Consider the following 257,500-nt stretch of genomic DNA (forward strand, 5'->3'; position numbering starts at 1 on the left):
TGGCATGTCAGTTCATTATATGAGATACAGTGTGTCACTTGTTTTTGCCTAGTTGTGGAATCTTAGTGCATGTGTTATATATAATTCTACAATATCTAATACTTTTACACCGTAGATACATATTGATACATCGAAAGTATATTTCCGTGTTTCATAACTCTAAAGTAAATAAAATGGGTTAAAGACAATTTTCCTGAGTTTATCATTATACTAGTATCAGTGTCGGTTATTGTGCTATATATTTTTCTGAGTACCAGAGCTTCTAATCGAAGCTTTTTAAAAACATATATTAGCATCTCACCAATGTTACTGTTTCATCAATAATATTTAAGATACCCTCTTCGTTTTTACGCTTTTTGTTTTCAATAATCTCAACTTCTGAAGTCCTTTTAATGATGACTCATTACTGAATTTCTATGCAAGCCATATATCACTGGGGTCAGACAAGGAGGGTATCGAGTTTTGACGCTATATTGAATTTCATTGCATACTTTCTTGTCAACAAGGCCTATTAAGACATGGAAACACTGAATAGCGTTGTAGATTAGCATCAGCTGAACACACACACACACACACATATATATATATGTATGTGTGTGTGTGTGTGTATGTATATATATATATATATATATATATATATATATATATATGTATGTGTGTGTGTGTGTGTTTGTGTATGTATATGTATATATATGGATATATATGGATATATATATATACATATATATATATATATATCTGTCTCTATCTATATCTGTCTGTATCTCTCTCTCTCTATCTATCTATCTATCTATCTATTTATTTATCTATCTATCTATCCAGCCATGAGTGGGTTCGCTTGCTGGTGTGGAATGGTGTAGAGTCCTGTTTTCAGACATAGGGTCTTCCAACAACCATCCTCTTGACCCAGGGTAGCACTACCTCCTCGAGGCATTCGATGTAGGCCTCCGTGTTGAGTTTGAGGTTGTGTGGGAAGATGGAGCCTTAGCGTCGCCATCACTAGTGATCACTCCAAACACCATGATGTTGACTGGATGTTTGACTTTTATCACTCTCGGTACGTTTTGGTGACACGGCACGTCAACATATTGACACCCAAACACTCTGAAATGTTTGTACTGGAGCTTTCGGTGCGAATACCAAGCAGTACAGCATATCGTTTCCAAATTTCTGGCAGAGTGAATGGTGTCTTAGAGTTGTTTTTCTCACAGACGGTGCTTAACTGACCCTACTATACTGTGTAGTCGACAAAATCAAAAACAAACAATGCGCATGCGCGAAATTAAAAATATAAAATGGTGACAATTTACCCATCGCACCCTGTACAGATACCTGGTACACGAAATTGCGGCAATATTTAATTAAAATAGCCATCAGCTAATAATACTTAAAGCATACACACTATCGATAGACCAGTTGCTGCAGTATTTGTCCTGAGACAAATGTGAAGGTGCGTGGCTTAGTGGTTAGGGCATTCGGCTCACGATCGTAAAGTCGTGAGTTCAATTTCCAGCGACGCGTTGAGCAAGACACTTTATTTCACGTTGCTCCAGTCCACTAAGTTGGCAAAAATGAGTAGTATCTGTATTTCAAAGGGCCAGTCTTGTCACACTCTGTGTTACGCTGAATCTCCTTGAGAGTTACGAGAAGGGTACACGTGTCTGTGGAGTGCTCAGCCACTTGCACGTTAATTTCACGAACAGGCTGTTCCGTTGATCGTATCAGCTGGGACCCTCGTCGTCGTAACCGACGGAGTGCTCCTGTTTGTCCCGAGATAACTTCTCTTGTGGATTTACTGTGTTAAAAATACAATAAATATCAGTGACGAAGATGTGTTACCGCAGCGGCCAGCGAACGCTTCAGAGGCATTTCGGCATTTTTAGCCTTTTCAACTGTGCATACTTGCAGCCACCTACATTCTCGGATGTGAATTAGTAATCTCTAAGAAGTGAAAGAATAACATTCACTGATGTTGTGAATAGCTGCTCGGCTGATTAAGAATCTGGTATATGCAACTAAGGCAGTATTTGATTAAAATAGTCATCAGTATATCATGCATTATATATATCCACTGTTGATAAGCAGCTTATTGCAGTATTTATCCTGAGATAGCATTTCTGGGAAGCTTTTCTTGTGTTAAAAACGCAATAAATATCAGAGACGAAACTCCGTCCCAGTAGCGACAAGCAAGAGCGCCAGATGCCTCTTTTCAATATTTGAGACACAACGAATTCTTGTCCAACGAAATGTATTTGGCACTCCGTTGGCCACTGCTGGGATGAATTTTCGTCTGTTTCCGATATTGCGTTTGTAAGACAGCAAGTCCAAAAAAGATGTTATTGCAGGACAAACGGCAGTAACCTGTCTATCATCAGTGTGTATAGATGAGTTATTGTACAAACATGGCTACTTTAATTAAATACTCCCTCAATTGCATATGATGAATTTTTTTAGTATGATACATTTATACGTATATATATGTACGTTGGTGTGAGTGAGTGTTAATGTTTGTATTTTTTCCTGTCTTTGTGTGAATGCATATATGCATATATGTAGTTGTATATGTAAGTGTTTGTGAGAGAGAGCTATGTGTATATACATATTCACTTTAAGTGCATATCTTACTTGACAAAAACTGAAAATAATTATGAAATATACTTTTATGTTGTACAAGGTCATACAAAATTGCTTCATTTGTATATAAAACATAAATACAATAATATAAAACCCATGTAGCAATCCAAAACAGCTTGACTGAAATAAATATGTATAAATTCAGACTAGTTGTTTTATATTTTACTTCTCTTGTTTGTAGCCACTTAACTTCGTGTTTTTTATCATCTTTTTTGTTCATGCACTGGGAAAATACGAGAACTTGAACATATTTTGATTTCGTCAGTACATTTCAGAGTTTGTTTCTTGATCTTAGAAACGCCGTTGCAAAATGTTCGGGTGGCTTGATGAAACATCTAGTTTTTGAATTCTTTATATTTAAATTGCTAAAAATCGGTTTCTCGTATACTCTTAGAATGAAATCTTACACATAAAGCGTCTATATTCCAGAGAAACAAGAAAAAATTGAGCAACTTTACAATAACTGGTTTGCGTGAACACTGTCAATATGATATAAACTTTTCTCACATACATCAATAAATATGAAGATTTGTAAATTTTAGGTGACAGAAACTTAAAATATTGTGCTCTCAAATTTCACGATCTAGTACTTAAAGCACAATATGAGTGTAATTTTGTGGAAAATTTTATAAGCTTTAATGGAATTAAATTATTTCAGAACGATAACAAAATACGTTAAATGAATGTCAAATTGAATACTTACTCAATTTGATATGCTATATTTTCTCCCTCGACATAACATTTTAGTAGACTTTCATATTATCTTCTTCAAAGGGCACCATAAAAGGAAGTAGTTTTTCATCTTTTCGTTATAATGGCCACGTAGCTATAGAAATTCAAACCAACAACAGATTTTCAATTCTAATTTCGTTCAAATTATTTTATTATCTATCTGAAGTTTAAACTATTTCGCTTTATCTAACCTTTGCCAAAACAGTTGCTGAATTTCAGAAAGTTATATATTAAATTCTGAAATCGTAGAACACTGTGTTGTAAGGTTTCAACGCGCGCACGCACACACACACGCACACACATACACACACACACACACACACACACACACACACACACACACACACACACACACACACACACACACACACACACACACACACACACACACACGCACACACACACACACACACATATATATATATATATATATATATATATATATATACAGGGTTGGTGGAAAGTAACTAGACATTAGAAATTGCTTATAGAATTTTTAGTATCACTGAAGTAATGACGAAAAAGTTTTTAAACAGAAATAGGGATTTTCTTTTCTTAGTGTCTTATTTTTTATTTCTTATTTTCCAGATGGCCGCTCACTTCGCTGTTCAGGAGTGACCGGCCATGATAGCAGCACGCTATGTAGTGTGGAACCGCATTGTTTTAGTGCAGAGATGATAGCGTGCATGCAACCCTACGTCCAGAGTCAATAAACAATTGTCATGCAAAGCTGATGATCACGGGCTCTGTGAACGTTGCAGGAAGAAGTGGCCGTCCAACCACATCCCGATCAACGGAGAATGTGGCAACAGTGCAGGAATTGTTTAATTATGTTTAATCGCAGCCCACAAAAATCACCAAGTCCAGCAGCTCGTGAAAATAGACTAACAAGACGGAATACGTACGGTGTTGCATAAAAGATTGAATTTTCGTCCGTGAAAACCAGATTACGTGCAGGAGGTAAAACCTGAAGAATGTGACTGCAAAAGTCCAGAACTCCAAGAAGTTCAGATTTCACTCCATGTGATATTTACCTGTGGGGTTACACAAAAGAGGAGTACAAGACAAGACCTCGTACACTGGAGGACTTGGAGACACGGATTCAGGAGGTTCTCAATGATATCCCAGACGATGTCCTTCGGAAGATTGTTTATTCCATCCCTGGCCGTTTGAAGGAACATACTCTTGCTATGTTGAAGATATCAACATAGTATCAAAAGCACCTCCACAAGGCAATATCCATGAACCTGAACTAGGACCATGGAGATCATCTAGCAAAGAGCTAACTCCCTCCACCAGAGTATTAAGGTAACAATAGATTAGTGTAGAAAGCAGACTACCTGTTTTAGATACTGAACTGGAAACTAGGAATAACAAAGTTCACATTCTCCATTCTCTTTATACCAAACCCATGGCCTCCAAACACATGTAGTTTTCTGAGTAAAGAGACGGGATCAGAGTGTTCAAAGGAGCCATGACAATATTCAAGGCCATCTTAGAATGACGCAAATAGGATCTGCTCACTATACAGGGGTAAATCATGGAATAGCATAGAGAGAACTTAGAAGATAGGCAAGGTCAACTTATGATATGACAGCCAAAAGTACTAGAGTGTCAGGTTCGTCGACGGAGGCGAACTAGCATATCATTTTAGAAAAACTTCAGATAAATTGTGTATTAGAAAGGTTAGGAACCCCCATAAAATCCATGATCTGTAAAACATGCCCATTTGAAAGAACCCTCTGTACTGAGAAGAACTGTATATTGTGTAGAGTAACCCCACAGATAAACTGCAAAACTAGAAATGCAGTCTATACTATAAGGTGTATAGAAGGTGCAGAAATAGGAAACATAGGTGAGAGCATAAGTGAACACTGGTGAGAACCCAAGGAAGAAAAAAGTTCGTCGGCGCTATACCAACATGTTAAATTAGAACACTATAGATAACATATATGTTAGGAACTTATCAAGACATAGAACATCAAGACATAGAACAGACACGACACTCAGACAGATTACAGAGGTCACACATAATAGAAAATAGATAGCCGCAACAGAAAACGGGAATGGATACTAACGCATCACCCACCACCACCACCTTACCGCCACCACTGCTCTAACTGACGAAGATAAACATGAAATGATGAACACAAGAATTGCTTCAGTATCGGTAGCCTCATTAACACCAACCACTGTGCGTGGATGATACCGATAAGTGCCAAAGAACTGCAGCCGTTCCGTCCTGAACAATACCTGCCCTAATGGTGCCGCCATCAGAATCTAGTGATTAAACAAGAGACATGTCCAGGCTTCCGCACTGCAGCCCAAGCGATTAACCACTGCCTCGCGTAGTGTGCAGTATGATTCTCAATTAGGCATAGTCATGGTGTATCAATGTCTCTAAGTGGTACCTGGTTGTTCGGCCCTGAACCTATTTGTTGAAAAACTGCTCTATTAGCACGAACCTATAATGGAATATATGAATTTAAGAATCATCAACAGCTTTTAAACTCCCTAATGATATCTATATATCTAAAAATACAATGAAGATCTACTCTTAATCGATCAAACATATTCTAAAATCGGATGCATTAATAACGGTAATTGGATCCTACTTAAGCTAAATAATTTATTAGGAAAATTTTCCCCATAGACAACACAAATCATCTGATGTGAAGTGAAGCAGAAAGCTATAAAATATGTATTTACAAAACACCAGATAAGATACCTGAAATGCTTCAAACGAAGCTAAATATTTTTAGTAGGCAGTAATTAAATGATGTAACGATAAATGGATGCTTTAGCTACCACAATGGTTCACTAACGATGATGAATTTATTCTGGAACAGTTGACAAATATCTGCATCTATTTTTCAAAGCCTAAAAGCAAATATCGTAATGTCGATATCTTTTGTTTTCGACATTTCCAATTCTCTACATGGATTCGTTTATTTGCAATATTGTAGAAGAATACTAATCACTTATTCACTTTTGCAAAATATACAAGGCACAGCGGGATTTCTCGTGATGATAAGGTAAAACTATTCATATTTAAAAATTATCCAACAAAAGATAAATATTCAAAGTTAAGTATCTGCTAGGCGTGAAACAGGAGGTCGTGAAACACAAAACAAACAAAATGCGAAATACATTGCAAGCAACTAGAATCTCATAATTTAACAAACGACAATATTTCCCTTTCTTTAAAGCATGTCGATTCTATCAAGTTCATATCCAATATCCGTTACTATAATAATCCACACGATACAATAATTAATTTGGGTACTGTATTCTAATTAATACTAAATTATAATGCTGGACTTGCTTATTCCTATGTTAGCCGTCGTTCCGCATACTCGTCATCAAAGGGGTTTTAATTTTAATTACTCGTTCTCTCAAAAATAATTTATCTCAAATTACATTACTCAATAAGTTATTTCTTTTTGAATTAGTTGAGTGCATTTTGACAGATTTCGTGACTTCTTCAAACTCAAAATTCATTAACTTATAAAGATTTTTCTTTAAAAAAAAATAGTATTGTTGCTTAAAGGCATTTGTTGACATCTTAGAGATTTTAAACCAGCCTACAAATTAGTCAGTTTCATCTGCAACATCACAGATCTAGTAAGATCTTCTACAGAGATATGATGAGTGTATGCCTTTAATGGATAATACATTACAGTACTTACACTTTTTAAATGGTAGCGGTGGAAATTAGTTGTTAGTTAAATATAAGTGGCGTTCATTAAAAATTACCCCTGACCCATTTCCCAAGGACTGACATAAACGAAACTTAGCATAATTATTAGTCATTCTCTACAGAGAATGACTAATAATTATTTATGCAGTTGTGAAGACCTCGTCTGTAGAAGTCGGTAGGTTGCGTCTGGAGCCAAGACTTTACATCGGAAATAAGTTTATCGTCATTCGGAAAGTGCTTCCCCGTCAAAAAAGACATCATGGTTGGAAAGAAGTGGAAGTCAGATGGTGCAAGGTCGGGAGAGTAAGGGAAATGAGGAAGGATTTCCTAACCGCAGCAGTGTGTTTTCATCTGGATAATACGTGCATTGTGAACTGGGACGTTTTCATGGAGGAGGCGCACGTCTTTGGTCAGAATGCCACGCCTCTCTGCTTTGATGGAATCCCACATTTTCTGCAGCAGTGAAGCTGCTGAAGTTAATTGTGGTGCCCTTTACCAGAAAATCCATCGTCACTATTCCGTGCTGTTCCTAAAAGACTGTGAACATCACCTTGCCTGCTGAGGGTTGAGCACGAGCCTTCTTTGGAGACGGTGAGTTATCATGCTTCCATTGCTTCGGCTGGACTTTAGTCTCAGGATCATTGTGATGGATCCACGTTTCATCCTGTGTTAAGTCTGCCGAAAATGTCCTCCTCGTTTTCTTGGCACATTGCAAAAAAAAAAAGAGCCTAGGAGCAACTGACTCGTTCCTGCTTCTGAAAAGATGTGGGCATCCAGGGAATCTATTTTGCAAACAACTTCCGCATGTGCAAATGGTCGTGGATGATATTTTCCATGGACCCTACTCTTATTTTCATTTCTTGGGTTAGTTATCGAATAGTTATCCGGTGATCCTCCAAAATGGCGGCTTCCACTTTATGGATGGTGTCGTCATCAATGACAGAATGTGGTAGTCCAGGAATAGGAGCAGTTTCCACCGATGCCCAACCACATTTGAACTGGCGATGCCAGTGCTTGCATCGTCACCATAAACTTCTGTAATCTCATCGAAAGTCTCTTTTGATGTACCACCTTTCAAGTATAAGAACCTGATCACTGCTGCATATAGTGTTGGTATATAGTCACTGAAATCATGTCTATTTTGCTTTTGCTTATGAACATCTGTATTGGTAACTATGGTGTCGTTGAACATATATTGTTGATTTTAGTGTTGTTGATTACACTGCTGTTTTTGTATTTGTGATTGTGGACTTATTGAGTGTCTCTACTGAATTGTTTACATTAATTATTGTTTTGGTTTGGGCGTGTCTATTACCGTGTCTTTGTTGACGAATGACAACGATTAATTTATTTTAGTTTCATTTTAAGCTTTTGTCATACCTAATGTCTTTCTTGCTAAAATCGTTGCCTTCCCCATGATTTGTCTCAATCTTACGATTTTGACCCCAACATTTTACTTAAGTGTAAGAATGTAAAAAACGTTTTAAACACACACACACACACACACACACACACACACACACACAATTAGTCTATTTCGTTTCGTTTTTAGGCATACATTCTAGTTCACTTGTTTTAAACAATATTTTGCAATTTCTAATTTGATACTTGTCAGAAAATCTAATTAATAATTTTATTCCATAAGTTTAAGAAAAGAAAAAGAATGCTTGAAGGGACCAAATTGTGTGGATGCTGTAAAATATTACCCAAACCATTATGTGCATTGATACATGAAATGCAGAATTATCGATTAATTTAACCAATATGGAAGACAGAATATTTGGAGTTAATATTTTTAAATATTAAAAAAGAATACGAAAGACATGTTTTAATAATTATTTACACTTGGTAATTCTATTTTAGAAAACTATTCCGCAAATTAAATCTATCTTAAACATGTTGCATCAAATTATATTTCGTAATATTGCTTTTATTTAATCTTTTTCTTCGGTGAATTGCAGTAATACATTGAAAGAATCGAATTTCTATAGAGTTGTTGAAGATATGCTATCATCTGCAGCTAAGGGAATATCGTGGAAATGAATGAAAATATATCGGGAGAATTTTCTCTTTACAAGTAGCTTTCCCCAGGTACTCCTGCTGTTACGTCGTTACTTTTATAATAAAATATATTTCCTTACTTGAACAAGCAAGGATTTTCATCTTTGTTTGGTTTCTATAATAGGAACTTCATAACATTCAACATGTGCACAGTTTGATCTCTCTCTTTCCACACTTTTCTCTGTTTTCAAAACAACAATCTCAAATTATTTTCATATACAACCTTACACTGCATACAGTTTAAGAACGTTCCGTACACTATGACATGCTGTCCTTATCTTCCAATTGTATTTTCGTCTGTAATTAATTATTTAATTATTTTTATCCTTCAGTATTATTTTCTCTCTGTTCGTGTAAGAATTATTTATTACCATCGAAAATCACATAGTTCCTTTCTGCTGTTTTATCTCATTAAACATATTTAGACAGCCCTCATCAAAAACCTGATATCAATAGCAACATCATTACTATTAATTCACCAATCATATACCACTGCAACTGAGTTCACAACTGAGTTCATAGCTGAGTTTACTACCGATTTGATTGACAGTTTTGAAAGTGTTAATTCAAGATTTAGTTTTTGTATCTAGTTATTCAATGAATGTATTCCTCAAGTGGCTCATTAGTAAATGGCGTTCTTGAATCAACATAATCGAAATCAGAATTAGTAGTATAAGTTAAGTAAATTGACTTCTACCGGAAATCGATGAAATATATAAGGCAACAAAAGGCGTTTAGTGATGGTTAGATTTGCTAACATTAGTAGTGAAATATTGCTGTGTCTTCTTCACAACTGATGAAAATGTCAGACTGAACAGTTGTGATAAAATGTAAAATAATGGGACAGGCTAGCCAGGACTGAATGCTTATCGAACGATATATGTTCATCGTATGGAAATATTTTTTCCAACACACATGACCGGTATCAGAAAGCGAAAGAAGCGATGGTACAAAAGACATCAAAACGTTTTAAAAAGGTGTTTTCAAATCACAAATACAAGCTAACAATTCCATTTATAAGCACACATAAATGCTTTTCAGAACAGAAATAATAACAGTAATAATTATCTCTACTCTAGGCAAAAGGCCTTGAAAAATTTTGGAGGAAGTGAGCTAGTTGATGATACCGACCCCAGTGCGTAACTGGTACTTATTTCATCGACGCCGAATGGATGAAAGCAAGGTCGACCTCGGTGGGAATTGCACTCACAACGTAGCGGCAGACGAAATACTGCTAAGTATTTCGTCCGGCGTGCTAACGATTCTGCCAACTCGCCGCTTTAATAACAGTAATAATAGCAATAACAACAGTAGAAACAGCAACAACAACGACAAAAATCGGAAGTGCCGTCATTATCTCCTTTCTCAGCGCCATGACGCCATAGAGAATATATTAAAAAATTTCGGCCCTGAACATACGAAAATATGCCGTGGAAATATAACATAGTTTCCTTAATATTACGGCCTGGAAAATGAACATTTATCAAGCGAAATAATATTACACATCCGTTCAAGTCGAGATAGCTTTCAAAACATTTCTACAACCATAACACAAGATCGTCCAATGCCTAATTACACTCCGATAAGAATGAGAATACTACATTACTGCGGAGGAGTCATTATAACATCCATAATATCATGCAGCTACCATAAAGGGCTGTCGAATACGAATAGGTTATAGCAGAGATTCATTACAGCATAGAAAATTTAAAAGAAACGGCAATACAGTGGACTGGACATCAATAAAATAAGCACATACATATGTATGTATATAACAATTGACCTTACCTACCGTCCCAGCAAGCATTATACTTTAATACTCTTCGAAATTACAAAACTGAGGAACATTTCGTTACATACAAAACATTGTAATTCTCAAAGAATACCGATGAAACGATATGTAATAGAATAGCCATATAAATAAAATTAGTTTACATACTAAAGAACCATTACCAGTACACATACACCTGAGTCACAAAGCTAAGTAGAAACCCTGTTCCAAGACATCACCCTGAGCCAATACAATGACAGAGAAAACAATCGACCAAATATCTTTTCATTTTCTACCAGACGTAACTCGGTGCAAAGCATAAACTCTCATACAAACTTCAAATTAAACCAATCAGGAAAATGCTACCAAGAAAAGAAAGTTCACAAAATGCAATGACAAACCATTAACAACAGATTGTTCAGTTACAATAGATAGAATAGCTAACGATAGAACAATCACCAACATAAACACCACAGAATACATATTCAACAGCAACACAGTCACCAGCTACATTGTAATCCATGCAAGGATGCCACCGCATTCACCAACATTGACATTGCAAAACCTAATGTCAGCAACACCGCAACCACCAGCAACCACATTACTGTATATACATTCAACAACAGCACAATCACCAACGTTGCTTGAAAATCATTATTAGATGTCCAGACACATATGCAACACTTATTCGTTCGGCCAACAAACGGCAGGGGTGTGTTGGAAAGTCAGTTCTAAGAGTCAAAACACATACATTTCTTCTGATAACTACATCTCACTTATTCAGGTCGGACAAGTATAAAAGAACACCAACACATAGAAACAGCTGAACATCTATATCCTCATTAGCCCCAGGGACTATGTTCCCACCAATAACAAATGAAAAAGAGTACCAACCAGTTGTTAGTGTCTGATTGTGTCTTATCTTGCCCGTCTATGCTGTGGCCCTCTCCAGAGTCTACTGAAGTACAACCCTTACGCAACCGCTCAACCTGCTAGACATGGTAACTAAATCGTCTTAAATCTTAAAATACCATCTAAAAATGGGAAGAAGAAATTGGGATAAAATGGTCCTAGATACACTGCATTAGAATAGCAAGGCAGGGTATTGACGGATGGTATACCTTTGACGTGTCACTGTTTCGGATCCTGATTGTGACGTTGTGTGTCATCGTGACTAATACATTTCACAATTCTCTATCAAGCCTGTATGTAGGTACTGTATGTAGTACTCTTCATCATCATACAGGACAACAATACTGTGAAAATGAGTAGTTCACTGGCATGAAATGCTACATTTGGCTCACATCATATCCAAGAGATTTATCTTTCATTTGTTATCACCGGAAAAATCTTGAACCTATAATATTAAACAAATGAAATTATTTCTAATTCAATAACACAATTTCACTAAACAATAATTATCTATCAACATTTTGACTGGTGATACCTACTCCAAGAATTACTGCATTTTTAAAATGTTAATTCGGCAATTTTATAAAACTCCGAACGTATTCCGCTGCAATACTCGACAGTGACAAAACATTTAATATGCAGCTTATTTTTTTCAGTTGAGAGTTTTCAATATAAAATAGATAACTACACTGTCTGAGGGTGGTAGCTGAGGGAAATGAATTTTTTGTGAAAGCAAACAACGGACTTGCCATGAATCGAAAGCGCTTGACAGAAAGAAATCGATTGCCTGAAGCTAGAAAGACATAAAATTCTCTTGAGAAATATTTGATGCTTACAGAATAGAAATTATGTAAAAAAAAAACAAAACTGATGTTTTTCATTTGTTTCGGTCATTATACAGTGGCCATCCTGGGGCACCACCTTGAAGGATGTATTAAGCAAAATAGACTACACTGCTTATATTTTCTCAAGCCTGGAGCTTACTCTATCCGCCTTTTCACCGAACCATTAAGTTACGAAGACGTAAACAGACAACATCGGTTGTCAAGCAGTATTGGGGACAGATACAAAGACAGATACAGACAGAGAGATATACATACACACACACACACACACACACACACACACACACACACACACACACACACACACACACACACACACACACACGACGGGTTTCTTTCAGTTTCTGTCTACCAAACAAGGCTTTGGTTGACCTACGACACACACAAGAACTGAAGCCGGAACCCTGTAGTTGAGAAGCTAACTTCTTACCATAGAGGCACTGTTGCACCCATATAAAGAATAATGGTATTTATTACTGAACTATTTCCAGAAATTTCTCACAAAGTTTATATTTACTAGCGGGACCCGTGAATATTTCACAGAATTAATTGTAAACCTATTGAGTTATTCCTGAAAACTTTATTCCAAAAGCCTAAAAGCGTAGCCCGTGTTGTGTCTGTCTGAAGAGACAGTTGCTCATCTGCTAATCAGTGAAAAGTGAAGGAAATTGGAATACGATGATAACTTAATGCACTTTATATATAAACTTTATATATACTTTATGCACAAAAAGTAGGTAGCACCGTCTCTCCCTCGCATCCATTTTCTCAAGAACAGTACTTGCTCTGTTATACCATTTACCGCAGCTGCTTTCGTCCCATTTCTTCTGTTTATAATCTCCTCAGTTTTAAAGAAAATATGTTCATCCATTATTTTTCTCTTTATCTACAGCATATCTTGCTCCTACCATACTTTGTGCACATTCTTATCGTCTATTTGTGCGTGTGCATATATTTTAAATGTAATTAAGCTTGAATCAAATTAACAACAGCATTAAGTAGAATTAAAGTAAAACTTACAAACTTGGAGCTTTCTATTAAATAGGAAAAATCGTTATTTTCTTATGCAGGCATCTTAATTAAAGCTATCAAGATTTAAATTTATAAAAATAGACAAAGAGAATATTTAGGAACCTCAGCAGGTAAAACATAGTTACAAACCGGGAAGAGAATGCAAGTTCATACTGACTCTACACACTTTTGTCGGTAGCAATAGATCACAAAAAGGCGCCCATTCTGATTATTATCAGTTTAAGACATCTAAGTTATCAATTCTCAAGGACACTCACACACGTACGCGAATCGATAGTTTTTAAGTCAATTTCTATTTATCTAATTTTGAATATTCTCGCGAAGTACTCAGTAGTACTTGTTTAACCTTAGACCAGTCCTGATCAACAAAATCAATAATTAGGTAACTGAACTGTCGGCATCCTAACTTTTTTTTTTAATATATTTCAGCAACAACAGTCTGACAATTAACTACACGGACGTGCCCTAGGAATTAAGTAGTTAAGTACAGTGACGATGCACAAATTTGTTCAGCAATTCGGTAATGAATATTCGTATAGAAATTATTGGTACATCTAAGTAATCCCCAAAGATGTAGCATTTAACAAATTAATGTATCTAACACACACACGCGCGCGCACGATATAATATATATATATATACATAAATGTATGAATATATAGTATCTTCTACTATAGCCCAGGGCTGGTCAAAGCCGTGTGAGTGGATTTGGTTGATGGAAACTGAAAGAAGCCCGTCGTATCTCTCTCTCTGTGCACACACACAAACACATATAGGCGCAGGCATGGCTGTGTGGTAAGAAGCTTGCTTTCCAACCATATTGTTCCGGGTTCAGTCCTACTGCGTGAGACCTTGGGCAAGTGTCTTCTACTATAGCCTCGGGCCGACCATTGGCTTGTGAGTGGATTTGGTAGACGGAAACTGAAAGAAGCCCGTCGTATATATGTATGTATATTTATGAGTGTTTGTCTTTGTTCCTGTGTTTGTCTTCCCACTATCGCTTGACAAGTGATGTCGGTGTGTTTATGTCCTCATAAAGTGACCGATAGAAGTACTAGGCTTACGAAGAATAAGTCTTAGGGTTGATTTTTCGACAAAAGCCCGTTAAGGTCTGGCTCCAGCATGGCCGCAGCCAAATGATTGAAACAAGTGAAAGAATCAAAGAATGTGTGCATCTCTCTCTCTCTCTCTCTCTCTCTCTCTCTCTCTCTTTTTCTGCTTGTCCCCTACCACTGCCGGGCAACTGGCGTTGATGTGTTTACGCCCTCTTAACCTAGCGGTTCGGCAAATGAAACCAATATAATAAGAACCATGCTTTTAAAAAGACGTACTGAGGTCGACTAATTCGACTAAAAATTCTTCAAGATGGTGTCCCTGCTTGGCTGCTGTCTAATAACTGAAGCAAATACAAGATAAAAGATACATACATACATACATGTATGTATGTATGTATGTATGTATGTATTTATTTATTTATGTGTTTTAGCCAAGTGGCTGCGGTCATGCTGGTGCACCACCGGGTATGTATGTATGTATTATGTATGTGTGTATGTATGTATGTATGTGTGTATGTATGTATGTACCTATGTATGTAATAAAAGAATGAAATGCAGTGGAAAATTAGTGAATATATTATATGATGTAAATATATTCATAAGTACGTAGTAAAAGTTAAGATGTGGTACTTTTAATATTTCTCTGGATTGCAGAAGAGTGATTGTTCAATTTGGGCGATCATTTGTATCCTGGCACAATATATTCCTTTTTGACGGATGGCTGTATGAAACGGAAGGCTGTTAAACTATAGAAATATTTCAGCTACTTACTAATGTTATAGCGATTTCTCTTCAACACTTTTTCATGATTGTTCTGTTTTTTGTTTTTTATCCCGAAAATAATTTACGACACGGGAAAACTTGATCGAATAAAGTTAACTTTCATTAAAAGCTGATGAACTAACGAGTGAATCTCTACTGGAGCGATCTATCAGCTAGGAACAGCAACCAATGCCCCCTAGTCAAAGCCTTCAATCTTAATAAGGAAGGACACGTTAGACAATTATATACGAAAAGACGGTGTTGTCAAGATTGGAACGTCTTTTGTTGTATAACTGCTTGATTAGATCTGACTTGAGTTTAAGTAACAACACAATAGCGACAACAAAAATAGCTAATGAGACGCCAGAGATAAGAACACTTCTGTCACAGAGTATTGATTTTCAAATGAAATTATTTCGTATACAAGTTGCAATGTTATAATACTACTGAATTCTCCAGATGTATAGAATTTCATAGATTAATTCCATTTGAAAGTAGTAATTATTTTACGTCATTTTATTTATGACGCCTTACCATTTCGACTAAAATGTCGTCTCTATGTTCAAAACGAACATTTTCGGGGTTACTTAAATCGTAGCCGTGAAGACAATGCAGTGAAAGTAGGAATAATTTTAGAAAAAAATATACATTGTAAGAAATTGTATTTTTTTTTCACGAATTCACGATGGAATATCCCCAGGAAGAAGATCTAGCGGATTTGGGAGGGGAATTATTCATCAAAGAGGTGCCTAAGGAAACGTCAAATAGCTTAGTGGTTTTAAGAAAGGCTGGTGAATTATGTGATGCCGTGATCCAAGTAGGTGATGAAAAAATACCTGTTCACCGTGTTATATTAGCTGCTGCCTGCCCCTATTTTCGAGCTTTGTTTACAAACAGTAAGTTTGAATCTGACCGTCATACGGTCAATATTACTGATATATCGGCTCCGATTATGGGCAAAATTATCGATTACATGTATACAAATGCTTGTAATATTGATGATGAAAATGTAAGTGACATTTTGATTGCTTCAGATTATTTGAACATGACTCATCTACAAGACCTCTGCTGCGATTATTTATCATCGAAAATTTCTATTTTTACCTGCATCAATATAGAAAACTTTGCAAAAAAATATTTCTGTGAGAAGCTCCGACAGAACGCGCATAAATTTATTTTGCATAACTTTACTAAAGTTTACACTGGCTCTGAAGACTTTCAACTACTAGATGACACTTCACTTCATGAAATATTAAGCTCGGAAAAACTGAATATTAAGTCGGAAGAGATTGCTTTTGAAGCTATCATAAAATGGATTGATTATGATCCACTGAATCGAAAATGTCATATTGCTAAACTGTTACGAAATGTACGTCTGGCACTTTTGACAACCAATTATTTTGTGGAAAAAGTTAAAGTACATCCATATGTTCACGAGAACAAAGACTGCAAATCTCTTGTTATTGAAGCGCTGAAGATTCTATACGATTTAGATATCAATGAAAATAATTTAGTAAATGACAATATTAGTATTGCACGACCAAGGCTGCCGTATGAAATCATCTTCGTTTTTGGTGGCTGGAGCGGTAGATATGCAACGAATCTAATGGAAACATATGATTCTAGAGCAAATCGCTGGATGAAATGTAAAGGAGTAAAATCTGGTATGCAATAAGATTATATAATATTCTTAATTCTTGGCAAAAAGAGTTTTGATTTTAAAGGCTGATATATTAGACATTTCCATAGACCTCAGAACTAATTCTTATAAGCTCTTCCTTAAGCGTAACGAGAAACTTAAATATATTTATAAGCATTTCTATCATCTGCTAATTGTATTTAAAAACTTAATTTCAAACATTAGCTGTAGGATCACATGCTTTTCTTTTTCTAAAGAAATATTTGATTAAGCTGCCCCATATTATAAAAAGGTTAGCGGATTAACTAATAAAATCTTTTACAAAACCCCTACCTCCTCTTTCATCTAGTCGTAAGACTAGGCCTCAGAAAGTTTTATGACTCACTTTCCTGTTTCTTCCTTAATGTTAGGACAAACGCAGGTAGAAGATACCCGCACTTAGTAAATATTCACTTTCCAAGAACCTATAGATAAAATAAGATCTATGACACACGTTAAAAATTGCTTTTCCTTGTCCTCCCCACTTCCTCCTAATATAATGACCTGTATTAATAAACAACTGACGACTCAAACCTGCCCTGGATGCACATGTAGAAACAAATTTAAATATGCTCTAAGGCAAAAATGTTATATATCTTCCATTGTTTATGACGCACGGGTATAAACGAATTATGACAACGGTCGAACAGAAATCAAGCATTGAATCAGATCAGTAGGTTTTATATCTAGATATAACAATCATCTTTCGATTTTAATACACCGTGAGAAGAGATATTCAGCAACCCTCTCGCCTTTAATCTGGAAGCTTAAAGTTGAAAGGATGAACTATGACATAAAATGGAAATTCTTTTCCAAAACTAGGCCCGAAAAAGAGGTTCAATATGATCCCTTGAAAAACTATATCTCTTAAGGAACTTAAGAATATCGAACGACTCTGTAAATCCCAGGAATGAGATTTTCAGTAATACATCTTTGCGGAATTTAAAGTTAGGCCACCAAACACATCGTGAACAATTCATATCATGTTTATGTTCTTTTCACGTTGTTATAACGTTGGTTATCTCCCCTGTATTTTTATTTCTATTTCTTTCTGTCTTCTTCCTTATAAGCGTTCTCTGTTCAAACGTCATCTGCTTTGAATGCAATTGACAAACAGTCTTGTTCTCAACTTGAAAATGACAAAATAAATTAATATTTCGGTGACAAAACCCTGGGTAGCTGCATTTCACATGCCTTATGGCTTTCCTTAACTGATCGAGCAATATTCTACTATTCTCGGCGGCCCTGGAAAATCTATCTAGTTGTACCAGTACAACTAGCCAGAACAACATGCGAAGGAGATCTCAGTATAGCTAGTGGGATGTCCTTTTCTATACCAAGCACCTGAAGTGACACAACCTGCTCTGTTTGATGCAACACAGCTAGAGGCACGATATCCAACTCTGAAGCAGGGGCCAGCTTTGATCTCCTGACTTTTGAGACGACCTTGACCAACCGTCCCTACTACCATCAAAACACACACACACACACACACACACACACACACACACACACACAAACACACACACACACGCACACACACACACACACACACACACACAAACACACACACACACACACACACACACACACACACACATTGTGTGAAGACATGTGTAATTACAATTCTTGTGAATCTCTTTTACATCAACAGAATAACTATCCGTTCTACGAAAATAATACTGTTCAACGTTAAAGCAAATATATACGTCAATATAATTAACATTATGAAAAAAATAATCTTCAATCAAGATATTTTCTATCGGGGAAAGGATTTTATAATGCGATACAACAGCTTATAATTATGCTCTTTCAAGTAAATGCAACGAAATTAATTCAAAGAGAATTTGACATAAATATTAACTTCTAACACCTACTTACCCGATTTTTAGTTCCACTAGTTTTCTGAAAGTAATATTGTTCTGAGTCTTTTCTAATTAAATAAAGTCGTTAATCGTAAGAGTTTCTCACCTGGTAAGTTTATATTTAGAAACAACAGCTGCACACCATCAAAATTCAGATCAAAAGATAACTTACTGAACTGTTAGTAATAAGTTTACAGCATGACATATGCGTTTTAACTGGACGCTCTAAAATTGTCATTATAAGAATTCTAACAATAACTGGCAACTAAAGGATTAAATTTAGTCAGTTGTGACGATTGACTCCTCCCACATGCCGCATGTTCATCATATCCAGGTGTATGTTACACCAATGAAGTTGAAGGAAAGCTTGAAAAGCAATGAATAGGCGTTATTTGCAGGATTCACAAGCAACTCTGAAGAACCAGTTTTTGCTGATTGTGCATCAGTTCTAATAATATACAAAAGCATGTTGTATTGCGGTTTGAAATTGACATCAATATTTAAAAAAATTATAAAATAAACCCCTGCAATTTAAAAATTAATTTGGAATTAATCAAATATTTCTATATATGATATTGTTTTGAACATGGAAATAAAAAAATCTGGAAATTATCTCATCATTAATAATCATTTTGACGTATTTAAGTAGCATGCCATGAATTGTGAATTAGTGCCAAACGGAGACAAAAGTAAGGGAATCTATCTCTTCTTTCACAGAGTTCGGCAGAGTATGGTCACGCTGGTTTTTTTTTTTTTTAAATATATGCTTAGATGAATTGATAGTTTAGGAGGAGAATAGAAGCCCTATCGGTATCATCTTCCTGAAAAGGATTAATACAATATGCTTGAAAGATCTGAATTGGTTCTTCAACTCAGTATTTCGGAATCCCCCCGTTCTTCTGTATAGCGTACACCAGATTTTCTGGCTAATTTCAACAATATAATAATTTTTGTAAATATAGCAGATAAACAATGCCAACGTAAAAGTGAATGCCAAGTGGAAGTGAACTCATGTCTTCTTTGTTGACACCTCGGTGTAATTAAACAATTTTCATTCGCTTCTGCATTGGCTTTGTATATATGTATACACAGAAACTGTCAAATCTAAACATACAGGTCAATCCTAGTCTAATAAACCCTAAAAACAGAAATACAGATCGATGGTACTGTAATAGTTGGTATATTTTGGACTATTGAATTACCGGGCTAATATTGGTTTCAAATTTTGGCATAAGGCCAGTAATTTCGGGGGAGTAGGTAAATCGATTTCATTGACCTCAGTGCTCAAGTGGTACTTATTTTATCGCGTCCCAAAGGATGAAAGACAAAGTCGACCTCGATGGTATTTGAACTCAGAACGTAAAGACGGACGCTAAGCAATTTACCAGCGTGCTAACGATTCTTCTAGCTCGCCGCCTTATACTGGGCTAATATTGATCCACAGTAACACTAGGCTAATCCGATGTTACAGTGACACTAGGATAATATTGAGCCGTCGAAATATTGCGCTCATTTGCGATCCCCAGTAATACTGGACTTATCCTGAACTACAGTAACATTAACATAACGCTGACCCCTAGTAATATTACCTTTTATAATAATGAGCGACTAATGAAAGGGTATTATTACACAAATGTAATACTGTCTTAAAATTAGAGTACACTGACACTGTACCATAGTAATACTGAAACGATGTGTCTCAGAGTAATCCTGGGGATATAATGAAGTCGACATAGAGCCGGACAATCGACTGAACAAGCGATGTTGCTACTCTCCAACACCACTTTACAACGCCCATGAATATAACATTCACTTTAATTATAAGTATCGCGAATTTAGTGCTGAATAAAACCGTAGACAGTGGAAACAGTGCATTATTGACAAGTGTGTCATTAGCTCATAATTAATTTAAATTTTCCACTTGAGTCGCTTGGAGAAGTAGATTGGCTTTCTCTTGATAGATACTCTTCCCTGGTGCACCAATGAGTCAGGGTATTTACAAATATAGACACAAAAATGATATGAAATAATGTATTATATTTGTATCTTACAGACTTCCGAGCCTATCATGGATCGTGTGTTCTAGACAGATATGTTTATATAATTGGTGGCTTTGATGGCATGGAGTACTTCAATAGTGTACGCTGCCTGGACACAACATCGCAAGAGTGGAAAGAAGTAGGACCAATGCACAACAGAAGGTTCCATTTTTCTAATATAAATTCATGTATGTGTGGGTGTGCGTGTATGCCTAGTTTTTTTTCTCACAATTCACCGACCTTCACCTCAGAGCTTTATGAGTGTTACATCCACGATTGTATCAATGCTCCCTCCTCCTCGTCCAACTCAGCATCTTCGCCTTTGCTGTCAACTCATTTTGCACTCTTTCTTACAAGTGATGTCCATTCTGAACTTCGCTGCTACCACCAGTTACCTCTCCTCACCATCACTCGTCTTCACTTAGACTCTACCGACTCCTAACTCGACCTTACCTCACTCATATCTACATTCTCATAACATGCCTTACTTACCCTTTTCCTCTCACTTATCACCTCTCCATTCTGTCCCTTCAATATTTTAAGCTATGCACATCTTGAATCCTCCAAACAAGACTACCAACACCCCACGGCCAACCATCTCCATTAAACGTGCCTCCCTCACTACTCTTCTTACCGGGTCCAATCATCATTATCAATTACAGCTTCAAATGTCGGATAAACTGGACAAGGCTAGCCTAACCACTTACCGAACACTGGCAAGACATCAGTTCTGCAATGATTGCTGTTGCTCGACAATTTTGCTCTGCAGATCACTCCACCTGTGTTCAATGTAGCCCTGTACAAAGGTTCCCATTCTGTGCCAACGTGAACAGATAATCATTTTAACTCTTCAAGCTTTCAAACATAGACTCAGCAGTTACACTCTTTCATCAAATACGTATATCATCACCACCCACTTACTTGAGCATAACACACACACACACACACACACATATATACACTTCCAAACACATACGCACCATAGAACACATACCACCAAACACACACTCTCACAAAACTACTACCCTTTCTCTGTACACACCAACCCACGGCAAAATCTTACACTCTAGGAAACTTACTATCTGTAGGTAGGGAGAGAGAGAGAGAGAGAGAGAGAGAGAGAGAGAGAGAGAGAGAGAGAGAAGGGGAGAGAGTAGGGGAGGGAATAACTGGAAAATAAGAAAGGGGGTAGGATGGGAAGAAAAGCTACGAGATGGTTGGCTGTATGTATGGATGACGAGATTGTGGATGGATGGATGTTAGTTGGATGAGTAGATATAGATTAATGGATAGATATGGGTGGATAGGAATATTTAATTAGCTTCTTGTAGATAATGCCCGTTTCTTTGTCGTTAATCTCCACATGAATTGGTTTGTAGATATAATCTATTCTTGATAGAATTAGCAAGTGGTTATAATATTAATGCACCTGATGCTTGAATGATATCTCTCTCTCTCTCCATCTATCTCTTTCTTTCTTTATCTCTCTCTCTCTCTCTCTCTCTCTCTCTTTCTCTCTCTATTTCTCTCTGTTTCTCTATATCTGTACCTCTCTTTTTGTATACATTTTTATACAAATATGTATGTATACATGTGTATGAACGCATGTATGAGTGTGTGTATGTGTGTGCTTGTGTTGTGCGCGCATGCGTATGTGCATGCGCGTGTGCGTATACATTATAATGCAATGTATGAATATATTTATGTTTAACGATATCCAGGACTACATTTTTATTTTTCCTCTATTATTTTCCACTTTTTTTTTATTTCTAATCTCATACATCTCTTTCCATCTCTCTGTCTCTCCCCCTCCTGCTCTCTCTCCCTTTCTCCCTCTCTCCTGCTCTCTCTGGCTCCACCTCTCTCTCTTTCAAACTCTGAAACGGAAATTTTAGACTCAAATGATATTGTCACAAATCTGGTGATTGTGCTGCCATTGCAAGACACTTGAACAAATCTAAAGATACGTCTTTTAATGATGAAAAGTTCTTTGTTCTAGTTGTTAGTCTCATACAATAGATGAAGCAGTTTTCCGTTATTTTCTCTCCTGTTGACAGTGTGAGTAATGGCCGAAGTTGATTTGTTTTGTCTCAGAGATAGGTGGGTCTGGTTACATGAAGTTAGTTTAATGACCTGTTTCAATGAAACTAATGAAACATTTAAAAGGAATTCTAATATATATACATCAGAGCACTCCTGAACGCTACTGGTAACATGTAACCCAGTAGAACCTGTTGCATGGTGGAGGGTGATTGTTGGACACCCTGCGGGACGAAAAATAAAACCTGTCAAAAGGGCGGAGGAGCTCATGAGTAGTCAACAGCCATCCAATAATATGTATATGTATATACAGTTTTATCTTATTTTATTTATATTTTTAACTTAATGTATTTAATTTCATATATTAGGGGACAGATGGGGCTCCTAAATCATGGTGAATGTATCCCCTCTAGGAGATGGAAACTCTGATATAAAACCGGGTCTTTGATTACAGATCTCCGTAACAGGGCTGTAATATCAGTAAATTCATAGGGTAGACGAGGCTCTCCAGCTTGTTTATAGCGGCTTGCCTAGGAGATGGAAACATCTGAAGAAAAAGCCCGAGGTGTGTTGTTCTTGGTACTCTGGCACATATGTACGCCATATTCTTGCTATCACCACTTCCAAAATGTGTGGCTGGTTCTACACAAGCTTTCAACACTCAAATCAAATCATATGTGTGGGTTTTCTGACAACTTACATTTATTCATTCAATACTTCACAACTCCAACTTGCAAAAACAAAAAGTCTTCTGGCGAGAGAGTGAAGGGGGCACGGACAGGTAAAAGATATCACTAGAAGTCTCTTGCTGGATCTCAACATTCAACAGTAAAAGTACCAGTAATATATTGATGTTGATTGATTCGCCTATACTCACATTTTTGCAAAGTGTATCTCTGCGAGCTCGTACTTTCGAAACAGGTACTCTGTGAGGGAGACAAGGAATAAAATATATTGAGCCATAGTAGCGATGAAGGAGCTCTCAAATAATTAGTGAGTTTGGAAGTAACTTTAAAATTGGCCGAAATATGAGGAAGAGTAAGTTACGTTTGAATGACTGATATAGAAATTATGTACCCGTATAGAAGCACGGATTCAGGATTGAAATTATGTTCGAAATTGAAAGGGAGAGACCCAACTCCGATTCAAAATAAATCTTTTCGCAGAAATGGATTAAAAGCAAATTTCCTTAGTATGTCGTGATGAAAAGATATAAAACTGAGAATGGAGTGGACAGAATATGGAATTAAATGAGATACGGATCATGTTCTACTTTTAATACGTGTATAATATTACTGGATGAGATGTGGAAGAATCGTTAGCACGCCTGGCAAAAGTGCTTAACGTCTTTACGTTCTGAGTTCAAATGCTACCGGAATCGACTTTGCTTTTCATCCCTTTCGAGATCGATAAGATAGGTACCAGTTGAGCATTGGGATTGATGTAATCGACTCAGCCTGTGCCCCGTGCCAAAATTTGAAACCAATATAAAATATTACTAAGGTGGTTTGCTGGCAGAATCGTTTGCACGCCGGGAAAATGCATACATACATACATACATACATACATGTATAAGATACAAGAGCGGAAACGTATGAACGTATTTATAACGATATAAATGTTACATTATTACTCTTTACAACAGATGTTATGTCAGTGCAGCTGTGTTAAACAATGAAATCTATGCTATCGGGGGTTATAACGGAGTGGTAAGGCAGAAAACAGCCGAACGTTATAACAAGGAAAACAATCAGTGGACTTATATAACTTCAATGAATAGCGCCCGGAGTGATGCCGCCGCGACAGTACTTCGGGGTAAGTATACAAAGTTCATTTTACACTTTATATTGATACACATTGTAGAAATAGTAACAGAAAATAATGGGTAGAAGACAGGTGACCAATATATTTCGTCCGGCGATAGGAACTTTAATGATGTTGAAGTAAATATAGTTTATTCTGATTCCATACGGTTTAATTATTTTATTGTGAAGGATACAGGGAAACGAATAGAATCTACATATTTCAACAAAGACTTTTACTCATCAAATTGATGTATCATAAAATGACCTAATAATTATCTTAAAACTATTTCTGTGTACCCTGGCAGTATATATTTATTCCTTCGGTTTTTACAGCGAGAATATACATTTGTGGAGGTTTTGATGGAATTGAAATCTTCAGCTCAGCTGAATATTACTGTCCAATTACTGACCAATGGACCATGATAACTCCAATGAGAAACTTAAGGAGTGGTGTCAGTGTTGTAGCCCATCAGGATTTTGTGTACGCACTTGGCGGCTTTAATGGAGTGACTCGCATCAATAGTGTCGAGAGATATAGTCCTAGTAGCAATTCGTGGCAAACCATACAAGAAATGGATACTCCTAGAAGTAACTTTGCAGCTGTGGTAAGAAATTTATATTACTTTTACTGAAGATATTTATGTAATTTACCATCAAGATTTTTATCTTATTTCCTTGTCAATTTATCCAATGAAATATTAAAAAAAATCGAATTAACCTAAGATGATCGCTTTACAACGACATGGTTTCGATCGGATCTCATTGAGCAGTACCTTGGGCAGGTGGTTTCTTCCATTGTCTCAATCAAGTAAAACATTACGAATAAAATATAGTTAACAGAAAATGAGTGGAAGTCTGTCGGAAAGACGTTCCTGTTCATGAGTGATAAACTTAATCCATGGCCCAGATTGACACTAGCGCTTCATTTTTGAGTGGCTTTAGATGTCATTATTAGAGTTCATTTTATTACAACCATTCCGACTCCGGTCTGAGGGCACCTTCCCTTTCTTGACTAGTACAGGAGTTCCTGAAAAGATCAGAGCATTACTCTTCGATCTCTGTCGAAATTATTACTCCCTACTACTCCATATGTCAAATTCTATTATCGTATATTGTCAAGATACGTATATATATATATATATATATATATATATATATATATATATATACACACACATATAAAATTTAGATTCAAGGTGAATATGGTACTTATGTTTAGGTACCAGAATTTAGTATGGTATTATCCAGACAATTCCCAAATAAGGTGATTAAAAATCAAAATAAGCAACAGGGATATTCAAGGTTACTGCAGTACGATCGTTTCATGCGACTCAGCATTTTACATTTAATGTAATGCTCACATTGCTTAAATAAATGGAGTCGCATGAAACGATCGTACTGCAGTAACCTTGAATATCCTTGTTGCTTATTTTGATATTTATATATACATATATATGCATATATATATATATGTATATATATGTATATATATATATATATATATATATATATATATATATATATATATATATATATATATATATATATATATATATATATATATATATATATACATGTATGTATATATATATATATATATATATATATATATATATATATATATATATATATATATATGTATATATATATATATATATATGTATATATATATATATATACATATATATATGTGTGTGTATATGTATATGTGTATGTGTGTGTGCCTCTGTGTGTGTGTGTGTGTGTGTGTGTGTGTGTGTTAATCATAACACAGAATCAATAACTAGTTTTATACTGTTTCAACTTGATGCAATAAGTGCTATTAATTTTATTGAGGCATTAAGTGCCTTCCATCATTTTTTGAAAATAACTGAATAATTATTTTGTTCTAAATGTTTAATTCTAATCCTTTATATTTATGTGTCCATAACATCGATAGAGTTAGCTTTTGGAAGATGGAGACGTGTCTAGTCTATTCCTTTTTTTTTTTTCTTAATAGAGTAACTGTACTCTCTAATGGAAAAAGTCTTTAGGGAAACATCATTCGCCTACTTCGTTGTTGATTATTATTATTATTATTATTATTATTATTTTATGTTTGACTTTTGTTTTGCATTTGTACAAGTTGGATCCAAGTCTCACCCAGAGACCTCAAGAGACAACAAGTTAGAAGTTCATGTAGGTGTTATGCCTAGGGTACCATATATTTGGATTTGTACAGTTTTGTTCTAGTGAATGTTTAAGAAACCATAAGAAAATTATGTGTTTGTTTTAAAATTTGAGATCACATAGACAGTATTTTACGTAGGATATGGGCAGTTCCCATGAGCACTATCTTTTGAACTTCAGCCATTTTGGGGTTTCCTGGTATCTGAGCTAAGTAGTAATCAGCCCGTTTCGCTGTCATTCCCAGGGCACCTATGACATATTATTATTATTATTATTATTATTATTATTATTATTATTATTATTATTATTATTATTCAGTAGTTTTATTTCTATAACGTGCTTTCATTTCACTACCGAGCGCAGCTCTGTGTGCCTTGGGTATGTGCTGTGGTTTGCTGTGATGCTCTTATAGTTACTGTATTGAAAGTGCCAAATTTTATATTTCAAGGGAAATAACTCACAATCTTTTCAAAAGAATATCTCCCCTTGGGGTTACAATTGAAATCAAAAAAGTAATAGGGTCATTAAATGCTTTCGGACAAAATGCTTTTGAATCTATATTTCGGATTTAACATTCTCAGTTCAAATCCCTACGCGGTCCATTTTGCCTTTCATTGTTTCTTAGTCGTTAGACTAAAATACCAGTTAAATACAGCAGTTGGCATAAACAACTATTCTCAACTATTATCACCTGCAAATTTGTGATTTATTGAACTATTTGCAATCTATAATTGATATTTTATAACTACACATGCGGCGTTTTAATTGAGAATATATCAAAACGAAACTAAAATCCGTAACGTCTTTAATCCGGATTTCTAACGGCTCTGACTAGCACATGTTCTAGATGAAGCGATAAGTAGATAGTCGAAACTGCGATGCAAAGTCAATCCTTGATTTAATCTTTCACTTATACCACAACTCTCTTGGGAAAGGCATGAACCCCAAAATGTATTTTCCCTCCTCTGAAGGAATGCTTTTTCTAGTCCAAAATATGTTTATCATATTTAATAAGCGCCAGAGAACAAGATGTAATTTTCTTTAGTCACAGTTTCTTCTAATCAAGAGCTTTTGACTTTACATTCGATGCTGATTGATTGCGGAAGCACTTAAGAGTGAAATTAAAAGATGATTACATGTATAGATATATTCAGGTTACATAAATTAATTACTAATAAAATACAGCTAGAGAAATAGGCAAAGAAGGCCAAAAAGAATGACCGAGTAATCAAACGGCTATGCTATTGAAGTTGATATTAGTTTTGGAATTGAACTCAACGAAATATATCTTCACCTTTTATCTACTTAATCGTTTAAGAATGAAATCAATGAGTCGGTTAATGAACGGATATACCAGTAATATATCATGTAGCTGACAAATATATATAATCTTTCCTTTAATAATGAATTGCAGTGTTCAGTAAGTATTTATTGCTCAACTTTTAATAAAAAATAATTATTAATAAAACCAGATCCTCCCCCATGTACAAATCAAAGTCCTTTCTCCAGGGTATCAAACAATTTTTACTTCTAATGTAAACCAAAAAATCTCACAGAATGTCACGAGAAATTTAGATAATCTAACTCTTTGTGTAGTGTCTTTATGTTATTTTGCTTTTATTAATCCTTTTTCTTTTATTAACTTTTATTTCCCTCGTGAATGTGAAAATCATATCAGCTGTTGGAAGACACAATATTTGTGATTGGAGGATTCGATGATCTAACGACGATAGCTTGTGTGGAACGTTATGATGACACCGTTGATCAGTGGTGAGTTCTGTTTTGAATTATTTTAGAATGTGATTAACTTCTGACAGTGAGGTTAGTTGAAGAGGAATGTTGGATATTATAGGAATAAGGAGGTGAAGTTAATGGGTCTTAATTATTGAAGTTTAGTGACATGGGAAAGGACTTTCTTGCACGAAATAGTTCTTCAGAAGAGGGATCTCGGTGTTTCTAAACCACGAAGGTAGGGTGGGGTGGGGTAGGGACAAAGACATGGTTAATACCAACTCTCATAATTTTTACATTCATGAAGCTTTCAAATATACAAATGAATTTTTCCTATTGTTATATAAAATTCACAGTATGCGCGCCTCATAATCAGCTAATTGCTAAGGTTTTCACATAAAAATTTCAATTACTTATAGTGTAATTGATAGAAAAGAATAAACGGCACGGAATCCGCTGCTTTCTACGTAAATTCCCCAAAATTCCATGTACATGTGTGTGTGTGTGTGTGTGTGTATGAGTATGATTGTGAGTGTGTGTGTATACACATATATATATATATATATATATATACCGGAGTAAGCACATGAAATGTGCAACAAGGTGGAAAAAAGAGTACTCAAATACCAGAGGTAGAGTAGTATGCTTTATTTAAAAGCAGCAGAAATATAACAAAAAAACCGTTACTCTGAGTTTCACGTTCCCGTTCATCGGACAGTTTTGTTAGAAATGGAGAAAGGATAACAATGCAATCGAAAGTAATATAAAATTAAAAATTTAAAACACATGGATTCGTTTGATTGGTTGTTTCAAATAAGGGCCATGGATTGGTCGTTTCAATTAACGGTCAATGATGCGTAATTCACAGACCAAATAAATTTAATACAGATTCACCCTATTTAAAAAACATCGAAGAAAACCTTAAATAGAAAAATGGGCTCCAAATACATATTATAGATAATTAATTATATTCGAATTAGCGCATTAAAATCAAATCGATAGAACGTGCATAAAAATTTAGATACTCACATATACTTGTGTGTGTACATACGCATGTATAAGGTTATGATCGTAACTATTTGCGTACATATCAGCATATGTATCTATATGCGTGATGCTATATACATTTTTGTATACGCATATATGCGCAATCTAAATTTTTATGCACGTTCACTATATGTTCTTGCTTATTTTCTCTCTCTACTTCTTCCTTCCTATCCCCAGCCTTTCTCTCCTCTCTTTTCTTCCTTTGCTATCTTTCTTTTTTTTTCCATTTCTTTCTTTCTTTTTTCTCTTTCTTTCTTTTTTCTCTTTGTTTCTTTCTTTATTTTCTTTCTTTCTCCTTTTCCTTTTTTATGACAACTACATTCCCCCCCACCCCTTTCCCATATTTAACGTTATTATAGATACGTTACTCTTTACCCCTCCACTCCATAGATTAAGATACAATTGTCGTTACCAGTGCATAGGTTTTCCATGCGCAAACTTATATGCGTGTGTGCGTATATGTGTGTAGATTTGTACTTATGTATATATCTGTGCCTTGTGAATATAGGCCTATATACGTAGATTGTCTGTGCGTATGCAGCTGTGTATTTCGATGTATATATTTATATATAGATATATATATATGTTGTGGATAGCCTTGTATACATACACGCTATTGTAATTTTAATTTAATTTAATTTAATTTTATTTTATTTTATTTTATTTTGAATGCAGCGTATACTTTATTCTATTGATTTGATTTTAATGCGCTAATTCGAATATAATTAATTATCTATAATATGTATTTGGAGCCCATTTTTCTATTTAAGGTTTTCTTCGATGTTTTTTTTTAATAGGGTGAATCTGTATTAAATTTATTTGGTCTGTGAATTACGCATCATTGACCGTTAATTGAAACGACCAATCCATGGCCCTTATTTGAAACAACCAATCAAACGAATCCATGTGTTTTAAATTTTATATTACTTTCGATTGCATTGTTATCCTTCCTCCATTTCTAACAAAACTGTCGGATGAACGGGAACGTGAAACTCAGAGTAACGGTTTTTTTGTTATATTTCTGCTGCTTTTAAATAAAGTATATATATATATATATATATATATATATATATATATATATATACATGGATACAGGGATACAGGACGTAACCAAAGGTGCAAACAACATGAAATACGTAAACAAACGAGTAAATACGTAAGCTTCGAGAGAAAATGGAAAACAGGACAAGAAGAATGAAGTAGAAGAAGAAGTAGAGTCGCATCAAAAAGGTGAAGATAAACGTACTTGGGAATGGATGCGTCACGTTCAAAAAGATAATAATAATTATACAAAATTATATATATATATATATATATATATATATATATATATATATATATATATATATGCACATATGGCCACAGGACATCACCAACTGTGCAAACATGAAGTACATAAACAAATTAGTTAAATACGTAAACAACGAGAGAAAGATGGAAAACAGGACAAGTAAACACAGGGAAAGAACCCTTTATCAGTTGTCGGCTGTTTATCTACTCCTTATTTCGAGCATTCAACGGCAATATGGGTCTTCAAAGCCAATTGATCCCATAAATTCTAAAATAAAATTTAGGATTTATGGAGGGTCAAAGTTGGGAACAAAACAGGACAGTGGAGACATACAAGGAAGCCGAACTAAAACAAACTTGGAGGATCTTTAGTCCAAAACGATAGGAATGTAATGAACGCTAGGAGAAATATTTTCTTTGAAAAGAGAAAAGATAGAACAACCCTCCATGTTTGTTTTCGTGATTGTCTTAGACCGTTTGCCTTCGGACGGTTGATTTCTGTAGTTATTATCAGTGTAATTTGGCGATTTAAATAAGAGTCTTGACTGTTATTTCCAGCAGGCAGACATACATAGTATGTCCTTCGATTAATTTCAGTTTTTCAGCTATTTAATGCATTTTTGCGGGGCCTGGAGTCACCTGTATTATTGATTGTGTTATTATCATTTTCAAATTGTTACACTGGATAATAATACAGTCAATGACATCTTCACAAATATTTTCTCGTGAATTATTTGCTCCGTATATGGATATCTATCTATCTATATGTGTGTGTGTGTATATATATATATATATATATATATATATATATATATATATATATATACATATATACATACATATATATATATATATATATATATATATATATATATATATATATATATATATATATATATATATATATATATATATATATATATATATATATATATATATATATATATATATATATATATATATATATATATATATATATATATATATATACATAGGTACAGGCGTGGCTGTGTGCTAAGAAGCTTGCTTCCCTGACAGGAGAGTTAGTTGTCTTTCAGAAGGCAGACTGAGTGGACATGAGTCTTTCGGCTCTGGCCAATTAAAGTTTTAAAAAAGAAAATGTTGAAGAACTCGCCAAGGTAAGCCGGTGTTGTTGCTCAGCTGAGCAGTAATTTGTTGTTTAATCTTTTTTTCAGCGGGTTGCTGTTCAGCTGTGTGACATTTTCGCTTGCCTATGGCGAGTTTCTTGTGTTTGTTCGAAATTGTGTGTTCGATGTCTGTGATGGGCGTGTTCGCGCCACCATAGCAGTGAAAATTTTTTGCTTGGCTCTTAGCTGAGAAACTTTGTCCACATTTGTGAACGAATTGTCTGTTGGCTGTTTGTGGTGGGCATATTTGCTCCACCACAACAGTGAATATTTGTTGGCATTTTTTGCTAAAAATTTTGTGAACGAATTGTGTGTTTGCTGTTTGTGGTGGGGGTGTTCGCTCCACCACAACGGTAAAAATATTTTGTTTGGCAATTTTTTGCCGAAAACGCAGCGGAGTACCTTGAATCGGAGTACATGCATATATGTATAAATACATATATATATATATACATACATATATACATAAATACATATATATATATATGTATAAATACATACATACATACATATATACATAAATACATATATATATATATATATATATATATATATATATATATATATATATATATATATATATATATATATATATATATATATATATATATATATATATACTAGCAGAAATACCCGGCGTTGTCCGGGTTAAAGAGAATAATGAAATCTAAAAACGCCGTCTAGACTACGCATCATCTTTATATATAGAGATGTATATACACACACGCACCCAAACACACGTATATATATGTATATATATATAAATATATGAAAGTCAATGAAGTTTCGTAAAAGAAGGTGATCATGTACATACTTTCTTGCTGTTGTGATTATAACATCTCGTTGTAAGCAATGTTCCTTGTTTTCCCTTGTGGAGCATATACAAATAGGTTTTTTTTTTTGCTGCCCACTCTTGAGCAGCCAACATACTCCATGTGAGAAGCAGGGCTCTTCCAAGAGAAGACCAGCTACAGACAGTGTTTGACCCTGAGATTTGTTTATGGACATGGCAAAAGTCACACGAAGGGGGAATTGTAGTCTTCTGAATGTAAAAGGAATGTCTGCTCCTGATGGAGTAAGAGGAATTCTTGGAATAAAGACGTCATCCCCTTTTGCACATCCAGAAAGAATGGTAGCCTCGATAACGTGTGACATCATTTTCATTATCACGAGTCGTGTTCCATTGCAAAGTCTTGGTGGTTCCAGATTGCGGAGCAGCATAACAGGCGTTCCAACTTTAAGTGATAATATGTGGGGAGGTAGTCCTGGAGGCTCCAACGAATTGAGAAATTCAGGAGGATAGTTCACCACTTCATTTGTATCTGGAACTGTATCAACAGACTTGTAAGTTTGAAGATTGCCGGGAAGAGAATGCATCAGGTGTTGATTAATTTTTGTAACAGCTACGTTTTTTGGAGCTAATATTGCTCTTTCACATAGCCAATTGTGATTTTGGTAGTTTTGTTTAAAGTTGGGAAAGACTTTGTGTTTGAGGTCATCTACAGAATTAACAACAGAACAAAATGGCCGGAGGTCTGCAACGAAATAATTTTACTCAACACTTTGCAAGTGAATCAGTGGAGGCAAAGATGCGTCTCATTTACTTGACAATTTATGCACCACATTGCAGAAATCACAATGTAAGTATATCTGAAAGGGTAGTGTTACACTGTTGTACCGTTGAATTACAAATAATGCTCATCTGTTATGTTCGGGTTAAAATTTCATCAACATCAAAAATATATGAATTTTCATGGGAGTTATGGCCGTTATACATAGAATATAATTTCCAAATTTCATAAAGATCCATTCAGTACTTTTGACGTAGTTTTGGATAAGAAAACAAATGACTAATGTGTGTGTTTGTGTGCATGTGTATGTGTGTGTGATGGGTGTATATATGTATAGATATCTGTATGCATGTATATATGTATATATGTGTACATATTACATGTACATCTATATATATATACATCTACACATATGTATACATATACATGTATGCATATAGATCTATCTATATATATATATCTATACATATACGTGTACATATACATCTATATGTATACATATACATCTCTCTCTCTATATATATATATCTATACATATACGTGTACATATACATCTACACATATGTATACATATACATGTATGCATATAAATCTATCTATATATATATATCTATACATATACGTGTACATATACATCTATATGTATACATATACATCTCTCTCTCTCTCTTTCTCTCTCTCTATATCTATACATATACGTGTACATATACATCTATATGTATACATATACATCTATATGTATACATATACATCTATATGTATACATATACATCTCTCTCTATCTCTCTCTCTCTCTCTCTCTCTCTCTCTCTCTTTCTCTCTCTATCTCTTTCTCTCTTTCTCTCTCTCTGAAAGTATCTGTCATTACAGTATCGAAATGGTGTACATATACATCTATATGTATACATATACATCTCTCTCTTTCTCTCTCTCTCTCTCTGAAAGTATCTGTCATTACAGTATCGAAATGGTGTACATATACATGTATATGTATACATATACATCTCTCTCTCTCTCTTTCTGTCTCTCTCTTTCTGTCTCTCTCTTTCTGTCTCTCTCTTTCTCTCTTTCTCTCTCTGTGAAAGTATCTGTCATTACAGTATCGAAATGTGATTGTTTCAGTTAGTGGAATAGTTTCATTTTTAACGTGAAAGTATTTGACATGAGTGTTTTTGTTTCACTTTTGACACGTAATACTTAAATAGTGGAAGAGATATTATGTTGCCGTGTGCTCGAACTCTGCAAGAAGTTAAAAATTTTTTTTTACTAAAACACAACTGGAACCCTAAGTAAGGCATGTGTAAAATTTGAATGAAATTGGTTGCGTAGTTCTCGAGTTTTAGGGATTCACACAGACAAACATACAGACAGACAGACAGACAGACAGACACACATTCTCATTTATATATATATATATATATATATATATATTACATACGTATATATGAATATAAATATGTACATATACATAAATATATATATTTATATGTAGATACATGTAGATATACATATCTATGTATGCATATATATTTATTTATTTACTTATGCGTTTCCGCCAAGTGGCTGCGGTCATGCTGGAGCACCACCATGACTTTCCGTCTTTATGCTGTGCTCTCTTCACGTTCCTTGCATGCCTCTTCTCCTCCACCTGATATAGTCCAATCAAGAGTTTTGATGGCACATCTGGTGTATAAGAGAATTTGACATCGGTGCCTTCAACTGTGTGTCATTTCGAGCCATTGGTTCATCTGGTATCGTGGAGAAGAAAGTATCGAGTTTTGTTTTGAAAACCTCTATATCCATGTCTTGCAGGTCTCTCAATTGTTTTGGCAGAGCATTAAAGAGCTGAGGTCCTCTGAAACCGAGACTGTTGCAGTACTTTGTTCTTATTTGAGATGCAGTGGACGGTACCCTTGGTACTATGCAGTGGTGACCTGTGCAGGCATTCGTGTAGTACTTGATGCCAAAGTTTGATACCAGTCCTTCCAGTATTTTCCATATGTAAATTATTATATATCTCTCCCGCCTGCGCTCCAGGGAGTAGAGACCTAGTGCCTTCAGTTGCTCCCTGTAGTTCATCTGCTGGACTGTGGCGATCTTTTTTGTATAGTGACGCTGAATTGCCTCGATTTCTGCTGTCCGCTTGACACTGTGTGGTGACCACAACTGAGAGTAATAGTCTAGGCGGCTCAGAACAAATGTCTTCCATAGAGTCAACATTACTTTTTGATCCCTTGTTCGGAATGTCCTCAGTATCCACCCTCCCAGTTGTCTGCACTTTGCTGTCAACTTGACAATGTGCATGTGAAATTATGCATCACTACACATGCTGATGCCCAGGTCTCTCACTGTTTGTGGTTCTGTGATTGCAGTACCTCCAGGTCCTGTGTATACCAGTTGGGGGGCACTTGTGGCCTTGTAGCGCAGTACTTGAAATTTTTTTGCATTGAACTGCATATTATTTTGCTCTGCCCACTTGTATATTGCATTTAGGTCATTCTGCAGGCTTAAATACATTTTCTTTTTTTCCTTTTATTTGTTTCAGTCACTGGACTGCAGCCATGCTGGAGCACCGCCTTTAGTCGAGCGAATCGACCCGGGACTTGTTCTTTGTATGTGTAATACTTATGGTATCGGTCTCTTTTACCGAGCCGCTAAATACGGGGATGTAAATACACCAGCATCGATTGTCAAGTGACGGTGGGAGGACTAACACAAACACACAAACATACACATATATAGGACGGGCTTTTACTTGTCGTCTACCAAATTCACACACAAAACTTTGGTTACCCTGAGACTATAGTAGAACACACTTGCAGAAGAAAAGTGGCCACGCAGTGGGACTGAACCCAGAACCATGTAAATGGAAACACAGAATACGTATATGTCACACAACATATATATATATATATATATATATATATATATATATATATATATATATATATATATATATATGTATGTATGTATGTATATATATATATATATATATATATATATATATATATATATATATATATAGATATATGTATGTGTATATATATATATATATATATATGTATATATATATATATACGTACATATATATATAAATACATACCCATATATATATATATATATATATATATATATATATATATATATATATATATATATATATATATATATCCTGTCTAGACACCCCGGTGACGCATCGTTGCGACAAATACAGGAGTCGGTCCTCATAACTGAAACGCAACCAATTTTAAACACCAAATACACGTAGATGAGGGCCTTACAATTGCCCATGGTTGCATGTGTATGATGCGGAATATGAACGTAAATAAATTAATTAAAAAGTCTCTATCTGATCTGATATAAACAAAATTGTTACAAACACACATATGGACGCACATACTTACATATAAGCACCAACACATAAGTGCGTGCACACATATGAGCGTGCACACATACGAGCTTGCACACACTCACATGCTCATACCAAACAGTTTCGAAACAACGCCAAAACAACGCCAGATCATACATTCAAAATAAATGGAAGTGGAGAGACAAGTTACTGAAGAGATTGCAAGAGTACAATGAAATAATTTAACAAAAAACTATATAAATTGATAAAGGACTGAACCAGTGCGTGTGTTTATTACCGGCATAATGCCTCTCCCAAGGTTTAATTGTATATATATATATATATATATATATATACAAGCATATGTAAATACATATGTGAGAAAAAATAAGTTCAAGTAGAACAATTCGAACTGCCTGAGGAGTCCAAAAAGAGAGAAAATAATTTCTATTAAAAATTCATCATATTCAGAAATATCCTGCTAGTGCAAGCAGAAAGAATATGAAAATAACAAATTGAAAAAGTTCGTCATAGGTATAAAAATACCATAAACGATTATAAAAAGGGAGAAAACGCTATAAAATCAAAAATGGATTTAATAAGTCCATCCGAACGTTTCAAAGGACAATATAAATATGTAAGAAAATATAATAATCATAATAATTATAATTAAAGTTATATATTGTCATTCTCGTCAGTGGGAAGAATTTATGGAAAAAAATATCAAAAAAGTTATTAATAAAAATCAAGAAGGGATAACAAATGGGGTAATAGGGAAAATTTATCCGGATATTTACAAATAAGTTGTAAAAGGGAAAAATTAAGGGAAACGAAAAAGAAGGACGTCTCAATGTCTATTTTGCAAGTTTATTTATGCAAAAAATCTATAATTTGGTTAACGTATATATTTAAAAAAATAATAAATAGAAAAACCGAGACAATACAGAGTGTAAACAAATAATCAAACACACGTGTCTAGCATAGACAAGCATCATGTTTTCTAACAGAAAAAGCTGTAGAGACCTACACGTATATATAGCTATTTTGAAAATGACAAAATACGATAATAACACTAAGCGTCTAACAAAATTAGAAAACTATATTTAAAATTGATTTAGTGTATGAACAGTTATGGGTGTTAAGCAATGAAAAATCTAAAAACTTTATAGGGAAAAAAATACCATCGTTATAATAAACATTACTGCTCTATTTAAAAAGATTTCTAGTGTAGGGGAGATAATTCTAAATGAATAAAAATAGGAAAAAATAGAAAAAATGTATGAAGGAAAAAAATTAATTCACAAGGAATAAATACGAATACACATACAAAAATAGAGAAAATATATATATATACAAACATACATATATATATATACACATACATTTATATATACATAAAAGAAAATTATACAAGCATATAGGCACAATTGTAACCACGCGTGCATACATACATACATACGTATAAACATGTACACACACACACATGTATATATACATACATATATATATATAAATTATCTATACACATACAAAATCATACATTCACATACATACATACTCACATATATAAATACATACATATATATAAACATATATATACATACATACATATTTATAAAAATATATATACTTACACATACATATACACATATGCATATATATATTTTATAGATACACATATATACGTATATATATAGATATACACACAATACATATACATATATGCACACATATACATATGCATACATACAGACATACACACATACATATACAGATATAAACACACACATATTTATTTGTTCAAGTGTTAGTACCTCCTTTTTTGTTGTGTTGTTTTGTTTGTTTTTTGTATTTAATTCAATTTTGTTAACATTTGTAGTTATTTAATTCTATTTGTTTATCTATGTATTGTATCATATTTTGTTCATATTGTTATAAGTTTATGGCGATTTTATTGTCATATGTTGTGGTTTGTTGGCGGTGTGTGCTAGTGTTCCATTCCAGTTTCCTATTCAGGCTAGGTTTATCTTCTATTATGTGTGTAGCTTCTGTAATTTGTCTAAGCGCTGCGTCTGTTCTATGTGTGGACAAAATTTTAATTTCTATGTTGTTGAGTGAGCCTCCGTGTTCCTGCTCAGCGTGCTGGTACAGAACTGATGAGCTCTTCTCTTCCTTAAGTTCCCTCCAATGGTCATTTATCCGCCCTCCTATTCTCCGTGCTGCTTCCCCTACGTACGTCGTTGTCTTGTTACTGCATCGTCCCTCTGTACATCTTATACTATAGACCACATTTCAGGCCTTTCGCGACACCTTTAAAGCCAGGAAATTTTCAACACCCCCTCGTACCTGTATTATATTTACTATATGAATGTGAATGTATTATTATTATCATTACAATACTCACAACATAATGTTTGTATATCATTGTTAATTATTACTGTCATATACCCGTAGAAATAAGTGACCCAACATTCCTCCTTTGTAATGGCCTCTCTATTATGAATTGATTTTATTTCAATTTTTGAAATTCAAAATGAGATGCAAGTATCTTTACATTGTATTTAAGGAAAATAAGTTTAAATTGTATGTTTTCTTCATTTCATGTGATGAAAAGTGTTGGGTCTATTGCCATCTTGAGTTTTCAGACATTAATGACATTGACCCAGGTAAATTTCTCCTTTAAACCTTGTAAGTCGCTGACTGCCTTTGTGTACTTAGAGAGTTCGTGAGCCAACTCTAAGCTAGGTTAAAGGTTCACTCAGTTTCGTGACTGAAGAAAAGAATATAACCAGTATAAAATACAGAAATGTACATGAGACGTAAGCTTAGCTCTCAGTTCAAAGTAGCAGAGGTATGGATGTCTAGAAAATGGAAATAAAATTGAAAATAGGCTGATTAGATGTTGTCAACAAGTACCTTAAAGGCACTGGTACAGTCTATTCGTGATGGCTTGTACCACTAGAAATAACAGTAAAATTTCCATTAAATTACACCCTAATTTCTTGAAAAGAGAGGGTTTCATTGGATAATATATTTCTCGATATACAGTGTGTCAGTGTGTGAGAGAAAGATGGGGTGGATATGATTAGAATGTTTTGTTCACATGACAGCTCAATCAGAGCAGACCTGAGGCTAAACAACACATGCTTCAATGATAACCCCCATCTACAGAGTTCGTAGCAGCTAAGAAACTAGAAATACAAGAATAATACTGGAAAGTCTGTTGTAATTCGTTGTTTTTAAACACAATTAACTGAGCATCATTTTCTCCATTACAGGTTTAAAGTAAGTGATATGAACCTTCACAGAAGTGCATTAAGTGCCTGCGTTGTTAAAGGACTACAAGATGTGAGCAAATATATTTACGAGCGCGCACAGAATGATAGTGCTTGGAAGTGGTTTTAACAAGTACGAAAATAATCATGAGTTTATTGCCTTATACCCAAAGTTGGTCGGGCAATGTGTTAATAAAATGATTTTCCTTTTAGCTCATGTTTCTTTACCTTTTAAACAAAGTAATATAATCTAGGAGGTATTGATAATTACCGTTTAGTATTGTTATAAATTTCAATATAATTTATCATGTGGTTGATGATTGATAAGTTTGATGTTTGATAAGTTTAAACTTGAGAATTGTTAAACTTAGTCAATTCACTATACAGAGCAGAGATCGGCTCGTCAATTAAATATTCATGAAGCAGAGAGACGGCCAGTCTCACAGAAGAACTACCGAGTGCATATCAGACCAACTTTTAAGAACTCAGATGCCTAATATTTTCATTACCACTGATAAATACATAACGATAGTTATGAAAAGATTAGGTGTGTTTCTTTTGCCACAAAATACACAGACGCGCTATGTACTCATAGACAAGGAAAAATATATGTATGTATGTTCACTTTCTGTTGTGAGAAAGGAGCTGCTTTCTGACAAAGATACAAAGCTCCATCATGGCAATGTAAATAACAAAGACAATGCCACATTTCAAAAGTATTGCGTATTTTTATTGTTCCACTTACAGATTGTATATCTCTAATGCGAATCAGTTGGTTGATTTCTTTTTCTGAAAGCCCAAGCTTATGCAGAATGTCAGTTAGGCATTTATTCACAAAACCAACTGCATCAATTATTGGTATAAATGTAAATTTGTAATCTTGATAGTGATGCTGGAAGTTTCGAAGCAGTTATCCATAGTTATCCACCTTCACTTTGATTTTCAAAGAGATATTCACATCAGTAGTACAGCTGACTACTATCACGGTACATACTTTTGTCCTGTCTATCCAACACAATATCCGGCCGCTTCTCCTTACACTTCAGAGATGTTTTGATGGAATATTCCACCAGTGTTCCTTGTGGTGATGTTTGTGACATCAGATGTCTCATCAACAAGAATAGAAACAAACTTAGGGTACTATTCAAGAAGCTAGTCGTGACTAGTCGATCCTACGATTACCTAGCGCGAGTGGGCGTGTGCAAATTAATAGATGCGCGCATAAAAATCACGTGCGCATAAAAATCACGTGCGCATGCGCAAAACATGTATGAGGGTTTTTCTAAACAAAGTGAATAATTTCTTTACACAAAGGAAATAATTTTTTTTAAACAAAGTAAATAATTTTGTTTCAAACAAAATAAATAATATATATATGGGTAAAAAAAAATAATGAGTGCGTGAGTTACATAAATAATATTTTCAGGATTAAATGAAAATCAAAGGAAAACATAACATACCTCTGTGTGTGTGTGTGTGTGTGTGTGTGTGTGTGTGTGTGTGTGTGTGTGTGATTTTAAAAAACGTGTAGTAAATAAACATACGAGCATATACTAAGAACACAGACAAACGGAAAACACACAAGGTCACCAACTCATCTTCAGTTGTCAGTCAGAGTCAAGCGCAATTTCAACCATTATCGATAATATTGATTCCACTCTGGAGGCACCAGCAAGAAACTTGCCGAGAACGGGACTGAAACAAGAAATAGAATAAAGGCTTAGGGCCACACGAAGACAATAATTAAAATGATAATACATGTACAGCAAAAAATCCTTAGGGGTGCAAGACAAGACAAGAATGGGTAACGCGAAGGAGAAATTATTGTCTTCGGGTGGCCCTAAGCCTTTATTCTGATTATTGTCTTATTATGTTTCGGTCCAATTTCCGGTAAGTTTCTTGCTGTGACCCTAGAGTGGAAGTAATATTATCGATAATGGCCGAAATTGCACTTGACCCTCTGACCGATATATAAAGTGAAGTTGGTGACCTTCTGTGTTTTTCGTTTGTCAGTGTATTTAGTATATGGATATATGTTTATTTTCTACACGTTTTTTAATTATATGTATGTATGTAAGTATGTATGTATGTATGTATACATTATATATATATATATATATATATATATATATATATATATACATATATATATATATATATATATATATATATATGAGGGACTCTAAGGTCAGACTACCATAAAAAAACACGTTTTTTTATGGTAGTCTGACCTTAGAGTCCCTCATAGCGTGAGGCATTATTGTATAGTAATGCCCTTATATAAATAAATATATATTTTGGGAATAAATGATGAATTTTTTCCCCTTATGAGGTTTTTTTCACGCTAGCTACTTAATAAATTCTTGTAAGAGAATTCATCATATTATTGAATTTAAACATATATATATATATATATATATATATATATATATATATATATATATATATATATATATATATATATATATATATATATATATATATATATATATATATATAAATGTATGGATATGTATGTGTATTTATGTATATATGTGTGTATATAGGTATGTATTTATATTTATAACTTAACCTTATGAACCTTCTAAACTCTCTGACGGAGCCCAGAGGCATACACAAGCACCTAAATTTTACCTACCAAATATTTCAGAAGTAAAGTGAGGTACTGTGAAATGTTGGGTGAAACAGCTGTAAGAAAATATTCTACTTTCTGTTCTATATTATATATTTTAATAATTACTGGTATATTTATATATGTAAAGCATAATCTGTTATACGAAGACATAAACACACCAACATCGGTTGTCAAGAGACGGTGGGGAAACAAACACAGACACAGAAACACACACACACACACACACTCACACACACATACACACACATATATATATAGACGGTCTTTAAGTTTCCGTTTGCCAAATCCACTCACAAGTCTTTGGTCAGCCCGTGGCTATAGTAGAAGACACTTGCCCAAGTTGCTACGCAGTGGGACTGTACTCAGAACCATGTGGTTCGGATGCAAGCTTCTTACCACTCAACCACGCCTGTATGTATATATATATATATATATATATATATATATATATATATATATATATATATATATATATATATATATATATATATATGTATGTATGTATATATGTATATATGTATATGTATATGTATCTATCTATCTACACACATACATACATAGACACATACACACATACGTGTGTGTGTGTGCATCACATTTTTGTGCACAAATGCATTATCTATCAATAACCCTGTAAAAAGCTATATGCACGCCCGTCTTGATGGCAACTGCTTCTTTCAGTTTCTTTGCGATATTCATTACTTTATGATTATTTGTAGTATCTTTTCAGTGTCCATTATTTTTCTTTGTTCTGAAATTGAAGCTATATATATCATATTTGCTATTTATAATAATGAGATAATAAAATTATAGTTAGAAGTCATTATGCAATTTTGTTTATCGTGGAATGAATTTACAATTTTCTAGTGTTGTCTCTGTACCAAAACTATATATGCGTGAACGTTGCATATAGTTTGATTGTATCTTTCTGTAAATATTTGTACCATGTCTATAAGTTGCATCTTTACTGTAAGATAAAACCAATTTGCACACTGACGTCATTAAGACTTATGACGAACAGTTGGGGAATTCATGTCAACTATAAGGCGTTATTTCTCAGGTAAAATTGAAATCAAAATAACAAAGCGAGATAATATTATTATTTTCAATAGAGGTAAAGTAAAAAGGTTACTTTTAAAGTTGAAATTGCAGTGATGAATTCCAAGAGTTCACTCAGAAAGTCAAACAATCAGCTGCAGAAAGAAATGTTTTCTGAAACGCGGCACGTCCTTGTAGAACTTCGGGAATCGGGACAACTTTGTGATGGTGTAATAAAAGTAATCGGAGAATCAATATATATCCATCGCGCCATATTATCGGCTTGCAGTCCTTACTTCCGGGCACTTTTTACCAATGAAAATTTCGACACTAATCGCAAGGAAGTCACTATTACAGACATTTCTTCCGAAAATATGCGCCATATAATTGAGTATGCTTACACCCAAACATGCCAAATAACAAGTGAAAATGTCAAAGATATATTGGTTGCTGCTGATTTTTTTCAAATCTCTGGATTACAAAAGACATGCTCTGAATTCATTCTTTCTGAACTTTCTCCATATAATTGTATTAGTATCAAGAAGTTTTCTCAAAAGTATTTCTGTTCTAAACTCATTAATGCCGCACACAAATTCATTTTACAAAATTTTGCTGAAGTTTACAAGGTATCCGAAGACTTTCTAGAATTAAATTTAGAAGACGTTTGTGAAATCATTAAAGCAGACGAATTAAATCTGAAATCGGAAGAGATTGCATTTGAAGCTATTATTCGATGGATTAATCATAATCCGGACGAAAGAAAATCTCATATCATTAAGTTGATGCGATATGTTCGTTTTGGTTTGTTATCGACGCAGTATTTTCTTCTGACTGTAAAGAATCATGAATACTTACGAGTTGATGAAGAATGCAAGAATTTTGTGTTAGAAACCTTAAATTTACTCTTTGATCTTGACATGGGAAGGGTACACAATGAACAAGACAACCTTATGTCAAGGCCCCGCATGCCACATGAGATTCTCTTCGCTATCAGTGGTTGGAGTGGCAGCAGTCCTACAAATACTGTTGAAGTTTACAATCCACGAGCAGATCGCTGGATTAGAAGTAGAAGTGTAAAATCTGGTTCGTATTCAGCAGTTAGACAGCAAGTGGTTTGGTTGATTTTTATTTTTGGTGTTTATAAGAGGAACAACAAACCTCGACGGTCCATGGGATTGTCCTAGAATTATAGCTGCATTGCGAAATATTACAAGAATTAACATTTAGTTTTAACCGTTAAGTTACTATTTCATGGACAGAGAGTTGCAAATAATTGCTTGATGCCTGTTACTGTGTTGTGTCTCTAGAAATCATACTAAGAAATACACAGTCCAACGTTCATGGTAAGCATATAGCTCTGTATCCGTGGCAAACAGTAATGTCGCCATTGTCTATCCATGGTAAACACATAACAATGTTTGCACTAAATGTAGCTAACTCACAACCTTATCTACACTAAGCATATTTCTGCATAACTTTCTAGAAAAAATTTGCTCTAAACATATAACGGTGTCTTTATACGCAGTGAAGATATATAACTGCATCTAGTAAACGCAGTGAACACCAAACTGTGTTGATACTAAAACTGTTTTTGCAGTGAAGAAATAACTTCCTAAAATTAAGCAATATCGTCGTAGTAAATGCATTATTGTAGCTTTAGTAAATGTAGTTTACATAACTGCGTCCATATTGAGTTTATAATTCAAAATTTAATATCCTCTTTGCTCCCAATAATATAACATAGATTGGTGGTGGGGTAGATATATCAAAGAAAGGGGAATACCATACAATAACTGAGTGATGTTACTATGAAGTAATGATGTCATACGGAAAACAAACTAGCTGTAGACTTGCTTGAAGAACACATTAGACATAGACTGGATCAAGTGAGTTGTAATTAAAAGAAAAATGATTCGACTATGTGATTTGTATGGCTGTGCACTGTGGACTGAGGGAACGACGGGGATGGATAGGTGTTTTTGTAAAGTAGTAAATAGGTGGCTGCCGATAGAAACCACTACAGTAAAATAACAGACTTCGTTGGTTGGTAAATGATGAACTTTTTTTCTCATTGGTAGTTGATTAACTTTTCTCCAATTTGTTCTTGCTTTGTTTACTTTATTCCCCACTTAATGGAACAACACTCCGTGTGACTAGGGTTATGTGTATTTGGGACACTGAAGGATCATCGTATGACTGGGGTTATATGACTGTGCATCTGGGAATATGCGCATGTGAATGGACTATGAGTATCTATAGTATTCAGTACCACTGCAATGATTTGGTTCCAAGTTTGATCAAATGCCATGGCATCGTTGGCAGGTGCCTTTTTGGCCCAGACCGGGAAGGAAATTAGCTGGATGAAAACTGTGTGGAAGCCCATTGGATAGATTGTCCGTCTAGTTCAAAGGCTTTGTCTTGTCTCATTGGTTCTGCTTCGCAATTACTTTGTGTACATCTGTCTTGGGATTACTTAGTCACTCATATGTTAATTTAAGAAGCATGTTGTTCACCTGATTGAGTAACTAATTATTGAAATATTGAAGACCCATTTACTTTTACACATATCAAAGTGTGGCTACATATTTTAAAGTTAGATGCTCATTGTATACATGGGTGTATGTATATATGTATGAATTTGTTCATACATATATAATTGATATATGTGTCCATATAGATAAATACGCACATCACATAATAATAATAATAATAATAATAATAATAATAATAATAATAATAATAATAATAATAATAATGATATAATTTATCATAGTGTTATTACGTGCAGAGTAAAGAGTCATGCACAGCTTATATTATAATATTTAAATCTTTTGTAGAGTAAATATTTATTATAATACACTACTTAAAATTGAGACTACGACTTAAGATTAACTTTACTGTCAAAATCCAAGCAATCTGCTTGGTATTCCTTCTGTTAAACAATAAATTAAATTTTACGGTTAAATCATTGGAGTTCCCTATCCAATGATATTTCGATAAAGAAATATATCCAATGATATTGCGATAAAGAAATATGTGAGCATACTGATCAGGAGTCAGTATTCGCCAAAAAGGAGTATTCTTGCAAGGACACCTGGGCATCGGATATTATCACGGCCAAATTCTAATGTATTGTATACGATCGGGGATTTCGCTTATAGAATAATGAGCACGAATGTTAGCAAGTACACTCAAGGCAGTAAATATGGAATGTGTGAAAAAAGGGAAATTCTATAATGCAAAATAGTTTGTAGGGAATCCCAGAAAGAGCGTATTGTAAGCATTCGGCACAGTATAAAGTTTGGGCTGATGTTGCAGTTTTTTCGTTAATTAGTCAGTCAGGGTACAACAGTTATAATTTACTAAATATAACTCATTTTCGCGTTGGTAAATTATGATAATGCATCGGAAAATATTAGTCTCAAAGATAACATCCGTTTCATACGTAGACAACCACAATTTTCCAACAAGTAAAGAAAATATTTATGATTTGGCTTAAAGTAAAGAAAATATTTATGATTTGGCCCGCTATTATTTTCTTTGAGTATCAAGTCTATAGAGATATACATTTTAGCGCTTGTTTTATAAACACTTCCCTATCAAGCACAGATTCTGAAAATTGTTTGATATGCATAATTTTGCGTAGCTGTACCTATGCAATTAATATTTGAAATAACTCTTAGATTTCAATTGACGGGAACAGAAATTGAAGTATATATTTGTCGTGAAAAGAAATAAGAATTTTGAACTTGCGACAGTTATTTTCAAACATAGTCATATATAGAGTTAGCACGACTGACTTCCATTGAGATAATTATAACTAAGCACTATATTATCAAGAATTGCTGCTTGAATCATGCTCTTTCCGAAATGTAAATGATATATTACAGCTCTTTCCATTTACGAATGGCAGTTGAAAGGTAGTTGTGCTGATAACTTAAATACTAAATAAGCAGTTATAATGATAGTAATACATACATACTTACATACATACACAGACACATACACACATATATATACACACATATATGTATGTATATGTATGCATATGTGTGTGTGAGTATGTGTGTATGTATGTATCTATGTATTTTTGTATATATAGATACTACCAAGAAAATAAGTTTGATAAATTGTAACGTCAGCTGAATTTGTAGTTTTCCGGATGTTTACAAGGAGTTCCACTGGGATGATGCATTAACTGTTTTGCGTTGTAGAATTACTGTTCCAGTATTATTGATCACTCACCATCCTGATTTCACGTGATGTTTATAACATTCACTGTCTCCTGCTACTCTATGTTATAATATATAAGGTCACCAGGCTCAACCATACGTTTATTTCTTCATTGATATACAACCGGGCGCTTATTATATATACTGACCTTGTCATCGAACCCCAGCTACCACGTTTTACTAGTTTTCCTTAATGGAGAAAACACCTACAAATTTTTATATATTTTGGCTGGATAAAACTTAAACATATGTTACTGGTAGCCAAGTTTTATCATTACACTATGACGAACACAAACATACACATATACATGCGTATATACATACATAATACCTACATGCCTTCCTGCCTGCATGCCTCCTTGCCTACCTACCTACCTACCTACCTACCTACCTACCTACCTACCTACCTACCTACCTACCTACATACATACATACATACATACATGCATACATTATGTATATGTATATATATCGTATCATATTGTGTGTGCGTGTACGTATATATTACATCCCGAATTTCAGATTATCGTGCTTATCATGGAACATGCATACTCGACGGTCTTATCTATATTATCGGTGGTTTTGATGGAATTGACTACTTCAACAGTGTTCGCTGCTTTGACCCTGTCTTACAAATTTGGTCAGAGATAGCACCAATGTACTACAAGAGGTAAGCTTTATAATACAATTGATAAATGCCATCATGATACAATGAGTTCATATATTTCAAGTATCTTAAACATGTTACAAATATGTTCTAAATAATAACTCTAAAATTATTCTTATCCATAGAATTATAACAAATATTACCAATAAAGATTTATCGATGTAATTACTGTTTAAATATTACATCATACTGTGTTAGAATTATTCCCAACAATGTCTACAGAGAGGCAGGGTTTCTCCAGTACAGGATATTACAAGAGCCGCCCCATTGCTTGAGACTTAAACTCTATTTTGTATCTTGATAAACGGAACTTGAGCACCATTTGTTCAAAAGGTATTTAAATGGCCAACTCCTGGAAGAAAATTTGCTTGCATATCAACAAGATAAGTTGTAGCTGAAGATTGCATTTGAATGAATTTTAACTGCATTTCACACCTGCAATGCTAGAAAGGAGTTAATAGTCATACAGATCAGGAATCAAGTATTCGCAATGTTTTCTTGCTGAGACAGAATGCAAGATATTTTCATGGCTAAAATTCTGAGATATTATATACATTTCTTACATGAACCTACTGCTGTCCTTCTCTGAGCAGAAATATAACTAACTTCAATAAACACAATAATAAAAGTAAAGGAGCACTAACTATATATATATTATTATTATATACATACCAGCTTTCAACCGCTCAGGTTGATAACACTAACTTAAAAGGTCGATTGCAAAAGGCATGTGCACTGTACTTTCCCAACCTCTAAGTGATTTAATAACCAGCTCATCACTAAAAGATCGATAATCGACTAATGACAAAATACGAATCACATGTCCTTCCTTGCTATACGAGTGCAGGAACACTCACCATACAGTGTTTAGCTCCTTTTTCCCTTTCAAAATAGATAGTATGTCTGTTCATGTTTATCCTCGATACTTATGCGAACTGATAGAACTAATGAAACTTTTTCTTTGTAGATGTTATGTCAGTGTTGCTGTACTTGGTCGACATATTTACGCAATGGGTGGTTCCGACGGGAACTTACGTCAAAAGAGTGTGGAACGCTACAATAAGTTTAAAAACCAATGGAGTCTTATAGAACCAATGAATCGACATCGAAGTGATGCCAGCGCTGCAACATTAAAAGGTAAGCAGGAAAATTTACAGCGAAAGTGAATTTATCGTTCAGTTTACAGAAATGTGTGATTAACGAATTGTCATTGAAAATGAATATTAATACATGCATGCGTCGAATTGAAGCTTGGAATCAATAACAGAGCAGTATTTCTATATAAAATACAATATACTCAATGGAAAGAACTAATAAAATAGTATATAGCCACCAAAAGACTGATGTCAATGAAAATTTGACTTTGCCTCAATTTTATGAAATAAAGTTGCAATACATTAATTTAATGTATGAATTCGTCCATCTTAAAATCATTAAAACTTTATGAGTCTGTCCCATTCGTTCTTCTCCATTCTAAAATCACTTAATAATAAAAATGTTGCACACAGAAGGCACATGAGAGATATTTGAGGACAAATTTGTTAATTTGATAAAAGAACTCAAATCTAGCAAAAAGCCAAATGTATTTTAATAAAAATGTGTGCACTTCCACTATATACTTTCTTGTAAGATTATTCTTTGGATTCATCTTCAGCTTCGATAACTACTTCAATGTGAATCATTGATAAGCCTGAACTGAATAATTCTTATTCATTTCAGGCATTGCCTGGACAATGGCGGTCTTCACTGAAGCTGTTGTATCGTGAGGTATTAGTTTCCAATTCAACAACTCTTCAGACGTAGTAGTCCATGGAATTTAAAACTGGTACGTTTGGAGCCCACAGATTTGGTGTTACATAAGTGTCGAGATTGCTTGAAACTCATTTTTAAAGTTATGTGGGCTGTGTGAGAAGGTACTGAGTCTTCTTGAAACACAAATTACTTTCTAAACGTACTCCAGCTATCCACAGCTAAACAACTGTCTCCAGCATCTCAGTATTGCCACTAGCACTATTTCTAAGGTAGCATGATGGCATGACAGGACCTTCGTTACTCACCATTCCTACGACCATTATAGTTACTGGAAATTTCGAGCGCATTCACTTGAAGACATCAGGTCATGTACGTAACCATCTGATAGACTTTTGGTCTTGGTCGAAGTTTTTCTCATCAGAGAACCAAAGCATTTCATAATCGTTGGATTTTTAACTTGGTAAAGTAACCACTTGCTACGGCTCAAACGATTTTCCTTTGATATGAACTTGTAGACATGAACTGGTCTCTCCTCAATGCATTCCACTTGTATCGAATGTCCTCATGCACCCATAGTTCACTCCAACGGCCCTCATTAATTTTCAGGGATCATTATTGAAAATGTTTTGAATCCTTTGAATGAATTGCGGGGTCTTTATAATACCCGAATGTTTAGAATATTTTTCGCTCTTTGATACAGTTCTAATATTCTCGCCAGAGACTTCCACTTCCATTCGAACTTGTGTAAAAAGGATCTTGCCACATTTAGTAAGTTGGTATTTTCTAAATCACTGTATTCCACACATATGGCGACAATGACTGCATGTCTTTTCATTTTATTTGCCATGAGATATAAAGCGTTTTAATGGAATTTAAAGAGAGTTATTTACTAATAAATGTCCTCAAATAATCAACGTGCCCTGTATATTGTCTTCTAATCTTTCTTAAGATATCTTAACATCAGTGCCTGTGGCAAGACGTCAGATTCCAATTAGTCGCTCTACAAATGTATCATAAATTCATTTAGCATCAGTTTGTTTATAGATCTGATGTTCTTGTTTGTTGAGGCTTAAGAGCTTGTATTAAATTTTCCTTTTAGTTGTTAGAGATTATTTCATTCTCTCTCACATTTTCATCTCTTTATAAAGTCTTCTTCTAGGTGCGTCCTTGAGAAATGCAGATTTTGTTTTCGAAATGTGCATCATAAGGAGAAAAGTTTTACTCATTAGAAATCAATAAATATATTTTTCCTATTTGTCTATCTGTCTCTTTCTATATATATGTTTATATATATATATATATATATATATATATATATATATATATATATATATATATATATATATATATATATATATATGTCCCATTTCAATTTAAACGGTTTCAAGTGAGGCTTAATCGTAAGCGCAAACATTTTCCGTTTTATACATATATATATTATCTGCGGTACACAATTTATGCATGTGCGTGCGTTTGTGTGTGTACTTCATCGGTGAGGCCGTAATAAGGTAAATACAACAGATCAGTGGCTTTAAGAGAATCTGTTGCATTGAAAGCAGAAAATAAATTACTCAATATGTTATTGACTGCATAATCGATTAATCACACACGAGCGCGCAGACACACAAATACACACGTGAGTGCGCACCTACATACATCCGCACACACACACACACACACACACACACACACACATACACACACACACACACACACATGCACACACACAGAGTTTTTCAAGAGTGAAAAGATTTTCTCTGGATAAAAATGTAGGGATGGAAATATGGCGATGAATTTTTCAAAATAACGCATAAAATCTATACTACCGTTTAAGGGTGTGAGAAACTCATTACTGCTGATGAAACCTAGCTTAGTTTCTGGGTCGTGCTGCATTCTACATTTGTTTTCACCATATTTATAATCTGTCAGAAAGGTTTTGAAAAAGTTTGATCTGAAAAATTTTAAACTATCATGTGTGAAGCAAGACTTTTTTCAATTAATTGTAAATGGGACATGGTTCACAATGTTTAAATGAAACAAAGATAAAGAAAAGTTAGGTGACTGAAAATGAAACTGAGGCATGCAATTTGTTTTATCACTGTCATATGATGTCTGCTAGTTTATCTATTGAGAATAACTTTTCTAAGAATATAAAAGTCGTTCGCCTACATACTATCCAGTGTATCCTACTGTAACAAGTTTATAGATAATTCATAATAGTCAGAAGTCTTTCCAGCAGTTTTCAGAGCAAATATGCTTCAGTATTCAAAATGCATACATCCGAGCCTTTGATGTTTAATGATTTATATGTCTATCGACAGAAAATTACTTGTTTTATTCTATTTTCGTTTTAGACAATATCTACATATGTGGTGGATTTGATGGTCAAGAAATTCTTCGATCAGCTGAATATTACAATCCTAACTTAAACCAATGGACTATGGTGGCGCCAATGGAAAGTATTCGAAGTGGTTTCTGTGTGGTTGCTTATCGAGATTCCATATATGCGCTGGGTGGTTTTGATGGTAACAATCGAATGTCAACTGTGGAGCGTTACATTCCTTCCAATGATGTTTGGCGACCTGCACCAAGTTTGGGTGTTGCGAGGAGCAATTTTGCAGCAGAGGTAAGTTTACCAAATTTACATTAAAATATCTTGAAATACTAAACAGTAAAGTTATTCAATAAAATAGTCATTCGTTGCAACCACGGTCTCCAAACGACTTCGGAATCTCCTGCAACTATTCAGGACGGTCTCCTTGTTTAAATTGGTGAATGCTGCCATAATCCTTGCCTTCAGTTCCTAAACTGCGCCGCACACATAATAATCGAAGGGGTCGCATTCTGGGGAGTTAGGTGGTCAGATATAAAGGGTGATGTAGTTGTAGAAAGTGTCTGAAAGCCATGGCTGGGTTCTCTTTCTTGTGTGTCATGGTGCGGTGTCTTATCTCAGACATAGGGTCTTCCAGCATCCTCCCTCTTGACCCAGGGCAGCACTACCTCCTACTTGATGTAGGCCTCCGTGTTGAGACTGAGGCCGTGTGGGAAGATGAATGGAGGCATAACGTCGAATGAGGTTTTACAGTCACATCATCTAAACCGACCGGGTGAAACCGGGCTTAGCTGCTAGTATATATATATATATATATATATACACATGCTGGCACAACATCGATTACAACCGCGAGTGTTCCAGTTGATCCGATCAACGGAACAGGATACTCATGAAAATCGTGCAAGTGGCTGAGCACACCACAGACACGCGTACTCTTAACGTAGTTTTCAAGGAGATTCAGTGCAACACAGAATGGGACAAGGCAAGGCCTTTGAATTTCAGGCACAACTCATTTTGCCAGCTGAGCGGACTGGGACAACGAGAAATAAAGTGTTTTGCTCAAGGACGCAACGCGCCAGCGAATATCGAACTCTTCATCTTAGGATCGTAAGTCAAATACACTAAACACAACGATACGCTCTTTAATATATGTGTTTGTGTGTACATATATGTGTGTGTGTGTACATATGTATGTATGCCTACACACACTTATACACGCACGATCGCACGCACGCCCATACACATATTAGAATGTGTATGTTACATGGGACTGTGACATTTGAATAATGTGACAAAATATAGTGCAAAGACCAATAGCTCAGAGCTACTGGTCTGTCCTTTTAAAGGTGGTGAATATTTTGGAAAGGGTTCAAGATAGAATTATTTCTGTGGCAATACGATTCATTCACTTATTAATTGATTTATTTTTTCAAGAGAAAATGTGTTTACGTATGTATATGTGTATGTGTGTGTGAGCGAGTGAATGAGTGACGAGTGAGCGAGTGATGAGTGACTGAGTGAGAAAACAGAGAATGTGCGCGTGTATGTGTGCGTGCGTGTGTGTGTGCGTGTGTGTGTGTGTGTGTGTGTAAATGTGTGTGTGTGTGTGTGTGTGTGTGTTTGTAATTTGAGTAATAAAGTCAGATTGTTTACAAGTTTTTTGCTTAAAATCATTGACAATTTTGATGATTTATAAACCTTGAATAGACTCAGGATCTATTTCTTTAAAAAGCTGTTATAACTATAATATTGTTATGTTCATAAAATATTCTCTTTATTTATTTCAGGTTCTAGAAGATATGATATTTGTGATTGGTGGTTTCGATGGTATAACAACCATTTCAAGTGTTGAATGTTTTGATGCTGTCACACAACAATGGTAATGTATTGTAGTTTAAATTAATATGATAATCATTTCTATGAGATACTACATCTGTGAAAAGTATTGGGTTCAAATTTTTGGCACAAGGCCAGTAGTCCAGGGGGAGTGGTTTTGACTTTAAGTTTTGACTTTAAGAGTTCCTCGTAGCGTGAGGCATTTATGTATAGTAATGCCCTTAATATAAATAAATATATTTAAAGGGAATAAATAATAAATGTTTGCCTTATGAGGTTTTTCACACTATAAATTCTTATAAAGATTTTACCCTATTTTTAAATTGTAAATTTAACCAGAATATACTCAGTACTGAATTTATTCTGAATAAACACGTGTACCGAGATGCAATTCGAAAAGCCCGCCTCTTACATAGGACTGAACAACTATATGTACTATGCGGGATACATTTGGTGTTCGTCTGGTATATTGACTTTTTTGTTCATTTTTTTTATGTGTCTTGATGATGCCTGCACTGACGATCAAAAAGTGCATTTTGTGCTCTAATTATGAAATCATAGGATCTGCTGCTGAATCTTTTTTTGAGATGCTCGCTTCGAGAGTTGCATTCCCTCGCGTTCGGTAAAATGTGTTTATTATGGTAATTTTGACTTTAAGCGTCCCTCGTAGCATGAGGCATTTATGCATAGTAATGCCCTTAATGTATATATATATGTATATATATATATATATATATATATATATATATATATATATATATATATATACATATATATATCGGCTTACAAAAAGTAAGTCCTGGGGTCGATTTGTTTGACTAAAGGCGATGCTCCAGCATGTCCGCAGTCAAATAACTGAAACAAGTAAAAGGATAAAAGAATATATTTATTAGTAAGTTTAGAGTGTATAATTATCTGGTTGGATACCAGTCTTTCTATTCCCAGTTAATTTCTTTCATATACTTACATATTCCTTAGACTAATCTTTTGTTCTCTAACAAATGGTATTTGCTTATGTATTTATGAAAGCATGACAAAAGCTCTGTGGATCGTTATGTCTACAGCTATCTTGGAACAATAATTTTGACCTACGCATTACACATTCATATCATTCTCTTTAATTTACAACCATGTTTTCATTTTCTATAACAATGACTTTGCTCCTTTTATTAGAAAGTTGCTGTAACAGAAACTATCTTACTTGGCAAAATAATTATATACTTGTCTGAATATTTATATAAATCTCATTCACTACTACCTACGTTTGCTATATTTCACCTCCGTAGATAACAGATAAATGATAATCCAAATGATCGATAGGTAGAGAGAGAGAATGAAAAAGAGGGAAAGAGGGAGAGAGAAGTAATTGTTTTGAGAATCTGAAATGTTTTTCTTTCTTTCGTTTGCACAGTCGCGTCCCCGAATTAGGATTCGCATGTGCCACACTCTAACAATAATATGTTAAATCTTCTCCTAGCTTTTATTTAACTATGATGTAAAATCGAAGAGTATTCTTAATGCTCCAAAATAAAGAACACGTGTGAGGCGTTTTAACTTAAAGGTTGTGTTATCTTTCTTCATCGTGTGTAATCTCTAATACTAACACTGAGATCTACCTCTATGACCGGAACATTCTCCAAGTTATTTCGTAATAATCACCTTTAAAATCCAGAGAACTGTTTCAACTTAGATGCTATTCCAATAAAACAGAAATTACATTTTAAGTTGTAAAATCAAAATATATATTACCCAAATCCGTATTTGTCAACTATACATAGTTTCTCTTCTCTGTCCCAAATCCCTATGTCTGGTCTATTGTATTTACATTTTATTGAGGTTTTCACTGGGACATTCCACCAGAACTCTTTCGTATATAGTATACGCAAAATCTGAGTCGCAGTAGGAATTATTAGTTTCTGTTCGAAGGATCAGTCACATAATCCTCAATGTGCAGTAGCCTTGCTCAAGAATATTAACCAGTAAATTTTTCTAGCTACACATATACACAGTTTAAGATATGTACACTATAAGATGTACAGAACTGCATATAACTGTGTGTCAATGTCCCTTAAACTGTACGACTGCATTCAAGTATTCTTAGAAGCCGTAAGAATGTAAAAGGAAATTACTTTTGCGAATTCTTAATAAAAAGCTTGTAAATTCTTCCTCTTCCCTGCTATTAGTCACTACTTATTTATTTTGTTCTGTGTTCTGAGACCAGATAAAGAAAAAACTTTAAACCTAAGAAGCGGTCTGATAGCTGCTTCCAAAAGATTATTCCATTTATAGCTAACATTACTGGTATTTACTATTGACTGTTGTTTTCCTTTTGTACTTTCAGGTATGATACTTGTGAATTAAACCTCCACAGAAGTGCTCTAAATACTTGTGTTGTCAAAGGATTACCAAATGTAAAGAAATATATTACTCGAAAACACAAATAATCAGCAATTTCGAAATTTTTTCAAAACATTTTTCATACAGAAAACTTTTTACTCTGAAGAATCCAGATCTTTTCTAGCTTCAGCTAAGCCACAAATGCTTAAATGTTTACATTATAACTCTGTCAACTAAGATTATTATCTTAGGTCCCCTGTTCAGTTAAATTGATTCAATTTTTAGTCGAGTTTATAACGTATCCATAACATTGAACTGTTAGTGTTTAAAGGGCTCTGACAGATGAATTATTAATGTCTATAATAAAGTAAAAAAAAGAAGTTTATAATCTTATATTACTATTTGCATTAGCATTCACATTAAACACCAGACTTCTTAATTACTTGTAAAGTATGTATCATAAATGTGTAAAATATTTATTATTGACAGAGGCAACAATAGCTCTGTCTCATGTATGCATGTACATATTTGACCCATATACCTAGGGCTATAATTCCTCAACATTAATTCCTCAACATTTTGATAGTAATAAAATGACCTGATACTACTATGACCAGTGAAACCTGTCCATGCATACTGCTTACACCTTCCCTCTCTTTAGAAGTAATTGTCCCTTTGCTATCACCACTAGATAAGAAACAATAGAATTCTGAGACAGTTAAAACTTTTGTCTAGAATCAATTACTAGCCTGATAGACCCTGCTATGTCAAGATGGACTTATATATTCTTCCTCTGCTCTCTCCCACTTGGTTTTAATATGTTGCCACATTTGTAATATGTCTTTTTTTCTACATTTTTTCGTGCAGCTGAAGATTGCTCTTCATATTGCATTTAAGGTAATGCTCACATTACTTAAATAAATTGAAGTAGCATGAAACGTGCGTACTGCAATCACTTTTGAAATCCGTGTTGCTTATTATTTGATATATATATATATATATATATATATATATATATATATATATATATATATATATATATATATATATATATATATATATATATATATATATATATATATATATATATATATATATATATATATATATATATATATATATATATATATATATATATATATATATATATATATATATAATATATATATATATGCATATATACGTACGTATATGTACATACTTACATCTATACGTATATATATATATATGAATATATACGTACGTATATGTACATACTTACATCTATACGTATATATATATATGAATATGTGGGCATAGGACGTCAAGAAACGTGTACAACAAAAAAGTAAGAAGCACGAGTACATGGAACATGAACTAATCTTTCGAACAACGAAAGATACAAAGGAAAAACAAAACAAACAACATAAAGAACGACCCTTCATCAGTTGATGGCTGTTTTTCTGGTCTCGTATTTTGAGCATTTAACAACAATATACGCTTTCAATAAAGCAGTTGCTTCCGCAAAGTAAATTAAATACAATTTGGGATTTTGTGGAGGGTCAAAATAGGTAAGACAAACAGGAAGGGCTAAAACCCGTATTGAAGATGGCGGCATCAAGAAATAAGATGGGTGTCCTCGAAACACTGAAGGTGATACTTTACCTCTCACTAGTTTGCTCACAGCCGAGACATCCCTCCCCATATTTCAGTGACTTAGCAAGAAAGTGAGTGCATGCTTAGTCGCAAAGGCAGCAGCAGCAGCAGCAGCAACACCACCACCTGGAAAAATTGATTACCGTCAATTCTCCCGGCTTTATGTTTTGAGTTCAAATCCCTCCGTAATCGACTTTGTCTTTCGTCCTTTTGGGATCGATAAAATACGTCCTTGTTGAGCACTGGGGAGTGCAATCAAAGAAATCCGTATTCCAAAATTTCTGTCCTTGTGCCTATTGTAGAAAGGATTATTATCATGGTAGATATAGGATTAGTATTCAAATTCCGCAGAGGTCGACTTTTCCTTTTTATCCCTTTCTGGGTCGATAAAATAAATTCCAGTTAAACACTGAGAATCGATGTGTTCGATTTACCCACTTTCCCGAAATTTCTGGCCTTGTGCTAACATTTGAAGCCATTATTGAACAAACTACCTTAGATGAAACCTATACTAACATTTGAAACCTGTGCTAACATTTGAAACTATTATTAAACAAACTAATTTAGATGAAACCTATTCTGAAATTAAGCAAGGACCAAACATAAATTTGGAATATGTCAAAATCATAAAACTACATTTCCATTTAGGCCATTCTATGGCACCCAGCTCTAGTCAGCAATTTAATTATTGAAAACAACTGACTTAACAGTATTTACTACAGTGATATTTTACTTGTTTACGGAAATGAGCAACATAGTACAAATTTCAAATATTTTCTCATGAGGACAAATAGCTTAACTAATGTAGCTGATGAATGTTAAAATTTTTTAGACATTGTTATACATTGTTATTGATATAATTTTGTTTCATGTATGTTTTAAGCAATCATTACCTTGCCTTGTCCTCAAGGAAACTAGTTTTCTAATAATACAGTTGTAGTGTTTAAATACCACAGTTAGGCGTGGTATTGTCTATCGATGATCTTTCTTCCTATTTTTCTTATCTGTCAACAGTGACGCGCTGTATTTCAATATCTTCTATCTGTTCATCGTGACACGTTTGTTAGTTGGTTCACTCTACACCAATAAATTATTATCAGCTTATTGCTGACAGTTTTTTTTTTTTGTAGTAGACTCTGATCCTGGGCAGTAAGAATGAATTCCTTGAACTTCACAACCATTGATTTGCCTACATTAGCTTTCTGGGTGTAGAGGGGTTATTGGCCATGGAGAGGTTTCTGCTGCTATATACTTTCAAGGTTTCAAGTCCTTCTGTTTTTGTTTTCATCCTTTGCATTTTGGCTGCTTCGTTAACGATTTCTATATTTCTCAGCTTCTTTATTTATAGAACGTAGCTTCTTCTGAGATTCATTTATTTCACTAATATCATCAATAGTCTTGTAGACCAATTGTGGTAATTTTTATGAAAATTCTAATTGAATCAGCCCTCTTCCACCGTTTTTCATTGGCAGATAGAAACGGTATATATCTGCCTTTGAATGGTGCACTTTATTGTCGGTCTTGAGTTCCCTGGTTTTCGTGTCCCTTCTCTGTATGTCAGCTAAATTCCAGCGGATGACACTGAAACCATCTGGCACAACAAGCACTGCTAGGGTGTTAATGGCTTCCATGCTATTCTTGAAACTCAATTCAGTTTTCATGACTAGCCTTACCCTTCTGTAGTACTGCTTTTGAGTCGGCCCCATTCATTTGTCCGCATCGAACACTGTCACCCTGGTTAACGCTTAGGTATAAGTTTTGTCTGAATCCACCCCTTCCTCTTCATTTTTGGATGATGTAGACTAAATGCATTATCGGCATTTTCCTTCATCCGTCTTGCATAGATAAAACACGCACCAGCTGTTAGTTAATCCTGAGTCGGTCTTGATAGAACAGACCTATGACCAATAAGCATTCTAGCTATGACCATTTGTTTGATTTTAGATTGTGCATCCAGGACAATACATTTTCCAATATGTATTTTTAAAGTCACATAGAGGCGTTTTCGTTTGTTAGTTTATATAATGTTCACATATACATTTATATACTATCGTGAAAATATTTTCTATACTTTTAACATTTAGTTTTGGGTCTGATGAAAATAAAGTATATTTATTTTATTTTCTGTTTTATTTGTTGTCATTGCTACATTGCCAACTTGATTCAGTGTGTTTTCTACTTCTTGATCTTTTTATATTAAAGTACGCTGCAAGTCTTCAATTAAGAATTCCAAAGTCTCCAGTTAAACTATCTTATATCTATTACATTTAGAACATTCCACTGTAAGATATGAGCTAAGACTATATCTATACGTTCAGAAAAGCTGAATGAATTCACTATGAACACTCTCGAAGTCTTTCATAGAGAGTTATGAATTAAACATTATCAAGTGTCAGTTGACAACCATAAAAACACTCAATGCAAGCATTATATTCAATTTTATGTAAAGACGACAGAAAACTCTTTCATACAAATGACAATGGAAAACAATATAAATACGTAGCAAAGACATGTGTTTGGAATTCAGGCGGAAAAAAACTGGGCCAAAGTCACTTTTTTAATTATGAAAAAAGAAACAATTTAATCTTTCTAGTATCGATCCGGGGACAAAGATATCCCACCAAAAATATGAACGTAATTGATTGTTAATAATTGTAAATATAGGATGTATGTGTAGTGTGACATTTGAGACAGAAAACTATTGTATAGATATTGATTTGCGTTTCTGCAATTGCCAGGGAAATTTAGTTGAGCAAAAACAACTTTGCAATAACAACTAGAACAATAACCTCAACAATAATTTCAAACTAGTCATAGTAATTCAAGGTGTTCATATAACTGTAAAGGATTTTCTCAGTTTATATTTTTTACGCAACATTTTTTCTGTCTCATCTGTCCTCATTTTATATATGATACCTGGTTAACTTTCATTTTTCTTTTACATATTTCAGACATTAGACTGCAGTTATACTGGAGCATAGCCTTAAAAAATTTAGTCGAACGAATCGACCCCATTATTAATTTTCTTTTTAATCTTGGCATTTATGCTATAAGTCTCTTTTGCCGGGCCGCTAGGTTACAGGAACATAAATACACCCGTAAATACACCAGCACAGGTTGTCAGGTGGTGAGGCAGGACACATACACAGTGTTCTGTATTCTGGCATCTTCCTGAAGTCAGGTCTCTGAAATAACATGATCCCTTTATCAGTCTATAGATACCTTATGGTGGGAATAACTCGCCACTGTAAGTAGTGGATCATCTGTAAATTTGATAAGGGCTTCGTTAGCTGGTACTGCTGAGTTTAATAGCTTTCTATATATAATGTAGATCAAAGATGTTGAGCAATTGTTGAGGTGCTAGTGAATACCATTAAATACGAAATATGCAGTGATACATCTATATATAATTCAGTAAGCTATTGGAGTCAAGCATGTGTTTTACATGTGTTTTACATGGGTTGTTTGTAATCACACATCATGAGACATTTAAATCTTCTCTTAAATTACTGAACACAAATAGATGTACAGTACTTCGTCGTTTTTATTATATTCTGTAATAAATTAAGCCTTGAATAACTTTTATGCATTTGTGTTAAATTTCATGCTTGGCTAAATTTATATTATATTCTTTCTGTTAAGTTAAATTATCGTGCAATTGAAAAGTGAAATCTTATTTGTATAAACTTTCATTTCAGTAGTTGTTCAGTTTAAATACTTTTCAAGAGTTTTTAGCTACAACCTTTCATCCTACTTTAGTTGGTATTAATTTTCATTCATCAGCCCCTACAAAGTCGGCTATATCAGGTTGAGCATCCGTAACTCTAAATCTACATTTGTATTTAAAAGAATACATGAAAAGACAAGTGTTTGTTTCTTAAGTGTTTGGAATTTTCATTTCCCTAGAGTCAATGCATGAAAACTTTTATCACCAAACTTACTCCTTCCATAAACAACCTTCTAAACACAAATTCTATTCATCTAGAGCGGTGAGAATTTGTTTTGTTATAAAACCTCAACTAACGTATTTCGTTTTCTTCTATATTCGTTACTCCACCGCCCGATATAGAAAAAGCTACAATGATTATAAACCTATCGATAAAGGTTCTCCTAGTAAACACCTCTCACTGTACTCGCCGATCTAAAGTGCACTGGCGACGGTTTGTTGTTGTTATAGCAAACCCAACCATATTGCCTAGCGTTCCTGTCTATTTATTTTAGTCGCACAGGAAAAATACCTCCCGGCTGTGAGTTTTAAAAACAATTATTTTATTTCTTTTACTTTTCATTTCATGTATTCTTTGTGTTTTTACTTCTTTATTTCTACCTTCGTTTCTTTTCTTTTATAAATGGGTTCCGTTTGAGCACCAGATTCTTAACCTCGTCTGAAACAACATTTAAAATCGTCAAGAATTTGTTTGCTATTTTACAAACGGCTTTTGTAGACATTTGCCAGACAGCCGTTTTTTAGGGAGTCTATGTGGCAAGGGACCATTTTCCGGTTATCCCGGCATGAAGCCTGTTTCCATTCTGTGGAAACAAGCCGTGTGTGTGTGTGTGTGTGTGTGTGTGTGTGTGTGTGTGTGTGTGTGTGTGTGTGTGTGCGTGCGCGTGTGCGTGCGCGTCTGTGTGTGTGCGTGTGTGTGTGCGTGCGTGCGTAGGGGTAGACTAGAGTTGTTTTGACACACATACACTAAAATGGCAGCGAAGAGCAATATATTATATAGATAAAGTTAGGTAAGGCCGGTTTATGGGATTACCCTGGGTTTCACGTCTATAAAGCGCTTAACTTTACAGCGTATCGGCAGATACAAAACCTGTCGGCTTATGGCCTCTCAGCCTGAGTGTAAGGCTAATTAAGGAAAAAAATTAATACAAAGTATGTAATTTTTTTCCCTTATATATAAAGTACATTATAATATCAAGGGCTATTACTATCGATAAAAGCAATACGCCTTAATGGGACTCTAAAGTCAAACTACATCAATAAGTATACACACGCGCCGACTGTACATATATGCATACATGCATATATATATATATATATATATATATATATATATATATATATATATATATATATATAATGAATCTCTGAGTGAGGTATAAACAGTAGCTGTACGACATCGTGAAGTATATTTGCCACTTAAATGTGGTTAACCCTTAAGGGTGGATGCTACTGTAGCTTGTAGCTCCAGGAAGACACCTCCAGCTGGCTATTGACACACTATCTGTGACCTATCAGTATTTGCAAAGAGAAGCCATCCTTCCCATCTCCAACCTGACATACACACGGACTCGAGTTTCATCTACGTACTAAATACAGCTGCCACGCCAATTCCAAACTGTAAACTTATTGTCTTTATAGACACGCAAAGGTTTTCATACAGAAAATTGCGAATTCTCTTAACCATCTCTGATGTTCTGACGTCTCTCTTCCTTCCACACCTCTCCTCGTCTCTCATCTCCTCTACCGGCCTTGAACTTCTGTCAGCACAAAACATTTTCGGCTCATACAAGTTAATCAATCCATAAGCAATCAAGAACATTTCATAAATTTTTGTAGCATTTTTACCCAGTTTAAACTAAAACTTTATTGTTGTGACAAGCCGTGTTTAGTAGGACGTGTTACAACCGGCTCCCTCAATATGGAACAAAAAACTTTGGCAGGTCACTTTATTCGGCGTATCGTAATGATACTAAAATTCCAACAATCTAGGATGGTTATAACTGTCTTTCATAAAAAAAGGAAGTTTCAAAGCCTCTGGAATGCACTTCATACATGCCCATGGTCGCCTCGAGCTCTGAAAAGATAAAAATAAATCCTAAAAGCTAGTATTAGAATTAAAAACCTTATGATGTGTCTGTTTCTCTTCTTGACCTAAAAAAACATGTGATTAGCTCATTTATGTACGATTCTAGATTGAATAGTAGCCAAAATATTACAAATTATGTGTTATATGGAGGTCATTTTGAAAATCTAAATTGGCGCCAGTAGAATGTGAACATTAATTTTCGGATTTAGCACACTCTGAAGATTCTAAAAATGTATGCCTTTCATAATCACCAAAATTATGGACAGGAAAAACATAGTGAACCCAACTAAGAAAAACATTGAACAGAGAACTTTCGAGTGTAAAAAAAAAAACTCTGAAGGCAGTGTCACAGCATGGCCTTGGTCGTCATGGTTAAAACAAACAAAAGAACTGAAGAACTATATATATATATATATATACATACACACACACACACACACACACACATATACATACACACTCACACACACATATATATATACATATGCGTATGTGCATGAGCTAAATTTGAATATTTGTGAGTATGCGTTAAGTGATAGGTAATATAAAAACCTTAATTCAATTGAAAAAAAAACACTTTTCACTAAAGAATCACCACCACCACCTTTGCCCCCCTCTCTTCCTCTCTCTCTCTCACTTCCCTCTCTCTGTTCCTTTCTTTAACCTCACCATTAGAACTTCCCCCCCCCCCATCACTGGTAACATTATATTTTTAACTCTTCTCTTTACCATCACTACCTTCAAACTAACTTTTTTACCTCGTAATAAGTATTACTTTCCCCCTAACTCACGTCATGGACGCTTCTCTCTCCCTCTTTTCTTTCTTCCTCTTTCTGGGGTCGATGTAATTGACTTACCCCCTCCCTCAAAATTGCTGGCTTTGCACTAAAATTTGAAACCATTATTAATATTATTACTGTTGTTGTTATTGTTGCTATTGTAAAAAATACCAAGACTGTGTGTGTATATGCCCAGTTACTATTGAATTTTCCCTACCTTAAATAAATGTCATTTTCTGGAGCTATGACTCCACTATTTAATTTGTGAATAAGTTTTCGCTTTGTTCTTTGATATGTATTTTGATATCAAAGGCTACATACATATGATAGCTAGTTGGTTAAAGTGATGTTTAGAGATGAGATATTGTAGAAATTAATTGTCATTTTATTATATTACTTCTGTTTTTGTCGGTGTTTTTATATAAGATTGTACTGTGATGACGACGTGAGTTAGGGAGTAAGCAGGTGTCTTGTAGATAAGTTACAGGGTGGTTTGTTTTGTAAGGTTGGCATATTCATATTTTTAGCGTCAGCTCACTTTGTATGGAATGCTTAAATGTCTACTTGTAGTTAATTTTGGTTTTTATATATTCTATGTAACCCACTCCCCACCACAATGACTTGACCCATTCTGCTTGTCTGGGACGTTTGGGGGCGTTTAAGGCGTCCTATGATGCGCCAGTAACACTGGTTCCGATATTATAATAATAGACATGGCGTGTATAATCATCAAAGCTTCAGTTTCATAAAGGTGTTATTTTCCAGCATGTTCAGGAAATGTGATATGTTTATTTCGTATAGATTTTCTACTTCCGTTTTGGGCATAAAATTGTTGAGTTTTCGCGTGTTGGTAATGTCATACGAACATGATATTATGGCGATTTTCTTTGTTTTTGTTAGTGATGTTTATTTGGGGTTTCATACTTTCAGTTGTGTATTCATATGTAAGAGAGTATTTTGTAGGTGTGTTTCACTTTTTCAAAGATTTTACATTCTGCTTCATGTACTGAAGTCAGCTTTGGATTACTTCTGCATTTGGTTTTGAATCGAACCTCGGTCAGTTAGATTTCATTTGACCACAGTGGCAAACATTCAAACACACATCTATCCATCCATTCATACGTGGATATAGATATACATACATGCATACATGAATACACGCATACACATAGAGACATATACATGTACTTATGTGAATGTGTGTGTGCGCGCGCGTGCGTGCATATAACCAGGCAGACATAGAGACGTATGTGCACACACGCACATATTTACTTAATATAATCAAATCTGAATGCACGAGTAGTATACATACATGCACGCATGCGGCTTTGCAACCGTATATGCTTAAGGGTATACTTATTTGCCGAATAGCGACAACGACAATGGATAGGTGCGATGTGACCAACCAAGTGTGGTTGATTCGTACCTGCTGACCATAAGTATTATTCTCGAGGGTCTTCAAAAATCGATTTATCTGTTAATCCTTTTCTAACCATATTCCATTGAAAACACGCTATCTTTGATTCACTTAATCTTGAAAATAATGAAGAATTTAGTAATATAATTTCATAATTATTAAACCGGTGTTACATTAGCCAGCAATTGGGCTGATATTCTACGAAGTTGCCAAATACATTTATAATAAGTATTTATGCGATATTCAGAAGTCATGCCCAGCAAAATAGTGCGTTATTGCATTTCACGGCGAAATTCAGTCGATTGAAAACACAAATAACCCAGCCATCATGGTTTACTACACACACATACACTCGATGTATAAATGATTCAAACATACCTGGAAGATAAGACAGAGTTTTAAATTTCATCTGTACTAGTCTTATCCACCCAAAAAGAGATATATTACGTTCAGCATAAATTCGTATGACGGGTTGGAAAAGCAATGACAAGCAATTTCTTCTGATTTTGATAATCAAAAATAGCGCAAGTTGATTTTCACTGATAATTAAACCGAAATTCTTTCGGTGACTTCTAAGCCTCTCCATGTAGAAATACTCTTCCGATGTTGCCAGCAATATGATTAGAAAGCAAAAAGCTTCCTTGTTTGCATATTTAGATATGCATATGCCAGCCCACACACACGCACATAGTGAGGAAAACTAATTGCTGAGAACTACTAACCGTTAAATTGAACATTCATGATTAGTACTACTAGTCAATGACCTTGACTCCTGTTTACACACACACACACACACACACACACACACAAACACACACACACACACACACACACACACACACACACAAACACACACACACACACACACACCAACATTCACGCACGCACATTGCATCTATTTCCTTTTAGATATATATTGCGAACAATTAACCTCAACTATCAACGACACATTACACTAAGCAATTTATTAAGGTCACAACCCCATCTAATATAGGCAAGAGAATCTCGACTTTCTCTTACAATAATACCTCTCTTAACAAAGTATCAACGTTGTTTCAATAGAGTACACTGAGTTCATTACAGATACACATGTATCTATCTATTTATCTATCTATCTATCTATCTATCTATCTATCTATCTATCTATCTATCTATCTACCTATCTATCATCTATCAATCTCTCTCTCTCTCTCTCTCTCTCTCTCTCTCTATATATATATATATATATATATATATATATATATATATATATATATAAATAGTAAATGAGTATATGCATATATACGTACAGGTATGTGCATACCGACATCTACCTGTATGTATAGGTGCATATCTGGGTACAGGACATTGCAAACAAACGTAGACGAGAACACACGAGCCACATAGAGAACATTCTCCTTCATCAGCCACCCACGTTTTAACACCGGCATTTCGACGAGCTTGGGCAGGACGCATCGCTAAAACGGCTCGTCCCATGGATCGCAGATTAAATTTGTATACGCAAATTAAATCTAGCCATGGAGGAATGTAGTGGCGGACAAAAAATAAGACAGGAAAACAAACAGAAAAGGCTTTACGGCCAGATGAGAAAAATTATATATATATATATATATATATATGTGTTGTTGTACTTGGGGATGGTCATATTGCCAGTTTAGCCAATAAAAACACACTCACTGTATATTTGGTGTTAATTTGCTTCAGCTTTATATTACATTAATCTTAATCTTATTTCGGCCAGAGTTCTTTCGTCACACTTCTGTGACCTCATCAGTGGTCCTTTGTTTCCTTCTTTCTTATGTGTGTCTCACCTTGCTAACTATCAGCCATTATATATATATATATATATATAAGTAAGTATAGTTAACGATTGTAATAACCGTCTTATGGATAATAGTATCCGCTTTGGTCGGCACGAGGCTATAGTAGAAGACACTTGCCCAAGTTGCTACGCTGTGGGACTGCGAGAAATAGCACAAAAATCCAATTTTAGCTGCAAGAGAAGAAAAATGCTGAGACCGCAAAATAATAGACGAAAAGAAGAAAACAAGAGTGAGAAACAAACATCTTTGAAAAAGAGCTGCATTAGCATTTCATAGAAACGCAGGAAATTGCAGCAGATGATGTTTGATTATGACTGAATAATAGAGAACTTTAGAAAGAAACAGAAGGATTCATTGTGGCTGTCCAAAATCAGTCATTGTGAACGAATGTCATTAAAACAATAATAGTCAGAACCAAGTGCTAAGTGTAGAAGAATGTGTTACGAGAAAGATGAACCCGTTGTGGACATAATACTTGTAATTCCGTAGTGCAGAAATAATATGAACATAGGCACGATTGTGTAGCCAAAGCATTATGATAGGACATATTGCGTCAACGGAGCTTTCAAGTAAGCAGACAATGGCATCAACACCAATCAGAGAGTGCGATAGATAATGATAAGTTTTAGCAAGGTCTTACGTGACTTTACCGTACAGACAGATCATTATATTGAAGGAAGACAACCAACTATTATTCTTCTGGACAATGTGTCTAAAGAGTATATAATAATGATAATAATAATAATAATAATAATAATAATAATAATAATAATAATAATAATAATAATAATAATAATAATAATAATAATAATAATATGAAGATTATACTGAATGGAAAGAACAAAATCAGAGCAATCAATACATGGTCTGTCTCTTAAATTGAATATGGCGCTGGTGTCGTTAAGTGGACAAAGAAGGAGCTTGGGGAAATGGAAAGACAAGGAAGTGATGACAATAGAAAGACAAGGAAGTGATGACAATGAACAAGGAACTACATCATAAAAGCGATTTCGATATATTGTATGTGTCTAGAAACAAGGGAGGAAGAGGGCTCATAAAGTGCAAGGATTGCGTTGTTAGAGGTAAACAGTGTTGCATGGTGCGTCAAACAACAGATGGAACTTTTGGTTGTTGCTGTAAGAAATTAGATATCAAGAAACTAAGGAATTAGGTATCACTAAGAATAACGAGAACCCAGTGTTATTTTAAAATTGGGATTTTACAGTCCAGTATCATTCGATGATTGATGTTCGGAGACCAAGCATTCTTGTAATTATTGATAAAATGATGAAGGAAACCAAAATCATAGGTATTGCCATGACAATGGACGATAACGAAGTAGAAAAGATTGAGAAGTATGAGCTACCAAAAGATGAGATTGCACAAATGTGGACAATGTAGAAAATAACTGTCATCTTAATAGTTGTAGAAGCATCAGGGATATTAACAATCAGGTTTGAGAAATTTGTTAAAGAGATTAGGAGTGCCGCGAGGGCATAATATGCTCAGAAAACAGCTTAATTTGTGACTGGTGATTTTGAGACTGGTAAATGGATGTTGAGTACTGAAGAAGAAGACCCTGTGAGACCCTCGACAACAAGCTGTTGTCCACTGTTGCAGAATTAGCCGGAACAAGTGAAACTGAAATCTCTGATAAGTGAATTGTATAATAACAACAACAACAACATTGATAATGGTTTCAAATTTTGGCACAAGGCCAGTATGTTCGTGAGAGTAGGTAAGTCGACTACATCGACTCCCAGTGCTCAGCTGGTACTTATTTTATCGACCCTGAAAGGATGAAATGCAACGTCGTATTTGAAATCGGATCGTAAAGACATGTAAAATGCCACTAAGTCCAGAGTGCAAACGGTTCTGCCAGCTCGCCACCTTAACAACAGCAGTAACAACAACAACAACAACAACAATGACTTCAAAGTTTGGCACACGGCCAGAAACTTCGGGGTAAGAAGTAAGTCGATTACATCGGTCCTTGTGATCAGTTGGTACTTATTTTATCGACCCTGGCGGAATGAAAGGCAGAATTGACCTCAGCGGATTTTAATTCCGAACCTGAAGAGCCGTAATGAAACACAGCAAGGCATTTTGCCCTGCATTCTAACGATTCTGCCAAATCACAATAATACTTTTCAAGGAGTGCTAGATGAATTTTCTTTACATTGAATAACATTTGCTTGGCTTCCTGTTGAAAGCAAACTATTCTAAGTTTGGGGAGTAACCCAAGATTATGATCCTTGTAAGAATCATATTTTGTGGAGGGCAGCATATTTTAACTAAATACTCTGATTTTCACATAGTTTATCATAAATCAAGTGATTATGTCCACCACAAAAAGGAAGTGAGGAGAAGGATAATTATCTGTGTTTTGGGGCAGTCATGTCAAATGCCAAAAGATTTGAGATATTCTTTGTTATGGCGTCTTCAATGCTAGTCTCTTGTCTGAAACTAATGAAGCGCAACGTTTTATGTCAATTTTAGACATTAAATCCCCGGTTATCTACCGTGAAATCAGCAATAAACTACTTTACAATATTCATGATATATATCTTTTTTCTAAGATTTGTGTTATCGCTTTTTACATTACTGACAAAGAAAGACAAAACAAAAACAAAGCCCATTGTACTTCACGCAACACATGACTAATAAATAAAGTGAAAATAAACAAGGGGTGACTTATTTTCAATAAATTCTTATTTTGTATTTCGTTCCTTTCACTACAGTAGCGATGTAAATATAGAGCGACTTTTGCACTTCCAGTGACTTTATGCACGCACGAACACAAAAACACATACACACAAACATACATACACATGTATAAACAGGCGCATATGTATGTGTGTGTGTCAGTGTTCGTAATATAAGACGTCTAGGTGCGCGTGCGTGTATATATTCATATACATGCATACATACATATATATATCTGTGCTTGTGTATAGATATATATTCACATGCACATACATGCTCTCTTATACACACGCACACCCACCTTCATTTTGGGCTCACCACTACTTCCTAGCTCTCCTGTGTAACCCCTCTGTCCGGCATTCGCCATGATAGATCGCTAGCCACTACACATCCTTTATTTTCTCTGCCTGTTTCTTTCTGTGTTCCTTTCTGTGGAAGAGCTTAGGTTCGAAACGTTAAAAACTTTTTCCCTTTCCGCGCGTTAAACTAATAAATCTGTTTGTTGTCTATACCACGTGTGTTCGTCTTTTTTTGTGAATTCTCCCTATCATAATGTTAAATATGTATGAAATGGGTCTTAGCATAATCACTATCAAAATAGAAAAGATAACTTTGGTGCTCATAAAACGATAATGATTATGATGATGAATATAATAATGTTAAGAAGAAAGACGACGACGACGACGACGTAGAAAGTGGGTAATACTAATATTTCTGATTATAAATCAACCACTAAAAATCTAACCAAAGTAAGATACCATCTTATCTTAATTATTCCAATTTTATTTATTTTGGCTCAGTGCCATTGCTGTAAGCCACATTCTCGTCTTAATCCTCACATGTGTATGAGTGGGGGTGATGAATTTGTGTTACTTTCTTATCACACAATTGCAATAATTAACCGCAATGATAACTGTTATGTCAACACCCTTAACATGCAATCGTGTTAACGACATATTAGAACAATTGCTTTTATTTCCTTAAATGTGCGTTAATTTTTGTTTATTTTCACATTTTATCCATTCTGTACTTGACAATAATTTAGCAGAAGTTTCCATTTGCGAAGTATAATGCTAAATTCTATGTAGACCATTATCGGTAAACATATAGAAAAATTTTATAATTATAAGCATAATCATAATTAGAGTTCAGCAAATCCTAATTATGCTTATAACTATAAATTTTTTGTATATATATATATATATATATATATATATATATATATATATATATATAATTCTCTGATGCTGGAAAACCCAACGCAGTTCACCCATCTACTATACCAACTATAGTGAAAGAAAGTTAAAAATGGTACCAAACTCACATAACATTCTCCAATTATCTACATCGCATTTTAGTCTCTTAATTCTATTCCACGCAGACAGTCTTGGACGAAATGATTTAAACCATTGCATTTGAAACATGCTATGTAACATATATTCATCATGATTGTAAATGGTATTAGAACTATTCAATATATTTCATATGTGTGGCGAAATATGTTTTCCTCAAATGCATGCAGACACTTTTATTAGCATAAAATCAGACATTTCACACAAAAATACATGTGTAAATTTATGAATGAGCACATATCTTTAACTTGAGATTTTAATTCATTTATTTTCACACAGCATGTTATATAATTTTGTTGGCGACACAACTATCCTATGAGAATACATTCCGGTATCCAGTGTATCATATATCTAATATTCTGGAAGGGTATTGACTGCTCATTTTTGCTTGGATTATTCAGTATTTGTTTTTATAACGAAAACAGTAATTGAAGCTGAAACCTATTTTGGCAAGTCTAAAAGGTGAGATTGTTGAGATAATATCCTATGATAAGATCTGAGCGTGGAGATTTTCTTATAGTTTAGGGCCGTGTCCTACAAAGTGACGTTGAATTTTTATTGTTTTTATTCAACATGTTTGCAATAACCCTGTTCGAATTCTTCCGTACATACAGCTGGTTGAAGTCATTTCTTCTCCATACTTTCCAGTAACTTTCAACTTGTTTTTCTGATGGTTTGTCTTTTAAAGAGATTAAGTTGTTTACATTGAAGCTGCAACCGTAGACTAATCATGGATGTCTGGCATTTTGTGTCTATAGCACAAAAAATTATAGTTTAGATTTTAAGCTGTAAGTTCTTTCAGCTGATGCAGCTTAAAGGTTTTAAATTTTGTATCTCCAAACTGAGATTTCCATTTAACATATTTCTCATATTTGTGAAGGTATTCTCTGTTTTATAATGACAACAATGCGAAATATTTCTTTGTAGAAACTAGATTATGTTTTCTAATTTTCGGCACCGCACTGGCCCAGATGGGTCTTCATTATGTAGCTTCAGTTATTTACATTAAGTTAGCTGTGAGATTACCGACACATACATATGTATGTTTATAAATATGCTTTTGTATGTTTTATGATATATTTTATGTGGGTATCATGCATAATGTTTGTACGTTTTATACATGTATTATATACGTATGTATGCGATGTATATACGTGTGCATATAAATATAAATAGATTTAATTATACACACACATACACACAAACACACACACACACTTTTGCATCTTTCATCTCGATTTGATGATTACTTCTTTGGGAATGTGGGGATTGGGACAATGACCTGAAACCAGTTCCTGATTCTATAAACAAATATTTATATGAAGACAGAATTTAGCAAATGCGTTTGGTTTAAATTGCTTCCTGCAGTTTTACACTCACATACTATAATTTGTGCAACACAAAGTGCCAGTAAATATATCATAAGTTTTCTAATATGAAAGGAACATCATTTGCACCTAAAATTTACCATTGCAAGCACCAAATGTCACCTCACTGTTCCTGTGTTGGGAACCTTCATAATTTGAATCTGTGTTGTTTATATCTCATAATCTTATTTTCAATTTTCTTTATTTTTTACTTTTAATCCTTCAGACTTTTCTCTGATTTCCTAATGTCTATGGGTTGTTATTTTCAATTTCTTGAAGTCTAAACAAACTAAATTTTTTATTTATATTTTCAATAAATATTGGTTTCAAATTTTGGCAGAAGGCCAGCAAGTTCTTGGGAGAAGGTAAATCGATACAATCGACGTCAGTACTCAACTGGTACTTATTTTATCGACCCCGAAGAGATGAAAGGCAAAGTCGACCCCGGTGGCATTTGAACTCAGAGCATAAAGACAGACGAAATGCCGCTACGCGCTTTGCCTGGCGTGCTAACCATTCTGCCAGCTCGTCACCTTATTTTCAATAAATAGTAACTGTATTTTTGAATTCTTTCAATTTTACGTTCTTTTCCCACATTTTTGCCAGTTCTGCTTCCAGAATATTTTACTATAGTCAAGTTTATATCTCTGTATTTTCAATCCAAACATTTCATTTCTACTGACTCAATCAACTTAGTTATAAAATAAGTATAAGAATGCAGCTACAAGATAGATATTTCATTATCTTACAGGGCTGAGTATTAACTCCTCATGGACTCCACCAGCTAACAGTCTCTACCTTCCCTACATGGTAAAGAAAGGAAGAATTCTATAAGCAACATCATTAATGATTTGGTTTACTGGATTACCGAAGCCACTAAAGTCATTAGTGCATTCAGACAAAATATTATGCCAAGCTGCTTTTAAATAGCTAACTGTCACTCTTAATGATCTATTAATATTTTCAATTAGTCCAAAGTTAATTATTTTCTAGAATTCTTGAAGAGTTATATTTCGAACAAAAGTGCAAATTGGGTGTAAGAAATGATATTTATACCCGGAGGAAATATTCCATATTTTCATGTCTAAATACCAATTATTGAGTAATTAACCCCGAAATGCTCGTATTACCACTGAAAAGTGTTCAAATATTTCCCTATAGAAGATTTTAAATTACGTATTACTTGGGTTGGCGATACTAAGAATTTACCAGGACAACAGTAGGGGATTAACTAGTTTGCCTTTAATATTCTATTAGCAATTTCTACCCCTACTCAGTTTCTCCTTGACTATTTCTTTATCTACAGTCCTTTAATCCCCTCTTAGCTCTTACCATCTTTTACGTAATCTTGATTCGTTCTAAACATCTCAAACTAATTATTCTCCTTTGTGCCGAAATATTTCCCATATAGAGTACTCTCATGTATATCTAGTAGGATATTACTTACATATAGATCTAAGGTTGATTTACCAAGACAGTATTCTGATTTTCATGTAGTTTGATGTAATCTATTCTCTTAGGAACCATACCCCTGACTTTAGAAGTAAATTTTTTGTGTATTATATTCCTAAGTTCTAATCGGCTCTTCATACTTCATACCTCTGTTTCTCGTAGAAATTATATCTGTCCATATCGCTTAAGGATAGTGGACGAAAAACATTTGACCTAGTTTAGTAATTAGTCTTTCTGGACACTGTTCCTAAACTTTAGGGTCACTCTTGGGTTAAATTCGTATTTCTCCGCACTAAATCTGCTATCATTTGCACTTAACACAAATGTCCCCTACGTAAAATATAAAATTTTAAACCATTATATTTTAGTTCGTTTCAAACGTTACTTGTGGCAACACCTTGAATAAACTGCATGGATACGTTTAACAAGGATTTCACGATGAAATCTTAATGCAGCCGAACCAACAGCATGCAAATGGACACCGCATAATAAGATATCCATGCGAAACAAACATATGTTGGACGAAGTTTAAAGAGTGTATACTGTACAAAAGGCTATATATATATATATATATATATATATATATATATATATATATATATATATATATATATATATTTATTTATTTATTTATATATATGTATGTATGTATGCATGTATGTATATATATATTGGGGATTGGTGTTTAAGTTGTTTTTTTTATGGTTGATAATTATTTCAAAAACTCCACGGTGATTATCCCTGCATAATGTCAACAGATATGTATTTTGTATTTAATTCATTTTCACCAACCAATCATAGTCTACGGCATATATCGATATGTATTGTTTTTCAATGTAAATATATCGACATGAACGGTTCCAATGAAAGAATTCGAAGAGTTGCTATGTAATATAAATTACGTAGCATGCACAACTAGATCGCTATTAACATACATGTCCATAGACTTTATGCAAGAATAGTCACTGTGGAGTTATTGAAATAATTGCCAACCATGAAATAAAAATAACTCCAATCTTTACTTTTTATTACTCAAACACTACGACGGGAATGAAAGTGACGGATTTCCTGTTTGTTCGAAACATCAATTTCCAAGGGAGATTCTCCTTTGCAATTTTCAGATAACTACCGTGCATATAAGTGCTTCCCGAGGTAAACATCTGGATTATCTTAACCCTAATAATCTACTCTGCGTGTGTGTGTGTGCGTGCACGCGGATGCGTGCGCGCGTGCATGCGTGTGGGTAGCTGTTAAATCGCACTGAAAGAGATGAAAAATAAAACGTTCCTAGTAATACTTCTTAACTGACAGCAAGTGTTGATCAAATCGACAACATTGCTATTTCAAATGTCTGTGTAGGAATCCCTTATCATTGTCCCGAACCAGTCAAGTCCTTTCTGGTCAGAGACCACCATGGATAATTTCCAGATGTCCTTGGCGTGGTAGTGCTATCGAGGGGCACTTCCAGTTCGAGATAAATTCTACTGGCATGGATGTGCTGTCAGACGGGCTTGTCCGAGGTGCTTGCGGAGCTACGAAACCGTTCTGCACGATCTCGTTCAGTGACCTGGCATTGCTGACTTGTGAAGTTATGTCGAATAGCTGCTGTCGCGTCTGGAATGGATCTATCTGTTGGCCGAGTCTACAGTGAGGACTGCCCCCCCCCCCAATTTCCTTTAACCGGGGAGGTAAGGCAGTTTTCCTTTGGTTGGTGGCGGTGGCGAAAGTGGTTTCTGATGGACGAGGCTGAAAAGCACGTGGACAGAGACTTTCTTTTTAAATAGAGCCTTCATCGATTTTTTCAAGTTTCAGATGAAAAGGGAAGTGAGGGCGGAGAGAGAGGTGCTATCCTCAAATGAATTTATTGAAAGGTGGGTGAAAGTTGCTGAGCGGCATTTCGTCCGTCGTTTTACATTCTGAGTTCAAATTTCCGCCGAGCACTGGGGTCACAATGTAATTGACTTATCCCCATCCTCGAAATTTCAAGCCTGGCGCCTAAGTAGTAAGGATTATTATTATTATTTTAATGACGAAGACGGCAAGCTAGCAGAATCTTTACCTCGCCGAGCGAAATCCTCTGCAGAGGTCGACTTTGCCTTTCATCTTGATAAAATACCAGTTGTGTACTGGATCGATGTAATCTACTCGCCCCTCCCCCCAAATTTCAGGAGCAGACACGTGGGACGGCGAGTCACTGAAGAGGTCACAGGATATGTGATGAATGATGTCCAAACAAAGGACATAAAATAAGAACAATAACAAATCTGAAGTGAAAAACGAATATATAGAGCGTGTGTTTATTTATTATTATTATTATTTTTAAAGACCGTCCCGAAATCTAACATTTATTTCATTATACGATTTCACATTAAGAATCTAGCAATACAAATACACAAGCGTAACAAAGAGATAATATATTTTGCATAAAAGACCTGTAATATGGTATTGTATAATTCATATACAGAGTTAAACTTTACATTTAATCGCTTTTCGCCACCCCTATATTGAAATTATGCATCAGAATAGAAATAACATCTTAACATCGTATTTCTGCGGTCATATTTCTTTCTTCTTCTTCTTCTTCTTCTACTACTACTTCTACTACTACTACTACTACTACTACTACTACTACTACTACTACTACTACTACTAGTCACCATTATCACACTAATCACTACCACAACTGTTACAGCTGAGATTACCTCAACGAGAGGCAACACCGCAACAATCACCCTTCCCGCCAGCGCAACAACTATCACCACCACCACCACCACCACAAACACCATACCCACCACTACCACTACCACTACCACTACCATCACTGCTACGGCTGGTGTTGTAGTTATTGTTGTCTTAACTGACAGGCGGCGCGAGGCAGGACTGGAAAGTCAGCGAGGACTTGTGACGGCTGAGAAGTTGGCAACAGGTCGCCGAGAGATTCCGATGGCGTCGGCCAATTAGAGAGTGGCAGTCGGAGGAGAGGGTAATAGTCAAGCTGAAGGAGGGACAGTAGTAGTTGTAGTAGTAGTAGTAGTAGTGGTGGTAGTGGTGGTGGTGGTGGTGGTGGTGGTAGTAGTGAAAGAAGGAGTTGGTCATACAAATCTTCCACAGATGTGTGCTGATATCGAAACAGGAGGCACAGATCTTCAGATTTGAGATAATACAGACAAAGCTGGCGAAGTGATTTATACAACAATGACTTCAAGGTAAGGTATTGTAACAACCCTTCCTTATTTTAAACACACACACACACACACACATATATATATATGCACGTGTAATTATATAAGGACTTGTAGTAGTTAAGAGCATTCTTCCATGCTTGCCTGAAAATGATTATAGACATCGAAGCAGATATACAATTCGTGTGAAAGGCACACATTTCATGCGCAGGCATACATACTCACGCATATACACACACACACACACACACACACACGCACACACACACACACACACACACACGCACACACACACACACACACACACACACACACACACACACACATATATATATATAAATAAATAAATAAAAGGCGGCGAGCTGGCATAAACGTTAGCACGCCGGGCGAAATGCTTAGCAGCATTTCATCTGCCGCTACGTTCTGAGTTCAAGTTCCGCCGAGGTCGACTTTGCCTTTCATCCTTTCGGGAGTCGATTAAATAAGTACCAGTTACGCACTGGGGTAGATATAATCGACTTAATCCGTTTGTCTGTCCTTGTTTGTTCCCTCTGTGTGTAGCCCCTTGTGGGTAGTAAAGAAATAACACACATACGCACACACATATATATGCATGTGTATGTGTGTGGGGGGGTGGGGGTGAAAGAGTGTGTATGTACCTATAATTTGCACACATAGCTAGGGCCTCCGAGAAAAAAAATTGTAAGGTAGAAAGAGGTTGCTTTTGGGCCTCATCTGGAAAGAGATGGGAATCTCCTCACCGTGTCAGTGATGCATGAGTCCTCTACCTGTTGATCTTTATCGATCTCTACCCAACTATCCCATTTTTTGCATCCCTGGGACCCGGATCGTTGTACCAGCTGAATCCTATCTCTCATTAGCACTGTGTCTGGGAGGGGAGGCAGGCAGGCAGACAAATAGACAGAAAGGGAGTACATGTGTGTGTGGGGGGGAGTGAGAGAGAGAGAGTGTGTGTGTGTGTGTGTGTGTGTTTGTGTGTTTGTGCGTGAGTGTTTGTACACTGCAACGTTAACCAGGATTGTCCGAGCTTTGTTTACGAAAGAAACTTTTTATTTTGCGCGTAGTCCGATCAGTGCAAGCACTCACTCATTGACAGGTACGTTATTATTTCACGTATACATTTGTAATTAAGACGAACACTTGCACACACACATATATATATATATATATATATATATATATATATATATATATATATATACATATACGTACTATGTATACATGCATACAATATATATACATGTATGTATGCATGGGTATATTGCGAAATTTTTTTTTCTGGAGAACATTTTTCTTTGTGGTTGGGTCGTTGATGACCTCTTTCTAGCATATAGGATGTCCACTTAGTGGTCATCCCTTCTCATACAGATGTAATACAATTTTTCTGAATTTTCAGATTTTTTATATGCTAGCCCACTTGGTTTTAAATTGAATTAATATTCAATTTATCACCCTATGTATATATATATATATATATATATATATATATATATATATATATATATTATGCACACAACATATTCTGTAAATGTGTATGTACACGTATATGTACATACACACACATTCATATACATACGTGCATATATATATGTGTGTGTATTTATTATATATATATAATATACATTCAAAAATTTTCTCTTTTAAATGTTTTAAAAGAAATATTTAATTATTTACTATTGAAAACTTTATTCAAGTAAAAACGCTTTTAATACCTACTTGATATATTCGTATGTGTATATGTGTGAGTATGTGTATGTATATGTGTGTGTGTGCCTGTGGGTGCGTGCTTGCGGGTGTAAAATAGTCTATTTTTATACAGGCCAAAGATATTTTTATTCCGTGATATGTAGATAAGGTGTGTAAGATATGTTCTCACGGACAATCATTTGGCACAGTCAACATTTCCCAGCCTCTTGTATTGTTTATGTCGAAGAGGAAAGGAGATTGGGCGTGAGAGCGAGAGAGAGAGAGAGAGAGAAAAAAAGCGAGAGAGGGAAAGAGAGAGAGAGAGAGAGAAAGAGAGAGAGAGAAAGAGAGAGAGAAAGAGAGAGAGAATATTGTCAATAACCATTACAGGGTCTTCAGCTTAGATTTTCAACGTGCTTTCATGATTCCTAAATATTCTGTATTTATAGCTAAACTATTATTATAAACTGGTTAATTAGTCGTGACGTCTACCGACTAGTGACCATTAAAAGCGGTGGCCACTCTGACATATTTACATTCACAACATGCTTGATTATGGTCTCTTAGACGACCCACGTATATATATGTATATATATATATATATATATATATATATATATATATATATATATATAGCAGTCAAATCCTGACTCCACCTTGACTGCTATTTTTTCAGCGTGGTGGTATCTCTTGATACCCTGTATTATAATTTTAAATAATTATTACCTTTGATGGTTTTTATTCCCATGCTGACCACTTGATAAGATCAATATTTTAAATACCGATCTTATCCTATATATATATATATATATATATATATATATATATATATATATATATATATATATATATATATATACACACACACATACATATGTACAAACATACACACACACATATGCGCATACACAGTAAAACATGTACGTGTATACTATGTAACAGTTGGAAAACAAACACCTAGTGTAATGTAAATATAAACAGTAAATCATACACACAAGCACACATACACATTAATCATACACACACGTTGTTCTGAATGTATCCATGTGCATCCCTGTTTATCATTGTTCATCCCTCTATGTCCGTGTATCACTGTATATCATTGTGTATCTATGTGTGCATGCGTGTCATTGCATATACTTCTGTTTCTGTGTATCCCTGTGTGAACACGAGAATCTTTGTATATTCTTGGCCGTGTGTGAGTGTTTTGTGTGTGTTTAGATATGGCTGTGTTTGTGCAGTGTAGATTAAGTATTTGCATTTGAGTGAGTGTGTTTATCTTAAACGTGCAATAAGTTTGTATTACCATGTGCATACGTCTGTGCGTGTTTGTCTGAGGGCAAGTACACGAGTCAGTATGTGTGTCCGTACACATTTTCTCTTCCTTTTGTCTTTCTCTTTCTCTCCTGTCCGTGTCTCTTTATCTCTTTATGTCTTTCTATTCGACTGTGTACCTATGTGTAAAGGCGTATATATCAATGTGCGTGGTTGTGTGCGTGTGTACCTCTACCTGTAGTCTGTATATGTGGGTGCTTGTGGGCGTTTGTGTATGGAGGTATCTGACTATAAGATATTACAATCATATGCTACTAGTACAGCTCCCACCCAACCGTACAGGTTGTTAAGGAGATCTTGAGATATTCGCCTGCCAAATTTTCCACCCAAGCTGCACTTGTGAGATCAAGATTAAGCCTACTGATATACCTGGTATGAAGGAGGAGTAGTGTTAAGTGACTTGACGAAGGTATGGTGAAAATATTGTTGTGTTGTGTGTGCGTGTGTGTGTGTGTGTGTGTACGTGTGTGTGTGTGTGTGTATACGTGTGTGTGTGTGTGTGAATATCGCCTGGTTTACTAATGAAGGTGTTGGACTCACAATCTTAACGTCACGGGTTCGATTTCTATACACGTTGTATCCTTAAGCAAGACACCTCAATTCACGTTGTTCTAATTTACTTAACTGAAAATAAATACTAGCTGAACGTTTGCTGGTGCAGTATCTGCCCGCTGGATCAAGTGCGGAAGGATCAAGATGGTGCCTATGCCTCCTCTTCACTTCATAGACACCAAAAGCAATTTTACAAAACATTGTTCGTTACCGAGTCATTCTGGCTTTCAAGTAACAGCTATGATCTGAGTTTTGTATGTGTGTGTGTGTGTGTGTGTGAGAGAGAGAGAGAGAGAGAGAGAGAGAGAGAGAGAGAGAGAGAGAGAGAGAGAGAGAGAGGAGAGAGAAAGAGTGAGAGAGAGAGAAAGAGAAGGAGTGTGTGTGTGAGTGTATTTGCGTACGCGTGTGTGTATTGTGAGAGAGTAAACTTGCGAAATGTTTTCATTTCCCACAATTTTTAATTTCTTCTATTAATATTGGACTGTGTATCTAAATCCGAAGCTAACACAATTACATTATGATATACAGAACTAAAAATGCGATTTGATAATGGTAGGCGAGTGACGTTACAATATGCTTTATGGCGCCAGTTGAGAAAACGAGGAAAATTGTGGGAACACTTCTTCATGGGATTAAAATGCATCACTTTTACTTCAGTTGTCTCCGTTTTACTCTTGAATCGGGCTGGGATTGGCCACAAAGACAATATTTCAATCCAGAGGAGATCAATTTCAGATTAGAATCATAAAAAGATTGAAAAATATGAGGGATTATAAGACAAATATCTGACTGACAGAAAGCCTTCAAACAAATGGTTTACAATCTAATATCTTGACATATCTTTACTATATCTCCTCTGCTCATGAGGCAAAAGTTTTTGTACTTTTCGACTAGCAAATTGACTTCACGTGCTTGTCCATTTTCAAGAGAAGTCGCTATTGGTTACTTTTGAAGTCTTCCTGGAACGGTCAGTTTTCTTTACAGTCTGTCAGACGAAGGCCTTGATGAATATCACAAGGTATGAAAATACGTATTCGCCTTTATATATTTAATTCTTTATATTGAACACTCAATATTTCATATATTCAATAAGACATTCAATACTTCATTTCATTGTACCATCTATTTTTATATTATATACTATATATTCCATATTCTATATCCCACATTAATTTTACAAGAATATAAATAAAACAAAAAACAGACAGAGTTGGAACTCTTTTAAATAAAATTATATATATAAAATTATGTATATGCATATATACTTATATATAGTTTTTTTGTCTTCGTTGACTAGTTCTTCCTTTGTCCATTCCACCAACTTCTGCGAAATAGCGCACCACACCTACAGCCCAAGCGTTGATGCCTCTAATTAGGTTCCTGCCATCCAGATCGCATCTTCATAGCTTTTCCACTCTTCTGGTATTTTCAGAAGAAATTTTTCCGTCATCTTGGCATTCGTCATCTTCAACCCTCTCCGTTCACTTCTCATATGCGCTCATCATCTGGAAGTTGTACTCCACTGCTGTCTACTTTTCACCCTCTCAGTTTAATAACAGTGCATTTGATAATAATAACAAATGCGCTGCTGGTGTTGTTGTTGTTCACTGAAGATCCTGCAATTTTCAAAATATTGTTAAAATCTCATGTCATTATTAGAATGGCAAGTTTCAAATTCTTAGAATTCTGGGGTGTTTTCTAGTATTTATAACACTTATATTAACTTTGGTAATCTTCACGTGTGTAAACAATGTTCTACACAATTGTTTATCTTTCTCTTGACCTTCAAATACCAAACACATTTTTCTTCTTTCATCATTGAATTCTGAAATTACATTGAATGGTTGTTTCTCGTGTAGCGTCTCAAATGAGGTCCAAGCTGAATGTGATCTTTATCTTGGTCTTCACCATGTCTCTATTGTGTAATTTATACAAAAATGAAAACATGACGTAAAGCTAGACGGTCGGAATTATAATTAAAATAATTTCACTAATTCTTATGTTTTTTTTGCCTTTTTTTTTGCTCTTTAAATGTGTGTGTGTTAATGTCTGTAACAAATTCATAATCACTTATGAATATATAAAACCTTTGTTAGCCTGGGGGATAGACAAACAGAAAGAGATATATTTAATATAAGGAAACAGACATGCATACAAAGAAACAAACAAACAAAGCTGCCTGGTATAATTACATGCAAGGAAAACAATTGGAACCTGAGAAAACTAGCGATAGTCTGAACCGGCAGAAAAACAGAAAGAGGAGAGACAAGTTCTGGTGTTTCAGGTATGTCTCTTGGAACAAATGAGAGAATGCATTGAAAGGCTGGCTGCAGAGGAAGTTGAAGAATATCAAAGTTAAAAAATGGGTTGGACGGAAAAACTCTAACAAGAACTTATTTATAAATCGTATACATACATGAAAGATATAGATATAGATACGTAGATAGACAGGTAGATAAGCATAGTAAAATAGTTGTGTATTATTCATTGTGTACTTGTGTACAATTTATATGTAGCTTTGTGCATACATTGATGCCTGTGACTTTCTATATACCATGTCTGTATTTATGTGCGTTGGTTTATATATAATAGTATTTGTCTTTATGCATGTGGGCTTTTGTGTGTTATTGTGTGTGAGCTATGCGAGCATAAGTAGAAATACTTCCAAACGTTAGGTGTTTGGAAGAATTTTGCATTCTACTGCAAACTCTATTTCAATTGATGATATCCACCAGGTTCACACTATGTTAATCTAAAGATCCTTCACCCCCAAAGCCCCACCAGTCAATTTTTCTGGTCAAGAAACGATGATATCTGTTATAATCCAATAGAGGACATGACTCTAAACGTGGATCCTCCAGACAACTTCGAAATCTCCTGCAACTCTGCTGGACAGTTTCCTTGTTTAAATTTGTGAATGCTGCCATAATCCTTGCCTTTAGTTCATCTTTAGTATTATAAGGAGTTTTTTTGGTCTCTCGCTCAACTGCTCCCCACACATAATAATCAAGGGGTTGCAGTCTGGGGAGTTAATTAGCTAGATGTCAGGGGTAATGTGGTCGCAGAAATTGTCTGACAGTCACGAATGGGTTCTCTTGCTTATGTGACATAGTGCAGAGTCCTGTTACCAGATATAGGGTCTTCCAGCAGCCACCTTCTTGATCCAGGTCAACACTACCTCCTCCAGGCACTTGATGTAGACCTCCGTGTTGAATCTGAGGCCGTGTGGGAAGATGAATGGAAGCATAGCATGATGTTGACTGGATATCTGATTTTTATCACTCTCGGTACATGTCCTCAGATTACACGGTCCTCAGAATGACACTCAAACACTCTGAAATGTTCGTATTGGAGCTTCCGGCGCGAATGTCAAGCAGCACAGCTTGTTGTTTCCAAAATTATGGCAGAATAAATTGCATCATGGTCCTGTTTTTCTCACAGACGGTACCCAACTGACCCTACTATACTGTGTAGAGGAAAAATCAAAAACAAAAATGCGCATGCACGAAATTAAAAATATAAAATAACGACAATTTACCCATCGCATCCTGTATGCTTGTGTACGCGTTTGGTGTGCGTGTATGAGTGTGTGTTTGCGCGTGCGTATATGTGTGTATGTATAGTGTGTGTGTGTGTGTGTGGTTGCACGTAACTATGTGTGTGTATTTTTTATGGCTGTCCTGATGTCGGTTTGTTTACGCCCCTGCAACTTACCAATAGAAGAAATATCAGGCTTAAAGATAATTAAATACTGGTGTCAATTCGTTTAACTGAAACCTTTGTAATGATTGAAACGTGTAAAAGATAGACACATACACACACACACACACACACTTACATATATTCACACATTTGTACTTGTTTATATATACACATATACATTTATGTTCATATATATATATATATATATATATATATATATATATATATATATATATATATATATATATATATATATATATATATATATATATGTTTATACATATATATAATATACATTCATGCACAAGCATACGGACAACTTCTCTAGAACTATTTCCAACTCTTTCAATGCGATACCTTCCCTGATTCTTATCAGTTATACATACTAGAAGCGATTTAATCATTTATACCTTCTAACCCTGTAAGTCTCTTAATGTTTCTTCATTCTATTTTGTTTATTTCAACTTCCCAGTTTATGATAAGACACGACTTTTTCTTTGAACAAAAATTTACATCGTGTACTATTAAGGCGGTTGAAATTTCAGGAAAAACATGGCATCCATAAACTTTACTATTCTCAGGCAGCATTTTTCTGTACTTTGGGAGTTTCGAGGGGTCGGAAACGGCAAGCCACCTGAGCACCATATCTAGTTTAGTGCAAAGTTCAAATCCTGTCTTGGTCGATTTGAAATTTTAGATAATATTCAAGCATTGGTTCAATCGGTGGGACTTCTTTTCCAAATTGCTTTCATGCCTAATCAAAAGCGAAATATATATTTTTATTTTTTAGTTAAAAAATATTTTCACTAAAATAATAAATAAAAATGGAAGTGAAAATGAAGTCTTCTTATTTGCAAAGAGTCTATGAAATAAACAAGATAAATTTCTCTTGAACAAGATGTTAATAACATTGTTTCCAGCCTATCATAATTGTTGGCATTTAGATTTGGTTAATACATAAATTATTGTAGCTTACCACGAATAATTCAAGAAATTCCAAGAATCACAATCTAAATTCAAAACATCTTGGCTTTAATTATTTTCATTCATACATTATTAGTTTTAGTTGATTAGAAATTGCAAGTCAATTGTGTCCGGGCTGGTATCTTACCAGCTACAAATATAAAGTTGGAAGAAAGATTCACAATTCTCATAAGCACAACCAGAATGAGATTCGGGTGTAATTTTGAGTCATCGATCTTTGTAACAAAGGATCAACAGCTAGACACGTCGTTGTTAGTAATTGTATTAATATCCTTTTACCAGTCTCCTTTTATATAAAGGCTATACACGCGGGAAATGAAATCAATAAACTCACACTAATGTGACTGGTAACCAGAATTATTTTCCAATGTGAATAATGAACCGGAACTTTTTCAACGTCTGACGCTAAAATTTTGCATAGAATAAGAACAATGAAGAGAAGCGAGGAGTACTGCTAATTTTCCAAACCTCTATTCTATTGGCTCTCATTGAATTAATGCAAATGAACATTTATTTTGAGACATAACACCCTGGACTATTGTAGTACATAGAACTGTTACAATTGAATTTTTGGGGATAGAATTGTTGCCATCGAAGTGGTTATAATAAAGTAAAGATCTAGTTAGCATTTACATTTTTATATAGTAAAGACTTTGTCTCTAACACATTCCGAAATTTCCTCTTTTTAAGTCATTTACGATTGTCGCCTGAACACGGTAAATGTAACGTTGACAACAGCAAAGCTTTCGGCTGATCTTTATCTGACTAGCTCGTGCCGGATATACTTCTATCTCATATATTATCCAATAGACTGGAAGTTTCTTGATGGTGTACATTGATACAAAGCTCAGTTATGCTTTATATACTTCCCCTAGCTATTAGCTCTGAACACATACTCTTCAAAGAAGTAATACAACCCGTCATTCTACGATAACCTTTCGCCTATAAAATTCATGCAAGCACCTCCAAGATATGTCACAAACGGGAAAAAAATGAACGTTTAAAATATTTCCTTTATGAGATATGATAAACTAGTCTCATTCAACAGCAAGCAGACACTCAATTCAACAGACATTACGTCATGTCTACTGTCTAACACAGACATCCGACGTATGTTATTTATCAGAATACCTAATTACGTTCCATGGTGACATTGTGTATGCATGTATAAATGTATGTATGTTTATATGTATGTATACACACCCACACCCACACCCACACGCGCGCGCGCACTGATGTTTGTTTTTATGTTCAATTATAGCAAAAACAACTTTACATTAATCTGATTGGTGAATTTATACTTTTGTAGAGTACAAAATTATTATTTGACTTTAACACAGGCCAAAACTTCAAAGTCACTGCCGATAATACTTTTGTTTCACAACATTATATATATATATAAGCTACTATATATATAAACTACTATTACTCCTAAAAGTAATTTTTTCATATTCCTATGGTTTTCTTCCTATACCTCGATCCGTGGATCTTATATATATATATATACATAACAAACTTTGGTTGTAGAAGAAACAACAAATTTAAGTCATCCACTTTATATATCACATCTCGAACATTTAATCACATATAAGTGATGTGATTATTAGTTGGATGACCTTAAATTTGTTGTTTGTTATACAACCAAAGTTTGTTATACTCGTCTCATTTACTTGAGCACTTCTCTTGCAGTCCTATTAACCCTCTTCTTCCTAATAGGAAACAATCACTATTATATATATATATACAAACACATACATACATGAATTCATACATACTTAAAGCCCACATAGATATACAAGTGCACACACCCGTATAGGAAATGCAGTTAATGCAATGAGCTCCAAAAATGTATAAATTTAGCAAAATTACACTGCTGGAGATGAAAAAATGTTAATTTTAGAAATTGGTTATGTTCATATAGATGACAACCGTTAGAAAATTTCTCTTGTTATTACTTTATATTTAGATGAATTCATATTTAGTCGTTCATTGATATATCTATCAATGGGCGTTGTTTCTGCAGCAGTCACTCAATGTCAGTATCGGAACAGCTGTGAAATACAATCTTAAAGATATCATAAATGACAACATTGTATCAGAACGCCCTAGTAAGAGTTGAACTTAGTTTAGAAAAAGAAAAAAAAAAAAAAAAAGAAAAGAAAAGAGAGAAGAGTGAAGTCTTACTTGATATAATTTTTATCATATTTTCTAATCTTGAATATATTTTACCATCGAAATTACACGATGAATACGTATCAAAAAGGAAGTTAATTTCATCAGAAACTGTGTATAGCTTTACTTCTGTTATATGTTCCATCTGTATCTCCCCGTATTGCCAGTGACTAATGTATGCATCAGTATATGTGTGTGAGCTGGGAGAGTCTGTGTGTATATATATATATATATATATATATATATATATATATATATATATATATATATGTGTGTGTGTGTGTGTGTGTGTGTGTGTGTGTGTGTGTGTGTGTGTGTGTGTTTGTATGTGTGTGTGTGTGTGTGTGTGTTTTGTCACTTCATTAACCTAATTCCTTCAATTAAGTTGATTTTCAGAGAAGAAATTTTGTTTATGGATTCAAGTATTTTAACGAAGTGTTCTCTTTTACTGATGATGCTAACACGTCAATAATATAATATTAAGATCCTCTCTCTCCATATACATATATATGTATATATATAACATATAACACATATATATAAATGTTAATACTTTGCGTGTACCACGTCCTCGCGTTGATACATATATATTTATATATATCTACACACACGCACACACACATATAAATACCAACCTCGAGTCGGGTTATACATTTTGGATACCCTCAAGAGACGTACTCATCCACATAGGTCGGTTATCTATAGGGGCGATGGCTTGGCTATCGGAGCCCTGGGAACAGTGAGCAAAAATCTCGATAAGTACGTGGAACAAATAGGGGCTGCAATAAGGGTGGAGCACCTGCAGAAAACAGCACTGCTTGGAACCGCTCGAATACTCCGGAAGGTGCTCGAAAAATAAGAGGTGTTACCTTAGTTCAGTGGTAGTGAAAAACTGACACTGCAATACATCTCCAGTGTTAGAAGCTGTGCAAAATCAATAATAATAATAATAATAATAATAATAATAATAATAATAATAATAATAATAATAATAATAATAACATCGAAATGTACCTTAGGAATGAGAACCCAGGTTCGAATTTTCCCCAAGACACCTGATGAAAGCTGAAGGGTATATGAGCCGAAACGTTGTGTTAACAGCAAAAAAGATGACAAATATCCGTCAAATGTAAATAATGTAAATAATGTATATAATTCTTCATCTCTTAAATACAGAACTGAATGAGAATTTAACCTTAATTTACGTTGTCCAAACACTATTCATGTAAAACAAAACTTATGTTTGAGGAATGTAATAGGATATTTTGGGGATAAAATTCAGAAGTTGGCTTTAAAGTAGAGGAGCTGAGTTACTTTTCGCCTGTCTATCACTTTGTGATATAATTGTTTACACTTTTCTATCACCTATTGACAAAAATGTTTACACTTATATATATCACTGGATGATAACAGGCCCTATCACATTATCATGTGGTTTGATCTGTAAGTTTCATACAAGAGAATTCTTGACACCAAATAGATCAACACAAGAGCCGTAATTTTCATTAGAAAACAAATCCCTCCGCTTTTAAATTTTTACCATTTACATTATAACATCTACAATGATAAGAGTTTTTCATCACACCTATCTCTTAAGGATTTCACTTGTTATGGCAGCATATCCCTGCTGTTTATTCTATTGACTTACATAGATAAAAGAGTCGAGTTAGCTCTGACACCCTGGAGATCAACATTGCAAGGTCTCAAGTACATCGTTCTCTAATCTATTTTTTTTTTATACAACACGAAACACGTTTGGTGTGAAGTAGATTGTTCCTGAATATAAATTGTGTGTGGCCGTGAAAAGATAATTTAATACTAGGATTTGTGAGTTGTAAATTAATTCTTCTTTTGTTAATCAATTATATAAGCTATAGTTTTAGAGAATTATTTTAACGAAATGATTACAAACCACAACGCCAGAATTATATTCATGTACAGACGCAATAGATCCATAATGTAATACGAATCGCTAGACGCAGGGAGTTTAATGTCGCAGTCATCGGTTCATATACCTACAGCAATCTTTATTAAATACACTTAATTTGTATCCACTCAATCAGCCTTTATTTCAGATTGGAAACAGGGGAAGCGTAGTTCATGGTTATATTCAGTGCAAATACTGTAAAACAATCAAGTAAATAGCTCCCACTCTATTCGTATCCTAGTAGTGCTTTAAATAAGTGTGCCTTTCTATGACAGAGAAAGCAAGACAGAGAAGGAGATAGACAGACAGACAGAGATTCCTAAGATGTTGATAGTTGTGGAAAATTTCCCAGTATCTCTTGCTAGGTATTTCATTTATCAGAGAAAGACGATGGAACACTTGTCAATAGCTATTCCACTCTAAGCGCCAATAATCCCAATAATATATTGGTTGAACCATAGAGAAATGTAGGATTCAGAGCAGCTGTGATTAGTTAAGCTTTCTTGTTCAATGACCTTTGCAGTTCATCAGTTCATTCAAGTATGTGTGTGATAACATATTTATCACAAATGTTGAGTATTTTCACTGACAAATTTCTCATCAAACATTTTTGATATTCCTCAATCTCAGTTTATGAAAGTTCCATTAGTGAATATTTCGGGGAGGTAATAGAGTATTTAGTAATATATTATGCAAGAAGCATTTAACACACACACACACACACACACACACACACACACACACACACACACACACACACACACACACGCACACACACACACACACACACACACACACACACACACACACACGCGCACGCATAGATATTCCTCACCTGTTTTCGCCCTCCATGATCTTTTTCTCCTTCCACTCTACTTCAACTTCTGTAAACGTTCTCTCTTCTATCCATAATACATTAGTGACAGAAGTAACTGCAATAATTTGGATTCACATAGAACAGTAGTAGTGATAGAAGATTCCATGTAGTTCCTTAACGAATATTTACTTTAAATCGTCTAGATTTTGAATGGTATTCCTCATTGTACTTCTAGAATGGAAGTGACTATTGATTCTAGCAATATACAGTTGAAATTAAATCATAAAAAAATGTTCTACCATCTTGTCAGTTCAACTTGTGTAGTAAACTGGCACTTGTATCACTTTCATTAATTACAAATTGATTGTAGGTTATTTTAATTATTTTTTTTAGTTATTTTGATTTTATGACTATAATAAAAATCCTTTTTCTTATAGTCACAGGGCCTGAAACTTTGAGGAAAAGAACTAGTTGATTACATCAACCCCAATGCTCAAATGATACTTATTTGATCGACCCTGAGGGGAAGAAAAGCAAAGTCGACTTCGAGCGAATTAGAAATCTGAATGTAAGACGGACGAAATGCTGCTAAACATTTCATCCGGCGTGCTAAGAATTCCGCCAGCTTTATATAATATATGAATGAATTATGTTATTGCAATTCTTGATAAAGATTGCAACATTTTAGTTTGATGTCAAAACATGATAACAGTCAGATAACAATTAGATATCGTTTGGCTGGAGTTTATCAGTTGTCTAAGCCCTAGAGTTGCCATGGACACCGGGGTATTTACCAAGGTTTTCTTTATCGTTCCTCAGACCGGAATAAAAATGAAAACACGACTCTAATTACAGAACACGTCACTGTTTACGATGATAATTCTGAAAAATAGGCCGACTTTCAGTAAATTTTATGAGATGTTAATTCTCTCCACAGTGTTTAAATCAGAATTGAGAGGCGTTCCATTTTACATCCGTTTATTACAAAACTGAAGAGTTAATTTGTCTTTGAATAACTAAGCATGTCCGGTAAAAATTGAACTAGGTATCTCAGTAGAAAAGTGTATATAAAATTCATGAACAAATTTGTATACAGGTATAGAATTATAAGTTTACAAGCAAGATTTTAGTATAAACGTTATAGACAGTTTACACGAATATGGATCAGAAAGAGAACAAGCCTTCAGAAGATGTTGAAGCGATTACATCACAGGGTGTCATCCTCCCCATGTTACATTATAATAAATGTTTTATTGATAGAAACTAACTTAAATCATATTGGTTTCTCAATTAATCTGTATTTCACCCCATACGGATAAGCATATCGCCTTAAATCGTATTTTACGATTCAACTTAGATTTACTAACGATAAAGTCAGAGATCGTTGAGTGGAGATTAAGTCAGCGATCACATGATGAGTTTAAGTCGGCGATTAGAATTAGTGAAGAAATATAAACACACATTACGAGAGTAAAGTAACAAGCTAAATACTTCGCATTAATCAAATCTTCAAGCTTCTGTATCTGAACAGACGAGATCAAAGGCTTAAGAAACGGTAATATTATGATATTAGGAACAAGATGAATATATTAGTTCGAACATATCTTTCGTTTTATTCTATAAACAACTGTTTAAGGAACAAGTCATTATCAAAACACCAGAAAAATTAGTAATAATAAGAAACTGGACACACAACTATTTCTCCCTTTCTCTTTCTCTCTCTCGTTCTCTCTCACACACAAGTACACAAGCGCACACACACGCACATACATTCTTCCCAGATATCTTCTCCAGAGTTGAATTACTGAGCTATAATACTACATTAAAATCAGCAATCAACATTCCTCCTCCTCCTCCTCTTACTACTACTACTATTACTGGTGGTGGTGGTGGTGGTGGTTTTGGTGGTGGTGGTGGTGACAGGTAGTGTTCGCCAGCGAAAGACAAAAATCACCTATTCACTCGTAAGTTGAGGTGCTGCATACCAGACACAAATCTGCTACTTGAAACTCAACGAAATGCGTGTGTGTGTGTGTGAGTGAGTGAATAAGTATGTTTATGTGTGTTGTTGTTGCTTCTATGTGTATATGTATGCATATATATATACATACACTCACACACAGATAGACTCGCTTACAAACTTGAGGAAATTGTTAGTACAATGATTGACATATTTTAAACCAGGTTAAATATATCAATTAAGCTGACAATGTATGAAGGGTTTTTTGGAGAATTCCTAGCAACGGAGGCTAATCATGTTACTAGAAGCTATGGAAGGAATGACGCTTCTGATCTTTTAGAAGGCGCCACGCTACAGGACTTGACCCGACAACATTTTGTCAGTTATGTGAAATCACCATTGTAAATATGAGGAAAGCTGGTGGCTTGTAGTTGCCATCATTGATCTGAAAGTATAGTTAGCATTTCAATAACAGCGATTATCATTAACTGTATCATTACAGAATTACAGTTACCACTCGAAATGCCAAGCAATATACATTAAATTCCACGCCATGGAGTAGCAATGATTGAAAATACTCAATGAAAACTCATTTTCGATAAACTAAATAAATTACATTTAAGTACACATTTAAATACATTTTATTAATAAAATCTTTTTCTCTTGTGACGTTCCGTAATTTTGAACATTCGGAGGTGTCTTTCGTTATGTATTTTTAAAAACTGTCTCGGTAGCTCACGAAAAAGTAGCCCGACTTTCGTAACAGTGTAAATACAGAAATATATTTACAAGTGCTCGAAAGAACTCACCATCGTAGATTTTGAAAATGATTCACTGCTGCATCAATACAAAGCTGTGTACGTCTAATCATGTTTAGGTGCATCCGACGTAAAATAGTGACATCGAAGGCAGTGACCGTATGCGTGATATTGTCCTTCAGTTCCTGTATTACGTGCAAACGTTTTCGTGCATTCTGCTCTTCAGGTGTCCAAAGAGGTAATAATCACACACTGAATAATCAGGAGAACGTGGTGCTTGCAAATTTTTGCTTACAGTGCTTCAGCCTCACATTTCTCAACACCCGTTTGCATGACCTCCTAATTATGTGAGATGGCTGCGCCAATTTACGTGTTAATTTCTTTAGACTTCGAGTAAATCCTTTGGCAAATGTCCTGAATAACTTCTCTGACATTTGAACCCTCGAATCTCTTTGTTTTGAAGCGTTGCGCACTGACATTCAAGACCGTCTGCTTAAAATCGAGCCATGTCAGATGTGTTCAATCAGATAAAAATTTAGTATCGCTAGTGTTACAATAATACATAAGAGAGACAGTACAAAGCTACGTAGCAGTGTGACTAGAAAATAAAGGCTAATAAATTAAGAGAAAATATTGTTCTATTTTTACACCGAGTTTGATCAAATTATGCCTGCATTGTTTCAACACTGAGCAGTTGGAAACCTTGTTCAGTCTAATAATTATTGCCTTTTAGGTAGCATAACAGGATAAATTTAACCAGTGGTATGAAAAACAAAGAAAATCAACAATGGTGAAAAACATATCATTGGTGGATTTCAACTAAATCTAAAAACTAAAAATGAATTTAATGAAACACTTTTTCTTCACAGGGGCGCTCCAGAGGTCAACGGGAAATAATTTCTTCCTTACCTTTGACATTCACAGCTAAATTAAAATTTAGTATAACAGAAACTAAAATATTTATATTTATTGTTTACCATTATACTTTTATATTGTTGCACCTTTACTTGCTGCAGTTAAAATTTCCACAATAACCTAATTAAGCTAATTAAGCTAATTAAGCTAAGTAATTTAATAAAACTAAACCTTAGAACCATCAAATTTTTAATTTTCAATCAAGTGGCACGAAGTTCTAGTTACTTGTAATCGAAATATGTCAAATGCAGTATTAATTATACACAGTAATTAAGTGTTTTGCTTTTACATTAAGAGTACGTCATTAAGCAGGTAAAGTAGACCTGCATCTCATTGATTGCCATTTCATTGTTCTGTAATTTCTTTTAGAAATATGTAAATAGCGGAAAAGGCTTTTCTTTTTTAATTTTGCTTTTAAAAGACACTGACGACATTTGATCTGACAGCTTTTGCAACGGTTGACCATCATTTGATGACGCAAGGTGGGTTAATTGCTAATAACTGAAAATAAATCTGTTCAACAACTATTATTCAATACATGAATCATCTTAAAAGGTTTTAATCGTTAGCTCATACCCTCTAAACATTTTGCAAATTTCGCTTTAACTCTTAGCTGCATAAACAAGTCAAATATATTTTTAAAAGCGAGAGGAGAAGAAGGAACCTCGAACGTTAATAAAATGACAGTGCTGCACCCTTGCACGAACTTCAGATATTCAATACAGTTTGAAATACTTTACCTTTAGTTCGTGCCTGAGGCGAAATCTTTCCTAAACACAGAAACACGTACAGTTACATAGGAAACATTGTTGCATAGACACTGTAAGTTTTAGTTAGAGGACCAAATCTGTCGCCCAGTTCAAAACTTCCACCTGGTCCATGTATTCCTGAAACAGTGTCCACTTCTTTGGTCAGGTCTATTGTCTAAGGATAATTGCGTGTCATCAGCCCTGGGGAGCCTGAAAAGGGTCGTTCATGAACGCTGCTCTTCTTCGTCTGATTTAAACTATTAAAACAAAAACAAAACATCAAATATTTATATATGCTGAAACGGGACTTTATACCACACAACAACGCCTGCGCCTGTGTATATCTAAAATATTTGTTTCGTGATCTATAAACATTGCTATCACATTTTTCATTGACTTTCCTCCACTAAACAATTTGTGGTTTATTTTCCTTAAACAAAAGGGTCTACAGTTATTGAAAAGAGGAAAATTGGATGTTGTGATTTTCATGCTTTTCCAAAGAAACTTAGATTCATTTAGATTATCTGAATAAAAGACAAGATGGATATAGCCGGAACTTCCTTTGAGCAAAGGTCTACTGGATCAGGGTTGACCTGCGGTTAAACAACACTACGCTAGCATATAGAAACCATTCATTTCTAGCTTTCTTTTACTGGTACTGTGATACACGTTGGAATTGACTGAATAACACTCTCTATTTCAACTACGCTTTCTATACTACAGTGTGCGTGTATGCGTACCTGTATGTGCGAATGTGTGTGTTTGGTGTCAAATGACACTGACAGAGGAGCAGATTAAGATACAAAGTACTAAAAGGTAGACAGTCTTATAGGTACAGATGAACGGAAGTCGCAAATTACCATTTCATATCAGTTTCTTTGATTTATTGTTGCGTTTGCTCCACGAAAGTATCAGTTTCCGTGACTTGAGATTTCTGATTAACTTATTGGCATTATTTGAATATTTTGGCAGCTTTGACCGAAATATTTCTTTCATTTAATAAAGTTTCATCTTTTTCTAATCAATAACTTTTCTCCCCGTCTTCCCCTTTTGAGTGAGTATATGTGTGTGTATGCGAGAGAAAGAGAAAGAGAGAAAGAGAGAGGCAGTGTGTGTGTGTGTGTGTGTGTGCGTGCGTGCGTGCGTGTGTGTGTGTGCGTGCGTGTGTGTGTGTGTGTGTGTGTGCAGTCATGCATTCATATTTATTGGCTAACAACAGAGTATTCTCTACTTGTAGATATCGAAATGAAAATCTTATTAGAATTGCTCCATATACTTACACAAACTCACACAATTTTACACACAGACATGCACGCGCGCACGCACACACACACATTAGCACACGTAAACACACTTACACAAACACTCGTATACACACGCAAACACGCGCGCGCGCGCCCATTTCGTGGAACCAAATAGACAGACATATTTACGTAAATACACAGTTACAGAGTGTTTACTTCGTTGTCAATAATTTCTTGGATGGTTTTTTTCAACCATACTTTTCTATTGTGTAACGAAGAAAAAGCTAAACATCGGTTGAACGATTAATCTTGCTAATGACTGTAACTGTTTCACTTGATATATTCCCCGGTCGTCCTCAGTTGTTTTATTGTGAAAACACTCCATAATATCAACATTTGAAGAGTTAGTGGACTCATCAAATGTTGGTATTATGACACATTAGAGAAGTAACCCACATATATGGTTTACATTTTTAAATTGCTTTCTGGGTAATAGTACTGCCTCAGAGTCCACTTCATTCTTTATCAATATGGAATCGATTCCACAAATGGTGAAATATAGGAACTGGTTCCCTTCTATTAAACTATTTGCCCACTGAGGCCAACTGTATCTTTCACTCTTTCGAGATCGATACAAAACGTGACAGTGAAGTTTTGAAGTCGACGTAATCAATCGCTGGCATTGTGCCAAAATTTGAAATCATCATTTTTAAGCGGCGAACTGCCTGAATCGTGTGTCGGACAAAATGCGTAACGGTACTTCTTCCGGCTCTTTTCATTCAAATCCAGTCGAGATCAACTTTGTCTTTCATCCCTGTGGGGTCGATGAAATAAAGTTCCAGTTTAATACTAGGGTTGATGGTATCCACTAACTCTAAAAGCTTCTGACCTCAATCAGAAACCATTTCTACTTATCGTGTTCCTCCATTTCATGGTGGTGTGAATTATGCGAAGAGAATCGTCTCAAAACTGATCAACCAACAATAATAAGGAGTGAAGAAAGTAACAACTTCATGAGCGCAGTGCAGTTTGTGAAGACATTCGTAAACAGAAGATAAAAGGCTAGAAAGTAAAGAATACTCTACCAATTTCTAAACTGAACTTAGTTGAACTCCAAGAACTGATATGGCCGTGTGTGTTTATATCTCAACTGTTAGATTTGTCCACAGTATCATGTCTACAAAGGGGTGGGAGGAGCGGGAAGAGGTGAAACATAGCACATATTTGGCGGCAATGGAACACATTCCTACAGAGTGACTGATGAAGTTAAATTAATCATTTTCCAAAACACATCTCCATAAAGCAAAGAAGTTAAGTCTAAAATTTTTCTAAGAGATGAATGCAGTAGTTGTACTAGCAAGTAATGTCCGCATTACATCGAACACTTACTTTCATTCTGTAAATCCAGGAATTTGGAGAGCGAAATGTTTTTACGTCTGATGAAATAGCACAAAGAACAACAACAGCAACATCATCGTTTTAGTTATTTAATTCTCACTTTTCGTTCCATTTAAAATCTGTTATAGATTAGTAAGAAGTTGGATTTCGGTTAAATATCTTGTAAATAAGTTTCCTGCTAGATTTTTTGTTTAAACATGAAATGTCTCAAAGATTGTAACAAAAGTATAGAACTCGAAAAGTAAAATATATCACAATTTTTCTGGAGAATTAGAACGGTCCTATTCGGTTGCATAAAGGGTTAAAAGTTACAATTTATCACTTGTTTTTGACACGACATGATTACTTTTCGCAAAAAATTTTAAAACATTCTCAGCTAACACTGAACTAATTCTTTCACAAGAACTAATATTTATAGTTTGACAATCTATAGGAAGGGAAATAAGAATTAATAGTTTTCTCAAAGGTATCAATCAATGAACTGATGTGATTCGAAATTAAAGCTTGATTTCAATTCAATTTCCTGCAAAGATACAAGACATGGCTTTGTGGTTAATGTTTGTTTTGGGCTAGATCTTCAGCCAATACTTTATGCAAGTATCATCTAACCAAAACATCAAATCAAAGATCTCTGAGTGAAATTTTGTAGGTGGAAATTTTGTGGAAGACTTTCATATGAAAAGTTCGTGTTCGCCAGGTTTAACACCATCAATTAGTTTGGGATATTTTAAGTTTGTTATAAAAATTCATGTTAAGTTTTTCTACTCAAAGAATTACTTCCTACCATCAACCAGTCTCAGAGACCCTGCCAACGAGATAGGACTGACTATTTTTCTTACTAAGTCATTTAAGAAATGCGGTACACGGCAGCGTCACTTTAGAAGTAGATAGAAATATATATATATATATATATATATATACGACCAAACTGAGAAATGAACTTAAAAACAAAGAAAGTAAATTCTACAATACATTTAATCCAATTCTTTAGTCTCTATTTATTCTTAAACATTTGTTGTAAACAATGATGGCCACTATATATCATCTGTTCCGGCATCTAGACACAAGACTCAGTATATTTACTGTAAATCTTTGGATTCTTTGAGTTAAATATTAATTTAAGTAGTTATTAAGTAGTTATTTCTTTATAGTCTCAGTTAATAACAACGGATACGACGATGGGTAACTAGGCCTTTCACCCTATTGAAGAACGTGTTCTACACACATTATATCACTACAGAAACGCCGAATAGAATATTTAAGTCAACTTGACTTGGTCGTACGTAGTTTCAGTAATATGGTTATTCCGGTTATGGTTGAATAATAAGATGTTTCTGTTTCATAAAAAATCAATATTCGTTGTAATAAACCTGTATGTCGTTGTACCTATAGGAAATTGATAATACTAGACAGACAGACATACAACACGGATATGTAAGTAAAGAATAGAACAACAATAAGTAGATAAATAATAGAGTATGCAATGACTAAAGAATTGTTGCTAATTCTAGTTAAATTCATCTCTTGATTAACATTGTGAAAACGTTAAAACTAAGTTTCAAATCATCTCGGACGCTTCATTGATTGCGGAAAGGTGAAACCATGGGCTGGCTGCCAATGGTTTCACCTTTCGTGTGCCTCTGTGTTTGAAAATATGATTCTATTTGTGACCATGTGTGGGGACCATGTGTGGTGACCATGTGTGGTGACCATATATTCTGCCCGGATTACTCAGTTTTACTCATCATTTAATATTCATAATTGTAATAGACATATTTCCCTTCCCTTATTCTCTCTCTCTCTCTCTCTCTCTCTCTCTCACACACACACACACACACACATGGGTAGACGAAGTATATTGTGCCTACCCATACTACCCATACAACCTTCCCCGTGAATATTCGCTAATGAAGTCATGGAACACACACATATACATGTACGTACAAGTACGCATACACATACATACACGCACAGGCACGCGCACATATATATCACAAATAGCTCGAACAAGATTACGGGGCAAAGAGGAGACGAACAAATAGCACACGAAGTTAGACAGTCAAAAGCACGTAACCCTGTGTGTGCGCGTTCGTGCGTACGTGTGCGCGCGCACACGTTCATGAAACTACATGCATCAACAACACAATATAGTGTGTGTTTAGTCTTAAACTATGTGGCAAGTTGAACGTTTCCCTAAATTTTCTCACGTTCTTATATTTCGACAAACTTTTCAAGATGGATTTAAAGATTATAGAGATCTTAAGATCTTAACAGCACAGTGCGAAAGCTGGCAGAATCGGTAAGGCATCGGAAAAAAATCCTTGGTTCTTTACGTTTGGAGTTCAAATATCGTCGATACAATAAAGTGTCAGTCAAGTGCTTCGTTCGATGTAACCGGCCAGATCTTTCACTAAAAATTTCATATATTGTAACAATATTAGAAATTATTTTGGTAGTTTTATCACCACGTTAACATGGGTATATTCATTCAGTGCACTTTCTACACTCGAACCACGTTAAAGTGAGGATAAACGCTACTGTTTGCTTCGTATACTGCTGCTATCTTGAACAGAGATTTTCTAACGGACTAGCTTCCTTGTTACAAAATCAGTGATTGTATGACACTGTATTTTCTATATATTGCAAGTGAGGTTAAACTACTGCCATGCCTGGAAATGGGTACCCACCATAGAAGAGATCCAATAAGATCGAAATCACCTGGTCTTGTGGTTTCAAAGCTTGGATGGCAGGAGTTATCACCGCTTGCAATAAATATCGAGTGCGGAAAGCGCATTAAATAAACCAGCTGGAGGAGATGTCCTCCTGGGGTTAGTATTCAATGCCTCTTCTTAAGCAGCGATTATTAGGCTTTTAGTCTTCTTTTTAGGTCACCTTTGGTAAGCCACCTCCATGAAGCTTCCAGGTCTTTTAATTTGTTTCTTTCACGGTGGAACTGACCATGGAATCCCATGCGGAGTAGGGTTTCTTCTCTCTCGTTGGCTACACGTGATCGGAATTCATAAGCATTCTCAAGTCCATTTTTGGTAAGTCTTTCTGAATTAGCAACATGCTGTAGCAGGTCTTGATTGCTGTTTACCAAATATTCTGCCATGTTTCTTCTTTCATTGTTAATGCGCTCCCGTACGCTAATCAGCCCACGTCCAAATTTACACCTCTTCATACATTCGCATTAGGGTGGAGGGCACCATGTATTGTCATTGTCTTTCGGGTAGTGCCATCGAGTTGGTTAATCTCCGCTTGTGTCTATTTCAGGATGTGTGCGTTGTAGCGGACTATAGCAACAGCCCATATGTTGATGGAAGTCACAAGATTCCTTGAGTTGAGTTTTGATTTCAAGAGAAGTTTCATTTATCTGTGAAAGATATTGTCCAGCTCCAGGATCCCAAGGTACTTGTACCCATCATCATCCGGGTCTTCCATTCTCCCTCCGTTTCGCACTTCTATGCCCCTACAATCTGCTCTTTTTCCCAGTTTCAAAGTGAGCACCGCACACTTCGAGATACCGAATTCTATCCCTATATCCTTGCTTCACATCCAGCCTCTTCATTTCAGGCTCTGTTTTTGCGAACAGTATTAAATCATCCATGAAGAGAAGGTGGTTAAGACGAGGTCCATACTTTCTCAGTTCATAGGACGCAGTGACTTTGCGTAGAGCTACAGAAAGTGGGATCAAGGCTATAACAGAAAGCAAAGGTAAACAAGAGTCTCCTTGGAAGATACCTCTTTTGAGTGTTATCTCGGCTAAGTCCTGGTTGTTACAGAAAAGACGTGTTTTGCAACTAGGCATGCTGTTTTCAATCAGTTCAAACATGTTCTCAGTTATTCCTTGTCGAGTGTTTCCAAAATCTACGAATGCGGCAATATGTCATAAGCCTTATTATTATTATTATTATTATTATTATTATTATTATTATTATTATTATTATTTTATGTTTGACTTTTGTTTTGCATTTGTACAAGTTGGATCCAAGTTTCACCCAGAGACCTCAAGAGACAACAAGTTAGAAGTTCATGTAGGTGTTATGCCTAGGGTACCATATATTTGGATTTGTACAGTTTTGTTCAAGTGAATGTTTAAGAAACCATAAGAAAATTATGTGTTTGCTTTAAAATTTGAGATCACATAGACAGTATTTTACGTAGGATATGGGCAGTTCCCACGAGCACTATCTTTTGAACTTCAGCCATTTTGGGGTTTCCTGGAATCTGATTTAGGTAGTAATCAGCCCGTTTCGCTGTCATTCCCAGGGCACCTATGACAATAGGTATTGTTTTCGTCTTCAGATTCCACATTTTGCAAATTTCTATTTCAAGATCTTTATATTTGCTCAGTTTTTGGTAGGTCTTGACAGATACGTTTATATCGATTGGGACAGTCATATCATTGAGGAGGCATGATTTTTGTCTGAAGTCTTTCAGTATGATGTCTGGCCTATTTGCGTCTATCTTTCTGTCAGTTTGAATGGTGAAATTCCAGAGGAGTGCAATGTGATCATTTTCAAGTACTGGGGGTGGTTTGTGTTCCCACCAGTTTTTATCATGGGGCAAGTCCAGGTTTTTGCATATTACCCAGTGAATATATTGTGCAGCTCTATCATGTCTGTTGAGATACTCTGTAGGCGCAAGCAGACTGCACATGGAGACAACATGATCGATGGTCTCATTTTGTTGTTGGCATATACGACATAATGGGGAGCTGCCGTTCTTTAATATGTTGGCCTGGTAGTTCTTTGTAGGTAGGCATTGATCTTGGGCTGCTATGATAAACCCCTCTGTTTCTGATTTCAAGCCAGAGGCCATTAACCATTGGTAGGTAAGGGCTTTGTCAATATCTGCATTATTCGCTCTCTTTGGGTATTTGCCATTGAGAGGTTTTCCATGCCATTTTTCAGTCATAATAGCTAAGGCAGCAATTTTAGCACGGGTTTTCAAGCGCTTAGCTTTTTCTGCAGGTGTTTCTAGTTCGTCTAATTCTTGAATTTGTTGCAATTGGAATTCACTTAGATATTCCTTTGCCTGTTTTGTTACTGAGTAGGATGCTTTCTTGCTTTCATATTTTAAGACAAGTTTTAGCATCCAGTCCTCAGAGTTTTTCAGATAGGTGTCTAGGCCAATTGTGGCTACCTTCATTGATAATGCCAGCTGTAAAAGTCCTCGGCCTCCTTCTTTTCTTGGCAGATAAAGACGTTCTATATCTGCCTTAGGGTGGTGCATTCTATGCATTGTCAACAGTTTTCGTATTTTTCTGTCAACATTACATATTTCAGTAATTGACCAGTTAACGATGTTGAAACTGTAAGTCACGACTGGTATGGCTAGAGCATTGATCGCTTCGATCCTGTTTCTCGCGTTCAGCTCTGTCTTCAGTATTGCTCTCACCCTGCGATAACATTCTCTTCTGATCCTTTCCCTCATCATTGAGTGCTTGATATTGTCCCCTTCAATTACCCCTAGGTATTTGTAGCTCTCCGCTGGTTCTAACTCTTTTATGACATTTTGCTGGTCAAGGTTCACATTAGATGTATTTGTCATTTTTCCTTTGATAAAGGTAGCTTTTGCACATTTATCAAGGCCAAATTGCATCCTCATGTCATCACTGAATTGTTTAACAATCGCTAGTAGGCCTTTGAGTTGTTGGTCATTTTTTGCAAAGAGCTTTAAATCATCCATGTAAATGAGATGATTTATATTTTTATCAAATATTTTATAACCATACTGTGCATCATTGAGCAATTTTGAGAGCGGTATTAGGGCTAGACAGAAGAGGAGTGGTGATAGTGAATCACCCTGGAAAATGCCACATGAAATTCTTACATCTCCAGCATTTAGAGATTCATTGTCATTGTTCAACATCAGTGTGGTTCTCCATGATCTCATACTTACAGATAAAAAGTTTCGCAGAGTGGGAGCTATTTTATACATTTCCAGACATTTCCTAATCCAGCTATGTGGTAGGCTATCAAAGGCCTTTTTATAGTCTATCCAGGCTATTGACAAGTTTTTGTGTCGCTTGTGACAATCTTCTAAGATCATCTTATTGATGAGTAGCTGATCTTTACAACCATAAGATCCACGTTTACATCCCTTTTGCTCATTAGGGAATATGCTACTTTCTATTAAAAAACTATAGGTGTACTCGGTTAGGACAGATGTTAGTGTCTTATACATTGTTGTTAAGCAGGTTATGGGGCGATAATTTTTTGGTTCGTTTGTTTCCTCATTTTTTGGAAGCAGGAATGTTAAACCATTAACTAGCCAAGAGGGCATCAAACTAGGATTTTGCAAAACATCGTTGTAAAGTTTTGTTAGCAGTTCATGGCTTTCTGGGAAGGCATTCAACCAGAAGTTAGGAATTTTATCCTTTCCTGGAGACTTCCATTTGCTTGACCTCCTGAGAGCAGATCTTATATCTTCTACCTTGACCCCCTCCCACTTTTGCTCCTCTAAGGAGTCTAGGTCTGTAGATATTCTATCAATCCAAGGGGCCTTTTCATTGTGTGTTTTATCTTCTGCCCAGATTTTATTCCAAAATTCTTGCACTTCTTCTTTTGATGGGACAGACTTTATTGTTACTGGTGTTTTCCCTATCTTCCTGTAGAAACCTTTGGGGTTATTTTTGAACATGTTATTATCTCGGAAGAATCTAACACGCTTTTCATACCTTGCTATGCGGGCAGCTTTAGCACATACCTTTTGCTTGATGGTTTCTATGGTGGCATCAATGTCAACTATGGTTTTCATATTATATTTTTTCTTTAGTTTATGGGTCTTTGTAGGTTTGATACTCTTGTCAAATTTAAGGTTTTTCAAACATTCTATGTCAGATCTAAGCAGCTTAATTTGGTGTTGAATGCGTTCTTGCCAAGAAGGCTTTTTGTGGGAGTGTTGTCTTTTTCTAATCTTTTCACCACATAGAATCGTTGAGATTCTTGCGGATGCATAGTACAGGTGGTTGAGATCTGTAATATCAACATCATTAGCTGAAATTATATCCTTAAGTGCAAGGCGGATTTTACCAATTATTTTCAGGTTTTGGTTAGAATTGCGAATTTTGGGGAGAGTGTCGCGTTCATTCATACTAGTTTCTTTAATTTTCAGCCATTCAATCATGATTTGATTTTTTAGATCATGTAGTTCTGTTGCGTCGATTTCTGTATGACTTCCTTCATCTATTTGATTTTCACCTGCATTAGTGTTTATGGTTGGTTCAGAGAGTATTTCACTTTGCCTATCAGTTACCTTAACTCTTTCAATCATTACTGTATTTTCATCAGCCTTGGGCTGGTTTATAATTATTTCCTCTGTACTATCTTCTTTATCTGCAGTTTCATTGTTTTTATCCTTTACTGCTTGCTTAATTTGGTCAATCTCTACTTCAGTTAGTAATTTTTTTTTCATAATGTTTCTTCTGACGTTGGCAAGTTTGTTACTGTCTATGTAGGGTCTTACTTCAAGGTGTTTCTGTCTCCAGTTTAAGTAGGTTTGTACAGTATTAGATTTATCTGTAGGGAAATATATGGCATGGTAGAAGGCTGTAAGAACTTCTTTATTATCTTCCCTAGACCATTTTTCATTCTTTTTCTTTTGGTTATTTGATGACGAGCATGGATGGCCATCTGTTGGAATATTCCGGTTGTGGGGTACTTCCAGCTCCTGTGTGTCGGGAAGATTTGAACCAGTAGCAGATTTCTCGTCTCGGATCTGGTTCATTATCCGAGTAAGTGGTCCTTTATAATCCGGTCTATGACCATTGCGGTTTATATTTTGTTTTATTAACAGTGAGGCATAACAAGCTTCGACGTTGACGCTAGGGGACGGATCTGTCTGCTTAGGGTACATTTTTTGAGACAACACCGTCTCCGAGCTCTCGTGACGTAGCTTCTTAAGGCTAGCAGATCTATTTCGAGTAAGTGGCCCTTCGTGATTCGGTCGATGACCAATCTGGTTTGTGATCTGCCTTGTTATCATTGAGGCATGACGAGCTTTGGCGTTGACATTAGGGGACGGATTTGTCTGTTTAGGGTCAGTTTTTTGAGACAACACCGTCACCGAGTTCTCAGCATGTAAACATTGCTCGTAGCGTAGTTTTTTAAGGCTAGCAGATCGGTATTCATCTGTATTTTTTTTGTTGATAGATTTATCTCCGGGCATAGTGTATTTTTTTGTGTGTGTGTGTGTATTATTATTATTATTATTATTATTATTATTATTATTATTATTATTATTATTATTATTATTTCTATTTATTATTAAAAGGTATTTTTAAATGTTGTTTAGTTTCAACTTTTGTCTTGTACTTGAGATAATCATAAATATGTGAGGATTGAAGGGAATAGTAGCAGGAATTATTATCATTATTATTATTATTATTATTATTATTATTATTATTATTATTATTATTATTATTATTATTATTATTATTATTATTATTATTATTTTGTGTTTGACTTTTGCGTTGTATTTGCACAAGTTGACTCCAAGTCTCACCCAGAGATCTCATGAGACAAAAAGTCAGAAGTTCAAGTTGGTGTTATGCCTAGGAAGTCATATATTTGGTAGCTCCTTGTAGGGAGGCATTGATCTTGGGCTGCTATGATAAAACCTTCTGTTTCTGATTTTCTGATTTTCTGATGAGACGACCTAACATTCCGAGAGTTAAATATCTTGACGAGCGACTCAGTGCCGCTCCGACGGCAACATGTGAACTGTCATCCAATAATTACGTCAAGACACTAACTACATTTTCAGCTCTGATTCTCTTTCAGTTAATTTCTCTCCATTTACACAGTGAAAATAAAGATAGTCTTGACAGCTGAAACATTATTGGAGAGAAAGTTACAAAATAAATAAATAAATAAAAGCGGGTTGGGTATTGGAATTTCATTATAATACAAAACATTAAAATATTCCATTCGCAACTGTCTTTTAATGCTCACCTTAGTTATAACATAGATTAGGACGCCCATGTCTACCTTACATCATACCTGACATAGACACCTGTTTTCTGTTGACTTTCTCGGAGAGTTACATAGACACATTCTTCTATTCATATTGACAAATCCTGTTAAAACAGTTATCAAAGATTGGCAGCCAGTTATTAATCCTGTTTCGCTATTTCACGTCGGAAAAGATTGCCTGTCAAAGATGCACGAGTAAACAAGCAAGACATGCCAATTTCTGGGTTTCCAGTGGAGTCGAATTCTTAGTTTTAACAGGGTTTCATTTGTAAATGACTCTTTGTTCGTTCAAGTATGAAGTAACATGTATGACTCTAAAACGATACTAGAGAGAGGTCATCTACGTAGATGCTATGAGGAGCAACGTTTGCATACCGGTGAATGAGTGCATGTGTGTGTGTGTGTGTGTGTGTGTGTGTGTGTGTGTGTGTGTGTGTGAGAGGGAGGGAGAGAGCATGGGCGATAGTAGTTGGAGACGGGACGGTGTGTTCATGGGAATGTAATATGTAACCAATGAGGAGTGTGTTATACCACAGTATTAAATTCTTGTCGCTCATATGTTGAGTGTTTCCATGTAAATTAGTTGTATATGTGTATATATACACTGACACATCACAAAGACATATGCAGATATGTATGTATATACGGTTGTGCCTTGTAATTTAACACACACACCAGTAAAATATCCTGAGGATTCCCTATTTCAAGAGAGGTTTTTTTTGTCATCTGAAAGACCATCTGCAGGGAAAGCCTCAGCATCTGGCTACCCCACTCGAGACCGTTTGCGTAGACACATGTCCTTGAAGAGATCGCATGCGGAACAACAGGCCTGCTCATTGGTGAACTGTTCTGTCCGCGACACCAGAAAGCGTCTGCAAACATACGTGCTATACTAGAAACATTGTTCCAAATGCGGTAACTATTATATCGGTAGTACGCTCCGACGTTCCATATCCGACTTAAGGAACACCTGACTATAAACGCGTCTTCCTGCCGCAAGCACATAATCAAACGTGGCAAAACCACCAATGAGATAAGCGCCTCCATACTGACCACGGAGAGAAATAGAAGAAATCTCCGTGTCAAGGAATCTTTACTGATCTACCGATTGCAACCACGACCAGATTCATCACCACTACGACGCTTTCTTGTGTATACAATCAGATCAGTAATTCCACTAACCGATATCTGAATGTATTTTGAAATGTTATAATATTGTATCAGTTTTCATAAAAACTCTGCTTTAGCAGGGTTTGGAGAAAATGTTTTTCACCAGAACATTTTCTCATTAAAAGTTGAGCATGAAATGTTTTAAATATAATATTGACATTCTTCCTTGTTGCTGGCAAGCAATCAGCGCACTAAGTATTGAAATATTTCCTATGGTAACAAATTAGTGAGAGCTAACGATGAAACAGATTTCAACCCCTATTCTCCACTTGTCAAATGTTCTTAACATCATAGCGTCAAATTTTTCTCGTAAAAGTTTTTCTTCTAAAGTAACAGGTGTCTTTGGTACACCTGTTCGTAACTGAAGACATTTCCTTCCATAGAAGTAAAGTAATAGAACTGTTATGCATTTGAACACCTGCACGTAGGGAATATGTGTTTCAACATGCGTCATCGCGCTCTAAACATTGTACAGAGCATCTATTGTAAGGCTGAATCTATACCTGCTGCACTTTATGACGATATACTGCTATACTTACACATGTAGACTTATAAACGCGCGTGCACACACACTCATATACACACATGGTTAATTCTAAATCATAAGTTTCACATGTAAGACACAGCATCTATTTTCACATCGTTTAAAGTTATAACTTTTTTTTAAATCAGTAAAATTTGCAGATTCGTTTTTTACTGTGATATTAAAATAGGGATAATATATATTTTTACTGATAGTATTAAAATAGGGAAATAGAAATTCCATTTTCCCAACGGGAATTCAAATAGTTAACGTAGAATTAGCAAAACACTTGCCACTTCCGTTGTTTATAACAATGAATTAAACCCCCAAAAATACCACATGATAATATATCATGTGGTATTTGTTTGCGACTAAGAAGACTTAGCTGTTCAGGATTAAATTATTTGGTAATAGATACCAATAACAATCTCAATATGATGTCCCCACGTAACCTATTAACGTGATTACTCAACACTCTTTTAGTGGATTGTTCTATAGGAAGGAACTGTGCCTTTGGCCTTCGTAGACCAATGATCTTGATTCCAGAGAGAGATATTTTCTTGTTATAGTTGTTTCGTATCTCTGGCCAGTCTTAATGGAGCGAATCAGTGACAGAAACTTGGTGAGTATTTAGTGTGACCTATATATTCAGCGCTCTAGATATACCATGCCAATGTCTAAAGGGATATTTTTACTGTTGGATACATCTATAAGCTGATTTTTTTCTTTTTCTTTGAGAACATTTACGAAACAAGTTTGTTTATTATGCCCAGCGTATCATTTGAAAACTAACCTTTACAAATGTTTCTGTCATATCTTTTATATCATCCCTGTCTCGTGGAAACCAGTCTGTCCAGCAACTGTGCAAAATAACAACTTTCAAGGATTTACCGTATATTTAAACACGTCAATTTATCAAAACAGAAAATATCATCTTGTTTAGATAAAATGTACAGGTGTGGGTCGCTGTCGTCAATATTTTGAATACTGCAATGTTATCAGATTCATAACATTAATCTCTATTTTAATGAGAAAATTAGAATCAGAATATCTCAATCCCATGCACTTTTATTTCAAGAATTCAACTTACATCAACTTTTATCACTAAGTCATATATAGGTAATGGCAACGTTGATTATCACACAGGAAATATCACACAGGAAATATCACACGGGAAATGTCACACAGGAAATATCAAACAATACAAAAGTTATCCTAATTGGTTTTTAACAAATTATTTGTTGATGAATTCGTATGAATGGTGAAGTCATTTTCCAATGACGAAATACTACAATGATTAACACATTTGCATTTAAATATCCGGGAATGTATTAAGAATGGATATGTAGGTCATCGTTCTCATTCTCGCTGTTCACCGTGCACATAACATTACCGTGTTATAATAAACATAATGTAATCATATTGTTACAAACCTTAGCATATATTGATATACACATTTACATATCATATATATATATATATATATATATATATATATATATATATATATATATATATATATATATATATATATATATATATATATATATATATATATATATATATATATATATATATATGTATGTATGTATATATATATGTATATATATATATATATATATATATATATATATATATATATATATATGATAATAATTTATAAATAATAATTGTTAAAAACGAAATGATAGTAAACGTTGTAAATGATATTTTCATCGTAACACTGTTACATTCAGGTTTTCTCTTCCTCTTTCTCCTTTCCATCATTTCTTTGTTTCTATATCAATTTTTGTCTACTTTCTTACTATTTCTTCGTTTCTTTGTACATTTTTATCTCTTGCTTTTCTTTCCAAATTATTTTTGCATAGTGACTGGAATGTTGATATAAGATTTTAATGTTGATTTAAGGAAAAGAATGTCGATTCAGCTAAATTCGTTAAAAGTACTGCTTTTATTTGTTGCCTCTGAATATTGAAAGACGCAGACGATAAAAAAAGAGAAAACTATTCGGGTCTTTTAAGCAACACTTTCGATGACAACCATTTTAACTGCATATGCCACTAGGGTTCACTCACTTGAATCAGTGTTGATGGCTTTGTCGGTCACGTCGCTGCAATTTTTGTTTATGCGTGCAATCTCGTTTCTCACGTATGCGGCTTTGGCTCTGGTGGGTAAGGCTGACTGGTAGGGGACGAAAAGTTTTTTATTAGCGGCTTTTCTTTAGAAGTTGGTAAATATGGAGCCTTCCTCTGTGATCCTGATATATATATATGTATATATATATAAATGTGTGTGTGTGTGCATAAAGCGTAGAAGAACGCCATTTTACCTGTGAATACAACCTACTAGATAATTTCAAAGAGTGAAGTTTATATGGCCCTGTCTTGTATTTGTATTCTTTAGCCCACGGGTTGTTATTGCTTGATATTGAGATTCATTTCAGCCAAAATCTACAAAATAGTTTTAAGAGTAAAATTATAGAATCCGGTGTTATTTCAAGACATCAGGCTCGGCTGCAACTAAGAGACGTGTCCTTTCTTCAGCACTATCAACAAGAAAAACACTATAACGAAAACATCAAAGGAATGAGGAAATTTCTTTGTTTTCATTTCTGAAGAATTTCTTGGAGAATAGTAAATGTAGGCGTCATGGTTTTGCCAGAAATGTGTTGAAAGGCGATCGTTATCATTTCCCACATGTTTATCCTAGCAATTCTGCCGAAGGAAAACAGTTTCCGAATATGAACAAAAATATTTTGCTTTTAAAATGATGGTATTTGAAGATGTTTTTGGTGCAGCAGACTCAAATAAAGGAAAAAATAGAATTTGTGTTAATGTGAAATGTCTGTGAATGCGTTAAACTGTTTTAGGCATTCAATAGTTGAGATACGTAAAATTTTGTGCCTCTATATATTAGGAACACCGCACACACATGCGCGCGCGCATCTAACTATGATACTATTTTGTTGTTTTGTGTTTGAAGCTACTAAATACTGAGTTCAAATCCTTGTTACTGTACTACTGCTTGTGCTGAAAGAATGTTATATTCTCCTAAATAGACGATGTTTGAGAGAAATACCATGTAGTAATTTTGGTTCCTTTGACAAAGAATTATGAATATAAGTACAACGAGGTTGGTGGTCCTTATTACCTAGAGTTTACTTCAAGACAAGGGGATTGCTATCTGTAAAATTTAATCACTAACCTTCACATAGATACTGGCTTTCTGAGTCATCCCGTTCTCAACGGCATCATGAATCTAAAAGAAGTGAAATATTTCCAGAGAGGAATCGAAACATCACTAACCGTCATACTCAACAATAGTCGTATACAAACAGATACTATAGAACCTGAATCGACTGTTAAATTATGAAGAGTTCATTCATTTATCTTATGCAACGAAATATAGTTACAGTGACCGGATGATGAGTGTATAGGAAGAGGCGTATCCATGGTCATTCCAAGTCTGCAGGAAGGGGCCATTTTCAAGGTTTGAACAGGTAAGACGGGACAATGTTTCCTTCAAGACCAGTGATATTAATGTGGCTGATGTTCCATTTAAAGTGTTGAAAGTTGACAGGTGCAGGAAAGACATAGGCACAGATTTAATTCCAGAGAAGTAGAAGGACGGAAACTGGCTAATACGGGTTCAGAGTAGGGGACATGATAAAGGTAATAAGATTGGGAGTTACATGTATGACGGGGACGCCTGAGAGAAGACTTGGTTTTTCTTCGAGTAATCATTAAGGTGAACTTGTAATTACATCAGTATTTGGAAGAGTGAATATATATATGACAAGCAAGGGAGGCATAGTTCCCTACAGCATCTGGGTCATAGCCAGGTCACCAGTGATTTCGCATTTGATTAATGCTCGTTAGTGGCTTTCTCGTAGCTATGAGTTGTTTTGACTCTTATTTCTAGCAATGATGATGCTAACTAGTACTCTTTGTCACTTTATTGACGTCTATACTTCTTCTTTTCGGTTATAAATTGCGAATAAACCACATTTCGGTTGTAAATTGCGAATTATACACACACAGACATAGATATTAATAAATAATATATATATATGCATATATGGGTACGGGACGTTACCAATTGTGTGAACAACGAGACAATACGTAGACACAAGGGTTAAATACGTAAACAACGAGAGAAAAGAAATGGAAATCAGGACAAGTAAACGCAGAGAAACGACCTTTCATCAGTTGTCGGCTGTCTATCTACTCCGCACTTCGAGCATTCACCGACAATATGAGTCTTCAAAGACTCATAGGATTTATGGAGGGTCAAAGTTGGGAACAAAAACAGGATAGTGGATACATACAAGAAAACCGAACGAAAACGAATCTGTGTATGTGTGTGTATGTATGTATGTATGTATGTATGTATGTATGTATGTATGTATGTGTGTATGTATGTATGTATGTATGTATTTATATGTATGTCAATGAGTACACTGGTAGACCTAGTTAGCAATATTGTTACTATTTTATGGCCTTTTTTCTCCTTCAGCTATTTTTCTATTTCTTATGTCGAATATACTTCAAATTATTGGCATTCTTTCGTTTCAGGACTCATACCATGTTGTATATCACCTGTATGTGGCTTATATCACTTTCTGTCCAGGTAACGTAATCGATCTTCCTTTAATCTTTTACATCGTTATTCCTATTTCTTTAGTCTGACCTCTCCAAATTTTCTCTTACGGTTTCTTTTCACCCACGAAAGCACTAAGTAATGCTGAAACACATCGTCTCCTGTCTTTATGCGAAATTATCTATCAACTTCCAACTTGATCGCGTCGTCTTCAAGTTACGGTTCAGCTTCCAATGGCATATACTTCTGACATATTCAGTTCGCACACACACACACACACACACACACACACACACATATATATATATGTATATGTATATGCATATAGATGTATATATATATATATATATATATATATATATATATATATACAGAGAGAGAGAGAGAGAGAGAGAGAGAGAGAAATGAAGGAGAACAAAGAGAGACGCGTCATATGGATGGAGGTTTGATTATTTAAATGAAATGTAATAATATACAAATATATATATATATATATATATATATATATATATATATATATATATATATATATATATATATATATATGTATATATATATGTATGTGTATATATATATATATATATATATATATATATATATATATATATATATATATATATATATATATATATATATATATATATATATATATATATATAGAGAGAGAGAGAGAGAGAGAGAGAGAGAGAGAGAGAGAGAGGGACAGACTAAGTTATTCTATAGAAAGATATACCATTATCTAGATATCATTAAATAGATGCCAGCATATAAATGATAGGTACGTCATTACTATGAGCATAATCACCATTATAAAGGTAGACATTTATACTTATTGGTACATGTGTGTATATGTGTGTGTGTGCATCTCTGTGTTTGTCCCCCAACACTTGCTTGACAACCGACATTGGTTTGTTTACGTCCCTACAACTTAACGTTTCAGTAAAAGCGAACGACAGAATAAATTACAGGCTTTAAAAAAGGTACCGGGGTCGGCTCGTTCAACTAAAAATTGTACAAGGCGGTACCCCATCCCATCAAATATAGATATTAATGATCATTATTAAGAGTAAAGTATCGCTATGTAGAGGTTGCTGTCATGTTTAGAAAAAAGCATTGTGTTGAGAGATGTATTCTTTATATATTTCTAGAAATGTTACTACAGAAATAATTAACAGCTGAATGAAAATACTGAAGATTTAAATGAATTATCGGATCTATTTCAAAACGGGGGCACCAGTATTTTCTTAAAGAAACACTAACGAAACACTTTGAAACTTGGGACACTGGTAGAATGTGTCATATAAAACATCTTTTACTCTTAGTCTTCTTAACAAAAAAACGTACATCGCAAGTTATTCCATGTTAAAGTTGTCGTATTTCTGTAATTTCAACCAATCGCTGACGTCTATTCAGCTGAATAGAGTTACTGCTGGGCGGTCATAAAAATGTTATTCCCTGTGACATATTTCATCCGGTTTAATCGTAATTTATACGCATATATTGTTTATATAATAAATTACGCTGTGCGTATCTATGTGTGTAACAATTTTAGAGTTCGGATTCTAGAGTTAGGGTAAGTTTTAGGGTTAGAGTTAGGGTTAGGGTTAGGGTTAGGGGATTAATACGATATACACCGTTACAGCGCTAACTGTTTTCAACTGAATAGACGTCAGTGATTAGTAGAAATTATCGAAATAAGACAATTTTTTACATGAAATAAATTCGAATACAAAATTTTTTTTCTGTTCTATAACACAAAATAGATAAGTATACGAAGTTTGAAAGTCTTTCGGTACCAAAAACACTACATAAAGCATAAATGAAAACTGGTGCCCCCGTTTTGAAATAGATCCGAATTATTTACTTGTGACTTTTTTTTTTATTATTTCGTTTAAGTTAGGAATACAGACAGACCTTTCGAAATAAGTTAAATGTCTTTGTATGCATAGAGATTTCATTGCTTAGATAAACATGCGAGATAAAAGTATCACACTACATATAGATGGCTCACTATATGTGTATCACACGCAAGCGCGCGCATATTCAGATCAAGAGAGAGAGAGAGACAGAGAGAGAGAGAGAGAGACAGAGAGAGAGAGAGATGTTATTCTATAGATTGTTCATACCAACCCACTGCAATCTACATTACATTCTTATCTAAAATACTTTCCGAGTATTTATCGCGCGTCAGAATATAGAGTTGCTTCCCCTGCTCTGAACCACCTCTATTTCAGTCCGTTTATGTTTTGATAGTCACTGCTCGGAAGAATCGAGAGCGGACACTGCTAGACAGGATAATTCAACCATATTCCATTTATATATTTTAATTTCAATTTCAATAGAAATAGGCGTAGGAGTGGCTGTGTGGTAAGCAGCTTGCTTACAAACCACATGGTTCCGGGTTCAGTCCCACTGCGTGGCACCTTAGGCAAGTGTCTTCCACTATAGCCTCGAGCCGACTAAGACCTTGTGAGTGGATTTGGTAGACGGAAACTGAAAGAAGCCCGTCGTATATATGTATGTATATGCATCAGGCCATTTATTATTATTATTCAGTAGTTTTATTTTTATAACCTGCTTCCACTTCACTATCGAGCGCAGCTCTGTGTGCCTTGGTTATGTGCTGTGGTTTGCTGTGATGCAAACCACAGCACCTACCCAAGGTGCTATTATTATTATTATTATTATTATTATTATTATTATTATTATTATTATGGCCGTCAACCTGGCAAGCCACGCTTGCAGTCAGCGAATTGGCAGTTTTGTTACATCGCAGGATAAGATATTTGTTCCGACGCTCTGTTCCGGCACTAAATTTATGTTGCTAATATTGTATTTTTATGTTGCTAACAAACCTAGTGTGTATTCACGTTGTTAATGTCTTTACATTTATGCTAATACCTCCCGCGATATTCATATTGCTAATGCACTCATACAGTATATCCTTTGAATTCGCTTATGGGAAGGGTTTTGAATATGCATATAAAGCTCCTATTTTATTATGCCGGCTACAGCAACACCAGTTTTTTGGGGTTTTTTTTTTATCGTTTCGAGCTGTGCCAATATAATGTAGGATAAATATAATAATAATCCTTTCTACTATAGGCACAAGGCCTGGAATTTATGGGGGGGGGGGGGATAATCGATTACATCGACACCAGTACTTGACTGGTTCTTAATTTATCAACCCCGAAAATATGAAAGGCAAAGTCAACCTCGGCGGAATTTGAACTCAGACGTAGCAGCAGATGAAATACCGCTAAGCATTTCGCCCGGCGTGCTAACGATTCTGCCAGCTCACCACCTTCGTAGTAATAGTAATAATAATAATAATAATAATAATAATAATAATAATAATAATAATAATAATAATAATAATGAGAAGAAGAAGAAGAAGAAGAAGAAGAAGAAGAAGAAGAAGAAGAAGAAGAAGAAGAAGAAGAAGAAGAAGAAGAACCCTTGGATGAAATTTATGAATATTGTAATGCATCGCTACGCGCGATTCCACATATCACGTGTCCCTTAAGATCATAGTCCGTATTCCTGAGATGTTTACAGTACAGTCACGCATTCATTTCCCCGAATGTTCACGCATCCGTTTCTTCAGGCGATATGACATTAACGGATTTTAACTGAGGGTTATTTATCACTTTTGACCAATGAAAGTGTTAATTGGGGAATGCGGACATTTCTGTTTATATTTGGTGGGGAGAAGTAGAATGTGAAGGAAAGTAAGGAAAGAATGGTAGTTATAAGGAGATGGAGGTGAGTTGTGTTGATCTTGGACTTATTTTGATATTTGAGCATACAACTGTCAGGATGGGTCGAATAGTTCTTTGGTTTGACCTTATTCACAGCATGTATCTCTTCAGTTGAATTCAGGAGTAGTCGGGTCACTCAGTAAGCGTACATTGAAATTAATGTTGCTAGTGCTTTCTTAAAACTTACTGAGCTAATACCCACAATCGATGTGTATTATGAGATGCAAACATACATACATACATACATACATACACACATACATACACACATATATATATGCAGGTATGTATATTTGTATTATTACATGATCGAACGCGCGCGTCATCAGTGCAAGTAAGTTTTAACTTTATATTTCTGACGCGACTCTATCTATCTTTGTATCTTTCTCACCCTCTCGTTCTTCCTTCTGTTGTTCTTTCCCTCTCCCCTTCATTACTATATATATATATATATATATATATATATATATATATATATATATATATATATATATATATATATATATATATATATATATATATATATATATATCCCTGTCTCTCGTTGCTCACCTATATTCTACTTCCTCCCCTTTTTCTCCCTCCACCACTCTTTCGCCTTACCCCTCGCTGGTCACGTGTCCGGCTACTTCTTCCTTTCCTATCTTGGCCATTGCCAAGCTCGCACGAACTTTCTTCTTCTCAATTCCTTCCAGTTCGTCACATCACAGCGTTCAGTATACACAGATATTTTTTTCACGTCTGGCCATATAGACCTTGTTTATTTTCACTGTTTCGTTTTCCTGTCTTGTTTTCTGTCCGCCACTACATTCCTCCGCGTTACAAATTTAAATTGTTTCCGCGGGAAGAGCCATTCTAATAAAGCGTCCTGCCCTAACTCTTCGAAACGCTTAGTTTTAGAATGGTGGCAGCTGATGAAGGAAATGTTCTCTATGTGGCCTGTGTGTTTTCTGTGCTCTGTTTATGTTCTGTTTCTCATTTTGTCCACGTTTTTTTTGCAACGTCCTGTACCCAGATATGCATCTATATATACATGTACATGTAGGTATGTACATAAATGTACGTATATATGCATATACTCACATATTATTTGTATTATATATATATATATATATATAATATTAGGGACGAAATCCAAAATTACAGGTAAAAACTCAATTAAAATCAATTTATAAAAAATTAAAATTAAATTGAGCTTTATAAATAAAATATATATAAAATATATAGTTTTAGGGAAAATAACCAAGTTTCAAGAACTCATCGATGAAAATCCACTATCACATATAGAAAAATTAACAATTAAAAGCACAATAAATGAGTATAATATAAAGTAAAGTAAATATCATAAGATAAATATAATAAAAAGATTACACGTGTTTCATAACTAATTTTCAAATAGAAAGGAAATTTAAATCGATTAAAATCAATTGAAATTATCGAAAATAAATTCTATTCAAAAATATAGCTAATCGTCAGATCGTAAGTAGAACAATAATTAGATATATATATCTCAACCAACAATAAGTACCAAATGAATTAATATGAAATACTTATTTTATAATTATTTTAATAATTTTTCTATCTTTATATAATAAGTATTTCATATTAATTCATTTGGTACTTATTGTTGGTTGAGAGATATATATATCTAATTATTGTTCTACTTACGATCTGACGAGTAGCTATATTTTTAATAGAATTTATTTTCGATAATTTCAATTGATTTTAATCGATTTAAATTTCCTTTCTATTTGAAAATTAGTTATGAAACACGTGTAATCTTTTTATTATATTTATCTTATGATATTTACTTTACTTTATACTATACTCATTTATTGTGCTTTTAATTGTTAATTTTTCTATGTGATAGTGGATTTTCATCGATGAGTTCTTGAAACTTGGTTATTTTCCCTAAAACTATATATTTTATATATACAGATATAGGGTAGGGAATCGTCAATTAGTAATAAAATTAATAATTAACAATTTTGCCAAGTAAAGCAACTCATGCTAATCCCTGTATATTTATGATTATTTTGCGAACACGACACAATGAAGTAGAGAAATTTGAAAAGACAACACGAAACCGGTTATTTCTCAAAATACAATGTTTATATACCAAAAAGATTTTATAACATTTTTCTGACATAATTTAAATATATACTTTAACCATGTAACACAAGCCTTCTGTAGTTTTTTCACTCTTATTATCTTTTATATATATATATTTCTATATATATATATATATATATATATATAATGAATCCTGTCCTATGAATATCTTGTTTGGGGGCATATGTATGTGTGTGTGTGTGTGTGTGTGTGTGTGTGTGTGTGTGTGCGTGTGTGTGTGTGTGTATGTTTGTGCACGTGTGCGTATGTTTGTACGTGTGTGTGTTTAGGTGGGTGTTTGAAACAATTTCCATCCTGGAATACTTATCCAATTCTCATAGCTTACCTCTCTCTTTATCTTCAAGAATCTGCAATATTCCCATCGGAAGCATTACTGTCAAACTCCTGGATTATACTAAACTAAGAATATATTTCTGTGCAAGAAGATTAATACTTTCAGAACATACAAAATATCAATATGTAAAAGTTTCAGGCCGTCCAGCTGGCAGAGTCGTTACCACAACGGGTAAAATCTAATCGACTTACCCCGCTCACGAATTTGCTGGTCTTCTGCCAAAATCCAAAACTCAAGGGTGGAAAGCTGGCAAAGTCATTAGCACGCCGGACAAAAAGCTTAGCAGGATTTCGTCTGTCTTTTTACGCTCTGAGTTCAAATTCTCTCGAAGTTGATTTTGTCTTTCATCCTTTTGCGGTCGATAAAACAAGTACCAGTTGAATACTGGAGTCGATATAATCGACTTAGCTCCTCCCCCGAAATTTCTGGCCTTGTGCCAAAATGTGAAACCAATATGTAACAGTTTCACAGTCTCTGGAAATTCTGTTTAGTTCCAGCCTTCACCTTCTGGAAGTTATTTCAAGAAAGTCCCCTCTGGAAATATTAGAATCAGTGAAGTGTTGGAAGGAATAAAAGGAGTGTTATGAAGATATTCATTTTTGTTGTGATGTCTGTTTTATATATTACCGAGCTTATTAAATACAGGATCCTGCACTAAATGTGTGCTGGGTAGTGGAGGAGATGAGATAAGGTGACTGATACTTCATCCTATGAAGTTGAACATTGAACATTTCCATAAAGTTGAACATTGGGGTCACTAATCCACGCAAATATCCATAATAGATTCATAAGGACATGATAGCATTAAAAATATTGATAAAAATCTACAGCGAAAAATAAGTTTGTTTGTTCAAAATTTACTTCGTTTTTCGTTGCAAATCATAGGGAGGAGGCGTCTGTGAAAGAGACTTCAATAAAAGGGGATTGTATTGCGTTAGAATAGGTTGCCGCGACATAAAAATAGAGACGGATATGTGTTGTTGATGTTGTTACTGCTTGGATATATCAATCAGTCCATTACTGCTATTATTCTGTCTGCTAGGTAAGTCAGTGACACGGCTTCCATTCAAATTTGTAGCAGCTTTAAGATTTAAAGGATATACAAATACTGACAAAGGATAGAGAGGGACAAATGATCTCTTAAGGATAGACAAATACTGACAACTTCCCGTTTCTCTTCATGCCAGTTTATCAGTTTTGGATCTTTCTTAAGAAAACTATTTTTTCTCATTTCCATTAATCCAAATCCATATTTATGGGCTGAAGCCCCTCTAGCCGATCAAGCAATATATGCTATGTGACATGAGTGAACAAACAGCCACAGAATCAATCCCCTACATAACTACAAAGCCTTATGGATACATAAACAACTAACCTTTTTGTCCTAAATTCACTCATGCATACACGTATGTAAGTATTCATTTTCATAAAGAGTCCCGCATTATATATATATATGCACTACTTCCAAATTTTTATTAGAGGGAAATAAAATATTTACTTTAAAAGGACATCCAGCAGGCTTTGCAAAAGATAAGGCTAGAACTCCTTCCACCATACTAAAACAGGATTTTTTTTTTGACACACACGCAGCTTAAAATAATATTAAGTTTGTTATGGAGACAAAAATAAAAGCGCCACAATGAAGCACTTCCTTACCGCCTACTTAAAAGACTTTTTATTAATAAAATCAGGGTCTACACATCAATAACATTTCTATCTTCTCTCAGTATTCTAAAAATGTTCTTTAAATTAAAATATGTAGTATGCTGTCTTAAGAAAACATTAGAGAATGAAGAAAACCTGCTGCCATTTCCACACTAGCAAAATGAATCAAATATGTTATTTCTAAACGTAAAAGTTATTATGATACTTGTTAAGTGAATTGATGTTAAAAAGATTTCTTTACCAGTAATTGAATTAAATAATTAACTTATATTAGTTATGAAGATATTAATTGGTTAAATGAACAACTATCTTTCTAAAACAGTGCCCATCTACAATTATGTGCCTCATTTTATGAAGACAAAAGACCGAAACAAAAATATATGAATAGTCTGAGCTAATAGATACATAATATAATATAATATAGTATAATATAATATAATATAATATAATATGATATAATTTAATATGATAAAAATAAGTGAATGTTTCCTGTGATAATTCCTTCACTTTCTCCTCGCACTAATTACCAAACAAAAACTATTTTTCCTAAACAGAGTTATACACGTATGTATGTAAACTTAAGTGTGTGTGTGTGTGTGGGGGGGGGGGGTAAATATGTCTGTATGTATAAATATATGTATATTTACAGAGATATTTAAAGACATTTTACATTATTGTGGTAGCAATAACTAGTCCCCAGCTGAAAATATGTATTTTTCTTCAATTTACCAATTACCGCAAGACATCTATGTGGCACCACGTCACATGAATTGGCTGTAGTTTCTTCTAATTCTTCTTGGCCTACATTTGTAAGAACTACGTCTGAAATGTAACAATTGGTACAAGAAAATGCTGAGTTCGGAGTGTTTTATCACCTTCATAACACCCCTACAAAACATTTGACGAGTGGGCGGGATTGTGCCGGTGGATCAGATCAACTCTCTAGTGTCGATCCTCTGCAGTCTGTAAATATTTTGATAATATTTTGTTGAAGGCGATTCAATAAAATGTGACACGTTAAGCGTAATCCTTTAAAATGACGGAATTGAAATGTTTATCCCGTATTTCAAGTATTTCATAATTGAAAAATATGCTTCCCATTTTTCTTTATTCGAAAACCTATTGTGATCAGCCCATTGCTTTTTTCCAGGAAAATATCGGTACTATTTCATTCTATACAATGTACAGTAATTTCAAAATATTTTGCTAGACGGAGATCTCCGCGAGTATACAGATATCAATCGTGCTATACTTATCTTAAGCGATTCCCTACACCATCACTGTATCATTTAATTACTTTACTCAGCTTTTTACTTAATAACACTCCTATGTATTTCATTACACGCCTCCGTCTCGCCGTCGAACAGGATTCAACAGAAATATGGTTCAATTCTCGTAGATGTCCCTATCCACATTTAGCCGTCTTATATTGTGCTTGTGAATTTACTTACATCTTAAATGTTTATATTATACTGTGTAACAATTTTTTTTTTTTTTTTTTTTTTTTTTTTTTTTTTGTCTTTGGTCAGTAAGTATTATTTCCGATTTGTTTCTATCAAGAAATCAAAGGAAACGAGTACTATTTCCTTCAAACTTTGCTTTTGTGACCTGCACATCGATGTTTTGAAACTGACCTATTTTTCATTATGTGTCAGACAGATTCAATGCTAAGTTACTGAAGCAGAAATATCATTTTAACAAATACTCTGCTTTGTACCATAAATTTGCTTCTTAGTTGCTTGAATTTAACCACTTGAACACGTCCCTTAATGGCTGACAATATGTGTATCACTGATCATAAGCAATAGTAGTGGAGGAGCATCATAGCCATGAGTTGAGAGGGATTCTTTGGGGTTGGAACAAATGTAAGAAAAGCAAAGTTAGCCATTTATATTAGCCATTTTTCATATTTTATAGGGGTAAGCAATTGGGAAATAACAGTTGCTACCTAAGGACAAAAATCGTGTTACACAGTGTTATTTACACAAACAGGCATACATATATGCACAGTCGGAGAAATTGAAACAATTGTAAAAGTTTTGCGATGAAACTTTTCTGATCATATAATGAAAACATAATATTTCAGATCAAAATTCTCGCAAGAAAAATGTGTGTGCATATGTCTATTTTTCTTTCTTTCTTTCTTTCTTTCTATATATATATATATATATATATATATATATATATATATATATATATATATATATATATATATATATATATATGCATACATACATACATACATACATACGTACGTACATACATACATACATACATACAAAAATACCCTGTTGTTCATGTCGAAATTTCACTGAAGGAGCCTTGGATCTAGGTTAGAAACCGACTTTTTTTTTCTAAAAGTGAATAATGACATACATACATAAATATATCATGCGAGAAGAAATTACAAAAGCAGCACGTAAACGCCAACACCACACAATTCTAACCAAACCCTTTATCATACACCTTTATCACACCCTGAACCACTTGCTCTAAAACACTTGTTTCTTCTCAGAAAAATTTTCCTGATCTGACTAGCAAAAGCTAAAATAGCTTCCTGCTCCTTTTTTGCCTGTGATATCCACGATGTTTCCTATGTGTTCACATCCCTTTGGGATGTCGACCAGAATATGTGTATACAAACTTAAATACATCCATGTATACATACATACATACATACATACATACATACATACATACATACATACATACATATATATATACGGATGTGGATATAACAAGCGCGCACACACATACATACATATATATATCTGTGTGTATTTATATATGTGTGACAGAAATGGAGATTGAGTGAGGAAGTTAATTATTTATCTAATCCAATGAAGACATAATAACTATACAAGAACTGGAGGAAATGGAAAAGGCTTACAAGAATTACACTTTGTTGTAGTAGTAGTTCTAGTAATCACTTCTACTTTTGCTTTAACAATCCAGCTAAGAAGCTTGTCACTGGACGAACAAGAAATATCTGTCAAGTCTCCCTCAAGTCACATCACATTGTTTTTCGATTATCTAGGTTTAACAGGTGCAACTGTCATGGGAGCAATTATAGCTTTGTTCGATCCAAGCTGATATAAGGTTAAATAACAGTAACAGCAGCAGAAACAATAAAACAACTGATCTGGATATTTTTCTAGAATATTTTAGGTTTTCTTAAAGAATCAAACAAACTGAAGCAATAAAGGACAACACAAAACTTGTAAGAGAAAAAAACTATTAGTTTTATGCGGGTGAGGGGGGAGATAAAAAGGGACCGTTGATGCACAGGTTTGGGGTTTGGGGGACTGACTTTCCACGTTCTATTACTATTTATTTCATTGTGGTATTTATTTCGTCACAAGGCAGAAATTGTGGTTCATAAAGATTCATCACATGATTTCATGTGTTCTCTAGCGACATCGTTGATAACTTTGAACATTAGATCGATCGGATTTTTCTCACTCTTGTTGGGAATGGTCTGTTGCTCAACGAAAGCTTCGAGAAAGTAGCAAATGATTTTGTGAATTGTAATTTTAAAATGTTTTTGAGTTGAATGTACTCCGCAGTCTTCGCTTCTGAGCTAAATTTGGAGACGACTCGAATTTAGCGATGGTGAGGGCGTTGGTTTGTCTACGTTATTTTTTACGCCGCCTCTGGCAGATTTTGGCCCATTCTCGGTGTTTAGGGAAGATCAAAAACCAGTTGATTTGTTTTTTACAAAAGATGCTTGTCGTCTGAGCTGTTTCGCTGTGAAGTTATTTAAGTTGGGATGAGCTTCGTCCCAGTATTGTTTTAACTGCTTCATATATCCGATTGAAGGGTCATTTCGGGCTTTGTCATAGCATCGAAGTAAATCTTGGTTTAGTTGTTGAGTCCAAGTAAAATGAGAAGTGTACTTACGTCTTCTTAAATACCTTACTGATAAAGTAGTTCTGTTTACATCGGTGGTGACGTTGTTAGTTTCATCTGTGATGGTGTTAGTTTCATCCCAAATCGTGTTAGCGAGATTCCACGTAGTGTAGATGTATATTTTAAAATCTGTTCAAGATAACGCTACGTTGGTGAGTAAAAGGTGTTTCTCTTACTAATTATTGAAGCGACCTTTTCAAACGATCCTCTACACCTGCACGTCCGATGTTGATAGCGTCATTATGTATGTATGTATGTATGTATGTATGTATGTATGTATGTATGTTATCTACCTAACTGTGTATGTGTGTGTGTAAACATGTATATTGGTATGTGACGAAGCACAATTCTAGTGTCATCCATGTTTAGTGATGCATACCAACACCTCGATTACCATACTTCACTAAGTGTTTGCTCATATGCTCTACTTTAGTAACTGTTTTGTCAAGACTCATCTTTCTACCCCAAAATCAGGAATGTAGAGGTAATTTTGTTAAAGGGGTCAGCGTCTATCAGAGACAGTCATATAATTTCATATACTGACAGGATCGGTTGATATGTTGTTATCTAAAAGGGGACTCAGAACAGTTGCAAATCGGTATACATATAGACGATCTGTACCATAGCTATGTACAGTGTCTTGGTTTTCTTGTTTTCTTTCTTTTGAAAGTCCAGGTAATGTGTGCGTTACCTAATAATACTATTTTCTGTATCTTGTATAGGGGCTATCTCTATTTCCAGAATTTTACATTTGGATAATTTCTCCAGTTGTTTTAGAAATACAGTTTTTTATTCTATCATATAACATAGTTATCGTTTCTTCTGCTTATCTTTCCAGTCAACGACAAAGAAATGCAAACAAATTGAAAGAAAATTCCTCAGTAGATAATTACATTCTTGAAATGTTTGTATCTTATACTAGTCTATAAGTGTGACGAATGTAAATAAAGCAATAACTATCTATGAAGGTTATTTTGCAGGTTCTTTATAAAGTTTCATCGACCATCCAACATGATACACGCTTAAATCTCGATATTTCTTTCTTAGCTTAATATTGTTATATATAGAATAATACAGTTAGGATAAAATCCAGCTTTTTATTTATCCATAAATACTTATGGCTATTAAATAAATAGGATGAAACTAGAGATCAATTACTATCGCATAGAACCCATCGTCGTTGCATTGTATTTGTAGCAATGACTCAGCCAATTGAGAAACATTTCCATTTTGAAGGTCTTGCTGCCGAACAAACGATCATTCTGTGTATAAGATGAAAAGAAACTAAAATAATATAGTCTAAAAAAGACCAATGATATTAAATTGGATCACAAAGTCGATCGAAAGTACCCTAAATGCTGCTCAAGAAGATTCTTCATTTACAGAAATTTCTCCGAGGAACGGATAAAGAAAACATAAATTTCACAATTATTGTTAACATCGTATGAGAAGGAGAGATAATTTCCCGAAATTAAAAAAATTCACGCTTGGATTAACATGATTAGAAGAGATCTACTACTAATGTTTGTTTCAGAGATGGGAGGCGGCTATGAACACATTTTGTCCTCGGTTTAGAGACGCCAGTAGAACATAGTCTTAATAGACAAACAGGTTATCAGGCAGACAGAGACAGGCATATAAGTAGATAAATTGATATTTGTATGTAAACATGTATACTTTTAGATGTACTCACAAAAGCAAGAGCGCTGAATACATCTAAGAGAGTTTATTTACTGGCTCGAAGCTAATAATTCACTCATTGCTACTGCGATTTTCATATTGAAACTGAATATGAAAACTTAGTGAAAATATCTCCATTGAAACAGAATATAATGAAGAAAGTGGAATCCTGGGTAATATGTTGCCCATCAGTACCAAGAACCAGTTACCTCGATAGTGTAAATTTCAAACCAATTTTCAGTGTGTGGTATGGAAATGACATTAAAATCTAAATTAATCAATCCTGTGTGTAAAGTAATTATGTCAATTCTTGTCATAAATTCTTACGATAACTCAATAAAATGACATAAAGGTATGTTATGAACATTTGTCCAAACCAGTATTTTGTTGATATGTGAAGCTGAAAGCGTTTCAGAATCACTAACAAGCCATCAATCATGATACAATAAATAGTAGCACGTCAGTAGAGGAGTCATAAAGATTTCTATACAAATTATTTAACATGTCTTCGTGAAAAGTTTCGTGTGTATACATACAAAAGGTAACGTGTTTTTTATAAGATTCTAAACAAGTACGGTGACTACATATCGAACTAAGAAATTTACTAAGGAACACTTGTCAACTATTTACTCCTGCTTTTTATTATTTTGGGCCATTTTCTGTATTCTTTCAGAAATATCTTTGTCTCTTCTCCTGTTGTCACAGGAAAAATATCAAGGTTTCTATAAAAGCGTCAACGAGATTTTAAAAATATAGAAAAAAGAAATTGAGAAATTTTAAAGCTGACGGCCGGTCATTTTGTTTTCTTGGGTTGTACTTTACATACACATTTTTCAGTTGTTTTGAGTCGACTATGAAAATGATATTATCAATGGCAATAATAGAAATAAGCGATTAATGACGAAAACTTAAAACTTTTCACAGAAAATAATCTGTATCAGAATTTGCAACTGAAAGATATATCAGTGTAGTTTGCTCACAAGAAGATTGATAACTTTGTGACCATTTGGAAATACACAAATATCCAGATTAATCTGCTTTAAGATTTAAGAACTAAGAATAACTCTGACTGAGGTCAAATCCATAGTTTCTGAAAAATAGCAAGATCGACAATATTAAAAATAACTAACTTAATGGACAAGCAGAACTGCTTGGAGAAACGATACAGAGGCCTAACCTAAAATCGATTTAGTATCGTTAAGATTCAAACTGATCATGATTGCATACACCATGCATATAGGATCAAATTTATCATCTTCAGTAATAACGAAAATTTAATAAAAATCTTAATTTCTTAATTGTTTTTGGAAATCAGTCAAAAAGGCTGAAACAAATTATTAATATTAATATTAACATATAATTATTAATATTCCTATTATTAACCACTAATTACACAATCATAATCTGTTACCACTTCACTACAGACTTCGCATTTATTGTATTCATTTTAGCCAATATAAAGCGAAGCTAGTTGCAATACCTAATGGCAATATATCTTGGTGAAATTGTACGGATTTCACTTTGGTATGTGCTAGCTTCAGCAAATAAAGAATTATATACAAAGAAGATCTGACATCATCTCATTAGCGTTCGCAGTTCAACACTAAGCCAACTACAATGCAGATTAAAGTTTATTTTCATATTAGTGTGGAACATGACGTGCCACAGTAATCTTAGTGTTGAGTTTCTAAAGCTGAGAACTTATTTAGTATTTGTTTGGTTATCTAAGTCTTTGAAATAGAAACTAAAACCATTCCTGCTTTGTCAGTGTTTTGATAAGGTGATGCAATATATTACTTACTCATTCATAAGCACAAGATAATCTAGAATTCCGCAAATTACTGATTTTATGAAGTTGCACGATCTTGTTTTCAAAACAGCGAGGCTCTTGTCAAAGAAAAAGTAAGCGTCGTCTAGTTTACATTCATCAGACTGCAATCCTGCTTTGGCTAACCGTTGCGGCACTTTTAGTACATGTGTTAAATAATAAATAACATTTAAAGAGTTCAAAGCAATTTTATCACTGGTAGCCATCAAACGACTGAAATTAAACTATTTCTTCTTTTACACAATCACTAAAAAAAAAAAATAACTATTAAACGAATCTTTGAAGTGGACATAAAGGGTTTTTGTTTCACCAGCTCCTGCATTCAGTTTAAAAGCTAACGAGTGAATGTAGTAATATTTGTCAACGGATTTCCGGGTAGCGTTTATAGTCCTTAACTTGAATAACATCCAGTTATTTAATTAAGAAGGTAATATCTACAACTAATTCCTTGTAATAAATATATACCATACTTTTACTACATTTAGCACTTGATCATGAAAAATCGGTTAAAAAAGGAGACTAATAAACTTTCAGACCTTTCTCTGGTTATTTTATCATCATGTGAACCACACTACATTACTTAAATAATATATAGACTTTGTTTCGGGTTCATTCCCATTACGTACACTTTGGCCATGTGTTTTTTTTTCCATAGTCTCAAGTTGACATTTCCCTTATATGTAGACGAAATCTAAGCAATAACACCATTTTGTTTTCCAGAAGTAAACACAGGCTCTCCACTGCAGTTTCCCATTATATTCTACCCTGTACTTTTTCTTTTCACTTGGTTCCATGTCTCATCTCTACCGTCTTCAGTTCCTTCAGCTTATCCCCGGACATCCAAGCAATTCTCTTCAGGGTTCTAAACTAAGACATGTCTTGCCGAACGTCTCGCTGGTCTTTTTAATCTATGACCTATATATCTCCATTTCTGTATGTAAATATGCATATACGTGTGTGTGTGTGCAAGCATGTATATGCGTTTATGTATTTGTCCGTGTCTAAGTTTTATGTAAAACACTGTGTTGTGAAAAACAGAGTGTAACTTGACGATTCAGTAAACATATTCCATAAAACGATGAATATCAGTATAAAATAATAAGTGTAGTCGATGTGAGCAACTACAACCATGAAGACGATGTTCCAGAATGACCACAAATCGGTGTGTGTATGTGTGTGTGTGTTCGTGCGCGCTGGCGTGCATGTGTGCAGGCGACAGTTTCGGGTAACTTCAGTTGTTTTCCCAGTTTAACGTTCAGCTCCCAATCTTTTGATACGACATGCAAGTCTCAAAGGGCGAACCTGGTATCTAGCATCGTCACGCGAGCCCTCACAAAACTGATACTCTTCATCGTATATTTATATTTGTAAGAAATACGCGTGTATATTTTATATTTTGCATGTCGAAATGTATTAATATATATATATATATATATATATATATATATATATATATATATATATATATATATATATATATATATATATATATATTTAAATTGAATTTGTGACTATATATGCGTATATTTAAAAAAAAGTTGATTGCCTAATTTGAGCTTTTCTCTTAATTCTTTTATATATGTATATATGTGCATTATATATATATGTGTGTGTGTGTGTGTGCCAAGGAGGTGGAGTTGGGGATATGTAATTTTCCCATCATGGCCGTCACCGCCACCATTGACAACATTGGCATTGCGTGGGTAGCCAGGTTGCTGAAGCACGTTGTAATGGTGTCAAGTGTCTTCATTTCATGAGAACAACGTTATTCTTTCTTTCTTTTTTTTTGTTATTTTTTTTTTACTTTCAACCAATTTCTGATATTTACTTTCCGTATACTGGAAGAGGCTTTATTTCAGTATTTCTCTGTGTATTCGGTTATCAATACGTAAACATATTGTTGTTGGTGTAAAACAGGTCTTGACCAAGTGGAAGGGTTGCTTAGTAGACGTACAGAATTACATTGAAACAGGATTTAGTGAGTACGATATTTGTCTGGTGTTAATTTAAATAGCTCTGTCAGACTAAGTGGTTTTAGAAATAGCAGTAGTGAAGTGGAAGACATAGTAATGAAAAGGATAAGGAGATGCCAGTGACTCTATGGATTACTTAACATGATTATTACACTTGTAATCTACTTTCTCATTGACACGGCTACCAACATGAACGGTAAATCAAATTTACAACTGTTTGATAACGTATCCTTTGTAGGTCACTGACTAGGTTTTGAAAGGGTCGTTTAAATTTCATTATATCATTATACGCTTCATTAGCATTATACAGCCCTTTCTTCACGAGCAAGCGTGTCAAATAAAATGTAAAACTACGATTTCTTTGCTTTGATACGAGAAAGGAAGAATAAGTTGTGTTGACCTACATATGTTACTAGTATTTTGTTTATTATAATATCAAGTGAATAACAATCATGACTAGATGGAATTTAAAACGAATGCAGGGATGATCACTTTAATACACAGCCCCAAAGTTTCTGTGATGTTGATATTACGTTTTTGTATCTCCAGTATTAATATTCCTTTTATGTGATAAAAGATATTTGTTCTACTTCTTCAACTGAACTTTACAGGATTGACATATCGGGGAAAGTAAATTGATACAGAACTGCCAAACTACATTTCTATTACATCTGTGAGTATTCCACAAAAAGTAGTATAATAATCTAAAAGTCTTTTTATTGTCGTCATGAAGTGTATGGTTCAGGAACCTACAAGTGACTAAAGCAGCCTGCACGAATGACGACAAAATTTCTAATCTTTGTAGAACAACAACTGGAAGCTATTATTCTATGTTGTATCATTAAATCAAAGCAATTTTAACTTATTTAAATTCTTACCATTTATACCACTCACTACTGCAACTATGACAGCATCCATTACGTTTTCGGTGACTTCGCGAAGACGCACAGCCTAGCTACGACTGAAGACTACGAAACGAATACAGGACGCTTCTAACCAACATACAAACCCCAATGTATACTTCCTGCATATGGGACAGGACATTAGTTAACACCATAGTTTTTACTATCATATCGTTAAAACACTATTTTCTCTTTCTATATTGTTTCGAAGATTGACAAACTCATGTTGTTCGTCTTTTCCTTTACGAACATGGAAAGCTTTAGATTAGCATTTCAAGATATAAGAGCAATTAAAACTTCTCATGGTGTCTAGCTATAACTAGGAGAAAAGAGCTATAGTTTTTAATCGATTTTGGCAAGATTACAGAGCGGTGATGATGATATAAGCCGTTAACTCATTCGAGGATGCTAGCATGCTAATGACCGACTGTTATAGTTACAAATTAAACAAAGAAAATATAACGATTAACATATTTCGAGTTTGTAGGTTGCATAAACTGCATGCTTCACTTACGATGACAGCGAGAAGAAAAAATTTCGTATTGAGTTGACACTGTCTAAATATAATGTTAAAATCTCTCTAATATGCTTCAAACATGAAAACATTTCAATTAATAAAAACCACATGTTTCTTGAAATAATAACAGCAACTATGTCTATATTTATAATGAAGCATGGAGGTAAAAATAAAAACAATGGAGTAACTCAGAGGTACTGATGGTTGCTTGTGTTTAAGGGTCGGAATGTAGTTTTGAAAGCGGGTGGTCGAATGTAGCGTGAGAACTAACTAAAAGAATGGCGAGAACATGAAATCGTGCTACTATATATGTATGTCCATAAATAGCACAAAGGTTCAGATTTATGTGCTCAAGGAAATAAAAGTGTGGCAGCGTTCTGCCGTTCTAAATATAATTAGTAAATCATAGAAAATACGTAATTAATCAATAATCTAAAACTGCAATGTAAATATATAATATAGGACAATCAGTTAGTTGTCATAATAAAACTCAGAGTTTCGGATGTCGGGCTGAAGGCTGCTCCGGCATCTTATCAGTTATTAAGAGAAAAAAGGTATGAAAAAATCGTCGAATAAAGGAAAGCTATTCCTATAGGCATGGGGAAAGTAAAACTTCGTTCATAGAATATATATATGTTTGTGTGTGTATATATGTACACGTGTATGTGAGTATGTATTTGTATTTATACACGTGTGTATGCGTACGTGTATGTATATGTGTGTACATGTGTGCATATGCAGATGCTATGAACGAAGTTTTACTTTCCCCACGCCTATAGGAGTACCTTCCCTTTAATCAACAGTCGTTTTTTCGTAGCGTTTTTGTCTTAATAACTGATGAGATGCCGGAGCAGGCTTCAGCCCGACCTCTGAAACTCTGAGTTTTATTATAACATCTAACTGGTTGTCCTATATTATATTTATAGATAAATTCCTTTATTTACATAATATCGAGGGCTCATTCATTCTTTTGTTGTCATATTATATATATATAAATTCCTAGTTTTATTTTTACCCAAATGTATATGTTCTAAATTGGAATATATCACCTGAACGTTATATAAAAAGTAATGAGAAAACACAACATGCAAATAAAGAATATGACCCGCTGACTACCTCCAATGTTCAAATTAATCACAACCGATAGAAGTGTGTCAAAAGACGTGTTGATTTTGAGGGTGTGTTCATTTTTTAGAGAGTAACTTGTCTACTTAATTCAACAATGTTTAGTTAGAATAGAACCTTAGACTTATGTCAATAACATTACACTGCAATATTTTATTTATTTTCTCTTTCCTCTTGCATGAATTCTTTTAAAATGGAAATCTTTTTAGGCTTTGAAATTTTTGTTCACAGGACTCCATTTTAAAAATATATGTATTTCCGAACTTCCTCAGTTGATTTTATCTTTTCTTTATCTCTGATCATTTTGATTTCCGGTTAGAACACAATGTCAAAGGTTTGTATGTTTGCAGAGATTCTATGATGTTCATCTTTTATGCAAATTGGTAACTTTTATCATGGGAACTAGTTTCCATCACGCATTGGAAGCGGCTCACTGACTCCAATCTTGCCTCCAGCTACACACTGACGGTTCACCACTAAATATAAAAAAAATGATTCTAGTTTTCAAAAGACTTAATACCGGTGTTACGATAAAATATATATCTTCCTGTTCTACAAACTCCCTACCATTATCGGTAAATGACACGAAGAATGATCAGGTGCTTAATCACGTGACAGTTAGCCATTATATACACACGCTATTTCATGCCATATCTTCTCAATATGTTTTATGTCTAAAAATCCGAGATTTTACACTTGATATTGAGGTCACATTTATTTCTACCCCTTTTCACGCAGATTTACCTTGGGTAGGTTATCTATAAAATCTATCTTAAAGAAAAATTCTAAAATTAGGTGAATTGAGTGTTTTTGCTCAAAACAGCGAAATAACAGCATCTATATTTGAACTAAGGATTATTGAGCTAAATTAGATCAATAATTTCTTTCATCAGTAATTACTCTTGTATAATACTTTCGTTTCCCTTATCTTACAGAAATTCTGTAATTTAATGGTAATCTTGGGCTTATTGCCAACAAGTATAATATTGTTACGTGGATGGGTTCGTCAGTAAGCGAAATACCTGTTGTAAACGTATTATCAATAAATAGAATATTTATCGTGAATCTACATCTATAGTGAGGTTTATCAGCTGGCGAGAATTTAATATTTTTTGTCAAGGAAAATGCATGCTTCAACGATTAAGCAAATATCTTTGGATATCTGTCAGGATCAAAAACATCTGTATTTTGGCATGTTACAACATTTTTACCTATCACCACCTCCTTGTGTGTACTTGTCGATAATCGCTGAAATCTTGAATTTTTATCAAAGAAATATAACTCAAACAAATATGGTTTAGCTACAACAAAATACCTGACTGCATTAACGTTTTCAATGCTGCTGCTGATGCTACTCTGATCTATTCATGTTTATATTTTTGTTGAAAATATGCTACCACGATAAAAACTGCACCTCCACCTTCTTAAAGGATCACACACCTCTTAAATGCATAGTCATTGCTGCCAAAATCATTTACGTTTCTTCTGTGAAGTGGATAGAATATGAAGTAATATAGTATTGACAGTTGTCATTACTTGTTAACGGGAAAAATTAAGCAACAGACCCACAAAAAGAATATGTCAATGAATTATGAATTGGAAATAAAATTAAATCCGCTTTATATCTTTTCCATTCAGTAGATTCTGTGTTTGCTATATCTGTTTAAGAAAGTTACACTAATGTGAAGCACTGAGTTAATTTTCACAAAACTTTCCAGTTTTCCAATCTACATTATTTTCGTTCATGATGTAACACATATTTAAGTTCAAATTCTCTTTATTCGATACAGTTAGTACTTGTAATTTACTAGGATCTTTGAATTGTAAAGCATCAATTGTAATCACAAGCCTGCTACATTTGATGATATTCAATTGTTGTTGTATTATTGTAAAATAACATTGCTCTTTCATATTCTAGACTGACGGGCTGATGGAGTGGAGTAAATGGTCGCAATGGAGTGAATGCACAAAAACATGTAACCGGGGAGTTTCTCAGAGGCGAAGGCAATGCAACGAAAATCCTAAGTAAGTTATGTTATATATTATACACATATAATAAATTAACACAAACTTGGACCTGCTTGGGCCAAGATTGGCCCAGGTCATATCTAGCACCACCTGGTATATAATAGATTGCGAGAAATAGTTGAGGATACTTAATTATCAGTATAGTACCCTTTTTAATCCAGTTAAAAGGACTTTATTTCTTTCAGATCTTCTATGCCAAATAAAATGCTAACACAAGAAATGAAGACATACAGCTATTGTTACCGTACATGTGGAACACGGTAATTTAGATATTGCCAATTTTCTAAATGTTGCAAGCTCTTTTGTACATAAAGTTTGGATGGAATTTGAGGCCTTTAGGGGGAATGTTTCAACTGTATCAAAGAAATAAAACATCCTAAACGTTTGGACACTATAAGGACACCGCAATTCATTCAATGGGCTCTAACATTATTGATGATGATCCCAGAAAATCAAGGAAATGTTAAAGTGGATTATCGAACTCACGAGTACATTCGATACAAATCGTAGTTCTGAAGAGAGGCCAATTCTTGTCTACAAAAAGACAGAGAGACTGATCCGTACCAAGTGGACATGGTATGCTTTGGTTCATCTCTGATAAGGGAAACTTCGACCAAGATCAAAATCTAAAAAAAGGATCTAATGATAAATAATGTAAAAAAGAATTGGTATATTAACTTCAGGTGATTCCGTCTTTGAGCACTCTGTAGTAACACAACTCAGCTAATTAGATAGACCAGTGATAATCGTTGTAAACCATGTTAGCCCATACAATTATATTTGTACTCCTGTTCAATTAGTAAATCCAAAGTTCACTTCTGAAGATTTCAGATCATAGTATAAAACACAAAGAAGACTGGAGAGTTATACATTTGAATTCAAAATTGATAAACTATAATTTGTTTACGCGCGTTTCATATAAGCTAGTGTTGCGTAATACAATTATGTGCGTCAGGTCTGCATATTAATCTGTCCATATTTAATCGACTACAGCAGGGATTCTGAACAATTTTTTGTTTATGGACCCCTTTCATTACTATCTTACTCTGGTGGACTTTTCGTAGCCATGCGATGCTTGAAAAATAGTTTAATAGAAACTTCTCCTAAAATTCCTATTTTGCTTTTCCCATGTTAACTTGTGTAGGTTTAACTATGTAAAATGTTTTAGAGAAAGAAATCTAGCTATTTCTTGCAATAATTGCATCTAAAATAATGTTTTTTTACAAGAGCCTTTTAAACAGTATTGTGGACCTCCCCAATTTACTAATTTGCTGCGTGGATCCCCAAAATCTTATATGGACACTCAGGGGTCATATGGAACCCGGTTCAGAACATAGATCAAGAAAATCAACATCAGCCAATCCTTCTCAAAGCTATTCGCTACGCATTTACAACTTCTGTTACTGTTTCCTTTTATATTTTGTTTGTGAATGTGTGTATGTCTTTTTTTTTTTTAGTATCTTTAGTATTTAAAATAGTATATTAAATACCGTTTAGTCCTAGTTAATTCCTGTATTTAGTAAATTATGTTTTATTGAAGGGCTGTTTGTGTCTCTGATTGTCCACTGCATCATTCTGCGTGATATGTGTTTAATCTGTTGTTGACTCAATTTTTCTGTATCCGTTTTTCCACTCTTTGCAGTGCTGTAAGATCGACATCGCATTTGGAAAGATGCCCGGGTCACTACAGACAATATATCGTCTGTAATACAGAGGTAAGTGATTTATCTTTAAATAACCATCGTTCACGTTTACGAGGGGTTCCCAAAAAAACCAGAATTTTGCAATATTATTCTCTTCACTTATTTTTACATGTTTACACTTTTATCGCCTTCAAAGTATTCTCCATTTGAAGCAATACATCGGTCCAGACGCGTTTTCCGCTGATCGAAGCAGTCCTACAACTCTTGCGAAGTGGTGCCTGTTAACGTATCGTCCTGCCGCTTTCCTTTGGCCGAGAAGGCACGCAGTTTACCTGTGTCTGATGGCTATGGCAAAAGAGTTAGTTTGGTGGATGAGTTTGAAAGGAGCAAAAGTAGCCCAGTAACATTAAAACTGGAGAACGTTCTCTGATGCTGAGTTCAATTATTTCTATGACTAAATCATGGATAGATATTTCTGAATATTTGATCAAACAGTTTTGTATAAACTTGATATTTCCCTGTCGTTATATTCATTCCTCCAGGGTGTGATGTTAACCCGCAAACATATTTCTCCTCATGTATTCTGAGAAGTGAAAGGGAAATAGATTCAGAATATTTTCTGAGAAGATGCACTTTCAAGTCATTTTCAAAATTGCAGCATAATTTTAGCAAACATTATATAATAAATAACAGAATTCCTTTAGTGATTAACTGGCACCGAAATTTCGCTGGCATTTCAAAAGTGTTGCATGAGAGTTACCAGCATGTGACGAAAAAATATCCTCGTTTCAAACAGATATTTCTTCAGCCTCCTATTGTAGCCTTCAGACGGAATAAGAATATAAGAGAATTATTGACCTCCATTTTTGACTCCAAGAAAACGAACAATGGAGTATCTGCACGCTGTACATTGAAAAAGAGTGGTAAGCCCTGTTCATTGTGCAACAACATGAGTTAAGTGAATTCCATCAAGAATCATAACAGAAATGTTATGATTTATTTATACAAAAGGTGGGACATGTAGAGATTCCCATTTGGTGTACGCGGCAGAATGCTCGAAATACAGCTTGATTTATGTTGGTTGTACAACAGAACAATTAAACAAAAGGCTTAATGGGCACAGATTCGACGTCAGGCACAACAACAATAGTTCGACAGAACTTGTCAAACATTTCGTTTCATATGGTTACAATTTTGAAAAAGACTTAAAAGTGCATATTCTCAGAAAATATTCTGAATCTACTTCACGTTCACTTCTCAGAGGGAAAATATGTTTGCGGGTTATTAACATCACGCCCTGGAGGAATGAATAAAATGACAGGAGAATATCATCAAATTTATACAAAACTGATTAAATATTCTTCTTTTTCTCTTTTTTCTTTCCTCTTTTTTTTCTGTCTCTTTCTTTTCGCCTGTTATAAAATTGGAACTTAAAGACTTGATGATGTCATTCCATCAATGTGTGCACGCTGGTTGCTCTTGTTCTTTACATTTAAATTTCTGTAATTTTGAATTTTTATCACTTCTTATTTTGAACTTGACAAAGACAGACTTACTGCCGAAATATCGTTCAACCAATAAAATATCTATTACAATCGAATCGCGCTCTTCATCTTGAATAATAATAATAATAATAATAATAATAATAATAATAATAATAATAATAATAATAATAATAATAATAATAATAATAATAATAATAATAATTATAATTATAATTATAATAATTATAATAATAATAATAATAATAATAATAATAATAATAATAATAATAATAATAATAATAATAATAATAATAGTAATAAGAGAGTATTGCAGTTCGCTTGAAACATTGTGTATTGTTTGTAAAGAATAAAAAGTTTTGAATGGTATAACAATGCACTATAATACAAAAAACTGGACTATATACTTGTTGTAATTTTGTTATCTATAGTCCGATGATATTTCGGAATACAATTCCTTCTTCAGATCTTCTTAGATGGAGTCTCTGGCAGAAATATGCTTTTACTAAAGTTGAATGAAACGTAATTAGGAAGAAATTATAATCTTTCCCTTCTAAGACTATAACTTGTGTAGTTATATAACCCTAAACTAACGTATAGTGAAGCTAATACATGATGTTTCATATCTTGTGGAAATATAGATTTGACAGTTACATTTGTTGCCAGAAAATGAAGTGTAACAGACTTAAGGGAATTATAAAGTTTGGCTGTGTTTCTTCATATTCTATATGAAAATCCCAGTAGAGTCATTGCATTTTATCTCTTCTTTTCAGATCTTCCCGTATGGGTTAATTAAATAGTATTAGTAGTAATAATACTAGTTTTAGTAGAAGTGGTTGTGAAAACATTATTAAATATATTTTAAGAGATGGGTGTGGTGATTAAGTAGTTCTAGAGGAGAATTTAATAATGGAATATAATTGTGAATAATATTGAGATGGCTCGTAATTGATCGACATATTTATAGGTTGTAATTATCGTAATAGTAATTATATAGTTTAGCATAATGGAAAATAAAACATCTAAAATTATCGGTGCCTAATTTATATACACACGCACGCATGTGCGTGTGTTTGTAGTTTTTCCTATTTTTATTTGTGGGTTAACAAGGCTACCATTGATTTCAAGCTGAAAATTCTCAGCAATTATCAAGCCTGCTACATTAGGACGTTGGTACTCATCTCCATTTTAATGTTGGATCTTTATAATGTAGCGTTGTAGTACGGGGTAGCCTTTTTGAAAGTAGCTTTATCAGTGGATAGGTTAGAAACGTGCCAGCTAAGACTATAAATTAACTGTCTGTGATTGTCAGTAGGCGGTTAGAACCTATGTCAATATATGAAGTATGCTTTAACTGAACTCCCTCATAACACAGATATATGTGCATTACACATATCCATGATATCACGTGTTATACACAAACTCATGAGTCCACAGCCCCATAAATTTACAAAACCATGGAGTAAGTTTGACGTCAAAATAAGTGTAAGTCCACAATTATGTGCGCACACTCAAACCCGAACAAAATACATAATGCACACATATGTGTGCGTGCGTGCGTGCGTGTGTGTGTGTGTGTGTGTGTGTGTGTGTGTGTGTGTGTGTGTGTGTGTGTGTGTGTGTGTGTGTGTGTGTGTGTGAGCGCGCGTGTGTTTATACATATGTGTATAACACCGCATGATATACAAACTTATGAATATACAATCTCATGAGTTCAGAATCCCATGGACCAAATATGTGCATAATGGGAAGATACTCCGAAAATAACATAATCCTGAAAGAGAAGAAACTCTAACCTTTCGAGTATGGTCAATGTCTTTTGTATTTTGAAGACAAATATCACGACCTGGGAAAAAGTCTTAGTGACTTTAACTTGCCAACGAAAAAGTCCGAGTTCTTTTTACAGTAAATGTTTCTATTTTCGCTTTTCTTATTTTTAAGTGAATAAAAATAAGTGAATATTTTTATTCACTTAAAAATATTTTTAAGTGAATGTCATTTCAAAAATACAAGTCGTTTGTACAGTAAGGATTTATATTTTAGCTTTCTTTAAACATACAATTATTCTCAAGTGAATACCATTACAAAATGTTTTGTTGGCATAGATAAAAAAAATATTTTTAAGTGATAATTACTTAGAAAACACAAATTGTTTGTACAGTGAGTATTTATATTTCAACTTTTTTAAGCAGATAATATTTCAATTATTAAAAAGTAACTATATATTTCGTAAAGGACCCGTTCGTACCTCGGTATGGAATAATTTTTTTCCACAGGTATTTTCGAGAGCATTCAACGCATCTGACCGCCAAACCCACCGCAAGCCACTTCTTTTCGGAAAAGGAAGGGATAAAGGGGTGGTGAGAAGATCGGAGTTTCCCGGGAAACTCCGAGTTTCCCATCAACGGAGTTTTGTTTCGTGTTTCTTTTTCTCCTTCGGGTTATATTGCATGCTTTCAACGAATGAGTACTGAGGTCAACTCATTCGACTAAAAAATTTCTTCAACGCAGTGCTCCGGCATGGCCGCAGTCTAATGACAGAAACAAGTAAAAGATAAAAGATATGTGTGTGTGTATGTGTGTGTGTGTGTTTGTGCGTGCATGCGTGCGTGCGTGTGTGTGTGTGTGCAGTTTACAAACTCATAACAATTAGATACTCTATAAACATGCCAGAGGCGAAGGGTGATTTTTTTCATAAAAGAAATGAAATTCTTTATATTTCAGCAACCATTGTATTTTTAATTATAGTAACTACTCCTCAGTTGTTTGCCTCCGTGAGAACAAAACATTTGCACAACTGACTGCTAGCCTCTTGTAATTGGGGACTGGAATTAAATTCCACTGAATTAATACAAGTTACAGACAGTCTTGTTGATATTTACTTTTGCCCTCCCATCCCGGATTACACTAATTCTTATAGGTTTAAGTAAATATATAAACTTTATCGCCGTGTCTATTTTTAACAGTGTGCCAGTCTTTTTCATTTACTTGTTTCAGTCATTTGACTGCGGCCATGCTGGTGCACCGCCTTTAGTCGAACAAATCGACTCCAGGACTTATTCTTTGTATGCCTAGTACTTATTCTATCGGTCACTTACGCCGAACCGCTAAGTTACGGGTACGTAAACACACCAACATCGGTTGTCAAGCGATGATGGGAGGACAAACACAGGCACACAAACATACATATATACATACATACATACATATATATATATATATATATATATATATATATATATATATATATATATATATATATATATATATACGACGGGCTTCTTTCAGTTTCCATCTACCAAATCCACTCACAAGGCTTTGGTCGGCTCGAAGCAATAGTAGAAGACACTTGCCCAAGGTGCCACGCAGTGGAACTGAACCCGGAACCATGTGGTTGGTAAACAAGCTACTTACCAAACAGCCACTCCTGCGTCTATGTTTAGAATTATTTTCTCATTTCTGTTAACGACAAATACATTAATAGAACTTCAGTTCACTGAACGGACAAAGTACCAAGGAAATTACTGAGAGTCACGTAGTTCGTCTCCTGCCAGCGGCACTTTGCTACCTCGGAGATTTTGCAGATGTTTCTAGCTGGTCCTGTGACCACGTCGGATGGGGTACCCCACTCTAACTCGACACATTTTATCTGATAATAAACTATACCCGAAAAATTACTCATTGAAAGTGCTTCATGGCGATATTTTCAACACTGTATTTCATTCAGTGATTCAGTTTATATTATACAAACTGAACACATAAAAGAATTGTGAGTTTCTAAACCTTTTTACGTGCTCCTTCACTGCAAACGTTGCTTATAGTATTAAGACAGGGATATATTGAAGTGATGTCAGTAAAATGGTAGCTATTAACCTCTCTAATGGAATCTAGACAACGTACAAAAGATTCTAAAGAAATGAAGTATTGACACTAACGCGGTACAAATGCTGTGTTAAATGTTGGACTATTATATTAATGTTGTTCAGTACCGGTTGACGCTAAAAGAAGCTAACTTAAACAATTCATTCTCTATAATTCCTCTCGAGTTACTCTCTTCAAGCCAGTATTTTAACAAAGACGTGTTAAATTCACTGGAATATTTCGAATAACTGAATATACCAAGGTGGCCACATTTACTTAACTTATGAACCTCACAACATCGTGTTCCTATGTATTTCACAGAATTTTTTTAAAAATATATTTTGTTATGATCTATACCGTGCAAATATGTCATGAAACTATTTTCGTGGATCACACATAACTTTTCACAAATAGTGAAATAGTTATATGTCTTCTAAACATTACAGTGTCAACAAATATTTCTTAACGTTGTATCATTTATGTAATTTTTCTTGATCTTTGTCTATTCCCAATAGATAACAATTTTACTCCGAAACCCCACTGCACTTTCATCAGGTTTCTTCATTATATACTTCGCAAAACCTTTCGTCGTACCTACATTCTGGTTAAGGCACTTCATCATATGAAGCGCTTTACCCCTCGTTCCTCATAAATTGTAGTCAAGCATTATATCATAGATACTCTTTCAATAATACAAAATTTAATTTTAGTATAAGTATAAAGGTTACTCGGAAACCATATCTAAATCACGCCAGATAACAAAGCACGTACACACTTATTTAACATCACATCAAAGTTACTCCGTAACGAATTTCCATCATCGTGCAACACAAAGACGATGTTTTCGGTGATGACCCAGTCTAAAGTTACATGGCAGTTTCCTTTCAAAACATAGACAGTAATTCTAAATAGTTTCACCCTAAAAAAGCTCTCCTTATTTATATGACAACAAATCATAATTTACTCAACAAACTTACATTATTGTCATAGGATAACACTCCGAATCCTAGGGAATAAGGTATTCGAGACGGTGATATCAGCAGTAATTATAGTGCAAAGGCGAGATGATAAGAGAATTGGATTAGTTTAACTAATGTGATGGGAAGTGATTAATCTAATGATGTGGGTCTTTGCGCTTCGCCTGACAGTGAGGAGGAGAAAGACAGAGAAAACAAACTTTTCTCTTCGACTGCAAGCTACCAAATGTCATTGTAGATTCGTTACAGTGAACAACACTGTTTTGCTAACATATTACATGTATACGTAATAATTTGGCAACATTGTTAATGCTTTTGCAGCATCATATTCGGGAATTGACTTCTTATTCTATACCAAGGTTGTATAATGTTACAATACTACGTTAGTAACATTACTTTTGCAAGAATGTTAGCCTTGAAGCATTTTGGAGTAAAGTTGTTTTACTGGAATCGTTAGTCACAGGACATTAGAGAGTAAAGATTAGGTGTCAATATCGACCATAACTTAAGTCCAAGATATAAACAACCCCTTTGGTTGGTTTAAGAGAACAAATATTTTTGTGTTTGTTGTTTATGGTAAAATAGAATCTCTTAGGTAGAAAATGTTAATTACTAATTCTTTCTAATTTACACAGATTTATAATATTAGTTGTGGCTGCCCTTTTCCTGTGTAAATTGCTAAATTGTTTCAGTCATTAAAAACAACGTGATCAAGTATATTATTAGCTTAGCATGGGCAGGGATTCTATGTAAAACCTTAGTTTTCCTTCAATGCAGGAATTATATAGTTCTTTTTTGTTAAATTTTGTTGCGTTTAGATGTTTTTAAAACACAAATTATAACCTAGCCCATGTTGCCTAAATTTAGGAAATATAAATAATGTCTCGACAAATCATATTTCGTCCTAAATCACGCTGTCTAAATACCATTTCATTCTGTTAAATTACACAACTTTCTAAACAAAATACCAGAAAATAGAAAGTAGGAGATACCAGGTCTAGTTGTTATACGGGTAAGTTGTTACAAGCCCAGTGTTTCCAGCTTCAAGAAATAGGTGACATTCGGGTCTCTACCTCGTGAAGGCCAACTCCATAGCATCATGACTGCACATGAGACTATGGAAGGAAAGGCAGTCTAAACTTTCATTGAGGTGGCACAGGAGATAAATGTCTAAAATGTATAGTAGTATTAGCACTGCTACTATGTTCTATAGTGATAAATTACGTCACCCTGTGGTACCCCTTAAATTAAATGGATTCAGCCTTTGAAATTGTAACCTGGTCATGATTATTTGGCTGCAAGAAGAAAGGAACTATCTTTCCCAATTCTGCTCTATTCTAGCAATACTTGCATACATTCTACGGCGATCTGAGAAATTATTAGTTTCAGTGGCCGTCTTAAAGTATTCAGAATTTTATCTGAAATATCAGTGCTGTCATTATTATCGCTTTCATCATAGTTATTACTTTCATCGCTGTTATCGCCAACAATGTATTCCAACATCAAAGAACGTCTAGCACACAGACTCGAAGCTATACGAGTCTAAATACATTGGAATCTATGCATCATGCTTTACTTCACACTAAACCAACACCACCACCATTACACCCACCAGTCATAAAATAATGTTGTTTAATATGGAATATAAAGATATCTAGAACATCTAAGCCCGAGGCTAGAAATATTTTCAAGATATTTCCAGTTCATTAATCCTTTATATCTGATAATGAATAACAGAAATTATAGCAGACTGCAGGAAAATAAGAATTTCTTTGTACGACCAGACATGCGTTATCTTGATAGAACAATCTACTTATCTTGATGGCTACGTCCTTCAGCGATGTATTTCCCCATAGGTGGGTTCCTATTGGTGAAGAGCGATATATATATATATATATATATATATATATATATATCGCGAGACAGAGTGGGGAAGTGAGAGTACATAATACTTAATATAGGTAATATAGAAAATATAGGTAATACATCAAACTTAATTGCCACATCTAATTGAGTGTCCATTATTGGAACCTAGCAATATATTTTCAAATATTACATACAATAAGACAGACTTAAATGCGTTTGTGTGTGAACGTGCGGGTTTGTTAATCTACATTAATCTACAAACATAAATGCACACACACGCACGCGCACACACACACATATGTGCGTGTGTGTGCGTGTGATGTATTTTGATATGATTTGCATGTATATGTATATATGATTGCATATGTATGTAACAGAAGCTGCTTATAATAACGGTGAATATTAACAAATTTGTTATGGTTACGGTTAATGTTAGCATAATTAGTAGATTTAAACACGCTCAATTTACTGCTACAAGTTCTTCTTAATGTAATCAGCTGTTGGTTTTTTTTATTCGCCGATGTTTTCCGTTCGTGTGTGTGTGTGTGTGTGTGTGTGTGTGTGTGTGTGTGTGTGTGCGCGCGCGCGCGCGCGCGTGTGATGTTACTCTTCGGAAATGGTCCTTCTTGAGTGTCTTCTATAGCCTCGGGCCAACCAAAGCCTTGTGAGTAGATTTAGTAAACGGAAAAGGAAAGAAGCCCGTCAGATATATATGTATATACATCTATGTGTCCGTGTTTGTCCCCTCCATCACTACTTGACAACCGGTGTTGGCGTGTTTACGTCTCCGTAACATTAGTGGTTAAGCAAAAGCGACCGATAGAAAAAGTACTAAGCTTAAAAATAAGTACTGAGGTCGATTCATCTGACTAAAAAGAATTATCAAAGGCGGTGCCCCAGCATGGCCGCAGTCTAATAATTGAAACAGGTAAAAGAAAACATAAAAGATAAAAGATAATGGAAATTTCTGAACCTCATGGTTTACACAATCGTGAATTGTTGATAAGTTGTATTTCTTTTCTAATTTTAAAAATTTTAGTGCTTTTGTAATATTTCATCATTTATCGTTTATTGTAGTGTGCGTTCTTTTATTAGAGGTTTTGTTAACCTCCTCATATATATTTCCTTTAGTATACCTTTAATTCTTACAATACGCTTTACGTTTCGTTTGTGTGTTTTCTAATAGCTCTAAATATACGTTTGTTGCGGTCTATTTCTTCTTGTATGTCTCTATTGCATGCTCTATTACTTTGTTACAATACCCGTTGATCACTTCTCAAATTGGCAACATGTATGTACGAAACAAAACTACATCAGAAAACAGTAGACAACAGGTCTATTCTTCATAAAATTTCCCACGAATATGAACAGTTGTTGATAGCAACGTAACACAAACGCAACGTTAGAATAAGCACACCGCTAGTATATACACCTGTCATAGCCAAAAAAAGAAACACCTGAATAACGAATTATAAATCTAACGGTGAAAATTAAAATTCGATCGATAGCGTTTACACCAATCACATTGTCTCTGTCTCCTATAAACAGCCAGTAATACATTAACACATCATATTGAAAATGTAACTGTGAAGAACACGTAAATTTGTTGATGGATACGGAAAATTCACAGTTAAAAGAATAATGCAAAGGACTCGGTGGGCAATAAGATAAAAATAATAGAAGTGTAAAACTAGAACATAATATGTCTAAAAAAAAGACGCTATTCGCCAATGCGCGTTCTTGTGTGTACAAAGAGAGTTGGAGAGAGAGAGAGAGAAGTCTGTGTACAGCGATTATGTATAAAGTATAGAATAGATATACATATTTATACACCACCGTCCACAGCTACGCCGGCATAATATATAAATATACACAATTACATAAACATGTGTCTGTTGAAATATGGAACAGTTTTCATTCCATACGTGTGAAAGCTTGTGTATGTGTACATGCATGTTTTGGGTTTATGTATATGTGCGCGTGTGCGTGTGCGTACTGTATGTATACATTTAGACACACCTACGTAGAAATACAAACCCCAAAAGTAGGTGTGAATATGCATTACTGCGTGTATACATATGTATATACATAGACACATTTGTTAGCAGCTGAACTATTTAACCCTAATTATTATAAATATATTTGTGAGTGTATATTAATAGCCATGAATATAGATAGCGTATCTTTATTCATAAACAAGTGTGTTAATAGTCGAATGAAATATCCTTAATTATCATAAACACACACACACACACACAAACACACAAATATATTTGTGAGTGTATATACACTTCATATACATATATATCTATGTATATGATACAAAGAATATATATACATATATACACACATATATGTACATACTTACATCTACATGTGTATATACATGCATATCAGGGTACAGGACGTTAGAACAATAAACTACAGACAACGGAACGAACACATAGGAAAACGGAAAGCCACTTGGAATGTCCCTTCATCAGCTGTCTCTATTCTATCTAGACGTTTCGAAGACAAGACAGAACGTACTCTAGAATAGTCTCTTCCTGAGTAGTGGATCAACCCACTACACAGAGGATTCCAAGGTGGCAAACACAAACCAAGACAAGAAAAAATGGACAGTGAAAACAACATTCAAAAGCCGTACGGCCAAACGCAAATCTGAGGTAGAACGCTAGTAGTTCGTCTTGCCTTCACAGCGGCTGGAGTGAAAAGAAAGTTGACCACAGGTCACACGAGAGCAGAGAGGATGGTGGAGGGAGGAAGTGGAACAAGGAGGAAGGGACAGAAGCAGTGAAGTAGAGGCCAGGACATACATTACATACATACATATATATATATATATGCATATATATATGTATGCATGCATGCATGTATGTATGTATGTATGTATGTTTACACGTATGTTAACCCTAAGTTAATGTTGGATGCTATTTTCGGACGAGTTGGTGTGGTGTTTACTTAGAACAGAATCCCAGTAGAAGCCCAGAAGAAATGCGAAACTACACAATCTCTTATAAACAAATTCTATTATGTCAATACATTGAAGAAGAACGAACGATATCGGCATGCAGATAAAATTGGATAAAGACTCTGTATTATGGTATACAAACCACTTGTGGTTATTTTCTGGCTTTTAATATACCACTTGTAAATTCATCAAGTTTCAAAATCATCACTGGAGATTTTAGTAGCCATTATGTTTGATAGGGTTACTGAATTACTAACGCGGGCAAGAGTTAATTCTTGGGCAGAAAGCATCTGATATTGCCGAACAGGCCAAATAATTTTATTGTAAACACTGAAAAAAGAAGACACCACTGATTTAGATTACAGTCACCTCGTGTGTTAAGAGAGTTGCATAGTGATTCAATTTTAAGAAAGCAAACTGATAATTGTTAAGCATATGTTGGAGGAAACCCCTACAAACTGAAGGCAGGAAAGGGTTATGTGTGCGTATGTATATATATTAATTGCTGGTAGGGACACCATCTTTTGTTTTGCAACCATAATATACTACCAAGTGTACTATATATATATATATATATATATATATATATATATACACACACACACACATACATACAATGTATCAGTATTATTTCAGCTTTATTGGTGGTAAGTGCCGATTCTTCAGATATATGCACAAACGGTTTCCTAAATTAAACCATATTCCACAGAATATATATACACATGTTGATGTTATTAAAATCATTTCATTAGCATATCACAGCTAAAACAAACAAATAATAATAATAACAACAACAACAACAACAATAATAATAATAATAATAATAATAATAATAATAATAATAATAAATGCCACAAATTCAACTCAAGCGGTCAAGCAATGGGGAGGATGAAGACAACAAAAAATAAGAGGAAGATAAGCAAATAGCTTGACAAATAAATAGATGAACAGATGAAACAATTTAATTAATTTTTTTGTCTACATAGATCCTTTCATTTAATATCAGACGTCTTCCCTCAGGTCATAAGGTTACTAGACCCCCCAACAGTTGAATCTGATACCGCTTTCATTACCCAGAGTTAATTCATTGATGTCCTCGACCTCGAACTGACTTACAACCCGCCGGCTATCGATACCATCTGTCTTAGGTATGATCCGGGCACATCTTGACTGACCACTTCTTTTCTGGGTACTGCAGACTGGTACTTCCTAATATGCTCATGAACATTTTCGTTGTTGCCCAACGAAAGAAGACAACTACATTGTTTTAGCTTTTTATAAACCCTTCTAGTACTTTTTACCAGCATTTTATTACTTAGAACTGTCAAATGACCACTGCTTTTACGTATGACCGGCAACCTCACTCCGAGGGGACTAGGTACCACTTCTAACCTCTTACGAGGCTATAGTCTGGGATCATTCCTTTTTCTTTTTTCATCTCAAACCACCATCTCTGCATGACATTTTGATGTTACTGTTACTCGTAGTCTCTTCCCGATCCTGTGGCAGGAAAGACTCTTTGCTTTTCGGTTGTTGTCCTCTTGCACTGACAGTACTGAAGATGCGTTTTCGTTTGTTCTAACCATCTTCAAAGCTGCAAACCATTGGTTCTCTGGAAATATCGATTGCAACAGCCATGGTCTTCACCTCTTAGAGACCAGGTATGTTTCCATATGTCATGCTTCTATCGGTGACTGGTGTCCTCGTCGTTCCTTTTTTTCTATCCTAGCCAAAAGAGTACCAGGATTTATGCGATCCGACTACCAATATAGGCAAATATATCTTAGCTAGCAATATATTGATATGAATGCATCCAACCTCTTAATATTTCACCTGTCAATATATAGATGCATACCCCCAATATCCTACCTATCAAGTTACATGGATATATTCCACCCATCAATACATACATACATAGGCGCGAAATTGCTGAGACCCTTTGGACGATAACTGATGAGGATTTGGCGACCTTCTTTGTCTGTTTTTCGTTTGTTTGTTTGTTTTTTACTTATATATATAAAGGGAGAGAGAGTAACAGAGATGAGTAAAAGAAAGAGATAGATATAGACGCAGATATATAAAGAAATATAATATATAGATATACACCATATCTATACAGTATATTAGCGCTGCTACTATTGATGACGGTTTTACGAGCTGCGAATTCTAGGCTCGTCTCTACTAATGTCTACAACAAATTAACTTTAATGAGACAAATTACATCAACACGAATTCTAAAGTAAGGCTCCTATTGAATAATGGAACTCACGTTCACCACTTCCGTTCCTACTTGCCTTAAATAGAACTTCTACTCCCTAGACGCCTCCTCAATATCTTTTATGTAAACTAGTCCAACGACTAATGATGTCATATGTTTTACATCCCATGTTAAGGTTACAGAGGAGAATTTCTCAATAGTTATTACCGTTCATTTTAAGAAAGGGAGAAAATTAGTTTATTTTAAACGTGTCTGGAATATAAGGTTTAAAGACATGCACAGATGGTGACTCTGACAGCAAAAATAGATGACTCATTCTTATAACCTATTTGGTGGAAGGAATAAACATCTCCGTTCCTCATTATGTGTGTGTGTGTACACTTACATACGTACCCACACACACACACATATAGATAGATACGGGTGTGCGCGTATATATATAAATATATATATATGGGGACGGGGGACGTGTTGCTGTATGTGTCGTGTCCGTGTGTATGGGTGCGTGTATGTCATTATTTATTCACACATGAACATAATTATATACATAAATTATAAAGCAACATGTATATACACAATGAATATATACAAAAATTACGTATGTGTATTATGTGGACATCTATTTTCACCCTTCTCTGAAGACATCGTCTTCTCGGGGACTTTAATTACCACAACTTCTCATGGTTTTCACACTCATCTAGTACTGATTTCGCCTGTGCAGAAACCGAATTTTTCCCAACCCCAACTCTTCATTTCAACTACTTCACGCCTTCAGACATTACAAATACCTTTAATCTCGTTCCCATCTCTACTCTGACCTCTTTCTCAACGCCTACTAAACAGTCACCAATACTTTAATGATTACTTTCCAATACACATCTACATGCTATAAAATACACTCCCACTTTCTGGACGTATAGGACTTCAAGTCAGCTGAATAGTCGAGTTCATCTTATTCTATGCTATCTCTGACAGTATATGTAAGCCGGGTAATTAAAACCATCTTTTTAGGTATGTCCCTCTACAACTCCCACATAAGAAAAACTCACAGACTTAAGTTCCCTGTGTAGTTGATTTATAACTGCATTGCAGCAGAGCAGATACTGCAGAAGATTTTGTGACGCTTGGAAAGAATAACCCACCGTATAAATTAGACGGCTCTTGGTCAACATCGCAAAGACCACCATCCATTTCTAGTATGATGCTGCACACAGACACCCTGGACCATATCTGGACAAAGGCTACTTAGCATAAAGTCTTTCCCAAATGCACTTCAAACTCTGATCTGTTGTGTCTTCTCTCTATCTTTTCTACTGCTACTAAAATGGTCTCTGCTCTTCGGATCTGGCTGCTCTCGAGCCACTTCTGCTTAGCCACTCCCAATACATTCATCTCTCCTCAAGCTACCCATGTTGTGTCCATCTGTTCAGGCCCAGAACTAACCCTTACACTCAAAATGTTGATCTTCTAGAAAATCAATATCTTTCCTACAGTACAAACAATGTCAACCCCACTGGTCTCGGTGATGGCTATGAGCAATAATCTTTTTTTCCACATCAAACCAATTAAAAAGCAAACACGAAAGACAAGTCGGTCCTGTATCAGTAGAGACTGTTTCTGAATTGAGTCGGCTCCTTTACCTCTCTCTCTCTTTCCAATCTCTCTCCCATGTGTGTTTGTGTACATATGTGCGTGTATGTGTGTGTGTGTGTGTGTGTGTGTGTGTGTGTGTGTGTGTGTGTGTGTGTGTGTGTGTGTGTGTGTGTGTGTGTGTGTGTGTGTACATGCGTGTTTGTATATTTATAACCACGTCTCTTATATCCACTGTTTCTTTATCTACTCTGTCTCTCTAATTGTCACTTTCCTTCGGCCTTTAAACATATCCACTTGATAAAATGAAGAAGCTATTAGGGGCAGCTTCACCGGAGATGTAGCTAGAATTGCAGTATGTCCTCAGACAGGTTTATAATTGGTAGACGTCAGACTAAAAATACTTTCGCAGTGATATTAATAAATCCTAAGAGCCAATTGATATAAAGTGTTGAGAACTGAGGAATCAATTAAGCAACAGTAAAGTGTGGGAGTCAAAGAAAGTATTATAAAGTAGATATATTAAGAATGATGTCGGAAATGGGGATGCTTTATACAGAAATAGCAATCTCTTCGACATTATATCATATGTAAGTTTCTTTATATATCTGTTTTTTCGAGAGGCCGTTAGAAAATTGGTTCATTCTTCTATAATGTTATATATCAATATCAAATATTGTCATCAACAGAAAATTTTAAGCATCGGCTTCAGCTTAAATCCTAGTTTAAATTGAATTAAATCTCAGTTCCAATAAGACTAAAAATGGTCTTAAGTTAAATTAAGATCTTTGAATTCACCAGAACATGGTTTTGTTTTTCTCGTAATGTGTGTCTTAAATTATTTTAAACAATGATATAATATATACAGGCGCAGGAGTGGCTGTGTGGCAAGAAGCAGGGAACTCGACATTCGAAATAAACTTGGATATAATTGAGTACCTTTTTATTACATTTTAAGCCCATCTTTACTTTTTTTCTTCTTTTTCTTATCCATTTCTCCCTCCTCTCGTTCTTCTCCACCCCATTCCTTTCTTTTTGCCACTCTCTTTTCCTTTTCCCTTCTTACCTCCTCCCCTATTTCTTCTCTTCCTCTCTATTTCACCTTTCCCTCTTTTCCTCTATTTCTATTTCCTTCCTACCCTTCTACCTCATTTATTTGTCCTCCTACCCCAACCCCATTCCGCCCCAGCTTCATTCATCACTACCTCTCTCTCTTCCTTCCCAACATTCTGCTTCCGTTTCACTCATCTCTTCTCGAAAACCCATTACAATTTTGCATACCGCTTTCTACTGGGTTTTATATTACAATTTATACAATAACATTGTAAGCGCCTCATACCAGAAGACAATCACTTACTCATTTCACAAAGAGAGATCTTGCCCGTTATACCTTCATTTTCTAGGTGTAGATCAACTCTCTTTTTCACCTGTCAATTTTCATTTATCTTCTTTCTGCATCTCTTTACTTATGCCGTCTACTATACCTATTGTTTTCGTATCCATTTCTTATATCTATTATCTTTTCTTATTTTATTTACTTATTCATTCCTTCATTTATATAATTGTTTATGAACCACTGTTATATTTTTCGGCAGGTTCTCTACATTTTAACGTCAATCCCATATTTTACTTCATTATTATATAATACGAGGGGTGTATGAAAAGGCTTGTGCCTTGTAACTTCCTCAGAAGTCTTGTACCATGTTTTTTTTTGTTGCTTTTTTTTTTGAGGCTCAAGACTTTTCATACACCCCAACTATATTCTTTACTTGTTTCAGTCATTTGACTGTGGCCATATATCTTTTTACGCGTATGTAATTGCGTGTATACATGATGTACACGGGCACATATGGGCATGTATATATGGATACAAGCATATATATGATATATATGATATATGATATATGATATATATGATATATAGATATGAGTGCATCCGCGTCTAGCCATTATCCTTCCTGTCCGTTTATTGCTTATACTGATAGTTCTGCCTTGTGTGTATATAAGTGTCTGTGTGAGTGTGTATGTGTTTGCATATATATTGAGGGGACAAACACACACACACACACACACACACACACACACACACACACACACACATATATATATATATATATATATATATATATATATATACGACGGGCTTCTTTCAGTTTCCGCCTACCAAATCCACTCACAAGGCTTTGGTCGGCCCGAGGGTATAGTGGAAGACACTTGCCCAAGGTGCCACGCCGTGGGTATGAACCCGGAACCATGTGGTTGGAAAGCAAGCTACTTACCACACAGCCACTCCTGCGCCTATATATTTATATACATGTATACATATATATGCACAGGGTTGTCAAAAAAACAATATATATATATATATATATGTCAAAATATCGGTTCTGTTTTTGTCGGTATTAAACTTTAAATGCTCTATGTAGCTAACTTCAGGCTGTTCCTCGCGCATGCGCACTCATTAGATATTTGATACTTGACATCAACTCCCTGTTTTACGACCAAGATGATCATTGATATTCCCCGAAATATTCAAATCGAGTGCTGAAAACCACCTGCACCAACTTGGTTACGTTAGCCGGCTCGATATTTGATTCTTACATCAATTGAATGAGGAGAACATAGCCCAACGAATATCCATCTGCGATTCGTTACACAAATGTGGAGAAAATGGTCTTTTTTGAAAAGACTAGTGACAGGGGACGAAAAATGGGTCATCTATAACATTGTGAAACGCATGCGATCACCACAACAACCTCCAAAGCGAACGAATTTCTTTCTATGGATAGGCACATCAATTCGGCTGTACTTTGACCAGCAGGGCTAACTAAACGCGCCGAACTATCGGAAGCGTCCAACACTTGCTAATCATAATGGAATCTTCATTCATCATTACAATGCCAGACTTCACACGTCTTTACAAATGCAGCAGAAGTTACCGGGACTTGGCTGTGGAAGTTTGCCGCACCCTCTGTACTTACTTGTCCTTGCACCTTCAGATTTCTACCTTTTTCGATCTCTTCAAAATTCATTGAATGAACAAACCTTCGTCTATGAAAAGGATACAAAAATAAAGTTCATCTGACCGAGTTGTCCGCCAGTAGAGACAGAAAATTCTATGAGCAGGGGATCTGCTCACAAGATGGCAGAAGATACAGGGAAAAAAACCCAGCAATTATATAATTAATGGAATAAATCGCTTTGTGGGTAAAACTTGTGTTATTTTCGCTTAAAAAAGCGAAAAAGAGAACGAACATTTTGGTCCACCCTACACACACACACACACACACTACATTAAGGTCAATCCATGATAGATAGATAGATAGATAGATAGATAGATAGCTAGATAGATAGATAGATAGCTAGATAGATAGATAGATAGATAGATAGATAAGATAAACAGGTAGAAAACCAAGAGATAGTGAGAGAGTAGAGGTTCTCCAGCTGAAACAGACTTATATTAAACAGTAGCCTATCGAGGTAGAGCCTTATCTCTCAACATGTTAACTTTAAGAAAGCTGGAATATCTTTCAGCAGAATATCCTTCCAGAGCAGATGGATTCTAAAAGACGAGCGTAAAAGGCGGTGAAAGAACTCAGTGAATTTAGGCTGAATTAACAATTGTCAACAATATTTCTCACTCCCTAGTTTAAGCATGTCACCTTATCAAAGCTTGAATTGAGTTACAAAGAATAAATGAAAACTGATATACCTTGTTTCGGTGAGGAGGTGCTCTGTTGTAAGTTATCAATTATGTAACTTCAGATACTTGCTCACTCTTACAGAGCAATAGTGAAATATTTCGTCACTTTAATAGTAAAAAATAATTAATGGCTTGTTTGGGTGATGAAGCAATAAACTAGGTTACAGCTAACACTCCCTTAAAAATAGTAAGAGCTATGAAAAGAGAATAAAATAAAATATAAATAAAGTAGAGAGCAAAATTTTTCTTTTCGCAATCTCCAACAAACAATAACAGGACAGGTATTTCCTTAAGTAAACAAACAGTCTTTCGACTGATTGCAATCTATACAAACAAACATTGCTTCCACTTATAGAGCACTGTTTTTTTTTATGGTGGTGGTTGCATTAATATGATGGTAGTGGTAATGGTGTTAGTATGGCGGTGGTAATGTTGAAATGGAAGTAGACGTTATGTCAGTGGTGGTATATAATGTGCTTTTTGTCTATTATTTCAACTGACAATTTCTAGCCTCTCGAACCTCTTGTGGTGACAATATTTCAGTAAACGATGTGATGTCCACGAAATCACATTGGGAAGTTTCTCTTATATTTCTGTTATACCATTATCAATTACACCAATAATTAGAAAGTAGAAGGCACGTGGAATCTGTTGATAAATTTCTGGAGTATTCAAAATTCCATTACCCAGGATGGCAGAAGTAACACTTGGTTCTTCTTAGTATTTGTCAAAGTGACGATAGCTTTGATTTGATATATGAGCAATGATGAGTCATCAATACGGCTGCTGAGCTGGCTAAATCTGACCGAAATCTTATCTTACCGTCTTAAAAATGTAATTCTATTTACCTCTGAAAAAAATGGAATGATCATGGCTCTTCTTTATATAGATTCTGCTCATTCAAGTTTTGATTTGTTGTTATACAACAATTTAAACAACAATAACCTCAAAATTAATATCACAATTATAGCAATCAAAAACAACAATATTAATGGGATTAATGGGATACATATACTTAAAGGGGTACATAGCAGCACTCTCTTACCTCCCCCACATGCACACATATATACACATCTTCTCCCCTTCATTATACTCCTACTTACACTCACACACATGCATTATTGCTCTTCTACAAAACGAATAAATTTATTGTTAAAAGATACAAAATATTGATTTTGGTTGCCACTGAAATGTATTTACCCTACTTTAGTTCTTATCTTATTCTTTAAGGCTTCAGCCAATTCTTGTCTCCAACTTCAGCGTTTCAAACAGCACTTGCTTCATTCATTAACGTATCTACTAGTTCTTACCTCATTCTTTAAGGTTTCTACCAATTTTTACCTCGTTATTGAACACTTCCAGTTCTTACCTCATTATTATGTCTATTAGTACTCATTCCATTTTAAGGCGTTTACCAGCTCTTTAATGCAACTAATATTTCTTCTCCATCCTTTGAGATTTATCTCCTTTGTATACACTTTTACCTCAATATTTAACATATTTTCCAGTTCTAAGCTCATTCGTTAAGGTGTCTTGCAGTTCTTGTTTTATTCTTTAAAGCTACTGCCAATTCTTACCTCATTCTTTAAAAACTTCTACCAGTCTTCCACTAGTTCTTAACACACTGTTTAAAACTTCTAGATTATTTAGTATTTTTGTTGTATTCAAATTCATTTGCTTTGTTGTATTTTGCCAGAAATGTCCGACTCCAGAACCGGATTACCGAAAAGAGCAATGTGACAAGTTTAATAAACGGAGATTTGCTGGGAAAAGTTATATATGGAAATCCTTTATTGACCGTAAGTATATGAGAGAACTGTCAGAAATAGGAGGGCTATGTAAAACATATTACAGGTTATCGTCACGTCATTTTGTATTCTCAGTTCAAATTATATCAACGTCAGTTTCGAAGCAGTTGCCCATTATTATCTTCCTTCTCTTAAATTTTCAAAGATATATTAACATCAGTAGGACAGCTGAGCTCTATGGCGGTACATACTGTGTGTATGTATTTATGTATGTATGTATGTATGTATGAATGTATGTATGTATGTGTGTATGCATGCATGCATGCATTCATGTGTGTGCATATGTGAATGCATGAATGTGAGTGAGGTCCCTATAGGAGACTATCAGAATTCTGTCTGAAGTGGCATTTATGATGGCTTTGAAGAATTTTGTGTATCTTTTATGAGATGGGATACTGTAATATATACCTCGATATACACTCTAATTGTGTACTGATGCAGTTGAAGTAGAATAGGTCTGTTGTGTCTGCAGGAAATAAGTGCAAGACTAAAAAATGGATCGAAGATGATGAGTTGAGAGAGAGAGAAAAGTGTGAGTGAGTGCAAATGAGTCTTTGGTGCTGGTGTCCGTATGAAAGAGGCATATGATAGGGAAAGTGAACACTGCTTCAGACATTATCAGCTTTCAAGGAGGCAATGTTGAGACACAGAGTACAATTTGAATCAGCAGAGGTGGATTAGTGATGGAGTTGAGAGCAAGTTGCACCTATCCGGGTAGAATAGGTATTTAGTTGTAGTTATTTGAGGAGAAGAAGCATTAAGTTGCATTTGTCTGGCTAAAAGAAATTTTTAAATACCTTGAGTTACAAACTAGTTAAACTTTCTGTAGTAACTTATAAGAGAGAGAGACTAGCTGACACTCTGGCGACAACATGGTGAGCGAAACAATATAATATACTTTTTATATACAAAATAACTTACATAAAGTCTAGTACTTTTTTTATGCAACACAAGCTAAATATTTATATTCAATGAGATTTAATGGAATCTAAATCAATTCTTTGCTTCTTTCAAAATGTTTCCAATGTTTCTGCTCTATTTCATCGAAACTCCTTTTATTAAAGTTTCATTTTACAAACACCTTATTATTATTATTATTATTATTATTATTATTATTATTATTATTAGTAGTAGTAGTAGTAGTAGTAGTAGTAGTAGTAGTAGTAGTAGTAGTAGTAGTAGTAGTAGTAGTAGTAATAAAATGTCACTTTACACTAAAAACAAATAGTAAGCAGCGAACTCGGTGAATCGTTCATTCATAAAATTGTGTGCCTCTCAGTGTGAGTTTGTGTGTGGTCTGGAGAGTTCATTGAGCAAAATTCATGAATGAGAATATTTTTCAATGGAAGATATTTCTGTATTCAGTTCGTTGGAATGTATTTAAAAAAAAAATCTCTGAAACAAATATTTATGAGAAAAGAAATATTAATGTCAGTCAAGATTGAGTATAAATCTCTACGACTTCTAATCTTCTGTACTAGCAACCTCATTCACTTAGCTTGGTCTCATCTGCCAGATCTACTTCTATACACAGTTCATAATATTTCATCTCCAAAACTACACCCTTGGTCATCATAAAATCGCCAGATTGGTGAAGACATTCAAAGGACACTGTCCATCTTTCTTAAAATAAAGAGGATCGGTGAGTGAAGGTAGTAGATGAAGACTTGCTCACCTAGGACAATGGATACACTGGGGCCAGGTACTCGAGCGCCCACTGTCCTGGAAGGAACTCTGGAGCACCAATCAGCGAAGATTGTCTTTCTTTTGATTAGGGATTTAGTAAATTTTGTCTATATGGTTTGATGTGATATATCATAAGTCATACCATGTCGTATATGTTAGCACGTAGAACGGTTAATATACCAGAGGTTAGAGGTGACAAAATCTGAGCATTCTGAAATATATAATATCTGAAATACAATTAATGATCGTTTCAAATCATGGCACAGAACTTGCAATATCAGGGGAAGAGGTAAGCCGATTATATCGACCTCTGTGAGCAACTGGTATTTATTTTATCGACCCCGATTTAATGAAAGGCAGCCTCGGTTTCAGCAGAATTTGAACTCAGAATGTAAAGACAGAGGAAATGCCTCTAAGCATTTTGTTCGGTGTGCTAACAATTGAAATATATTTAATAAAAACCTTCATTTATGATAGTATGTGAGTGTGTGTGTGTGTGTGTGTGTCTTTAGCTGGTGTACCATTAGGGTGTCTACCGTGGCATTTTTACCTTTGAGACACAGAAGAAATGTGTCGTCAGTATTTTTCATTATATTTTAAAGTCCTTTGTTGTACAGTTAAAGAATTTACTGGATCGGACATAAAATATTGGTTTGTCGATAAAATACTTAAAATCTCATTTAGCCAAGTGAATTCTATTTTTTCTTCTTTCTCTTTTTTTTCTTTATTTTTTAATCTCAGTCAGTACAACAGGAAATTCGAAATACACTTAAAAGATCAGAGCCTGTGAAGTTTTATTAGTTTTCTCTGCCAAACCACGTAGAGACAGAAAACAGCAAACAGTATGAAAGAGCTGAGGTTACGATTGGCTTTATATCTATAATCTAAAGTTACCGTCAGTTGTGAGTTAAATACAATTGATGTGGCTACTGTGAACACTACGTTGGTAGTTGAACCTGTTTAGAGGAGAAGTTTTAATTAAATTTATGGTTTCATATGTCTTAAAATATTTGTACTTTGTCAAGAAAATGATTTGACCGTGAGAAATTTGACATTGAGTATTATTTTAGTGCATGTCATACTTAAGTCAATGTCTCTCTTTGTATTGGTGCCGAAAAAAGTATGGCATTTGATATTTGATTTGGACAACTTTTGTACGAGTCCATACCTCGTAGAATTCAAGGTGTAATTACTGCCAAAGGCGGTCCTACCCCATATTAAAATAAATTTGTTTGACATTTTAAGGTGTTTCCATTATTTTGTCCAACCCCTGTATGTTGTTAATTAGAAGTATACCAAGAAGTGATTATTGCAGTATAGATGTGTATTATTATGCTAAATGCGCTTGGGAATATCCAAATGTAGAAAGACCTTTATTGCTAAAACTGTCTCCGGAGACAAATTCTCCTTAGAGAATGTGCAAAAAAACACACCACTGGGCCGTAAATGATATAGTAGTTCCATATTCTACATACAGAGAGTGAAGTGTATTTCTTTAGGTCTGTCATTTTTTTTCTGTCAGTATCAAACAGCCATGATTACCTTTCAATAAATGCATCTGGAACTATTGTTGCCCATAAAAAATTCTTTTTGTTGTGGTTTTTTGTTACTCATTTATATCACGAAAATTTATAGTAATTTAATTCAAATTCCAAATTTAATTTAATTTGAATAAGTGACATCATTGGATAAGGAAGTAGGACATAGGAAATGTTCAGTTTGCTATTTCTGCTATCGTTTGCAGCATGCACTTGAATATCTTTCGTACTTTGTTTCTGGGTGATTGCTTGTACTTAAATGAATTCAGCTTAACCACCTTATTCCTCATTATAATTCCTACATTATATGGCAGTAAAGTTAATATGGAAATAGTATTCTAGAAATGCCAGTGAATATGCTGAATCCTGTCAAATGGATTTTTTGGTTGCTGACATCTTCAGCAGGTTTTATAATAAAAGTAAAATATTTTAAGTGGATAATAACAAACAATTTATTTGTATATAGTGAAACGTCTTTCTCTAATTTTTCTATTCCTGTTTTTATAGCTCGAGATAGGTGCACAATTTCTTGTCGACCAGTTGGATTCAGTTTTTATGCCCGAATTGTAAGTGGTGTTCCCGATGGAAGCATCTGTTACCCAACATCAGATCATATTTGTGTAAATGGTCTCTGCAAGGTAAGAACTAATTCACATTTAAAAATCTATCTTATTGTACAGAACAATTGCAGTTACAAACTTTATCTTAACAAAAAGCTTTCTCTTTCATGAAGTTTTGCATAATGGAAGTAACATAGAGGCAGGTGTGTTTGACCAGTCGTGCGTGTCAAATGACAAAGCCAATTCTTTGAGATGTTCGTTCCTTTTGTTGTTTATTCCTAACTTAATCCAATTGCAATAACATTAACCATCATCTATCCAAATATACCTATGTCAATGAATATATCATCTAATGTATCCATCTGTTTCTAGTGGGTGATCAAGTGTGTTTAGATTGCCTCAAAATTGTCGTTCTTTTTCTACTGGTCTACTTTTTAAATGTCAGCTGGTCACCTAAACATAAAATATATAGCAATATTTCTATCTGATCCCCACCACTGCTTCCCAATAAGCTTGGTTTGATTACTCTACCGTAACTTAGTGGTTTGGCAAAGAGTAACCGAACGCATAAGTACCAGATTTAGAAAATACAAATAAGTACAGGGGTCGATTCGTTCGACTAAAATTCTTCAAAACGTTGCCCCAGTATCACACACACATACACATTCGCGTTTATGTATTTGTTTTGCAAGATTCCTGATGTGAGTAGCTGAAGTGGTCACAGGTGTGTAACGAAAGATTTCCAGACAATGGACATAAAATAACAACAATAATAAACAAGTGAAGAACGAATATATAGTGTGTGTGTTTATTTAGCAAGAAACCATAAATGACCAGCCCGAAATATAGCAAGATTGAGTTAATGATTTATTGAAAATTACAACCAGAATTTTGGTAAGAATATCCTTTCAGATGTAATATCTCTCCCAACATCAATAAGGCCAGACATCAACATCCTGTTATAGGTTCTCATAATCTAGAATTGATTCCTGCAAGAATTATTTCAATGAAGATTGGCAGACTGCCCAGTTTTATATAATCTGATAATTTTAGCATTTTGGATCAACAGCAAGGTGTGTCTTTAGATAACCATTCCTTTATGGTATTGCATTCTATTTAAAGACTCTTATCTTCTGTCTCATTTGAAAGAACTGTACTCTCCCCCCCCCACTCTCTCTTTCTCTCTCTCTCTCTCTTTCTCTCTTTCTCTGAGTATTTGGTTTCTGTGTACGTGTGTGTCACAGATTATATCACTTTATGCTCAGGTTAAAGCAGTTATTACAGTTCCTGTTGATATCTCCAGTCTGCAATGTTTAACATTCCATATATTTGGCAACATTTCTGGAGCACTCATCTTACCTTCATTCTTGTGACACTAATTATTCTTTTACCTGAATAAAGTAGACAGTATTTTTAATGTTCACTGTATTTTCCATATTCAATTCAAACAACTTCATTTTCAAATATTGGCCTCATTATATTTCACATTTAATTATGATAAATATCTTCATAAGCTACACTTAATAGTTGTTCTTAGCTCTAGCATTAGTAATATTAAGACGATACTATGTAAATCTAGTTACAACACTGGATTTTACATGCAACATTCTCAGAAAGTTTGGTTCTAATCTGTAATCATATCCCTCAGGCATAGGAAATTATAGCAATCCCAGACGACAAAATTACATGTAACATAAATAATCAACTAATATATATTTATTTTAATTTTCAATATTTATTATATTGTGAGAAAAAACAAAAGGAAATATTTATACCTGAGATGATTGATTTAATTTGACACAACTGAATAAGTATGACTATTCATGTATATGACATGAGTAATGAATAAAACATGACTAATCAGTAAAATTTATTTATTTTAATTTTCAATGTTTATTATATTGTGAGGAAAATGGAAAGACTTATACCTGAGGTGATTGATTTAATTTGACATGACTGTTCATGTATAAAACATGAGTAATGAATAAAACATGACTAATCAATAAAATGTAACAAATGAATAAAATATGACTAATTTATAAAATGACTAATGGTAAAGCATGACTAAGCTATAAAATATCATCATCGTCGTTTAACGTTTGCTTTCCATGCTAGCATGGGTTGGACGATTTGACTGAGGACTGGTGGACCAGGTGGCTACACCAGGCTCCAATCTGATTTGGCAGAGTTTCTACAGCTGGATGCCCTTCTTAATGCCAACCACTCCGTGAGTGTAGTGGGTGCTTTTACGTGCCACCGGCATGAAGGCCAGTCAGGCGGTACTGGCAACGGCCACGCTCGAAATGGTGTATTTTACGTGCCACCTGCACAGGAGCCAGTCCATCGGCACTGGCAGAATAAAATATGAGCCTTTTGTTACGGAGCATCAACTAAACCATACATATTTTATTAAATCAGACCATGGGCTGATAAGGGACTTCAATATGACCACACATGGAAATTGGTAGAGGTTGATGACAGGAAAAGCACTTGGACATAGAAACTCTGCTTCAGCATTCTCCTGTTTGACTCATACAAGCATAGTAAAATGGACATTAAAATGATGATGATGATGCTTAGTTAGGTCAGAATTGGGTAATGGCAAAACCATAACAACAGCAACATATATACAAATATTTCCATTAAAAATAAAATGGACAATTAAATGACTTCAAAGGTTTGTAATGCATAGTAACAAAGTAAAATAGGTTTTTGACTTGTTACTTGGCTTTAAAATATTTCAAGAATTAGATAGAAAAGAATTGGTTTTCTTGTGAAAACAAACAGTAGATGCAAAGATAGTAAAACAGCATTAATGCCATTACTTCATACTGTTTATTTGGAGTTTATAAAGCAATATATTCAATGAAAAGAAACAGTAATCTCAGAAAACATTTTGTGAAATTATTTTCCTCCAGTATTCCTTCCTCAAGTGGCAGCTAAAACTGGAAGGAAATTTAAACATGCAAAAAGATCTACTATTTCCTGAGTTCTTATAGAAAATCACACCCTTCCTGTCTTTTATTTGTTCTTTAATATTTTATATTTTAACTGAAGAAAACGTTATTTGTCAATTGCTGTTAAGTATTCACTGAGTGTAAATACACGTGTTAATTAAAAATTAAGGAACATTATTAAAAAAATTCATTGATTAACTAATAATAATAATAATCGTCTCTTCTATAGGCATGAGGTCTAAAATTTTGAGGGTGGGAGTTGATTACATTAATGCCAGTTCTCAACAGGTTTTTATTTGAACAAACTTGAAAGAAAGGATGAAATGATTAGTCAACCTTGGTAGCATTTGAACTCAGTGCTGCTGGTGGTGGTGGTGGTGGTGGTGGTGGTGGTTTCTTTTGAGTAGAAAGATCAATTTCTACAATGAAAGAAAGTGAGTGAATTCACTGTATTAATTATGACAAATTAGGCAGTCGAGTCATGTGACATGTTAGCATAGCATGTGACTGTACTCTAATGGAACACTCAACATCTGAGGAGTCAGAAAATAGGTAATATGTCAAGTATTGTTGAATTCATTTGAAATCACTTTTGTACAATTATTTCCTTGTCTTTTGACTTCCTTCATTGAACAACAATGTTACACACCTTTGTCAAGTGGACGTTTCACAACTTCCTATTCAACTGTCCAGGAAATAAATGGAATTCCAACAGTGGACTTGTTTTGTTATTAACAATGGGGAGTGTATTTTATTAAGAGACTTAATAAACAAATATCCAAGACTCTTAACAGTTGTTTGACTTACTCCAGTTTCTGATAGATAGACAGACAGACAAACAGACAGACAGACAGACAGACAGATAGACATACAGACAAATAGATAGACACAGAAATAGATAGATATAGATAGACTGATGGATAGATAGAGAGATAGACACACAGACAGACAGACAGACAGACAGACAGACAGATAGATAGATAGATAGATAGATAGATAGATAGATAGATAGATAGATAGATAGATAGATAGGATTATCACAGCATGTTTATTGGTGTTTTCATGGGTGTGTAAGTATATGTTTGTGAATGTGTGTGTAACGGCATATCTATTTTCTCAAATGCATATTTCTATTCCCCTCTTACTGTTGTGTTCAACCTCTACAGCCGGGCCAGTGAACCATATAAAAGACATGCCTTGTGGACAGAAACATGTATAATAATAAAAAAGAGGAGAAGATTCATATAGTTTTCAAGTGGCTATAATTAAGATGGCAACATATTCTCTGATCCATCTAGCACCCTCCACTTGGGCTGCATACCAACACTTTGGGAGTATGCCGCCAGTATCTCAAGAGTAAATAGCACAGGTGTCAACAGAAAGTGTGTGTCTAGCAAGAGTATTAATAAAGGACAAGACTTCGTTAATCAGTTCATAATATTAACTGAACTAATCTTTACCTAATCTACAGAAGGCAAGACCTTCTACTGTGACAATGTGAATTTCTATGAAACATAACCTGCCCATTTCCACAACAAGCCAACCAACTGGCTTACTTAATCTAGCTTTAATATAAGTAGCTGGAAAACTGGTTTTTATCTCTATCTCTAACAAATAAAGAGCACTATAAAAGGAACAGACCAGATTGTAATAGGGGCAAAGTTTGAGTGTTTGAAGTGCAATGATCATGTCTGTGACAACAATAGAATATTGAGTTTATACAAGTAATGCGATCTAAATGACAATTCCTTGGTTAAAATGCAACAAAACTGCAATGTTCTTTTACAATAAGAACATAATGTATTCTGTTTTATGACGTTCTAGTTCAAGATCTAACTTGATTTACAGGAACTAGCATTGAGATTCTATTGTTTTGTGACATATTTCTTTTGATATTAGTGGTACTAATATATAGTTAGCAGTGGGGGTGTAGGCCAAGAGCCAAATAGATACTATAGGAGATAGGCAAATAGGGGGATATGGTGCTATAGACAGACTGGGAGAGGCATAGAAAGATAGAGAGAGGGGGAAAGATACTGAGAAAGATATAAAGAAACACAGGGTGAGGGTGGGAGAGGATATGACAGGGAGAGAGAGAGAGAGAGAGAGAGAGAGAGAGAGAGAGAGAGAGAGAGTGGGGGGCAGAGAGAGTTAAGCAGAAATACGGGGAGAAAGACAAACATCAATTGGGGGCAGATAGGGAGAGAGAGAATGATAGATAAAGGAACACAGAGTGACAGACGCGGTGAGAGAGACAAAAAGAAATATGGAGAAAGAGAATCATAGACATTGTGTGAGAGAGATGAGGATACAGACTTCATGGACAGACAGACAGACATGAAGAGAGGTTGGGGGAGTTAAATGTAGAAGTGCCCGATAACTATTCTTGGATTGAGTGGTGAAGTTGTTTTCTCATAACTCATCCAACCATAATCCATGCCTCATCAATCTCACAGTTATGTAATAACATGAGATTAGTTACCCGATAGTAAGAATTCAAATGAAGTAGCCCCGAAAAGGGTTTTAATGCGTTCCCAGAGTATACAGAACATAGGAGGCAATACTAATAAGGTATGCATACTAAAATCTTGAAGCATGTTACGTAATAACAGACTAATCAGATATGAGGTAATAACGATTCAAAGTAAATAACTCTGAAAAGGGCTTTTGTGCGTTCCCAGAGAATATTACCCTCAGGGGCGCTAGTGTTAGTACGTTCGTGACTAAGTCACTAACCTCTATTTCCAATAATATTGAGTTCTACTACTTTCGTTCCTACACACCTGGTTTGTCCACCCACCCACCCCCACACACACACATACACACACACTACGTATGTATGTACACACATGTATTTATGTATGAGCCTAAAATATTTGTTCTCAAGAGACTATAAAATTGAAAGAGAAAACTGAATGCTCAATAATTTGTTTTTATAAATCTTTCTTACCCGAAAGTTTATTGTTATTTGCTAAAAGCTGATGTGCACCAAATCTTGTACATATGGTAGCTATTACAGAATCCCATCAACAGACGATATCACTATTTTTAAATATTGTCCCCTGAAAATGTTGCATATTTTGAACCAAAATAGAATCAAGTTCAACTGAAATATAACAGAAGACACAACAAATCTTTACACAGAGTGCATTATTCTGCTTAACAGTGTGAAGCTGACATATAGCGGGATTTTAGTTTCATCGAATGCTTATCACATTACATGATTTTATTGCAACAAGTGGGTGAGTTGGAACTTGGCTCAGTGCAGGGGTACCAGTTGGCAGGCTGGTATTTTGTGTTACATTAATTGCACTGCACTGTGAGAGTAACAATGCTTCAGTCCATCTAGCTGTATATGAACAGATTAATCTAGCATGTTTGTACAGTAGCTGTGGAAATTAGTGCTGTAAATAGTTACTGTAGATATAGATATTAATACGGTATAGTAGATATAAACAGTGTAGTATATAAGGTACTATGGATAAAAACATTTGTGCAGTATATATGTACTGTCGATGTAGCATTAGTGTGGTTACTGTAGATGTTATACGTTAGTGATATTGATACAGTAGATGTGCACTTCTCTGTAGTGCATAGGTATTGTAGATGAAGACATTGATGTTATATAAGTATAAACAATAATATAGTATATACTCACTGTAGATGTACACAGTGGGTATATTAAATACTGTAGTTGTAGGCATTAATGTAGTACATACATACAGTAGATGTACACAGTGTAATTAATAATTATATTTATATATTCTCTTTTTTTTCCTATTACTTATTCCAGTCATTTGACTGTAGCCATGCTGGAGCATTGCCTTAAAGGGTTTAGTCGAAGAAATTGACCCTAGGGTTTATTCCTTGTAAGCCTAGTACTTATAAACACACCAGCATCGGTTGTCAAGAAATTGCTCCACCATGTCATCTTGCAATGATTGTAAATAGTTGCTATATGTAGTCAAATCCTCATCAACCAATTCCTCTTTCAAAGAAACAAGTTGTGGAAATTGATGGAACTGACGTTTTGAAATGTTAGTCTTATACAGCACCAATTTCGAAATGAAGGTATGATAAATGATTTACAATCAACGAGGGTTTTTCTGTTTCCTTGAAATAACTTATTTAAAACATTTAATTTTGGGAATATATCACAAAGAAAGATGATATAGCACCTTGCAGCCATCAATGAGGCAGATAGTGGCATACCTAGATATAAGTAAATGCAGACTTAATTTCTAAAAATTCTTTGTCACCCTCAAAACGTTCACATCGCCCACCAAAATCTCAAATCACCCACCATCATTCGCCCATCGCCCACCGGTGGGCGATATCACCCACTTTGGAAATCTATAATGTAAATTATAGCTATGATGTAAATGATATGCTGCCTTATGTTAAGTGAGATGTCACCATTCAATGAAGTAGTGAAGTAATTAGGCTATGACTACAGCCTTGATGGATTGAGAGCTGATGTCTTAACTATTTGGTTTAAGTTCTTAGTCCAGACACATCACTCTACTTGTCTCATGATGAAATTGTTGAAATAATTAAGATTACAAACTCGCGATAAACCGTTTTACTTTTAGATGCCATACAGATTTGTAAATTTACAAAGTCATCCCCACCTTTGTTAAGCAAACAAATGTTAAAAAAAGTATAAAAACCTTCAATAATTTTTTTCATTTAAGAATTCAATTATTTTAAATCATTAATTAAAATTTAGTAATCAAACCTATGTTCCTCTCTTCTACCTAAATAGACACTACACCGTAGACGGTCTTTGATGAGTTCAACAATTGTCTTTCTTGCATCACATCAGCCCTTGATAAACCTATTTATTACCAGACTGAATTACACTAATACCATGTCGACATTGTTAAAGGAGTCAATGGTTTACACATCATTATCATTATCATCGTCGTCTTCACCCCACTTCTTCTCCTTATTATTACCACCACCACTAACAACAACAACATACTGAGAATAACTCCCAGTAAACCATTTCGTATTTGAATTAAATTTGTTTTAAAAGGGAAACTTCAGTTGTTTTGATAGTCTTTCTTTATTCATTATATATATATTTTTTTTGATGCTGTAGTTGTTCTCGTTTTTGCTCTTGTTATTGTCGTCATTAAATGTTCGTGTTTCCGTTCTATTATTAAACAGCGGGTTATCTTTTTGTTCTCGATTCATTGTTGCTGGGTAAATGTGTTTTAAGGAGTTGCTATAATTCTGCCAGCTAACCTTGCCTCGGGTCTTTTGAGTCAGTTGTGCTATGAGCAGACATCGACGACACGCATATGCAACAATGTGTTGCTTTTGCTGCAGCTTATAATGCCACATTCCATTTATCAGCGGCATAATATAAAACAGCAGGTGGTAGACCAATCTTCACACAATTCAACCCTTTATCTAAAAACCAGCATACGGCTCCTTCCAGTAGCATTTTAAAGACTTAATTGAAAACATTTTACAACTATCTCGGCAAACGATAAAATGAAAACACACACATGCACGTTTCAAAGTTTATATTTGTGAAGATATATTTGTGAATATATTTTAGTATTTTCTTTTAACTGGCAATGCCATGTTTATCAGTTTAAACAGCAGAGTTTAACATTTCACATAGGATAATAAAGAGCAGTGAGTAGAGGAGGGGTTACCGAGATGTTTTTCTACATAAAGAAGTGATTAGGAATCTCTAAGCATATGTTTACTGAGTCAATATTCCACTGAAAGCCCCTGCTTCTCTTTTTTTTCATTATCCCACAATAAATGGACACCTAGGGATTTGTTGGAAACATTACAAGTCGTCTGTCGAAATCATTTAATCTTCAGTAAAGAAAGTAGAAAGAATTCTTGTATCAATTTGTCTTCGTTTGAGTGACCGTAGTTTGGCGCACTAAATCTGGAATAAACTCTGTTGTAAGAAATACTCGGCTAAAAATAACATCCTTGATGACTTGGCACGGAATTTTGGCTTTCCAGAGATCTTCATCAGTTTGCTGTTTGTTACCAGTTTACGGTGGCAAATTCCAAGCTCTTGCGAACTATGCAAAATAAACACCTCCTTGTCATATGAAAGAGTAGAACGCATTAGCAGAGGTGGAGAAAGAAGTAATCTGTACCTTAATTCTTCGAGTTTAATATTTAGAATATAAATATTGTTTGTGGAACCTGCACTTTGGTGCACTGTTACAATGCCACAAGTGACACGGATGGAAGCGTAAAAAGGTATAACCTAATGTATTTGGCGATTCTGGTATTTGTTATTGTGAGCCTCAGTTCACTATATATAAATAACTTCACAGTTTCGAATCCTCGTCGAGAACTTCACTTCACCTATTGCAAAGTCACTTTATGTGGGATTTTTGGAAAATGAAGCAAATTGCATTCCGATTATAATCTTTCAGTTTCGGGTTTAATAAAGAAGTTGGAAATAGAAAATAATATTTTACACACTTACACATACATGCACACATACAGACAAACATACAAGCACATATACACAAGGTGGAAATCATATCTAATGATTCTTTTATCTTTAATGCTTCAGTCACTGGACTGCAATCATGCTGGGACACAGCCTTGACGGATTTAGTCGAATAAATCAATTCCAGTACTTGTTTGTTTTTATTTTTTAAGCCTGGTACTTAAATTATCGGTCTCTTTTGCCAAAGTGCTAGCTTACGGGGACGTAAAAAAAAAAAGCAACACTCGTTGTCAAACGAATAAACACTAACAGGAAGACTATATATACCCTACACACACATCCTTTCTGTCGAAGAGCGTAGGCTCGAAATGTCAAAAATATAATTTTGCATTTTAAAATACCTTGGATGGAAAATCATTAGGGTGCTCAAAGGAGATACATACATACATATATATATATATATATATGTGTGTGTGTGTGTGTATATATAAAATAAGTGTAATCGACTATCCCCTTTACCCCGAAAATTTCAGGCCTTGAGCCCAAAGTAGAAAGGATCATTACAATTAATATGGGTGCTGTACAGAATCGCTAGCTCGCCAGGCAAAATACTTAGCGGCATTTCGTCTGTCTTCGCGTTCCGAGTTCAAATTCCACTGAGGTCGACTTTACCTTTCATCCTTTCCAAGTCGATTAAATAAGTAGCAGCTAAGAACTGACATTGGCGTAATCGATTAACGATTCCCCTTAAAATTGCTGGCCTTGTGCTAAAATTAGAAAGAGCTATTGCTATATTTCCTATACTTTCTGTTATAATTTTCTTTTCTGACATACGCACGAGATCTGAAATTTTGTGGGAGGAATTGAAACGTGTATTGTTTAACGAAAGTAACTTTTTTTGTTCAGGCGTGTGACAAGTTCCTTCTCTATCGCCACTACTACCACCACCACCACTACCGCTACTACTACCTCAACTACTATTATCGTTACCACCACCACCACCACAACCACCACCACCACCACCACCATCACCGCCACCACAACCACCACCACCACCACCATCACCGCCACCATCACCACCACCATCACCACCACCACCACTATCACACACTACTACTACTACTACTAGTACTGTTGTACTGCTGCTCCGTACATTATCGTCAACAGTGTGTGTGTGTGTGTGTGTGTGTGTGCGCGTGTGCGTGCGTGTATTTATTGTTGCTGTCACTCTGAGTACCATCCGGCCCGTGGCCGCCTGCTTGTGGAATTAGACGACACATTGCACCCAGCGTCACCCAAATAAACCACGTTGTTTAGATACAAAGTGTTTGGTGGTCAGGTACAGTCTATAGCGGGTGGGTGGTATACATACATACATTTCATAATTAAATAGATATATAATATATATATAGATAGATAGACATACACACGCACATTTGCATACGTACATGTATGTATGTATGTATGTATGTATGTATTGCGTTATATGTTTATATACCGGCACTTTTCGGTCTCTTCCTTTCTCTACATAAACACACACGCAGACGACACTGACACCAACGTGAAGAAAGTAGGAGTTCATTTCTCTCTCACTCACTCCCCCTCTCTCTCTCTCCCTCCCTCGCTCTCTCTCCCTCTCTTTCTCTCATCTCTCTGCTAATTCGTGTGATTCAAACAAACATTTGGAAGAGGAAGAGTCGGAGAGGGTAGGAAGAGGCTTGGACAATGATATTTCCCGCTTTATAATTCTTCCAAAACACAGCTCTCATCTGTTCTCTCTGTATCCACAAACAGTACACAATTATTCAAACACATAGATATGGAGTTCAATACTGGTTTGCAGCTCTCTAATATTTTTCTTTTATTGTTTCTTACATATTTTCAGGTAAGTTGACTTTTTACTTATATTCCATCGTTCTTTTCTTTTTTACTTGTAATTTATATTTTTTCATACAATTACACACAAATACATCACACATGCACATACATCACACACACATACATCACACACACACATACAAACACAACACAGTGTGTGTGTGTGTGTGTGTGTGTGTGCGTGTGTGTCTGTCTGTCTGTCTGTCTATGTATGTATGTATGTATGTACGTATACATACATACATGTATGTGCGTATGTATGTATGTATGTATGTATGTATGTATGTATATGTATGTATTCTACACACACACACACACACACACACACACACACACACACATTCGAATTATATTTATAGGCGGTGAGCTGGCAGAAACGTTAGCACACCGGGTAAAATGCTAAGCGGAATTTCATCGGTCTTTATGCTCTGAGTTCAAATTCCGCCGAGGTTGATTTTTGCCTTTCATCCTTCGGGCTTGATAAAATAAGTACCAGTCAAATACTAGGGTTGATGTAACCGACTTCTCTCTCCCTTCAAAAACTGCTGGCCTGATGCCAAAAGATTAAAACCATTATATTGTTAATATGAGGGAACTGGCATGCTTGCTCCTACCAGTAGCTGATAGTAGCTGTACAATTATAGTTACGGTTTCTAACTTCGGTCTGTCGTATTCTGAGTTCAAATTCCTCCCAAGTCTCAGTTTCTCTGCCACCCTACAGAATCGTTAGCACGGACGAAATGCTTAGCGGTATTTCAGCCGTCTTTATGTTCTGAGTTCAAATTCCGCCTAGATCAACTTTGCCTTTCGTTCTCACGGGAGTCGACAAAAGACTTATCATTAAGGCGGCGAGCTGGCAGAATCGTTAGCACGCTGGACGAAATACTTAGTGGTATTTCGCCCGTTGCTACGTTCTGAATTGAAATTCCGCCGAGGTCGACTTTGTCTTTCATCTTTTCGAGGTCAATAAATTAAGTACCAGTGATACACTAGGGTCGATGTGATCGACTAGTCATCTCCTCCCAAATTTCAGGCCTTGTCCCTTGAGTAGAAAGGATTATTGTCATTGTTGTTGTTATTGTTATCATCATTCCTTTGGTTGGGGAGAACAGTCATTGTACAGTGTCCGGTGCACGTACCGAAAAAGGTTGCATGTTGGATGGGATTGAAGGGGCTGGAGCCGGGGGCGGGGAATGTGGCCTCCTAGCAAATTTGTTGAAAGGTAGATGAGAGTAGCGAGCATGGCCTGAGCTAAACGGACATCAATCTGAAAATGCACCTATAGATTTAGTGAGGGAGTGTACTTATCTGAGTGTACTACATTAAGAGAGTGTACTTATCTGAGTTTCAGGCTGACCGTTGTTTTGTGGGGTTCCTACGAGTTGCCCTCAGAGGTCTCCCTTCTTGAAGGAGAATATTTCTTTCAATTTTTTTACTGTTATTTTCACTTTTCATGTAATCCTACTCTCTATCGTTTTCTACTGTCGACTGTGTTAACTAACGCCCCCACCTCTCAAATTTTCTGGCCTTGTGCATAATCAATTTCAATTAGAATTATTATTGTTTAGGGCAATGAAAGGCGGTCAGCACGCCGGGCAAAATGTTTAGCGATATTTGAACTTCTGCGTTCAAATTCCGCTAAGGTCGACTTTGTCTTTCATCCTTTCGGAGTCGATAAAATAAGTACCAGTTGAGCACTGGGGTCGACGTAATCGACAAACTCCTTCCCCCAAAATTGCTGGCCTTGTGCCAAAATCTGAAACCATTAAGGGCAATGAATTAGTAGAATTAGAAGAGCATCAAATTAAATGTGTTTCACAGTGCTTTAATTACGTCTGTCTGCGATCTGAGTATAAACATTGCAAAGATCAACATTGATTATCACACTTGTTGGTTCCATAGCATGCACCACCAGACGTGTAGTGGGGGTAGATTTTAAATTCCCATAAAACATCCCAGAAATAAATAGACTTTTAATAGAAGGCCAAGACCGTCTATCACGCCTCCCACACGGGAGGTGGGGCGATGCGAGGGAGTTATTATCAAGAGTATTGAATAGTCCAAACAGGAAAGTGACGGGCTGGTGACAATATCAGTATGATGAGTGTCATATGAATATCACTGTTTATATAGTTTGATTCCGTTCTCACTATCCAGCGTTTAAACCCAAAGTTAACATTAAATCCAAGTATTCGGGGTCGTTAACAGAAATAGTATTTCTGGTGTTGATCCGATCGAGAATATTGTTCTCTTTAATGCACAGTCATGTGTCTGGTCATAAGAAATAGCTCGATGGTATTATCATCATTTTCATCGCTGACGCAACTGTCATCGTTAACCAAATCATGACTGACATCACAAACATTGCTGTCATCACCCTCTCTGTAATCCATATTATCACTGTCGTAACGCTGTCAGCATTGTTATTACTACCATCATTTTTCATCACTGTCGTCATTGCCATCTCTTTCATTTTGCTCATCATTGTCATCAAGTCATCACAATTATCCCTATCCTCATTGTCATCGCTGTGATTACTGCTGATCTCGTCGTCTCTCATTTCTGCCATTATTAGCAGCATTGTCATCACTGCCGTCTCTAATCGCTGCAATAACTGTCATCATTATCATCACACTAATCATCGTCATTCCAGTCATCACTATCATTAATGTAATCACAGCCGTCAGCGTCGTCGTTGCCATTTCTGTCATCATTCTCAGTTCTTTTATCCTCTTCAAAACTCTCATCGGTCATCACTATCGTCATAATCACTATCACTACAATCATCTCTGTTACCAATGTCATCACTGTCATAATAATCATCACTATCGTCAACGTCATTTCTGTCATTATTCTCATCAATGTCCACCGTCGTTCCCGTCATCATTGCCGTCATTGCCATTTCCGTCATCGCTCTCATCATGTAGTCTTGACAATATTGGTACGAATAGTTATTGATGTTACTGAGTGCGAACATTTCTTCCATGTTTTAACTGTCGTAGTATTGTCTAACCTGGAGGCATTTTTAGTGCCGGAGTGAAGTAAAAGGACCAATCATGGTCAAAGGAATCGGTAAGAATTTTTCTTGTTTTTCTGTCTTCTTCTGACGAAATTTTGTTTTGGGAATGTCGGATATGGGTATTTGCTTGGAAACAAATTGTAGCTATATAGGAGACTGGATAACCAGGTTTAGAGCGCGGGGTAAACCAGGTGACATTTTTTTGTCATGAAATGAAACCATTTGATCCTCATATTGAACTTGGGTAATTGTTTAGCTAACCATTTCTCTCGATACTTTTAGAAAGATACAGCGCAGGTGGAAGTTGTACGGATTATATTTTTCTATAGAATATTAATGGCATAAGTGACGTGAAATGGTTTCAACTGAGGAGCAGAACTTTCTTGTGATTACGACCAGCCAAGAACTTATCTCTTGTTCATCTGCTGTAAAACCTAATTCTTGTGCGGAATTAGTTGTTTGAATTGAGTCAGTATAGCACTAGTGCTTATTTAATAGTACAGTGTAATTTGATTTGAGATAAAGGGATGGTGACACATTAAGACATTCAGTTTGGGGTCGTCTTCACTGCCTTCACCCCTCTGAGCCAGAAAACTCACTACGGGATGACTTGCCCTGGTAGAAATATAGAGCCGTTTACACTCTACAATCCTTTAAAAAGAAAAAAAGTCACATTAGATGATGTGATCCTAGATATTCTGAGGTAGGAAACAAAAGATGCGATAGTTAAGGCTAGAATATCGTTTGGTCAGAGGTTTGTTTGATCTGAGCTGACCAGCGATTAAACAATTGAACAGGTCACGTAACACTCATTTATTAAAGGGTGACGATCTTCATATTTAATTATAAGTATTAAATTTATTGAATGCAGTCAATTATAATGGAAAATTTTAAATTACTTGTCAAACAGATGTAAAGATCATATTAAGTATACTTCACTCTCTTTCTTTTAGTATTTGGGGAATACTCGCAGGTTCTTAGTTCTCCAAAGGATACTCTGGTGCTCAATTTAGAATTAAGGACGAGGTTTTAACACTAATGAGGATTACTCTGTTCTCATTAGTGCTAAATAATGTCTAGAGAATCTGGTTATTCATCATTAGTGTTAATTACCATGTGGTGGAACTGTGAATCAGTAATTGCTTACGTTCTGAGAACATGGTCTAATACAATCTCAATGTTTATATTATGTACCCCCACCCACCACACACACACACAGACACTCACACGAATATAAGTACAAACGCGCGCGCACACACACACACACACACAGAAGAAACAGAATTTTTCTATTTACATAAAACCACGAGAACTTTAAATATAAAAGAAATTAAGAAAGAAATTTTCTGGTCTTTAAAAAGCAAAAATATGTAAATATTTTACTCTTTAAAACTATTTTTTGACGTTATATTTAAAATTCTCTCTCTCTCTCTCCCTCTCTCTTACACACACATACACACACACACGTGTATGAGAAATTATAGAAAGGTAAATCAGTTTCTCAGTCAGTCAGTGAGAGATTTGAAATCTTATACACTCTGTTGTGATGTCCTTAATCTTCAAATACAGAAGTAACTAAACATTTTAGCAACTGAGTCCCTCTTGCAGCTTACTGTTTGAACCCCAATATTTCAATACTTTGACTATACCATTCTCAGGTTGTAATTTTGTATCTTTCTTACCCATTATGTTTCTATCTCCGTTATATCCATATTCTTGTTTGCAAGTCAATGTCTCCATACCAGTTCTTTAATCCCAGAAGTGAATCCTTGGTGTACAAGAACTGATGTAGGAGGAAAGAAATCAATAATAAGAAATACAATGAGTCTTCAAGTCATACAAACTCATACATGTATAACTTGAAACATTTTTGGTGTTGGATGTTTATGTAGGTCTTTAGTGACAGCCTCAGTGAGTGGTTTCATATTTGAGTGCAAGTGCAAACAATGCGTTTGCACTCCTGCTCTACGTTGTTGCTCAGCCTGTTAGAAATAGTAACTATATCTTTTACAAATTATACCATACTGTCTCAAAATAAGGAAGGACACAATTGATAATTATACATATATTATGTCTGCAAGTAAGGTGGATTGGGCATAGCTGGAATCACTTTAATCATAGATTTATCGAATCGGGACTGACCTAAAAAGCATGTATTTTTATTTCCACTATTACAAAACAACACATCTCTTTAACTTATTTATGTGTCTCTCATTTTACTTTTATTTCGTGTTGAACATATTTTCAAGAGAATATGGGTTTCACTTTTGATATAACTAAGTAAATCTTGTCTAATTCTACACAACTTGTGTTTTATGTCAACATAGAATTATCAAATATTCACTCTTTAAACACAATTATCTAATAGAAACTCCCCATTCTGTGTTAATTGACAATGGCGTCTTGTGCAAGTTTTATTTTTCCCCTTCTTTCTTCTCTCGTGACCACATCCGTTCTTGCTAACGAGTGCACATATGTGAAAATTTCTCTACAATTACAGTCGTCATCGGAATCTGAAAGTTGAGATAAATTTCCAAGCAACAGTCGATAAAAGCTTCTTAATGGAATTCTAATACGTTTCAATACATGAATAACCCATTTCGTGAGAAATTGCGATAAGGATCCTCTACAAATTTAACTACGGCCCTTTTTCATTTATAGGCGACAGTAGGCCTGATTGAATCCTGTTTATAATCAATAAAACAACTCACTCTGGTCGTCAGGCACGCCAGAAAGGGATTTAATTACTTATTATTTATAGACTAACAAAGACTTGCTTACTGCCACTTCAACGACATCCATCCCTACGCAAAAGAACTCCCACTCTTCATTCATCTCAAAACTCTGTCACAAAACGTTATCCCATTTCGACATAGACACTTCACACCAAATCTTCATTGTCTCTGCAGAGACCTTGAAAATATCCTCCACTGGGGCTATACCACATCTTGTCTCTTTCAACAGCAAAAAAAAAATCTGTGGACATATTAAGGGGACATCGTCACCCCACCATCCTTCACTTAAACTTAAAACGGACGCTTCTAGATCCCACGTGATTGTTTCAAATGCTCGGTGGCGAAGGTGTATCCTTAACTCGGCTAATCACTACATCTCCAAAGCTGGTTTTTCTTGGCCAGATATTATTTCGTCTCCAAACTTCTATTAGCCCTCTACAAAGTTCAAGAGAGGCCCATAATGAAGTACTGCTCTCAATACTGCTGTTGTGTTGATGCTACATAGACTCTGCCCCAAGAGAAGAGCGCTCGACTGACTGGCGTAAAGTCACTCAACAATATACACCAATCTCTGGCTCACAGACCTACTGTGTCTCGTCTCTCGAGTTTTCTGCTACTACTATAAAAGCACTATCGTAGCTAGCGGGTGTTGGGGTGGACATAGGGGCGGCACTTTTGGGTCTGCTGTAGGTAATATTTGTTTTTTGGGGAGTCCAGGGCAAACGGAAGGGCCGCTCCGGGCGGCACACACCCGAGCTACGCTAATGTACAAAAGCCCCTACTCTTCGCATCTAGTTGGGTTTCCTCTACATCCACTTTTATTCCCCCTTTTTCTTCGTATTGTATCCCAATCACGTACCCCACGCTGGCCACTATCTCCCGGCTCTCAGGAATTCTCTCCTCTCACACCACTTTCCTGCAGTTCCAAGCGGAACGAATTCCAGTGCGTCTATCCCTCTTCAGGGGGTCTACCAGAGCCACTAGTAGGCTATCTCTATCTACCAATGTAACTATTTACCACAAAGTGGAGTGAATTATTTGAGAATAAAGCACTTTATAACAGATAGCGGCGGTCACGAGGTATGAACCGTTGACTCCTCTTTTCACTGATATCACAACGGCGGCGACGACAGTGTCGTCGTCATCGTCGTCACTGAAGCTTAGGTCTTTGGTTACTGAATTGCTTGTAGAGCTTTAGTCAAATACTGTAACTACTCAATGTCAAATTTATTTTTCATTCTTTCTGAGTGGATATGATAAAGTACTCGTCTTATACTGGGTGGATCTACTCATCTATCTCTTTTCTCAAATTGTGTGGTCTTATGCTAATGTTATAAAACATTAATCATTTCTTTGAAGACGGTGTTTTTGGGTTCGCTAGTTTCCTGACAATAACGTCTGTTAATTAACCTTCATGTAACTGTAATTACGGGATTCCTATGATGGAACGAAGGACCGACGGCAAATCTTTTTTATGGTTGAATATATAGATGTTGTGAGCGTGAAGTTTTGACAGTCCTAGTCAAGCATGCGGCTTTAAATTGATTGCAGCCAGTAAACTCTACTACAAATAACTCCACAATCATTATCTACTCAAATTATCTATTTCATCGCTGAAATGTCATTACACCTTTACACACACACACACACACACACACACACACACACACACACACACACACACACACACTAATGATATTATTTTCTTTTGGTGTTGCTTCGTGAGTCTTACGGCCCATTAATTCACCTTCTCACTTTGGACACTTTACATTCTGCTTCAATGAAATATTACAGATAAACTTCAACGTTGCTATCTGTCCTCACTAACCTGTGAGCGTGTGTGTGTGTGTGTGTGCGCGCGCTCTTGCGTGTACGTAGATAGATAGAGAGAGAGAGAGAGAGAGAGAGGAAGAGAGATTAGTTCAACTCTCAGCAGTCTGTTGTATTTGAGATTAGATCAACAATATTTGCTATTTCTATTTCCAAAGTATTTTTAGTTAATTTATGCTGCCGCAATTCTTTGGCAAAATTTGGTTTTGCTAAATGTGTTTTGTATAAATAAAGTTAGTTCGCTAGAGATGCTTGACACCTCTCATTCGCATCGTCCTCTGTATAATCTGAGAAGACATGTTTCTGTTTCTTTTTCTTTTTCGCGAAAGTTAATTGAATATAAAAGAAAACCAGGTAGGAATTTGTTAAGTAATAAAAATTTTTCATCATTGTGGAATCTTTGCTATCAAATACAGTTTCTTACTTTTTCATTCTGTCTTTCCTATAAGAAAAGAATACAAATTTCTGTTGATTTATTTCAAATCCTGCCCATGTCAAATGTGATACTTCCAGAGTCGATAAAATAAAGTACCAGTCAAGTACTAGAGTTGATAATATGTATAAGTTCCTTCAGCAGGGACAGAGCACGTGCCAAGTGTTTAAGACTGGGCATAGAACAAGAAGGTGGGTAGGCAGGGTTCGTGTGTAAGACGCCGGCACAGTATGATACAAGCAGAAGAAACACAAAGGTCGTGGATAGAAGCATTGGTGTGTGTGTGTTGACTTTTGGCTCTGTATACTCATATCCCGATACCATCCGAAGACCACGTGGCAATCGTGGAGTTATACACGATAGTAGAAGTAGTGAAGTCAAACAGACTAGTCATATGATTGAACGGAATGAGTTAGTGGTGGAATGGAACGCAACTAAATTTTCAACCCCCAAAACCAAACTCTGTTATTTGCATGCATGCACGCGCGCGCGCACAAACACACAGTGTTGGTTTAGAAAAATAAACACTTAAATCCTGAAACAGCAGTTGGAATATTTTATTCCAGTTAGAAACATCAACTTCCTAAACATTCATACCAACTTCCTAAACATGCATACTAATTAGGTGTTTTTAATCTAATTGCTGTTCCGCTTCCTTTACACTGAACTAACTTTCTGATAACGTGTCAATCATGAATAATTTAAACCATCTGTAACTTTTATTACTTACTAAGTAGCTTTAAAGGTATCAAAATTCTTTGAAATATCTTAGAAGCGTGTTTATGTCTAATTAAAAAATACCAAGTAATTAAAACTAATTGGAGCATCTATTAGAGCGTTGTTGATCAAATCTTTAATTACTACAATTAGAAACACTTGAGCAACTATCCTGGTATAACTGATAGCTTCAAAAAGTAATTTTCAACATCTAGTTCGTTTTTTGATAAATAGTTTCAGTAACCAGAGAAAAGAAACCTCTGAAAAATAAACATACTTCTTTGCTGTACTTTATTCGCAGGAAATTAAATGTAAGTTGTGTCATACGGACTTTTAATATAAGTATTAGTAATTAAATCACAAATGAACAACCAGAGACTGTGAAGCATTTATTTGCTATTAAAATGAATTCTAAGGTGAACTGTGAGCAGTGCATAAGATGACTGCGTCACTGGCATCACCTTGAATGTCATCCAGTGTATAAGATGGAAACTCTGTGGCATATTGTATATAGGTAAAAACCGGTCATAGGCTGACCATGTTTTAGTAAACATTTGTGGGACGTCTGACAAAACAACACTGGATAATAAGAGCCTCTATAACCACTCTTTTAGAATCCACATATTCATTTTCACACAAACGTACACACGCATTCGCGCGCGCTACATACTCTATATGCGCACATACAAGGGTGGGATGGAAAGTTCATAGGCTGGCTATGAAGGAGTGATGCTAGAGCTGTGAAATCTTGTACGTATTCATTTCAACTACATTGTTCCTTTTCAAGTAAACTGACATCTGATTGTTCAAAGAAGCCTCTAAAAGTGACAAGGAGCGACTTCTCTTGAAAAATTGACAAATTTGGGCATCGTGGTGTTATCAAATACCTTCAGAAAAACGGTTCAGCCTCCAACGACATTCATGCTGACATGGTTGCTACATTAAGGAATGATGCTTCAGCTTTATCAAAAGTACAAATGTGGGCAACTGAATTTAGGAGGGAAAGGGAGAGTTTTGAAGATGATCCCAGTTCTGGATCTCCTGCAACTATCACCATCGTGGAAAACATTGTGTCCACCACATGGTGATGGATGACAGGTGATTTACTATAAATCAAATAGCCAATACTATTAGCATATCCCACGAGGGAATTGAGAATATTCTGCACAAGGGATTTGGTATGACAAAGGATTCTTCTCGGTGGGTGCCACGTCTTCTGGCACCTGATCAAAAGCGCACCAGGTCGGTCACATTGTGGGAAAAATCTGACGATCCAGTTGGTTTCCTTGAACACTTACGAACCCACTTTGAGCCAGAGACAAAGAGATGACTTGATTACTTTTCTGAACAACAAGACGAAAGCTTTTTCACCAATGGGATATCCAAGCACTGCAACATTGATGGGATAAGTGCGTGGACTACAAGGGTGTACTATGTTGGAAAATAAACCTCATTTGGTCACATTCCATGAGAGTATCTTGGTCAGCCTCGTACACACACAAGTTTACTGCGATTTGTCTAGCTTTTGCACATACATTTTACACACACGTGCACACACACAAACACATTTGCATTCTACCTCTCCCACATACGCTCAAGTGCACAGGTTTTGTATTACACTTAACTCCGCAACACCTGTGATACACTTTGGTATATGCACTCATGACTGCGTACGTAGATAGATACACATACACACACACACACACACACTACTTACAACTTCTCACACGCACTTCAGGCATTAGTTTCAACTCACACTTTTCTGTTAGACACTGTTGACTATGTTTACCATCAACCGCTGGTTGATTATGTTTACCATCAACCGCTGGTTACATCACTTCTTTACTTAACTTCGCTTTGGTGCTTCTTAAACATATTGTTCTTTCTCTTCTTCTGCCTCTTCCTTGACCAAGTAAAACTCTTTGAAACGTCTTCATAGCATTGTATATTGCTTGTTTGCTTGTTTGTTTGTTTGTTTGTGTGCACGTACGTGTGTGTGTCAATGTTTGAGTTTCCCCACTACTTTAAATTTTTTTTTAATTTCCCAAGACTTCACACGCCCTTACATCAAAGAAAAAACCGGAAGACGGTCGTGACACCTTCATAGAACCACAACTAATATTGACAAAGTTTTATAGTCATGTAAAATTAAGAAAAAAATGCTTGGTGGGTAAATACAAAAGATTTTATTAAGTGTATTCACTTAGCAGTTGTAGTTGAGAGCTGTGGCTGAAGACATTGCTCGTGTTCCTTTACCTCCCATATTTACATTGCACCATTCATTAATAATCACACCTTCCAATAACACCACTTGTATTTTCATCTGTATTATCCTTCCGTCTTGTATTGAAGAGTTTCTTTCTTTCTGTCTGTCCGTCTATCTCTCTATCTCTCTCTATCCTTTCATAAATGTAAACATCACTTCATAAAGAAACAAATAATATAGTTGTGATGTGAGAGGTGCGTGTGGTAGTAAAATGGAGTATTGTAAGGTAACTATTGTGAGAGTTATGCAGTAAAACGCTATAATTTGATGAAAGAAGCCCTATAGAAAGTACATCTTGAAGCAGCTGTGATGTAAGAGTTATCTAATGGTGACACTTCTGTAGGCAGCTGTGACGTGAGAGATATGTAGCAAAAATATTTTGGGGGGTTTTGACATAACTGGGTTGGTACGTCTTAGAGCTCATGTGTGGGTGTAGCGAAATACATGTTAAGGCAACAGGTGTTCTATAAAGTGGTGAAAGGAATAATTGACCTCTGTTCAAATTTGGTTTGAACAGTGCTTTTCTTATTTAAAACAGCTCTAAGACCTGCCAGATAATAATCCACTCAATACTATAGCAATTGAAATTATCAACACAGACGCAGGAGTGGATGCGTGGTAAGTAGCTTGCTTACGAACCACATGGTTCCGGGTTCAATCCCACTGCGTGGCACCTTGGGCAAGTGTTTTCTACTATAGCCTCGGGCCGACCAAAGCCTTGTGAGTGGATTTGGTAGACGGAAAATGACAGAAGCCCGTCGTATATATGTATATGTATATATATATATATATATATATATATATATATATGTGTGTGTGTGTGTGTGCGTGTTTGTGAGTCTGTATTTGTGTCCCCAACATCGCTTGACAACCGATGGTGGTGTGTTTACGTCCCCGTGACTTAGCTGTTCGGCAAAAAAAAAGAGACCGATAGAATAAGTACTAGGCTTACAAAGAGTAAGTCCTGGGGTCGATTTGCTCGACTAAAGGCGGTGCTCCAGCATGGCCGCAGTCAAATGACCGAAACAAGAAAAAGAGAGCAACACCCTCTTTCTACAGCCAGTGCCCCGTTATTTGTCGCATTATTTTACCTGGTGTAGTTTCTTTCTGTCGGATAACTTCAGGCTAAAACTCATGAAAGCACACCTGAAAATATGAAAATTTCTTTCTGTTTCCAATCAATTTCCAAATTGTAAACAACAGGAATGAAGACTTTAATTCATTAATAAATGCTTTTGCCCTTTATGTTCAGTCGTCCATGAAATATAAAATGATGTCCTAATTCATATTTCCCAAAATTGTAACAACATCTATACTCTTCACCCTATGAGCTGCACTCCACGTGGTTAGCCATATCTTAGGGAATCTGGTATGTTGCTTACCTGTAACTCACTTGTAATTTTAGTACAAGGCCACTTCTAATAGTAACCATGGCAATGAACATATTGTTGAGTGTGTTAAACCTGAGAAAAAAAAAAACAAGTTGGGAAATATTTGAGAAATTAGTTTAATTTTTATTATTGAGGAAGTGTTTTGCTGTGTGTGTGTGAGAGAGAGAGACGAGAGAGTGTTTTTTTGTACGTAAGTGTATGTGTGTATGTATCTGTATCTTTGTGTGTGTGTAGGTGTGTTTGTGTGGTGTTAACCTGTTTATCTGTATATGTGTGGGAATCTCTTTATGTGTGTGTGAGAGAGAAAGTAAGAGTGTGAATCTGAGTATGTGTCAGTGAATTTGTGTGTGTGTGTGTGAATCTCAGAAAGTCTGAGTGCATGTGTGTGAGTGACTGTGTGTATGTGAAACTCTGTATTTGTGAGTGTGAATCTGGTGTGCTGTTTCGGTCATTAATTCTTTAGGTTGTTTTTAACAAGGTCATCGGCCATACTGGAGCACTTCTGTTTTGTGTTATATGAATGAGTAAAAGTGTACGTTTGTATGCCTCCACTTATCTTCGTTCGTTAGTATGCTGGGCACAATGCCAAGTGGCATTTCATCAAGTGCCACTGGGGTCTACTTTGCCTTTCATCCTTTCGGAGTTAGCAAAATAAGTATCAGTTGATTGCAGGGGTTGATGTAATTGACTTAGCCCTTTCTTTAACTGCACTCCTTGTGTCAAAATTTCAGACCAGTATCATTATTATTATTATTATTATTATTATTATTATTATTATTATTATTATGTAGGCAGTGAGCTGGTAGAACCATTAACATGTTGGACAAAATGCTTGGCAGTATTTCTTCTGGCTTTATATTCTGAGTTCAAATGCAGCTGAAGTTGATTTTGGCTTTCATCATTTCAGGGTTGATGTAACAGGTACCAGTTGAGCACTGGGGTTGTTGAAATAAACTAGCCCCCATCCACCAAATTTCGTGCCTTGTGCCTATTGTAGAAAGAATTATTATTTATATTATTAACAATAATTTCTTCCTTTTTTATTTTTCAGAAAATTGGTTGTGACAATATTGTTGGGTCTGGAAAAGAATTCGATCGATGTGGGGTATGTGGGGGTAGAAATGAAACTTGCAATATTATGAAGGGGTTCTATACCCCACCCAATCTACCCTCAGGGTATAACACTATTCTCAACCTCCCTAAAGGGGCCTGTAATATCAACATCACAGAAACGACAGCCAGTCGTAACTTGTTGGGTAAGGCTTTGATTAATTTCATTCTCTTGTGTATATATGTGTGTGTGGTGGTGTGTGGGTGTAGAACTGTGTATGTAGAACTGTGTATGAGATATAAGTACAAGCGTAAGAATAGTATATTATATAAATGTGTGTATCTGTGTACTTGTGGTATGGTATATGTATGTCAGGGGTTGTGTATATGTTTATGTGAGTGTGTGTGTGTGTCTCTGTGATATTATGTGATAAGGAGTGGTGTTGTGTGTGTAAGACTGTATTCTGTAAATTAGTGTTAATGTATATTGGTGTGATACATCAGTCATTGTATTTCACCAGCTGTTTTCTCTAGTCTGTCTGTCTGACATGTTCCACTTCTAATTCCCTGAATGTGTATAGAGTCCTGGGTTGAATTCAAACTGGGGACTTTTATTTTAAATAATATACATGTATCCAACATCATTACCTGCACTTTAGAAATAGAGTTTCTTTGTTTTAATCCAGCTATGTACACATCAATAAATAAGACAATGGGATAGAGATCAAATTGCTGAAAAAATATATAATGTAGATGTAAATATGAGATAAATATCTCTCTAACTAAATACCTGACATGATATTCTTATTAACCATGACTGTAGCAGACATTTAGACATTCATTAATAACAAAACATCTCTATCATAAAAATTTCTAGAAATCAACATTTTTATATTTTGTTTTTTTTTTTCTATATAATTTTTAGCCTTAAAAACTTCTGATGGAACTTATATATTGAATGGCCACTGGAGAAAAAGTTCTCCTGGTTTATATAAAACCTCTGGCACAGAAATTCACTATAAAGAATATGCTGGTAAGAAATGTGTAGGAGAGTGTATTTACACAAAGGGCCCAACGAAAGATACTTTGATGCTAGAGGTAAGTGAACTCAGTTTATTTCATAATATCAACATGTTTCATTGGTGTTATTTTTGAGGAAATGATAGTACCCATAACTTTTGTGAATATTGTGAGACTCGGGTGGTTGCTGCTCTGGAACAACTGTAAGTTAATAGTTGCAAGAAAACTTGAATGTGAGAAGGAATTCTAGAGTGGGGGGGGGGGGGCAAATACTAATGAAGCTACATTGTGGAGAGGAGAAATTAGGTGCAGTGGTTAGTGTAGACCTGGAGTGGACACAATTTGTGTGGCAAGAGGTGGAGAGAGATGTGAACCAGGATTACCTGTCAGGAAGTGGTGCAAAACTAATCAAGCTATTGTATTAGAAGTAAAACGGTATGCAGTATCAGCACCATATGAAAGATGAAAGCAATTTTCCAGTGTGGGTACTACCTGAGTTTTGTACAGGATTAGTAATCGTTGTGAGTATTTTTAGTTTGCACATCAGTTCATATCATTCTTGGATGGAAATTGTTGCAATTTACCAAATACTTAATATCTTTTATATATGTATATGTGAATGTGTGTGTGTGTGCATGTGCGTGTGAGTGTTTGTTAATACCGGTTGTTGAAAATAATGAAAATAACTAATACAATATTCACCTGCCTTTCTCAATTTCAGCTGTTAGTCTATGACAGAAACCCAGGAATATTTTATGAATATTCCATTCCAACTGGAATGGTTCCAACGATACTTGATAAAATGAAAAGTGATGTTTCAGAAAGGGTTAATCCGTTGGAATCTCAACGTCATGGTCAACGGTCACACCGTAATCATCACTATCCCCATCATCGTCAACAACATCATCGTCAGGACAGTGAACACCAGAATTTCTTGGGGACAAAGCATCTCAGTAATTCTAGGAATATTAACAGACGTCCTGGACCTTACTATATTCCTTCATTTGACTCAAACCAAGCTCTTGGTTCATCATCTGGGAGTCCAAATTCAGGACATAAATGGAACTCTAATCTTCGAGCCAGTCGTCGGAGACCCTATCCTCACCACCAAAATCAATATTCTAGAATTGTTTCTTCAAAAATTAACGATTCAACTACGGGTCGAGAGAAGCACCTCAGACCTTACCTAAACAATCAAGGCAATAGAGTCAGTGGTTCTCGTTATGCTGCTTACAGAACTTCTAATCGACAGTATTTCTCAGCCAGCAAGTTTTACTCCAATCATACACGATATGGTAATAACCTTCATAAACCAGAACAAAGGCAGCATCATTCTAAATTACACTTAACTAAAGTGCATAATAATGTTCCTGTGGTGCCTAATTCAAACACAGGGACATCAGATCAGTTGGAAGTTACTTATACATGGAATATTGTGGGATTTACCAAATGTTCTGAGCCATGTGGTGGAGGTAAGTACAAAGATTCATCATTGTCATCATCATCATTATCATCATCATCATTATCATCATCATCATCATCATCTTCCTCATCATCCTAAGCTGACTTACATTTGCAGCTGAAGCTTCCAGAAATAATTCTGTACCATCTTTCAAAACAGACACATTGGATAAAGTAGTCTAGATACACTTATGTCCAGTTAACAGACAGTTCCAACTGAAATGAACATGAAACAGTGACAAGTAATAGCACCAACAATCATTATTGCAGTGCTAACGAAGTTGATGTTGGATAAGTAAATACCACTGACCTCATGGTTAGCAGTTCAATCCATATAACAATTGTTGTCTTAAATCCCTTGACTACCACCACTACTAACTACAGCACCATCACTACCACTGTCACCATCATCATCAACATTACTTTCAAACCTATTGCAAAATAGATCCTATGACATTTACTGATAAAAGTGAGAAAAGTCAACAATTGATAGTTAATTAACAGATACTTTTAATTATAATAAAAAATTAGGTTATAATTAACAGATATTTAAATTTTAATTAACTGATGTTTCAGCTATAACAGATATTTAGGTTGTAATCAATAGATATTTGTTGTTGTTCTTTCTGTTATTCAGCCCCATTTCTGCTGTTGATAAGGACCTACAGTACACTATCAAATGACTAAACATGACCTGTATATTTACAGTACCTGAGATCCCATGGTACCACCTTGTGGACAACCATACTGTACAGTCAGTTGTTAGTTACATCTTAAGACTGAATTTGTTTAGTTATAAGGAATTATAAACAGGAAGAATAACTTTTGGATGGGTCCTTCATAAAAGATTAAAATCACTCAAAGAATCAAAGACTACAAATGATTTTACTTTCTTTATAACTTTTCTTCAAATAACACAGATCAGTTTCTTACATTCTTACATTCTTACACGGTGGTGCTCCAGCATGACCACAGCCACTTGGCTGAAACCCATAAATAAATAAATATTTCACACTTCTACATTAGATTTGTAACACAGTTTACGTGTTGAAGTCACCCAGCACCAGCTTCCAAACACAAACTGTGCAAAGCCAAGTAGGTGACACCACAGAAACAGTTTCTTACAGACAATCTTAACAGAAAATGTATAACAGCTGCTGTTGCTTCATTTAACTGCTTTATCTCTTGACATTGTTTTCACTCTCAATTGACAGTTAAATTCTTACCAATCAACTGCAGATGAGATTTATTTACAGGCTTCGTTATGACAAACTATAAACCCTCATTGAAGTTTATCACAGATAACCATATCATTTTGAAACTGGTGTCAGGATATTTTATTTTCATTCTCCTTTCACATAGCACACACACACATCACCCACTTAAATGTTTTGATAAGTTTGTGTTCCCAGTTATGAGAATCTTGTAGCAGATGTCTGACTAGTTTGGCGGAAATAAGCAAATTTTCCAAACTTGCTAAAATAACAAGATTAACATTGAGACAGAATCATCTTCAGTGGTCTTCAGTAAATGTATCACAGCTTAATGTGACCAGACATTGCATTTAGATTAACAGAAAAATATTCTAATACAAAATATACTTATTCATACATCTCTCTCTCTCTCTCTCTCTCTCTCTTTCTCTCTCTCTCTCTCTCTCTCTCTCTCTCCCCTCTGCTGTTTTAACTGCAATACTACATTTGAGGGGAAAAAAATATCAACTTGTTTGTATTGTACAATATATATATATATCTATATATCTAAAGCTGAGAATGTCTGTCTGTCATGGGCCCAAAAAATGTTCAACTTCTTGCCTAATGCGAGCCCGGAGCAATCTCAGACCTCTTACACCATTTCTGTATTACATGTCAAAAGTGAAACAATAACATCTCTGTTAATACTTTCACTATTACATGGTTTCAATTTCAACTAATTTCATTATTTATCTACATATATATTAGTTTCATTTCTATTACTTTCAATATGTATTTATGTACATGTTTGTATATGTATGTATGTATATGTGTAGGTGTGTATGTATGTATATGTGTAGGTGTGGAAGAGGAAGACCCAGGAAGACATGGGATGAGGTGGTGATGACCTTTGGACCGAAACCTTTGGAGATAATGCTGTGCTTAAGAAGACCTGGCAAACTAAGTGACATCATAGACATGGCTGATGCCAGTGTCACATAACTGGCTCATTTAAAAGTATCCTTCAATCATCAGGTAATATGCTGTTGAGTCAAGTGGAACCATAGTCGTGGCCAATGCCACTGCCACCTGACTGGCCCCTGTGCCAGTGGCATGTAAAAAGCACCCTGTACACACTTGGAGTGGTTGGCATTAGGGAGGGCATCCAGCTGTAGAAACCTTGCCAGATCAGATTGGAGCCTGGTGCATCCCGCTGGCTTGCCAGTCTTCAGTCAAACTGTCCAACCCATGCCAGCATTGAAAGCAGACGTTAAATGCTGCTGCTACTGATGATGATGATGACAATGATGATGATGATTTTTTTAACCAACAGGATGAAAGTTTCTCCATCAATAGGATCCAAGCACTGCAACACCAATGGAAGAAGTGTATGGACCATAATGTTGAAAAATAAACCCTGTTTGGTCACACCTCATGAAAGTGTCTTAGTCAGCCTATGAACTTTGCAGCAGATCCTTGTAAATTCCAGGCCCACCAACATTTGGTGTATCGCAACAGAATTTGTTAGAAATCAAAAGATATAGAGTATCCATGTTTTATCAAAGTAATTTGTTCTTGAAAAGCTGTTGAAAATTTGTAATTTAGACTGAATACTAAAGGTAACAGAGTGCACAGTTAGCTTATAATACGTCCTTTCATTGGTTCCCAATGGTGATGGTACCAGAGGTATTTTGACCTTTCCCAAAAAGTATGGGGAACTCCAACACTTACAATCAAACTGAAACCCTATAAGAGATAACCAGACTTCATAGGAACCAGATCCCCATAACTTCACTTATCACATACAAACTAGTCATGTTATTTCAACTAATGCAAGAAAAATATTTTCAAACTCTAAAAATATAGAATAACAAGATTATCTTAGATAGGAAACAGCTTCGACACTTGAGAAATCCCTATAAAAATATATCTTTTATCTTTTACTGGTTTTAGCCCAGGGCTGAGGTCATGGACCTTTTTAAATATTTTTATTTTGCAAAGAATTGTTATTGTTGCAGCAAAACACCATGTCAAACATAACTGAACGAGTCTATGGAATATAAAATATTCAGTTGAGCAGCTGTAATCCACTGATACAGTGATACAGTTGTACTATACCTGTAGTACAACTTTGATCACTAGATCTAGTGATACAGTTATACTATATTTGATATCCAACTGTTATCTATAAAACCAGTGATGCAGTATGCAGTATCAGATGTATACCTGTGATTCGCATATCTAGTGTTACAATTGTAATTAGTGGAATATATACAGTGCTAGACTGTACGATGTGATGTCATATTTTTTCACCTGCACAATGCTCGGTAATCCAGTCCATTTAGCCACTGATATGTAGTACATACTAGGAACAACGGTCTTTAGTAAACAACAGTACTAGCACTGTGAAACATATGAGTAATTCATTGATTTTTTTATGTGGGGTTCAACTCCCCCGGAAATAATGTGGAAGATAATATACAGATGAGCGATAAATATATATATACATAAGAGGCTGAATTTCTCCTACATCTATAAGGAACTGACTTACCCCTCCATACACTAAAGTTCAACTTAACCCCTACATGTGTCACCCAAAGACAGCCTTCAGCAGTTATAGCTTCATCTGATGAGTTCTGAAGTGGAACTTAATTGATTATTTAAAGGGGGTGATTTGTTTTATGAGAAACAAAATGTTGGATGAAAGAAGAGAATGGCATATTTTTAGTAGCATGTGTGGATGGTTTGGATGGTGTCATTTTGATCCAACTCACTCTTATTTAGGGTTAATCCTTCAACAATTGATTTACTGAAATAGAAAATTTATGGGAATCAAAGTAGCTAAACTGTAAAGAGATTTACAATCTTTTGAGGTTTTATGAGAAACTCAGAATTGCACTAACACATTACCTTCATCTGAATCAAAGAAACCATGCCAACAGGGAGAGATGTAAGTCTGACTGCACTAATAATGAAGTACCATGTAGGAATTGTATTATATCTCCCACAGTAGTCATTGTTCTGTGTAGCATACAGCTGGCATGGTTTGGTTAGTGCTATTAGGCTGACATCTGGGTGCTTACATAACAAGGAATAGCCTGCAGAACAAATTACATTATAATATAAACAACAGATCCCTAAGGGTTTATAGGAAGTCTATTCCTGCTTGTCAAGTATTTGTATTTCATTGACATTAAATTAGCAATAAGTTGCTGGACTACAAATATGGGGGCGTAATTCAGGGGGCTGAGGGATTTCTGGTAATATTCTATAATAGCTTTGTGTTCCTGCTTAGATAACAGTCCCCAATTTATTGTTCATTGCTTCCTTTTCATTTATACACACACAGTATATATACACGCACACACCATTATGGTCTGTGTCTTAAATCAAGTTTGTACTTCTTACAAAGTTGTGTATTTTGATGTAATTAAATTGTCTGCACTTCTGCTGTAAAGGGAGCACTAAACATTACAAATTGGCAACTTCCATCCCTCTCAGCTACAATCTCTGTCAGGGGTTACTCTCTCTCTCTCTCTCACTATCATCAAGGGTTTAATCAACAAATTCTAACTTACTCCTAGAGTGAAACATATAAAAGAATTTAGTTTCTGTTTATTTCAAAGTATGTAATTAATTATTTCTTTAAAATGTCAAATGTCAACTTTACTTTGATAATTAATATTTCAAACAAGTTTAAGATAATAATTTGCCACAAGTGAGAGAACATCACTTCAAATGATTGAGAAAATATTTTTTGCCTTTCAGATCCTGCCAAGGTTAAATTTGGTGTGTGGATGTTTGTGTGTGTGTGTGTGTGTGTGTGTGTGTGCATGCTCATGCATACATGCATGCATCATCATTACCATTATCATTATCATTTTACATTCACTTTCCATGATGGCATGGGTTGGACGAGTTGTCTTGCTCTAAGTCATTTCTACCCTGGCTACTATACTTTCTGAATAACCACTTCTCCTAACTATGTCTCTTAGGTAATAAAATCTCTTAACTGTTTCTAGTGATCTAGTCAAGTACTCAAGAAGATCTGTTTCTAGTTCAATCTTACTACATACTGCTCCAGTACATCTGTCATATATAAAGTTTATCTTCCTGTGATTTAGTTATAAACTTTTGTGAGTCCATAGCTTACACTGAATACACTTCATGGATTTTATACATACCTATTTTCTGCAAATTGAGCAAGGCTATTTGCCTGATAATATCAGGGTCCTGTCTTCTTTCCAACTAACTAAGATTTTATTCTTTGTTAAGTTTACCTTGAGATCTTTCAATTCTTGGTTTTGGTCCCATGTGTCAAATTTCTTCTCTAATTTCAACTAGATTATCAGCATATAGAAGTTCTCAAAAACAGCTGCATATGAGAACAAAGACATTGAGTCCGAGACAAGTCCATCAAGTTATCATATCATATACAGCCTAACAATGTTGTTGTTTAGCCAATAGTCAGTTCCTTTTCCAGAGATGTCTAGCCATGACCATCCCTTTTCTATTTTTCAGACGTTATGTATTGAAGATTTCATAGTTTTATATGTTCTTCTATTTTCAGGACAGTAGGGTAATTCTGTTGTCATTTCTAGCATGTCTTGAGAATATGCAAAGACTCTGCACTTAGCTTGATATATTCCCAAAAATTTATTACTAAACTGAGAAAATGGAATAAAGGAAAGTGAGTTCAAATTAAAGTAAATTTAGGGAAAACAGAGTTTATAAGTAAAACAAGATGTTCTTATTCAATGGATCAAAGTGACTGAGCAGATCATGGATTGAGCTTTCAGCTGTAAACATATTGACCTGTTTTCATACGAGCAAGGTGAGGATCATTTCCTTACCTCCTTATATAGAACAGATGACAATGGAAATAAGACACTGTAGTTGTCTGAACATTAATGAGTAATATGTTACTGTCATTGTTATAGTAGTGGTGGTTACTGATGTTGCTGTTATTGTTCTTTTGTTGTTGTTTAGCCCTAGGTCAGCCCTGATCAAGCAGACTTATAGTCAAACACATACCAGCTGTAACCATCCTGTCTTTTCCAGTAGTTATCTACGACTACATTACCTATGTCACTTTTCTTCAATTTAATAAGATGTGATTTGAGAGACATTTTGTTTCTATGTCTGACAAGCTGAATGACCATGTAGAAGCTTTATGCATTTTATCAGCTTCTGCTTTGGTTGTTATCCATCACCAATTCACTGCACTTCATTTATTTCCTTTATTCTATTTTCTTCATGTATTCAGGGTACCATAAATAGTTTCTGCACACCAGCAAGTTTGTTCTATGCTTTCACTAATTGTTTTAGGTGCCTATGTAATTGGAAGCAGATGTAAATAGCTTCTTGGTCCCCCCCCACCCTTAATTAAGCTGAACATTGAGAATTATAACTGTTGGGGAGAGAGAGAGGGGGGCAGGGGACTGCACCAGCACTTAGCTGGTACTAATCTTCAGCTGACTGGGCTTGGAAAATGTAAAATGAAGTGCCTTGCTCAAGGAACAACATATCGCTCAGTCCAGTAATTTAATCTTTATAATTGTGAGGTCAACACCAGAACCACGAGAACATATGCCGTTATCTGAATTCTCTTCTACTCCTGATATTTTCTCCTATCAGAAGAACTGAACTTAGCATTACAATCCAACTAATGACTTAACAGTTCCAGAGTGATGCAACCATTCACAACACTGGATTATACAAATTCCCATAATTTACAGAATTCAGCTGTTGAAAGTTAAATATCTTCAACTAACAGAGTACAATTTGTTTATCCAATCAGCTGCTTGTTTTGGACCTTTTCAATTAGGTCATCTTTTCTCTCATATTTCTTTAGTACATGCATGTAAAATTATACCACTAGAACAACACTAAAACAGTTTTAATCTCTTTTGTTTATCATAGCAGAGTAGCGTACTATCTGCCATTACATATTTATTATAAATGGTAAAACCATTAGCGCCATAATGATAAGAGCCCCATCCCCTCATCGCTTTGTCACTGCAGTTTCCACAATAACTCTACAAACAGGCAGTTATTTGGAATTATGATTACACATCAAAGTCTCTCGCTCCTTGCATGACATTGCTTGTGGTTTAGTCAATATTACAAATATTTAGAATATAAACATTCTCTGTTATTTTCCTCCAGGAACACAGGAAACCAAAATTGTTTGTGTGAAGACCAACTCAAAGACCATAGTAACAGATGCCAACTGTAACCCCTCTACAAAGCTACCCACCCAGACGACTGTCTGCAACACAGCTCCTTGTCCTGCACGGTGAGTTTTATTTAAATAGTTTCCATAAATATACATATATACATACATGCATATATATATGCATATATATATATATATATATATATATATATATATATATATATATATATATATATATATATATATATATATATATATATATATATATATATATATATATATATATATATATATATATAGATATATATATAGATATATATATATATATATATATATATATATATATATATATATTAATCAAAGTGTACAGTGTATGGTATTATATATTCATTATGGCCAGTCTTATCAAATGGTTTCACACTGGGTATTAAACCAGATGTTTTATAACAACATGGTTATATAGCGTGTGCTCAAAAGAGACAGCAGGAATGAAAAAAATAGAAATGGTGACTGCTCTCCATTATTGGAGGTGAAAATCCACATCCAATTACTGTGAAAAATGACAAAACAAACTGAAGAGTTATAACAAGAGTTATGTCTCTTGGCTCCAAAGAATTCTGAGATGCAAGTCTATAAGGGTTTTCTGAAAATGTGTGTAGGGGTTATAGATTGATATTCATGGTGGGTTAGAATATGTATTGGGGTATTCTATGTATAGGGTCTCTATGGGGGTTGGAGATGCTAGGTGGGTGCCCAAATGCTTAAGTCTATGATAGTTTGCATATGTGTCTATGTTCAGTTGTGTATATTTTGGTTAAACTCTTTGGTGGATTCTCAGGATGTGGTAGTGAAAGAGTCAAAGGAGAAGAATTGGTGATAGTAATGATGAGACCTGTAGATATGATAATATACGCTTTCTTTCATGCAATCCAGAAAGGGTGGTGCTCTCCAATTCACCAAAAAGAAACTTGTCAATGTTTGCATTTTCTGAAAATTTCTGGTCTGGAATTCAGTACTGTGATGGAATTCTTAGATCTAAGAGGGATATGCTATCTTCCAGCTACTCATAACTTGTATTCTTTTTATTCCATTAACATATGGCATGGATTTTCCTACGATTTTCCACTTGATTGTATATGGCATGTAGCTGGTCATCAAACCCCATAGTGGCCAGCCAACTTAGTAGCTTTCCTGTTGTCCATGTACCAGAAAGAAGGTAGGTGGTTAGCATAGTGACTTTTGAAGTTGCTTTTGCATAACCCAATGTAATTTTTCTTTTCAGTTAGGTCATCTTGTAACATTGCTGTAACTCCTAACTCTTATACGACAGACTTTATCATGCACATCTGGTTGAGTCGACAAGCTCCGGGGTCTTGGCAGTTACAACTGGAAGTGGGCTCTTGATAGTGTTTGCAGGTAATGATGCTCTTCACATTGGAGCAGCAGCTATAGGATAATTTATTTGAGCATCTTTTGAAGATCTTTCTGTATTTGTGATTTTCTGGTAAATGCTTATCTAAGAGAGAGAGAGGAATCTTAAGTTTTAACATTTAGGGTGAAGGGGCAAACAAAATTATTTTTCTAGGTCAGTTTTCAAGTTTATTTTTATTATTCATTGTGCTTATGGTACAGTTTATAAACCATACCATAAGCCCAGTGAGAAACTTTCCTACGTACACAAACAGTTCTGCCACCCACTCATAGTGCTTAAAAACTTGATAGCTAACGTTGGTAATAAGATAACCAACTTCTCTTATTCTAAAGAAATTTTTGATAAGGCAGCTCCCTACTATGGCAATACCCTTAGTTAACAGTTGCTTTAAAGATAAGTTATTTTACGACACTTCTAGTAATGGTATCAATAAAGAAAATAGATCTAAGAATAAGACTGAGGAAAATAATTTGGTTCCCCTCCTCTATGCTTTACAGGAAAATTTGGTAGATGGAAACTGTGTGGAAGTCTGTTGTGTGAGCGTATATATGTGTGTATATGACAATATCTTACTGTTTTAGCTTGTCATGCCATGTGGCAGAGCCTGAGGGTTGCATGAAGACACCAGACATGCTGTAGAATACTGTTTGAATTGCTTTCATCACATGAAACTATTTGTAACTCATAAAAATATATATTGTGTTTATTAAATAATATTTATTTCTCACCAGATGGAGTACTTTTTTTGTTGATCTTACCTTTCTCAAAGCAGTACACTATGTCTGTCTGTCTGTCTGTATGTATGTATGTATTATCATCATCGTTTAACGTCCGCCTTCCATGCTAGCATGGGTTGGACGATCTGACTGAGGACTGGTGAAACCGGATGGCAACACCAGACTCCAATCTGATTTGGCAGCGTTTCTACAGCTGGATGCCCTTCCTAAAGCCAACCACTCAGAGAGTGTAGTGGGTGCTTTTACGTGTCACCCGCACGAAGGCCAGTCAGGTGGTACTGGCAAAGGCCACGCTCATCTCGCTCGAGAAACCTCATGTGTCACCCGCACAAGAGCCAGCCCAGGGGCACCGGCAACGATCCCGCTCGAAAAATCCCAGAACCCCACACAAGAGCCAGTTCAGCGGCACCGGCAACGATCTCGCTCGAAGAAATTTCATGTGTCACCAGCACAAGAGCCAGTCCAGGGGCACTGGCAACGATCTCGCTCGAAAAACCTCATGTGTCACCCGCACAAGAGCCGGCCCAGGGGCACCGGCAACGATCTCGCTCGAAAGATTTCATGTGTCGCCTGCATAAGAGCCAGTCCAGGGTCACTGGCAACGATCCCGCTCGAAAGATTTCATGCGTCGCCCGCACATGAGCCAGTCCAGGGGCACCGGCAACGATCCTGCTCGAAAAACCTCATATGTCACCCGCACAAGAGCCGGCCCAGGGGTGTCGCCTGCACATGAGCCAGTCCAGGGGCATTGGCAACGAACCCGCTCGAAACATTTCATGTGTCACCCGCACAAGAGTCAGTCCAGGGGCACTGGCAACGATCCCGCTCGAAAGATTCATGTGTCGCCCGCACATGAGCCAGTCCAGGGGCACTGGCAACGATCCCGCTCGAAAGCTTTCATGTGTCGCCCGCACATGAGCCAGTCCAGGGGCACTGGCAACGACCCTGCTCGAAAAAATTTCATGTGTCGCCCGCACATGAGCCAGTCCAGGGGCACCGGCAACGATTCTAGTCCTTGCTTCCATACCTGAAACTTCTCCTCTAATTGTGATAGTGACTCAGCAATTAGTGCAAGGTCATCAGCATAGAGGAGCTCCCAGGGGCATCCTGTCTTGAATTCCTCTGTTATAGCCTGGAGAACTATGATAAATAGGAGGGGGCTGAGGACAGAACCTTGGTGGACCCTACCTCCACCCGGAATTCTTCACTGTACTCTCTGCCAATCCTCACCTTACTGACAGCATCTCTGTACATGGCTCGCACAGCTCTCACTAACCATTCTTCTATCCCTAGTTTCCTCATTGACCACCAGATGAGAGATCGGGGGACCCTGTCAAAGGGTTTCTCCATATCAACGAAAGCCAGGAACAGAGGTTTATCCTTGGCTAGGTATTTCTCCTGAAGCTGTCTTACCAGAAATATAGCATCAGTGGTGCTTTTCCCAGGCACAAAACCAAACTGCATCTTATCTAAGCTGACTCGCTCCCTAAGCAGTTGAGCTATGACCCTCTCCGTGACTTTCATTACCTGATCTAAAAGCTTGATACCTCTGTAATTATTTGTATGTAAAGCGTCATCTTTACCTTTGTAGCAGTTGATTATGGTGCTGCTACACCAGTCATTGGGTATGACTCCTTCGTGTATCACCTGGTTCGTAATACGGGTGACTAGGCTATAGCCGACACTGCCAGATATTTTGAGCATCTCTGCAGTGATTCCTGATGGGCCGGGGGCTTTCCCTGTCTTCATACTCTTAATTGCTTTATCTACCATGGTACTGTCAACTCGGATAGCTGGTCCCTCTGTTGGGTCAACATACGGCAGACTCTCTTTCTCCCATTCATTCTCTTTATTAAGCAATCTATCGTAGTGGCTTCTCCAGACCTCTTTCTTTGCAGCCTCATTTAGAGCAAGCGTACCATCATCCATGCGAACACATTTCTCTCCTACTACATCACTATTCTCTCTCCTACACTGTCTTGCGACACGAAATACCTCAAGTCTTTGGTCCTCACGGCGCAGAACATTGGCAAACCTTTTCTTATCTGTCTCCCCTCTGGCTAGATAAACCTGTCGCCTAGCTTCCCTTCTGGCAGATTGGTACAATTCCCTGCTACCACCGTTCTTCCAGTCCTTCCAAGCCTGTTTCTTTTGTCTAATAGCCCTGTCTACCTCCTTGTTCCACCACCACGTATGTACGTATGTATGTATGTATGCTTGCATGCATGCATGTATGTATGTATGTATGTATGTATGTATGTATGTATGTATGTATGTATGTGTGTATGTAGTGTTTAGGTGTATCCTTCTTCTATCAGTTTCTGCTGTTTGTGGGATAATTTATGAAACACTTCCCATATTTCATTGACACAAGTAAGTTGTTGTTGTGTAGCTTTTATTTCTTCTTAATTACAAAACAATTTAATTATATATTTTTCATTGGGAACAACTACTCTCTCTCTCTCTCTCTTTCTCTCTCTCTCTCTCTCTCTCCCTCTCTCTCTCCCTCTCTCTCTCTCTCTCCCTCTCTCTCTCCCTCTCTCTCTCTCCCTCCCTCCCTCCCTCTCTCTCTCTCTCCCTCTCTCTCTCTCCCTCCCCCTCTCTCTCTCTCAGTACACATTGATATTACATTAAAACTGCTGTCATTATTTACCATGGTCTTCATTCAAAACAAATCTAATGGAATATAAATATTACATTTAGCAGCAGCAGCAGCAGCAGAAGTAGCACCAACAGGGTGTAGCCAACATTACATACACACATGTGTGTGTACGTGTGCGTGTGTGTGCTTGCGCGCGCGCGAGCACGCACGTACACGCATACACAAACACACAACCTGAAGTTGTTGTAGTCAGGCCTGATTTTATGGCAAAGAATTGACCCAATCCATCAATCAATGTTATATTTGCTTCACCTGAACTGTTTTATATGTATGTGTGTATATATATACATGGTAAATGAAAGGTGGAAGATATATAAATACATATGCATGCGTGTGTGTGTGTACTCAAATCAGTGACCATAATCTTCTGTTGTTGTTTGTAGTGGTGGTGGTGGTGGTGGTGATGTTCTCATTTTTGTTTTATGTTGAGTAACGACAGGTAACACTGCTTCAATAAACAGCTGACACAGAATTAACCAATCAAAAACTTAGAAGTCACTCATAACACCTACACATTTCATATACCAGAATTCACTGTATTAATAGTTTCAAACACCATTTATCATCATCATCAATATCACCACCACTACCACCACCACCACCACCACCACTGCCACCCCTGTTACCATTACTCCCTTCTCTTCGTAACAAATGTCTCTACCTTGATGCTGCTGGTACCACATGAAAAGTACCCAGTTCACTCTGTAAAGTACTTAATGTTAGGAAGGGTATCCAACCATAAAAAACTATACCAAAACAGATAGTGGGGCTTGGTTCAGTCTTCTTGACTTCAGAATTAAAGCTAGAGAGGCTCAGAGAGATAAACCACATGTGAAAAGAAGATTATGGAAGCTCAAAGATCCAGCAAGCCAACAAAAATTTAGAAACATTTAACTGAAAGCCTATGAGGATAGAGAAGAGGAGGAGGAGGAGGAGGAGGAAGAAAGGACAAATAGCTTAGAGGACAACCGGAAGTTCCTGTGGGACAATTTATTGGGTGCCACTAACTAAATCTCCATTATAGGAAGACAGCTGTTTCTACCTCTCTGTCTCTTTGTCAAACTCAAACCTTTCATCTTCTGACATAAGTTACCCTCTTCAAATGCCCCTACACCTCTCATAATTCCTTGTCTTGCGAGTTACTTGGTAACTCTGCCAGTGCTGGTGCCACATGAAAAGCATCCAGTCCACACTGTAAAGTGGTTGGCATTTGGAAGGGCATCCAGTTGTAAAAATCATGCCAAAACTAATCCCACCTATGCTACTGGTGCCATGTAAAAAGCACTGAGAATCCACTCTGCAGAGTGGTTGGTGTTAGGAAGGGCATCTAGCCATAAAAACCCTGCCAAAACAGACACAAAAAGCTTAGGGTAGTTTTTCTACCTGACCACGTCCTGTCAACCATCCTACTCATGCATGCATGGAAGATGGATGTTAAATGATAATAATGATAATGTGTGTGTGTGTGTGTGTGTGTGTGTGTGTGTGTGTGTGTGTGTGTGTGTGTGTGTCTTTGTGTCAGGAGCTGGCAAGTTGGAGAGCTGTACTATGCTCCAGTTATCTATTTTGGCATGGTTCCTATGGCTGGATACCCTTCTTGGTGCCAACCACTTTATAGTGTGTATTGGGTGCTTTTTACTTGGCACCAGCACAGGCGTTTTTTACATGGTACAAATTTGGTATTTCATAATTTTGTGTTCAAATCCAGCTAGAGCTGGCTTTAGTAAAGGTGACTTTGGGCCTCATCATATGAATGGACTTCTGTTTGATGCTGACTCACCATCTTATGTCTCCTTGTCATGCCTAGATCTCTTCTCTATTCCAAAATCTTTGTTACATCTCCAGAAGACACTCCAAGGGATGAAAGTGATTTTATTTCCTTCGTACAACCATGTAAATGTTTAGAACAAGGAGATTCTTTTGAAATTTACTTGTTACATATTGCTGAAAAACTTTCCAAAAGACTGAGTATTTTTTGTGTCTTTATTGTAGGTGGGCCCCAGGAGAATGGTCAGAGTGCAGTTTGACCTGTGGAGAAGGACAAATGACACGGCAAGTGGAATGCAAGCAGAAATATTCTAAAACATTTTTCAAAAGAGTTTCTGCATCAGCATGCCTGAACCAAACTCGTTTGATAACTGTGAAAAAATGTCAGAATAAACCCTGTTCACAATGGGAAATTAAAGAATGGTCAAAGGTAATTTATAAGTAATCTTTTAAGAGCTATTTGTTGACTAACACCAAAATATAAATGTATTCTGATGGTATTAAATCATATTAGCAAGATAAAAGTTTGAGAAGGTCAATGAAACTAAAATCTGGCCAGGCCATACATTCTTCAAAAACATATCCTGCATGTAGTTTTTTTGTCATATGAACTAGCCAGACAATTTTACGTTGTCCTTTATTTTGTAAAGTTGTGTTTATATGTGCAACAATGTTTTGATCCGACATTTTCTATAATTCCAGTGTTCAGTTGAGTGTGGTCTTGGACAACGTAGTCGAAAAGTGACATGTGTGTCAGCTGATGGCAGAGTAATTCCTGACTATGAATGCCGTGAAACCAAACCTTCAGTTTCAGAAGTTTGCAATATGGGCTCCTGCGCCAAATCTTGGTTTTTCACAGAATGGTCAAAAGAGGTGAGAACTTTCCACTTTCTTCTCTGACAAAGATATTTTGCATATATCACACTCACATCTCCAGTTACTCAACACCAGAGCTGGCTCAAGGCACCAGCAACTTGGGCAGTCACTTGAAGTGCCATGTGCTAGTGGGTGCCAAGGAGAGCATGACAAAGACATGGAAATTTCCATGACTGTCAGCTTGTACACACCGATGTTCAGCCAGCAACCCTAGGACCAGCCCTGCCCAACACACTCCACTCACCACACTTCACTTACTCATTTTGTACTCCACTCACCCAGTACACATGCCACTCACTCACACACAGTACTCACCCACACATTGTTCACTCACTCAACATACACTCTACTCCCTTACCACTCATGCCGTATATATGTATAAATGCCTTTTAATTGCTATGTTTAGATGAAGGCATAATGCCCACAATCTCCTTTACAAGTTCTCACAGACTGGTAAAATTTCTGCCCTTAATGTCCTCAGACATTTTTAAGACAATCTCTGTGGGAAAGATATGAACAACAATGGAATTCCAAATGGTCAACACTTAGAGAAAGAAGAACTAGGCATAGGGATTAGTATAGGGCCTTGAGAGGTCGATCACTTTAAGGGTGATGAATGGAGATGGGATGTAATGTATCTATCAGAGATCCAAGAAAAGCCATTCCTTCTGTCAATGCTGTTGTTATCCTTCAGCTTATGGAATATGTACTCATGCATTGCTTTTGGCTGATATGCCGCCTGCTTTACCTTCAAACTTCTGTTCTGATAATCCAGTCAAGCCTCCTTTGAATCGCATGAGACAGTTGTATTCTAAGAGTACCGGCTCAATAGTTCTTCTCCAGCTCTGAAGATGCTTTTGCTCTCACATTTGAGCATGTATTCCTTTCTTCACTGTTCATTTGTGACATTCAAAGGCTGTTTGGACTGACTTTATGCCTCTACCACCATCATTTCATCTCACGTAGATCCTATTGGTGTCACTGTTGATGTAGAAATTGCCAATGGTTATCAGTACCTTTCTGGTTTTGATGTCTAGGCTGCATATCTCATCAAGTGTCCATCAAGTGTGTATAAAGAATAGATTTGTATTTAAGTTGTTGTGCGTGTACGTATGTGTGAGTGTGCGTTTGAGAGAGAGAGAGAAAGTGTGTGTGTGTGTATGTTTGTGTGTGTGGTTGACTAAATTTCTGTCTCCGTGTCTATCTGGTTGTACCAATGACAGTTACAAAATAGTTTCTATGCTTGGATCAAGGGAGGTAACTTAAATTTGAGAGTTTTACGTGTTCTAGGATTAACAGGCGTGTGTGTGTATGTGTGTGTGTGCGTGTGCATGTGTGTGTGTGTGTGTGTGTGCTTGTTTGTGTGTGAGCGTGTTTGTGTGTGAGCGTGTGTGTGTGGTTGCCTAAACATCTGTCCATTTGTCTCCTTGTCTACCTGGCTGTACCTGTGACAGTTACAGAACAGTTTCTATGATTGGAGCAAGGGAGATGACTTTAATTTGAGATTTTTATGCGATTTAGGATTAACAGGAATGTGTGTGTGTGTGTGTGTGTGTGTGTGTGTGTGTGTGCGTGCGTGTGTGAGCGTGTTTGTGTGCGAGCGTGTGTGTGTGGTTGCCTAAACCTCTGTCCATTTGTCCCCTTGTCTACCTGGTTGTACCTGTGACAGTTACAGAACAGTTTCTATGATCGGAGCAAGGAAGATGACTTTAATTTGAGATTTTTATGTGATTTAGGATTAACAGGAATGTGTGTGTGTGTGTGTGTGCGTTTATCTGTTTAGTATCTACTGTTGGAAAAAAATCGTAATTTCCCTGAAATAAAGATAGACCCAAGAATATTACACCATTATCAGGAAAAAGGTAAAATTCAGAGAAACAAAAGCTCGACTAAACTTAACTTGCAACTTTGCAGTTGTTTCAGCTGGTGTCTAGAGCCATCATCATGGTTTGCCTTTTTATTTTCTTTCTTGATGCTGTTGATATGTCTGAAAGAGAAATAAAAAAAGTTAATATTTTGTACATATCCTGTAAGTTTAGGGTTAGGTTATCTTCCATGTGTGGCCCACTAAAAGATGTGTTCACAAAGACCTGGTGTATCCTGTACAATCAGGACATTCAGTGGTTTTGTAGTTAGAGGTTTTCACTTTGCTAAGGAAATCTAATAAAATGTAATCACTTTCATTGTTTTATCAATCATTGGACTGTGACTATACTGGGGCATCATTTTCAAGAGTTCAGTCAACCTCATTAATCTCACATAATTCTCTCCTTTATGGGAGAAGGGTCTTACAAAGCTCATGGATGCTGTCTCTTCACTTTTCAGTAATCAATTTAACAAATTGAAGTCTTTTAATTGCAGCACTCTATCTTCTACGCTTCTGTAGTATTATTACTTATACGTCTTTTATTTCTGTATTGTTTAGTGTTCCTCTTCCTGTGGTCATGGAGTCCTTCGACGTCAAGTTCACTGTTCAGCTGATGATGGTAGCAACTTGGAAGACAGCAAATGTAAATTAAGTGAGAAACCAAAGTCAGAGAAGTCTTGTAAGAGTGACCAGCCTTGTGGTGGTTTATGGTTCACAGGGCCATGGTCTGAGGTCAGTATTCAAAATTTACTAATAATACCAATAATAATAATAATAATGATGATAATAATAATAATAATAATAATGATAATAATAATAATTCTTTCTTTATTGGCCACCATGGCTGAACACAAAACATAGAGGACGATACACAGGTGAGGGACAGTGAGGTTTAAATGTGTAAGCAGTCAACAAACACAACGATTAACAAAGAGATTAAAACAACAATATGCTTCCCCAATAGGAGGGAGTTCCACCATAAGGTGACCAAAAAGACTTCATGCACTTTGGACCCCTTAACACCAATGGCTCCATGAAAGGTACCCTCTCTTCTCAGTTCCATCCAGCCTGCAGGTGCACACTTAGCGTAGGCCTATTCACGTGGGCCATTCTTGCCACATTCACCCACCTTTCAACGAACTTACTGGGTGACAGCATCTCCCTCTCCAGCCTCACTTTCCTTTTCAGGGGGAACCTGAAAAAGTTAATGAGGCCTTGGCCAAAGAGGAGGGTACCCGTCTTCAACCCTTTCAATCACATCCACCACACAACCTCTTTTGCCATAGCCACCAGACAGAGAAAAATTGCCCTCCCTTCTCAGCCAAAGGAAGGAGGTGGGGCGATCAGTAATAATCCTTTCTGCTATGGTTATAAAACAGGTATAAAACAATCTCAACTAACCAACATGGAAGAAAAAACATAGAAATTGTAAAAAGTTTATTGAGAATTAAGAAAGTAAACTAACTTCCAGAATTATTTGTGATTTTCCTTCATGTTACAATTTTTGGAGAATTTTATTGTTCTGTTGCAGTGCTCTGCCACTTGTGGTCAAGCCTTTAAGATACGCAGTGCTGCATGTGTCAAAAAGTTGCATTCTACATCATTTGTTGTGGTTAGTCCAAATAACTGCGTGAAGAAAGACAAACCAGCAACAAAAGAACCCTGTCTTACAATGCCAGAATGTCCTGCCCAATGGCATATGACAGAATGGACACAGGTATTACGGCTTTCCACTCATTTTATCCTCATCTCTTCTTCACCTCCATATTCTCATATCATCTCTCTCTCTCTCTCTCTCTCTTATATATATATATATATATATATATATATAATTATATATATATATATATATATATATATATATATATATATATATATATATATATATATATAATCATATATATATATATATATATATATATATATATATATATATATAATCATATATATATATATATATATATATAATCATATATATATATATATATATATATATATATAATCATATATATATATATATATATATATATATAATCATATATATATATATATATATATATATATATATAATCATATATATATATATATATATATATATATATATATATATATAATCATATATATATATATATATATATATATATATATATATAATCATATATATATATATATATATATATATATATATATATATATATATAATCATATATATATATATATATATATATATATATATATATATATAATCATATATATATATATATATATATATATATATATATATATATATATATAATCATATATATATATAATTATATATATATATAATCGTTAATTACTTCTCATTATCAAATGATTTTGCTGTGTTTCATTCCAGTGCTCAGCTAGTTGTGGTACAGGTTCTAAAACACGAGAAGTGAAATGCATGGACAGCCACTTGAGACACAGTACATTGTGCAACCCTGATAAACGACCTATCACAAGACAGAGCTGTGATTCTCATTCCTGCCACCAGAAACCACTAAACACAGGTAAATTACTCACCTCTAATTAAGAGAGTATTATAAATATCTATTGTCACATTCTTAAATACATAAACATTAGATATATCATTAGATGTATCTTTAATGACTCAGTCACAAATGACTCTTTACAGGGTCACCAGATAGGAGACCTGGCCTGAATGCTTTCTACGGGGTAGAGTTGTTGTTAAACTGGATGAAAGATTAACTCTACAAAGATATAAGACATGACTTAATGATGCTCCAACTTTTCACAGAATTAATAATGTTTTCTACTCTTTCAGATCCATCATGCCAGGATCAAATAAAGTTGTGTCGCCTTGTTGTACAGGCTCGTCTCTGTTCTTACAAGTACTACCAAAGGAAATGTTGTGAAACTTGCTACAAACATCGTGTACATAACAAACACCATCATTCTTCTTAACAACTCTTCAAACTTCCTTGTTATTCTGTATGCTTTGTTTACTTCAGCAATTAAACTCAGTAGTAAATAGATGTCATCAACCCTTGAATCAACAACGATGACATACAATATATAAAACTTTATATTGAAACTATGTCAAACATTACAGTTTAGATATCCCTCTTCCTTACGACTCCTGGCTGTGTGTTCTAGCCAGCATTTATCTGTGTCTTCACCTTTAACACAAATTTATGTCCACAAGAAAACCAACTCATAACTAAGTTTCTGTGTAGTCAAGATTTACATGAGTCCATCAGATTATTTTGATGACATTAATAATTAGTATTGTGTTGTCTTAACTGTTGAATATGGTTTTAACACTTTGCACACAAACAGATACGTACATACAATATATATATATGTATGTGTGTGTGTATGCATGTGTTTGTGTGTGTGTGTGTGTGTGTGTGTGTGTGTGTGTACATATATACGCTATATAGATATGAATATGTATATACTCATATGTATGTGGTGTGTCAGTCTACATGTGTGTGTGTGTGCTTGGGTATGTAAATTTTATTTGTTTTACATCTGTTTTACCGCACTAGCATGGGAATGTATATGTACATAAATAAATACAGATTATACATCATGGCTAACTTTCAACTTTCATGTCTCCACAAACATTCATCTGACCCTTTTGTTATTCACCAAAAGTTTTAAAATTTGAGGAATTATATCCTTTATCTGACTAATCACTTCACACATCTACTTTACCTGAAGTACATGTATGTGTACACATAAAAACAAACACACACACACACACATGATATGTTTCATCACAAAATGAATTGTGTCTGTGACAGTTCAATACACTTGAACATCTTCATCAGCAAAGTAGCAAAGAAGATGAAAGATGTTCCTTACAAATGTTTATACACTTGAGAATGAGAAGTGGTGATACACGGAAACAGTTGTAATATCATAAACAAAAATATGTACTAATTGATGTGTAAATAAGTTTTTCAAGAGTGTTTAAGTCACTGAAATCAAAATTAAAAAGACAATTTTAATTTACCTTAATGAAATGAACTTTTGTAGTGATTATATGGATAAATATTTTATAATTAAACTAAAAGAACATTTTTCATGTTAAGTAATCAGATTTAGATCAATAAAGTATAGACATTGATATAATTTTCATTTATAAAATCAAGAGCACTCATACCAGGTTTGTAAAGTGTAAAATAATATTATCAAATATACAAGATACAGTAAGACATGATTCATGTCCATTTGATGAGTGAATTATGTAATTGTCACTTAATCTCACAAAGCAAATCCACAGATTTGTCTAGCTGTTTTGCAATCATCCTCATCCTCATCATTGCTTAATGTCTGCTTTCCATGCTGGCATGGGTTGGACAGTTTGAGTGAGGGCTGGCGAGCCAGAAGGCTGCACTGGCCTCCAATCTAATCTGGCAAAATTTCTACAGCTGGAAGCCCTTCCTAACGCCAACCACTCCACTATTTATGTACCACTGGTACAATGCCCAGTTAGGTGGCACTAGCATTGACCGTGCTTAAATGGTACATTTTACGGGCCACTGGCACAGGATCAAGTCAGGCAACAATTGGCAACAACTAGACTTGAATGATATATATATATATATATATATATATATATATATATATATATATATATATATATATATACATATACATATATATATATATATATATATATATATAAATTCAATAATAAATTTTTCCCTTATGAGGTTTTTTTCACGCTAGCTACTTGATAAATTCTTGTAAAAGAATTCGTCCTATTATTGAAATTTAAATATATTACCAGAATATATTCAGTGCTGAATTTATTCTGAGTAAGAGGCATATTTACCGAGATGCAATTCGAAATTCCCGCCACTTACATAGGAAAATAGCGATGAACAGTCGTCCATATACTATGCTGGATACATGGTATTCGTTTGGTATGTTGATTCACTGTTTATTTCTATTTTTCTGGACCATATTATACTGACGAGTAGAAGTTGTATAATACTACAATAACTACGAAATCATGATCTATAATTTAGTTCGTTTTTAAGGGGTTGTCTTTGAGAGTTGCATTTCCTCGCATTCGGTAAAAATGTTCTTTTATAGTAGTCTGACCTTAGAGTCCCTTATGGCGTGAGGCGTTATTATATAGTAATGCTCTTATATAAATATATATATATATATATATATATATATATATATATATATATATATATATCTGTATATATGTATATATGTATATATCTATATATATCTATATATATGTATATATCTATGTATATATTTATAGGTATATATATATATATATATATATTTATAGGTATATATATATATATATATATATATATATATATATATATATATATATATATATATAGCAATAAGAAAATGGAGGGGAATATGTGGCACTCATCAACTTCCAGGCACTGTACTCTGTTAATTAACCTGTTTATTTTCCAACCAAAAGGACAATAAAGACAATATACAAACACATATGACACACTATGTCATATCAACAATTAAAAATTCAAAAATACATCTAGTAAACCGAAGAAGGGACGTATATGGGGAAAGTCACAGAAGATCCTGTAATAATCATTTTCTATCGCAGCCCCATGGCCAATGATCAATTTGTGTAGTTGTAATGTCAAATATTGGTTGAACATAAAATATATAATAGCATTGTATACTGACACAGTGAATAAAAAAGATCTCTTCTAATATATTCTTTGGTAAATATTTCAGTAGAGGTCACCAAGAGTATTCAGATATCCAGAGTTCAAATCTTACCAGAAGTATCAATGTCTAGTATTTAGATAATGTACCATTGTCTTTTTTCAACACTCACCACCCACCACATACATACACACTTCCAAAGATGCCCACCTCAATCTTTTTGTTAGAAAGTCAAATCATACGATGTCATTCATCAAATAAATAAATAAATAAATAAATAAAACCTCAGTGAAATTTGTGCTCAATAAATGACTGAAAATATTTGACTTTGTAGGTTTATCAAACCCATCTTTAAAATGTCAGCAGTTTGATCATATCTATGGTCACTGACCTGACTGATTATCTCCTTTTTTGTCAGCACTCAGTAGGTTTCTTAGAGTAGAATTGTAAGATTCTTCTCTAATATATCATTATAATGTATTCACATGTTAGCTTGTGGAAATCTTCTAGAAATATTTCATTCACTGACTGTCAGAGCTAAGTTACTAGGAGCCTCGATTAAGCTAATTCACTACGAAGAATCATAATTCTACCCAAGGGTAAATTATTTCGTCTGTTAAATATTTAAAGAAGCAGGATAATGGATTTCGTTGGTTGGTGAGGAAATTATATTTACTATCAACTGAGTGCACTTACTTTCTGAAGAAAGTCAAAACCATCTGAAGAAACTGAGATAGCACAAGACCATTGTATTTTGAGGAATTTAATTTTCTAAGTTCAAACCATGTGAAAGTAAATTTTATATTTTTCTTTCCTCCAATTTATGTTTTTACCAGTAAAACAAACCATAGTACCTCCACAACAGCTCTCAAGTCCGATAATTAAATATTTTCTATCGTACAAGTGTTCCTTACAATACAGAACTTAATTATTTCTCCGCATTAATTATATTTTCCTAGCATTTCTCTTTTCTCAGCTGCTTTTGTGTCAGGTTTTCTAAAGAAAACTTGCTTCAATTCAGGAAATTGTTTTGAGTTTGATTCAGAATAATATTATTAAAATATTTTCATGATTTCTTTACATTTGTTTATTCGTTCTTGTAAAATAAATCCATAATTTAGTAAAAAAAAAATAATAATAGTGTTCATTGTTGTATATGTTAAAATATTATTTCAAAACAGAGTTTGTATTTATCAAAAGTGCAATAGTTACTATATATTGTAATGATATTTTGTGCTTTCAGCAAATTACTTCATTGTGTTAGATAATTTCATTCCTGAATATAATATAAGACATACATGAGTATATTGCAACCATGTTTATGTTGAATTCTGGAAACTTGCAGTAAAAGAAAATCCAGAATGGACTCGACCTACGTTTCTTAGAAGAAAAGAAATTTTGGAAGTCTTGAAATAATATTTTGTATTTTTCATAATTATTTTACATTTCTGTATTCAAATTGTACCATTGTCTGATTTATTTTACATCCTTCTGGCTTCTGGAAAGTAAAAACCATTTACATTGTGAGGTTGATTTAATCAACTGTTCCAAAAATATCTGCTCTTATGTCTCACTTAGAACTATCATTATCATGAAGCAAATCTTACCGTGTGCAGATTTTCCTGAAAATCTACTACATATGTGGGAAATTCTGTCTGTGGGTATGTTTGTGGAGTTGTTAGCTAACTCCTCCTACATCATTGTATCAATTTTGATGAAACTTGACACGTGAGTAGAACTCATGTCTGGGAACCTCATGACATACTCAGATTGTTGAAAAAAAATCGATAATAGGGCCCCTGGAAGGGATCCTTATATATATCTAATATATTTCAGTTTTTCCTTGGGGCTGGCCAGATTGGAGCAATGTCGAGTATAACCAGCTGAAATTGCAAAGATAATCTGGAACTCGACTGAGGAATGAAAACATGTTGTGTAAAGTACTATCTGTCTGAGGTCCATGTTGTGACTTGACAAACAGTACAAAACTCCAGTAGACACAATATCTTCAATCAACAACCTCACAATATTGTATACTGTGCGACATTTATAATAATAATAATAATAATAATAATAATGATAATGATGATGATAATAATAATAATAATTATGATGATGATGATGATGATAAGGGAGAGAGAGAGAGAGAGAGAGAGAGAGAGGCTAATAGATAGAAGTGCGCACGCGTGAATGTGTGTAAAAACGAAATACTACTCAATATATAAAAACGAAATACTACTCGTTCAGAGCTTCCTATACTGCGATCATACATTTCATAAATAAGGCTCTTGTTCCTCAACAGAGCCCTATTTTCTCAAATGTGCCTTATATTCTTAACGGAGCTTCGTTTACTCATCGCAGCCATATTTTCTTGAAGACTTCAAACACGACAATAATGGTAAGAAGTAAAAAAAAAATTGTAGGAAATAACTGAGAAATTGTTGCTTCAGCTCCATTTCAAATAGGAAGAATGAAAGGGAGATAAACATAGATAAGCATAAAGAAGCTTCAAAGGGAAATAACTCTGGCAAAGTTAGATAAAAAAAAAAATCTATTACCGTTTACATTCCTTAGAGAGAGAGAGAGAGAGAGCAAAAGCGAGGCCAAAACAGACAGAAATAAAGTGCGAGTAAACGTCAAAGTGTTTGGAAATGAAATTCAAGCGAAGTTTACCTTTCATTTAAAGTTTAAATTTTTAAACGATAAAACATACCTGTAATATACTGTTTGTTCGAATCAAGTACATTCGCGCGCGCACGCACACACTGCTCGTTCTTGTGTTTCTGCAAGAAATCAACGATTGATAGATTTCGAGGTATAAATGACTGTATTAACTGCAGTTTTTTTTTTTTATTTTAGCTATTTTATCGAACATCAATCAGAAGTTGACTGCGTTGAGATTTAAACGTTGAGACTTAGAGATCGAAGCCGCCCAATTTCGGTGACCCTACTGATAAAGGAAAATCATATAATGTTCTCTTAGTAAGCGTGTTTATAAGTTTTATATTTGTTGTTTATTGTTTCTAAGTGATATGAAATAGAATCAAGATATGTATGTATGTATGTATGTACGTATGCATACATACATACTTCAGACAGTTTGATGATGGCAAGTCGAAATTTCGAACTCACTGTCGACCTTGTCCTTATAATAATCAATGAATATGTACGCTAATTCTTCAGTTTAATGTTATATATATATATATATATATATATATATATATATATATATATATATATATATATATATATATATATATATATATATATATGTAATGGGACAAAAACGCAGTAGAGTACAATAAAACATTTGGACAGATAGACGATACAAAGGCGGACAGGAGAAACAACAATTAGAAGGACAGGACGGGTCATTTGTGGCCTTCTTTCCTCAGTCAAGGTACCAGATGTCATTACAGTTTCAGGTTTGAGACAGTTCGATCTGGTTGTCCCCAAAAGAGTCTAAGCTAAGAGCATTAGACTTTATGTAAGAAAGCTCGCGAATGTGTACGGCAGTAAAGACAAAAAAAACGGAGAACATGGTACACAATTGCAAATACAAAGTAACAAGTATATAACAACAGGTGTCTTTCGACTGAGAACGAATCAAATTGAGCTGGCGTGTATGAAGTGAAAGCCTGAAGACAGGAACATAGGAGATGGACATAAGAGGTGTTGGCGGTCGGCAGTCAGGCCAAGAAAGAAAGATTAGGGCTGGCCGGACACCGGTCATGTGGAAGGAGAGAGCGGGATTGAAGGATTAGAAAGAAAAATCAGATAAAAAAAAGAATAGGTACAGGGGAGATAAACGATGTGGAAAAGTGGGAGTTCCAAGAAATGTGAGAAAGAGAGGAGGAGCGAGAAAAAGAAAAGTGGGAGAAAATATGAAGGGGACTAAACGATAACGTAAGAATCGTACAAAATTTACATACTCAAGGGGAGCACAAGTATGTACGTACGCCGCTATATGTATATATAAATATTTTTAAAAAATGAACAAAAACGTTATAGAGGACAATAAAACATTTGGATAGATAGACAATACAATGGCGGACAGGAGACACAACAATTAGAATGACAGAGAAGCAAAAATTAAAGAACGGGTCTGTTTGGCAAGTAACTTGCTTACCAACCACCGACTCTAGGTTCAGTCTCACTGCATGGCACGCTGAGCAAGTGTTTTCTACTATAGTTGCAGGCTGACCAAAACTTTGTGGATGGATTTGGTAGACGGAAACTGAAAGAAGCCCGTCGTATGTGTGTGTGTGTTTGTGTGTCTGCCCCCCCCCCCCCCAACATTGCGTGACAACCGATGCTGGTGTGTTTACGTCTCCATAAATTAGCAGTTCGGCAACAGAAATCGATAGAATAGACACTAGGCCTACAAAGAATAAGCTCTGTTGTCAATTTATTCGACTGAAGGCGGTGCTCCAGCATGGCCGCAGTCAAATGACTGAAACAATTAAAGGAAAAGAATAACACCAGGTTCAATGTGCTACAAAATTTCATGGGGGACAACTTTTGGACAATTATCTCCCTTAGCTCAACTTCAGCTTAAATTCGATTCAATTCGAATTTTCTGCACATTAAAAGATGCACATACCGCCGTTGATAATTTATCTAAGGCGGCGAGCTGACAGAAACGTTAACACGTCGGGCGAAATGCTTAGCGGTATTACGTCTGTCTTTACGTTCTGAGTTCAAATTCCGTCGAGGTCGACTTGGCTTTCATCTTTTCGGCGTCGACAAATTAAGTACCAGTTGTGTACTGGGTCGATCTAATCGACAGCCCCCCCCCCTCCTCCAAAATTTCTGGCCTTGTGCCTAGAGTAGAAAAGAAGATTTTACCTACTTTAATGATTTATATATTTATATAGAAGTGCACCCTGTTGCCAAATGTCATGTTTATTACGTATTTGGGCGTCAAAATAGTTTTGGCTGTTTGAACTCTCCGAGCTAGTTTACTCTTTACTCTCTTTTACTCTTTTACTTGTTTCAGTCATTTGACTGCGGCCATGCTGGAACACCGCCTTTAGTTGAGCAAATTGATCCCAGGACTTATTTTCTGTAAGCCTAGTACTTATTCTATCGGTCTCTTTTGCCGAACCGCTAAGTTGCAGGGACGTAAACACACCAGCATCGGTTGTCAAGCGATGTTGGGGGGGGGACACAAACACACAAACACATATATATATATATACATATAATCGACAGGATTCTTTCAGTTTCCGTCTACCAAATCTACTCACAAGGCTTTGGTCGGCCCGAGGTTACAGTAGAAGACACTTGCCCAAGGTGCCACGCAGTGGGACTGAAACCGGAACCATGTGGTTGGTAAGCAAGCTACTTACCACACAGACAGGAAACTAAGTTGTATAGGGCCGAATCAAACTGGTTCAGTAATAATAATAATAATAATAATAATAATAATAATAATAATAATAATAAAAGAAAAAAAATGCTTTCTAATTGATGTATCAATACCAGCAGATGACAACGTCTCTCTAAAAGAAATGGAAAAACTTTCAAAATACAAAGACCTGGAAATAGAGGTAACTCGAATGTGGAATCTAAAAACAGAAACAATTCCTATCGTAGTAGGTGCCTTAGGTATAATTAAAAAAATATTCAGACAAATACATAACAAAAACACCAGGACTTACAAATATATATAACATACAGAAAATTGCATTACTTGTCACTGCACACATCCTACGCAAAACACTTTCAATACAGTAACCATAAGAGCACCACAGCAAACCACAGCACATACCCAAGGCGCACAGAGCTGCGCTCGGTAGTGAAGTGAAATCACGTTATAAAAATAAAACTACTGAACAATAATAATAATAATCCTTTCAACTAAATTTTCTTAGTGGGGGGGTGGAGAAGAGAGCTAGTCGATTAGATCAACCCCGAAAGGATGAAAGGCAAAGTCGACCTCGGCGGAATTTGAACTTAAAACGTAAGGATGAACAAAATACGGCTGAGCGTTTTGACTGGCGTGCTAACGATTCCGCAAGCTCACCGCTATGATGATGATAATGACAAAGATAATAGTAATCCTTTCTACTTCAGGCACAAGGCCTGAAATTTTGGGGGAGGGGACCAGTCGATCACATCGACCCCCGTGCGTAACAGGAACATAGGAGATGGACATAAGTGTTAGCGGTTGGCAGTCAGGCCAAGAAAGAAAGATCATGGCTGGCCGGACACCGGTCACGTGGAAGGAGGAGAGAGCCGTAGGGGGAAGCGGTATTGAAGGATTAGAAAAAAAAATCAGAGATACATATACATATATATATATATATATATATATATATATATATATATATATATATACATAGATGCGTTCAGTGCGCGACAAATTTACTGTTTAGGTTGTTGCTCTTGTTAGTAATCACATTAAACTTCCATCGTTGCATGATCTCAAACGGTTTAATGTAGTGAGAAGGAGGTTATAACATAATACAAAGTATACATCAATAACGAGGGAAAAGAAACCTGGGCATGAAGTTGGCATTTCATCATTACATCTGTTACATATATTTCAGTATTCCGTAATTAATGATGTGACACTATAAATACAATCTGTAGATGCAGCCTATAAGTGCAGTATACATAGTTAAAACCAGACACTCCCTCGGACGAAGACTACAGTTTCGATTATGTATACTGCACTTCTAAGTTGTATCTATGGTTTGAATTTACAGGGCAACATCAATATATTACCGAATACTGAAACGTATGTAACAAATGTAATAAAGGAATGCCACATTCATGCCCTTGACTTTTCTCTCTCATTACACACACACACACACACACACAGGGGTTGGACAAAATAATGGAAACACCTAGCATCATAGCATCATAATTTTGAAATATCTATAAAACTGTCAAAAGCTTGTTTATTTTTATGTTTTTTTTATTATTAGTGTTGTTTAATATGTTTTACTAAAATTGCTGTTTGTTTTCCGATATTATCAGAAAAAGGTAATTAAAATTCATTAAAATGACAGATCTATCGGACTTTCAAAGAAGTCAAATTGTTGGTGCTCGTATGGCAGGCGCTAGCGTAACGAAAACAGCTGAAATGCTTGGTGTATCAAGAAGTACTGTCTCGAAAGTATTGACAGCTTTTGAGAAAGAGGGAAAAAAACCTCTTCGTCGAAACAAAACTCCGGAAGAAAACCAAAACTTTCAGATAAAGACACTCGGACTCTTACGCAAATTGTTAGGAAGGATCACAATAGTACAGCTCCCAAAATTACTGCAGAGCTTAATGACCACCTCGAGAACCCAGTTTCCACAAAAACTGTTCGTCGGGAGCTGCATATTTATGTATATATGTATATCTATCTATCTATCTATCTATCTATCTATCTATCTATCTATCTATCTATCTATCGATCTATCTATCTATCTATCTATCTATCTATCTATCGATCTATCTATCTATCTATCTATCTATCTATCTATCTATCTATATATCTATATATATATATATATATATATATATATATGAATACACACATATATGCATACATACATACATACATACATGTCAACATACATACATGTCAACATCCCACTAAAGATTAGAGAAAAAGAGAACAACTACGCCGAGCTACTGAGAAATTTACAGATACTCCACCTAGACTACAAGTTCATACCCGTGATTGTTGGGGCATTGGGATATGTAACGAACTGCCTCAACAAAAACCTGGAAAAATTAGGGTTCTCAAAATCTGAAAGAAAAAGGCTGATTAGAAGACTACAGATTCAAGCCATCAATGGAACTGTTAAGATATGTAAAACTTTCCAAAAATTTAGCACATAAATACATATGCATGCATCCATAAAACAAACATACAAATCTGCGCATACACTAACACCAAATACTGCACACACACACATATGCACAAATACCTAGATGATGTTGATAAAAGTTCCAATGAAGGAGCCTTGAATCTATGTTAGAGTCCGGCTCTTTCTCTATGGACAAGAAATACAGAAATGAAACTGATTGATATACATACATACATACATACATACATACATACATACATACATACATACGTGCATGCATCCATAAACGACGGCTGAAACTCACTTTCGAGTCGTGCTATCGTTTGACTGTTCTCTTAAATATGAACAGGACAGACTTTTCAGCCCGCCTCCTAACACACATTTCCTGCAACTAGAGATGCCGTGTAATATTCAGTTAACAACTTCCCCGATTTTATGGCTTCTCTTTTGATTTCTAAGACCTGCCTTACTTGGATAAACATGCTTGCATTCGTTGCATGTTAAATAGAAGTTTAAGCTAACATACTCCAGCAAATTTAAATCAAGGCCCTTACAAAGATCTCTCTTGGGTTGTTGATGCTCAATACGATTTTGTTCGAATTCTCTCCTTCCATCATGCACTGCTTTACTCGACGATGAACTGGTGCGAGGTTTCTCTATCCATTTTTCAAAATGTTGACTTTCATTGCGTAATCCTTATATCTTAATTTCGAGTTGTGCCCCTAGGCTAACTCACCCTAGAGAAATTGCTTAGGGATCCGATTGTCTTTCATCCTGACCACATGAGCATTCCATTGTAATTGGTACTGAGCTCTAGGACTCTTCTGGTAAACTGACTGCGCTCAATGACTCCAACGCCACATACATTTGTCATGGGATATCCGATATATGGCGGAGACAGTGTTGGTAAAATCCCACCAGCCTCTTCACATCTCCGATAACCCAGGTCTCACATGCATATAGCAACGAAGATAAAGCATAAGTATATACACACTCATACGCGCACACACAAATACATACATGCACACACACACACACACACATACACCCATACACACACTAAATTGATATATTTAAATCCTATTTCATTAAATATTGGACATCGGCTTTAAAATTATTCTATCATTGTGAGGAGTTTGAATTTCTCTCAGATTGAAGTATAAGAAGCTTACACGTTAGGCTTTTTGGAAACAATTCTAATACCAGCACAGGAGCCATTTTCCTACCAGTTTCTCAAACTATGATTAAGATCTGACATTTAAAAAGTACTTCAGAATATAATCACGCACATCATTTCTCTCTCTCTCTCCCTTTCTTTCTTTCTCTCTCTCAGTACAACGTCAATACTACGCATGCTTGACCCTGAAGGTGTTCCCCTTTCAGCTTTAGTTATCCTTAATACGCAGCAATGACCACAATGTTAGCCTCCTTTAGCGACTTTTCTAACATTTTCGCTCTTTACCACACGTGTACGATCTCAAAATAAGATAACAAAACTATATCAGAATGAATGAACTCCGTTTATAGCACCAGAAACTATTTAAGTTGAGAATTCAACCAAATGAAACAAAAAATAAGTTGACAAAATAGAAAATAGTGTAGTAACGCCGTGCGCATGCGTAATCTCACGCATGCGTGGAATTAAACAACCAAGCGTTCCCGCTTCTATTCTATCTCTTTCTCGGTCGGCCGGCCATGAGCATGAACGTGTCAAGCAGTGTCTCCAACATTCCAACCTGGAGACAGTCTCTTTCTTGCTGGCCAGCAATTGAGCATGGACGTGTTTAGCTGTCACTCTCCATCTTTCGGACTTACACTCGACAGCTCGCTTACATCTACATACCAACGTCCTAACAACTATGCTCACACACACAGAAGCTGTAACAACAAACAAGAGCTAAAGATGTATATATTTACCACCTGAATAAATGTTGTTTAAGTTGATAGTCTGGAGTTCAGCGTTCCGTTATATTTCTAATTTTATATAGGAAAGTCAGGTATACATCTAATGATGTATAACCAACTTTCCTATAATAGTTTACAGGAGCCATCTAGTTTTCCTTCCAGATCTGCAGGTGTAGTTAGAAAACGTTGCTAACCCGAACGGTTTTACTGAGATTGAATTCCGTTTATAGCACTGGATTTGATGCGCACTTACTATGCATTACATAAACAAGCTTCTTGAGATTTCTCTAAGAATCTTCTCTTGACGCTCCTCTAATTTCAGTACAACATTGAGACAAGGAAGATGAAAGAGTAAAAGATTAATTCTACATGGCAGGATTCCGAGCTCAGAAGTCTAAATTCGGATTTTATTGCTGAAAAATATCAAAGTCAAAGATATAGGTGTTTACTGTTGCTGTTGAGGTCAAGTTCATGCCCAAATTCGTATTTTAAATGCAACTTTACATGCAGGAATCTGGTAGCTACCTAAATGAGAGCAGGCTATATGCCTTGTATCGGTCGAACTGTTACAAATGAGCCAACAACCAAGAGAAAAAGCAATATGAAAACCTATCACCCTGGAGAAATAAGCCAAAGAAATACAAAATCACGAATTGCTCCAGCTTGACTGCGGCCGCATGGCTAAAACGAAACGAATAAAAGTACACATACACACATTTATATATACATATAGAAAGTTGGGACGAAAGAGTACAACAGGGATCGCCACCACCCACTGCCGGAGCCTCGTGGGGCTTAGATGATTTCGCTCAATAAAAACTCACAAGGCCCGGTTTGGGAATCGAAACCGCGATCTTTCGACCTCGAGTCCGCTGCCCAAACCACTGGGCCAAACACTGTCAGTGTAATGGTTTCTAATTTTGGCACAAGGCCAGCAATTTCAGAACAGTGGGTTATTCGATTACATTGACCCCAACGATCAACTGGTCCGTATTTTATCGACGAAGTCGACCTCGGCGGCATTTAAACTCAGAATATAAAGACGGAAGAAATGCTGTTGAGCATTTTGTCCGGCGTGCTAACCGTTCTACCAGTTTACCTCTTTGTCAAACTGTCTATATATTGGCAAGTTACTAGATGAAGTGTTAGTGCTGTTGATGATAGTAATTGCAGTGGTGGTGGTTGTAGTATTGGTAGTGTTAATGACAGTTTTATTAGCAGAGGTGGTAGCAGTGCTGGACGTGATGACAGTGGTGATGGTGGTGGTGTTAGGTGTAGTCGTAGTTGTGTTGGTAAAGTCGAAATATCTTGTAAGATAACCGAAATTTCTTCCATCGGCAGAACACTAAATCCTATATAAACAGACAAACCAGCAGCAGTAGCAGTGACGGCAGCCACAGCAGCAGCAGCAGTCTAGTTTATTGTGTTGTTCTTAATATCTCTGACCTTGACATCCGACCGAATTGCTGTAGGTTCTTTTGTATCAGCGTTTCCAGTAAACAGCCAGCTATGAAGTGTTCTGATTGGCTGAGCTAGATATTGCTCTAACATTGCTTTAAGTTACAGCAAAGTCGTTTTAATACGGCAGCGCAAAAATATCAGAGCCGATTGTCAGAGTATTTCATATACCGCCAACAACCACTTCACTCTCCATATTTTAACTGCTGCTTGTTGCAGAATAGGAGTTTATTGGCAAACAGCTCGTATACAACCCAGACACACACACACACACAAACTCTCTCTCTCTCTCTCTCTCTCTCTCTCTCTCTCTCTCTCTCTCTCTCTCTCTCTTTCTCTCTCTCTCACATACACACACGCGCACACATCCACACAAATAGACATTGATTCTGCACAGATTGTGCTGCAGTAGTAAGAGAATATATTATTGTAGGTGTTCTCAAGTGCAAACTGTAGAGGGCGTCACGGCAAGAAAGGTTATAAATTGTTTCTATTGACAAAATATTGTAGCTTCAAGGTCCAAATAACAAGCCAGCTCATCCCCCCCGCCACCACCGGCTCTGTTATTCACTTGAAAAGATTAATGATGCAAAGGTTGAAAATTGAGCGAAATGTTGAACAATAACAAATAGTATTTGAAATATGTTAGAAGGAGAAATATCTGGTGGATTTATTGATTTGTGAATGTCATTTGGAAGGGACAACGCTATGTCCTCTCTATGCGTAATAAATCTGGAATAGGATAGGAAGGACAATGCTATGACCTCTCTATACGTAGTACATCTAGAACAGAAGGGACAAGGTTTTGTCCTGCCTGTATGTAATACATCCAGTGCCGGATTTAGGACAAATGGGACTCTACGCTAGAGTTATGAGGCCTCTTATTTGGGGAATGGGGCATATATGCTCAGGAAATTCATTGTAAAATATTTTTTGAGTAGGAAGATGCCCCCACTCCCCACCCACTGGTCAGCAGGGCGGCCCTGTGCTTAATCACATCTAAGCACAATGGTAAATCCAGCACTAAATACATCTATAAGGGACAACGCTATGTCTTCTCTATACGTAACACATCTAGAATAGATGAGACAACGTTTTGTTCTCTCTGTACGTGATACATCAAGACCAGAAGAGACAATGTGATGCTCTCTATAAGTAATACATATGGAATATAAGGGAAACTGGAATCACGCGATGTAAAAGTCTGATTTCTTTTTGTTTTTTCCTGAAAGGAAAGAAAATATATGAGTGCACAAGTGTGTGTGTGAGAGAAAACACAGAACATAGTAAAAGTGTCTGTAGCATAGACTGTGAAAAGTCTTAAAACACTGAGATAGAGAAAACCAGTTCGTATTAAAGTTCCACAAGGAGATAGAATGTCCATACGCAGGAAGTTGCGGTCAAGGAGCAGAGCTGTAGTTGAGCGTCGAATGCTGGGACCTGTGTTACCTGGTACGGAATATTCTGGCTGGTTAGTTCTGGTTTGTTGATCGTGAGTGGAAACAACCACTCTAACAGGGTCGAGATAAAAACCGCGCTTGCTTGTGTACTTGAAGAAATCATGCTGACGTTGGCGACGATGCTGGTAGTACGTAGTTGAACGATGCTGTTGATGTCGTCGCTGGAACTGGCTGGTTGGTTGGTGTGTGGTGGTAATGATGTTGACAGTGGTGTGTGCGGTGTTTGAAAAACGGGCACGTCGTACACGGAAGTCGAGGGTTTGTCAAGGTACGCTTTTTCAGACGGTCGACAGACACAATCTCTGTACGACCATTAGCGTCGACCTTGAAAAAAAATTCAGCCCAAAACTGCGGGTTGGGCGAGGCGTGTAAGGCAGCCTTAAGTTGCCTATGAAATCGCTCAACCATCATATTAGAAGCGGGATGGTAGCTGGTGGTGCGTATCAGGAGAGAGAATCTTGATAGGGCGTCTATTTGAGAGGTACCGTTGAGTGGCATTGCTGGAAAATGCTGTCATGAATTCGGAGCTGCGAGCGAAAATGACCAAAAGATCCCGTGCAAATGAAGATAAAGCCAGAACTCTTCCATTCTCCGGCCGAGAGAAACGGAAAGGTGACGAAAAATGCTGAACTGGGAACAAGTAAGCTCAAGAAATGTTATGTACTCACTGAAATGTAACCGTGCATTTTACTGCTATTTTCAGCAAGTAGAGGACGCTGTGTAAGAATGAATTGACGTCTCGTGAAACATGTAGGAAACTGCTCAAAAAGTTGTTAGGATGAAATAACCGTGAAGTTCTTTGTGTGAAAAACCACAAAGGTCTCAGCCGCAAAGAAGTCTTTGGTTATAGGCTCTGGAAGTCATTGACAAAATGAAAAACTTTAACGTAGGAAAATTTACTTAGCTTTTCACTTGTGATGGATGAGAATGTAGAGGCAATCCTGAAGTTGAACGTCGCGAAGCATACGAATTCAATGGCTGTTGAAACGAGGTCTGTAGATCTTTTAGCTCGGGGTACCAATTTGCAAAGTACCGTGTGATGACCAAGAGAAAGTCCTGCAGCTGTGGAATAAGCTGATGCGAGTGAGTGTGTGTGCGTTCTCTATCTGTGACGAGCATGTTGAGAGACAGGCGACGGCTCGTGTAGTATTATCGGTCGGTAGTTCAGATTTTCGGCTGCAGTTTGTTCTTGATTCGGGGTCACCAATTGTAGGGAACTGGTTGAACCGAATCACGTCGGGGGGTCATCAATTGTAGGGAAGTTGTTATACACCATTAGGTGTACTCCGCTTCCGTACATTAAATTTCTTGAAGAAACAACGGAACGCAGATTCTGAACTATCAACACAACAATATTTATTACAATAGAATTCGGCAGCACTCCACCCTTTGGTTACTGAGACGCCGTCAATGATGTTGCGTGGTTATTTGTCTAGCTCCAGAGTTGGAATGTTGAAGAGAGTTGCGACGACGTCTAGGCCCTTCGTCGGCCAGGGTGAAAGAGGATGAAAATCCGCGCGAAGCTTGGATATCGATGACTACGCATGCGCATGAGACTCTTCCTGTATTCCTACCGGAACTAGTCCCTGCGCGTGCGTGGATAGAAACTCCGAAAATGTCGTCTGCTATAAAGGCGTCACTACACTATTGTATATCGGCACCATTTGTTGGATTAGTTTACTCCTGTTAATAGGTACCACATGGTGCTATACCTTGCCTCAGCTTGTAAGTGCCACGTAACGGGAGAGTTTACCACTCTAAGCAGGTACTCTAGCGTACGACTTGAGGGAAATTCCTCTCTCTCTCTCTCTCTCTCTCTCTGTTATATACATAAATACGGACGTAGTAGATAACAGCTAACCTTAGGCCGCCCTTTTGGACCCTGTTGTGTCCACTACTCTGATTGGATGGTATTGGCGCAATTTGTCTCTTGCTCTATTGCGCGCCAATATGCAACCCAACCAATCGTAGCCTTCTGATAAAGTTACGTGAGCCAGTCTCTTCTAAACCTCCGGTGAGCCGACTGCACCGTATAAAACTTCAGCGACACATCGAGCCGATGTCTTTCGGTTCCAGACTTACATTCTTGCGTGTTGTAATTGCTGGTGCTCGCTTCTAAGGTTACTTGTGAAAAAGTAATGGTCGGTCAAAACATAAAAGGAAGGAAAAGGCAACCCAAAAAGGAAAAAAACCGGCGGGTTAAATAATTAAAATCAACCCGGAACATTAAATTATTCTATCATATATGTTTTTATTTATTTAACCACCATATGTTTATATAATTTGTAATCTCATCCGTATTTTAAAATTCGTTGTGTAAGAATGTAATGTCTGTCCATTGTGATGTCCTCTCTATGTGAACCTGTATAGGTTAATAAAGAAATATTTTCCGTTCCAGATCTTTTGAAGTCTAGCCACTGACCACACAGGACACAGCCAGTTCCAGCGACAACGCAACAGCAGCCACATGGTCGAATTTACCTGGATGTAAGACGACGCAATATTGAGGAATGCTCCTAAATGTAACTAGATACCACATGAAAGTATGATTCACTATTACAACTAGGCACCATAGGTAAGTATAGTTCACCCTTACAATTAAGTGTCACAAGAAAGTATAGTTCATCGTTGTAGCTAGGTAGCACGAAAAGATACAGTCCACCTACATGTAATGAACTACCACATGAAAGTAATAGTTCGCTTAAATGTAACGATATACCACAATGTGACTTAATTCACTGAACTGTTTATTTAAGTCTATAAAAATGGAAGATAGTCACTGAGTCTATTGAACTTTGTTATACAGAAGGAAAGCAACCTGACATTTGATATTTCGTTAATTTTTCTATCAGCTACAGGTCTTTAACAGTTACTGTTTGCAATACTACGTGATTAGAGCGTAAGAACATATCGGTGTTGGAGATGACAAACCAACTGGTACGAATGTGATACTGTAAGTATTGATTAAATGATTAGAGAAGGAAGATAACTACACATCTACGTCATAAAATAGTTAATTTAATTATAGAGCAGAAGTAACCACATACTTAAGTAACGATAATGCAGATTTGACCCTTCAAATGTTTTCAACATCAGAAATAAATCTAGTTGTGTTAAATGAGAGATTAGAATAAATAATAGGGGCTAGTGAACAATTAAAGGCGATAAAAGAGACTCGTTTATAAGACAAAATGATTAAGATGGCGAGTTGAACTAAACATCAGAAAGAAATTCAATGCCACGGAGAAGGTAAATGCTCTTCAGGAGTACCACCTTTTTTTTTTTTATATATTACAGGTAAATAAAGATTAAGCTGTAATAATACGAAGGAGTGTTTTAGGTGAGATGTGTGATAGTTTGTTGTGAGATATGAGAAGTATGGGGGAATAGGGGTGGTTGAGTGAGATGTTAGACATTGCATGGGATGACGTATGAATCAGGGTACATACGTGCAGGAACGAAATTTGCTTAGGAAGTGCACACCTAGCTTTTCAGGAGGATGTTCAAAACGTTTACATTGCCCCGCAAAAGTTTTAGGGGGTGCGCTTGCACCCCCTGTTCCCGGGCTTGTGTCAGAGTACTGAAGAGGTAACAGAAACGGTAAACATACAGCTATAGTGGAAGGGATCATAAGTGAAGTAAGAGGTGGGGTAAATAGGTGAGGTAATATTACTAAGTAGAAGAGTATCTCATGATGCGAGGTATAACGTGGGGCTGAGACGGAAGCTATGAGTGTAGGATATTACTGTTATAGTTGGCATAAGAGAAGGAAGAGAGTAGCAACAAAAAAGGGGAGGGGTAGTAGTTAGAGAAAGACAGAAAGAAGGAGAGGGAGGTTGTATTGAGAAGGTAATAGAAAGAGTAAAGGTAGACTGGAGCAGGAAGTGGAGATGAGAAGAAGGGAAAAGAGATAACGGAATTAAGGAAAGCAAGGACAAGTGAAGAAACACAATGTTGAATAGGGGGCAAGAAGGAGGGAGGGATAAATAGAGAGAATGAGACAGAGAGAGAGAATTACTCAGGGATTCCACGCACAATTATTCTACCCAGTTCCACAGATATTCCACCCAGTTAAACTTGTTGTTGGATGAGAAAAATAGCAATGATTTGAAGAACTATGCAGCTTCTTTTCGATGTCAAGTCGATTCTTTTAGTCTGGTTAAGTCCATATTCTTTATCGCCTTCTCTCATTTTTTCTTCCTTTCCTTCTCTCCTTTCTTCTTCTTCCTCTCCTTCTTTCTCTCCTATTTTCCTCACTCCAATACATTTTCTTTCCTCCTTTCTCAATTCCAATCCCCACCATAATCATTAACAGACCTTGTTTGGTAACTCTGTACATCTAATAAAATTCATTTGTTAAAACATTTATCACACAAATAAATAACTAGATATTCAGATTTTAAAACCACTACCACCAACAACAACACCAACAACAACAACAACAACAACAATCGCGTATAAAAATATTAAATCACGTCATTAATGAATAAAAATAGAGTTAAAATATGTGTTTGGGGCGAAATTATGAAAGAAAAATACTTCAAAGGAAGATTTCGGTTGGGAAAGTGGAAAAAGAATTCTTACAATTCTAATCTGTCCTCGCTTTTTGTAAACCAAATTTGGAAAAGTGAATTAACTGTTGTAATGAGATTAGATTATTCAGTCTGAGATTAATTTCTACCAGACAAACGAAATATCATTAATAACGAGATTATGGTTCCTGAACATTTTTCTTCATTGTTATTTGCTACTTTCCAAAAGAAAAAAGAAAGTGAAACAAGTAAAACACCAAAGGACTGTTTCGCACATACACAGAACATTCCACTAACGCAAAGAATATTTCCGCACACACAAGAAATGTTTCACTGAGAATTACTCAACAACAAAGGATTGTACCAACATAAGAATGTTCACATACAAGGATATTCCTCCAACACATAGAACGTTTCCACACCCATAAGGAATATTCCACACAACCATAAAGAAAGTTCCAGCGTGTAGTGTAGGTCACCTTGTCCTCTGTCCTGCTGCACTTGCTCTGGATGCGTGCAAGTTCATTTCTGGCGCATCCTATTTTGGCACCGAGTGGAAGTGTGGAATTGTATTGGACAAACATATCTCTACTGGCTGCTTTCCTGGAGAACTCGGTGTGGATCTCCCCTTCTTCCGTTATTTTCAGTTGGAAGTCAAGTAGCGATAGTGATCCCGAGATGTCGGGATGTTCTATAGTGATCTAATATGTTCATGTCCATGTTGTTGAACGTCGTGAATATTCCGTCAGCCTCTTCACGGGAGGATGTGAGTATGAAGATGTCATACATACATACACACACACAAACACACACACGCACGCACGCGCGCACACACACACACGCACGCACGCACACTCACACACGACAGGTTTTTAGTTTTCGTCTACCGAATCTATTCACAAGGCTTTTTTCCAGCCAAGACTATAGAAGACAAGATGGGAGTAGACCCGGTGCCATGTGATTAGGAAGCAAATTTCTTACCACACCCGCGACTATAAAAAAAATGTGGTAGCTTACGTTGGGTGAGCGGGTTGTGCAGACCGCACAGGGCGGCCAAAATCCACGCTGTCTTTTTATACATACATACTTACATACATACATACATACAAGTATGCATGTTTATATAGATTTTACATACATCCAAGCAGATATCTACACCCACATATAGATACATCCATCCATTCATCCGTCCATACATACATACATACATACATACATGCAAATATATGCATAGATAGTTTTAAATACATAACGGCATACACGTATATTGGAACACACGTGTACAGTAGTGTGTGAAAATTAAATGAAAAAAATATTTATAAATAGATGATCATATGAATTACAAAAGTCTGAATATATAGAAGTAATAAACATTTGAATATATGAATAAGAAACCGCCTGGGAGGAGAAACACCACGAAATATAGAGGAAATGATTTTAAATTATTTTAAAATGAGCATACACTTTACACTCAAATGTACGTGAGTTTACATATGCATCGTTGTATGCATACGTACACAATGTACATTGTATTAACATGTACGTACAAATATGCCGATGCATACGCATACATATACACAAAGGCATACTTATTCATATATACAGACGTGTACAACAGACAATACAAGTACACTCTTGTAAACCAATGCATACATATACCTTCATATGCAAGTCCGCGAGTTGCTTGTTGCAGGGTGAGAGTTCGGGCTGTAATATCTGTAGTTCAGAATATGTTGTCTTGGAGTGAGAATGTATTCGTAAAAGGATAGAGAAGGTGATATTGTCAATGGTACAAAAGTTTTAAAGTTCATTATTAGTGTACAAAACTTAATCCATATACCAAATTTGAAAACAATTGGAGCAAAATTGTAAACAGTGACAAAAATCACCAAGATTCTGTCATTGTATTTTGTTTTTTCTTTTTGCTCTTAGGAGAACTCCAAATCCATTCAAACAACATGCGAGGGGGTACTGAAAATGTCATGTCTTTAAGAGTATCGCGAAAGGATAGAGCTGTTACCTTTACAAGGGATGTAGGACAACTACTTAGGAGATGATATGCAAACAATCATGGTGGCATACAATATATCTTTCTCTTTTTGCAGATTTAACGCATGATGGCAGACCCTACAGTGGATTTTGGCAAAACTGAAGCACATATGGTCATGAAGTTCCTCTTTTTGCAAAGCAAAAGAGTGGCGGAAATCCATGGCGAGATGAAGGAAGTTTGAATGACGGCTGCTTATCTAACTCCACAGTGAAAATCTGGGTGTCAAGGTTTCGGACTGGTCATTTCGAGGTTACAGATGAACCTCAGCCTGGACGGCCAACTTCCGAGACCACAGAGGACAAAGCCGATGATGTGCATGTCGTGATTCTCAAGGACCACCGGATTTCAATAAAAGTCATAGCCGAGACTCTTGGGATTTCCCGCAGAAGAGCTGACCCCATCATCCACAACATTCTGGACATGAGAAATCTTTCCACAAAATGGGTCTCGAAGTGCTATAATGCAGAACAGAAGCGTATAAGAGTGACGATATTAGAAGCGATTTTAGACCAGTTTGAAACGAGATAGGATGAATCTATAGCTCGTTTAGTCACCACGGATGAAACTTGGTTTCATCATTATGATCTCAAGATCATAAGCAATCAATGGAGTGGCGTCACAGCGGTTCACTACGTCCAAAGGAGTTTCGGACCCAGAAGTCAGTTGAAAACGTTCTGACTCTAATATCAACATAATAAAATCTTATATTGGTTTAACCGTGAACACTTTCTAATTCGGATTTTAGCAACATACTCATTTCTTTAGCAACATCAACGAAGAAACAGACACCATCTAGGCTGAATGAAAATTATTTCTGCAAGACCAACAGAACACCAACTATAATATTAATTAGAAGAAATAAATTATAGATCGCACCAAAGCTTGCAAACATACTGGGACCTGTGTGTCATAATGATGATGATTACACTGTTCCATAATGAATCAACTCTGAATTTCATACTGAAGTTTATCTCCTTTTACGTACTTATACCCACCACCTTCAAAGAGAATACATCTGATAATGTAGCTCGGGATACACTATACATGGAAAAGGTGAGATGGTTGTAGTTGGACACCGCCACAACAGAGTTAAACAGCATGAAGGCGAATTAAAATACCTGTTGACTTGACTTGAAAAGCGGTCAACCGTAAACTAAATATTGGTTTCAAGTTTTTACACAAGGCTAGCAAATTCGGTGAAGAGGTAAGTCGATAACATTAACCCCAGTGCTCAGCTAGTACTTACTTTGTCGACCTCGAAAGAATGAAAAGCAAAGTCGATCTTTGCAGCGTTTGAACTCAGAACTCAGCGTTTGAACGTAAGCTCGGAAATAATGCCGCTAAGACTTTTGTCCGGCGCGTAAAGATTCTGCCAACTCACCGCCTTACCTGAACACAATATTAAAATATTATGATATATTGTTTACCATCATTATATTGTTCAACGAAAAAGAGGGAGAGAGAAAGGAAGAGATAGTGAATGTGTGCATTTCAACGCATTATCTTTAGATCGAGACTTCAGTGAATTGTGACCAGTGTTGTAGCTGACATTCACCAGTCTCACGTGCTTCCTTGTCACATGGGCATTACTCTTCACGTTAGCTTATGAGCTGTGTGACTTTGTATGCATGTTTGTATTTGTGTGTGTGTGTGTGCCTTTGCACGTGTGTATGTGTTCTTAAGTTATCTTTATAAGATTTCACCCTAGAACTGTTTATTTTCTTTCTCTATTTCATACATGTTTAAGCCATATTTTGTGTGATTTCTTCAGAATATTAGAATGATGAAATGTCTCTTAAATGCTGCAATAAAATAAACTAAAATATAGCCACGTTTAACCGTTTTACTAATGGACACGGGCAATATTATTTCAATAGACAATCTCTATTAAATATTTTTTCTCTCAGGCTATTATTTAGTTGTTGAGTGAAACAAGTGAAACCTCACACAAGCAGCGTCTTCTCTTTCACATTCAATGTCTTCTTCACACACACACAATAAAAAGGAAGAGGAGAAAACTAATTAAAGGAAGGGAGATGTGACTACAAACCCCACAGGGAAGCGGTATTGTTTAAAACACTGTTTAAACCTTGTTTTTTGTTGAGTCATTTTCATGTCTGTAATCAGTGAACCAATTCTACGAAATGTACGAGTTGTCTTCTGTTGTCAACTGAGTCCAATACACTTTACTTACACTGTCATGGGAAAGGCATGAATGTCAGATAGTCTCAGTTATGCTTACAGGACACAGGAAAACTAACAGAGACAAGTCCGTAACACAAGTCCGTAACTAAAACTTGAGAAACACATTAAAATCACTCAGTCATATACATTAGACTGTCTAATAAAAAGTTCGTTTCGCCACTTCGAGGTTTCGGGTTCGTTCAGTGTGCAGGACCTTCATCAACAAGCATCAGGGAGTACAAAGAATTGTAAACTTTGGTATTTGTTCTTTTGCGAATTAATACGTCATTTTGTACAACCCGAGTAGTTATAGCAGAGTGCACACTTTTAGAAATATTCGTATTAGATCTCTTGTGTAAGGATGATCTTTTCCATTCAGTCCTGAAGTCTTGGAGAGAGCCATGAATGTTGCCATTCCGCCAGTGACTAAGCCATTATCAACAAAATATTCCCCACTTTCACCCCTAAATATTCAACAAAAACCATTCTTAAATCAATCATTTTATTTTCTTTGTTTTCCATTGGACATACTTCCCATGTTCAAGAAAGATTGTTTAGGCGGTAAGTGCACATTTTCCGTTTCCTTTTTTTAATTTTTTTTTTTTTACTTCTTTGTGTATTTTTGGTGGATAACGTTTTAAGAGGCACTTGTTTATTTCAAGAAGAGCGTCGGTTCCAGGACAGATCCCAAATCTGCACTGATTTCATAAATATGGGAGGATCCACGGCGTAGATGATGTGGAAGGAAGGTAAGTTGACGCTCGTGCTAGTAGAGCAAGACTGCATTTAGCTAGAAGAGGTATAGATAGCACCATGATAAGGTCCTCAAAGCATTAGATGAAATCTTGGAATAGGAGAGACAAGAAAATGCAAAACCCACGCGAGATCGTCCTCAAATGTTGAGTTCATCCGTGAGTAGGAGAAGCCAATCACTTTAAAAAAGGATTGAGAACCTCCCACAGGTAGCACAATCACAGGTGATGAGAGTGGACCTAGGAAAGAACCTTCACTTTATCCAAGATTATCAAACACTCCTGAGGCCCGACATAGCTATATGATTGGAGAAAATAAGAAAAACAACTGACAGTTCCGCTGGAAGAGGAATGTGAGGTGGTTTCAGAGAAGAAAGCCACTAACTACCAAGATTTGGGTTAACAGTGCAAGGAAAAGATTTGAACGCCTGACTATTTGAAGTTGAGGTTGGTCATATGGGTTTCTCGACAGTCTGGAAAAGGCTGGTAGTTCTGGGAGTGACAGGAAGGGAGAGGAAGAGCGCTGTTCGCAGATTGAAAAAGAAATTTGCCGGCATGAGAAACGAAAGAAGATGGCCATTGACTGACCATTACTTCCAATCTGCCAACAGAACGATGCTATATTTTAAAGTTGAAACGCAAGAGGAAAGTTGGATACCACCGGACGACTTCTCTTGACCGAAAGCTAGTCATGAGTTTGCATCTCCAGTAGTTGTAGCTTATAGGATGCATATATATATGTATATGCGTCTATAAGTATATATGTATGTATATATACGTGTGAAGTCATATTTAACACATTTCAGTGCATTCGGACGTGGGCAAACCTTCCACTGCAGAAATAGTTCTGGGTGATAATCTTCTGGACGACATGCGTCACCGGATGATAGGACGCATGCATTTCTGCGCTCTTTTGTTTCAAATGCACTTGAAAATCTTAAATATGACTTGGCAATTATATATCATATATCCCCCCTCCCCCCTCTCTCTCTCTCTTTATATATATATATATATATATATATATATATATGATGATGATGATGATGATCTTTTCTCCCGCCATGCCTCTGTCTACCCCTCCATCCTCTCTCTCTCTCTCTCTCTCTCTCGTAGTTTTTCCTTAAGGTCTTCAGGTTCTGGCTATATATAAATGAGAAATCCATTCTAAATTATCTCAATCCCTTCTCTCCGCTGACATACTACGACGAAGTCTCCAAGTTGCAGATAAGATAGAGATTTTTTATTTATTTACGGCCTCAAACATCTCATACCTTCGCGCTTTAGTCTGCCCTCTATTATTTATCTTGTTTCTCTCCATGAAATTCAATTGAATTCAGTTGTTGTCTTAAATTCAACTTATTCATTTTCTAAGCTTCCTAAATTCATGCTACGTTATATTCTATTCACCTAGAATTCATTGCTCTTTTAAAAATTACGATTTATGCATTGTTGTCTCTCAAATATTTAAAATCTACAATTAAGAGCCCTATCTACTCGCTGACATACCCACCCCTACCCATTTTCCTTTATTCAAAAATTCTTATCGCTCCTTAAAATTATGGCTTTTGAGTGTTGATTTCTCAGCCCAAGAATTACAGCGTGATGTGCTGCTTGACTGGTCCCCCCTCTCTCTCTCTCTTTATATATATATATATATATATATATATATGATGATGATGATGATGATGATCTTTTCTCCCGCCATGCCTCTGTCTACCCCTCCATCCTCTCTCTCGTAGTTTTTCCTTAAGGTCTTCAGGTTCTGGCTATATATAAATGAGAAATCCATTCTAAATTATCTCAATCCCTTCTCTCCGTTGACATACTACGACGAAGTCTCCAAGATGCAGATAAGATAGAGATTTTTATTTATTTACGGCCTCAAACATCTCATACCTTCGCGCTTTAGTTTGCCCTCTATTATTTATCTTGTTTCTCTCCATGAAATTCAATTGAATTCAGTTGTTGTCTTAAATTCATACTTATTCATTTTCTAAGCTTCCTAAATTCATGCTACGTTATATTCTGTTCACCTAGAATTCATTGCTCTTTTAAAAATTACGATTTATGCATTGTTGTCTCTCAAATATTTAAAATCTACAATTAAGAGCCCTCCCACCCCCTCCACCGGAAGTTCATTCCTCTGTCATCCTCGGCTGTCTCCCGGAACCCATCTAGTGGCCTTGGCCATCCTCTCCCCTACCTTTGGGTAGCGCATTAAGTTTGAGAAATGTTTGCAGGTTGTAGGTACTGTTTTGCTTATGAATTCTTCCAATTGCAAGTTTTCTTTTCAGGTACACGACACTGCTTTTCCCCTTCCCAGGCTACAGGCCCACACCCCCAACACCCATACTGTTAGGATTGGCACTCTCAACGTCGGCACGCTGAAAGGTAGATCTGGTGAAATTGTTGAGATGCTTGAACGGAGACGCGTAGATATGTGCTGCATCCAGGAAGTAAGATGGAGAGGAGGTTCTGCGAGGTTCCTCACAGGCAAAGAACACAGGTACAAGATTTTCTGGGCAGGGAACACTGACGGGGTCGGGGGCGTAGGAATACTTCTAGCGGAGAAATGGGTGGATAAGGTAATCGAGGTCGTTAGAGTAAGTGACAGAGTACTTAAGATCAGACTAGTGCTTCATCATAGATTAGCTACTGTCATCTCAGCCTATGCACCTCAACCGGGGCTACCAGATGGTCTGAAAGACCAATTCTATGACACCCTCTTGCAAACTACCTCGTCGACGAGTGACAGGGACCTTCTCTTTGTGGCTGGAGACTTCAACGGTCATGTCGGACGTCGTGCTGGAGGCTTCCATGACATACATGGAGGCTATGGCTTCGGTTCCCGCAACGAGGAGGGAACCAGACTGCTGGAGTTATGTGATGCAACCGATCTGATGGTCTGCAATACCAACTTCAGGAAACCTGCCAGTCACCTAGTCACCTACCGCTCCGGCAGACACTCTAGCCAAATCGACTACATCCTCGCCAGAAATAGGGAAAGAGGGCGGCTTATAAATGCCAAAACCTACCCTGGCGAAGAATGTACCCCACAACATAGATTAGTAGTTAGCGACTTTGGGATCAAGGCAAAATGGGTGCCCAGAATTAGACAGGCTTGGAGGAGAAGGGTGTGGAAGCTTAAAGACTCTACAAACGGACAGAGACTTAGAGACAAGTTACTTGAAGCATTTAACGAAATAGAAGGGGATATAGCATCATACAACGTGGAAGACAATTGGAGATTTCTGCGGGACAACCTGTTGAAAGCCACCGACCAGATTTGTGGGTGGTGTAAGGTCCCCTCCCGACCCAGAGTAACGTGGTGGTGGAACAAGGAGGTAGACAGGGCTATTAGACAAAAGAAACAGGCTTGGAAGGACTGGAAGAACGGTGGTAGCAGGGAATTGTACCAATGTGCCAGAAGGGAGGCTAGGCGACAGGTTTATTTAGCCAGAGGGGAAGCAGATAAGGAAAGATTTGCCAATGTTCTGCGCCGTGAGGACCAAAGACTCGAGGTATTTCGTGTTGCAAGACAGTGTAGGAGAGAGAATAGTGATGTTGTAGGAGAGAAATGTGTTCGCATGGATGATGGTACGCTTGCATTAAATGAGGATGCAAAGAAAGAGGTCTGGAGATGCCACTACGATAGATTGCTTAATAAAGAGAATGAATGGGAGAAAGAGAGCCTGCCGTATGTCGACCCAATAGAGGGACCAGCTATCCGAGTTGATAGTACCAGGGTAGATAAAGCAATTAAGAGTATGAAGACCGGGAAAGCCCCCGGCCCATCAGGAATCACTGCAGAGATGCTCAAAATATCTGGCAGTGTTGGCTATAGCCTAGTCACCCGTATTACGAACCAGGTGATACACGAAGGAGTCATACCCAATGACTGGTGTAGCAGCATCATAGTCAACTGCTACAAAGGTAAAGGTGACGTTTTAGATACAAATAATTACAGAGGCATCAAGCTGTTAGATCAGGTTATGAAAGTTACAGAGAGGGTCATAGCCCAACTAATTAGGGAGCGAATCAATTTAGATGAGATGCAGTTTGGGTTCGTGCCAGGTAAAAGCACTACTGATACCTTATTTCTAGTGAGACAGTTGCAGGAGAAATACCTAGCTAAGGATAAACCTCTGTACCTGGCTTTCGTTGACATGGAGAAAGCCTTTGACAGGGTCCCCCGATCCCTTATCTGGTGGTCAATGAGGAAACTTGGGATAGAAGAATGGTTAGTGAGAGCTGTGCGAGCCATGTACAGAGATGCTGCCAGTAAGGTGAGGGTTGGAAATGAGTACAGCAATGAATTCCGGGTAGAGGTAGGGGTCCACCAAGGTTCCGTCCTCAGCCCCCTTTTATTTATCATAGTCCTCCAGGCAATCACAGAGGAGTTCAAGACAGGTTGCCCCTGGGAGCTCCTCTATGCTGATGACCTTACCCTAATTGCGGAGTCACTATCAGAACTAGAGGAGAAGTTTCAGGTGTGGAAGCAAGGTCTAGAATTGAAGGGCCTTAGAGTCAACCTAGCTAAAACCAAAATCCTAATAAGTAGGAAGGTAGATAAAACACAAACCCCTTCAGGTAGATGGCCCTGCTCAGTATGTAGAAAAGGAGTAGGTAGTAACTCTATAAGATGTACCCGGTGCAAGCTATGGACACATAAGAGGTGCAGCAACATCAAAGGCAGGTTAACTAGCAAGTTAGTTTTTGTTTGTGGCAGATGTTCAGGTGCAATAAAGACTGTAAACAAACAGGAAACAACTTCTATCTCATTCCAGGGTGAAAAACTAGAGGTAGTCGATAGCTTCCGCTATCTGGGCGACCAAGTTAGTAGTGGGGGTGGGTGCGCTGAAAGTGTAGCTGCTAGAATAAGAATAGCCTGGGCAAAATTTAGAGAGCTCTTACCCCTGCTGGCGACAAAGGGACTCTCACTCAGAGTAAAAGGCAGACTGTATGACGCATGCGTACGAACAACCATGCTACATGGCAGTGAAACATGGGCTGTAACTGCTGAGGACATACGTAAGCTCGCAAGGAATGAAGCCAGTATGCTCCGTTGGATGTGTAATGTCAATGTGAATACCCGTCAGAGTGTAAGTATCTTGAGAGAAAAGCTGAACATTAGAAGCATCAGTTGTGGCGTGCAAGAGAGACGATTGCACTGGTATGGACATGTGGTGAGAATGGATGAGGATAGCTGCGTGAAAAATGCCACACCCTAACAGTTGAGGGAACCCATGGAAGAGGTAGGCCCAGGAAGACCTGGGCTGAGGTGGTGAGGCAAGACCTTCGTACATTGGGCCTCACTGAGGCGATGACTACTGACCGAGACCTTTGGAAATGTGCTGTGCGTGAGAAGACCCTGCAAGCCAAGTAAGATCGTTGCCAGTGCCCCTGGACTGGTTCTTGTGCAGGTGGCACATGAGATGCACCATTTTGAGTGTGGCCGTTGCCAGTACTGCCTGACTGGCTCCTGTAGGATTTTCGAGCGAGATCGTTGCCAGTGCCCCTGGACTGGCTTGTGCGGGTGGCACATAAAAGACACCATTTCGAGCGTGGCCGTTTTCGTGCGGGTGACACGTAAAAGCACCCACTACACTCTCTGAGTTGTTGGCGTTAGGAAGGGCATCCAGCTGTAGAAACTCTGTCAAATCAGACTGGAGCCTGGTGTTGCCATCCGGTTTCACCAGTCCTCAGTCAAATCGTCCAACCCATGCTAGCATGGAAAGCGGACGTTAAACGATGATGATGATGATGATGACTTACATATATATGTATATGCATATATATATATACAACTATATATGTATATATATATACATCTATATGTATACATTTGTGTGCGTGCGTACGCGTGTGAATATCTGTATTTATATATTTTTGTGTATATATATATATATATATAATTTTGTGCATATAATGTGAAAAAGCAGGTTATATATTATTACGATTCTTCCTTAAGCAAATAAGATGACACAGATGTAATCTTTGTTGATTCCTTAGTTTATGGGAATTTTATTTGACTGATAGAAATGTTGTTTGTCTTACCAGTTACTGAAACTTCACAGCTGCTTAGCTCAGTTATACACTAAAACTAAAACCTTTATATTGATCAAAGTCAATAATTTATTTTTCATTTGACAAAAACCGAGTTTAACGACTTGAGCAGCTGTTGTCTCATGTTTACAAAAATACCCTCTTTTCACTTCTTTTGCATGAAAATCATGAATAGATCTGGTTTGACGTCTAGAAGACGTAGAGAAAACAAGGTTAACTGTATAATTGATACAGAAAATGAAATGTTAATATTACGGTAAAAGTATTAAATTTCCAATGATTTCCATACATGTAAACTAGAAATTGTTGAGCTTAAAGTCGTCCATTTTCTTTTATGATTCTTTTTTTCGTTACGGTGTCTGTCTGTTTAACATAGTTGATTTTTTTCAGAGATCTACTAGTTACGCCTGTCTGTCGACTTGAAAAGAACAACTATGATTAAAACAAATTAGATACGGTCAATATTTTTAACAAGGATAAAAATATTCATCAAAGATTAAGGAAATATCAAAATTTAATTATTGAGACATTTCTGGAAGCTGTGATACCTTGTTTTGCAGAGTGGTCACAGGTGTTACGTTAATAGGATTAGCAAAAGCCAGAGAGCTTGGCTTGTGAAGGTCACCGAGAAAAGCGGTCGCTAAATCGATAAAAAAAAAAAGACAATTGCAAGAATCGATACTAATTTTTTCCTTTCGTTTCTCCTCCTTTGTGTCCTATAACAGATAGATTGCTGCAATATTTAAACTAATTTTAATTAATTCTTAGAGAGTTTAGATAAGTGAATCAGATAAATGAACATAAAGTGGGTTGTTCGAACCCTGTCTATGACACATCTTGAGTCTATGGGCCAAGGCATTGCTCTCAGCTGGTAATTTTTACTGGAAATAACAGCATACTAGGAACATCTCTCAGTTGAAGGCAGATGTATCAATATAAACTAACGAGTGGTTTATTAACTGAAAGCGTTGAATGTCCAGGCAATATCAGGGAAAGACCAGACACTACAAATTAACGATGTTCTTCTCAATCATTGGGTTCACTCCAGTTTTGACTGCAAAACTGCGAATACATACATACATACAGATCTTGTTTCACGCGCGGTGTCGCTTGTTTACCGGGGCTAAGCCATTCCTTACGTTGTTTCATATTGATGTACAGGCACCATTTTTCATCACCAGTAACGATTTGGTAAAGAAATCGTTGCTTGTGTCCATGAGTTGAGCGGTGACGATCAAGCAAATAAGCGGAGATTGTGGCTCCTTGATTTTTGTTGTTGTCACTTAAAGCATGCAGAACCCATGCTCCCAACTTCTGAACCTTTCCCATCGAGTGAAGATGCTTCTCTATAGCAGTGTGGGAGCATTCCATTTTCTCTGCCAGTTACCTTGTCGTTTGATGAGAATTTTCGTGTAAAAGTTGGTTTAATCACTCCTCATCGAACTCAACTGGATGGCCAGAATGAGGTGCGTCTTTAAGGTCAAAATTTCCATTTTTGAACTTGGCATACCAGTCACGAACGGTTCTTTCAGCTATGGCACCCTCTCCATAGACAGCACAAGTGTCACAAGCAACTTTTGCGGCCTTAGAACCTTGATTAAAAGCAAAATAAAGGAGGTGCCGAAAATGCTTGTTTTTCTTAACTTGACATTCCATTTTAATGATCTGAAAATAAACAAAATTAACTAAAATTAACTAGAAAAAATAAATAAATAATAGATTCCAAAATGATTCAAAAATACAATTCACGAAAAAAATAGATTCCAAAATTTTAAAAAACGGCGGGAACTTAGTTGCAAGCCCAATATACATTTGCAAAATAAACAGTCACAGTACAATATAAAACAGGACCATTGTTCCAAGGGAATGGCTCACTAACTGCGGATTCAGAGAGGATAAGTGAGGTACCCAGTAAGCAATTTAAAAGTGTATTCACTTCTCCACCTTGGACACATGCAGATAAAATTCATAGTTCATAAGGAATAAAATAGAAGTATAAAGAATAAAAGTAGTCAGACTAATATAGGCAGGAAAATAATGTCCACAACTCATCTTTTTCCAGAGGATATGGATGTTGGTCCAGATTGATGGCGGTGGTGGTGGCGGTGATGATGGTAGTGGTTGTGCACTAGTGCAGTGGTGGTGGCGGTAGTGGTGGTGTTGTAGTTGTTTTTGTCATATTGTGGTCGTGGTTATGACATTGCTGCTCATTTGGTGGCATGATGGTAATGTATTATTACCCAGCATACCTATTTGTTTAGATCGCAAGTGAACTAAACCCCTCATATTCTATATGTATGTATGTCTTTATTCAGTTTATTTCAAGATGTCTTGCCAATAGAGAAAGAACCGGTTTCTAACCTAGATCCAAGGTACCTTCATTGGAATTTCAGCATCAACAACAGGGTATGTATGTATGTCACCGATATTCGAAGTTTCCAGTCTTATTGTTAAAGGCACGAAACTGGGTATTAGTATTTTTGGTCGATAACCGAGGAAGAATTAGAGTCCTAGTGTCTGTCCAACGAGTTCGTTTTGTAGTATTTAATGCATTTTTCATTTATACCAGAGAAGGTTTAATGAAACTGTAGCAAAGAACACGGCGTTACTGTAATGTGGTCGCAATTCTCAGACTGTAACTACTGCACACACACATAACACACACACACAAACATATATATATATATATATATATATATATATATATATATATATATATATATATATATATCATCATCATCATCCTCATCGTTTAACGTCCGCTTTCCATGCTAGCATGGGTTGGACTTATATATATATATATATATATATATAACATACAAAAATAGCATATAGGAGTCAACTTTTGCTGGTCATTCCTCTTATTTTTGTATGTAATATAACTTTAATCTTTGGATTTTTAATATGCTAGACCACTGGTTTTAATTGATTGATATCAATTTCTACCCTTATATATATATAACATATAGATATCTATATATATATATGTTATATATATATATATATATATATATATATATATATATATATATATATATATACATGTTATATATAATCATGTCCTCACGTTTTTGTTATTGTTTTTTGTCTTTTTCCTTTCTTTGAACTTATATATATATATTACATATATATATATATATATATATATATATATTTATATATGACATTGACCACTAACGTGGACATTCATATATATATATATAGATAAATAGATAGATAGATATTCCTGAACACATATACAAATATATATTCCTGTAAATATATACATATGTATATTCCTATACATATATACATATATGTGTATGTACAGACACACACAAATAATGCAAGGGAGAGAGAGAGAGAGAGAGAGAGAGAGAGAGAGGTGGAGCGTGATAGAGAGTGAGACTGATAGACAGAGAGAAATAGAAAGAAGAAAAGAGCAAAAAATAAGTAGAAAAGAGAGACTGTTTATGCCGATCTCTGTTTACAATGATAATTTAGTGTCCTTGCTACCAAAAATAAAATCAGGATATCATTTTATGTTGATAAATAATCTGGGCCAGGGACAGATTGATGGCGGCGGTTGTGGCAGCGACGATGATAGCGGTAGTGGTTGTGCACTGGTGCAGTGGTGGCGGCGGCGGCGGTGGTGGTGCTGTAGTTGTTGTTGTGGTTATGACATTGCTGCTTAGTCGGCGGTGTGGTTGTTATGTATTACTCTTGTAAGTGGAGGAGTTGCAGTGGAGATGATACATTATGTATGGAGTAACGGCGAAGGTGGTGCAGTGGTGTTTGTGGTGGTGGTGACTGTGAATGTAATGGTAGCGGATGGAGGGTGATGAAGATGGTGTAGTGGTACTGTTCGATGATCGTGGTGATGGAGATTGTATTGGTGGTGTCGTTGTAGTGCTGAATAATGGTGGTGGTAGTGGTGATGGTGATGTTGGATGGTGATGTTAGTGGTGATACTGGTGGTGCAGGGAGGGATGTTATTATTGGCGATGATAGATGGTGATGATGGTAATGCTGGTGTTGATGGCGTTGGAGAGATCCACGGCAAAATTATCTGACGTTCTTTTATTTGTAAGTTTAAGTCTCACTTGGTTAAATATAATCCATTCTCTCCCACCGTGCTGTCCTGCTTTCCTACACCATTTCCATACTCAGCCCTTCTCAACACACTGAGTGAACTTTTATCAAATTCAGACATGTTGATTCCACAGGTGTGCCGAACAAAATATGAAACATGACCTGCATTCCAGAGGACTTGGGACTTTGTTTTAGGAGCGGCTGTTATAAATGTCCTAGATTAATGTAATTTTAGTAATAAAAAGAGTGCATTTTGCACCAAAAGCCGACATTAGAGTTTCCCTCGTGGTAATTACCGCACTACAGTTTGTTCTAAGGGACATTCACCTTTAAGTGGGGATTAAAATTACTTCTCGGTATAAATACTGCCTCTGTCGCAAATGAATATTTAACAAGATCACTAGCTAATCGTGACACCAGCGCCTGTTCTGGCACTGTTATTCTATGTATCGCAGAAAGAAGGAGGGGGACGAATCGCTGCAATCTCTAGTGGTCGAGCGTCCATCATTGACAAAACCAGGAAGTTCGAAATCACGTGATCTGGTGGGCTCAGCTCAAGAGGTGACGGGGATTTATAAAGTATTGTGTTAAACTGGACTACAGAAACTTATGAAATGCTCCAGACTGTTTATGGATTAACTTGTGAGTCGAGCATCTGATTTTCGCCAGCAAAAGATGTTCAAAGACAGTAGAAAAGAGGTGAGAGATGTCGGAAAGAGAGAAACGTCAGAACATTAGAGCTGGTTTTAAAAATTCGTCTATACAGTTTGGAGTTAATGTGGCAACTGTATACATCATGAATATCTGAACATGCGCAAAATGTGTGCCAATTTCCGCCCCCATCCCGGGTGCTCAGTGTCACTATTGTAGCTAAGAATAGACTACACTTTCAAGAATCGCATGAAGCCCATTGGGGTCACAGCTAGCAAAGGATTGTGATTCATTTCTAATTCATTTATCTCTTTATCAACTACTAAATCTAAGACTAGAAGACTGTCTGTTCAGAATAAATGGCAAGAGTGAGTTGACAGCTCATTTATAGACAGTTACTCTATATCCGATTGACTACTCCTAATGTCTTCTTTCCTCCCTGAGGAAAATGGATACACATGGCAATCCAGTTGCAACTTTCGTGACCCAGGATACTGACCACTTGATCAACGATGTATGACTAAATCTATCATATATGAGGCAGAAGTGACTGCAACCCTACATTATAATAATGCAACTGCTAAGAAGACCTATACTGGATTATGGGAAGGTGAATTTTAAAATCGCTACGCCAATCATATAGCTTCCTTCCGACAGAGGGACGAAAGTAAAGCTACTAAGTTGGTTAGCTACGTATGGACTTCGAAAGATAACGAAACACCGAATGTGATTAAATGGAAAGTAATTGAGAAATCCATACCTTATGTGAATGGATCGAATAAATTTAGACTTTCTTTGGCTGAAAGAGAGCAGATCCTGTTCAGATCTAAGATCCCTAACTCTCTGTTGAACTCCAGGTCAGAAATTTTCAGTGGTTGCATGCATATTCTTTTATTTGTTTCAGCCATGTTGGAGTACTGCTTTTAGTCGAATAAATCGACCCCAGGACTTATTCTTTTTTAGTTTTTGTGTTTTCGTTTTCCGTTTTAAGTTTTCTGTTGTTTACTTTCTGCGTTTTCTATATGCTGCTTTCTCAATTTTTTCTAGTTCGTTATGATAGGTAGTTTGCACCTACAGAATATATTTGAATTTGCTCAACATATGAAACTATAAGTAGCGCTTTGATACATGTATTGTGACCTTTAAATACATTATATATATCATATACTCTTTTACTCGTTTCAGCCATGTCTGCGGTCATGTTGGAGTATCACCGGGGTCTTTCATATTTCCTTGGTTTGGAATGTATCACATCGCCGCTCCTGTATGTGCATTTGTCCCAGCTGTTGGCCTATTTAGTGCATAAGGGAGTTTGATTCTGTTACCCTTATAGTGATGTCGAGGTTATCCCTTTTTGGTGGTAACGTTGGCTTAATGACACACAATTATTTAGTCAGTATGAGAAAGAAGGAAGTCACTGTATCTGCTCATAACAAGAAGATAGAATTCACGAGACGCTTATAATAAGTCATAACTTTTATTACTGGAGCTAATGCGTTCATATACAAGGTTAATAGAAGGAAGCTTATAACATTACATGAATATGTTCTGTTTGCAGTCACATGTCTCCAAGTAAGAAAAGCGAACGAGTGCGCGAGTGGGCATGAAATGCGGCAACTTGATCCAGTACGCGTCGAAGAATCAACAGGTACTGAATGACGCGAATTTAGAATTTTCTTCCTTATATAAAGTATGGACCGGAAGTCCCCGAACGTTCTAGAAGCTCGAGGGAGATTACTCTCGTTACATCCCTTTTCCGTTTTGCTTGTCGTAACGCCCAAGGGTCACTACATCCTTGTCTGCACCGTGTGTCTGGCTGTTGGTTCATCTGATATTGAGAATAGAAGGATGTCTAGTTCCTTTTTTGAACACATCTACTTCCACCTTACGAAGATTTCTTAATTTTTGTGGTAGGGCACCGAAGAGCTGTAAGCTTTTGAGCCCTAGACTATCGCAGTACCTGATCCTGAATTTAGAAGGGGTGGATGGTACCTTTGATACGTTATAATGGCGGCCAGTCTCAGAGAAATTCTGAAGTAGTCCTTGAACCTTATTTTGGGTTTTTATGTGCTGGCCTCCTACTATCCTCCTACTATCCTCTTTCTCACCATGCAAAAGTTGCTTAAGAAGCCTTGTATCTTCATTCTCACCAGATGTTCACCCCACCTCAAACGACTTGGCAGAATCATCGATTCTCCACTCCTACTACCATTTCTCTCAACTACCTCCACATCACTGATCGCCGATCTCCAATTTATCCCAAGAATTTTCCAAAGACGATACTGATGATATCGTTCCAAATGCCTTAAATGCCTACAATAAACATTCCACGTCTCACTTCCATAGAGTAATAATAATGGCAGAATACATGTGCTATAAACCCTAAGTTTAGTCTGGGTAGATATACTATGGCTCGACCAGAGACGCTTGTCAAGCCCACCAAAAACACTATAGGTCTTGCTGATTCTTTATGGAATTTCATTATCAAAACCAGTACTTCCTAAATAAATGGATTTGGTTACAACTTCCAACCTTGAATGTCCAGCAATCGCCATGATAGATCGCTAGCCACTAAACCTTTTTTCCTATTTTCTCTCCCTGTTTATTTCTGTGTTCCTTTTTGTTGAAGAGCGTAGGTTCGATACGTAAAAGACTTTCTCACTTCCCGAGCGTTTAAAAATTACATATCTGTTTGTTGTTTACACACCCGTCTTCGTCTTTTGTTTTTTTGTTTTTTTTTGGCGGCGGAGTTATTACCCTCATTTACACCTGTTATATTTGTATGTATGTATGTATGTATGTGTATGTATGTACATTTGTATGTATGTGTATGTATGTATGTATGCATGCATGCATGCATGCATGTATGTATGTATGTATGTATACACATACATTTGTATGTATGTGTATATATGTACATTTGTATGTATGTGAATGTATGCATGTAAAAATATGTGTGCATGTGTGTATGTGTGTGTGTGTATAGATTGACATACACGCGCGCGTGCATATGGTTGTGAGAGTCCACGCCGATATTGGTTGTCGTTACTCCTCATCCTCAGATCAATCATGATCCAACAAACCTATGACGAAAGACGTTCCAGCAATGACCATCCAGTCGGCTCTATCTGTGTCTTTCCTTTTTAAAGAAAGTAATGCAATAATTGAGGGAGTTCGGATTTAGAGTTTTTATTGTTTAGCCCCCAGTTTCAATCTCGATCCAGGGGACCTATGATCAACGACATACCATTCGTGACCATCCCACCTTTTTAGGTTATGTGAAGAACCTATCTAATGTGTCCTTTTTTTAAGTGTGATTTGATGGAGATTTGGCTGTAATTTCTGTCAGTGAGAAAAAGCAGCCAAACATGCGCGCCCGCATTTGTGTGCGTGTGTGCGTGCGTGTCTGTGTGTACGCGCGAGAGAGAGAGAAAGAAAGAGAAAGAGAAAGGGAAAGAGAGATACGAGAGAGTGTGAGAGCAAAAGGGAGAGAGAGAGAGAGAAATATCAGTAATAGCAGAGCTGCAAAGATGAGTGAAAATTCCTATATTTGAAGATGTCAGCGAAAAACGAGGCCAGACTGCTACAGAGTGCAAATATTAAGAATTGAACCGCCATCGCCATAGTAAGGTGTATCATCAGCTCAGCTTCGAAATAATAATAATAATAATAATAAACATCACAAATGGCTGAGGGGCGTGTGGGAGGGAAGGTTAAGGAAACGTGTGGGCTGTCTTGGTGAACGCGTCTATTTGTGTACGCGTGTGTGTGTATGGGGGGAGGTGTCCCGAAGACAAAATACACCTTAAATTGTCAGATGTAAAATTCTTGCACAACATACGCGTAGCAACTTAGACTGGCTGTCACTTCTTCTTCTTCTTCTTCTTCTTCTTCTTCTTCTTCTTCTTCTTCTTCTACTACTACTACTACTACCGCGCACCGACACGAAAAACATTAAATGTCTGCTAGAAATAGCAACGAAGTTTCTTTGAAATCGCACCCTTGAGAAAAACATTGTTCTTGATACACCTCCAAAGACGGGATGGTCACGAATGGAATATCGTTGATCTCTAACGTGTGAAGCATGCGAGAATAAACCATGAGGGTTTCGGCCTGCAAGAAATATCAACTAAATTCCTTCAGTTCTTTCTTGCATGGCTGTCTTAAAAAAAAAGAAAGGAGACAGACACAGCAGACAGAATTGTCACGGCTGGAACGCTACCCGTCATGTTTTATTGGATCTGAAGTGGGGTTAAATGGCAGCTAAATCTACCACAACCGCCACTACCATCATTACAAGCAACACCAAAACTACTACTACTACTACTACTACTAACACCACCACCACCACCATCATCAACAACAACAGTCACAACGAAAGCCACTCTAATTGGTTTTCTTGAGGTGGTGGTGGTGGTGGTGGCGGCGGCGGCGGCGGTGGCGGCGGCGGCGGTGGCGGCGGCGGCGGTGGTGGTGGTGGTGGTGGTTTTTCAACATAAATTCAGAAGAGAAAGAAGAGGGAACGAGAGAGAGAAATGGGGGAGACCTCCCACACAGACATACAGGGACACAGACCTCACACATAGGCACACACAACAACCCACACACAAACACACACACATACAAAAATACACACACGCACACACACAGAGCAATATACACACTCATACAAATATTCACACGTTAAAAGTAGCAGCACAAAACAGCTTTTGTCTGCTGCTATGCTGCTGCTGCTGCTGATGATATTGGTGGAGGGCAGGTTAGGAGAGGTAGTGTGTAATGTTTGCACTTTGTGAACTGGGTCAGTCAGGCACGTGTTTGGAAATCCTAACTCAAGGCCACTCACGTCACACGCATTACAGACAAGTTACAAACACCGCACACACACACACACACACACACACACACACATATATATATATATATATATATATATATATATATACTTACAGTTACATATTCACACACACACACATATATATATATATATATATATATATATATATATATATATATATATATATATACTTACAGTTACATATTCACACACACACACACACACACACACACATATATATATATATATATATATACTTACAGTTACATATTCACACATACACACACATACACGTATTTGAAATATGTATATCTGTGACACACAGGTGTGTGCTCAGAAATACACAAATTTTAATAGACACATACGCAGCTAAATCTGGTTCATGACAGGAGGAGACCTGTTCTGTACGAGGAACGTGTGTGTGTGTGTACGTGTGCGTGTGTGCGTGTGTGTGTGTGTGTGCGTGTGTGTGTTTGTTTGTTTGTGTGTATGCGTGTTTGTGCGATTGTGTGCGTGTGTGTGTGTGTTCGTGTCGACTTGTGTATATCTGTGTCTATATTAACTGTGGGCTGATTGTATCCGTGTGTTTGTGTGTGTGTGTATATGTGTGTATGTTTGCTCTCTTCTGTCTTTCTGCAGTATTGCAATGGAAGAAGTAAGGAGCACTTTCTTTTCCCTCCTACTCTCTCTCTCTTTCTCTCTCTCTCCTTCACCCACCCTCCTTTTCTCTGCCTCTCCCTTCTTATTCACCCCATTAATCCCACCCACGGCTGTTGCTCTTTCACTGGAAGGCAATTTTGCCCTTTGCTGTCCTTGAGGCAAATAAAAAGCGTTTCGAAAGTAAGCGGTAGGCTAGAAATGAGGCGGAGTGAGAGATGAGTTGCTTATGTTGGATCCAGTACTTGACTGGTACTTCACGTAGACTGGAGGAATGACAAGCGAATTTGACCTCGGCGAAATTTGAACGTAGAACCGAAAGAACCGATTTAATTCCACAAGAGACATTAACAACAAAAACCACCACCACCACAACCACCACCACCACCACCACTACTACTACTACTACTACTACTACTACTACTACTACTACTAATAATAATAATAATAATAATAATAATAATAATAATAATTATTATTATTATTGTGGATCTTTTTTAAAACGGGGGCCACATTTTTCATTAACGAAACACTTTGACACTTGGAACACTGGTAGAATGTGTCATATAAAACATCTTTTTCTCTTAGTCTTCTTTAAAAAAAAAAGAAATCCATAAATTATTCCATGTTAAAGTTGTCGTATTTCTGTAATTTCAACCAATCACTGACGTCCATTCAGCCGATATACATTAAGTGCCGACTACATAAACAAACGATTCTGAAACAATTAACCCTAACCCTAACCCTAACTCTAACCCTAACCCTAACCCTAGGGTTAGAGTTAGGGTTAGGGTTAGGGTTAGGGTTAGGGTTAAAGCAAATTTAAAATGAAAAAAGCAAATAAAACGAAGAATCGTTTGTTTATGTAGTCGGCACTTAATGTATATCGGCTGAATGGACGTCAGTGATTGGTTGAAATTATCGAAATAAGACAATTTTTTACATGAAATAAATTCGAATACAAAAATATTTTTCTGTTCTATAACACAAAATAGATAAGTATACGAAGTTTGAAAGTCTTTCGGTACCAAAAGCACTACGTAAAACATTAATGAAAAATGTGGCCCCCGTTTTAAAAAAGATCCATTATTATTATTATTATTATGGAAGCCGGACATAGTCTTAATTGAGAGAGAAAACAAACTATGCTGGATCATAGATATAGCATGCCCAGCTGACAACAAGGTATGCGATAAGGGAGAAAGAAAAGTCGAGAGATATGACAGGTTAGCTTGGGAAGTTAAACAGTTGTGGTGGATGGAAAAGGTAGCAGTAGTACCAATAATTGTCGGAGCCTTAGGAAACAGTGAGCAAAAATCTCGAGAAGTACGCGAAACAAATAGGGGCTGCAATAAGGGTGAAGCACTTGCAGAAAACAGCAATACTTGGAACCGCTCGAACACTCCGGAAGGTGCTCCGGAAAAATAAGAGGTATTACCTTAGTTCACTGGTGGCGAACAGCTGACATTGTAGTACATCTTCAGCGTTAGAAGCTGTGCAAAGGCAATAATAATAATAATAATAATAATAATAATAATAATAATAATAATAATAATCAACCGAATCACGAAGGGCCACTTACTCGAAATAGATCTGCTAGCCTTAAGAAGCTACGTCACGAGAGCTCGGAGACGGTGTTGTCTCAAAAAATGTATCCTAAGCAGACAGATCCGTCCCCTAGCGTCAACGTCGAAGCTTGTTATGCCTCACTGTTAATAAAACAAAATATAAACCGGAATGGTCATAGACCGCATTATAAAGGACCACTTACTCGGATAATGAACCAGATCCGAGACGAGAAATCTGCTACTGGTTCAAATCTTCCCGACACACAGGAGCTGGAAGTACCCCACAACCGGAATATTCCAACAGATGGCCATCCATGCTCGTCATCAAATAACCAAACGAAAAAGAATGAAAAATGGTCTAGGGAAGATAATAAAGAAGTTCTTACAGCCTTCTACCATGCCATATATTTCCCTACAGATAAATCTAATACTGTACAAACCTACTTAAACTGGAGACAGAAACACCTTGAAGTAAGACCCTACATAGACAGTAACAAACTTGCCAACGTCAGAAGAAACATTATGAAAAAAAAATTACTAACTGAAGTAGAGGTTGACCAAATTAAGCAAGCAGTAAAGGATAAAAAGAATGAAACTGCAGCTAAAGAAGATAGTACAGAGGAAATAATTATAAACCAGCCCAAGGCTGAGGAAAATACAGTAATGATTGAAAGAGTTAAGGTAACTGATAGGCAAAGTGAAATACTCTCTGAACCAACCATAAACACTAATACAGGTGAAAATCAAATAGATGAAGAAAGTCATACAGAAATCGACGCAACAGAACTACATGATCTAAAAAATCAGATCATGATTGAATGGCTGAAAATTAAAGAAACTAGTATAAATGAACGCGACACTCTCCCCAAAATTCGCAATTCTAACCAAAACCTGAAAATAATTGGTAAAATCCGCCTTGCACTTAAGGATATAATTTCAGCTAATGATGTTGATATTACAGATCTCAACCACCTGTACTATGCATCCGCAAGAATCTCAACGATTCTATGTGGTGAAAAGATTAGAAAAAGACAACACTCCCACAAAAAGCCTTCTTGGCAAGAACGCATTCAACACCAAATTAAGCTGCTTAGATCTGACATAGAATGTTTGAAAAACCTTAAATTTGACAAGAGTATCAAACCTACAAAGACCCATAAACTAAAGAAAAAATATAATATGAAAACCATAGTTGACATTGATGCCACCATAGAAACCATCAAGCAAAAGGTATGTGCTAAAGCTGCCCGCATAGCAAGGTATGAAAAGCGTGTTAGATTCTTCCGAGATAATAACATGTTCAAAAATAACCCCAAAAATTTCTACATGAAGATAGGGAAAACACCAGTAACAATAAAGTCTGTCCCATCAAAAGAAGAAGTGCAAGAATTTTGGAATAAAATCTGGGCAGAAGATAAAACACACAATGAAAAGGCCCCTTGGATTGATAGAATATCTACAGACCTAGACTCCTTAGAGGAGCAAAAGTGGGAGGGGGTCAAGGTAGAAGATATAAGATCTGCTCTCAGGAGGTCAAGCAAATGGAAGTCTCCAGGAAAGGATAAAATTCCTAACTTCTGGTTGAATGCCTTCCCAGAAAGTCATGAACTGCTAACAAAACTTTACAACGATGTTTTGCAAAATCCTAGTTTGATGCCCTCTTGGCTAGTTAATGGTTTAACATTCCTGCTTCCAAAAAATGAGGAAACAAACGAACCAAAAAATTATCGACCCATAACCTGCTTAACAACAATGTATAAGACGCTAACATCTGTCCTAACCGAGTACACCTATAGTTTTTTAATAGAAAGTAGCATATTCCCTAATGAGCAAAAGGGATGTAAACGTGGATCTTATGGTTGTAAAGATCAGCTACTCATCAATAAGATGATCTTAGAAGATTGTCACAAGCGACACAAAAACTTGTCAATAGCCTGGATAGACTATAAAAAGGCCTTTGATAGCCTACCACATAGCTGGATTAGGAAATGTCTGGAAATGTATAAAATAGCTCCTACTCTGCGAAACTTTTTATCCGTAAGTATGAGATCATGGAGAACCACACTGATGTTGAACAATGACAATGAATCTCTAAATGCTGGAGATGTAAGAATTTCATGTGGCATTTTCCAGGGTGACTCACTATCACCACTCCTCTTCTGTCTAGCCCTAATACCGCTCTCAAAATTGCTCAATGATGCACAGTATGGTTATAAAATATTTGATAAAAATATAAATCATCTCATTTACATGGATGATTTAAAGCTCTTTGCAAAAAATGACCAACAACTCAAAGGCCTACTAGCGATTGTTAAACAATTCAGTGATGACATGAGGATGCAATTTGGCCTTGATAAATGTGCAAAAGCTACCTTTATCAAAGGAAAAATGACAAATACATCTAATGTGAACCTTGACCAGCAAAATGTCATAAAAGAGTTAGAACCAGCGGAGAGCTACAAATACCTAGGGGTAATTGAAGGGGACAATATCAAGCACTCAGTGATGAGGGAAAGGATCAGAAGAGAATGTTATCGCAGGGTGAGAGCAATACTGAAGACAGAGCTGAACGCGAGAAACAGGATCGAAGCGATCAATGCTCTAGCCATACCAGTCGTGACTTACAGTTTTAACATCGTTAACTGGTCAATTACTGAAATATGTAATGTTGACAGAAAAATACGAAAACTGTTGACAATGCATAGAATGCACCACCCTAAGGCAGATATAGAACGTCTTTATCTGCCAAGAAAAGAAGGAGGCCGAGGACTTTTACAGCTGGCATTATCAATGAAGGTAGCCACAATTGGCCTAGACACCTATCTGAAAAACTCTGAGGACTGGATGCTAAAACTTGTCTTAAAATATGAAAGCAAGAAAGCATCTTACTCAGTAACAAAACAGGCAAAGGAATATCTAAATGAATTCCAATTGCAACAAATTCAAGAATTAGACGAACTAGAAACACCTGCAGAAAAAGCTAAGCGCTTGAAAACCCGTGCTAAAATTGCTGCCTTAGCTATTATGACTGAAAAATGGTATGGAAAACCTCTCAATGGCAAATACCCAAAGAGAGCGAATAATGCAGATATTGACAAAGCCCTTACCCACCAATGGTTAATGGCCTCTGGCTTGAAATCAGAAACAGAGGGGTTTATCATAGCAGCCCAAGATCAATGCCTACCTACAAAGAACTACCAGGCCAACATATTAAAGAACGTCAGCTCCCCATTATGTCGTATATGCCAACAACAAAATGAGACCATCGATCATGTTGTCTCCATGTGCAGTCTGCTTGCGCCTACAGAGTATCTCAACAGGCATGATAGAGCTGCACAATATATTCACTGGGTAATATGCAAAAACCTGGACTTGCCCCATGATAAAAACTGGTGGGAACACAAACCACCCCCAGTACTTGAAAATGATCACATTGCACTCCTCTGGAACTTCACCATTCAAACTGACAGAAAGATAGACGCAAATAGGCCAGATATCATACTGAAAGACTTCAGACAAAAATCATGCCTCCTCATTGATATGACTGTCCCAATCGATATAAACGTATCTGTCAAGACCTACCAAAAACTGAGCAAATATAAAGATCTTGAAATAGAAATTAGCAAAATGTGGAATCTGAAGACAAAAACAATACCTATTGTCATAGGTGCCCTGGGAATGACAGCGAAACGGGCTGATTACTACCTAGATCAGATTCCAGGAAACCCCAAAATGGCTGAAGTTCAAAAGATAGTGCTCATGGGAACTGCCCATATCCTACGTAAAATACTGTCTATGTGATCTCAAATTTTAAAGCAAACATAATTTTCTTATGGTTTCTTAAACATTCACTTGAACAAAACTGTACAAATCCAAATATATGGTACCCTAGGCATAACACCTACATGAACTTCTAACTTGTTGTCTCTTGAGGTCTCTGGGTGAGACTTGGATCCAACTTGTACAAATGCAAAACAAAAGTCAAACATAAAATAATAATAATAATAACAACAATAATGATTTCTTTATTGGTCACAAGGGCCGAACTTGAAACGAATAGGGACAATGCAACACAAAGAACAGTGGGGTTTGGAACAATGTCGAGTATACAATAAATAGCAATAACAATTAACAATACATTTAAACAATAAAAATTCCCCGTACCAAACCAAACACCGAGCAATTTAACTGGCCCTTCCGTCCAGCACCCTACGACGCTGTCGGTTGGCATGGATCTGCCTCTCCCGCCGGGCCTCGGCAGGTCCACCGACTTGTCCTGATTAATCTTTGCTCCTGTCACCGTTTCGTACTCACCGAAACCGGTCGCCGCGAGGACACAATAATAATAATGTTTTTTTTATGGGCCACAAGGACTGAACAGAAAACAAAAGAGGACAATACAACACAAGGGACAAGGGGGACTTAGCACAAAAATTTAAGTGTAAAATAAATCAAGAACAATTAACAAAAATTCAACAACAAAATTCCCAGATAGCCTAGGACCGATTATTTGATCTTCGTCGACACCCAGTGTTTCCCCGAGAACGTCGTCGCACTTTCCCTCCACTAGCCCTCTATAGAACGCTAGATTGGAACTACCACCGACCGCATTTCCCGCCTGGCGGAGGACTGTGAGCGCTTGGCGGCACGCGAGGTGCCAAGCGCCCATTCTCGGTCTACGCCTAATCCAAGATTGCAGCTCAGTCAAAGAAACGAGCTGTGGAAAAGTGTCTTTTACAAACGGTTACCACACCTGCTCACCGTCCAGGAAACGCTGGAGATGCCGCAACCTCAGCGCATGTCTGCGCATCAGTAACCACGGCATGCCCAGCCCTCCATTCAGCGGCTGTTGACAGTAGATGGAGTGCCTGGTGGAACGTGCCCTTCCACAGGAAGCGGAAGAGTAAGCACACCAGCTTGGTCAAGCAGCAAACAGGGCAAGGGACGACAGTCAAGCGGTAATAGATGACGGATGCGATATACGCATTCACCACCTCCGCTCGACATTTCGGGGACAGCTTCCTTTCGGCCTATTTCTAGGTGAGATTGGCTAATCTACACGTCAACTTGTCCCATCTTTTCTCCACCTGCAAGTCTGAACCAAACCATGCTGTTGGACGGCATGGACTTGCATCTCCAGGTACTGAGTTGCAAGCCCACTGACTTTTCCGCGTTAATTTTTGCTCCTGTCACCGCTTCATATTCCTGTAGTGTTGCGCCAAATAGGTCTATATGCCTGTGGCTCGACACTATGACGGTGACATCATCAGCGTAAGCAGATACACTTCTCCCTAGATCACGTGGGTCACCCCTCAAAGCCTCCAACTTCCGCAGTAATGGCTTAAGAGTCAGCACATACAGAAGGGAGGAGAGAAGGCAACCTTGATGGACCGAACGCAAGATGCTGAATGGCTCCGACAGGTGACCATTCACCCGAACAACCGAGCAGATGCCGCTGTACAAAGCAGCGATCCAACTGCGGAAGAGTGAACCGAAACCGGCTGCCTTGAGGACAGCTGCCAAGCATTGATGGTCGACCCTATCAAAGGCTTTAGATTGATATAAATTGACCAGGGCCCCACCCATGCCAGCTTCGTTACCCACCCTCTCTATGATGTAGCGCATAAGATGGAGATTATCGTGAATACTCCTGGTTGGGATGGCGCATGTTTGCGCCTTGCCAACTTCTTGGCTAACACTTTGGTCAAAATCTTCAACTTTGAATTGAGCAGAGTGATAGGCCTGAAATTCTCTATAACGTCCCCCTTGTTTGAGTCCTTTCTCAGCAGTA

The 257,500-nt window shown here is 36.0% G+C and overlaps 3 protein-coding genes and 3 long non-coding RNA genes across 13 annotated transcripts in view; 4 read left to right on the forward strand and 2 right to left on the reverse strand.

The window, feature by feature from the left end:
* The window catches only part of LOC128249198 (uncharacterized), a 97,966-nt gene extending 85,855 nt beyond the window's left edge, over positions 1 to 12,111 (reverse strand). The window contains exons 1-2 of the long non-coding RNA XR_008265314.2: positions 12,020 to 12,111; positions 3,338 to 3,460 (exon numbers count right to left, since the gene is read on the reverse strand). This is a non-coding gene — a long non-coding RNA (uncharacterized LOC128249198). The remainder of the gene's footprint in view (positions 1 to 3,337; positions 3,461 to 12,019) is intronic.
* Positions 12,112 to 16,189: 4,078 nt separating this feature from the next.
* Positions 16,190 to 49,062, forward strand: LOC128249199 (kelch-like protein 10). 4 transcript variants are annotated; one of them, XM_089360994.1, is made up of 7 exons: positions 16,190 to 17,168; positions 21,101 to 21,248; positions 24,772 to 24,941; positions 25,265 to 25,536; positions 28,779 to 28,870; positions 40,515 to 40,644; positions 48,939 to 49,062. In XM_089360994.1, exons 1-6 carry the CDS (start codon positions 16,190 to 16,192, stop codon positions 40,639 to 40,641), a joined length of 1,788 nt encoding a protein of 595 aa, XP_089217120.1. In that variant the 3' UTR covers positions 40,642 to 40,644; positions 48,939 to 49,062. The 4 variants fall into 4 exon arrangements, with proteins under 4 accessions (XP_089217120.1, XP_089217121.1, XP_052828127.1 ...); XM_089360995.1 differs by lacking the exon at positions 48,939 to 49,062 and adding an exon at positions 36,433 to 36,499 and having other exon boundaries at positions 40,515 to 40,723; XM_052972167.2 differs by lacking the exon at positions 48,939 to 49,062 and adding an exon at positions 39,851 to 39,902 and having other exon boundaries at positions 40,515 to 40,723.
* Positions 44,213 to 57,736, forward strand: LOC106870935 (kelch-like protein 10). Its single transcript, XM_014917175.3, has 6 exons — positions 44,213 to 45,267; positions 48,939 to 49,086; positions 50,051 to 50,220; positions 53,190 to 53,461; positions 54,958 to 55,049; positions 57,348 to 57,736. Exons 1-6 carry the CDS (start codon positions 44,301 to 44,303, stop codon positions 57,448 to 57,450), a joined length of 1,752 nt encoding a protein of 583 aa, XP_014772661.2. The 5' UTR covers positions 44,213 to 44,300; the 3' UTR covers positions 57,451 to 57,736.
* Positions 57,737 to 78,408: 20,672 nt separating this feature from the next.
* On the forward strand, positions 78,409 to 210,165 carry LOC106870936 (thrombospondin type-1 domain-containing protein 4). Of its 5 annotated transcripts, none has more exons than XM_089360998.1 (17): positions 78,541 to 78,896; positions 102,366 to 102,500; positions 114,338 to 114,392; positions 136,108 to 136,214; positions 137,860 to 137,932; positions 158,245 to 158,347; positions 162,088 to 162,218; positions 186,857 to 187,061; positions 187,781 to 187,953; positions 188,597 to 189,347; positions 196,698 to 196,827; positions 203,531 to 203,735; positions 204,008 to 204,178; positions 206,607 to 206,780; positions 207,580 to 207,765; positions 208,426 to 208,579; positions 208,855 to 210,165. In XM_089360998.1, the coding sequence occupies exons 3-17, from the start codon at positions 114,348 to 114,350 to the stop codon at positions 208,992 to 208,994; spliced, it is 2,748 nt and encodes a 915-aa protein (XP_089217124.1). In that variant the 5' UTR covers positions 78,541 to 78,896; positions 102,366 to 102,500; positions 114,338 to 114,347; the 3' UTR covers positions 208,995 to 210,165. The 5 variants fall into 5 exon arrangements, with proteins under 5 accessions (XP_089217123.1, XP_089217124.1, XP_089217125.1 ...); XM_089360999.1 differs by having other exon boundaries at positions 78,575 to 79,989; XM_089360997.1 differs by lacking the exon at positions 102,366 to 102,500 and having other exon boundaries at positions 78,409 to 78,896.
* A 29,685-nt stretch (positions 210,166 to 239,850) lies between these two features.
* LOC128249201 (uncharacterized) overlaps positions 239,851 to 257,500 on the reverse strand; it is a 20,800-nt gene continuing 3,150 nt past the window's right edge. Inside the window, exon 2 of the long non-coding RNA XR_008265316.2 lies at positions 239,851 to 241,590. This is a non-coding gene — a long non-coding RNA (uncharacterized LOC128249201). The remainder of the gene's footprint in view (positions 241,591 to 257,500) is intronic.
* LOC128249200 (uncharacterized) lies at positions 240,084 to 247,351 on the forward strand. Its single transcript, XR_008265315.2, has 2 exons — positions 240,084 to 240,181; positions 245,833 to 247,351. It is a non-coding gene; the product is annotated as an uncharacterized LOC128249200 (long non-coding RNA).

Source organism: Octopus bimaculoides, chromosome 12 (genome assembly GCF_046866305.1).
Source record: "Octopus bimaculoides isolate indiv1 chromosome 12, ASM4686630v1, whole genome shotgun sequence".
In the NCBI taxonomy this organism is placed as follows: domain Eukaryota; kingdom Metazoa; phylum Mollusca; class Cephalopoda; order Octopoda; family Octopodidae; genus Octopus; species Octopus bimaculoides.

What these genes read in the sequence shown, in the direction of transcription:
- LOC128249199 (XM_089360994.1), top strand. Translation starts at nt 16,190, where the DNA reads ATGGAATATCCCCAGGAAGAAGATCTAGCGGATTTGGGAGGGGAATTA. An exon ending in CGCCGCGACAGTACTTCGGG is followed by an intron (nt 24,942 to 25,264) that starts GTAAGTATACAA and finishes CGGTTTTTACAG; the next exon opens with CGAGAATATACATTTGTGGA. An exon ending in GAAGTAACTTTGCAGCTGTG is followed by an intron (nt 25,537 to 28,778) that starts GTAAGAAATTTA and finishes AAATCATATCAG; the next exon opens with CTGTTGGAAGACACAATATT.
- LOC106870935 (XM_014917175.3), top strand. Translation starts at nt 44,301, where the DNA reads ATGAATTCCAAGAGTTCACTCAGAAAGTCAAACAATCAGCTGCAGAAA. An exon ending in AAGTAGAAGTGTAAAATCTG is followed by an intron (nt 45,268 to 48,938) that starts GTTCGTATTCAG and finishes CCCGAATTTCAG; the next exon opens with ATTATCGTGCTTATCATGGA. An exon ending in GATGCTGTCACACAACAATG is followed by an intron (nt 55,050 to 57,347) that starts GTAATGTATTGT and finishes TTGTACTTTCAG; the next exon opens with GTATGATACTTGTGAATTAA.
- LOC106870936 (XM_089360997.1), top strand. An exon ending in TTATATCACTTTCTGTCCAG is followed by an intron (nt 114,393 to 136,107) that starts GTAACGTAATCG and finishes TTCATATTCTAG; the next exon opens with ACTGACGGGCTGATGGAGTG. An exon ending in TCACAGGGCCATGGTCTGAG is followed by an intron (nt 206,781 to 207,579) that starts GTCAGTATTCAA and finishes GTTCTGTTGCAG; the next exon opens with TGCTCTGCCACTTGTGGTCA.